Source organism: Strigops habroptila, chromosome 5, assembly GCF_004027225.2.
Source record: "Strigops habroptila isolate Jane chromosome 5, bStrHab1.2.pri, whole genome shotgun sequence".
In the NCBI taxonomy this organism is placed as follows: domain Eukaryota; kingdom Metazoa; phylum Chordata; class Aves; order Psittaciformes; family Psittacidae; genus Strigops; species Strigops habroptila.
This window is the reverse complement of record NC_044281.2, coordinates 14,869,681-15,076,126: the sequence shown is the minus strand read 5'-3', so window position 1 is coordinate 15,076,126 and position 206,446 is coordinate 14,869,681. Positions and strand designations below refer to the sequence as shown.

At 39.9% G+C, this 206,446-nt stretch overlaps 4 protein-coding genes across 21 annotated transcripts; 2 read left to right on the top strand and 2 right to left on the bottom strand.

The window, feature by feature from the left end:
- Positions 1 to 2,927: 2,927 nt before the first annotated feature.
- On the bottom strand, positions 2,928 to 9,992 carry LOC115608728 (alpha-aspartyl dipeptidase-like). Its single transcript, XM_030488007.1, has 8 exons — positions 9,821 to 9,992; positions 9,652 to 9,740; positions 8,544 to 8,618; positions 7,938 to 8,017; positions 6,373 to 6,546; positions 4,876 to 4,935; positions 3,966 to 4,048; positions 2,928 to 3,436 (listed from the first exon to the last, which is right to left on the bottom strand). The coding sequence occupies exons 1-8, from the start codon at positions 9,919 to 9,921 to the stop codon at positions 3,358 to 3,360; spliced, it is 741 nt and encodes a 246-aa protein (XP_030343867.1). The 5' UTR covers positions 9,922 to 9,992; the 3' UTR covers positions 2,928 to 3,357.
- On the top strand, positions 9,926 to 25,840 carry LOC115608727 (cytochrome P450 20A1). Of its 2 annotated transcripts, none has more exons than XM_030488005.1 (13): positions 9,926 to 10,127; positions 10,740 to 10,789; positions 10,877 to 11,043; positions 16,163 to 16,308; positions 16,959 to 17,126; positions 17,818 to 17,896; positions 19,566 to 19,681; positions 20,098 to 20,152; positions 21,494 to 21,614; positions 22,515 to 22,626; positions 23,273 to 23,337; positions 25,221 to 25,310; positions 25,487 to 25,840. In XM_030488005.1, exons 1-13 carry the CDS (start codon positions 10,056 to 10,058, stop codon positions 25,635 to 25,637), a joined length of 1,392 nt encoding a protein of 463 aa, XP_030343865.1. In that variant the 5' UTR covers positions 9,926 to 10,055; the 3' UTR covers positions 25,638 to 25,840. The 2 variants fall into 2 exon arrangements, with proteins under 2 accessions (XP_030343865.1, XP_030343866.1); XM_030488006.1 differs by having other exon boundaries at positions 9,986 to 10,100.
- An 87-nt stretch (positions 25,841 to 25,927) lies between these two features.
- On the top strand, positions 25,928 to 111,305 carry ABI2 (abl interactor 2). Of its 13 annotated transcripts, none has more exons than XM_030488000.2 (12): positions 25,928 to 26,073; positions 71,248 to 71,415; positions 79,488 to 79,664; positions 83,059 to 83,076; positions 89,899 to 89,996; positions 90,820 to 90,966; positions 91,991 to 92,115; positions 93,072 to 93,254; positions 95,781 to 95,939; positions 100,200 to 100,286; positions 100,612 to 100,785; positions 105,333 to 108,459. In XM_030488000.2, exons 2-12 carry the CDS (start codon positions 71,353 to 71,355, stop codon positions 105,506 to 105,508), a joined length of 1,407 nt encoding a protein of 468 aa, XP_030343860.1. In that variant the 5' UTR covers positions 25,928 to 26,073; positions 71,248 to 71,352; the 3' UTR covers positions 105,509 to 108,459. The 13 variants fall into 13 exon arrangements, with proteins under 13 accessions (XP_030343860.1, XP_030343853.1, XP_030343859.1 ...); XM_030487993.2 differs by lacking the exon at positions 25,928 to 26,073 and adding an exon at positions 42,792 to 43,116 and having other exon boundaries at positions 105,333 to 108,698; XM_030487997.1 differs by lacking the exons at positions 25,928 to 26,073; positions 93,072 to 93,254 and adding an exon at positions 43,000 to 43,116 and having other exon boundaries at positions 105,333 to 111,305.
- A 709-nt stretch (positions 111,306 to 112,014) lies between these two features.
- Positions 112,015 to 204,604, bottom strand: RAPH1 (Ras association (RalGDS/AF-6) and pleckstrin homology domains 1). 5 transcript variants are annotated; one of them, XM_030487987.1, is made up of 15 exons: positions 204,261 to 204,604; positions 171,329 to 171,448; positions 167,710 to 167,815; positions 166,278 to 166,792; positions 148,390 to 148,464; positions 139,858 to 139,935; positions 138,340 to 138,499; positions 134,573 to 134,694; positions 133,181 to 133,246; positions 131,674 to 131,817; positions 130,348 to 130,458; positions 126,632 to 126,730; positions 125,906 to 126,026; positions 124,221 to 124,363; positions 112,015 to 120,000 (listed from the first exon to the last, which is right to left on the bottom strand). In XM_030487987.1, exons 2-15 carry the CDS (start codon positions 171,446 to 171,448, stop codon positions 118,039 to 118,041), a joined length of 3,822 nt encoding a protein of 1,273 aa, XP_030343847.1. In that variant the 5' UTR covers positions 204,261 to 204,604; the 3' UTR covers positions 112,015 to 118,038. The 5 variants fall into 5 exon arrangements, with proteins under 5 accessions (XP_030343847.1, XP_030343848.1, XP_030343849.1 ...); XM_030487988.2 differs by lacking the exon at positions 204,261 to 204,604 and adding an exon at positions 196,555 to 196,827; XM_030487989.1 differs by lacking the exon at positions 204,261 to 204,604 and adding an exon at positions 188,896 to 189,162.
- Positions 204,605 to 206,446: the final 1,842 nt, after the last annotated feature.

Sequence of the window (206,446 nt, the reverse complement as noted above, 5' to 3'; positions counted from 1 at the left end):
ATTTAGAAGACATTTCTCCTTTATTTCAAGTAAAACATTTGTTAAATTTACTTATATCAATTTACTTATTCTTGACAGTATTTTACTTGTCTTTATAGTGAGGAATCTCATCTAGTCTGTGCAGGTTTTGTACTATACAAGCATTCAGCAAGTGAAATGTTTGCTGTTCAAGTTAGCATCTTAGACAAATTATTCTATATCAATATATTTGTTATCTAATAGTCATAGGATATCTAGAAACTACATCTCTGTCATCCATGTACTTTAACAACACCAGCACAAAATAATAATTCCAATCTTAAATTAACTGCACTTCTGATAGTTAACAGGTGGTGTAGAAATTAGGGCCTGATTGAATTAAAAAGGAAATAGTCAGTCAGTCAAAAAAACCCACCCACACATTACAGTTGTTTTGCTAATCTGTAATTGAAATAAACAAGCTTTCTTTCCCCACCCCCCCCACCCCGGTGTACCTTAGATTGTGACTTTTATCACAAAATGGGTTTGTCAAAGTCTTCACAGGCTTTAAGTAAGTTTAGTCAATCGGCTGCTTTATAAGGATCCTCTTAAGAGGTGTATTTTTGTGTCCTTTAAATGAAGTGCAAGGAACTAAGTTTCTGCACTGTAAAAATTCTGTATGGGACTGGTAACAGGCCTACATCAGTCTGCTTTAAGACAGTCCTGCAGGAATGATAAATTCATTTTTATTTTTAATGCACAGTAATTAGCTAGGTCTTCTAACCCTTGCCTTAGTCAAGCAAGGGAACTGTATACCTCACTTCCCTGGAGCATGTCTCCCTCCTCCGTGTTTCATCTGCAAGTCTTTACCAATCTCAACGAAATCACTGAAAGTGTACGTACAGCAACCAAATGTTTCACAAAGTTTTTAGTGTGTGTGTATATTTAGTTGAAAATGTGTATCTATATACAGATTATGGTAGGGAGCTTTAGAGCTGGGGAGGGAAGTAGAGGAGGTGTCAGCCTCTGTCTGCTCCTACACTGAGAGTCTGTGTAGACATTTCTTCTGTATTGTCACCTGAAGACACTCCTTTCTTCCACTATTAAAGCCACCTTGCTGGCTAGGTTAGGGGCTGAGGCTATGTACTGTGAATATATTATTTTCCCTTCAAAGAATTAACCTCCCCACACACACATAAATACATATCCTAACGTGAACCTAAGGCCTGATCTAATAAATACTGTAAGATTAAAATACTACATAGGGTTATATTTAAGCAGGTGGAAATTCAAGCATGTGCTTCAGTGCGTTCTAGCATGGGCTTTTCATGCTTTTTGGTTTAAAAGCTCTGTTGGTTTCAGCTGTAAACATGACACTTAGTAGTAGTTTCCTTTGGGGAAAGTGATAGTTTTTGTGCAGTCACATGTGTGTGGGTTCATTGTATACCAATGTTAGACTTAACTGGTGTTTGGAAGATGTCTTTCCTTCCATCCCAAGAAACCAAATTTTCCTCACTTGTATGAATTGTCCTTGTTAGTACATACTTTTAAAGGCAGCAAGAGTTTTCTGAAAAGCTACTGCAGTTAAAAAAAATAATGGTAAAATACTGTTGTCCCCTTCATCACTGTTATAATCATCAGATGCTTGAATGCAGAAATGCCTCTGAGTGGCAGCATAGCATGCTCTGCACAGTTTGCGTCGACCGCTATTTGTCTTACTGCAGTCTTGGGCACCCCATGCATGAGGAACTGCTTGTAGTGTTTAATCAAAGGTACCCTTTGTTTGGTTTTAGTTCACCTTTTTGCTACGCATCTGTGGAAGAAAATTAGTATGTCTTCTTTCAGTTACCATTTACCCAAATGGCCCAGATATAATAGGTGTTTTACTTGTTTTCTTCAGGAGATAGTTCCTCCAGTTATATGTTCTTTCTATTTTTGTCTACTGGGGAAATTTGGCAAGTATTTCTAGAGCTTAGGTCTGTGATTATACTCAGCACAGACAATTTCATAATGCATCTTCTGTCCCAGAAGCATGATTGTCAGTATAGGTTATGGTTTAAAGCTGCTAAGGTGTTCTGAGATTGAAATAAAAAACATCCAGCCATCTCTATCTTAGATCTTACTGAACTTAGTTAGAGGCCACTTGTTTATTTAGCTTCCTGTCTAGTCAGTACTTTTCTCTTGAGGGAGCCATATTTTTTGCCTTGAAGTAACTTTTTAAAATAGTCTTGCACCTGACAGTACTGCTTTAGTCATATGTAGCTGTGAGCTGTTGCTTAAAGAAACAGCTTGCTTTTTCTTTAAAGAAAGTCATGTGGTGGTGGTGGGGGAATCAAGGAAAACTTGTGATATGTGTTCTGGTTCAACCCTTCACTATGCAGGAGCAGCTTAATAAAAGATTAGAGAAATGCTGCTTGTGAGATTTGCCTCCCTTTGGTCAGTGTTTTGATGGAAGCTGTAATGCTGCTCAGTTTGCTTGATGCATTTTTACTAACGCTAATGAGGGAGTGGAAGCAAGGGCCTTACAGCAACAGTTAACCATATCTTCTCAAATTCTTACAGACTGTGCAATTATGTGATTACAAATGGATTTTTAATTGCCAAAAAATGCCTTTTTTAAGAGTTAAATGTTAGGTCTGAGGAGTGTTGGAAACACCTGCTTTCAAAAACGAGCCTTCAGACACTGTAATGAACTTGCTTGTCAGTCTTCTGTGCAATATCTTTTTCCCTTCTGGGTGCTTTAAGAGTATACTGTATGTCTTACTTTGTTTTGATCAGTATGTTTTAAGAGTGTGTATATTGGCTAATGATGGATTTTTTTTTTCTGTACAGCATGGTGAAAGATGTTTTAAAATTTTGCACTTTTCTAGGATTTGCAAGTTTGTAACCTGACAATTTTTAACATGCACACTTTTGTATATAATTAGCATTGTATATATTTAACATGAGTTTGAAGCAAATAAAAATAATTGAATGCATAATTTCTCCCTTTATTAATAGTGGAAAAATGAAACTAACAGTGTGGGAGTACACTAAACTAACAACTCTTTAATTTAGCAGGTAAAGCGAGGCAGCAGGAATAGCTGACTCTGTGTCCTGTCTTAATTGTGTTAAATTTTGGTTTTGGCGGGAAAGGAATCAAAGTGGATAAATAAATATACAGATCCTTTCAGACTAAGAATAGCTATGATTACTCAGGTATTGCAATAAAAATTGTCTTTTTGCTGGGAAAGAGTGATGTCTCAGACATGAATTAGGGTGGGGAAAAGAGCCTACTAATGCATATTTATCTTTATTTATAAAGGTAAGGTTCTCTACCCACCCTGGGACTAGAAGGATCTCTTCCCTTTCTCCTCATTGTCTCCCCATTTAGTGACTTTTGCTGCAGAATATGCAAGGCTACAGATTCTGGAAGTTACTGTCATTCAGGAGGAAACTGAAATCTGTTCCAGGCTCATGTTCAGTTGGTTTCTTACCCCTGTAAACAAGAAAAACCATGCTGTGAGCTTCAACAGGAGCTAGGGCTGTGCTTCCATCTGTTACTAGGGATAGAACAAGGCATCCTTATTCATAACAAGCAGAGTTTTGACTGCCTTCCTTGCCTGCATCTCGGGACATATATATTAAATTTCTTAGTAATGTTTATATGACTAAAGACATGAGTTCTTATTCTGGAGTTCAACGCATTAGGGACAAACTGGTATTCCCCTGGCCTTCAGTAACAGAGCTGACTACTGGGGCTCTTTCTGTGAACAGTAACTATAGTTCGGAAGCATAAGCGTTAATGGATGTAACACCATAGCACTTAATGGGTAAGCTAGACATCTGTCATACTGCCTGCTCATTTGGAGCATAAAGCAAATACTCATGTTTTCCCCAAAGAGAAATGGAAGCAAGGGATTAAGTAACTTCTGATGTGAGGGACAGGCAGCACGGGGCCACCAGTCTAATAGTATCTCTCTTCCTTTCTGTCTGAAGGAGGATATCAATTCAAATGAAGCATTTACCTCAAAAACAGACGTGCTCCTGTCACTCCTTGCAAGGTGGCTTTGTCTCCTTCCACTAGCAGCATTGCACCTTCCCGCAAGCCCTAATGTAGGTGGAAACATTTATTGTTATTATCAAGCTATTTGAAAGGCTAGAATGCTTGTCACAAGCAGGCCAGTCTTAGTGCAGCTCACCATGACTACCAGACAAGACATTCACACCTATTTCTAACAAAGATGTCAAGACAAAATTAGGTGAGTTACCTTGCTTTAGAAGCTGGTTTTCTTGTTTATTTTATTTCTTTTAAAGGAGAAACCAGTAAGTGTATTTTTTTCCACAATTACCTCTGCTACCACCATTCTTAGATCCAGTATGGGCCAAGCAACAGCCAGCTGGGTTTGTAAGAACACAAATTATATACTCCAAGCTCAAGCACAGGGACAGGAAACCCTGAGGTCCCACTTTGCCAGACAGACATACTGTAATTATGAACATATTATTGAATGAGCAAATTCAGAAACCTACAGAGATTAAAACAAAATTTAAAGTTAAGAATATCTTCAAAAAGATTACAGGGAGGTATCTTTACCATTTGCATGCACACCACCCCCCACATACAAGACATGACTAGTGGCTGGTGACTGGAAAGATCAGAGCTGCCTCAAATACAGTGTTTTGCATCAGGATTCCAAGCATCTAATGGGCAGAATGCATTTCATTTGTTCTAACCCATTTTTTTGCAAGTGAACAAAATCCAAGCTTGAAGCTCTTGGCAAGAATATAACTAGCCTTCTATGCCACAGTTCTCTAAGGCTTGGAACTTCAGGCAAGGAAACCCACAGTGAAAGCTAACAAGAATGCATATAAATGTTTACCATACTACAGCCATATAAGATCAGTATTAGTTCCTGACTGGAAATTACTACCCACCAGAACTGGAGGCGTGTTTGGTTCTTCATGATACTGGCGAATTCTTTCCTCTCTTGTCTCCTGCAATAATGAATGTAGATTTAGCTGCCCAGGCAGTCAGGTAGGACTTGGAGCTATCCAGTTAGTGCAACATTGAGCAATTTCATAACATTAAACAAAGCAGGCACTTCCCCTCAAGCAGAATGGGGTGACAGGATTGACTTTAATAGATATGTATTTAACCCTTCATCACTAGCAGTAATTGCTGCAGGTTGATCAAACAGAACTCACACCATCCCAACCATGATAAGTCTTAAAACTTACTTCTACTTAATTCAACCAGTGTTTTGGGGTTTTTTGGTTTTTTGTTTGTTTGAACGCTGTTGGTATGTGCTCACCCTCAGAACAAGAGCACTGAAGCAAATGGATGAGATGCCACCTTCATGGAAAGAGGGTAGTGAACCATGAATTTCCACTGATTAAGTATCTGCTTGTTTGTCATCAAGTAGGTATTACACTGAAGAATTTCCTTCTGGGAGAAGCTCTGCCATGTTTCCTAAGAGTTTGCTGCTGAACTGAGCAACAGCAGATGAAGAAATCAAACCAGAAGGATTTGTTGGTAAGGAAACAGGAACACAGCAGGGACTTGGTACAGCACAGAGCTTCCAGCCTCCTCTCGGAGAAAGAGCAAAAGTTATTTATAGGGAGAAGACTGCCTGCTTATCTAGTGACAAGCTGATTAAATGAGTACCTAAACTTCATCTAAATTCTAGCAGCACACCCTGATCCTCCATCTCTTCACTGTCCGCTAATTCTTAATACTTCTCTAACCATGGAGAAATTTTGATTACAAGGAGGGAAGTTTCTGCGCTGTTAAAAGATGCACCACAGAAACTGCTCTCTGAGGAATTGGCTCCTGGCAGGCTATTCAAGAATCAGCTCCTCCATACAGCGGATATGGGTCTTTGTGGTTGCAGTTTCAGCTATACCAGTACATGTGCTTGCTTAGTACTGGACACTACCGGGTGTGCTCTCTTCAAGGACACTGGTCCCTAGGTATTTTCTTACAGAACAAGATTGCATGCAATCCTAAGATCTACCTGGTCTGATAGTTCATTCAGACCTTTAGATATTGAAGTCTCTTAACTATGTTTAACTTAGGACAATTTAGGCAAGACAGGTAGGACTTTGCATTGCCTCTTGATGTTTCAAGTTTACCCCCTTCCCCCACCCCTGCATTTCCGTATCAGGTATGAAGCAACAGTATTTCAGACATTGCAAAGCTTCTGTTTGTGAAAAACACTTTGTTCCACGTCAGTAATGCTGTTGCCAACTCCTCTTCCCACTCAGAGAAAAGCTTTAGGAGGGAGTAAGGTGTTACTGCTTCACTGGCATTTCCAGTTGCTCTAGGGAGCAGATGTTAGACATTCTATAGCTTTTGTAAGGCCTCACAAATGCACACTATCATTAAACCTCTGCACCCTGGTTACTGTGTTAGCTCTGGCATGCTTTACTTACACCCATGTGACTGCTTTTAACATCTGGGTCCAGGTAGTGAGGGTTAATATTAAAAGGAACTAAGCCTAGGGCCTGCAGGGAAGGTGGATAAACAATTGGCATGTCATTGGTAGTATTGATGCTGATGGTAGCAACATTAGTTCCTGCACTGGATCCCATGTAAGGAATCCCATCCTGAAAGACAAAAACAATGATTAGTATGCAGTATCACAACTAGGAACTGCATTTTATAGCATCTTCTATCAGTCTCAGAGACTCAGCAATCAGCTTGAAGTCCTTCTAGCTCATTTCATTGTTAACTTTACAGGTGAAAAGCAGGACAAGAATTCAGGTTTTGACATGGGCAATAGTTTGTATATATCATGGTTGTCAGAGAACTACTTGTTGAATGTCCTGTACTCACAACTCTGACCCCGATACAAGAAAGAACTCATGAGGTTGTCAGTGCATATATTGGACTCCGCTATTAAAAGACTAGTCTACATTGCAGTTTCAGGAAATACATGAACAGGTTTTAACAAGCTTCTGAAGAAAGCAGACTGTCTGAAACTGAGTACAATGGTGCCACAGCATCAGCTTACCAGTACTGTAAGCAGCCAGTTTAGCGCTACTTTTGGTATTACTGCTACGTACATAGTACTATGCTGTACATGGAAGGATTCCATATAAACATGCAAGTATATGGATAATGCTGAACAATTTATAAATATAAGCTACCTTGAGAGAACTGGTGCTAATATAACCAAATAGTTATCTAGACCTCACCAGGACTCGCAACATTTTCTGGCTTTTCTGCCCACAACAGGCACTGGATTTCTTCATATTGAGACAGCCTAGCTAACCTTTCTTCTTGGCAGCTGGCCTCTTCAAACATATGGTGTTTGCATCAATCTGCCTGAAGTCACTTGCACTTCCATATTGCTAAGGGGAACACCTTGCTCCTGTTCTGCTCCATGGATGGCCTACTGTTGCTGGGCCATACAAGATTCACCAGCCGGAATGGGGCTGCTGACCAGAAGGGCTCAATGGCACTCAAACTCATAATTCCAGGTTAAGGGTGTACACAAGGTAATTACACCATTTTCAGCATCAACGGGACATTAAAGGGCATGTCTAAAAGGCACATATGGATCCAGTTCTGTCATCAGTTTATTAGCAAACAACCTGCCACATGAACACGTCTGTATCTATTAAGATACAAAGCGGACATCTCAAGCTGAAAACCAGGTTTTCTGGACATAGATTAAATCTTGCACTTCTCTTCATTAGTATTTTGAGGGGCTTACTTCTAAGGTTACTACACAGCATTGTCCATCACAAAGTCTTGCAGTCCCACATCTGGGAAACTGCCCTAGACAGATCGCTGACCTTAGTCTTTTCAGGCTTCAATGACTAATGACAGCCTTATTTGGCCACAGAATGTAAGTTCACCAGGTTGCATGAGATGGCTCAGTATTTGAAGTATATTAGAAACAAAGATATAGAATCAACCTGGATTAGTCTGAACAACAGCTTATGCATGAGCTCCTGCCATTCACGCTTGGCCCAAGTCCTGTAGTTTTTACCTCAAGAACTCTTTTCCTGATCTCCTGTATCAGACTGTTGTCATAGAGAGCTTTCAGGAGACGGAATGTGTTCCCACCTCCTGCAGAAAGAGAGTCCAGTTTATTTAACATGCTTTCACTGCCACTTTTAATTGCAGCCTTTACAAACTTGGCAGGCTCAATGATTTCTATGCTCTATTCAGGGTAGATTTCACTGCTTTAAGCAGCAGTAAAACCAGAACCTTCAGAAGGATGGTCATCAGGCAGGCCATGGGCTCATGCCCCAGGTCCTTGTGACACTGATGCTCACTGTTTGACAACACTGTTCTAATACCCAGGAGCATGGTATTAGGACTACAGTCAGTTTAAGCACAGTAGCCCTGGATCTTCTTAGAATTGATAATTAAAATTTACTGGAGATGAATTTCCATTAATAAATCTCTAATATTTCTCTACCCACCACTAAATTTAGGGTGTTACTGTTCCCAACTAAAGTACTGTTTTATGTAGTTTCTAATAATTGCTAGATCCAACTTTTTCATTGGTGTCTCTACAGTGCTAGCTCAGAGTAGGACTAATCCAGTGCTCTACATAAACTCTCATCAGGGAGCAAGAAGTAAAACTTACCAATAAATATTGCTTCAGATTTCCTTACAGCTTCCACTGGATCACAAGACTCATGAATGCTGTCCAGCCCATAACCTTAAATGAAAAAAAGTATTTACCTTTGCCACTTCAGTTTGGTGGAAGAACATGGTATGTCCAATCCCTCTCTGCCCACCCCTGACCCTAAGCCAAATGTCTCACCAAACAACCAGGCAAATTTCAGAGAACTCTACAACATAAACCAGAGCATTTGTCTAGCACAGGGCTTCTGCATCCAGCTATACCAATGGAAATGTCTGCTTTATGGATATATGTGCTCAGTGTCCAAGAGCAGAGCATTTCACTCAGCAGGTGCAGGCTCAGGCACAAAGTCCTGCTGAGCATTACTGGCTAGAAAATAAGAGAAGGAAAAAGCTGTCAGTCTTCGGGTTGGCTGTAAGTATGAACAGGATGTCTTGCATTACTAGTGCAAATATCTGATCTGAGAACGGTTTTTGTAATGGTTAAAATGTCTGGCCTTCACAGATTTGTCTTGCTGGGGTTCACTGTGTACAGGAAGTGCCAGGAGAGATGGAAGAACATGGACATGTGATAGCGGCAGTCTTTCTGCAAGGCAAGGAGCAAAGTGTGCTGCTCAGGGAAGTGAGTACTGGCTATTCCTACAGTTACAAATCCAAAGTTATCCTTAATGCTGACAGATATTAGGTGGAGGTGTTGCTGCAGGCTGCTCTGGAAAGATCTTTGCTCAAAGCAAAGCTCGGTTGCTGCTCATCATGGAAATACCTGGCTGGTGGAAGCACATTATAGTAATGGTCTTCACTTAATACCAGTAGTTGCACGGCTTCAGCAGAGGTTTCAGATGTACAGGAACAATCCCCATGTGATTAAGGAGGATGAAAAGATGCCACTTAGTATTTAGGAATAACAAACTTCCTCCCTGCAATGGTTAGAAGTGTTTACAGCAAGATTTCTTCCGGAGGCCTCAAAAGCATCTACTTCTAGGTAGAACTGAGCAAACAACTTCCTGCTGTCCGTAACTCCTCACCGTGCACCAGAGCTAGCCCAACCTTCTCCACCCAGTACAACAACAGACGGCGGCCCGAGGGACCCGGCGCCGGCCCAGCCTTACCCAAGCTTTCAAACTTCGCCCTCGCGGTCCGGGCGTAGGCATCGCGGTCGTGCAGGGCGTAGGGAACGAACAGCACCCGCTTCACCTTCCTGGGGAGGGGAGGGAGAGAGCGCTTAGAGGGGCGGGCGGCGGCCGAGTCAGGGTCCCGCAGCCCCCGCGCAGCGCTTACTCCCCGAGGAAGCTCTTGATGTGCTCCTGGCAGTGGCCCAGGTACCCCCCTCCGTGCAGGGTGGAGTTGGACACCAGCAGCAGCCGCCTCGGGCCCCCCATGCCGCCGCGGGCGGTGCGTGCAGCCACAGCCCTCCCGGCCTGGCGCGGCCCGGCCCGCCCCTTCCTGCCCCGCCGGCGGGCCGCGGGGTGGGGCCCGGCCGCCGCTCCCGCAGCCGCCCCGGACCAGCTTGGCCATGCTGGACTTCGCCATCTTCGCCGTCACTTTCCTGCTCATCCTGGTGGGCGCCGTGCTCTACCTGTACCCGGTAATGCTGCCGGCAGTGGGGAAGGGGGGGCGCAAGGCCCATCCCCCGCTGCAGGCGGGCATGCAGCGAGCGGTTGCGGGGCCGAGCTGCCACCGCGCCCCGGGCGGCCCAGGCCCCTTCCACGTCCCCTGGGCTTCGGCGGGGTTTCGGGCTCGCCCTGGGCTGTGCCCCGGGGTCCGGGTCCTGCCGCGGACGTGGCTGGTGCCGGCGGGAGCGGCTGTTGTGCAGGGCGGCCCGGCCGCGTTCTGTGTGAATCCCGCTTAGGCTTTGTCTGCTCACCTCGCAGTGCTGCACTGTGCGGATCCCCGGCGCAAAATCTGAGTGTAACATCTGCATTGCAAACCTGACCCTCTAAATCTGTGTGCGGGGATCTTTCCTCTAACCAGATGAAGAGTGCTGGTTTACCCACTGGGACCAGACACACACAGTTGATTGGCTTCATAAGCCTTAGCAGATTTGAGGCCTGAAGATGTAGCTTATCCAGCTTTTGGTTAACGTTTGTAAGTAGTGCAGCAGTATTGATGTGGAGAATCCAGTTCTTCTGCTGGAAAACTGGGGGGCTTGTATAAAATCTTACGTTCAAGGAGGTTGATACATTTCCTTTTACTCTAGGCATCTAGGCAAGCATCAGGTATCCCTGGGCTGGCTCCAACTGATGAAAAGTAAGTAGTTTCCATTTCCACATCGATGAAGTTCAGCTTTGGCAGAGGATGCGGTTCATGATCAGATATCTACTTTCTGTTCCTTAGGGATGGCAACCTGCCAGATATCATTGCCAGCAGGAGTTTGCACGAGTTCCTGGTGAACCTTCATGAGAAATATGGCCCATTGGTCTCTTTCTGGTTTGGAAGGCGTCTTGTTGTCAGCCTTGGCTCCATTGATCTCCTGAAACAACATATTAACCCCAACCGGTTGTGTAAGTGTTCTTTGCTTTGTCTTTGAGTCCATTTGTTCCTTGCTGGGCATTCCATGTCTAAGGAAATTAGGGTTTCATTCTAAGTAGAAAGAAAATGAGACTTAGTTTGCAGCTGACATGGTGGTTTAGGTATGTCTTTGATCTTGCTTATTGGACTTGAATATCAGTGACCAAGAGTTGCTGCTGTCCAGTGGCCATCAAGAAATTAGTATGCTTGTGTCTTTTACCATCTCCCTACAGGTGAATGTTTATGGAAAGCATCATGCTCATTAGTCACTTGAAACAGCGAGGCGAAGATCCAGTAGCCACTTGACATACATTTTAAAAGTAGATTGAAATACAATTTAAGAGAGGGAGCTTTGCTAAGTTAGGTCTGAAAACAGCTGTGCTAGTTTGTGATAGCTCCCCTGTGTGGTTCGGTGTGAGGTTTAAAGTATTATTTGAAGAAGTTCTTTAACTTCCATTTTATTTTGGTGTGTAGAATTTTTGTGCTGAAAACCTTTAATGATCTTCCAGTCTCAGAAGTGGTCAGTAGTGCTGGTAGCTGAGTTGACCATCTTAGTCCTGGGAGGGTATTTTAATTTATGGTGTAAGCCTCTTAGGTTACCTGATCGTGTTACCTGATCGTGTAGCCTGTCTTTAGGCATATGCAGGTATTTCAGCTTTATGCTGGGGTTGTGATGGGTAAGCTTCTTGTATAGTTGCATGACAAACTCGAACAAAATGGTGACAATCTGGGGAAGGAGTGGGAGTTAACAAAGATCAGCAAGTCACGGTAGATAGCAGTGACACTCCAGAAGGTGGAAACCCACCCTGAAAAATCTGAATGCACTCAAGTGTATTTGGGGGAAATAGAGCAGACAGTCCCAGAAGTGGTGACAGGCCTCTGAGCAGGCAAGTTCCCTGAAGTGTTCTGAGTTTGGGAGTGCCAAAATACTAGAGAAAACTAAATAAAGTTCCTGGACCTAAATGTGGGAAATGAAGTGACCTAGGCAGCTGCAGGATAGTCTGGTGTCCTGCTATGCCAAGGGCTAAACGTTTTTTTAAGGATGGGGATAAATAAGAAATGTGTGCCTTACTTCTTTGATAATTAGACTAGCAGACAATGAAAGTGATAGAACTGTATTCCTGTCAGAGTTTCGGTTCAGAATTTGCTTGGACATTGCTTGAGTCATCACTGAAGCTGGAGGTAATGGGATATGAGAAGAAGAGGAAGCAAGGCTGGATTGTGTTGGGAAAGTGAAATGCAGTGTTAGGGAGGTGAAATACTCTCATTTATGTTAGCAGCCTGCCTTGATGGCATCCCGTGTCAATACAGGGAAAAGGAGTGAGATGAGTACCCCTGAGGCTGGGTAATAGAAACAGGAAGGGGAGGAGTAAAAGCAGGCTGCATTAATTGCCTGCAGGATGGAAAAAAAGAGAAGGGTATGTTGAGTCATTTATTTTCTGTAGAGAGAAGAAAACATCTTGGCTATTATACAAGATGAACGTGAGCCAGACCTGAAATCCTGTGGATGGCTCTGACCTCTGTACTTGGGCATGATTTTGAATAAAGCAAATGCAAAGAAAGGCTGCCCATGCTCTCACGGAGGTGGCAGCCTGTCAAGTAGGAGGAGCCAGGGAAAGTGTGTTCAGCCCAGCAGAAGGAAAAGCTTATGGGGGTATCCTCATAAAGGCAGCAGCAGCAGGCTTAAGAAGAGTTCTCATGATCTGTACTGAACTCAGACCTGAAAAAGCAGTGATGTCAGTTGTATCAGTGCTTTCCTCTTAGCAGTGATACTTGTCAGAAGTGCTCAAACTTTATTAGAGGTGAGCAATCTTACTATTTTTTCCTGGAGCTTTGAGGTATAAATGGGCACATAGTAGCTGAGCAGTTCTAGCAAAACGTTTTCTGTACCATTTGCTCCCGGGAGATCTGATAAGCAGCCTTCCAGTACATAAAGGGGGCCTATGAGAATGCTGGAGAGGGACTTTTTACAAGAGCATGTAGTGACAGGACAAGGAGGAATGGCTTTAAACTGAGAGAGGGTGGATTTACATTAGACATTAGGAAGAAGTTCTTTACTGTGAGGGTGGTGAGGCACTGGCACAGGTTGCCCAGAGAAGCTGTGGCTGCCCCATCCCTGGCAGTGTTCAAGGCCAGGCTGAATGGGGCTTTGAGAAACCTGGTCTAGTGGAAGGTGCTCCTGTCCATGACAGGGAGTTGGAACTAGGTGAAAGTGTCCCTTCCAACCCAAACCATTCTATGGTTCTGTGAGTCTTCTGAGCACAGAGTGCTGTGGAGCAGGAGACAGCCCACTGTGGACTGGGTTATATCCAACTCCTGACTCTCCAGTGCCACCTGAAAACCCTTGCCATGTGACAACTCCTCAGGCTGATGGGGGTACCTGAGGCCAGGTGCTGCTGAGGCCTGAGGCCTGCTCGTTGGTTTCCAAGTTTGAGGTGTAGGGTTTGGCTCTAAGGAGCATAGAAGAGTTCCTCTCATCTCATGTGTGTGTCTCTCTCCAAGAAGTTTGATATGGCCAAACTTCTTGGAGAGAGAAAGTGAGAGAGAGGTGCTGATGGTGCATCTTTTATGAGAGCCTTGAAGTTGGGCTAATTGCATTAATAGTTATTAACAGGTTCCCAATGCCAGGAGACTGTTTTCCCTCATGCTTAAAGCAGTGTTTGAAGTTGGTATGTTTTCGTAGCTTCTTAGAGCTTGGTTGAGATTAATTTGCAAAGAGAATTGAAAGGAAGTAAAACTTTGCTGCTGATACCAGTGATTCCTGTGAGAGGCTCTGGGGAAGTAGTTCAGGCCTGCAAAGGGTGTGGATGTGAAGAGGGTGGACTAGTTCAGGGTGGCCAGGAGCAGTGGGTTCAGACACCCACTCGGAAGACTCCCATGAATCGATGTTGCCTTTTGGGTTGGGACAATAAACCTGAAGCACATTGGATCTGTAGATGGAGTTATGAGTCCTGGCCTGTGCATTTGTACTGTGCAGCTTCAGAGGTCCTTTCCATCTCTGATGTTCAGTTCTGCGTGGCATCTGTCTTGACTATCCAGAGTTATTTTTTCTCCGTATTTACTTACAGTGGTGTCCAGGACAGCAGTCTGAGGTTCTTGGGATAAAGGGAGATTTCCTTGTAAGTGGAAGGTATGGTCAAAATTTCAATATGAGGACTGAAAACGTAACCCTAGAGATGCATTCAAGACAAGAACAAAGGAAGAAGTCCATTGAAGTGCTGGCAGGCCAGAGCTCTGTCTGGAGAGGCGATTTGCACCTTGTGGAGTCACTAGCCTCCTGCAGCTGCAGAGAAATAGTAGTTTCTCAAATAGTGTGAGGTAGGGCCAGCCCTCAGCAAAGGTCAGCCTGGGCTCTGCAGTACTGAGTTCACAACAGTGAGTGGACTGGTGGCATGGGGCTGCCAGTTTGCACTAGGGACAGGGGAGGAAAAAATGGAGCCCATGGCTCATCCAGCAGGTTTCTTTCATATGCACCAGGAGAACTGCAGTTTCTGCAGGTGACCATCCTCTGGCCTCTCCAAATGCTTCTGCTTGCCAGATTTGCTGTGTGGACTTGACCACCAGCAGTGTGTCTTCCTGGCTACTCCAGCACTCTGCCAGGGCTAGTCAGAACAGAACTGTGGCATGAATAGCAGCAGCCACCACTCCATGGCAAAGTACCACGACAAGGAGGAATTGTCAGCAGCAGCTAGAGTCACATAACAGCCTGCTCCACGTGGAGAGCCTCAGGTACCATCTGCTGTGCCAAATGATGCATACACATACTTCTTGTCACTCAAAGTGAGAAAGGGGGTAAGATCCAGAGCTTAAAAACATTGGAAGGCAAATTATGTGAGAGAAAAGCATTTAGGAAAGTTTGCCAGATATATATAGCAGATATCCTATCTGGTTTCATTAGCTTCTTTTGTGCCATTGGGTAGTAAGTCCTCTCCAGGTGGGAATTGTCTCTTCTTGTCTGTTTGTCCAGTAGCGTAAGGAGTCATTGAATCTCTGCTGGGAATCCTAGATACATCCACAGTTGGTAGAGTCCCAGCCTTGATGTTTTCTGATGCTTCAGAGGTTTCACTCTGCACCTGGGAGAAATAACAGACTGTGATAAACAGTGAAAATACTACTCTTGAAACCCCCCTTGGTTGTTGCTTCCAAATTGTTCCTTAAAGATTCTGCCAGTTCTGCAAGACCCACGGAAAAGTTTATAAAGAGGGAAAAACACAGACCATGCTTTATTGCACAGTTTTGCATTGCCACCTAATTCAGCAAATTTATTAAATAGAGGCCCCTGGTGGTGAAATTCAGAGTGAAAAATCTAACTGAAGTGAGCCATGGATATGGATAACGGAGGATATGTGTTTGTGTCTAGTTTATACACTGTTGCAAGTGTCTGTGTGGAAGGAAGATGGAAAGTAAGGTGATTAGCAGTAGAAAGCATTCTGTAGCTTAGTGGGGGACTGTTTTCTGTAAGAGCTTCCCTGCTGGAGGCAGCCCTGGCTGAGAGAGGTAGGTGTTAGTCTGGGAAGAGCTCATAAGCTGGGAACCCAGTGCATGCAAGAGAAATCACGCAGGAGCAGTAGGGTGTCGGATGAGGTTTTTTCGGGCTGTGAAGTGAGGTAAGGAGTGCAGAGAGCCAGTTCTGGCTAAGTATCTCATGCGAGCTGATATATCTTGAGTGCATAGCCATGGTCAGTGCAGGAGGATGCACCAGATGTCAAGGGTGCTAGAGAGCTGCAGATCAGGCTGGAGGAGAAGGGGAAAGAGCATGCCACGCTCACTGTTGTCACCAAGTCAGTGGCACAACCAGTTGGGAACTGGTAAGCTGGGAACAAGCTTGCCAGGCATTATTACTAAAGAGTTACTTGGTAGAGCCAGCAGGCAACCTCTGCAGGAGGAGCTGGTTGCAGGATGGTACCCTGCCACAGAGAAGAGACCTTATGAGGTTCCAGCCCACACTGAGCAGGAGAAGCTTGACACCCTGAAGAAGCTGTTCCTGGGAGAAGGAGCCATGCCTTCCTCACTGCCTAGAAGTGGCAGTGCCTGATTGAAGATATTGCTGGTTTCATCATCCCTGTGCTGTGTAACTGACTTTCAAATGGTGTTTCCTGTATTTGTTTTCAGTGGATCCCTTTGAGACAATGCTAAAGTCCCTCTTGAGGTATCAGTCCAACCTCAGTGGGGATACAGGAGAGAGCCACATGAGGAGAAAGCTGTATGAAAACGGTGTGACCAAGTCCTTGCAGAGTAATTGTGCTCTCATCCAGAAGGTATGTAACTGTCTTTGTACACGTTCACAGGAAATTTTAGTGAGAATGATCACTAGGATAAGGGGCCTGCATTCAAATTAGTGCTGGAACTATAAACATCTGAGACAGTGAACAGCCTCTGCCCATTCAAGCACAGTGTGAATATTTGGTTTCTATTAGCCTCACTGAGTTAGGCGGAAGGGTGATCTTGGTGATGCTTTTATGCCAAGATGCCAGATGCAGTTAAATATACTGGAGAATCTGGATTCTAGATTTATTTCCCAGTACAGGAGGGAGGACCAAAGAACCACCTGTTGGGTCCACAAACAGCTGAAGAACTGTTCTGTTGACTCAGTCCAGCAGCCAGAATATGTTTTCTCATCTGGAGCTACTAGAATTAAAGGGTTTAAGGTTTCTTTTGCGACAAAGGGAACAAGAGAGGACAGGCACGCCCTACTGGGGGAAAACCTTGAGAAGAGGCAGAAGATAGGAGGCTAAAATGTTACTGATAAATTAACAATGGAAGGAAACCCTGGAAAGAATGTAGCTTCATGCTATAGCCGTGAAAGTGCGGTCTGCCTTAGGAACTGGGTGAGAATGTCTCCAGGGTGTGTTTGGTAAATAGGATGCTGATATTGCTATTGCCAACTAATGGTTCCTTCCCTCTCAAGCTGTCAGAAGAGTTGCTAGCCAAATGGCTCTCCCTCCCTGAGGCACAGCATGTGCCACTCTGCCAGCACATGCTGGGCTTCGCCATGAAGTCTGTCACGCAGACAGCTATGGGCAGCAGCTTTGAAGATGACGGGGAAGTCATCCGATTCCGCAGGTACCATGATGCAGTAAGTGTCACAAAGATCCAGGAAATTTCCTATTGTATTTTTCCATGCCAGTAGCACACAACTTGTGTCATTGTACAGTTTAGTACAAGCTACTGCAGAGTCTTTAACGTTGAGGTTAAGAGCTTGAAGGCTCTACCTCAATTGTCCCAGGCTTAAACTATCAGAAAGATCCTACTGTTAATCCTGCTGTCATTAGTCTAAGGTGTTTCTAAAGGGTCTGTGGGGATCAGTAACCTAGATCCAATGGCAGTCGAGAGCTATTTGGTACCTAAGTTGGTTAAACTCTACTGGGACTGCCAGTGGAACTTCTTTTCAAAGATCTTCTGAAGTCTCTGTGGCATTGTGGAGAAAGGAAAATCTGAGGAGGTCCCAAGCTCTGTCCTCATCTGGGGATGTTAAAACTGCTGCTGATAGGGTCAGAAAGAAGCAATTCCGTTTCCCATTCAAGGTTCCCATGCCTTTTCCCCTACAGTTGTTATTATAGTTGTTTCATTTCAACTCAATTTCAGCTATCATAGGCGTAATATCTGGAATGGGATATGGTGTCCTAAAGAGGAGAGCAGTTCCATATTCACAGGAAGTCTTTATTTTATTTGGTGTTTTCATTTTCCTGAATAGGAAAGAGTACAAGTGTCCCAGCAGTCTCAGCCTGTGGTGAGTGGTGGTGCTCTTCTCTTTTTCCTTCTTTCAGATCTGGTCAGAGATTGGGAAAGGTTTCTTGGATGGGTCCCTTGACAAAAACATGACTAGGAAGAAGCTCTACGAAGATGGTAGGTTCTTCCCAAATCATAATCTTCCTCCCACTCTGATTAATACTTAGAGTTAGCTAGTGTATGGAAGCACTTTGTTTGCCCAGCTGTTTTGGCTTTTCTGCAGAGTTGGTCATCATGCCATAAGCTGTAAGATGTGTCCTCCTTACTCTCACACAGGATCATTGTTTTGGAGTTGAGTGACAAGCCTGCCATTGTGCAAGAAGTCTGTAGGTCTAGAACTCTAGTTCCAGGTCTAGTTCTAGGATCTCTCCAGTCTGGAGACTGCTAGAGGATCCTGGGAAGTACTGGGGTGTGCTTGCTCCCTTCCTATTCTGTTTCCTAGTGTCCGCTTTTGACCTCTTTTGGAGGCAGGCAACTGTTCTAGACAGAGACAAATGGAGCCACTTGATTTGGCCTATATGGTCATTCTTATGATGCAGCGTTTGGTGAATGCACTGCCAGAGAGTCACTCACAGGCTAGAAGGCACAAGTACAGAGGTTAGTTTTTTTGATATTTTAGGATTTGATGGATACCTTTTATGTGATAGCCTCTGATGTGCTGTTTCAAGGTAACATGATTTTCAGGTCTGTTATGGCAGTGCTTTTGTTTCTGATTATTTCACACTAAGTTATTTTTCAGTTATTCCATCTTTTTTGTTGTTAATAGTTAATCCTTTCGGTACTGATTGATAAAATGCTGAACAAAAGTAGCTTGTATCTAGAACTAAGGGTTTGCTTGTAAATCCTCCAGTCCCAGTGTTTCTTTCTTTATGTTGCGGGATCTGTGAGTTTCAGAACCTGAGGACAACCTAAGCTCCATTAAACTGAGCTGCTCCCATGGGCACTTGTTCAGGACTGTTCCTGAGTTGTAGTAGGATGATAGTGAGGGTTGGTGTTTAAGTGTTGCTGGCCTTCCTATGCAGAGAGGAGGGAGGAGGGGTAGTTCTAAAATAAAGGGGCTGGATTGGGCCTTGGTAATTTGAGTTTCAGATCCAACTTCTGCTCTGCGTTTCGTGGCTAGTCTTGAGGAGGTCATTTAAATGAGTCAGCAAATGGCATCTAGGTCCCTAACTCTCCCTAGTTCCCGCAACACCACCAAGAGTTAGGCACCCAAATATCTTCCTATGTGTGGCTCTTTGTGCCAAAACGCTCCCACGTTTTCCCCACCTTCCTCTCTCTGTTTTTGCATACTCTTTAGCACAGAACCGTCCTCTTGAATGATGGCTGTAGAACCTCTAGCAAAAGGGACAACATCAGTGGCTGGAGGTGCTGTCACACTTTAGTAATTATAACTTTAAAGCTCATGCAACTGTTGTTATCTGGCTCAAACATTATTTTATATGGGGGCTGATTAATCACGTTCTCTGATGGTTCAACACTGCTGTTTGAACAACACTGTTGTTTGTTGTTTGCCCCTTACATGATTTCAGCTCACAGAGTACATGTCTTGGTTACGCCTGTAAGGGCAGCTTTGTGTAGGCAACCTGTCTTACTTGGTTCCTACATTTTCAACTGAATTGGAGACACCGCCTTCCAAATTGACAGTAACGTGTAACAGAGGCTGCTTCTGTAAGTGAGCCCAGCAGGGACAGCTGGTCTGAAAATCTGCTTGGGGAGATGGATTTGCTTCTCTTCAGCGCTCAGGGTGACCACGTTTTAAAATAAACATTTCTTCTTGCTTCCAAAGCTCTGATGGAGATGGAATCCACCTTAAGGAAAGTTACAAAGGAACGCCGAGGCAGATCATTCAACAGGCACGTCTTTGTAGACACCTTGCTGCAAGGGAACCTGAGTGACCAGCAGGTCTGTGCAGTTTTTATGTCATGACACGGTAATGGAGTTTCGCTAGATGGGCAGCTCATTACACTGCAGCCTTTGATTGATTTAAGTTTTTGCAGTAGGGCAGATTTTTTACTAAAGCAGGGTTTCTTGCTCTTTTTTTCCACTCCTACAATGTTTAATTGCATTAGACTTTGATAGCTTTCCTTGCCACTGCTTCATTGCTATTTTTATAAACCAGAAGTATGTTAATATTAAGCATGTCTTATGTGCCATTCCAGTGGAAGCTCCATATAGAGTTCATGCCATGTCTTCTAGATGTGTTTCCTGCTCTCTTTGCACTAAAGGGATTTCATGTGCTTGAGTGGAGAATGTGCCACTTCTTTTTTATCTTTACAGTCTTACGATCTTCATTCTCTGAAGTAGGTTTTATTTCCTAGATTCTGGAAGATACAATGATTTTCTCCTTGGCAGGATGCATAATCACTGCTAACTGTAAGTACTGATTGTAGGTAACTTTTCATCCTTACATTCAGCTGTCTAAGACTGTGTATGATGACATGAGACTTATTCTAGGCTAATAAAGAATTATATTCATCATTCTCTTTCTCCTGAGCTACAGATGTATAGAAGAGGCTAATTTTTACATCAGACTCTCGACACAGGCTCACAGCTAGTGAGCTGAAACTAAACTGTTTGACAGCCTTCCCAGTCTTTTGGTGAACCTTAGAATTTCTTCCCATTGCATTTTGCTTGCACTCTAACCCGAGCCAACTGATGCTAAATTTGATGAAAAAGCACCAGGGGATGTAAGCCACAAAGATCATGTTGTAAAATAAGTTCTGGCACATGGAAAAGAAATTCAGGCAGAGTACTGGAATCTGACTGGCTGTTTTGAATTTCTGGAGGATAGTTGTGTTCCATGTGTGGAAGACTTAAAAAGGAGCTACTCTGGGATTTGTGCAAAGGTTATGGTGGGAAACAAAAATACGAACTGGAGCTGAGTAACATCTCTTATGATAGGGGGATGATTATCAAGTCATTGATTATCGTATCTCAGCCAGTGGGGCTGGGACTCCAAAGAAAACCTCACAGGTGCAGCTGCGTGTTAAAGAACGTGCAGAGTAAATTTGGCAACTATGATAAAACTCTCCCCAGAGAATATCCTCTCCAAGTACTCCAGGAAGACTGTAATTTTAAGGGGCTTAAATCCTCAGGGATTCCAGATAGTTCTCATGAATAGATAGTTTGGACTGGTAGAAACATTTCCTTGTAGCTTTAGGGAAACTGCATCTTACATGCTTATTCCTTATGCAAGGTTTCTTTTTCACTTTGCTACTGAAGATACTTTCTGTTGACTACCTCACAAAAAGATGTAAGGGAGACAAGTGCTGGCCAGCCTGCTGCGGAGAGTTGTACTGGAGCCCCAGTTCAACTGTGCTTGGAGTACTTGCCTGAGATGTGCTGGGGAAGCCTCCTAAATAAAGGAATTTTCTGATGCTTTGGACAAACCAGCCTTTTATTCGCATGGTTTGTCTGATAACCCTGGTTCCCCAAGGCTGCGGGGCTGTGTGGTCCCTTCCCCAGAACTGTGAGGGGGAACGGCTCACTGCACAGCTCCCAGCTCCCTAAGCTCCTCATAGTATTGGAAAGAATTTTAGGTTGCACGGTCTTTACTGCCACTGAATGCAGAATCAGTAGAGCCTGCTGTGAACAGAGGTCACTCTTTTCTGGATCAAGAAGTCATGTTGCAAATACATGGAAGTGAGGAAACTGAATGCAGTTTATAAAGGATTGAATCTTGTGGGTTCAGTCTTGTCTTAATTTCTTCCCCAGTGTGTACCTGGGCAGTCTATTTCCTGACAACCTCAGAAGATGTTCAGCAGAATCTCTACAAGGAGATGGACCGTGTTCTGGGGAAGGGGCCAATTACACATGAGAAAATCGAGCAGCTCAGGTGGGTCCCATGGAAGGAACAGCGGAGGAAGGTTACTTCATGTGGTGGGGACAGGGTCTTCATGTGCTGGAGCCTGATGTCCAGCCTAGACTGGGCCAGAAGGCGGCATCCAAAAGCTACTCCCTTCTTTTTTTCTGGAAGGGATCAAACCACAAGCACAGAGAGAACCTGCTGAAGGGCTCCAGGTGTGGGGACCAAGCTGCTCTCTTCAGGGTGTCTATAGGAAACCCTTTAGGTTCATCAGCAGAGGAGAGGACAGAATCAATGCCCTGGCTGCCAGGCCACACTGCCAGGCCACAATTTGTTTGCTTACTGTCGTGTTTGGTTTCTGATCTAGTTTTCCAAAAGTGGAGGTAATCAGTCATTTTAGTGGTTAGATTCATGTTAGACATATTTAGAGAGAAAGCATGGAATAGTCTTCTTTTCAAAGGGCTACAGGATGATGACTGATCAGCAGTGTGCCTTTATTTTATTTTGCATTTGTTGATGCAACTGTGTGCATTTTGTGTTGGACTAGTGTTAGAGTTTCAGTAGGGGAGTACTGAGTGTGTGGGTTTCTTGCTGCTTTTTGTATGAGTGAGAGGTCCAGGAAAGGGGCTGGTGTGTTTATACTTTTTAGCAGAGTTTGTTTTGTTTAAAATCTGAAAAAAAAACCAGGTGTGGTAAAGAGAGATTTTGATAACCTTCCCTAAAAGCTGACAATGAGATTTAATGCTTCTTGCAAAGATGTTGAGACTCCTTGCCAGAAAAAAATGAAGTGCCTCAGTGTGGTTTGAGACAGCTCCAGGAGCAGACTGTGACCCCAAATACAGCAAGTGACTCAGCTCTCCCTGCTGCCATAAGGACATGGACAAGCTTTTCTCTGGGAGGGTTAAAGTGACCAAATCTTACTGATTGTAGATACTGTCGGCAAGTCCTGTGTGAGACAGTGCGGACGGCGAAGCTTACTCCCATTGCTGCACAGCTGCAGGAGCTGGAGGGCAGAGTTGACCAGCATACTATCCCCAAAGAGGTAGGGCCATACGGGAAGCACTAGGTCACTCTCCTTTCCTGTAGGGGAATTTGCTGTTTCCTTTTCTTCCCGTGGAGGGGTGAGGCAGGAAGACCATTTCTTCTGATGCGGTTGAACCTGAGCAGCTGTCTGTCATCTGAATGTACAGTTTAGCTCAAAGTTTGCCCTGCATTTCCTCTGTGGGAGAAGCTCTGGGGATTCATGTTTTCCTGCTGAGCCTATTTGCTTACAGTTCTGGATCCACCAGGGATGAATCATCTTTTGAAGGGGCTTATGGGCTCAGTTGTGCATAAAAGAGCAAGATTTCAGGCTTGATCATATCACCCATGTTTCCCACACAGTGTGGTACTTTCTTCCGTTGCAGAGAATAAAACAGTCCATACATACATGCCACCAAGAGTAGAGGAATGCAATCAGACCCTCTCTAACTACCAACAGTTGCAACCTGGGCCTTAGAAGTTAAAATCCTAACATCTGGGCATGGATTATGGAAATCTGTAGATGAATATAGCATATTATCTTTTTAATCCACCTAATAAATCTGAGTAGTCTACAGAATAATCGTCACCCAGCAGGGCTGTCGAGACATGTCTTTAATTGTGCATTTCCTTCTGCTCTGACATACATGTCCTAATTTTCTTTGCAGACACTTGTGCTTTATGCTCTTGGTGTGATGCTGCAGGATAGTTCATCTTGGCCGTCACCATATAAGTATGTAGAATCAAGACTTTTATTGCAACTAATTCATTTTGGTTTTTTAATTAATATTCTTTAGATCTTGGAGCACAGCCTGTTTGGCTGCAGGACCTGCCTTAAGCAGATCCTGTAGATGAAAGGGAGTCTGTAAGAAGATCAGTTTATGAAGGTCTTGGTTTGTTTGTCTCTATGGGTGGGATTTTGGGTCAGTTCAAGTCATGATCCTCCCATGCTCCAGTCTGCGTGTGCATGTGTGTATGTGTAATAGTTTAATAAAAAACTACTTTTGCGTGCACGCACGCACACAGCTTCTGTGGCAAATGCCAGTAAATCCTTTTTAAGGTTTTCTGTGAGAGAGAAACAGTGATTTGCATGGCTTTGGACTTGCTACTTGTCATCATGACGCAAAGGAGGAAATGTCAGTCTGAAGTTTTATTTTTCCAGGAGGAAGGGAAATGTTACCTCATTTCTTCTATCTGTGAGAACAAAACTGGATCTAGGCCAGTATTTCAGAGGTTAAAGAAAAAATTGCTGTAGCTTCCTATGGCCTCCAGGTGGCAAATATTAACGTGTGTATGACTTGCTTCATTCACTTGGGCTGGGAAAAAATGTGGGTCAGTTATTCTAGACAGAGAGAACAGGCAGCTGAGATTTAGCAGAAAGAATAGAGCCTTTAGAACAGCACTTGTCCTCTCCTGCAAGCGTAGCACTTACAAAAGGGTCAGGCATTGATGCACTGATCTACGAGCATCTTGGCAGGGATTGCCCACTAGAATAGGACACGCACTGTGTTTAGGAAGGGTTTACTGAGGCCTTGTGGGAGGGACCGTGAGGACTGCTGTGAACACTGTGTTTATTCCAAGGAGAAGGGGGCTGTGGTTTAGCCTGAGGTAGATGTGTATTTCAGTGGCAGAGATCAGCTGTTAGTGATCCTTTTACCTACCTACCTACCTACCGTACAAAAATACTGTGTGTGGCTGTTTGCCCTCCCTATTTTTTTGCTAGGCGAATGCATTTTCTTTCCTATTACAACATCTCTAATTTGCTTCTTCAGTTCAGGGAAATGTAAATTTGATGCTGCTTTTACTGAGCGTCAGCATCTACATACCTTTTCACCTTGGTAGAAGCAGAGCTTGGATGTTCAGGCAGCTAGCCAAAGGCTTGAAGTATAATCAGAAAGATTTAGCAGAAAGTGAAAGAGAACTGACTTCCATCCATCAAATTTCCTGATTGCTCTTTTTGTATATATATTTAAATTGAATTATATTTTATTAGTTTCCCTGTGGTCAGTTGATTATGGGAATCTTGTTTTAACTCATGCCAGCCCTGGATAATAGTTTTCTCACAGCCTTCACCATCCTAATGCTGGAAACCGCTTTTCTCACTTGAATGAGTCACCAGCTTCTCTCCCCCAGCACGTACGCATACACACACCAGCTGCTTGAAGAGAAGGGTGAGGGGCAAGTTGAAAAGGGAAGTATTTTTGGAAGTGATAGAGAAAGCGACATGGGGAGAGAGAGAGGAAGACAAATCAGATTGTGTGTGCCCTGGAGGGGAATAGAGGGCAGGTAGCAGTATCAGCTCAGCTGTGTACTCAGGCTAAATACCCACTGCTGAGGGGTAATGCATATTATTTCCAGCCCTGTGTCACACTAACTCAGTTTATCAGCATTTTGACCAAGCTGGGACACAGCTGAGCAGCTGGGAACATCGATGGAGTGGATGCACAGTTGCCTTCATATATCTGTATGGAATTACCCAGCATAATTTAGAGAGAGCAAATTAGTGAGATTCTGTCTTTCATTGCCAGTTTCTTTACTCATGTGTGTGTGCACATGTGTCTGGGGAAAGGATCCTGTGCCCACATAGAAAGCCTCAGTGTATTTTGTCTTTCATAGGTTTGACCCAGAAAGATTCAATGAGGAATCAGCCATGAAAAACCTCTCCTTGTTGGGTTTTTCAGGAAGCCAGGAGTGCCCGGAGTTGAGGTGAGCACAAGGAAGGAGGTCTTTGTGAATGTCTGTGGCAAACAGGAGAGAAGGTGCTTTCAGCCTCTTCCTGTTACTGCTGAGGCAATCTGGCCAAGCTGGCAGTTGTTCTTTGGCAGATTTACATCATAGCAAGGGTTTTACTCTTTTTTTTTTTCTCCTGCCTCTTCCCTCAGGTTTGCCTATATGGTGGCTACAGTTCTGCTGAGTGTCCTGGTAAGGAAACTGTTTCTCCACCCAGTGAAAGGACAAGTCATGGAGACAAAATATGAGCTGGTAACCTCACCAAAGGAAGAAGCATGGATAACAGTGTCTAAGAGAAGCTAAGAGCAAGCATAACAAGGGGCTAAAAATGCCAGCAATGGAGTTCTGACCAAGGGTTTTAGGGGGTATCATGCTGGTACTATGCTGACTCAGCCAAGGAATTTTACATCCAGATTTTGTTACCTTCCACATTCTTAACCATATGCCTCTTTTGGGTACTTTTTCTAACTCAACCAGTAGTCATATTAAAGTAGATTTCACCTGTATGCCTTTTTTACATTTGCTTTTGGATCTCTTTGCAAAGGAAGCAAGAAAAGCTTGCAGTGGTGTATATATGAGCTGTTGGGAGTCAGCTAAAGGCCAAAACTCTGGTTAATCCAGTCCCTTTTCTACAGCAGCCAGAGTTAGGTAAGAGTGCCTCTCTTACCCAGTGGAATGCTTCTTCATGGATTAGAGAAGACCTTGGAGACACAAGGACAAATCCTTTCTCAATATAGAGGTATTTATATTCAAAGTGTCTTTCCTTCCCTTGAGCTATAGCTAAAATTGTCAAGAAGAGCAGATATATCTTGTGAAATGTGTGAGTGTATGTGAGAGAGAGGGAAAGAGAGAAATGAAGCAGGGTGGGAATTGCACCACCAGTTCTCTTGCTGTGTAAGCTTGCCATGCTGTGGGGTTGCAAGAGAACAGATGACTGAGAAATGCTAGTAAATCAAGAGGAATAAAATTGGTTTGGCCCCTGAGAAAACAGAGGCATCAGTAACAATATAATGAAATGAAATAAAACCACAGAACAAAGCCCTAAGAAAGGGATTCTCTATCCTGACTGTTCTGAGGGCAGCATCTAATCTAATCAGCATCAGAAATTGACAGATGCTTGCAGTTCATTCAGCACTTGCAGACCCATTCAGCATGGGTCAGCATGAGACTGGTCATGCAAATACTGGAAAGGGAGAGTGCTGATTTTATAGGGCTCTGGATTAATGTACTTAATAATTTAAAAGCCTTTCAAAGAATCCTTTTCCTCCTCCAAAATGGGTGCCAGCCAAAGCAGCACCACATGCCACGTGTTCACATGCTTTTCCCTGCTTCTTTCTTTCTCTTTTGGCCATCATAGGCCAGCTCCTGAGAGATTTTTCAGAGCCCTGCTGAGCAGCTTGTGAGATAGGAGCCTCTTACCTCCTTGTCTCATTGGAGTAATTGCCATCTGACTGCCTTTTCAGGTTGTGTTTCTCCTTCTCCCCTCCTTTTTTTTTTTTCCTCCCCCTATGTAGATCATCCTTTACCTGATCTTTTGTAAGTCTTTTCCTCATAAACCTGACTTCTCTTTTAGCTCCAGAGAAGTCAAGTTTAGCTTCCTAGCTGCTTTCCCACCCAAAGCTGTGTGATGGTAGGTGAGGTGTTGCTCAGCCTGCAATGGTCTGCACAGCTACCAATGCACCACAGAGCAGGCTGGAAGCCTGTGGCTCCAATTAGAGCTACTTAATGCTACCTCTGCAGGCAGGGCACACATACCTGGTAGCTGCAATTCCCATTTCTACAGACATTGCTCCTCTCAGTGACACCTTCCAGGTCAGGAAATCTGCTGCTCTTATAAAAATGTTTTGGCTCTTGTACTGCTGCCAAGTGCCAGCCTAACTGCAGTGCTGTCAGCTTTATGGGGTAACATCTGATGCCAGCCTCTGTGGGCACCAAAGAAGATTCTGCTCTTGGGTTTAATGTGTCAGCTCTGGTTTTGGTGGAGCTGTAGAGATTCAGATCTCCACCACCCCAGTGCAGTTTTTGTTGGGGGAAAGGTGGGACAGAAATGCTGTTCTACTGTTTTTTTGTCTGCTGGGCAGAAAAGGGAGGATTGTGCAGTTCAGTTTGCTGCCTGTCTTGCATTGATTTTTATAATGAACTGCAAGAAAGCGCTTGCTAATCTGACCTCCATTTAACTGAAGGTTGGGCATGTCCCCAGATGGCAATTCACGTTACGCTTTGCTTCGCTGCTTCTTCAAAAAGGCCTGTTTCTCATGAAGGTTGCAGATGTTTCCTAAACCTTCTGGAGAAATCAGTGTGGTAAAGGATTTTACTTTAAAGCATCCTTGGTGTGCAGAGAAGGCAAAATGGAGGCTAAGTTATTGCCTTATTGGGGGAAAAAATGCTAGGATAGTGCTGTCTTTGCTAGGAACTGGACAAGGAATAGCTGACTTACATAATTGAGTGGTGAAGATCTGAGATCTGCTTTCTTGTAGCCATGTCATAGGAGTGAAGCTTTCAGGCACCATAAAAGCTTCCCAAGCGTAATTTGTTCAGATTTCTGTTGTAGCATTTTTCTGCCTTGCTGGAGCTGTACAGGCCAAATGCCTTGCAACAGGCCTTCCCCAGTTTAAAGAACCAGAAATGGGAGTATAATTTGTTACGAATTTTCTGTCTGCAGAGGAATTGCATCCTGTAAGACTGTGCTCTTAGGCTGGGCCATTAACCAAGCATGGTAACAGGAGTCCCTGACTGATGCAAGGGAAGAATGTGGCCCAGAGTGCTAGAGAAAGCCAATGATTAGTTTGTGTTTGCTCAAAGCTGCTGTCAAAAAACACCCTGACTCATCAGTTAAGGAAATGTGTTGAGCATGGAAGGAAAGGAGGGGGGTAAGGTGCTCTCAAGCATTTGTTATGCACTGCTGTAGTGGCACTGAGGTCACAGCCACATTGTTTGCTGAAGTCTATCAGTTTCCATTCCTGACTCTCTTGGTCATTTCAAACAGCCTGACTATGCAGATTTAGTGCAAAACTCATCAGCCCAGCTGTGGATCCTTTTCTTGTGCAGCAGACACCCTTTTTTGTATGGGATTGTTCATAGATCAAAGCTTTCTTGTGAAGTTTTAATCTATTTTGATTGGCAGCTTGAAATACCAGTTTTGTCCCATTCCTCCCCTCACTCCTTGTCCACCATGCACTGTCAGCTGGTTCTTCTTTGGCCCGGTTTCTTAAGGAAGACTTGTGTTTGTGGCGCGTGCTCCCCTCCCCATTTAAGTTTGGCCATTTTCCCCTTTCTCTTTTCACAAGAAGTAACTTCTGATCCCTTGAGCCAAACCACCTGCATTTGACAGGAATTGGGGTTTGACATCTCAACACTTTTATGTTCCTACAAATTTGGGGGGGTAGGGAGAGATGACTGGGCACAGGGAGTCTGTGCTAGACGTGTCACAAGATTGCAGCCGCAGCCAAGGCCAAAGCACTGAGAGATGCCAGCGTGGGGAAGAGCCTGAATCAGCTTCTGCACTGTAGCAGATCGCTGGTCTCAGGAGTCAATAGAGAACAGGGTTTGTCAGTCCTGCTGCTCAGACCCACGCACTAAGGACACATCTAAAGCCCAGAGATTCCCTTCTGGCTGTAACATGGGGATGCAGGCAAGCATTGCAACCTGTGGAAAAACAGGATGCATTAGTCTAGGAACAAAGCCAAGAGTGGGAGGCTGCTCCTATAATATACAGAATTATTGCTTTCTATGCTTCATATTCTGTTCTACACCAGAAAGCTGCTTAACAAATTCCACAGGATGGCTTTGAAATGCATACAGAAAAGCTGTCATTTCATTCCTTGGACTCTTACTGTAGAATAAGCTGCTACAGAAGGCTACAAACTCACGGAAGGTAGGAAGCTAAATATCTCTCTGCGCCTGTGCAACCTGCTGCTCTCATAAGTGGGCAGCCAGCACAGGTGTCAGGAGCACTCAGGCCATCACTAATTGATTGTTGTAGCTGGTTTTGGCTGACCAAGCCTTATGCTTTTGCCCCTTGTACTGGTGGCAACTGGTGATACAGTTGTTAACATAACTTTGAGCAGAGCAGACAGCTTATTGAGCTAGCTTCTCACTACCTCCAAAATATCCATGAATGGTGTTACTTCTAGATTGTAATTAACCTGGGCTGGATATAGAGCTGTCATTGCAAATTAGTAATATCCTTCTGTTCCCAGCAGTTTAAGGACTTGTTGGTAATGGCTGTGGCATGCAGCACAGAGTTGAGGGCTGTATGTTTTATTTTCCATCATTAAATGGAAAGCATGGTCTTGGCAACTTCTGTCCTACTTGCTGCAACAGTAAATGTTGGCTGTTGAGCAGAGTGGATATTTGCTGATTTAAAATACCTTGGTCAGTTCTCATGCCAGCTCCCCCATTAGCTGTGCAGTTATGTGAACCTGGGGCTGCTGGCAGTCCAGACTGCGAAAACAGCGTATAGTTTGTTCATGAACATTTTGGTACTGCTTTGGTAAGCAGCATTGATTGCCTTCTCACTCTTTCTATTTTGGGTACTGTGCACTTTCTCACTGACAGCAGAAGGTATCTGTACAGTCTCACCCCTCAACAGGACCAGGTATGACTTTCCCAAGGTTTCTGTTAATGCTACAGAAGGGGCTCCCTGACATTGACCTTTGGATATAGATATATTCTAATCAGCAGAGTGAACTCTACAGTTTATTGACTTCTGTTTTGTGCTCAGATCCTCTTGTTAGCTTTGAGGCAAAAGCAATATGGTAATGCAGTACCTTCATGAAGGCACTTTGAGCATACAGCATTCACCCTTTATCACGAGTGGCAAGGAAGGACCAGAAGGACTTCTAATGAGGAGTATCTTCATCACCTGTGTGTTGTGTCACCAGGAAGTGGTATTGTTGTAATTGCCATGGCAGCTCTTTCCACTTGTCCAAAGCAGGAATTGGCGAAAGATATCCCAGGCATCTTTCTCTGGAGCCTGAGAGTATGTACCCATCTTGGCATCTCTCTCTAGTTGAGCTCGGGACTGTTTTTAGCAATCACTTTTCAACTAAACAAAAGGCCTGTTTGACATCTCTTAGGATTCAATGCCAGGTTTGTGGCAGTAGCAGACGGGGAAGAGGAACTACCACATGCAGGAAAAAAAAAGACGAAGAAAATATTCCTCACATATGGAGGGTGGGGAAGGAGAGAAAATAAGGGTTTCCATAGCAACATTCCTTGAAGATAAGTATTTTTAAATCTGTGTGAATTTTAGCATTCAAAACACAGTTGTGTTTCCCACAGAAAGATTTGGGGAGAGCTGAAGTGGAAAGAATTCTTTCCTTACTTTTCAGGTCCTTCCTATTTCTTTTACAGAGGAGCCTGAACCCAAGATAAATGAAGTATGTGCGATGGCTCTGATGTTAATGCTCCTGTAAAGAAAAGCCTTGCTTCCAGGAGGCAAAAGCATCAGTCATAGTTCTGTATCTGCACCAACACCTGTGACACAAGCATTTGATCATCTCTTTAATGGGAAAAGTAGTTTAAATAGATCAATGCTAGGCCAGTAAAAAGTCACAAGGACAAATCTTACAGGATTCCACATTAAAACCAGTGTAATTTGGAGCAAAATCTGAATTATAATCGGCATACAGATAAGTATAATAGTGGCTATAACTGAAAGGGCAGAAGAAACAGTTAAAATGTGTCCTTAGTGAGTGCCTCAGTTACCTCAGTGACAGTGGAGCATTGCTGCAGGAGGGCAAATGATGCTCCAATGACACTATTAGGTAGGAAATGTTTGCTATTTATATGGGGTATCGGTGCTTTCTGAACCTTTATGAAGCTTCTCTGCTCCAGTCTCTGCAGTGCTGAGCAACTCATGGGTGCTAGCACACTCTGCTCCTACCTTCCTGCTGACATCCAGGCAGGTCAGCTCTGTCACAAGCCTGGCAGCGAGACATCCAGTGCTGTGCCTGCTTGGCTGCCAAGTCTCTAGTCTCACCAAAAAAGGCTTTTTTTTTTTTTTAATTTAACAGTTGCTTCCAACTCAGTAATGACTCAGACACTGCAGCAAGGGTACAGCGATCATCTTCCCCTTCAGAGTTCTATGGCAGAAGGCCCTGAGTATCCTCTCTAAAAGAGAGCTTGCTGGGCCCAGGCATCAGCTGGATTCAGATCTTTAATTTAACTGATGGAATGAGATGCTCCAGGAGTGCTGTGTACCTGCTCGCCCAGGGGCTGTGTTTCAGCAATAGACTAGTTGATTCCTACAAGTACTTTGTGTTCAGAAGCCTTGGGGAAGGGAGGCTGGGAGGAAATGAATAGTCATATATAAATGAGAAGGTGCTATTCACCCATTAAGGCTCTTGCCCTGGCCAAATTTCCCTAGGCCATGAATCCAGAAAGGAACAAAAATCTGTTGGAACAGGAAGTGATATTCAGCCATTTATCTTTTGGGGTGAGGGAGGGAAAGGAAATAAAGGTGTCTGAAAAAGCAAAGTTCCTATTGTCAGAGGGTAGAAATTGGCACTTAGCAGCATTGTTTCATACTGGCCAAGACCTTGATACACAATAAGCAAGGCCCAGATCTAGCTAAGGCAACTTTATTACCCTTGACAGCTTCCCTACATCTTCATTGGTAAAGCCTACCGGCCGCATGGAAAAAAAGCCACACTCTTCATGTCACTGTTGGATCCCCTATTGGAATTCACTGTTGTCAGATATATTATTCCCAGAATTAAAAACAGTATTTATGCCCTGATGTCAGCACTAACATGAAAATGCATACTCTGGCTTTGTAGTTTCCTGGACTGAAAAGCAACTGACTTGCTTATGCAGGTCTTGTTAGCTGTGAGTTATTAATTATATATATATAACTCATGTTTATTCCATCTAAGACCAATGTGGTACTTTGTGCTGCGCACAGATGCTCTAGCTCCATGCATTTGCCTTGCAGCTGAACCACGGGAGATGCAGGAACCCTGCAATACCTAAATAACAGAAAAGCAGCAACTTCAACCCCTGGTCCACAGCCTTCAGTATCCAGTATGTCACAAGCTGATTCTTACTCCATCCTTGGGTGCTTCTGAGTCAGCCTGGTACAGCAATGGGCTTTAGGGCGCTGTGGGCATCAGACAGTAGTAACTGGATTGCTGCTGTAAGGGGGAGCGGATGAATGCTGCCCTGTTGAGATGTGTACAAGTGTTTTCACATAGCTCTAACCTTCCACAAATGCAGCTTCCAGGCCAAAAAGCTCTGTCTTCTGGCAGCTTGGCTGCCACCTGCAACTGTCCTGCTTGGGGAGAAAGGTGCAGCAGATTTGTTTCTGAACATGTCCTGGCCTTGTGAGGTGGCTGAACTGCTTTTGCAAGCTTTTCCAGGAGTCTGAATGGTGGAAAGGTGCCTTGGGAGGAGTGAGCCATGTGAATTAATGGGAGCTGACAGGGATGTCTGCAAGAATACACTGTGGCATATGATGGGAAACCAACTGGACTAATGGTTGTAGCTGCCCCACATTCATTGCTGAGCAAGAGATTTGAGAACGGGGAGGGTGTTTGAAGCATGTAGTCCTGTTGTGCACAATTAATACTAAATTTGCCAGAGCCTGTGCCTTGATTTGATGATATTGTTCTAAAAGGAAGGAGCAAATTGATTGCTTGCTAACAGACTGCTCTAAATTAACTTCAAATGTGGGCCTGGGCCTGCAAACCTTTGTATGACTGTGACTATTATTTATGCTGCGTGATTGCATTGAATACCACTGACTATTCATATACTAGCCTAGGACAGTTGCACTTAAATCTTAGTTGTGGCTTTCAGTCATTAGAAACCAAATTTTTGAAGCTGTTTAGGTGTTTCGATTTTCTATACCCCATTAAGCACCTATTTGACTATTTAAGTGCCTTGATATCTTTGCAAGTCGAGTATTGTCATAATGCAAAGAAAAAGGAAATGGTATAGGGAATTTGCTGGATCTGGTTTCATATCCCAGCAGTGATAATTAGCTAGGGCCAGTTGCTATATATAGTTCATAGTGAACCTCTTTTGTGCTTGAGGAAGCTTGATGATGATAGTGACTTTCACATAGTAAAGGTAAAAATACTGCCAACATACATCCTGCATTAGCCTTTATTTATTTTATAGCTGTACTGTTCCAGTGTGGTAAACTGAGCTGAGCAATCACATTTTCTCAATTACCTTCAAGAACTGGAAATCTTTATCACCTCTGTGTTTCTTTCTCCCACTACTGCAGCACTGGTCTTGAAATTGTCACCACAGCTAAAAATCCTCATTGTGTAAATTAAACTGTGATTTTAAGAAATTTTACAGTGCAGCCTCCTCATAAAACTCCACCAAGTCTTTTGCTGATGTGACTCACTCAATTACTCATGTGGGCAGACGTTCGGATAATAAAAGTAGTTAATGGAAAGCTGTGAGAAATATTGCTGGTTCCTGAGGAGGCAGTGGAGGAGGAAGGCTACTGCAGGTATTTTATCCTGAGAGCTGCTGAACTCATTGAGCTCCCAGGCATTTTTTTAAGATAAGGATTTCTCCATTCTGCTTTTTCCTTTTGTATAGAAACAGCTTGAAAAATCAGATTGGCAGTAGAGGAGCAAAAGTACACCAGCTGTATATGTTTGCTTCTCTGCTCCTCTTCCTACATATTAGAGATGATAGCCAGTCTGTGCCCTGAAATAATCTCTATCCTAGCTGTGTATATACTCAAACAACACTCAATACGCTAATGAGCTATGGATTTCTGAATCAAGGAGTACAGCTAGCAAGTGGATAGATGAACCCTTTGGTTGGGGTGTCACGTATACTGACAAGGACCAGATTTTTCTGGAATGAGAAACAGGCCCTTGAGATTTGGTGTGCAATAGGTCAGGTAATACAACTAGAAGGCAGATTTCAATGACATTTCAGTAAGTGCACATTGGAGGAACATGGCACTTTTTGAACTTAGTGAGGCAGAAAGTTACTGAAGAGTAGGAAGGTACCACTTTGGTGTGAGAGCCCCCTTACACAATGAAATTATACAGGAATTATGGCTTCAAAGAGCCTTAGAATTAAGCCAAAACTGGGACTAGTGGAAGTGGACAAACTGATTAGAGCTGAGGGCAGCTAGTATTTGCGAAACCACTAGCACAGTTAACTCTTGGTTGTGTGGCTCTGAGGCTGCTAGATTTTTGAGAGATGTGCTACCGCAAATGGCTCCGCGGGCCCCTTCCAACAACAGCGATGGGTGTGAAAAGGGAGAGGACACGAGGATGTGCTCATTCTTCATGCAAGAAGAGCTGGGAGGGAGATTGTGGCTTAGCTTGTAAAATAGAGCTGCTGGCACAGAGAAGCAACGCATGCGTGTTGAAGCTGTGGACCTGAGAAAGTTAAGCTGTCAAATTATATTTAGCGAATGCATGCTGCAGTAAAGTGCAGAGAGGGAAGGAGGGGAATTAATGTATAGCTGAGCCCCATGGGTAGTGAGCACACAGAGCAGGGAGTGAGGCTGTTCAGAGGGGATGAATTGCCTTGGTGTTCCTGATTCAGATAAATCTCTGTGTGCGGTCAGGGATCTACACAGACTTGTATGATTACTTTGAACAGCAGAGCTCAGCTTTATTTATCTCTCAGTGGCTCAACCCCAGACTCCATCATGTGAAGGGTGACCAACCTGTGGCCTTCCACCCATTCACCTCTGGCCTCGTGCTAGGGATGTCTCCTGCAGCAATCCCATTCCCTAGTTGGGGAAGCAGCAGTCTGGCACGGGCTCTTGAAACCAGTGTCACAAGCTGCTGTACACCCCAGCTGCACACCCATCTCAGCCCCAACTCACTAGAAGCTTGTTAGCTAAGGTTGGCATCTGCAAAATAGGTTACCCTACCCCATTTGAATTCAGGGGTGTGAACACCTCGCTCCATTGTGTTCTCTGGAAAACCCAGTCCTAAAGAGACTAAGATGGAAAAAAAAAACCCTTAATTCTTACACCTGTATGAGATGGATCAAACTTCATGTGCTGACACATGTCAGTCATTTGGGTCCTGTCTTAAATTCCAGGGTGCTGAGGCTGTGACTTCGATTAGTTTGTAGCAGGGTGGTTCACCTTAGGCTCTAACTCTTTCCTGCTAAAAGCTCACTCATATGATTCAGAGATGTATTTGCCTTTGAAATAAATGAGTCCTTTAAGCTCCCTCTCAGAGGAGACAGTGCAGGGAGGCCTGGCTGCCTTCTGTGCATAAATATTCTGTCAAACCAGATTCGGGCTGAGGTGGGTGAAGCTGCTATGACTGATGGGGAGCCATCGGTCTCCATCTCCTGTTAGGCAGTACTGCATCGTTTTGATTTGTGCTGTTACCATGCTGTCAGAAATGACTGTGGGTGAGAGAAAGGGCTGAAATGCTCCCGTGTGTTAGTCAAGCAGGAGGACAAAGCAGTTAGGGGACAGAGAGCAATGCAGACTGTGATAGTGAACAGAAGCTGTGAAAAAATTTCTCCTCAAGAAATTGGCTGCTCATGGCCTGGATAGGTGTATTGTTTGATGAGTTGGAAACTGGCTGCACAGCAGAGCCCAAAGAGTGGTGGTGAATGGTGTCATATCTAGTTGGTGACTGATCACTAGTGGTGTCCCTCAAGGCTCGGTGTTAGGGACAGTGTTTTTTAATATCTTTGTTGATGATCTGGATGAGGGGATCGAGTGCACCCCCAGTAAATTTGCAGATGACACCAAGGTGGCTGGGAGTGTTGATCTGCTGGAGGATAGGGAGGCTCTGCAGAGGGATCTGGACAGGCTGGATCGATGGGCTGTGGCCAGTGGTATGAGGCAAGGCAACAAGGCAAAGTGCCGGGTCCTGCATTTGGGCCACAACAACCCCATGCAACGCTACAGGCTTGGGGCAGAGTGGCTTGAAAGCAGCTTGGCGGAAAAGGACCTGGGGGTACTGGTTGATGGAGCTGAACATAAGCCAGCTTGTGTTCAGGCAGCCAAGAAGGCCAATGGCATCCTGGCCTGTGTCAGCAATAGCATAGCCAGCAGGGCCAGGGCAGCAATTATTCCCCTGTACTGGGCACTGGTGAGGCCGCACCTCGAATCCTGTGTTCAGTTCTGCGCCCCTCACTACAAGAGAGACATTGAGGTGCTGGAGCGGGTCCACAGAAGGGCAACAAGTGAAGGGTCTGGAGCACAAGTCTTATGAGGAACGGCTGAGGGAACTGAGGGTGTTTAGTTTGGAGAAGAGAAGGCTCAGGGGGGACCTTATCGCTCTCTACAACTACCTGAAAGGAGGTTGTAGTGAGGTGGGGGTCGGTCTCTTCTCCCGAGTAACAAGTGATAGGACAAGAGGTAACGGTCTCAAGCTGCACCAGGGGAGGTTTAGATTGGATATTAGGGAAAGTTTCTTCACAGAGTCATCAGGCATTGGAACGGGCTGCCCAGGGAAGTGGGGGAATCACTATCCCTGGAAGTGTTCAAAAACCATGTAGATGAGGCCCCCAGTGACATGGTTTAGTGATGGCCTTGGCAGTCCTGGGGTAATGGTTGGACTTGATGATCTTAAAGGTATTTTCCAGCCTAGTTGATTCTATGATTCTAAAGAGGAGCTGCCTTCGCAGCCTTGTGAAAGAGAATCACTTGACCAGATGTGTGATGGAAGGCAGAAAGATGACTTCACAGACGTGATTTATTATCCTTCACATGCAATGGAGTTATGCTAATTCTAGGAACAACACACATTTGTTTGGTGGCTCCTAAGAATATTCAAGGCCATAAAAACCTTTTTGAAGGTTTGTGTGGTAAAAGCATGATTACAAATAGGACAGGATTAAAAAAGCTCCAGGGGGCAAGTTCCTGGAATTATTTAATTTCATACAGGAAGAAACAAAGACCTCAGAGAATGGTTCTAACTGTTGCAGCTGCAGAGCAAACTTGCAAATGTGAAGAAACCGTAAGCAGACCAGTAACATCTGCTCCAGTCTGTAGTGAGCTGGAATCAGTAGTTGAGAGAAGATTAATTTTGCCATGTGCTGTGCTGGAGCATTAACTCCACTGTCTACACTTTAGGGTCTGTCTCCCCAGCAGCCATATCAGACCTTACCTGGGGGATGTCACAGGGTCAGGACAGGGTGGGAAAGGACTTGGCGGTTGGTCTGGGTTTGCATCTTTGAGAAGGAACGCTGGCAGGAAGGAAAAACAAGTTAGAGCAGTTCTTTCCTCCCCCTCTCCCGGAGTGCTTTGTTGTTTGAACCCTTGGAAGGAAACTGATGAGCAACTATGCTTTGTGCTGGCTTCTCTTTGAGACCATTTGTTGCCTGTTTTCTTTTAAAGTCTGAAATGTTAGAAAGAGATCATTATTTTTCCTATTTAGTTTGACCTCTTCCTTCCTTGGAGACTTTCTCCCCTTGTACTGGCTCTGTCCTCACACAGTGCTGTGATGAAATAAAAGTTCAAGAGAAAACTTGAATTCCTAGGAAAAAGACTTGGTATTTGGAATGAGACATGTTCTAGAACAGTATGAATCTCTGTAACATGCCCTGTCCCTCTCTGGAGGTGCTGTTGGCCATCAGGTGTCAATCATGCACTGCCTCCATCTGAGTTGTCAGTACTGAAATAGCAACGTTAGGGCAAACACTTCCAGGAGATACAAACTACCCCGCAGGTCACTCGTCCCACCCTTTATGCAGCAAGTGTTTTATCCAGCTGCAGTTTCTCATAAGCAGAGAGGTAATCTGTGGTTATATTCTTGATTGCCCAGCAAATTGCTGAATGCCCGAGGAAGCAGGAGGAAAATGTGCAGCTGCAGGCTGTGTGGGGTTTTCATTCTGGTTTACAGTGAGGACTGGAGGTTGATCCTTTAAGATGCCTTGGAATCCTGACACCATTTGTTGCAGCACTGGATGCATAGAAGCTACATTCTGTGCTGAGAGACCACCCCGGCATTCTAGAATAGCTGTGGGAGTTAAATTAGCTGCTGTTTGCTTCAGGTGCATTGGATTATATGGCAAAGACTTGCCATCCAGCCGGAGGCAGATCCAGACACTATGTGAAGCGAGCAGGATGGCATGGTTATGTCTTTGTTGAGAGGGTAAAGGTACATACTTCGGTTACAGACTATTTTCTTAAATTGCCCAATTTTCTCTCCCTCTCCCATCCCTCCAGTAAGTGTTTCCTGCCAGCTAAAGGGCATGGACCTATGTATATGGTCAGTACACATGACCATAAGTTTGTGTGGTGGTATCAGAGACCTTTGACTTTTCCTCAGCCGCGAATCTGCTCAGCTCCATGTGATGCAGCAAGCACGGGGATTTTCAGCTTTTGTTTCTACCATCTACAAAATGTGAAAAGAAAAAAAAAAGGGGTGTGTGTGGAAATGCTCAGAAATGGGAACCTCGTGAAACTAGAGCAGAGTTACTTACATAAGTGAACTGAAAACCTGTAGCAGGATCTGTCAGAGACCTGACCTGGTCACCTATCTAAACAGGATGTTTACTCACACACCCTGATGTGGTAATTGTACTGTTCAGTTTTTCATATAGCAAAGAAAATTGATTACGATTTCTTACTGTTGTGCCAAAAACAGGTGGCTTTTGAGCTACCCTAGTATTACTTTTCTCTAATTAAGAATTGGTAATTCAAACTGTGGTATGTGGGACACACACACAAAGTGCCCAGCTACAAGACTGCACACACCAAAGGGATTGGCTTGTCTATGCAAGTCTTTGTGAGCAGGGGACTCCCTTGGGTGACTGGCAGAGGTAAAACCCTAACACATGTGAGAGAACTTGGAAGAACAGTGGTCCCTGTGTTTTTGGATCTTGACCTCCAGTTTGGTGTCTCCAGCTAGATGATTGCATTTCTACTTCCCAGTGACTGTAAACAGCACCTTTAGGTGGAAAATACATTTGCTTCCCAGTCTCAGAGATCCAAGGTGAAATCTCACACAAAAGGATTTAAAAAAAAGTTGGAAAAATTTAAGCATCTAATACTGTAATTAGGGCTGAGGGAGTATAAAAACTTAAAATTAGTTTCGCACATCACTGGGCAGATGGGAAGTCATTAATGTAAATTTAGGGAACTGGTAGTTGGATTCAGTTGGTCTAATTTAAACATAATTTTCAATTATTTTTGGTATGCATACAGAGGATTATAGGATGGCCATTATTCTGACAGGAGGGCTCTTCATACCTAAATTTTAATCCACAAATGAGTACCCTATTAAAATATAAACATGTGGTGATAACTAGCACCTAATTACACGGGCGGGTTGGTCCAGCTACTCTGATGAACAGCTGTGTGCATATGTTGCTTTTTCTTACACCCAGAAAAAACACCGACAGGGCCACTGAGAGGTCAAGAGGTGCCTGAGCCACAGGTGGGAGCTGTGCAAGAAGGTTTGCTGATGCTGGGTGCAGATCTGAGAGCAGATGGGCTCTCACAGGTTTCCACTGAAAGCAGGCTCTGATGGCACCCAAAAGCACAGAGAGAAGATGAAACAATTAACAGTTCCCCCTCCCTACAGTCTGGTGCTGCTAATCCAAGTTAAAACTCCTAACAGCATCTTTAGAGAACCTCCCTCGTTACATCTTGACAGCTTTCTCCTTTTGCCAAAGGAAAGATCATGCAGGTTTTCTGGGGAGCTGCCAAATGACAGCTTGACTTCACACCTGAAAAGCAAATGAATGAAGAGAGAAGGCAGCCTCAGCCTTCCCCCAGCTTGGCACAGAAATGAAGAGTGGTGGGAGCGTGGGCATGAACAACCCCTGGAGCTGCAGCAGCAGCAGATGTGAGGAGCAGAGCCCAAGCTGAAGCTACTGTGGAGGAGGGAGTGTGGGGTCCATTACCAAAGTGTGAAGGTGTTACTCATCAGCTGCAGGCCCGAGGGTGAGGTGCAGGCCTGGCCATGGCTGCTGCTTGGAGGTGTGGGACAAGAATGGAGCTCCACACCTGCAGCAGCCCTGTGTGAGTTGATTTGGTTAGCTTTTCTTCCTGGAGCACTTGCAGCGAAGGCTCAGATCAGCTCTCTCAAAATGCACATTAATCACCAGCAGGGGAGCTGACAACCAGGATTTATTCTTTAATTACTGCACAATTAGTAATTCTGGATGTAGAACTCGTGGTTTTTAAACTTTTGGGGTACAGGGTACCAAGAGCGAGCCTGCATGACACTCACTTCTTTAGTCCTTGTTTTAGGGCAGGGAGTGCTAGCATCTGCTGTGGAGAGATGCAGGCAACGTGACACCACGCTAGCACAACCCTGTGCTGGAGCGTGGGTACCGAGTGATAGGGTATGGGTGCTCTTGAGCAGTCACCCCTCTCTTCCCCACAGATGTCATGGCGGGGGGTCTCTAGCAGGGTGTTTTGTGATTCTCAAGACTTCTTGTGAGATTGTCTACTGCAGATGGAAAATATGAATTACTCTTTGCAATTCAACTGCCTGTAGAAAAAAACCACACAGGCAAGTAGTTGAAGTTGTGAATTTTAGCCCATATTTAAAAATGGGAGAAACATGAGGGTTTTTAAAGCAGTATAATGAACACTGTGCCTGACTCATCCTTCACATGGGAGAACTAAGCAAGCTAGGAGGAAATATCTCCAGGCAGACACCCCTTAGGACAGGGATTTCTATCTCATTTTTCAGGGATGAAACTTAACAAGGACTGGCCTGAAGATGATGTTGATTGCATGACCCCAGGAGGCGTTTACAATCTGCTTGTAATTCTGGAAGTCACGTGGCAATCAGGCCTGTCTACCTGGATGCCTTTGCAACAGCTTTCAAGGCATGAGAACAACTGTTGGTACAGTACCAGGTTGGTGTACAAGGACTGCACCACTGGATCTTCTCTAGCTGGTGACTACCACGGAATTGTCTGTAACAGAGAGGCTGGGAAAATATCAGGCTGTTGTATCAGAGTATGTAAGGGATGTCACATAACACAGGGCTGCACTACAGAGGCAGCAGAAGCTCTGGAGCCTCATGGGAACATGAGGCAAGTAATCACAGCTGCAATTCATTTCAAAGAGACAAATGAGCTCCCCTAGAGAAAGCTGGGACACTTCTGCTGAGAGGGCTGATTGCCTTTTCTTTTTCCTGGGGGAGGGGAAAGGCTACTTTTTGGGTTCAGGTGAAGGAATTCAGTGGGAAAGCCTTCCACATTCCTCTAAGGGTGGGCATTTTCATCACAATTGTAGAGATACTGAGTGACTTGCCTGGGACATAAAGGAAGTCTGTGTTAAAGCCAGGAACTGACCAAACAGACCTCCTAACTCATGGCTTCAGTGTTGTGCTTCAGCCACGAGGCCGTCCTTCCTCTGTTTCTGCTGACCCTTCATTAATACGCTTTTCTCTGTTAAAGCTGAAAAGCTGACTACTTGGCAGCCGAGAATTTACCCTTCCTCTTGCCTCTGTACAATAGCAGCTTTTCAGACAGAATCCGCACAAAAGAAACATTTTGTTCTTCCTCTGCTCAGCAGAAGAGCTGAGCAGCAGCTACACTAAAAGCATGAGGGTCTGATCCTAGCTCACATTGTATTGAAGACAAAGCTTCCAGGGATATCAATTTATGTGGTGGTAGACTGATGCTCTGGAAAGAGTGCTGCTAGCAAGCTGCCACTGAATAAATTAGTGCAAAATGAGGAATCCCCCCCCCAAACCCCAAGCCTTCCTAAAATGGAAGTACATGTTATTATTTGGTGTTGGCCCCTCGGACTAGTGCTATTGCTGGAGCCAGCTCCAGTACTGGGGGACACCCCCGGAGCAACAGCTCAGGATGACACTCACTGCAGGCTGTAGGGCAAGATTCCAATGGCCAGAGGGCTGGAGCACCTCTGCTATGAAGAAAGGAAGAGAGAGCTTCTCCACGTTGAAGACTCTGGGGAGACTTTATTGTGGCCTTTCTGTTCTTAAAAGGGGCCTGTAAGAAAGATGGGGAGAGACTTTTTAGCAGGGCCTGTTGCGATAGGGTGAGAGGTGATGGTTTTAAACTAAGAGAGGCTGGACGTGAGGAAGAAATTCTTTACAGTGAGGGCGGTGAAACACTGGCACAGGCTGCCCAGGGAGGTGGTGGATGCACCATCCCTGGGGACACTCAAGGCCAGGCTGGATGTGGTTCTGAGTAACTTGATCAAGGATGTCCCTGCTCATCGCAGGGGGGCTGCACTAAGTGACCTTTGCGGGTCCCTTCCAACCCAAACTATTCCATGATTCTATGGTTCCGGGGACCGGTCCGGCCCCCCCACCTGCGAACGGCTGTTAAAGCAGCCCCCCAAGAGAAACCCCCAACAGCGCAGAGATCGCGCCTTCTTGTAGAAGGTGTCCGCGGTGAAGGAGACGGACTCCTGCCCGCGCTGCTGCCGCCCGCTCCCGGATATCACCCGCGGCCCTCCGCCGGGCCGGAAGTGGGCGCGCTGGGGGAGGGGGGGGGGAGCGGAGAGAAGGGCTTGGGGGGGGGGGGCCGCTGGTGGGAGGCGGGCGCATGCGCAGGAGGTGTCTCCTCGCCGCGCCCCGCCCACCGCCGCGGTGGGGGTCTGGCGCGCGCGCGCGCTCCCTGCCCGCGGCGCGAGGCCGGGCCCGGGCTGGCGGGTAACGCCGTGGGGTGGGAGGTGGGGGGGGTGGGGTGGGTTTGCGGCGCGGAGGGAGGAGAGGTAGGGCGGACAGAGGGACGGACGGACAGACGGACGGTCTGAGAGGATGTGAAGATGGCGGAGCTGCAGATGCTGCTGGAGGAGGAGATCCCGGGGGGGCGCCGGGCCCTGTTCGACAGCTACACGAACCTGGAGCGGGTGGCCGAGTACTGCGAGACCAACTACATCCAGGTGCGGCGGGCGAGGCGGGGCGCGCGCAGCATAACGGTCGCCGTCCCCGCCTAACGGTCACCGGCCCCGCGGCGCTGAGGCGGCCCCGGTCGGCGGGGGGTGGTCACGGGTCGCGTCCTCTATCCCGGTGCGTGCGGTGGGGCTGCCGCCGGAGCCGGGGTCCTGCCACCCCCGTCCCCTTGGCGATGGGAGGGCGGCGGGCCGGTGGCACCGAGTGCGGCAGCCTTGGGACAGGGAGAGTTGGTTCATCTCCAGCATGAACTACCCCAGCGTGACGAGGCATTTAGAGATGTAATTGATTTCCAAATGCCTTCCACTTTGTGAGCGTGTTGAATATTTATTTCGGATCTTGTCTCCGTCGCTCTTTTTCGTTCCCTTCCCACTTTCCGCTCTCCTTTGCTTGCAGCGCGGAGGTGATGTAATAAACCGAGGAGATACTGGACTCCTGTAAATATAGCTTTTTTGCTTGTTAATTTAGAGCACATTGACATGTGTTTTAATTGGGATATACCTGTCAGTTTATGTTTGCCTTCCCAAGCAGGGCTGCGGTATTAGGAAGGGCAGCTACCAAGTGGTAGGTGCAGGATGAAGGCATGATGTAGTAGGGATGATACAGAATTAGGGAGAAGATCAAGCCCAAGTTGTGACCGCAGCGAGTGGTTTGTGTGATGACCACTCTGAAGCCAGGTTGATGGCTGGACTTTGATTTCTTTTTTTTTTCTTTCTTTCTCTTTTTACTAAGAAGAGAAGCAAAATATTGTCAGTTTCCTTTCACAGTGATTGTAGGGCTAAATGAAAGCGTTCCACTCAAAACAAGACCCCCTAAGAAGGGTCAGAGCGTGTAGGAAAGAAAGGAGTGGGACATGGGTTCATGGTGTCAGCGTGAAGTACAAAGGGTCCCAGTCTTATTTTTGCTTTCAATCTCATAAGTGGAGAGTGCTTGTGTGTTTCCAGAAGGCAGGTAGGGATGAGATCTGTGGCGAGGTTGTTCTGTCAGTGAAGATGGGAGAGAATGTTTAACCAGTGACAGAGAATACTTAAAATGCCCCTGTAAAAACAGCTTGGTTTCTTTTCAATTGTTGAATGACCAACTGTCCTATAGAGAGAAGACTTTGCATATTTTGAGTCATTTACAAAACATGTCAATGATAATGAAATTAGGGATGTATTTTATTATGTAATAACTTGTCCTATGTTGAGGTGGTGTGGCTTACGTTCTTGAAGAGGAATATATTGAAATGCTTTCTTACAGCCATAACCTGACATACATGTATTTAGATTTATGCTTTTTTGAAAACTGGGAAACTGATTTTTTTCTGGAATAGGAAAGAGGAGTCTTGGGAGGTACAACCAGATAGGAAGAAGTGGGTGTAGTTTGGGTTGGATTTTTTTTTTTGTTCTTTCTCTGACCTTCTTTTTCTTCTTCTTTGTATGAACCGAAGTTTATAAAATCAGTATTGAACAGCTCACTTGTATTGTTTTAATTAAAAATATAGAGGACTCCGTGCAGTTTTGTACAAATAGAGAACGAAAAGAGGTGGTTATTACCGCAGACAGCATACAGTCCATAAGGACAGCCTAAGATAATAGGAGATGGATACAGACAGATGGTGAGTGAAGGAAAAGAATGAGGCACTCTTGGTCAGCCTGATGGATTCTGGCCACTGCACAGCAATGCCCTGACTGTTGGCAATTTATCCAAGCATTGTGATGACAGAGAGCTTGAAGGGGGAGGTGAGAATGAAAGAACAAAATTGTATTGTGAGTGTTGACTGCAAGGTGCAGTATGGGTCACAGCATGGACATGTTTAAATTTTAAACAAGTAGCGAATGGAGGACATCAGCGAGGCGATAGGCTCCAGCCTTTGGAATTGGCTGAGAGATCATAGAGTGAAATTATTGTAGAGAAGAGGTCCAGCGTGAGGGGATTCTGGATTTAGTGATGCGAGTGTCCTAGCAACAAATCTGTCTGTGTACCCACCTCGCCTTAACAGTGCCAGAACTACATAAACTCCTGCACAGGATCTGTATACAAAGCTGTATGTGGGAATATAACTATTGATTAGTTGGATACTGGTGATTTTGGTTATAATAATGGTTATTATCCCAAAGCTCTTATGTCCAATTAAATCCAAATTACGTTCAAAATAGTAGCCTTGGATTTTATGGTGAACGATAGGCATGTGATTTCTTGGAAGTTTGTGGAAGAGTAATTGTCCAGAAAGTCATGTAGTAAAGATGGGCTAATTCTACTGTAATCCTTTGGTGTTTTATTGTTGACAGGAGGTTTTGTTGTGGATATTCTTCCGATCTCCTAGAGGAGGCTCAGAAAGTGACTTAGACCTGAACTTGATCTGCAGGATGGTAGGCAGTGTGGTGATGGGGCCATTGATGTAGACATTACATTGGCCTGTATTTGTCTGTAGACAAGCCACCCCCTTTTCTTTCTGTGTCAGTTGGTGCTTTGAGATTTTATTGTCAAATACAGAAATTGTTGCAAAAGTCAGTGGACGCATAGGTCAGTTTAATAGAGAATTTTAATTTCAGTGCTAAGGTGAATGTATCTTTCTCTTCTCCCCCCCCATTAGTAATATCATAGCTGCTTCAAAATAGTCAGTTGTGATCTCTTACATGTGGAAGTTGCTAGTTCATAATAGTAGAGTTGTGGCAACTGCAACTCATTTGACTTGTGCTTAAGAAGTGGAAAATCGGTTCTTTAAATTTTTGGCAGTGTTTATGCAAATTATAATTGATGCTTAGCTCAATTACTGTAGCAACAGGGAATATTACATAAATTGTTATTCTCCCCTTGAGTCTGTGATACAGTAAGTATATCAGAGCATGTCAGCTTAAAATTTTGTGGAAAATCACAGGAAATACAGCAAATAATAAATGAGCCTGCAGCAGTGAAAGTAAAAAAGTTACTGTTTGGTCAAAAAGAGGTTTTTCATTCATTTTTCTTTATCAGTGGCTGTTCTTTTTAAATTTTCCCACTGAGTAATTTGGTTTCTCAACCCTCTAATCAATCAGTTACCTAGTAAGGTGATCTGTTTTTCAAGAGATACTCTTCCATTAAATAGGAAAATAAATTGATAGAAGAAAATTTAAGTATAAATTTGAATACTACAGCAATTAGTTTAATATTTTTTCTGTGATTATGAGTCTACTTTATATAATAATAATAATATAGTTTTTAAGCATAACTGTGTAAGTTGCTCACTTTAATCTGCTTGTGTTACTACAGAAATCACATAACTTTTCTTGACCAGAAGGGCTTATTCTTCTAATAACTTGGAGAAATCGTGAAGTTATTCCTATGTCATGTTTTGGCTTCTTAAAGAGAAGGGGACGATACATGTTTTTGTTTAGGAGGATGTTTTTGTGGTATCTGGCACAATGTCAGTCATGGGTTAAATTTTATTCTGCCTATTCAATGCTTGATGTACTAGTGCCTTGTCCTTTGTTACCAAGTTCAGTCTCAGTCTAAACTGTGCAACAGAGTAATTCTCTGGAATATATTATCTGATGTACTTGATACTATACGAAAACATATTTGCAGTCTGCATTGATGTATCTGGGTCTTTCATAAAAAGCAGAGAATAGTTATGCTGGACAGTGTGCTGTGTTTACGAAGTTTTCATATTCCTGCATTACTTTTGTTCAGGAGTATCCTAAAGAAAATTTTAACTTGTGATGGTGTAACAAGACCAAGCAATTATGCGAATTACTGGTATACTGACATCAATTCCGAACATTGTCTTCACCTGTCCAGTTTCTTTGAGGCTGTCCTGTTAAGTCTATTCTAGAATAATCTTTTGTTTGTTCCTCATGATCATCGCTCTTCTAAAAAAAATCAGCTTGTCATTTTGTGCAGTGCATGGAGCTTTCTAGAGTAACTGAATGCTTCTGTCTGTTAACTCTTTGTTGAAAGCATCAGAAAAAATTACCAGATAGAGGGATTTCAGCCAGAAAGTATCTAGCAGCAGCAGATTTGGGTGAGGGAAGTCCCATTATCAAAGTTAGCATGGAGAATTGAGTGAAAGGCCAATCCTCTGTGCCTTGCTCAGCTTTCAGAAGGAGCGTGGGATTTCCGTGTACAGTGGCATCCAGATTCTTCTAAAAGGCTCTGTATTTCTTAGCTTTTCAAGATTATTGTGCTTTACTTGTCAGCTCTAGAGACTGAAAAGGGAGAGTGAGCTTCTGATTTTCCTCTCTTCATAGTCTTCAGGTTGCCATGACTGTATTGTTTTTTATATTCGGAAACAGCCTTCTGTTGTTTGTGAGTGGAGGGATGGGCATGGATTTTTATTCCTGTTCTTAATATTGCAAGCTTCTGGTTATTAGAAGTACCTGCTTTCACCTCCTGCAGATAGCTTTATTTTAATTTAAACAGATGTATAGGTGAAAACTACTTGTTTCTCAGTAATTTTACTACAGTCCATAGATTGATGAGTTTCATAGTTGGTTTCCACATATCTGTTAATTTCACTTAGACCAAGTAGCTGTAGATTTGGAAGCATCTTGCAGTAGGTTGAATAAGAGAAGAATGCTAGAATTAGCATACCGGTTTTAAATTGCAAAAATGGTGATCCTTTATAAATAGTAACGTGGTGGTTAGAGCTTTAGTAATAATCTCTATTCTCTTTTCTGAAGGTGTGTATCACCTTAACAAAGGCAACTGAGATTTGTAAAATTTATTTAACCATCAGAAATGTGAGTATCAGAGAAGAGTTGTTTTCAACCTTTCTGTTCCTTAAACTTGTTTCTTTTATAATTCAGCTTTGGTGAAGAGGTGATTAAGCTTAGCATTGATGGAACACTTGTTCTTCACGCATGAAAGCGGATATGAATTAGCTCCAGTGAATATTAGACCAGCACTTCAAGAAGATGCTGACAAGTTGAAACTCTTTAAAAATACTAGGAAACTAGTAAAACAGTGGAAATGGATACATGGACAGTATGCTGTAGTATCTTACTGCTCAATGCAGTGACTGAATACATAGGAAAATCTGGCCTGCCAGGCTATGGTAAGACATCAGAAAAAGTGTGTGATTTTTAGATTGAAGTAGTATGCAGTGGTGGGTTAACCTTGACTATCTGTGAGGTGCCCACGAAGCCGCACTCTCACTCTCAGTTGTCAACAGAACAGGAGAAAGTAAGGAAAAAAAAAACCCAACTTGTAGGTCAGGAGAAGGACAGGGACATCACACACCAATTACCGCCATGGACAAAACAGACTCGACTTGGGGAATGTTAATTTGATTTATTGCCAATTAGAAATAGAGTAGGATAGTGAGAAACCAAAACTAAAACCACCTTCCCCCCCAGCCCTCCATTCTCCCAAGCTCAACTTCACTCCTTCATTCCCAACTCTTTTAACTCCTGCTACCAAGTGGTGCAGAGGGATGGGGAACGGGGCTTGCAGTCAGTTCATAACACACTGTCTCTGATGCTCCTTCGTCCTCACACTTTTCCCTGCTCCAGTGTGGGTTCCCCCCAATGGGACACAGTCCTTCACGAAGTGTTCCAACATGGGTCCTTCCCACAGGCTGCAGTTCTTCAAGAACTGCTCCAGTGACACCAAATGTTTTCGATATTTACAATAAATATAGGAAAAAAGTTCTTGAAAGCGTGTTGTTTATGTGTCTTTGATTCAAATTTTCTGAAATAAAATTCTGTGATAGTAGTTCAGTCACTATATATGCCTGTTGGAGTTGTAACTATATTAGATGGTTGCACTGATAATTATTGCATGTTTCTCTCTACTCAAGGTTTACAATGAGCTTGTTGTTAGTTTGGTAGGTTTAGTGAGAATAATGTAGGTATAGGACCATCTTGTCTGTTTCCTTTCAAGTGAGTCAATATAGTTGGCAAAGTTGGTAAAGTATTTGTCACTCAGCCAGTCTACTTTTCCTTTGCATTAACTGTGCTGTGTTTTGCTAGGAAAACTAATTTAATGCATTTATAGTGTTACAAGTTCAACCTGGAGTTCAGGAAGAGTGAGACTGATTCTGTGTTGAGTGGATGTGGAAATAGCATAAGCCATTTTATTAGTGGTAATGGGAGTTGCTGGTGGTAATACTGTATTGTATAGGTGCAAAAATACAGTCTGTAAATATGCAAGTAGCTAATACAAAGTAAGAGTTGTGACCCTAACTGTTAGTTACAAGTGGTATTCTGGTTGTTCTCTTCTACAGTTTATTTTCAGATTGTGGTTATTGAATTATATTGATCAAGAATTGTAATTCCAAGTAGCAAGCTTCTGCATCCTACAGTCAATAAGCTCTCTAAAATTTATTGTCTGTTGCTCATATTTTACTTGCATTTGCAGTCATTAATCTTTGTGGTTTAGTGCTGTAGGTTTTAAGGCAGGAAGTGGTTTACCACCGTGGTGCACCATGTAAGACAAGTGCTTCTCCAGTCAGTGCTTTAAGCAAGTGATATCTTACTCTGTTACGTTCAGCACAATATTTTATTGAAAAATACATTTAAGTACCATGTTTTGCAACAAATTTTCAGTAAAGTCTATGTCTAGAGTCTCCTGGCCCATTTATCTTGGATTTTGTTTTCAAATACTGTGTTTTCATGCTTAATTGTGCACCTGAAATTAACCTCTTGCTTAGCGATCTAAGTTTTGTAAATTTTGTTGGATACCTGTACCTGAAACTTTAGACATTGGACTACTCATACTTTATGAAGCAAAACTACATGTCAGGAGATGAAGCATGTAATCACAACATCCTGAATTTAGGTGCGTTTCCTCTTTCCAGGGTTCTCTCAGGTTAGGTTGGCAATTTTTTCTTGAAGTGAAGTTTTCTTGACTAATATGTTCTTTCAAATGAGTTGTGCCTTTTTCAGTGAGAAACCTTAATCTTCTGGCTTGCAGGTGCAATGAACAAGTTGCTCTGCCAAATTTATAGTGATAGGCTCTGAACTATGGACTCCACATGCTATTCACTTTTCTTGCAGCTTATTTCCCAGTAGATGTAATTGTAATATCTATTCTTAGTGGTCTTTCAGTTTGAAATATAAGTGCTTGTTTTATTGTTATTTGCTTAGTGTTACTGTAGTGAAGTTTTTTTATGCTCACTTAATTGTGGGGTGAGGAACAAATATTACTTGGTTCGGGTAGCCTGTGTGTTGGTTATGCACATAGCCAAAGCTAGTTTAGTGCTGAACTTATAAATGTAGTAATTTTTGTTAAAGTTAAAAACTCTTCTAGATATATGTGAATGTCTTTGTTAGAGTATTTTGTAACTTTGTTGTGAATTTACTGCTTAATTTTTATGAACTCTGTCAAAATTCTTGGGAATAACTTTGGGGTCTTTTATCTATTTCTGAGCTGTTTGCTCTTTTGTCAAAGCTGATTTATACTGTAGATAATATCAGGTTTTTAAAACTGTAGTCTTAGAAGAGCAGATAATGGCTATTAAATTGCTATTTCAGCTGATACTAGTAACAGATTTTAGGGGGGCCTGAGATGCTTTTGTTTGAAGATGCTTATTTCAACTTGAATGCCATCATTAAATAGATTTTAATTCTTTTCAATTTTCAAATATATATTTACATGAATAAATAGATGAGCTTCAGAAGAGCTATTTCCTACATTGTGAGCTACTGTTCTTTAGTGTTTGCATGACTGTCATATGATGAACTTGTATGACATGGAAATAAATAATAAAGCAAGATGATGATAATGATTTTTGATATTTTATGAGAAATGTTTTATGGGCAAATTATTGGGATGTTGATAAACATTGTAAGAAAGCAGATATTAATTTCTATTATTCTTTTTGGTAAAAGACTAACTTTTGGTAAAAGACTAACTTTCTTGCTTAACCTTGCAAGAATTTCTGTGAGATTTTGTCGTTTAGTGTTAATATAAATAGGTTCACTGGTTTCAAGGAAGGAGAAGAAAGTGATTTAAATTTGGATTTTGGAGGTAAAGGAAATCTTTCTATCATAGCTACGTAGAATAAGAAAAACATATTTACTTGCTTGTCAGTGTTTAAAGTTTCATGGATGGTATCAAGGGTTTCAGAAGACTGCCCAAGTCTTTTCAGTAAAGAAGGACAGATAGCAATTTTCTCTGTCCAGTGCATTACCAGCTGGGTGGCTCTGACAGTGGCTCTAAATTTTGTGCTGGGTGCAGGAATACTAAGAGGCATTCTGATTGAGATTTATGAAAGCCTGCCCTGACAGGCTAGTGTTGAAGTGTTGAGATTGAATGGGCTGCCTGCTGGACCATCCCAAAAAAGACTGTTTTTTGTAGATTTGAAAACTTGTATTCAAAATTAAGTTCATAAATTCTTCCTGTTACCCACCTAGAAACCGTTGGAATGTAAGGTGTCTGGAAGTTAAAGCAGTGCCTGTCAAAAGCTGCAAATACTAGGCTTTGCTGCTGTTTAGGTGCAAGACTGCTGAGCTTATCTAACATCTTTCTGCTTCTAGTTCTAATTATGTGCTTGTCCTGGGTCTGGTCCTTATGTGATCATTTGTGAGCCTGTTCAGTTAGCTAAACCAACAGAAAACTAACTAGGACAAGAAAAGCATCGTTGCTTTGCTCAGTGATGGTGGAAGTGTGAAGCGAGGGAGGAGGTGGGAATGAAGTAGGGAAAGAGTGGGTCCATCCCTGCTGAGGGCAGTGAGCTGTTAGATGGACTATTCTAAGGTAAGAGAGAAGTTCTTCAAGGTATTAGGCATCCAACTTGGTTATTTCAAGCTTTTGTGCAGGAGCAGTGCTGCTCTTTGGGCCTGAAGGTTACTAGTGAAAATGTCAGGTGTTGTTTCTGCTCCTTAGTGAAAACTTGTTAAACATGAAAGGGTCATGACAGATAACCTTTAGGTAATATGTGACTTTTGAAAGCAGAATTGCTGCTTGTATTTTTGTATAGTCTGTCTCATAGAACAATCAAGCTCTGTTCTTGGTACTGCTGTTCTTAGCAGACAGGGATATATAAACGTAACTGAAATGGTATTTTTGAGTATGATCTCTCTTCAAAGAGAAAATTTTAGTCTGTTTAACAAACAAAATATACAAAGCCATTTATTAGTGAGTAGTTTAGTATGAATTCAAAGAAAACTAATTTTTCTTGATTTGCTTTAATAATGATCATTATATAGTATGTGTTTGTAGAGTGCAAATTCTCAAAATGATTTTGAATTGTGTCCTTTTAAATATTGACTTTGAGAGGTGTTGGATATTGCGGTGTTGGATATCACTAATTTTTTTCACTAGGTGGCAAGTGTGTAAGTTGGCATGAGAAGTGGAGCTAGTTCATAGCTCTATATGTAAGGCACAATGTTTACTGCAGAGTGCAAAAGTTTGTCTATCTACTTTTTTGTTGGGTAAGAAACACGGGTCTGCTGCCACTTGTGGGGGCTGTAAATATGTTAAATATCCCAAATTAAATGGCTGTTTTGAATCAGTTAATATAAATTCATCTGTCTGGAGCATGCATCGGGGGGGACAAGCACAAAATATTTAGCCAAAGGGAGAAAAAAATCCTCTTTATGTAATAGAATACTAAAGATACCATGCCATTATGGAAAGTTTACAGTAGTTTTCACTATTTATAAATATATCTAAAAGGAGAAATTGCCAACATCTTATTCCCCACACTGCTAACAGCAAAAGAAGAGGTTGAGATAGATGATGGATGTCAGAGAGATTAAAAAATGCCTGAAACCTCAAAACAAGGGGCTGTTATTTTTGGCAGAGAAATAACAAATTATAAGAATATGCAAATGATGTGAAGAGTATGAACTATGTACACTGGTTTTCCACTTGGGTAAAATACAGGGGTACTAAATTTAATTTGATGGGTAATGTTATTTAATCTGTGGAATTATTGCTATGAGTTAGGGTTTAAGATTTAATGGTATTCTAAAAAGGGCTAGCCATTTTAAATAAATAATGAGAATATAGGCAGTTTTATCTTTTTCTTGCATATATTTTCCCCTTGCATTTATTCTGAATTTGTTCATGATGGTGTTTTATGCGTGTTATATGAAATGTTTTGTATTGTCCACTGTAATCCATTTCACTGGGCTCTTGGGGATACTGCTTCTATTTAATATCATATTTTCTGTATCCTGAGTACCATATATCCTGTGTCCTTTGAAATGCTTCCTCACAGTTTGGTGTTGGTTTGGCCTTCCAAGGAGAGGGAATTAATCTGTCAATTTGCTCATGTCAGTTAAGCAAGATCTATATAAATTTCATTTGTGGGAAAGATTGAAGATTTTCATGTGGTGGAGTGAATATGCGAACAGTGAAATTAACTGGTTTTTCCCACCGTGGCTAATAACTAGAGAACTGGGAGCGAATGGAGTTGTAGAGAAGCATAAAACTGTGACATTACATTTATTTGTTATTTATAATAAATCAGTGTGAAGTGTTTTCTGATACACTTCTCAGTTTTCTCACTTTATTCAGCTGTTGGTGATCTTGGAAATCATCTTCAAAGATTTAGGCTTGTTTGTGTTTGTGCCCTTAGGGAAATGATGCCCATGGAGTGACTCTCTTTTAGAAGGGGCAGAATGATTGAGCATGCAAAAGCTGTGAGAAGCAGACTCTGGATGAAAGAGTGGTGTGTAGTCAGCCTAAACTAGTGAGGATGTTGTTTTTGAAGCCTTTTTTGTCAGGTTCTCAGCTCATGCTCATAAGAGCAGACCTTTCCTAAAAGAAAGAAGAAATTATTTCTGGCTGTATGTGCATCTGTTTAAATAAATCAGTTTGGATGACAAGGTTAAAAGTTATCTGTAGACTCTGAATCTCTGTTGCAGGTGTCTAATAGTGATAATGGTTAATTTAAACCATCTCCAAATTGAGGACCCTTCTATAACCACTTGATGGGATGAGTTAATAGAACTATTGTAAAGCATTACCATGTTGTGGTCTGTTTAAAACTTTATTATATTATTTTTTAATACATATGCAGTCTTTAAATTTATTTTAGTCAATAATTTCGTATGTAATACAAATACAATAGGGTGAATCCAGTTTTGATGACTGCAGAAAGAGGGAGGGATAAAAATTTAACTTTTTTCTCATTTGTATGCATAAGTCTGTAGTAATATGTACCAAATGCAGAGATCCTGGGAAACAAAAATTTTCACTGTAATGAGCATGTTGTAAACATTTGCAGCATATTAAGACCCTCATTTAAGTAAGGTTTATAAAGTCTATGCATTATGCAAGATGGGCTCTTACGAATTGTCTCACTTGATCAACAGATAGATAGCTAGTGCAGAGGTATAAATTATTTAGTCATTTATACATACATAAAACCCAGTTTTTTTGTGAAATGGACAAGTGAGGAATACAGTGCCAATAATCAACTTGTCTTCTAGAAGGGCTGTGCTTTAAAGAACGATGAAGAGAAGGGGATTTTGCCTTTGCTTATTTTCTTACAATGAAAAAAGGATAATATTTTCCTTGTATTCCACCTTCCATGAACTTTTCTTACCATTTTTTAGTTGTATCTTGTGTTAAGGATCCAGAAAAGAATGAGAGATTTCTTTACCCCTGCTGAAGGTTCAAAGTATTGTATTTTACTAAATCTAGCTTCTTTTATAAGCAGCATGCTCAATGTCTTAATAGTCAATGTATAATATCAAATCTGATATCTTAAAAATGAAAAACATACTTGAGGAAATTATTTCTTTTCAGTTTTAAATAAATTATACAAAAAAACCCTAAAGCCAAGCATATTTTCTTCCATTTTCTGTGACACCCTTGAGGCTGCATAATGATACTGGCAGCAGTTGGAATTTCTCTGAACCTGTCTTTTTCCGTAAGCAGTGTGATGTGTTTTATCATTTGAGGAAGAAAGCTGTTCTGGAGATTATGCACCAGCTTTACATCTGAAGTTCGCTTTGGCAGTCTGCTGCAGTTACTATATGGGTATGATTTCAATTCTTCTTCTGATAAAGGGGACCAAAATGCAGTTTTTATTTTTGAGGGAGAGAAATGATAGTCTTCCTGTGGTATTTTTTTTTTATCTGATTTGACCTCAGTTTTCAGGCCTGTTGGCATTACCCTGTGGTAAATGAGATATTCAGTGGACTTCCCAGAGCAGCTCTGAAAGGCGGAAATTTTGAAAATGGTATTTCTTGTTTAGGTTCTGTTGGAGAGGTTAAGATGTGGAAATTGAAATGTGAGGATTATTGGTGTGGGGCTTTTTTGGGTGGTTTTTTTTTGCCATTTTATAGATATTGTGTTAGTTTGTCAAAGTGTGGGGTTTGTTTTGTTTGTTTGTTTGGGTTTTAGGTTGGTGGTTTTTTTTTTTTTTGTTTGTTTGGGTTGGGTGGTTGTTTGGTTTTTTTTTGCTAGGCAAATAGATACTGTTCTTTTCATTACATGCCTCTGCGCAATCTCTTATGTGATGTTTTTCATCTCCAGATCTCATACTTTACGAATCAGGGTAAGTACTGCTTTTGGTCACAAAGAGAGTGGAAGGAGCTTTTTACCAAGGACCTTTTGGTCTGAATTTCAAAGGCACTTAAGGCTGCGTTTGAACACAGTCCTTCAAGAATTGTTTGCATGTGTTTCTTCTGCTGAATGTAGTGTGGAAACATGGTTGTATTTCCTGTGTTTTAGCAACAAGCTGTTGAGTAAGATGACTGGAAGATGGTGAGTTTTACAAAAAAGCTAATTGCCTATGTCTAAGGAGGTGGAGCATTAGAGATTATGCAGTTGGTGGGGCATTCTGCAAAAGTAAAGGAGAGAATTTCTTGTCTAAAAAGCAGCCTGAAAATTCCTGCTTTTTCCGTGCCTTTCTGTCGTAATGCCTCTCTTTCATATTGTGAAACTCTTTTCCAGGATAGTTTTATTTATTGCCATAGCTAGATAGGTAGAGAGGTGATATTACTTAAACACGTCTTGTCAAATGCAAAGGTTGTTTGTGCAGCACTTTAATTCATTAGGGTATAGAGAAAAGTCCTTTTTCTTTTTCTTTTTTTTTCTGATTGTAGTGAGCTTGCTGAATATACAGTTGTAACAGTCTCTTAGGACAACTTGAAAGCAAATAAATTAACATCAGAAAAAAAAAAGGAAGCATGCGAGGCAAGAGAAACTTTTGTGACATAGAAAAGGCATTCAGCATTTGAAGTGTTCTTATTTTGTTGTTGCATTTCCTAATGTTTCTATTCTTGTGACAATGAAGAGCTCAGGATTGTCAGAACATCATTTCAATTGAGTGAATAAGCGAAGTTGAAGAGTTTCATTCTGTGTCATAATTATGGTGAATGTAAACACAAAGGTAGGTGTTCTTACATTCTGTAACGCAGCACAAAACTGCTGGGAGAGGAATTATATGTTCTTTCTCAAGTTTGCAGTGTCACTTTCTATTTTTATCCTGTAAGCTTTCATTTCTGTAACTTCAGTGTGACACTGTTAGGCTATCTAAGCATAATGATGTGAGTAGTCACTACATTACAATCTAGTGCTTATAGGTATGCTTGAAGTTGCAGGCATGCTGTTGGTGCATTTTGAGTAGGCTGGCTTCAAGACCACGTGTAATGCTTGCATCCTTAGTGATGTATTTTATGGCTGAGAGCTCTTGTCATTGAATGTGTAAAACTATCCAGCATTGCTGCTGTAGTTGGATATGGTGAAATTTGGCCTGTATGGGGAACAGTGTAATAATTCTCAACTGCAGGATTAAAGTTATTCTTTTACTGAAATATTCATGATTTAAATTGTATAGAAGGAAGGGGTTTCCCTGTTTGAGACAACAGTAGGCTGTATATGACTTTTCTTTGAAAATTATGTGTAAAAATTGACTTTAAAGACTATTGCATCTGAAAGTTCATTAGTAGGAATTTTGTTAGGTGAGGATAATAATAGATTGATTTACTTCATGGAAGTTCTGAGATTAAGTTTTATTGGGCTACTCTGAATGTGGCTGTTGTAGGAGAAAAAAATAGCAGTACATTTTTAGCTTCTGCCAAGATGTCTGTGACAGATGGTGTCTTTTCTGTCCAGTATGAATTCTTAACCACTCTATAAATATTGATTGGAGGAAAAAAAATGGTGTTCCATAGCTTTAAAAAAATGTGTCCTGGTTGATACAGGAGTGACTAAGGGATATTTATACAGGTCTTGGGCGGTACAGCACCAGTACATGCAGAAATCATTATTTGAAGGGGCCTCCTGGAAATCTGGCTCATTTTAGACAACCAGAAAATGAAAATACGTGCCTGTTTTAGGGAAATAATGTTAAAATAGTCCCTGCAAGTACTTTGGTGGTAAAAAATGTTCTTCGGTGGAAGCTGAGGTCTGGAACGTCATTAATACATGTGCAGATATGGGCAGCTGCTAATTCTTGGGCATTGCAGATGTCTCTACTACTTTCAGAGGCCTTGTCTGATTCATTCATCTGTCTTTTTTTTCTGAAGCACCCTTTCAGCTTTTGTGATAACGAACTTTATCAGGACAGACTTCTTAAAACTTCTTGTGCCCTTGTATGTGCTACTTATGTTTTGTTTCATAATTGCTGTCAAGTTTGCAGAACTCTATCTTGTGTTGGATCCCAAAAACTTGATTGTCTGATTATTTTCAAGGTATGCTGATAGAACCATATCCTTGGCTGCTGCCTCTAAAAGGTCTTGCACAGAGATTTGCTGCTGCATGTTGACTGGGATATTGCTGAAGTTGTGTTTTTCAGAGTCTTAACATGTAATTTTGTGTGGTGTTCACACAAGTTATAGTTAAGTGCTGTCTTCAACTGACATTTAAATGTTGGAACAAAGGAACTTAAACATTTAGAAATGGAAACTTTTGTATTGCTGTCATGGGGTTAGTCACGTTCATTTAAATCTATTAACCTCTTATGCTCTTGATTCAAAGAAGGTATTTGGTACATAATGCACTTTCTTCAGGTGAATGAGTAAAACCAACTCTGTAAAAATTCACAGAGCTTCTGCCGAGGTGTCCAGTTCCATTATTTTGGCTATCAGGTAATGCCAATGCTTTGCTGCCTGATGCCATTCTGAAGGGATTTTCAGAAGAATAGAGTTTCTTCAGGCTCATCCTGACTTGGATGTTAAGAACCATGGTCCTTTGTAGCTAAGCAAGACAACTCTTACCTTTGGTAGACTGTGTATTTCAAGTTCTGGCTTTTCATTAGCAAGCTGAAAACTCTTCCTATTGCTAGAGGGCAATTCTGAAATGGCTTTATGACCTGCAACACAACCATAGTGTTTTTCAGTCTGACAATGTAAGAATTACTGTATGTGGAGAAAAACTTTTCCTGATTTGGGTTTGTTTATCAAGCATATTGGGTTTTATACCTCAGTATGATATTTGTTAATTGTTAAATAATTGGCTATTTTGCAGAAAAAATGGTAGTATTGTGTGGAGATGAGTGCATTACGGTTGCAGTGTAGTTAATATGGGACATAACATGCACATCCTTTTATGCATATAAAATGTCCTTATATTGCTTTAAAAAATGGAGTTACTGTTTGCATGGAACAGTCTCTTTCTGGGCAAGAGGCACTGCAATTAGTGTGAAAGTAGGTTATGCTTAGGAAAATGTGTGTGTAAAATACAAATCTCGCTGGAAATAATTACAGAAAACTTGATGCTGTGGTGTTAAGTTATATACTGCAGGTTGAATATAGCGACTTTGCTTGCTGTTCTTGAACTACATAGCAATTGACAGAAGGTTTACTTCTAATTTTGAAGTAAATGGACCAAAACTGCTGGTTAACTGGGGAAAAGAGAATAACTACTAATTAAGGGGTTTTTTTTTTTTTTGCTTATTTTCTGAGTTTCTTAAATTGTAGCAGAATAGCAAAGTTTGAGTCTAGTTAAGATGAAAAGCCTCCTGTAACCTTCTGGTTTTTTATGTGTTAACAACTCTGTTACAAACATGAACAAAATGGATCAACTTCTGAAACCGCTTTATTTCTAGCAGTCTACCTTTGGGAATTAGGCTGGGGACTGCCTTCTTGGAGACATGACTTCTGTATTTGTAAAATGTTCACTAAAGTGCAGAACAGAGATCTAGGGTTGGGCTAACAGTCTCTGCATAAGAGGCTAGAATCTCATTCTCACTCTGCCAATATTGTGTTTTGTCCAGCACTATGGTAACGGGAGCAAAAGGTTGTAAAAGCATTCTTTGCCAGAAAAGTGAGCAGATACAGCTCTTGGGGCACAGAGGGAGCAAAACTATTGCATAAGAATGCACTGGTTTTGCTTAGCAGTTTTTAGTAAACTTCTGCTAAATTTGTTTCACTTATATTTGTTGATCATGATAGTTTGTTTAGTTTGTCTTCATCCTTGGTATAGTTATGGTGGGGTATCATTGAGTGTTACCAACGCCACCTTCAGCAGGTGGGTAGTATGGCAGGGGTCAGCTTTCAGCAGGCTGAACATGAATATGGAGAAAAAATAAACCTGTTGTCTACTTGCTTCTGCTCTCTTTCTGTCAAGCTCTTCCAATGAAGGTGAGGAAAAAGGCCTGTGAGTTATGTGGACTGTTGTGATTTTTCATAGTCAGAACAGGAATATATTTGTGTCTTGTCATCTAACGGGGTGCAAATGTCTGTTACTCTGGTCTGTTTAATGATACAGCATTGGAGGAGCTGGAGACTTTGGCCTTTAGATGGTTCTGCAGTAAGCAAGGAAGGCTGCTGTGTTTGTTTAAAAGCAAAAATAGAAAGCTGGAGAGATTGGGAAACCTTTCATGGAGAAATGGAGGAAGCCTCTTCCATTTTTTTTTTTTTTTTTTTTTTTTTTTTCAGTTCTGTGCTTTAGAGCTGATCAACTGCCACTGCAGCTCTCCCAGGCTCTGCTAACTTATGCATGAATCTCTAGGTTTTGGCGTTCTAGTATGCTTCCAGTGGTTCTTTTGCCTCATAAAGGAATATTGTATGTTGCAACTGTTGTATGAAAGTTTCTTATTTTCAGCTCTGATTTTTTTGATATGAAATAAAAGATATTTGTTGTTCTGTCAGATTGTGGGCATGTATCTGAAGACAGTTCATTCCTTTCATTATGTTCAAATTAACAGCAGCTTTAAAAAGTGCCAAGAATAATTTCAAATGTAGTTAACTGATCACTGTGAATGGATTTGGGTAATCCAAGTGTGGCTATTTCCTAGAAATAGAAAAGTGATTATGCAAATTCCTGCCCCCATTTAGTTTTAGTTTAAGCCCTCTCCTCTACCTATTGACTATCTTTGAAATGGCATACTCCTGTTGCCTGGAGTAGCTCTTCCTCTTTATTTGACTCTTTTTTAGCCGTGGTTATCAAAGGTAGCTAATTTAAAACATTATAACTTCTAGAATGATAAAATTTTGGGGTGTGTTCCTTCACGTGAGGAAGTAGAGACAGTGAATGGCAATTGAAAGACTTGTGTTAGTTGGCTTGGCAGTGTGAGAAGAGTTTTAAGGAAGCAGGATTGTATTTGTTGGGACAGACAGCAAAGGCTGTCCAGCAGCTTTTGTTCGTTGGGTACCTTACTCCATTTTAGTGCCTAGTGGAAATGGGACTCTTAACACAGCTCAATGGCTGCCTGATGTAGCTGTGGTAACTGAGGTGAGTGTCATCTCCACGTTTGCCTGCCTCTCTTTTGGGAGCTATTGGCTGAATAGGGTGTATATCTTCCCCTTACATGCTGCAATTATACTCTGGCAATTACAAGCTGTCCTGCCATCTGACTGATTACATTAGTACATTAGGCTCTAAACCATGATGGTTGATGGGATGGCTGTGCGTCCTACTTAGCTTTTCTTGCTATGAAATTGTAATGTCTGGCAGCGGACGCTTGGAAGCAGAACCTGCTTCTACTGCCACAGATAGCTCTGCCTGTGATTCTAAATTAAAGTCATTAGTTGGCCTCAGTCATTGCTATGTAATGAATTGAGAATTTATAGTTGAATGAAGAAACGGGCAAAGTTGGGAAATAACTCAGATGTTACATAAACCCCTGTGACTGGATAATGTTTTGTGAAGCTGAAATAGACATCCTTTTCTTAGAAATGGTGGACCTGGTCACATTTCTTGAGAGAGTGAAAATCTGTGTATCTGATATTGCTGAGGAGAAAACGACTGGTACAAATAACATTTTTTGTTTTTTCTTTTTAGTACAGCAGAATGATTGCTATATGATCATAATTTGGTCTAAATTCTGAAGGCCACTTTGCATCTCAAAAGTAACTTTTGCAAAGGCTATGATGACTTGTTTTATTTTTATCAAGTAGCTATAAAAAAATTGATTTCAATTGAATTAATCCACGATTTTTATTTGTACACCCAGTGAAAACTCTGCACACTGAAGCATCCTTGGTGAACGAAGAATTGTAGAACAGCAAGTACATGAGATAGTAGAGTTAAGCCTGTAAATCTTTGCTGTTTCTGAGGTTCTTTTGGTGCATTTGTATTGGCTTAGTCACTTATGGCCACAAATACGTTGATTTTGTACTGGTATTAAAGCCAAAATTTGCGTTATATTTGTAACTCTAATAATAATTATGTTGTCATATGAACTAGAAAATTATCCACTTCTTCCAGCTGTGTTATTGCCAAAGAGCTAACAGAGTAAGGTGAAGCCTGCATTGATTAACAGAATGAGCAGAGTCTTAAATGTGCATGGGGAATACATTTCTCTCACTGCTGCTTGCTTCTCATGCAAGAGCTACATCTGCTGCTGTAAAGCAGTGATGAATATCTATTGATATAACTACATGTTAACTACGTTTTAGTTGTAAACACATTTGGATTCTGTCATGCTGTTAGGTTTCTTGTGATCTGTCATTTTAAACTATATTCTTTGTGTGTTGAACAAACTTTATAACCTTGTGTAGGAGGCTTGTATGGATTCAGCATGGGCTGTTTTGTTTTTGGTTTTTTTTTTTTTTTTTTCATAAACAGGACTTTGGCATTCCTTTCAAAGAATAGGAACTTGCCAGTTTTGGCGAGAGTAGGACATTTGCATGTGTACACTGGTCAGCTGTGCTTGTGAATGTATGGAAAACAATATTAAGTTTGATCCTAGTGATGGTTAAGTGAAACAGATGACAGATTTGTTGCAGTGATGCCGGCAGCATAAAACTGGTCTTGCAAGTGATTAGATATAAGGGGAAGCTGTGCTTGTCCACAGCTGTCACTTGTTGTCTTTTGGGTGCAGTAGATATTGCTGTCATGTATTTCAAACCAGTGAGTTAGTTTTGCCCTCACTGGCAGCCTTGAATGCAGTCTCTATATTTAAAAGTTGCTTTTCCATTTAGGATGTTAGACTTTGTGTACATTTCCTTGGGAGGTAGCTCTCCTAGCTGTTAATCAAACCCACATTTTGAGGCTCAGCACAGAAAATATCAAATGAATCAACTGCAGTGAAAAGACTTCAACTTGATGAATGACCTGATACTGTCTGTAGAGAATTACTGATACTGAGTTTCAGCTGGCTTGGAAATTAGGAATTCACAGTTATGATCAAGAAATTCTAGTGACAGTGCATCATTACAATGTTCTAGTAATCTGAAAAACAGAACAACCTGTAAAGTCAAAGACTTTACAAAAATATGAGTACTAAGAGTATATTCCACAGTTAGCATGCTTGTTATTAGTATGCAGATAAAATAAACTAAATTATTATCGTAATTTAACTATGAAATGGAAATAACCTTATTTATATTTATATTCATATCAATGGAATATGATGAATGCAGTTAACCTTGCATTTGGAAATGGCTTTTTCTTTTTTAGATATCACATTTATTGCTTGCTCTTTGAATGTTGTTTGAATTCTAAAATCTAATGGTAGTTTTGTTGCATTCTTAATTCTGAAACCGATACCTTCTGTAATGATTATGTTTGGCCCAAATGCCATAGTGTCTTATACAGCTTTTTTGATTGCTGTGCTTAGATTACTGTCAGATCTCAGCCCAAAAGATGTGTTTGATTAGATTTATAATATGCAGAATTCACAGTACTATGACAGTCGTCCTAATCCCATTTCTTTTGAGTTGTATTCAGAAGCATTTACTTCAATAACTTCACATTTAAAGGTGTTTAAATTTTAAAAGCAATTTGTGTGAACAGCAAATTAGATACTTTCATTTAGGTGTTGAGTAGAGACTTTGGATGCAATTGTGAAGAAACGTACTTTTCAGTTTGACAGATGTTTCTAAGGTGGGATGGTTTAGGTGCCTGACTGTAATCTTGGTGTGTGCTTGGATGGTCCACCCACAACTCAAGTTTCATTATAGGGCTGATACTTGCATTGCGTATTGTCATTTCTGGGAGTAGTTCACTAACAAAAAGGGAATCATGTCACTAGGAAACTAGCATGCTCTGTTCTTCACAGATGGGACAAAGAGTTGTCAAGCAGGTTGCTTTAATTGTAGCTAGCTGTCCAGATATGGCGGTGTTAACATTATTGTGAAATAAAAATATTCTATCTCCAGAGTCCAGAGCTACCATTTCCACTAAGTTGTATCCCAGATTACCAGTCCCATTAATCTTGATGTTTCCCCTGTTGTGTGGTCTCAGCGTGCCTTGCTGCTTATGTATTCTTTTGAATTCAGAATAATAGAAACTTGTCAAAGATTTTATCAGTGGGTTTGTGGAAGGGTTTGTGTGAAAAAGTGTTTCCTACTCATATCTGAAATGTTGTTTGCTTATGTTTCTTTGCAGTTGATTAATTCATGTTTATGATGTAGAGTACACGCAAATGGGCAAGATGACTACCAGCTCTCCTTAATTTGAAAATAAATGTGCATACATTTGGGTAAAGTCACAAAGCAAACAAGCTAGCCCTCCTCCTAAAATAATGATCACAGCAATAATTGTAAGAATAACCAATTATACAGAGAAAAATGTTTACATGTAGGGATGAACAGTTTAGAGATTATAGTATTACAACTGACAAAACCCAAAAAAATCTACCCCGACCTCCAAATACTTTGGAGCTCTGGTTATATTGAAGAACAGGTAGAATGGGTTTTCCCCTATGTTCAACGTACTAAGAGAATACATGGATCCTCCTGCACATGCAAAAGGGATTTTTTTTTTTCGGGTTTTCTGGTAGTTCTGTGGTGTTTTTTCTCCAGGAGCTCTGGGAGATCTCATTTCCTTCTGTTCTAACAAGTCAGTGATTATTTCTGCTTTTTCATGTTTGTTTCACCTATGTGTTACAGACTAACTACTTAAGAATTGCATGGTACATGGTTTTTCATGGTGGGAATGAGCAGTTCTGGTAGTGAGGAAAGGAGTAAGGGATATTCTTGAGCAAGTAACTATTTAATGAGGTGGTTTGTTAAAACAGAAAGCTATTGTATTTTTCTTTGCCAGTTATGTAATTTTTTGGCATGATTTTGGCATAATTATTGAATTAATGATGCTCAGTTTTCTTCTCAATCATTTTTAGTAGCTTACGAAAGGACCTCAGAAAGCACTTGGATGGGCTAAGCAAATACCATCTGTGCAGTTGAATAAATGTGTGTAAAATATTTAATTATGTATGAGGCTTTCAGTAACTTCAAGGAATTCAGCAACAATTAAAATGGAAAAGATGGTATAAGAGCTTGATCTTCTATTTTTCACAGGAAAACCAAAGTGTGCTTTGTCAGTATCACAGTTGGGCACATTTCGTACTGAATAACACAGGCTTGTTGATCTCTGTGGCATACAGCTTTTGTTCTTGAGGCTTCTTGAAGCTGATGCAATGTCAATAGAAGCATGAGAGGTTTTGCTTGGTGGTCTTAAGACAAATGCTTGTTTGAGTTTATATTAACAGTAATCAAAACAAACAAATGTTATCGATTAAATGCAACTAATCTGTTTCATTCTTAAGATTTCACTGTTTCCTTTTTGTCTTGTATTAAGTATGAGTTCTGTTTCACTGAACAGTACTGTTTAGAACAATAGCAAGAGATGCTGTGTATGTCGGGGAAGTGATTATTAGATTCTGGACACAGCTTTCAGTGTAGTTAGTCCCTCAGCTTCCACTTTGACGCCTAAATATTATCGTGTAAATGCATTGTACACTGGAGAGTTGATTTGGGTATGAATTGAGATTTTTCCATTCAGAAATGTATTTGTCTAAGAGATTTTTTATGTTTAGGCTAGTTGTGAGTGATAGTAGGCTCAGGGATGAAAACTGCTCTTTTTTTTCTTTTTCCCCTTTCAATTCAACAGTAAGTATTAATGTTAGAAGGTTTGGGGTTTTTCTGTATTGATATTAAAGGCAGCAACTTGTGTTAATCTTCTGTAATAAACCCCACAATTTCTTTATCAACTCATAGGTCCAGCTTTTTGGCTCACCTGATAGACTTTGTTGTGTAAATTTCGTTACCCCAACTGAAAACTGTGAACTTGGAAGCTGATGATGACTAGTGGTTAATTTTATTTATTTGTTTGTTTGTTAGAACTAGAGCAGGAAAGAAACCTCACTACAGTAACCGATTAAACTTCCAGCAGCTTTTAGCAATTTCTCTCATGCTCCCTTTTCAGACCTCTCAATTAGCTCATTCCGATTCATAAGAGCTGTATTTTTCTTTGTTAACATGTTGCTGTCTTTGAAGTCTTTCCTTTTCTTCTAATTTGGTAGCATTAGTAGCATTTGTAGCATTTGGTAGCATTTCTTCTTTCATCTAGTTGGATTAATATTCTGTAAATCTTACTGTAGTGCTCATGTTGCCTCAATCATTTGCTTCCTTGTAGAATTTCTTTCTGCATTAATAGCTGTCCTTTTGTACAAAATTGTTCAAGTTCTTAACAGTGGCATAATAGACTTTATCACTATGTTCTTTTTGATCTCACTTTGGGGTGGAAGAATGCATTAAATTCTCATTCCTTTCTAGCCCTGCTTTTTGTGCTCCATATGCATGTAAGATTTCGTTTTAGCATTCAGACAGCCGAATTATTTTGGCATTTTGCATATCTTACAGCATGTTTTATTTTCTCATCTGCCCTACCCTCTCCATTCAATATATTTTTTTTTCTTCTTTGTAATTTGTTTTTATATTCCTTGTGCAAATACAAAAGTTTGTATTTGTCTAGGCAGGAGAAGATACATTGAGAGGTTTAATTCGTAAAGTAAAAGGATATCTTAGTCATCAGTCCAGGCTATTTTTTATTCAAATCTGATAATCTAATTGTGCTATGTAAATGGAAATTTCAGAGTGACTATAAAAAGTGATGCCCAAGTTCTACATCCTGACAGGAAAAGTAGTCATCTTTGCACTTAGTGCTGGTTGAATTTCCCATCCTTTCTAATCATAGCAGTTGGGGTTAAAATCTTATACGAAAATGAGAAATATTTTCAGGTGAATATTTGTATCATCATTCATTTCTGACCTGTGCTAGATTTGTGTCCCTTTTTGTTTGGACTAGCACATGGAACTAGAAACTTAATAATTCTCCCGTGTCTGAAAGAAAGCCCATACTATTGCTCTGTGTATGTAATACATGCCGTTTCTGGCTGAAGATGAAGTCTGTGCATTCATAGCTGACTTGAATGGCTTTCATCCTGCTATGTAAAAGCTCCAGCTTTGTACAGAGTGGTCACTGTAGTCTATGTTGTAGCTCTTAGACCGGATCCATCCTGTGCAATATTTCCATCTAGTCTATTGTTTGGTTTTTTTTTGTTTCTGTAAAACAGTTGTTTTACAACTGTTTTAGTAGTGGGTGCTTCCCACAGATGGAAAATATTCTGCAGGGGAGAGTTGGGCAGAGCAATGGCTGCTGCTGTGTCTAGGTACCACTTCCCGCTGCAGCGGAGGTAGCCTGACATCATCCTCACCCCATGTGTGGCTGATAGGAGCATCAGATGAGCTCTCTGTGGTGAGTTAAAATGGTGCTCTTATTGCTGAGAGCAGGAGAAAAGGATGTTGCTTTGTGACTCAGTGTGGACCACCTGCTGTGTGCATTGTGTGGAGAAAAATGATAAACAGAATAGATGCTAGGCTGCTGCATGTAAATTGGATAACATGGGCACAGAAGACTTCAATGATCCAAACATTTTATCTTTTAAGGCTGTGAAGATGATCCAGCTGTGATGCTCAAGTATGTTCTTAACATTGTTTGAAAAGTTGAAGTGGGAAGTTTAAGACATGGAGACGTAGCAACATTCTTAACACACTTAATGGAAAAATACTAAGGGGAACAAATGAGGCAGTGTGGACAGGTCTTGGGGGGTGAAGGGGAAAGGTAGTGGAGGGCTGGCAAAACTGCAGTGATGTCTATTTTGTAGCAATTGTTCCTTTAGGAAGCAGAGCAACTCTGGATAGTTCTCTTTTTCTCCCCCCCCTTTTTTTTTTTTTTTTTTGATACTGTGCTTTCTTGTGTTTTTTGTGGCTATGCACTAGTTTGGAGGAGGGAGAACTCATAATTTGGTTAATGGATCAGATAATTTTCATTTGGAACTCACCTCCTGGCCTAGTTCACTACAGCGAAGGGAATATGTAGTTTGTGTTGGGATCACTACTTCCACAGGTACTGCTGATTAAAATAGAACCCGAGTCTCCATAATATCATGATTAGTTGCTCAAACCACAATTCTGTAAACATGATTTGCTTTTCCTTTGTGGCATCTACTTTTTTCTGCTAGGGTGTTTGCGAGTTTGGATGGCAGTGAAGATAATGCAATTGACTGGAACTTAAAATAATAATTTTTCTTAGGTTATTTGTAAGCTAAATTAGGTACTCAAACCACCGTGCGGCCTACAGGTACAGTACTATCACAGTGGAATGGATGTGTTAGGACTAGGAATGAGAGGCTGCTTGTGTTGGCAGTGTTGCAGAAGACTTATTTGTCAGATGACGGCTTTGATTTCTTAAACTTAATATCCATTAAAAAAAAGTACAGATCAAGCTGATCTAACAGTTCGAAGCACTGCTTCCCTAAGAGTGGTGTATGTATAGATGTTACAATGTCCATTTTATTTCGTAGGCTTGCAAAATTCTTTGTGCATGAGTGCTGAATTAAGGTATTTGAAAACTCTAAAATGGAGAGATATTCAGTGGTCTGTTTCATGGCATTTAACGTAGGTCAGGGCACTGAAAAAACACCTGCTACCATTCTTGACTGCAGTGTTTCTGAGAACTGGAGGGCTGAAAGGACTCTGGTTAATATCCTTAAGTGTTCACAGTAATGTGTCTTCGTTGTAATGAACATTGCAAAATATATTTCTCTTGTTTTCAATATTCTACATAGAAACAGTATTCCATAGGTTACTGAAACTATTATAGAGAGGCTATTGGTATGATTAGGGCCAAATTAGTTTTTTTGCTCTTTCATTAGAGAATTTACATAGGTGTGAATATTGAAATAACTTTTTGCCTGCGTTACGATTAGGTCTGAAGCATATTGACTGGTACTTTTGTGTTCTGAAGATCCGAGTATCAAATCTTAGTCTGATGAGGGTTGTTGTTTGAATTGGATTTACTAATAACTTGAAATCATTATGTTATTTGCAGAAATCCCTTTAGTTACATAGTTACATACTCAGTTATTAGTGTACCATTAGTTATCTGAATCCGTTTCTAGGTTTGAGCATGGCAGCAGTTGTAAGCAATGTAATTTGATGTCCATTGGGAATATACATGAGAAGCTTGTTACATAGGAGCATATGGTAAGGTACCATGTATGATTTCGTGCAAAACACAACTTGCCGTTTCAAGTTAAATTTATTATTGCATCTCCACAGGGGAACCTTAGATTTGCTATAAGTATTCCAGGCTGTTTTTCCACGTTGTTTTGTGAGAGCCAAGTTTTTATCTCTTGAAAGTTTTTAGGGTAAATTTGGTTGTTTTAAAATGCTGTCGTTAATTTTTTGTTGTTGTTGTGAAATGGCTTGACAATAGTAGTTCAAATGTCTTTAATTTGAAAATTCAACACATTCTTCATCTTTCAGTATACAGAGAGAAAGTTCAAACTTTAATTATGCTGTGTCAAGCATGAGTGAGTTTGCTTCAGAGAATTTTGGGATCCGTATAAAGGCATGCAGAGCAAATGATAGTTGTTCAAGTTATCAGCCAAATACACAAACTAGACCTCGCAATCAAGAGGGTTTTTGTGCTTCCAAATAATAACAACACTTCCAAATGTATTTATAGCATTGTTGTTTTATGAGATTTTTAATGTGTTTGGGCTTCGAGAAGCCAATTCCTTGTTGGTTTGAACTGGCATGAATGGGGGTGACTTGAATTTAGCCATTAGATTATGTCAAAGGACTAGCGCTGAACACAGTCCTATTTGTATTTCCTTAAGCAGTAGGACCATAGCAGAGGCTCATAATTTCTAAAATGGTAGATTGTTTTCCTTTTGTTCTCAAACACTTTGGACTATTAATGAAAAAATACTGTGTTTGCTGGCTTCTACTCAACTATTCTGGATATACAGTGTGTTAATGTAAATCAGCAGTTTCTGCTTCTATAAATAGACTTTGTCAGCTGCTGCACAGCAAAACTGAGAAGCTTCTGGTAATTTTTATTATTGCCATTCAGAAATTGTTTGAATAGCTGTGAAAGTGTCCGGTAGTGTGTATGCCTCCTGTAGTGATATTTGCAGACTGAGCTGAGGTTATGAGTAGGGGGAGGGAAAGAATTAATGCATTTATAAATGCATTTATAAGTGCGAGAGTAGAGGCAAAGAGCTTTCTATTCCTTCATTCGGGAGTCCTTAAGCTGAGTTTGGAGCTCTTTATATAAAGGCATGCTATTCAGCTGGCTAAAAGTCATGAGTTGTTAAATGGGGTCTGGGGATAGCATATATCTAACTTCTTTACAGCTGGATATAAGGCAGCCTTTACAAGCGTGCTCTTTTGGGGATCGTCATACTGTGCTCTGAGAAGCAGTCTCTTAAAATTTTCAGTTCCTTCTGCTGGGTCTGGTTTTGTCTGCTGTATAGGAAGGAAACAGCCAGGCAGGAATGCTTCCCATCTACAGCATTCTTCCCCTCCTGCACAATCGTGGGAGCTCTTCTATGGCTGAACAGCAACTGCTGCTATCCTCTTTCTAGAAGCAGACTAGGAAGTGGTGTTAGTATGGCCTTCAAGAAGAAGGAATCCTAACAGGCCAACCAGGTTACCATTGTTGTTTGTGGACACAGGAGAGGTTGCCAGGAAAGAGAAAGTATTGAATATCATATTTATTGAATAGGATTTAATTGCCCGGTGTCTGTGTTTACGTGTGTGGTTGTTAGTTGTTTTTTGGGTGATTTTCTCCCCCCCCCACCTCCCCCACCTTGAAGAGTCTTACTACAGGGTCTCGGGAATAGCCACGTAAAAGTGAAATTCAGTATATTCCAAAGCCTTGGAAACATGAAAGTTTCTTATCCACTTAATTATATGTTTTACCCATGCTTTAATTTGTATGCTTTGTACTGAATTAGATCTTACTGATGTGAACTGTTACTCAAGGAGAAGCACAGAACCCTGGCGACTCTTAGCTTGTTATTTTTAATGTTGTTTGAAATGCATGTATGTTTTTAAACTTCTGATGGATGTCTTCTGGCTTGATAGCTTAAATACTTCAGGTGCTCTACTACTAGAAAAATGGATCATATTAATTCTTTATAGAAGAAAATACTGACAATGTGAAAAAGCACAAAACATTTAAAAAGAAAACATAGACTTGTTCTTTTTGAAAACTATTCCTCTCAAATTTTATTCACCTACCATTTTACGGGAGTAATTATAGTTCATTCACTGTGAACAACCATTTGTGGTGATAATGAAGTCTAAATAATGGGGAGAGATGAGGAATGCGGTATTTGGCAGGTCCTTACAGACTGTTACGAGATCTAATTGAAGTACAAAGTTTAGAAGAACTAAGCAGTTCTAAGTAATACAGAGTTTAGAAGAACTAAATTATAAGTATCTCTGAATGCTTTTAAAGTTTATTGCTAAAATACAGCATAAGAAGTTGTACTTTATTTGATGAAAAGATGAGCGTATTGTATCATGCTATATATGAGCTTGTATAAAGCATAGAAACTCTTAAAATACAAAGTATCTTTTGTGGTACAAATGGAAAGGAGGAAAAATGGTGACTCTGATGTAGAATTAGTTTGACTTGTATAAGTCTTTGTCCTTTAAAGACAGGGAAGAGGGCTTCATTCTAAGAATCTTTGTGTGAGAGACTTTAAGTAAACCTTTTATTTCTGCTTTTAGTCAGCAGATAAGCAGCGAGCCTTGGAAGAAACCAAAGCCTACACAACCCAGTCATTAGCAAGCGTAGCCTACCTGATCAACACTTTGGCCAACAATGTTCTCCAAATGCTGGATATCCAGGCATCCCAACTTCGACGCATGGAATCTTCAATCAACCATATTTCACAAGTGAGACTTTTTTCCTGATTCCACCCCTTCTTTCTTCTTGAAATTACATAGCAAGTAAAACTCTCACCTGACATCTTGTGAATGAGAAAAATAATCACATTTAAAATGGAAGGATGCATTTCTTATCATATTAATTCTGGGAATGGGTCTCATTATGTGATTATATATATGTGTTAGTGTGAGCATTTTACATAGGATAAGAGGTTCTGTATATTCTTGGCCAGTTTATTGTTTGGAGGGGGGCCATTCTGCATAAGTGAAAAGCGCAGAAAAATAGCTAATGGGAAAAATCAGAATATTATGTTAAGGGACAGATTAAGCTTTCCAGTTCCTGTTTGGTGACTTACTGTACTTGGTATTTATGGTATACAGGCAGCTATAATTAAAAGAAAGGAATATGAATTGGGTGGTGGAAAACAATGCTTGTCATCTTTTAACTTTTCCTGTTTCTGTAGTACTGGCATCTAATGACAAGAAACATACATGACAAAAATAGTGTGCTCCTGGCTTTTCTTAATAAAATGTATGTTTCAATGACATGAACAGAAGGCAAAATGAATGTTTCAAATTTGTGTATGGCTGCAGAACTCCTGCCATTGTTCGCAGTTTTTCTGAGCAGTAGAAATTGGTGGATTAAAAGAGACATTAAGAGCAAATGATCCAGTACTTTATGTTTTTCTGTACTGGAGAGTTGGTTGACATCCTTATTGAATATTTTGTGTCTGATTTGACCAGTGCATTTTAGCTAGGGTTTCTTAATCTCCAGGTGATAAGGTCATCAATTAAAATCAAAAATATTGTGGTATTCGGAAAAACATTTGAAAGTAGTAGCTGTGTAAGGTAGGAAATAGGCAGATTGAGCTGATCTATTAACTTGCTGGTGCTGAAAGGTTTGCTAACCTAGTAGAGGTTTGAACCAGCAAAAGAAGTGAATAATTTTATGCTATGTTGATGGGCTGAATTGGCTCACTGAGGGGTCAGATGAATTCCGGAGCAGGTGCAAAGGAAGGGGTGGTGAGGATTTTCCCTTCTGGTAGTAGGACCCTGTTAGATTGCCTCAGTTATCTCATGCAACTTCATCCTCAAAAATAAGCTGAGAAGTTTGATTTCCTCTGCTACATGCTTCTTTTTAATCCATGGACAAGTCAATCAATTTTTTTTACCCCAGAAAAGGTCACAAATTACTCTGTGTGTGTGTGTGTGTGCGCGCGCGTGCTATATATACATGCTGTGTATGTGTGCATATAACTGTGTATATATGCTATGTGTGCTTGTGTGGGTATGTATGTGCTTCTTGACAGAATAGCGACAGCTGACAAGTATTTCAGTTCTTTGAGAGCGTGATGCAAAAGACAGTATATGAATAAAAACATTCAGAGTTCACTGAATTTCGTGTTTTATAGATGTGGAAAGTTCATTTTATCACACAGTTTCTGTAAAATAGCTTTGGGGAAAAAAGCCACAGCATTTTAGTTTTTTTTCCTTCTGCTGAGATTTATGCAGCTTGAGATGCTAGGTTAGATTGTCGTTTGCATTTATACAAATGGCTAGTTAGTTCAAATGGAGCACTGAATTACAAGCACCCAACATCTAATGAAGATGTATCTGCCAAAAATTGAGAATTAGGTTGTTTTTTGTTTTGGTGGGGTGTTTTTGGGGGGGGGGGGTGTGTGGGGTTTTTTGTTGGGTTTTTTTTTTTTTTTTAGTCTGCATTATCCATATATAGGATGCTCTCCAAATCTTCAGAGAAGAAATTGTATCAGAGGAGCAGAGAGTGTTTGAATTTTGGGTGTTACATACAGGAAGTGTGTTGATGAAAGAAACTTTATGAAGTTGAATTTAGTATGTTCAGAAATGGCTTCATCCCATGATACCAATGTTGTAGATGGTTGTATTAGCTGTCTTTAATTTCTTTTAAGAATTGTCACAGTTTTTATGTAAAAAATAATTTATTTTCAGGAAATTTAATTATACTTCTCCTGGAACAGGCCTAACCTGGACAAGACTTCCTTGGTCTTTTTATGTTAGGTGAAAAGTTTACTGGACTGTTTCTAGTACCGCTTAAAATGTCTCATGATATAATACCTCATTGCCAAATTATGATTTCAGCCAGTCTGACTTGAAATGATGTAAGTAACGTAGAACAGTAAACAGGTTGCTAATTCCCATCTGCTCGCAGTGTGTTACTGCATTAATGCTTTGGTCCGTAGCTATTGATACTTAATTTAGAAAACACGAATGCAAATTGTGGTATCTGGTCATGTAATCCTGCTTTTAATTCTGATTTGGAATTCCATATATTCTCCAAAGAAGGGAGCAAAATAATTTGGCTCTTACAAGAAAACTTTTTTAAAAATGGTTATTTTGTTCAAGTGTAACTCAAACTGGAAGAGATGTGATTAACTTCAGAAGATAAAATATTCTAGCTCTCTGTTCATTGATAGAATGCCAATTTATATAACTTTCTATGTTTCCTTCTAAATGCCAACTTAATCAAAGAACTGAAAAGGAAGCTGATACTAATTTGTGGTTTTTCAGATTATATATAGGTCCTGAATAAGGAAATTGTTACTATTGAAACTATTTTTATGCAAGTGATTAAATCCTATTGGTTTAAAATTTAGTATTACTTTTATTTGGTCTGAAAGCTGATGAATCTATTCTTATTTGCCTTTTTGAACCTTGTCCAGAACTAGATGATATGCAGTGTTTCATATTTGGCTGAAAATTTAAATCCTAAATACAGATCATCTGTATAAATATTTATACTTACTAAAAAACTGTGTTACAGTTTTCAAGTTAGCAGATGCTGTGAAATGTTGATAACATCCAAATTCTTTAAATTAACCTGGCAGATTTTCAGGTTTTAATCTTTGTGTGATGAGAAGTATTTTTTCAGGTTTAGTTATAGAATATTCTTTAGTTAACAAGGTAATCCTTAAAACTCCTTCTCTGATGCTAATTATGTAAACAAGCATGTTATCACAAAGATGAATGATAGTAATGAGTTATCTCCAGTGGCACTGCAGAATCTGACTGCCATGATATTGGCTGTGAGAACAGGTACTGAATAGAGTGCAGACTTGACCTTCTCTGTAGTCAGCATGTGTTGCTTAGCTGAACTGTAGCACCATGTGTGAGCTGGTTGGTCTCTGAAGGGAAGGTCACTAGGACCTTCCATTGGTAAGTCAGTAATGCCTTGTGACCATTTTCGGTTCTTAGTCTTGCAAGTTACAAGAATAGCCAAACTCTTTAAAAAATGGTAGTGTAAGTCTAATTTTCCACAGTATATATTACCCATTTATGGAGCAAGTAGGTTTTCAGCATTTTTATATCATTATAAGCTCTTTCTTTGAGTATAAATTGCATACAACTTTAGGCAATTAAAGTCACATTTCTAATATGTCAAAATTAGACAGTTACTCTTTTTCAAGTATTAATCCAGTTTTCAAGTAATTTGCAATTAATTTGTGTAAATTCTATCAGATTTGATTTAAAAAAAACCTAAAGCCCAGACACTAAGCAAAGTTTCCTTCAAAGATTTTATTTTTTTAACTGAATTTTAAAAGGCCAGACTGAGAGTAATTGATATGTTTAAATTAGAGTGTTTTGAGAAGAGGAAGAGATCAAGGCTTCTGAAGACTTTTGTTTCTGAAATTTCACTGTGGTTTAGACATTCAAAGTGCTATCGTGGTTTAGCGGCAACTAAGCCCCACACAGCTGCTTGCTCACTCCCCCCTCAGCAGGTTGTGGGGAGAGAATCAGAAGAGTAAAAGTGAGAAAACTTGTGGGTTGAGATAAAAACAGTTTAATAATTGAAATATAATGATGATGATTAAAAATTTTCATTAAAAGGAAAATAATGGAGAGACCAGTAAAACCTGAGAATTGATGCAAATGGGAACAGTTGCTCACTACCAACTGACTGATGGCCAGTCATTCCTGAACAGTGACTGCCCAGCCAACCTACCCCCAGCTTTATATGCTTATGCTGAGCATGACATCATGTGGTGTGTGGACTCCCTTGGGTCAGCTGGAAGGAGACACAGCTGAGACAACTGACCCCAATGCTTTGTGCACCCCCAGCCTACTCACTGGTGGGGTGGTGTGAGAGACAGAAATGGCCTTGACTCTGTGTAAGCACTGCTCAGCAATAACTAAAACATCCCTGTGTTATCAACACTGTTCCTAGCACAAATCTGAGACATAGCCGTGTACTAGCTGCTGTGAAGAAAATTTACAATATCCCAGCCAAAACCAGCACAAGTGCTAACTTAATACCTTGAGAAATTTTGCTTAGAGGTAGAAGAGAATATTTTTCAAAACGGAGTTCAGTGACTTTTAAGTGCAGTGGTAAACAGTGTTAATTTTGGAAACCCAGAAATGATTTAATGTTTCTTCTATTTTGATCTTTACAGATCTTGAGGCTGTTGTGAGTGAATTCAGTATGGAGACTTGATGTTTCAAAATGACCAGAAAATTCTTAATAAAAATAAAAAGTAGTGGGGTTTTAATTTATTTTTTTTTTTTTTTCCCTTGGCTTATTGTAGGCATCTTGGGAAGCATGTGAAAACATTATAGTAATGAGCCCAACCTTTAACAAACTGTCATTTTAAAGCTTTTGCCAAAGGAGCTGGGGGGTGGTGGTGGTTTTGGAAGCTGTCAGAAGTCTGAAACTTCTTGTTAAAAACCAATGCTTTTAAGTTATGGAAGGGCACAGTGTATCCCATCTGCTTTTCCTGACAGACTTTCCAAGCCAGGTGTTCTGTTAGTCCAGCTCTGACCCCTAAAACTTCTCAATAGAAGTTTCCCAACTGCTGAATAAACATTGTGCTAGCATTCTCCTGTCTCACTTAAGGGATTTATGCTAGTGCTGGAGGCAATAATTACCTGTGTGTTGAGGAGGAATTATTTCATTTCCTTTAGTAGCAGGTTAATCTTTGTTCCGTTCTTTACTAATCAAATATCACAATGTTCCTTTCTTCTGTTTTATAGGTGACTTAAGATCTTATGGCTCCTGTAGTCTACTAAGAAAGAAAATGAAACTTTTTCTAAACCTCCCAGCAAAATATTAAAAATAAAATAATAATTCAGGAGTATGTAACAGAGTTAGGTGCTGATTTTCTGTTCTTAGTTATTCCATAGCTATGCAACGCAAAAGAAATGTTCTGAATCATCATCCAAGAGAATTCCCATTAGATGAGCTTCAGGATTTAATTAGCTTTTATGCATTTCATTGTTTGGTACAGTAGTAATGCCTCACTGATCTCCATAGTCCTTAAGGAAACTGGTTGTACTCATAACTCCTATGAATAATTAAAAAACCTGTGCTTTTCATTCATGGAAACAAGTTTCACGGTGCCAAGATACCATCACTACAATAGTATGTGCATTAAATTATCTGTACTCACATTGTATTTATGGATAATTGCATAAATATCCATATATACTAAAAGAACATCTTTAAAGTTGCAAAGGTCAAACTCTTGGAAAGAAAGGAAGAAATCATCTTGCCAAGACTGCATTAATTACTTTATTTTCTTTCTGATTTGTAGATTGAAATTAAGGCTCTGAAAATGTAGTGTCCAAGGCATAAACTAGTTTTGAACGCCCAGATTCAGACCCATAAGATTTCGATGTTTCAGTACATTTGAAATGTCACATAGCATTTGGGGTGCAGCTGCTGTTGCAGCTGAGGTGGTTTAACATTCTAGCAAATGGTATCAGAGGCCTCTGAGACAAAGAGCATTCAAGAGGCAGCGTATTATTTCTGCAGTTCTATAATGACATGTCTAGATCACAGATGAAGTCTGAGATAATCGTAGAGATTGAATTCTTCAGTGGTATTAAACATGAGACTGTCCTCCAAGTTGTTGCAATCACATACCATTAGCTTATCAAGCAAATATGTGCTTTCTGACTATTCAACAAATGAGCTGAGGATTTTGTAGGCTCTCTCTATGGTGTGACTGCTGCTTGTTCCAGAGCTTCTCCTTCCACTATGCTGCAAAAGCAGAGGTTTTTGCACAGAGGAGGGATAAAAACCTGTGACGGAAGGTAAAGTATTAAATACTATCCTGTTGCAGAACAGTATACTTTTGGTACTCTGGCCTGGAACATGCTTGTGTGCTCTGTTTGCACTTGCGCTTGTACAGCCAGTAACATTGTAAGAGCTGTGAAGATCTGATCTGCACTGTTGTACTGAGGGCTTGTACATAGACCAGGTCATCACAGGGAGCTTCAAGAAGGACTTTGGCAAAAATGTTTGGAGAGTGGTTTAGTTGTTAAGTAGTCATAGAAATATGTGTGTTTCTGCAGAGTTTATATATTAGCCAGTTCTGTTTGGAGTTTTTTTAAGGGTGATGGGGAATATGTCCCAGATAGTTTACTACCCCTATTAAATTTCAAATCATTTCTCAACAAACTTGAGCATTCCATAGAGAGACTTGCCAACATATTTTGACTTTGGATCATCTACTTTTCTGTAGCTTTGTTTTAAGAAACAGCTGTGCAGCTTTAGTAGAAGCCTTACAGTTCTGGGCAGGTGGTACTAGAGGTGGCAGAAATGTACCTGACAACTGTGTTCAGTGCCTAACTTTAACAAAGTTGCAAGATCTTGAAAATATGTTGCTAGGAAGTACTAAGTAATCTTGATAGATATAATTTAAGCTTCTGTATAATACCCTTTGTATTTGTGGAAATTATTTTCTGGAAAGAATGTGAAGAAATAACTTCTTGGAAATGTCTTTTTGTTTGTTTCGGTTTTTAATTTTTGTAGTTTTAAAGGTTGTGATGGTTGCACGAAGTAATACAGGATCTGTTTTGCTTGGTTTTGCTGTCAGTAGCACAAACAAAAGGGTAAAACAGTGTAAGCAACCCCACTGCCCCCGTCCTTGCCTGCAGGGGGAAAAAAAAAAAAAGGAGTTAAAAGAAATGTATGTTATGAAAGTGAATTCTCATTTGTTCCTGTTACTTAGTTGCTGCAGAGCCTGCCCCCTAATTGTGAAAAGTCTTTCTGGTGCCATTCATGTACTAAAGCAGTAACAAGAAATCATATGAATGTTTAGAAATCCTAATGATGTGTCCTTTTTTGGCTAGGATAGAATTGGTGATTCTGGCTGTTTTCTTACCTTTTTTTGTTAGCCTGTAGCTGAAATGTTTGTTCCCAACTCTGGCAAATTTCCTATGAGGAAAGCTGTTTTGTGAGCAAAGAATTATTTTTGTTTTAAATGATGCAACAACTCTGTGCAACATGATTCAGGAGATTTTGTTTTGATGGAAGGACTAGATAAACCTTTTTTCCTAGTTTAGTAACCAACCAAGATTCAAGAACATGTTTTTAGGCAATGGATTTTCATCAGGGCTTTATCTTCCACTAGAGATTCTTCGATGGTACTTGTCATAATATGTGGAGGAAGGGATTTTCAGTGTTGGTCTTAGACATTCAAAGTGAAGACAGTGGGCTTAACCACTGGCTTCATTGTGGACAAGTCAGTACTGAGCACTTCCTAAAATCTGATCATTGCTTTGTGATGAGTGATTTGTAATGACTAAAATACCTTATCGATTTGTCTGAGTGAAATTTTATTCTATCATATGACTACCAGTCCTAGTTTAGCAAACTGTTTTACAGTGTAAGAAAACTTGTTTATGATTTATTTTTCAGGTCATGAAGATTAAGTTTCGGGAAGGTATCCTTAAACTTCATCTAGTTGGAGCCTATTTCAAAACAAGCATAGAGAGAAATTGTAAAATTAAAAAGGATAATTGGAGGAATTGTATAAAAATCTGTCAGTAAAGTGATGGGAACTACCAGGGATGGAAAGGAGAAGAAATTTTGCTGAACTCTAAAGAAACAGAGTAACAGAACCCAAAGAACCGGTAGCTATTAGTGTGGGTTTAGAGGTGGCAAGTTCAACAGTAAATTGAACAGAGATGATGGAATCAAGTATACATAGTGATATGTTTAGCACAGTGCACAGGGGTCTTCAAAACGTTGGAACTGATTCAGTTTTCTTTTATATGTATTCAAATGCATACCACTGTTAGTAAATACACTGCGTCTTTTGTAGACGGTGGACATTCACAAAGAGAAAGTTGCTAGAAGAGAAATTGGTATCTTGACTACAAACAAAAACACCTCAAGAACTCACAAAATCATTGCACCAGCTAACTTGGAGCGACCAGTTCGCTACATCAGGAAACCTATTGATTATACAATTCTAGATGATATTGGACATGGAGTGAAGGTAGGTGATATTGTTAAAACAGCCAAACTGCAAATACATTGTCTTTGTATATTTTCAAAATAACTTTCTGTTTTTCATGGTAGTATACCAGTTTCTCCTTGCTTGGCCAGTGTGTCTATAAGCATAAGAGGAGTCCTGTCCAATTTGCAGCTGCCTCTTCTTGTTCCCTTGCCCCAGTGTTTCTAAATCTTGCAAACCTACTGAATCTTATTTCTGAGGATATTTGAGACTATGGGTCTCAGCTTTTAAAATGGTTCTGAATGCCTACTTGTGTGATGCTGCTGTTATTTTTTTGAATCAGTTGCCAGGGATATACCTGGGGACTGAAAGGCTAATGACCATCACTTTTCTGCCTGAATTAGCACCACAAAGTATGATCCAGCTGTAATTGCCACTGGTTTACTTTGAAGCTCATCCGAAGAAAGGGTTTGCATGAGAAGTATTATTTGCTCCCTTTTCTTCCTTCTGTCAGTCAGTTATACCCGTATCCTGTGACGTGCTTTGTTAAAGTGAGCGCTGTACAACTTCAGTGCCATATGGGGTTTCAGAATGGCAATACTGCTGCCAAATTTGAAGCCGGCTGGTTCTCCCATTTAAGACTAGGTAAAAAGGAAGCATTTCAGGGCAAAGATCAGACTGAGATGAAACTGGTGGCTGTTGTATGCAAGTGTTAGTACACAACAGCAGTAATATAATGTGTGAGATTATTTATGCACATTTTTAAAAGCACATCCTGAATGTAAACAGAGTCTTAGCAGGTGTTGAGCTCATTGTTAACTTGTGCTGCCAGGAAAACAAATATGGAAAAGAGAACACTGACAGTGTTAAAGTTCCAGGAGAAAAAAGGTAAATAAGACAAAGCGGTGTCATTTTCACATGAAAAACTAACAAATCTGTAAACCTGCTAAGTAGCAGTAAGGTAAGGTGCTTCTTCCAGTCAATGTACACCAGAATTTCTTTTGCTTGACACCTAACTGCATTAGGTTATCTATGTTGTTCAATTTGAACTGTCTGCTTGGATAGCCATTTAAATGGCAATAGATTGTTTAACAAAACTCTTAAAATTCAAATTCTGAACAGTCTGATTTAAATATCTTTGCCAAGCAATTTTTCTCAAGGCCTTTCAACATCCTGCTCATTAACAGAAAGTCTTTTTTTCCCCATTTCCTACCAAAAGAGTCAATCTCAGTTTGTAACTTTAAACAGATTTTAAAAAGGACAAGTGACTCTTTAAGCTTGATTTGGAAAACCAAAGCAAGAAACCCCAGCATTAATAACTGCAGTTTTGACCTAGAAATTATTACCAGTCTTGTGTTAAAATCTACTGCTAATTCTTACAAATTTCAAATTTATGCAGGTCAGCAGAACTCCTTCTGGATATGGATGAAGCATATTAACCTGTAGGATTACTGTTGCTAATATTTTAATGATCACTTTTGTTTCAAGGAGATTATTTTAGAACTCATTAAAGAATAGTTTTTAATTGCTCTGCAGCACAATCTTATTTAGCACAGGCTCTAAACCATTATAACTGGTATCCCACTTACCTCAATGTAGCAGAACCATACTCACTGATGCAATGAAATATGTTCTTCTGAAAGAACATAGTTCATCAAATGGATGATGACTCAAATGTGTATTTGCATCCATTTCGTATGCTTGTGGTATGCTGAAAACATTTTACAAATGATATTTACAATGTATTTATCAAGAAAATGAAAAAGTATTGTGTACTTGTGAAACAGTAAGTGGAGAACTTGGAATCATACTACCCTTAAAATCCATAGATGTGTTCCAATCACGTTAATTCTGTGTTCAGCACAGAAGAAACAACCATTCTCTTGCTGATGGGAGGAAGTGGCCAGTTGTGCTTATGAACCTGTTGGTTTTGTTGTGCTTGGCCAAGAAATCCAGTATGCCATATTGATAGAAGTAGTATAGGCACTTGAGAACCTATTCCTTCCATTCAGAAATTCAGAGCATCTTCAGGAAGAGGTGCTTTACCATCTGGTTTCTTAAGAGGTGAGAGAGAATTTTACTGCCACTGTATCATTCCAGCAGTCTCTCCTCATCTTCCCTCCCTAAGCTACAATGCTGCAGAAATCTAAAGATCTCTCTAAAAGAGACTTGATTTCAAATTTTTCAAACGTTCTGAGAGTTACAAAGTCTTCCGATCTGTTCATCCCTCCTAAGAGCTCTTTAGTCAAGAGCATGGGGGGAGAAAAAAAAAAGACGATCCATTCAAAGTGGTGTGTATTAAGGCACTGTAATTATCAGAAAGTGCTGCTGCGGAAAAGGTCTCTGCTCATGGACCCTCTAATGTAACTGGCCACTCTGGCCAGTACAGGGGGACCCGGTTTTCCCATGCTGCTGTTTGAAGCAGAGACTGCTTTGGTTGATAGATCCATGGAACTTTAGACTCAAAGACAGGAGATTTTTCTAGTAAATCAGATTATGTTTCTTTTTTAATACATTAAGGTCTCTTCTAAGTGGATGAAACAGAGTAGTTGCTCTGGATGCTCCACTGTTGAGATTCTGCATATTTAATGTTTGCTGTCACAAGAAGTGTAAGATATGTAATGACACATTTAGATTAGCTGAACTGAAAAGAGATCAAATGACATCGAAATAGAAAGACTAGTATTTCTGAAAAAATGATTGTACAGAAAGAAGATACATGCCAGTAAGGTGTAGGACTCAGTGTCAAAATGCTAGCACTTGGGCTTTAAAATAAGATTTAGCTGTTGATTAATGTCTTAAATATAGTTTAGAAAATACTGGTATGTGGTGCAGTATCCATATAGAATGCTGTACTTCTTACAAGACATAATGATTTGCTCTTGCCATTTGTTCAAGAGAGATGTCATGGCATCAGATTAAGAGTTAACTAGCAGCATTGTCTAAGAAAGAAATATTAGCTGAGAAAGGAAACAGTAGCTTAATATTCTAGAGGCCGTTGTAAATGTGTTAATGCATATAACAATTTAAATGAGCTCAGGGTATTGGTAAGGCTATTATTTGACAGCTCAAATAAATTAATCTCTGAAGTTAATCCATCTAGATCTCACGATTTGTTCTGAAAGAAGCTGACTTTTTGTTAGCACTGTAACAACGTGCATAAACAGAGTACAACCATTAGAGCATTAATTTTAAGGTGTTAACCTAAAGGCTTTGTGGTCAATGTATATTAAAAGTTTCAGCTTGAAAATCTTTTTGTTCATGACACATTCTGCTTTAATCACTCTTTCTATGATCTACTGATACATTATTTTGTTAATGCTGAATGCTTAACTTTTTTCTTTCTTTTTCCTTTCTCTTCATATCCTGAAGTTCCAACTAACCTTTCAATGCTTTTTTTCCTTACCTCTTTTATTTGCTCCATTTATGCATTAAGTGGTTGCTTAGATTTAAGGTAAGAAACCCCAGGGCTGGATTTCCATTCTTATTCTTCTGAGATTATTACACACGGGGAGATGATTAACATGAATGTTGATTGTTTAAAACAACACCCACTCTCCCTCCTGTGTATCAGACCTTCTGTTGAATGATTTTATTGCAGATAAACATTTTGTGATATAAATTGATGTATTTATGTAAGGAAGATAACAGTTAATTTTAAAAGATTTGTGGCAAAATATTAACTGCCTTTAGCATATCTGCTAGATGATCTCCAAGGGAGGAATATTGTGCTAAGCTTTTATAGATAAAAAGGTACAGTGAATTAGGCAGCTGAATATGAGCCTCCCCCTGTGTAATATTCTTTTTATCCTATATGCGGTGTAAGGTATGATTTGATTTGGATTAATGTTTCAGTGTGAGATTGCCCAGATAATGGGCTTCAAAGGTGTGTAACAAATTCAAATTTGTATGTTATTTTTTAAAGTTGCAGTATCCTTGATTTTTTTTCAGAAACTGCTAGCATGATTTAAATACTGAGAGGCATTCATATGTGGAAACTTTCACGGATTTGATAGTTGTGCAAAATAAAACTCGTAAACAACAAGCTACGTGGTACATTTTAGTTGAATATTAAATGAATAGTGCATCAAAGAACTCGGAGAGAAGCATGTAAAATTCTCAAGTATTTTAAAAAGGTTTAAATGCTAGTAGCTGTAGGGGCTGCAGAAGTAGAAATAAAAAGCATCAAATCAATTAGACAGGCAGTTAAATAATGTTACATGATACTATGTTGGACTTCATAGCACATTAATTAATAGATAGGTCATAGCCTTCATTGAGTATTGTGACATTTTCCTCTTCCTGAAGTGCTACTGGTTTGGGGAAAGAGGGAAAGAAAGTTTTTTAGTAGCAGCCACCAAAAGAGGGAACTGTATTTAAGAACACGGAATACTAATATGTAGTATGAGTATGTTGATTAAATGAAGTTCCAAGTTAATGTGAAATATTTTACATGACTAAGTATTTTCCATGACTGGAAAAAGCTAAAAGAAAATCCTGCATATTCCTGAAAAGATTCCCTGTAAAACCAGGTGTTACTGTAGCTATCCCAATGATGTCCTCATGGAATTGGCCAGGTGGTACTTTTAGTAATGTATTTAAGTCTATGTAGTACATCTGATCACAATGGAAAATGTTTAATAAATGAGAGATTTCTTGCATGTCATTTGAAATATATTTTTACGTAAGTGTGTGAGGTAAGGTATTTCAAGTCACATGGTGTTTAAGTGCTTTTTATTTACGAATTGCAAAATCTCTCTCCTCCCTGGCTCGCTCTGTCTGTATCCACACAAAATGAATACGTCTAATGCTGAAGATGGCTTATTCTGAACACAGTTCATATTGGATGACCGTTTTCCTAGTAATCTTAAAAAAAGCAATTTGCAAACTCAGTTTTGTTTTTTGCTCTCTGCAGTTTCAGTTATAAACAAGTAATGACCATTCTAAAAAGCCCAAAACATATATATATATAAAATTATAGATATTACGCAAGGTGCTGTATCAGTTCGTCATCTGCTGTGGTGATAAGAGTCTTCAGCTTTTTGGAGGAAATGATTTTTTTTCTATTTATAGGTTTGGAATGAAAATAACATTTTTTGTTATAATGCAAGTTAAAATGTTTCTTTATTTTTATTAAAGTGAATCTGATCAGAAATTTGATTTGGGAAATCGCAGTATGTCAATCAACTTCACATTGCCAAAACATGAGGGTTTAAAAAAAAAAAAAAAGAAAAAAGGCAAAAAGCAGCATAGTGTATCTTAGTAGACATTAGTTACCCTTTAAATCTCGCTAGAGTCGCTGTGCATTGGCCTGAAGAGAAGAAAACTAAAAGGTAGTTACTAACCCTAGTTCCAGGTGAATAATAATTTTACTTCACTTACGAGAGATTAGATATGACATGTTTAGCCTGCATTTATTTTTCATGGCTGCAAAGAACCCTTAGTCTTAGTTAACAGTTGCAATAGTAAACTGGCTGATGGTAGCAGGGCTAACTGCACTTGTGTCTGGGTGGGTTAAACTTAAACAGATTTTGAAGAAAATGTCAATTAGAAGTCAAAGAAATATCTGTAGCATCTGCTGCTAGCAAATCAATTGAAGATGACATTGTTTAAGCCTATTTGATTTGCTAGACTTGGTTCTTCAATTACTTTACATAGGTGGATGTGGTAAAAACAAGTTAACTCACTTGCTGACGCTTCATCTTGTGGTCATTTACCAAGACAGTGTTGCAATTTAGACATTTCACTTCCATATCAACTGACAAACATATGGTTTAATTAGACACGCAGAGTGAGTATTCAAGTGGCTGAACACAGCCTGAAAGGGAATTTACTTTGAGGTAGAAGATGATGGGTCAAAAATCTGTTAATCCTCTCTGTAGTGTTAACAAGATGAAGCAAATTTTCGGAAGGTAGTTTTCATTCAGCCTTAGCTTGTTTTTGCTACAGTCAGATATAAAGTTGCTCAAGAAGATTGGGTAGCTGCTTGAAGTTTCTGAATATAATCCATGGAACATCACTGATGGGACACTTTTTCTTACTAGATTTTGAGCAAAACGTGATATTTTTTTTTTTGACATGTTGAAAGTTCTAGAAAATCCGATACGACCATGAAGCACCAGTTAAAAATTTCTAGGCTGAGTCTAATTCTGGCTTTAGAAAGTAGTTCCTGCTGAGGTTTGGGTGTGTGGAATAACTGGTATTCAGGATTCTTGAGGGAGGGGGACCCCCACCCCCCAAAAAAAAAAAAAAAAAAACCCACACAGAAAAAACCAAACAATAAAACCTAACAACAAACCAAAACACTTTGTTTTGGTAATTGGACTGACAATGAGGTGTTCTTTAGAAGAGTAAAACATGTGGATTGAAATCTTTGGTACAGGTACGTGCCTTGCAGCCATGTAAACACACAGTGCTTTGGTGCGAATAGTTTTTGCACCTCTGATGAGCAGCTCTTAGATCTGTCCAACTATATGTTTCTGCATTTCTTGTTCAGTGAATTTTTTTGCTCATGAAAAACTTGCTCAAGAACTGAATTGAATGAACTGCAGGATTTCTTATTGTTAACCTGTTCATTTCACTACAAATTTCTTATACAGTGGAGTGCTAAAGAAGCTTAATCTGTTAAATGTTAATAAAAATATAACTATGAAGGAAACTCAGTCATATGTAGCCCCATAAAAAGGTGATTTAATCACTGGGATGTATGAAAAACTAATTGCCAACAATAAAAATTGGACAAATAAGTCTTAATTATTCAAAACATTAAACTTCATGATAATTTTCTAAGGGCTGTAGTCAGTCCTGTATCGTGTCTTAAAGTATTCAGATGTTACCTTTCTAAACCTGACAGTGTAGATCAGTATAGAAGATACTGGATGAAATACTATTGTACCCTTTTTAAACAGTGGTCCATAGTTGGTAATATTTTCTACTTTCTTGCTTCCATGGGAAGAGGCAAAAAAAAAAAGGAAAAATCCCTGCATGTGTTCTGCGTAGACCCCATGTGCTACTTGCTGTTCACACGATTGTCTTCCCATTTTTAGAACATTCAGCTGCTTTTTTTTTAATGAGCATTGTGCCCAAGTCATTACCACTGTCTTAATTTTTTCTTTTTTTAGCACAGTGGTTAGCTGTTTTGGCAGTTGTGAGCAGAGGCAGAGATAATCCTTTGTGTTTCTGGTTGCAGACTCCCTTTTGCCACACAGTTTCCTAAAAGAATTTGCAAGCTTTCACTACACACCAACCATAGATCTGTGGGATCCTGCAATCAAACCAGCCACCAGCAGACACATGCATTCCTCTGCTTTCACTCTCTAATTAAACCAGTTGCATCTGGATAGTTCCAGCTGTGCAGAGCTAGGGGAAATGTGGTCAGAAACCAGGTGACCTCTGGCAAATTCCAACTTACTCCAGAAAAGGGATTTTAGAAACTCAACAGCAAATGCAAATGTGACCTTAGTTCTGGTGGTTGCTTTGGATTTGTAAGAGGGATGTGTGTGGATGAGAATTTGTGTGTGGAAATGATCTTTACAACCATATGTGCAAAATAGAAAAGGCAATACAGTAAAATTTTGCAAGAGGGGGGCATTAATGGCTTTCCTTTCTGGTTTGTTTTTTCTTCTTTTCCTTCCCCCCTCCCCCCCCAGTAGAAGGGAACAGCTGGAAATGTTAGTGTTTGTATCTCAACTGAAGTTGCAACTCTGGTTTTAAATTTTATTTTACTTCTTCAAGGCAGTCTGTAAACTTCTTTAGTGGTTTGCATGATATTATTTCCACAGATCTGTCCATTTTGATCAGAACTGTTGGAAAAATGTTACATTCTTTATTTCTCTTCTGTGATTATTTGGCCATAAGTCAAAGGGAAAGTTACAGTAGCTATTTTAAAGCCATCAGTGCTGTCAGATTTGAAGACAGCCCTCTAAACTTTAATTACTTGGTCTTTCAATGTTGGAAAGTCATTTCAAAGAGCCCGAAACTAAGCTTACTGTCAGTGCATTTCCCCATCTTTCATTTTAGTCTTTCTCAAGGATGGCTGCTTTGTGACGATAGTTTCTTGGCTAAAATAGGAGCACTTCTTCTTTGGCTACATTTTCTAAAGTTTTCTTCCCATCCAATGTCAAGGGTATGTTTATTTGCAGTGTTAATGTGAATAGTTACTCCAGCAGTCGCTGGAGTTCTGTGTTAATCAGGCAAGTATTACTTTGAATTGTTACTGTACACTGTGTGATGCCACTGCATTCTCCACCACTATTGTTCTTTCTTTTTGTGTAGCTCTAGCCCAATGGAAGCCTAAAACATCATTTTTGTTCCTGCAGTGATTGTATACAAATAATAAGAGTCTTTATGGTTAAATATATGGAATCTTATAATAACTGTAAAATGATAGCTAGTGGTTACATCTGGTCAGAAACAATAAGTTAAAACACCTAAATGGACTTCTCAGGGGCATGCAGATTGGTCGACATTTGCTGTCATCTAAAGCCTTCCAAAACCCCTGCCCCAGTAGGCTTAATGGGCAGTTTGAAATATAGGAAGAGACAATGCAGTGAGTAAGGTGGGGTTTTTTGTTTGTTTGTGGGTTTTTGGGCAGCTCAAATAGGTGGGTGGGTAAAACAGGAGTCTTTCATTGAAGAGGAAATACAGGGGTGCTGCAACTTTAAAAAAAAAAAAAAAAAAATCAGATTTTGTGCTATTTCTTAATGTTCCGTGTATAGGATAAAACATTTTACACTTACCCTCTTCCCTTCAAGTAGTTGTAGTTCAGTGCTTACCTCATCCCTCACTTGAATTAACTTTAGATTTCTTGTTGCTTAGAGTTGGCTTAAAGGACTTTATAAGACTTTGCAAAAGAATGTCTTAAATTGACATTATGAAGTACTCTTGCACAACTAAATCCAAACATTTATCTTTTGAATCTGACAAAAAACCCAAAACCCAACAAACAACTTCCAATGCTTGGTTTTCTTTTCCTCCCAGGAGATTGAATATGTGATAGCACTGGGATTATTTAGAGCCAGGGAATCAAGTTTCAGTGCATTAGAATATTGAATCTATTACTCTACACTGTTGGCAATATTTATGAATTCACAAATCTAAACATTGTCAGAATTTTAAATGAGTTGTTATAGTCAAATCTTAAAGGAGTAATTTGCCTTTAATGATGTTTGCAAATACTCTTAATGCCTTGGCCTTTGTTTCTTTTATATATGGGAGGTGGGGGCAGTAGGCAAGACTTACATTTTGGAAATAAGAAACACTGTGAAACAGAGCATAACAGAACAACGGAAAAAGTGATGTAAGCATGCTTATTTAGGTTTGTCGAATATCCCTCTGAGCATTAGTTTGAGCATTCATAAATCACAGCTGTGTAACAGAGACTTGTAGGAAGACCATGTATTGATCCCTGTAAGGGTATATGTGTTGAGAGAATTATGCTTGGCTGGCATAAGCAAAATGCCTACGTTGGTAACAATTGTCCATGATTACTAGACTGGTCAATCAGTCAGAAATGCAGATGAGTTCTTAAAAGAAGTTAGAGTAAATTATTTTATATAAAAGTTACTTCATTAGTATTTTACCCTGAAAGAGGGGGAGTGGGCAACTGCAATTACATCGCATCACTTCTAAATATGTTTCTCTCCATCCGATTATGTATCAATTCTTAGATATTAAATTGCTATAGATAGGGTAGGGGAAAAATGAAATCTTTTTATTTTTCTCCATTGTAAATAATATTTGCAATAAATATTATCTTAAAAAAATTGATATCATGCTGTGAAAACATTGAGCCAGTAATGGATCATATTTGGAGGTTACTTTGACCCTTCCATATTTGTGTGGATTACATTGAATTGTCACCTATCAGATAAACCTTAGTATTTTTAAAGAGTATTCAGAAATACTTTTGCAAACCTACCATTCAGTATTGCAAACTGAAATAAGTGGCTTTATCTCAAAAGATGGCTGGGAGGTTTAACCAAGTTAGATATAGTGTCTGTATTGTTAGTAATTTAATGCTTATATGATAGCCTAAAGGCAAATTCACTTTTCAAACATTACAATTTTTTAAAACCCATGTAATAAAGAGTCCTTTGAGCACAACTCTTGACTTCTTGCAGAGTGGAAATTGCATATAAAATGCATGGCGTCTCAATTTTTTTTGTTCATTTTGACTTTTCCCTACTTAGAGTTAATTGCTAAAGGCATCTCAGTGTCTCTCACCTTAGAAGCTGAGCTTAGTGAAGGCTGTTTTTCTCCCCATTCTTTCATGCAGGTCAGCACACAGAATATGAAGATGGGTGGGCTGCCTCGTACAACACCACCCACCCAAAAGCCACCAAGTCCACCGATGTCAGGAAAAGGAACTATTGGGTAAGTGAAGTTACCAAATCTATAAATGGTTTTGGTGAACAAGAGAGGGGAAAAAAGGGAAGATTCTTTCTTTTTCTGCAGTGTGGGGTTTGGTTTGTTTTTGTTTTTGTTGTTTTTTGTTTGTTTGATTTTGGTTTTGGATTTGTTTGGTTTTGTTTGTTTGTTTTAACCATTCACAAAGGTCAAGAGGTGAGGTGTTTTGTTCTTATTCTCTTATACTGATCATGTCTCATGTATTAGTTACCATGTTTCTGCCAGAAGACAGTGGGCATCATTACTTTCCCAACAGGAACTTTTTTATCATTGCAGAACACTTACAACTATGTGCTTTAGAGTGAAAAGTCAGTAACTGTGTGGCTTTGACAGGTGGTGCTAAACAACTGGAAAATTAGTATGTGGCACTGTTCATTAATTATTTATGCTGTGTGTGATAAAAGTGCCTTGCTGTTAAGTCTGTGAACCTGACTTTGACCTTAGGAAAATGTGTTATAACTGGGGTGAATGCAGTTTGTTGGTATGTTATGTATATACATACCATCTGTGGTGTTTTATTTTAAAACAAGATATGGATTACTTTTAAAACATGATTGAGATGGGCAACACAGAGTTTATTACTAGGAAGCTTGAAGTACATGAAGAAATCCTTAATTGTTTTTTCTCATCCTGTGAAGTAGATTCAGCAAACATACAGGAAAATATTATTTTTATTTTTTTTAGTCTTCCATTACTGATTACTATGTAGCTGTCTTTTAAAGAATGAAAAATCTTTCGGTTTGTCTGTATTATCTTAATTTGCTTCTGACATATGCTTGTCCTTGTGCAGGCGTCACTCTCCCTATCGTACGTTGGAGCCAGTACGTCCTCCAGTGGTACCAAATGACTACGTGCCTAGCCCAACGCGCAATATGGCTCCCTCACAACAGAGCCCTGTTAGAACTGCTTCTGTGAATCAGAGGAATCGCACATACAGGTATTCAGTGTAGTCCTGTACAGAGTGTGGTTAGTATAAGCATTGTATAAGCATATGGACAATAAAAGCTGTGATAAATATCAAATCCATCTGCACCTCTACAGTGAAACCTGCTAATTGACAATATGGACTTGGAACATCATTTGGCATGATGAGAATGCACTCTAATAAACCCAGAATAGTGAATCATTTTAAGATTGTTCACTTAATCCCCTAGTCGCCTTAATTTTAGTGCCATTGCTTAGTTACAATGCTTAGTTACTAAAATTGTGAAGTCTTTCAAGTGGGTAGATAGTGATATTTTAAGAAATACTTACAGAACTGGGAAAAGACTTTGTACACAACTTGCTTTCTACATGTTGAAGGGCTGCACAGTATGCTTATGGTCACATTTTTTTTGAACAGTCTTTGATGTTTATAGATTGAGTAGCTGAAAAAGAGCATTGTATTTTGAGGATATTGGTAACAACGAACACAGAATAAAGCTGAATGGTATTACCAAAGATTCTGCAGAAGGCTATAATTTTCTGTAGGATAATAGGTTTAATGATGTGACAGGTCTGAATACTTCCCTTGAAATCTTTAAACATCATAAGTGCTTGAGGATGGCAAAACAGATGGACTTAAAATATAAGAAAATCTGACTTTATTATCTTAAAATTTCCAGATTTTAGTAGTCTCATATGAAAGCATACAAATTGGGGTCTAAACAGTCTACACGTTTTATGAGTTACAGGAAAAAGGTCTGGTTTTTGCTCAGTAGGGGTTTAACAATATTGGAATGCTGTGCTGTGGAACAAGTGTATCATTTTTGGGCAAGTTCACTAACTGAAAAACCTGTCATGTTGTAGTCAAAACGAAGAGTTTTAGGAAAACTTAGCTTTATATAGGTCTGTATCATCCTTGTTTCTTTTCTCTTTTTCCCTGTTACTTCTCAGAATTAGTAAGGTGCTATATGAGGGATCTTATGTTTCAGCATGCACAGCAGCATATTCATACCATGGGTTATTTTGGTTTCTTACAGCAGCAGTGGGAGTAGTGGAGGAAGCCATCCAAGTAGTCGGAGCAGCAGTCGAGAGAACAGTGGAAGCGGAAGTGTGGGTGTTCCTATTGCTGTTCCTACACCATCTCCTCCCAGTGTCTATCCAGGTAAGTGGAAACTTACTGTTCCTCTTTCTGACTCAGCATTAACCTTTAGCATTTGCAAGTCTCCTAAACCCCAAGGGAAGTCTCAAAGTTCATTATCCAGAAATATGCAAGCCTTGAAAATTGCTTGCTATTGAAAGTATGAGTTTGAATCAAGTAATGTCTTTTTTGGGAGTGTCTGATGTGCTCTAATGCTTCTTTTATATATTATATATATTAATTTGTTTATCCCATTTTTTTTGCCTGGCTGCTTACATGTGACTAGGTAGGACACAAAAGCTTTTTCAGTAGGTTGGAGGGAGCTTCTCCCTTGTCCTTTTAAGCAAATACATGTTTCTTTCATTGGCAATGCAGATACATATAAGCATGTTTTTAGAAAATTAGATGAAGTGAGAGGCAGTCACAGAGTAAATCTTTAGTACATTAATGCACAATTAATGTCACAAAAAGACACTTGCTCAATGTAATCACCAGTCTTTCCAGAAATAGGAAGTGACATTAGTACTCTTCTTCCTTTGCTGAGCCCTTTCAGTGGAGTGTATAGTTGGTTTGCAGCGTGATCTGAGATACTTGATGCTTCTGAAACAAAGAACCGGACATATTTGGCTTTCCTCTTGTCTATATTTTCTAATTCATGCAAAGCTAAAAGCAGCCGTGCTACAGATAGAAGCATAAATAAGAAGGTGTAAAGGCATCTTTCAAAAGTAATGGCTTTCAGTGAGAAGTTCTGGGTTGTTCCCTTCAGACCTGGAAAGAATAGTAGGTTTGCTCGACCCTCATTTACTGTCTACATAGGAATGAGCCTTTCTTTAACAGCTCCATTTTTCTCTCATCTCCTCGTGCATTCTAAAGTACTACGCATCTAATAAAGAGCTAACACTGGATAGGCAGCAGCTTTCTTTAATCCTTGCTAACATATCTCCTTATTAACTCCACCTCTTCCTCCTCTCTTCACGTAGCCCCTGCTGGCTCGGCTGGCACTGCTCCCCTTCCTGCTACCTCTGCTCCTGCCCCCACTCCTCCTGCTCCTGCCCCTTCCTCTGCTGCCCCAGATGCTGCTGCTGCTGCTGCAGGAGCTCAGCCCCTTGCTGATGGCTTCACCTCTCCAACTCCCCCTGCTGTTTCTTCCACACCCTCTACAGGTGAGTGTCTGCTCCAGCTGGTGGGCAGAGGAACCCAGGTGTGATCACGATCCAAGGCTTTTCAAAGTTACTTCAGAAGCAATGACCTTTTTTAAATTATTTTTTTAAATATAACTAGGAAGTATCTGCTAATACCCAACTATAAGGTAATGGCTACAGCAAACAATTCGAGGTGTGCTAGTTTTATAAACAGCAATAATTTTATAATTTTATTTTTACATGTATATGATTATTAAAATTTTATTACAGTTTGGATGCTGAGAATCTCATAGAATAATGATGTTGGGGGAACCAGCACTGATTGTTCTGGGTCTGATTGTTCTCTTTCAGTAATAGAATAAAAAAAGTGCATCTAGCAGAGTAAAATTTGTATGACTTGTCTCTTCAATGCTTCCAAATGACAGGTCTCCTTTCAGTGAATTGATAAAAAGGGCAATTTTTTTTGTTTGGTGTCAGGTAAAATACAAGTTTTTATTATGCAGAATAGTGCTAAAGCATTTTGTTTTAATACGTGGTACGTATGGTGTATATTGCAAATTGCTTTTTTTAATGCTTATGAAATTACCCTAAACTTTTTCATTTTCTCATATGCTGAAGTTGCAGCATAACCATAAGACCGTTGTGTACCAGCTTTTGAATGGGGAGTTACACCTGCATTGTAGAGATCTCCTTTAGACAGCCAAATTCATACAGAGTTACCTACGAGCTTTGTTACGTTGTTGTAGTGGAGGCTGATCACAATGGTCTGAATAGGTTTGTGTGTTTATTAGTGGTGGTGTCTCTTAGTAAGAATTTCACCACGTGCCAGAAGCATTCCTGTAATCGTATTTAGTTTAAGGTAGCACATATAAAATAAGAAAATACGCTAGAATCCATGACTCTGACTAGAAGCTTCCAAACTGTAATGAATTTTGGTATTAGAAGATGATCCTGATGTCTAAACTACTTCCATGATTACATGATGAGCTGTGTCATATGGGGCCTCAGTCAGTTTTCCATTTTTGGTACGCTGTCAGTATTCTACTTAAGCCATATTGCTTCTGTATTTTTGATAAATCAGAATCGAGCAGAGTTTAATATTTTAATGGCTATAAATTCATATTCACAATCCATACGAGAAATTCCAGGTTACTTACTATTTCTGAGATCTTTTGTTGCCCTGTGCTATTAGTGAGGTTGCTTGCATGGCTTCTCTGAGAAAAAGTGTTTGAAGAGACTGGATAGTTTACCATGTATGAGGTTGTAGGTTTTGATTCTTAAGGATCTCTTATGCCTCTTTCTTCTCTCCTCCCTTCTTTCAAATCACCACCAGTTTCTACCAGTGCATTAAGAAACAGGGAGACAGACAGACACATTGGAAAGACATTAAGAAAAATGTGAAAAGGCTATATACTAGAAGAATTCCTTTGTAGTAACTCCTCTTCTTCATCTGTAAACAGCACATTTTTTGACATGTATCTATCCAAAGCAGGAGGAATGTGAATTTCTAGTTTATGCATTTGCTCTTAGAAGCAAGTAACAGAGCAGCAAGCAACTTGCATTTTATTTACTGACCTAGTGTGAAGCTTTGCAAAGGAATCCAAGCAGAGTGGAGAACGGTGCAGTTTTTGAAAAAATGCCCGTTCCTTTGTTCTGTTGCCCTGTTTACTTCCCTCCATCTATATCTCCTCAACCATAGTGACCACCCCTTCTTCCCTTGTTTCCTTGCATTTCTTCAGGAATTTACTTCTAGGACAAATGGTGGAGGCAGAATAGTTAGGGAGGGTAATAACCCATATGGGTATAATAAATCCAGTTTACTATTATATACAGCATATAAGGCAAAGAACTTTATTTGAGCTCAGAAGAGAGCTTAATGGACTTGCTTCATTTACTGCTTGCTTAGAATCAGGATCAGTTACTTTGATGCAGGAAGTGATTAAAATGGAGAGCAAGTTTTTAAGGAGTTGTTTCAATTGACAGCTCCCTGAAAGAAAGGGCCTTTGAGTATGATTTCATTTATTCCTTTCTTCAAGGAGTTTCTAACATCCTCTTCTCCCCAGATGACTCTCTGCATATTTCCTGAATAGCACTAAGATAGCTGGTATTGTGTTTTTCAGTTGTAGAAGTTAACAGCTTGAAAGTTAGTTTGTACATATGCGATGCTTAATTGCTGGACTGTGAAGTGTTACTTTTTTGGAGGTTTATAAATAACTAAATTTGCAAGAAGCTATTATAATGCATTATATAAAATGGATAACTGGGAATTATTTTCTTTCATATTGAAGCTTTGTAGCTTAGACACCTTTGTATTTGGATTTTGTGAGCAGTGCTGAGTAGAGGCAGTTGGGAGAGTTGGTTTTTGTGTTGCTATTGAGACATCCAGTGTCCTGCCAGCCTTGCAGCTGAACTGGCTAACAGCTCCTAGGATGCAGATGTTTTTAAAAAGACCCAAAAACCTTTCCAAGCCTTTGAATCTTGAATGCAGATATAAAAAAGGCAGTCATCATTCTTCTCCTTGCTAATACATTTCTCTTTCTAACCTAGGTCACCCAGTTCAGTTCTACAGCATGAACAGGCCTGCATCTCGACACACACCCCCAACAATAGGGGGATCTTTGCCATATCGGCGTCCTCCTTCGATCACGTCACAGACAAGCCTTCAGAACCAGATGAACGGAGGTCCGTTTTATAACCAGAATCCAGGTAAGAAAGTTTTTGTGCTCTGTTGAGTTCAACACAGGGGTGAGTGGAGAGGCCTTCAGGTCTCTGAAATCGTATGTTCTGTCTCCACTGCAGATCTTGCAGTTAGTCTCAGGTAACTTTCAAGTGCATTGCTGGTAGCCATGCCAAAGCTGCAGTCAAAGTACAGTGTTCAGCTTCCATTATGCCAAGCAGTTTAAAACAATACTGGCTTTGTTTGCAAATAAATTACTTTTGATCTCACAGTCTCTGTTAGAGAAGCTTAAATCCTTTACTACACCATGTGTCATGTATCTGCTTTGTTATGGATGGGTATTTGACATTGCACTAGAACAGTGATTCTTAATTAATCAGTCTTTATCTTGTATGCTTGTTCCTTCTGATTAATGGTCCGTTCAAGAAGTTGCGTTTGTTATACAAGGGTAAGCATTAGACACCTTGGAGTCAACATGGTGCTTGGTATGGGATACAAGGGAGCTGTGTCATCTGCTAAGTCCACAGGTGATGTTATTTTAATAGGTGACCTGTCTTAAAAAGTAGGATGAGAACATGCATTCCGTAACAAGGAGTGGCATGTCCTGTGTGGCAGGCTTAACACAGTAGCTTTTTATCTAAGGAGCCCTTTTCCTGCACTTCTGATGTGACACAAAGGTTTTGATACCAGAGTTAGGGAGACTTTTACCAAAGCTATGGAAAGATGCAGGGGACATACTGAAGGTTCCTTGTTAAGAAATGACCTATTAGCAGCAAGATTGTATGTTGACTTGGAAATACCACAGTGCATTTAAGTTTTGTGGTGGTGGTTTGTTTTGATGTTTTGTGTGTTTGTTTGGTTGTGGTTTCGTTTGGGTTTGTTGTTTATTTGTTTTGGTTTTTGTTTGGTTTTTTTTTCTGGTTTGGTTTTTTTCTTTTAATTGAGCACTGAATTTGGAATTAGGTCAAATGCTGCAATCCGCATCTAAGCAATTTGATCAGGTTCAAGCATTACTGCTTGTGAACTACCCCGCAGAGATGTGTGTGTTTAACATGAGAAGGAAATGGATGATCCTGCTGAGGACAGAGGGGTGGTGAGGGTATATGACTAAATTGCAGCCCGGTTGCCTGAAATACGTGGTGGTGTTAAGCACGTTATGTACATATTGAAGGCTGTTGGGGAATAGGCAAAAAGGAAAGGGTAATAGCAATAAAAGAAACTTTCAGGATTACCTTAGCAGTAAAGAGGATTTTTAGTATATCAAGTGAGTTTCTGACAACTGCTGTGCATTTTTGCTTTAGCAAAGGGATAATTCTTTTCAAGTCACCATTGCATTGTTAATAGATAATCATAGAAGATGCCAAATAGACTTTAAATAAGTTACATAACCACAGTTCAGTCTGCATACTGAGTTGTGGCTAAGAAGATAATGATTATCGTGATTAGTCCCTTGAGCAATCACAAACATAATACTTAAATTATACTGGCATACTTGATACAACAAATGAGCAGTTGTAGTAATACACTTTATATATATATATATATATATATATATTCCTAACAGAATACAGAATTTATTAGCTTTGCAGTTATACTAATCCAAGTTTTTTTGGCCTGTACCTTGAAAGGAGAGGATGCTTGAGCATGTATAATTGATGAGACCCTAAGAACAGAAGGACTGTTGTGTTTGTGAAGAGCAGGGTTAGTAGTTACAGGACAGGGGCCACAATTGCTTCTTGGCATTCCTGAAGAGAGGGAGAAAACACAAGAGATGAAAAAGAGACCTTGCAACAGGTCGAGGAGTGTGCCAGCTGTGGCTTGCGCTTCTTTGGGGGCTGTTTTCTCTACTTCCGTTTTTTAGTATGTTTTGTAGTATGTTGGCATAGCCATTTTTGTTTATTTGCTTCACAGGAGGATGAAAGATCCTTGCCTTGTCTTGCTCTTTTGAATGCCAGTTCTAAGATAACATAATTTCTCTACTTCATGGTGAGACCTTTTAACAACTGAAAAGAAAATCTTAAGAAATGCAGACCCTAAATGGTCTCAGCATATGTCTGCCCAGAGCCACTCTTGCCAGCCATGCCGCCTAAAAAATGCTTCAACTTCGCAACCTTAGATACCAGCATCTAAGCAGTACAGAGTTCAGCACAGGCTAAAAACCCTGTGGGAGAAACTGGGCAAGTATTGAGATGGCGGTTTGCACTGTACACTGTTTGTGTAGCTGAATTCTTATCAGTCCGAAGCAGTCTAGTAGAAGGTGCTCTTGGGTATTTCTGAATTAATGTACAGCAACTGTGTTAATGAACTCTTAATCTACCAATGGTCTACATCGGAAGAAGCTGGGAGGGAGCATTAAAGCTGGTGTGCATGTCATCTTTTGAGACAGCAGAGATAAAGTTCTTCTGATGCACCTTATACACAAAGTCATTATTAATAAAATATTTATCGTATTGGCTCCTAAATGTCAAAACTAGATTAGAGTCACTATATATCATATAGAGACAATGTAATATGATAGTCCCTGCACTATGCATAGACGGAAGCACAAATCAAATGGATAAACAAGGAATGATATCAGCTAGTGTTAGGATCACCATTTTGATTAAACTACATAACCCAAACTAAACTAAGGGATTTTTTTTGTATTTGCTTGGAGTGCTTGTCTAGAGTGATTTATTTTCTACATGGAAAGCCTCTTTATTTCTTTCAAAGAAATATATATAGCACGTGAACGAAGTCCACTGAAGGGACCTAGGAAACACTAGTCTCATATGGTAGATATGAATTGTGTGACTCCATATGATGTTGAATAGAGGAAACATTTTGAAACTGAGCATTTTTATAGCATATATAATTAAAAAGGCAGGGACTTCAGAGCTGCACAAGAATGCAGAAATCATGGCTATTACTGCATTTCAGTAGGACTTCAAATTCAAGTTCCCTTTTCCTGCATTGAAAAAATGCAAGACCAATTTTTTTCCAGCTAGTGTGGTTACACTTGAAAGAATAAATACTCTCAGAGGTCACATCATTCAATTTAGAGAAGCTGTAATTAGAAATCTATTTCAGTTTTTCTCAAGAAATATCAATTAAATGGTGAGATAATGGATAATTGCTTTATATGGAGGTACAGGGATATTTTTACAACAAAAAGGATGGTTGCTCTGTTGGGGGTTTTTTTTTGTTTGGGATGTGTAGTTGTGAAAGAAATGTGAATGTGAGTGACAGGAGAAATTCAAAGCACTTCAGATAATGGTTCTACTGAAATAAAATAAACCAACAGAAGAAATTTTGAGACATGAATTTTAAATGCCCTGGAGTTCTTCTCATTTGCTATGCTGATGTGAATTAATTCTGAAAAATACTACATTGTACCTGGCAGTTTTCTTGCTGGCTCTGGGATTGGTCTGAAATGTAGTTTGGTTCTGCAAGCTAAAGAAATGTACTGGTACATGAAGTGTAGACCTTTTTCCCCTCATTCTTTTGGACGTGACTAAATGTTTTTGTATGCCACTACTAACAAATTGTTTAGTTGTGCTTTTCCTGAGGTGTGCTTTCTAAAAAGTAATCTTGTAAGTTGCTTAAGGAACATTACCGTATTACTTTTGCAAAGTGATATTAAAACTACATAAAACTAGGTAACTACTTTTTTACCTTAACTAGAGAATTGAAACTTTCATTCCTGGCTTAAACCCCAGTTCAGTGTTGTAACATTGCAACTGGCTGAGTGTATCTTCTTTAAGTGTGAATTCACATGTATTGTACAAGAGCCATTCAGAGTTCAGTGCAGTGGTCTCTCTTGCCTAAAATAGCTGCCGCATTGGATGGGTTTTTTCACCTACATTTTGGTGTAAAGTTGTTATATTAATTTTCATTACTAAGGGTTGGTGGATGCTGCTACAGAAGTCATCTCTATAAATATCAATTTGATCTGAAAGGTGGAGGATTACAGGGAGAGAATCCTCTTGATAGATTTGTTACTTAGGTCTGTTCATGAAGTGCTGTCTTGCTGAAGCAATAAACTTCAACTTAAGAGAATACTTCAGTTTGGATTCTTAATCTTATGGAAAAGAGCTGGTTGGAAATTTTAAAACCAGAGACATCTCCTTGAAGTAAGGATTAGGAATACACTTAAACCACCTGAGGATTTTTCTTTGAATGTCAGCCTTTATATGTGAGCTTCTTGGCAGACTGCTACACTGTCTGAGTGGTGATGATGTCTACTTTCCTGTTTGCTGCTTTGTTGTGTTTCTAACTGAATGCCTCTCTCTTTTTAATTTCTGTGGCAGCATCCCTTGCTCCTCCTCCCCCCTCCATCCTACAGGTAACTCCACAGTTACCGCTAATGGGATTTGTGGCCAGAGTTCAAGAAAACAGTAAGTTTGCTGCTTCCTTGTGCTATGACTTATTACTGGATGTGGCTTTTGTTTTGAGTGGATGAAAGATTTGTCTGTATATACCCAGAATTCTGCCTGCTCTACTGCCTCTGCAAGTTCATCTAAAATTGTGACGGGAGGGAAAAGGAAATAATTTTCTTGGCGAAACCTCATCCCTCTTTTTCTGAATTTTATTGTCTCTAGTGTATTTCTACAAGTTGTAACTATTGGTCCCAATGCAACTATTTGGGATAGGGAGTATTTCTTCAACCTGCTACCATGGCTCTAGAGACATTTTCATGGTTACACTACTGTTTATTTTCAGTTTCAGATACTCCTCCCCCGCCACCGCCTGTGGATGAGCCAGTGTTTGATGAATCTCCACCTCCACCACCACCTCCAGAGGATTATGAGGAGGAGGAAGCAGCTGTGGTGGAGTACAGTGATCCATATGCTGAGGAGGACCCTCCTTGGGCACCAAGGACCTACTTAGAAAAGGGTATGTTTAGAGCTAGTAGAGATCATAGCATTGTGTTTGCAACAATAATTTTTTGTAAGCTCCTGCCATCCTGCTTGGGATGGCATAGAGTCTTCCTAAACTCCTTCGTAGCCAGTGTTTGGTATTGCGGTAAAGGTGCTCCTCCAAATGGCAATTTAAAGAACAGAAGTTAAGTGACTCTTCCAAGTCTGACTCTTTCATCCCTTTCTTCACAAAAGAAAGATAATGATTAGCTGGCTAATTACATATTTCTAAATCCTCTGTAATCATTTAAGAATCACCTTTCAGTAGTCTGCTTAATCCTGATATTCAAACTCATATGAGGTCAAAAATGAAAGAATCAGTGCTGCAATTGCACTTTGAACATATGCATGTGTCTGGAGAGGTGCTGCGAAGAGGGCTCTGTAAGATGCAATGCTGCATCAGTGTGGGGCTGTGCTAAGCCAAAAAGCACTGGGTCTGCATAGGCCTGAGGTATTGCTGCATGGCTGCATCTAGGTGGATGCAGGTGTGTGGAAACATGCTGGAGTAAAACTACAAGTAAAATAAACTGGGTAGGTAAATGGCTTAGGGGCATTTGAATGTGAAAAATCTACGGCCTGGTGTGCTCCTGTGAAACAGGGTCATGTACCTCTTAGTAGATGGTGATAGAAAATCTAAGGTTGCAGAGTGACTAGGCATCTCAGCTGAGTGACTGTTAAAAACATTCAGTTTGCATCAGGGAAAAATAATCAAGAATGCCACAAAGATAAAGCCAGTGCAGGACTTCAGGGGAGGGAGGAAAAGAAGATGGAAGAGGCGCTTTCTGCCAACTCCAGCCCAAAGGAAATATTACTATTCCTGACGGAGATGGAGGAATATGTGGGAGGTTTTTTGTTATTCTCCCACCCTCCTTCTAGCTGGTGTGTTTAGTGCAAGGAGTAACCAGGCTTGGCTGACAAGCTGAGATCTTTTGTGAGACAGCTTGTCTATTGACCTCTTCACACCCCTGATCGACAGCTAATGTCACTGTCTTTGTAATGTTTCTGTTATTCCTGCTACCTGGCCCTTAGCAAATCCTCAGTGGCATTTCAGCTAGGATCAAAAGAGAAAAGAGAGGACCCTCATGCACATTGCCTGTTTATAGCAAATAATGCAAAGGGAGTGTGGGTGTTTGTGTGTGTGTTTGCGGGGAAGAGAAGCCATGATTTCATGTGGCACGTGGCCTGGGAAAACAACTTTCTGTTTGAAGAAATGACATGGGATAGCAAAACTGTAATGTGAATCTTTAAGGATAATCTGGAGAAAGTCAGGCTTTTAGTCAGACCATTTTTCTGCAGAAAAGCCTAAGTATAGGAAACCAAACATTCTCTCATATCAATGTAGAGGCCCATGCAAAAACATAATTTTGATCAGTGTTTTGAAAACTAGATGAGTGAAACATCAAAAAGGTTGCTCTGTTCAGAGAAATACTCATAAAACTAATGAAAACTTCTTCATACATTGTAGTAGTTTTACAGTACCAGAAAAGAGATATTGACATAGGTGTAGATTCTGTTCTAGTTACATGAATAGCTTTTCTTCTATACAGCCCATGTCTTGAGATTTGACTGCTTTGCTCTAGTTGGGAGAACAGTGCTTGGCCGTGATTTATTTTTTATCTGGGTAGCAGATAAGCTTTAAAGTTAATGAAAAGCCCCATGCTAAAAGAGGACTTTCATACTGAAAGAATGTGTGTAGTTATCCTGCTTGTGGAATAATAGTGCTTTATCTTCTGCAAAATAATTATTCCTGTGGCAACTCCAGTACATAGTATTTTGTGCCACGTGATTCAGAGAGGACAAAACTGATGGAAATGGCTGGTCAGACACTATTACCCCCAGTAAGCAGAGCAGCAGTTCCTAGGATTTGTGCTTGTTCTTTTGGTATGGCTGCTCACTTAAATAAGTTCATATGAAAGCGTTTCTAATAGGATTAGTCTAGATGACCTTTGCAGAAGTGAGAACGTAGAAGCTGGGACACCAAGGAGGTGTCAAATACAGAGGGTTGCTATACATCGAGATGGGATTCGGTGTGATCCTGTTCTGTAAATGGGTCATGTGTTGTGGGAGGTGTATTTAACATTAAGACATGCTTTAGCCTACAGTTAAGGAAGAAGTGAATAGCAGATCCATTTTGAACAGATGGAGAAACTCTTAGGTAGGATACAGTTACTGGGCACGTTGAACTCGAGGACACTAACACATTGCTATAATAGCAACAGCCAACCTGCAGGGAAACGCGCTGCCATTTTCCACTGAGCTCTCCGTCTGGGTCCATGGCATGAAGAGGTAAGAAAATGTCCCAACTTTGCAAAACAAACAAACAGAAATGGATATCCAGAAGGAAGAAATGCCCTCACACCAAATAGAGAAGGTGTGTGGTCACAGCTATCAGGTTTCAGTTGGATTATCAATCTGGCCTATGTTTGTGATCAGTTTGATGTAACAAGGTTCAGCCAAACTGTGTAATTACTGAAGGACCAAAGATCTCTGGTTGGAAGAATATGAACCTAAATGAGTAATTCTGGTTTTCATATGTACATTGAAACATGTTCAGATAGAAACTACCCGAGTTTCTGTCTGAACGTGTTTCAGGTAGGAGAGGGGTCCTGTCTCAGGCTCGCAGGGAAGGGTGCCACCTCCTAAGTCAGTATTGCTGCTCTGTGTCTCATCTGGAGCCTTTTTTGCAGTACCGGCCTGGGCTCCTGGTAACTCGTGGCATGTGACAAGCTCACAGCTTGAACAGGCAGAATGATGGAACAGTCTTTTAGTGAGGGAAACATTGCCAGTACAAAAGTAACATGCAGGAGAAAGCAATGGTGATGTAAAAACAAAACCAGGCTTCAGGTAATTTTATAAGAGGCTTAACAAGAAGCGAATTTTCATCACAAAATTAGGAAAGAGTTTTTCCTACTTGTGATCACGAAATACTGAAACCATTCAGTATGAGAAGGGACTGGAGTACACTCAAACATGAGAAAGAAAGGAATCGTAAGTTACCATGATCCTTGGGTTATTGTTATTATCAAGAGACTGAAGACCAGCACAGTGACTTTAGGAAGAAATGTTTTTAAATGAACATGTAGTTCATAGAAGGCAGTTAAAAAGGAATTTTAAAGGACCTTAATTGACTGTATCATGTGTTTGTATAGTGACTTTGTTTTGCAAGCTAAAGTTTTATTAATTTCTCCATTTGTGTTTTGTTTCCTTAAAATGACACGTCTAAAACTAGTTAGAATGAGTTACAGCACAACGGTGTTGGCATATGCATAGAACCAGCAACATGTGTTTTTTAAATAAGCTCTGGTCAAATGATACAACTGTCCTGTTTGGGAGATTTATTTAAAAAAAAAAAAAAAAAAAAAAAAAAAATCTTTTCAGGGTCCAGGTTTCCCTAGTAAATATTTGTATTGATTCCTTTGGCCCCTCCAAAGGAAATGACCTCTTTTCTTTTGAACAGAATGATGAGTTTAGTAGGACTCTTGGACACTGTGCTCATGAACACATGCTGTTAATTTTTTCTCCTTGCTTTGGTTCAGAGTATCTTCCCTTCTACCCCCAGTACAAGATTTTAGGATCCCTGTCCAACATCCATTTTCTTTCAGTGACAGCATTGCATGTTTCATTGCCAAGTGCTCCAAGCAGTGACTGATGCTATTTGTTAAAGCGTTCAGAGTCCGGCATAGCTGATTTTCTGTATGGAACACGTAATGGTTGGTAGGACTGAGAGTGGAAAAACTTACTGAGTTGATGTTATTTTCTGCCATTTCAGGACAATGATCTCTTTTAATATTTGCCAGTGCGTTGTCTAATTTCTTTGACTTTACTGACAGCTTTTGTGCCTTCAGTAAAATATTCTGCAGCTGTAACAAAACCATACTGATATAGTAGGCATACATTTTGTTTCAGAGAACTACCTTACTTCTTCCTAGTTCCTAACTGGGAGCCACCTTGGCACTGTAGACCCTGGGAGTGACTTTTAGCTACTGGGGCTGCACATAGGCATTTTACACATTTACATGTGGAGGTAGCTAAGGTAGATGGAAGTCTGAGACATTAGCCTTGGCTCACTCTTACCGCAATCTGAAAAGAGCTCTTGCTGCTCTTCCTCTTCCATGTTTTCCTGCTGATTGCTAGTTGTGCAGAGATGTGGTTTAGCCCATATATCTAATACATGAACTCTGAAGGAGGTCTAAGCAGTCATAGCCATGGGGAGTTACATCCACCTCCTTGTATCATTCCACACCAAAAGTTTATTGTGTATTTGTAAACTTCTCCTCTGGTGGGTCTGGAAATAGTAAGAATAGAAGAGTTAAAGTGGTCCCGTCTCATGTGTTTCAAAGCATGAGCTCTTATAAAAGGGGTTGGAGGAAGCTGATGCTCTCAGCAGGTCATTCTGCACACGCAGAGATGAGGCAATGCAGCTCTCTGAGATTGCCTTGAATATGGGCAACTTTGTATGAGGCAGGTTGATTTTCCTTCTCCTCCCTGTACTTCTCCTAACAATCACGCTCTGTTCTTCCCTAGTGGTGGCGATATATGACTACACAAAGGACAAAGAAGATGAGCTGTCATTTCAGGAAGGTGCCATCATTTATGTCATCAAGAAAAATGACGACGGCTGGTATGAGGGGGTCATGAATGGAGTGACGGGGCTCTTCCCAGGGAACTATGTGGAGTCGATCATGCATTACTCGGAGTGAAGACTAGAGGAGAGAACACTGCATCTCCTGCTGCAGGAGCTGTCAGGGCTTCCCAGATCTCCACCAGCCTCTGGGGCCCCATCCAGTCTGACTGAATGAAGGATAACTGTAACAACCACTCCTCCCTCCCTCTTCCCATCCTCTCCCATTATAAACCAATAGTGATTTGAGTTGTTTGAACAAATGGCTCTTCCAGCTGCCAGCAGAGGCTATCCTGAACCATCTGACGCTGAATTAAGCTGATCCATTCAGATGTAACAAACTCGTTGAGTAGCTGATACTTCACTAAAATTCTGACTTCTTCTGACAGGCTTTGGGATATGTCTCAGAATCCTGTGTGCCCTTGTGGTACTACCCTTGGCAGCAGTGCCTGGCGCTTGGGATGTCCTGGATGCTTGTGGTGAAGGGTTACCAGCCAGCGGACATCCCTCCTGTTCCTACACTACGCTCCCATGCAGCTGGCAGAAGTCATGTGCTAGCGAACTGGGATTTTACACAGAGCCGTTCCTGTAACTGACTTCCAGATAGCTGGTTACATCTTTAGCATAAACACTTCTGCAGCTGCTCTGCACATGTAGGCTGACACAGGGGCACACAGAGCTGGCTTTCATTTACTCACCTTTCAGTTTAGACAATTAAAATGGCTGCAGCCCAGAGGACCCCTGCCCCCATTTCCTCATCTTTTGAATGCCACCAGTTTGTTTTGTGTTCTGCACTGATGTACATGTGCTCCTCTCCACAGCGAGCTACTTGCCATGGGTGCTGCCGGTTTAAACAGAACTCACAGATGCCGTTGACGGTGAAGGCAAAACAAAGTTTACAGGTTCTCCTGGGGTCTAAGGATAAACTCTAGGGGCTGTGATCTAAGGCTCAAATCTACTCACACCTGCTTGCACTAGAGAAACTTATCCCCGACTTTAGTCTTATGCACAATATAATCTTAAAAATCCAATCAGGTATTGTAAATTGGCTATTTTGTACTTGATGACTAGATTTGCATATGTACTGTGAGAGCCCTGTGCGGAGGCAGGACAAACGGCAATTGTCGTCTTCATGTCTGTTGCCAAAATCTCTTCAGTGGAAGTGAAAAGGGCTGTTGTGTGTACTGGTTTCCCATGGAAATCCAAGCAGTAACTAGTAGTAGTCCTAGCTCTTCCCCCAGCCCTCTCCATTGTTTATTATAAAGAAATAGGTATTTTGAGCTGACTGGTGGATCTGGGTGGAGTTATTACCAAGTGAAGGCTCTGTAGCCCCTTGTGTTGCTAGTTTGCTTTTTAATCTAGTCTCAGTTAAAAATGCTGCTCAGTGATTCTGCCCAGCAGATCAGTGTAAAGCGATGGCTGCACCAGCCTGCCCTCAGGAAGGACCAAATGTTATCTTTGGGTAAATGTCATGCATTAACAGAGTGAGCTGATTAAATCTCTTGTTGCAGTCCTGTTAGCCTGCAAATTGAGCTGATCCCTGCATCGCCAGAGCCTCCTGGGCCAGGGCATCTTCCTGAACAACTTCTGTCACCTGGCTGAGTTCCAGCTGGTACCAGCAGTAGCTTCCCAAAGGCAAGACAATGCTGCAGCTGTCTTCTGAGGCCCGTGTGTAGAACAGAGCAGTTCACGAGAGAGCATCAGGGCTGAGTTTGTGACAGTTCTGGCAAGGATACAGGTAGCTGACCCAGTGCTCTTGTTAGGTGATCAGTGTAGTATCAGGATGGAGGTGTAGGTTTGGTGCAAACCTGAGCCGGGAGGCACCACAGCTGCTTAAGGAGGAAGAAAGAGGAAAACAAATAGGTGAGGTGTGTTTGTGGGACATGGATGAATGTGATCACCTCTGTGAGCTTGTGGAAGAGTGCGTTAACTCCCGTGACAGTGCATAAGGAACTAGTTTGGTTGAAGCCTACAAGAGGTACAACTTTGAAGAAACTGGTACAAAGATAGTTACTTTCTCCCCCTTTCAGTCCACTACCTGCCTCTGTGAAAAGCTGTGACTTGCAGCAAGACTAACAGAAGTAGCCATGGTCAGGTCCCTCAGCCCATTGTTTCTCTGGGAGCAAGCCTAGAAACATGGGTTGTCAGTCACTGGAATGACTGTTTCTACTGTCATAGGGCAGGCCTATGCATTTTGCACAGGGAGGCAGTGCTCTCAGCCCAGGCGATGGAACAGCAGTATTGCACAAGTCTTTGGTGCTCACAGGGTGGCTGTGTTTTCCAGGACTATCAGTGGTTTTCTCCTTTCTCTTGCCCTGGGTATGTCTGTGGTAAAGACTTGAGCATGGTGCTCAATTGTATCAAGTTACGGCAGCTTAGAGAGTTACTAAATGAGAGCTGAACCTCTCTCCCTGTGCACGCATGCTCCAGCTGGGAGGTCATGCACTGTTGAAGTGTGTTTTTAACTAGGTCTGTGTAAGAGCACGTGCTTCAATACTCCTGATGGGTGGGTGGGTATAGTGTGTACCTCCTCCGTGTGTGACACACACCCATGTCCTCCTTCTTCATTCAGCCGGTTGTTCATCTTGCAAGTTTTCTGTGTTGTGAGAGCAGAGCAGTGTGAACTCTGGGAAGTGCTGAACGCTTGCCAGAACACAGCATGGAAGATGAGGCCACAAAACCTTGAGAGTGGAATGCGTGAAGCTCCTTAAGGAACTGGCCTTGGTCTGAGGGGCCAGGGGTTAGTCCGGTCCCTGCTGATAGCAAGTGGAATTCTTTATCCTGCAAGAGCTGCTGTGGATGGAATTTTTGGGTCACCTCCTGCTGGTTTTATGCTTTATTATGCAGTACTAATATAAAGAAATCTGTTGAGGTTTATGCATATTTTTTATTTTGTACAGGTTTTAATTCTGTGGCTTGTTTGGGGATGATGTGATGTCATGGTCATAGACCAGGCCAAGGTAAACAGGCTGTGTATATTACTGTTACATAGATTGCATGCTAGTAAAGTCAGTAAGAGTTGTGTTTCCAGTTTTGTCCCTTGTACTTCTCCTTCTCCAAAACCTTCTTTGCCCCACTCCTTTTTATTTTACATGCTTACTTTAAAAAGGGGGTGGAGAAGGAGGGGGGGAACACCTCAGTATTTCACATAGGTGCACATCTCTTCACTGAGTTCTGCTGCCACAGCTGAAGGTATTTGCCATCACAGGCTGTTGATCAGCAGTGTGTAAGCATGAGAGAGGTGGGGGAAGGAGGCACTCCAGAATAGCCCAAAGAATGCTGTATGGCCAAAATGTGTATGTTTCTCCCTTTGAGAGAGCTGCCTTAGCCCAGCCAGCCGTTTTTATTGTGCACAGAAATCAATCAGCATCCTCTAGTGGTCTGTCTTGCCTTGGTTTGCTGTATTCGAGATTCCTTCCTTGCTAGGGCCAGCGCTATTAACTGCAGCTGCCTCTCTGCCACGTGCCTGTGCGAGAGGAGGTCCTCTGAGTCTGACCTTGTCTAGTGCTGCAGTAGGTTATGTTGGTGCCTTCTTTCCAGCCTCAGAGACATGGCTGAGGTGGCATGTGTCGCACCACATTGTACATTTTAATTTTTTTTTTTAACCTTTCTATGATAGCTTCATGTCGTTTCTCTCACTGGTGCAGCAGAGGGCTGAGAGGGGCAGAACAGGCAAGCGGAAAATTTTGCGCTTGAGCATCCTGATGGTGTGCCCCTGCCCATGGACTCTAGCAGGCACCAGAGCTGAAGCTATGCCTGAAGACTTGCTGGCCTGACTGGTGAGACCGAAGAGCCATTGCTCTCACTGGAGGACAAGAGGTGTGGCATAGCCCCAAGGTAGATGGCAGAGCATGGTGTGTGTTACCAGGAGGCTGACTGTGTTCCTGTGACTCAGGTTGTCTTTGTGGTTAGTTGTGTTGGATGTTCCTGAAAGTGGCTGGAGATTGCTGCTGGTTTGAACCACAGCTCCCCACAGTGCCAGCAGTCTGTGGCGGTGTGGCTTATCAGTAGATGCCAGGAAGCCTTAGATCCAGTTAGTTCTTGTTACAGCAGTTTGTTCTCCTTTCACAGCTCCTGAGCATTTACTTGCTGTGCTGCTGGGGGTTCTTGGTGACAGCCAAAGTTGACATTTGCAGTAATGCAGCATCTGAAAAGTGGCACTTTTATCTAGGGCGTTTCAGTTGATCCTGAAAAGCGAAGCAGCAGCAGGACTGATGCTCTTTTTTCTGGCAGAGGGTAGGCTGCCTGCCTGGTGTGTATGTGCGTATTGTTGACCACAGGTGGGAATGTGCTGCTCTGCTGGAAATGAGCTCTTTTTATTAGTTATGTTGCTGGGCTTTAGGTATAAATCAAAAGCAAAACTTTAATGTTTTCCTTTCCAGAAAGGATGGGACTTCATGCGGATTAGTAAACTGGGAGCATTTACAGGGCTTCTCCTCCCAGAGGTGGAACAGGACATCGTGTGAAAGAGGTGGCATTTGTATTGTCTGCAGGGCAACTTGTTGGAAGCTGATAGAGGATGCTGTTGGAAAGAGCGTAGTGCTGTGGCTTCTACTGAGAGCAGTACTTGCAGTGAGAGTATAGAGTCACTTTTTGAGCACTGCAGCATTTCAGGAAGCATTACAAACCCCATGCAGAGACTTCAATTCCTATGTTGACAACAGTGGCAGTGAGAAAAGTACAGCACTGTTGCATTCGCTAAGGCAAGTATTTACAACCCTGATCTCTAGAGAAGATGGTAGAAGATAGTGAGCTATGGCTCCTGGGGCACCACTTTCAAGAATTTGCTGTGCTTACAGGTACATTCACCTTTTCCAGCTTTTGGCATCTCAAGTATTAGGCAATGCCACAGTTTGAGAGTAAAATGGTACTACACAGAAGTAAGTCAGAATGGTTATGAAGAGAACAGTTTGTAGTGGGTTTTTTTCTTTCCCCAGTAGCTGAAGTCAGTGTGTAGTAACAGTCCTACTGATCTACTTTTGATTTTGAAACTGCAAGAATAGTGGGACCCCCACCTCATGTCCATGGGAAGGATGCTGAAAGCTAGATGTGGCCAAGGTTTGCCATCTGCTGTTACAAAGAATAATTCACAGACCATGGTGTTTCATTCAAAAAACCACCCATGTGTTTCGTGCAATCTCATGCCCATGCAGAGTGTTTTTTTTCTTTGATATTCTAAACATACTAATTTTATTAGCACCTTTGCTTATTACAAGATGCATTACAAAAAAGGTCAGCAGCAGCCTGTTGTCCAGAGGTAAGCTTACACCCAGCATCCTGCTGAACACCGACGTGGTGACTCTGCTGAAATGTGTGCAGTACATTTGTTTGGTTTCTCTTAAAACAACAGAAGAATCCAACCACTATTGACTAATGAGGAAGAACTGTGTACAAATTCATTTCCATTACAGCGCCTTGGTAAAGTGCTGACATGTCTGAGATTTTTTTGTAAAGAACAAGTGCTTCTTTTCACATTTGAAAAAGTGTCTTCTGCAACTTGCATGGACAAGTAGTTTCTATGAATTCTCTGGAAATGTCAGTGTCTAACATGGATTTTGTCCATGCACTTTTTTCTGAAAGTAGATAACCCCCCATACCCCCTCTTTGGTTTGCAGTTAGAGGAGAAGCACGCTGTGCTTTTGCTTTTGGCACTGCTGATGCAGTGGCTGAGCGCAGAGCCCACTGTAAATGACCAAGCCCACAGGACTCTGGGGAGCTGTATGCCACCAGTAATGTTTTATTGTGTGTGCCATTTGAACCACCTTCCAGTGAGTGAAAAACCCAATTTTTAAATTTTTTTAATTGTACTTGGAATTAACTGTTGCCGTGTACTAAACCCTCTTGTTACGAGCCCTAAATAAAAAGAACAAAGCACACACCATGTGTTCTGTGAGCGTGCCACTGCCAAGTCACAAGCCTTGTCTTTGGCTACAGGCTTTTCACCATGAGGCCAGGGACAGTTGCTTGTATATGCAGGAGCCCTATCCCAGGGGAGCTGAGTGCAGCACTTCCCACAGCACAGGTATGAGCCCTGGCATCCTGCCTGCTGCCTTCAGCAGCTCCTCCCTCCACTTCTGTATGACTACTCATTTCCTGTCATCACCACTAATGTAACACCTCCAATGCCTGCTGTAAAAGCTGATGTCTGATGCAGGGCCAGCGTGCGAGCGTACCCCAGGAGGAGGTGAACAGAGCCAAATGCTCTACAGTGGACCCCAGAAAGGGGCTGCAGCAGCACTTACTTACCAGCCGTCAGCTGTTCTTGCATGAGCAGAGCTCTACAAGACTCTGCACGCCTGAGGGAGGAGGCAGATGGAAAAGGTGAGCCTTCACACCAGGTCCTCTTTAGACCTGTGACTGATGTGCACCATGTCACCGGTACAGCCAGCTCTGACCCATGGGAAAGAGCTGTGCAAGGGAACAATAAAAAGCAATTTTATTGAGAGTGAGCATATAAGTTGGTAACCTGCAGGCTATCAGGTACCTGATCCCTACAACAGGGAACCACTGATGCCCTGAGAACACAGTATAGGTTCTGAACTCATGAAAAAGGAAAATGGCAAAACAGAGGATTAAACCAGATTATTAAATTTAACTACATCTTTATTGGATTGTGCATATTCCATTGTATAATGATCTATATTGGGTACTCTATAATGTAGTATTTCTTCTGTCCTCTCCCATGCTTAAAAAAGTATATTTATACATATATTTATATATATTTATAGTATGGCAAAGCTCCCCCCAACCTGAAGCTATCAGTCTAAAAGAGCTTTGATTTTTTTTCTTTTTGGAAAGGGAAGAAGAGGGGAGGCAATCCCATTGAAAGATAAAATGTGCAATTTTCTTTTTAAAGCAGTAAACATGAATGTATTTACAGCACTCAGCACAAGTTTGCTGCACAGACAAATCATCATTGCAATGACACTTTTTCTTACATTTGCATCCCCCATGTTATACAGAACATCACCAGCAGCTGCTAACAGTTAGTGTAAGCCATAAACCAAACTGCTGCTCCAGTTAATTTTGGGTCCACTAGAAAGGAGAGCTAAGATCTGCAATTACAACTTGTGACAAAGCATTTAGTTTTCGTTTTAGAAGTAGAAGCGTTATAGTGCTGCACCAAATCAGCAGCAGGGAGCCTTGGGCACAGGTTCGTTTGCTAAACTGCCCTTTGTCCCTGCCCAGCAGGTGGGTACCCACTCGCCAGTGCTAATTAAAGGCAAGAGATGCACAACAGCCAACAGTGGCATCCCTGTTCTCTTGCCAAACAGCTGCTGCAGAACAGCAGCTTTTCAGCTCCTGACAGAGGCTGGTGCAAGCACATCTTGAGTACCTGGAATTTAGCTTTGACTGCATCTTTGGCAAGGTGGGAGGAAACTATTTTCCACTGTAGAGAACAGGTGGTTCAATTCCCGAGTCTCCTAAAAGACAAGTCACCTCTGAGCATTTAAATGGGGGGGGGGGGTATGCATTCCAAAATCTGTTACCAAACCTCCTCCCTCACTAAGTCCCTGTCACGAGGGATGGTGCATATAGCACTAGTTCCTGTTCCTCTAACTTCTCTAGATCTCTTCACCACAGCTACACACTTCTGATTGATGACCAGGGAGCTCTTGCACAGAGTCCTTGCCCTGTTGAGTGCGTGCCTCGGAGCACCAAACAGCCATCAGTGCAAATGAGTTACTTTGCATTGTGAGGGATATGCATGTGTTGTCACCGCATTTGCAGTTTAATGTTTTAAACTTTTCAGGATTAGACAGTCTGTGACTCACTGGATCACAGAGATCAGAGTGCACTGACCCCTGCAACATAACACTGGTTGTGTCAGTCTTCACAGGCATTTTCTTAATCGAAGAAAAAGAAATCAGAAAGAAAAATTACTCAACTTTAGACAAACTTATAATTCCAAAATATAAGCTTAAACCCCACCAGCACATTACAGAAATGTCTAAGAGAAACTAACCCTTGTAGTGTTAAATCCTCTCTGCTTTGGAGTCTGTCCTGATTGTGTGAGGGAACGCAAAGCCAGGAGCCACAAGTGGGCTTTGGGAAAACCTCTCCCTCAAAGCCGATTCCCCTCACCTCCAAATGAGGAGTGCTGTTTGAGCAAGTACAGAACCTACACCTGAACAATGTAAAAAGGAAGAAACAAAACAAACTCACATGTTCTGGCCGCATCATCACTACCTTCTGTCAGGAATTTTTACTGCTTTCCTGGAGTGCAGCTGATTTCAACATGATTCTGCATTTGAAGTAATACTCACAGTAAGACCCACTTATAATTTTATTTTGACTAAGAAACATTTACCTGCAATGATACCGCTGAAGTAAAACAGTTTAGTTCTATGCAGTATTCTGTAACAACCAGATTTCTCTTTTGCCCTTCTGTTGCTGAAATGGCACTTTTGGTTCATTTAACTGTGGAAAAAGTAATTTTAACTGGGAGGAAAACTAGCCACACTATCTCTGAGCTGAGTTATCTGGTTGCCTAAGGGCACAGAAAGAAGAAATTAGAAAACATCTCAATGTGCTAGTCCAGAACAGTAAACCTTAAAACGCACTTGTTGAAAAAAATGCTCCCTCTCTCCCATCAGACCTGAAGCCAAAGTGATCCAGGTACCTTTGCTTTGGTTCCCTGATGTGTCAGTCAGCCACTGTTGCCCTGCAGGAAACTGTTCAGGAGAGGAGCTCTTTGGCTTTGAGGTCATGCACCAAGTTGAGCAAGCAGTGGTGGTTTGCCACAGGAGCAAAGCAGGACCTTTCCTCTTCCACAGAAAATAGCAGATTATTTTATTGTGAGACTTGAGCTTAATCTCCCCCCCCCAGCCACAGGTTTTGAAAGACTAAACAGAACCCCGGCACATCCACCTCAAACACGTTACCTGGGTTTGTTTAGAACCAGAGTTCTTTGGGGTTTTTTAAATAATTTCTCCTATAAGCTTAGTGCTGCTGTATCAGCCGTGTTTTCCCTTCCAAAGCATCTCCCCGAGACCTGAATTACAGTGAAAGTGTCTGAGAAGACTGGCTCCCTGCTTTGTGCACCTGCGCTGCAGGCACAGAAGCCTGCCTGAACAGGAGGGACCCTGCTGTTCACAGAGATGGACAATACTGCTGCATGGCAGAGAGGAAATGAGCACCAAATCTGTTCCAGATTAATGAACACAGCTGTATGCTCTCAGCTGCCCCTGCAGGAGCAGGGCTTTCCCCAACACCCCGGCCTTAACAAGTGTCAAAGGCCATATGCTTCATCATGTAACACAACAACAGCTGTACCCCCTCAGTATTTTAGGATCAAAGCATCTGCTACCTTTGTGTCCAGAGTATGAAAGCTCAGCTCTCACATGCTCATTTTAACAGTGCCAAAAAGAAGCAGGAAGCTTCTTGCTGTGTGAGGTCTGGCCCCTCTGTTTTCTGATTTAAATAAATATAACGGTGCAATTATGAGACCAGTGCACACAGGGGAAAATAACTTACTTGCAAATAAGGCATAAATATTTACTGTCACAAAAGCAGTAAATACACTGGAAACGCAAGTTACAATGAGGGGTCTCATAAGCTGAAAAGGCAGCCAGGTTGTGAAAATTCCAGTGCTCAGCTGAGAGCACTGTATTTCCATATGACTACTGGCTTAGGAAGGAAGTTGTAACAAGAAGCAACACAGGTGCCACCTTTGCTGATGCTCGTTATTTTTGCTGCAGACTTAAGAAAGAGTTAAACTTCTGTCTCCCAGCAAGCTGTGCAGCAGCCTGCAGTAGTAGCAAGGATTCATTATCTACGGAGAGATACTGGGTAATGAACTTGGGCACAGGAAAATGAGAACGAAGCTTAAATGCCTCTGAAGAAATTGCACTCAAAACATTGCTCTGCCGAGTCCAAAGCCCAGAGGTACCCACACTGAATGAACAAAAGCAAAAGGGCTGGAACTAACACACACCAGTGGAGCTGTCTCGGGGTAAAGAAAAACAGATGGTGCAAGCAGAATTCCCTGGCTGCTCGCATCCGGCAGCACGCTGCATCAGCCCGGGTGCCCCTTGCCAGGGAGCCGGAGATGTGGCCACTCACCTACCCTGGGAGTTTCGGCTCCAGCTGTGCACCTCTGGCTCTGCGGGTGGGTATGAGCCCTGGAGCTGTGTACAGCACAAAGCAGCAGGAGGACCAGCGTTGACAATTACAGCACCATCAGCTGCAGTGTAGCTGCTCAGCAACCTTCCTGTGGAGCTGCTCGCCAGCTACACTGAGCGTGCTTAAATCAACAATGCAAATGCCTTTAAGGACACTTTATAAGCACAAAAATAGTAGAAACAAAACTTTGTGAACAATTTGAAAGATACAAAAAAGTGCCTTTCCATAGCAGTGCTTTAAAAATGCACACAATGGTATATACTCTTATTGCTCAAAAAAACTAGTCTGAAATAGTAAAACGATTTCCAGAGGTGCTGAAACAGATTTTTTAAAAATCATGAAACATCAGCAGAGACAGCACCATTAATTTATCTCTTTTCAAGATGCACTTATTTAAAACTCTATAGTTATAGCTGGGTCATTTTTACCCTCTGATTAGCAAAGCTTTTTCCTATTCATAAAGTATTCATTCACAAAGACATTTATTTTATTATTTGGATTTTTAAAAAAACACTCTATTAAAGAAAAAAAAAAAAGGCATGAGGGACACTGTCACAATATTTCTTAAAAATCTATCAGCCTGAATTACTCTAATGAGAGAGAAGTTTACATCTTTTTTTACACACTTGAGGATGCTGTCAAGTCAAGCTACTTCCTTTGTTTCAATCTTTGGGGGAAGGAAAACACTTAACATTTGCTTTTGGAGAAAAGCTAAACCACCAGAGAAATCATTTGCCATCTGAGCCCTGACAGTGTCCCCATGCTGACGAGGGAAGCTGTAACAGCCAAAGATGGAGCAGGTACAGTCCAAGTATTTCAGTTACTTTACAAAGGTTGTGTACCACTACCCTGTAATGAACATGCATGATACATAAGACCAACTGACCACTTACGTCAGCTACACTGCCGTATCGCAACGTCCAGATATGTGCCTAAGACTGTACAATCAGAAACTACTCAAGTACAAGAAAAAGGGCTCTAGGACTTGATCTGGTGATTGGCTGTGCATCGGTGGCAAACAAAACCCAAAGCAAATACAACAGTCTATTTCCTACTCATATGGGCCCTTAAATTAAATGATTAGCAAATGTTATTGCCTCTCAAGGTTGTGTTTTTTCCAGTCTTCTCCCTTGACTGCTACAAGTGCAACTTGGTAATTAACAGGTTTATGCATTGGTTGCAGTCTCCGGCGGGTCTAAGAAAAGAGAAAGAATTTCCACTGTGCTGGTCTAAAATTAGCACTCCCCTCTCTCTAGAAGGGGAAACATCCTGACAGTTTCTAATGAATTACAAAAACTTTAAATGTTTCCAGAAACTCGGTTTTGTACAGACAACCCACCAGGCACAGACAAGGTGAGACTGTACGCTGCATATGCTTGTGCAAGAACATAATGCTCTACAGAAACCTACCTGGTCGTTCAGGGAAAGAATTACATGTACAAGCGATGTATCGGCACGCGTCAGCCTTGGGGGTCAGCCTCGATTGCAGGTGTCCTGGCAGCTTTCAGAAGGGGTTAACACAAATATATTTATCTTGAGCCATAGAAAGAAGTGACGGAGCCTACTAGAAAGTTAGAATGCATAATGGATTGGAATAATACATATTTATCCTATTTACTGCATGGAGAAATAACTTTGAAATGATTTGTAGCAGGGTCTATTTTTTAAACTATTTGGAAGGGAGGGGGAGGCTCTTTATAGTATAAATATATTTCACTCCAGCCCACTATATATAAAATCTCTTTTCTTCTGCAGAACATACTCATCTTCAGTAGTATTATGACCAGAATGTTTTGGTATGTTGCATCTGTACTTTTCAATCAATAGACAATGTACAGTTACCAGCAGAACACTTCAGCTCCGCACCAACTACCCACCACAAACTGCCAAGAGGTTTGTGGGGGGTTTTTTAGTTTGTTTGTCTTCCTTTCTTTAAAGTGCCCCCTATATCTTCATCTTTGTGGCAAGATTTGACTAGTTACAGAGTCCGATTCCAGATAATATAGTGACTGAAACAATAAATACGGTTCTACAAAAACATTCTGGTTATCTTCTGTAATTGCGACGAAATATACCACAATATATTATATACCTACACTTATAATACATGCACAAACATGTCTCACGTGGACAGACATTACAAAAAATTATCTATCTCCCCCCCTCCCCTAAATGCAGAAAAAGTAAGAAAATGGGGGTTTGGTCCAATCTGTATGAAGGGTAAAAGAAATTGAAAGGGTAAGTCAATGCTTCTCTATCCACCTTTCCCAATAAAATATCGACACCCCAAGCCCCCAGCTTTTTTGGCCTAGCCATGAAAGGGGAATGTCTTTACATTTAGCCTTAGCTACACAGTTTGAGATCACCTCTTTTGATGGGGCTGTCATCCACATCCCCACATCCTCTCCAAGTGCGCAAGATCACAGGTTGGCTGATCACGGAGCGGCCCACAAGTCACGGAGAGCACCGGCCGCGGGGGGGTGGTTACCAGTCTCGCGACAGCTTGGTGTTCTGATCTCTTTTGGGAGGCGCAGGGGGTGGCCCCCTCCGCAACGTTGCATAGCCGGATAAATGACCGCCCGCAAAGCTGCTCGTCTTCTGCTGGTCCGCCAGCAGCTCCGGCGGAGGTGGAGGCAGGGCCATGTCGTCCATGGTAGCCGTGGGCTCTGTTCTGGACATCCGTGCGGAGGAGAGGGAGCCGTGCCGGGTGATGGATTTCCGCTGCAGCGTCCGGTTGAGGTCTGCCAGGAATCCTGGCTGAACGCTAAGGCTGGACTTGGGAGAAGTGGGCACTTGAAGGGCAGCCGGCCCCGGTGGCTCCGCAACCTCCGCCTGCGTCAGCCGAGTGCTGTCGTTCCGCTTGGGGCGTGTGGGTGGCGGGGCCTTTTTCACGGGTGGTTTTGACCACACCTGAGGCTGGGGATTGACAACGGCGACTTTTGGGGAGGTGCTGCCTGAAAACACGGATGGGATCTCAACCGGCGGGAGAGGAAGATCTATTTCAGGTGGTGGTGGTGGAAAGTCTGAATCAGATGGTGGCGAAGGGAATTCAACCACAGGTTCCTTCTCAGACACACCCGGAGCAGGAGGCTTGGGTGGGATCCCTCCTTGCGGGAGGACAATGGGCAGGCCCACCCCAGAAAGGTTGAGCTTTCCTGGCTTTGGAGGGGCTGCAGGAGGCGATGACTCCTTGGAAGGAGACCCTGACGGCTCTGGTGGGTGTGCAAATTTGCTGACAAGGCGGTCCACTGAAGGTCTCTTGGACTCATGGTACTCAGTGGAGCTGGCGGACTTGATGCTGGAGTTTCGCTGAGGTGTTGGAGGTGGTTTCTTCCCTCCAGGGCTTGATGTCTTGCTGGTCTTTTTGACTGGAGACCCTGATCTGTCAGGGGGAGGAGAACCTGCAGAGGAAGCTGGGGAAGGAGGTGGAGGAGGAAACACTAAGCTGCTCTCTGGTGGAGGAGGGGGGAAATCTGGTGAGGGAGCAGAAGTAGGCTGCCATTTGGGCTTTGCCTTCACTGCTGGAGGTGACTGTGGAGCCACGCTCAGCGGAAGGGGCTTTAGAGGCTGGGGCTCAGTGGCAGATGGGGTGGGAGGAGGTGGGAACTGGCTAACTATCTGTTTCACCACCGATGGCACTGGGGACTGAGGGGATGGAGGAGGCTTCACAGAGAAACTCTGCTGCTTTGGGAATGTAGGGGGAGGAGTAGGGCCAGGAGGGGCTGGGGGCAGTGGCGGCACCTGGGGAGAGGTGACACTTGGTTGTTTCTTTATTGCAAGGGGTAAGGGAGCTGGCAGAGGGGGGGTGACATGTGTGACCCCCGGTGACGCTGCCTTCCCACTAGGCTGTGGGGGGAGAGCTGCCATGACAGGCTTTGGGGGTGCCTGGGGCGGTGGTGGGGCAGGCACAGGCGGTGGCGGCGGTGGCAGCGAGGAGGTGGCAGTGGCCTGGCTTACGCTTGGTTGAACCTGATGGATTTTGGGGGGTGGTGGTGGCGGCGTGAACTGTGGCACAGAGGGGGCACAAGGTGCCGGCTTCAGCTGCGCCATGGCAGAGCCCGGAGTGGGAGGTGGTGGAGGAGGCGGGGGAGGCGGCATGACCCCGTTGGGGGGCACCGGGATATGAGGCTTCACCGAGGGCGGGGGGCCCTGCAGTGCCGCGGGGGGCTTGGCGAAGGGCCCGCCGTGCTGGGCGGCGTTCTGCAGCCTCGTGATGGTGCTGTACTTGACAAACATGGTGGCGGGAGAGCCCGCTGACGGGGCGGCCTGGCTGGGCAGGGGGGGCGGCGGTGGAGGGGGGGGCGGCGGAGGAGGAGGAGGGGGGGGAGGCGGCGGGGGCAGCGGGGGGGACGGCTGCGAGGCTGTGTAGGGGGTTGCCACTTTGGTATGTGGGGACACGGAGGGTGCGGCAGACATGAAGGGCCGGCCTGCAGGCTCCATTCGGGCCTGTCGGGAAAGGGGTTTTAGTGGAAGTGGAAAGAGAGAAAAAGAAACAGATAGAGAGGGAGGGAGGGAGGGAAGGAGACAAAGAGATTATAAAGTCAAGGTCTAAATGTGCCTGTCATTAAAAATTAAGTGGCGGATTACAGCATGCAGGAAGTATTAGCAAAACAATGCAGCAAGAGACTTCCACGCACTGACACGCCTGTACCATGCAGTCTGACTGGGCAGGCGGGGAGAGGAGCTGGCAAGAATCAGTGGAGCCAGGTTCAAGCGAGGCTGAATGTCAGCGAGAAGATACACCAGCCTTGTCACTCCTGTGGGCATCTGTAACGACCCAAACAGAGCATTGCCCAGAGTGCCACGGGCCATGACAGAGGACATCAGGTGGAGCATGAGACTCTGCAGACACCTACTCAGCTCAGTAAGACTAGAGTCAAACCACACATGGCCTCCCAGAGCACCCGTCAAGCCTTTAGGCTGCTAGCTCAGGCCTTACACTGCTCAGTGCTAAAAAAATGCAGAAACCCTCAACTGCTCCAACACACATGAAGAGCAAGCTCCACACAGGAATACTGCTGAGATCCTTCCACTCCACATGCTCTGGTATCTAAGACTGGTAAGGAAAATAATATGAAAAAGAGGGAGAACTGATGTTTCCTGGGAAAATTTCCCCAGAAGGAAATGCTTAAAGATCCGCAAAAGAAAGTTCGCTTGGGAAAGAAGAGCTATACATGCAAATATTACGATAAGCAGAAAAAGAAAGGAAAGATGGGGAAAAGCTGACTAAGGGAAGGAGCAATGGGAAAGCAGCAGGCAATGCTTAGTCTGCTCATTGAGTTTTGCTTAAGTTAAATTGTTTCTCTAAATTGAAAACCTACATTCCTATTAAAAATTGAAGAGATAACGGCATTACTCAAGTTTAAAAACATCCTCCTAATACAAACTGGTTTGGCTACAAGACAAGTTGTGAATTTCACAGTGCACAGCATAGAAACATGCATTAGAAATGCAACACCAACACGGCAACTGACCGCACGGGGTACCTATACTTCATTAGAAGACACTTTGCCACAAGTTAGCCCAATTATGCTCATTTGCACTGTATGAGCAGGTTTGCACATTGCTTTGTTCTAAGCACAGGTGCACAGAGTTTCTATATGTGCAGAACACCACCAAAAGGATTAGAGTCAGAAACAACAAACGGTGATTTACAACACACATGGGGTGTGCCTCTACCTGTCACATTACGTCTGGAAAGCAAGAGTGTAACAGTTCTGGAGCTAAACCAAGGTGTTCACATAACAAAACAGGAGAGAAATCTTGATCTCTTGCAAGTGTTAGTCTGTAAATTACCATTCTCCCAATCACCCAGGTTAATGAAGTTTCAAGTAGCACCACCTGACCTTAAGTGTGCCCTGTATAAGGCACCATGGGTGTGCTGACCTTAGCTGTGCTGAGCTTCACTTTTGACACCTGAGATAGCAAAAGGCAACAGGAAAAATAAAAGCACATAAAACAGAGAGGGAGACCAAGGCATAACAGAACAGCTACCCCTGAACAGCAAGACCTTGGAGAATCTGGAATCTGTCACTTAAAGCACACACAGTGAGCACACATTTTGATGCCTGTTGTAGCATCCCACTTGAAATAATTTGTTCCAAATCTAACAAGCAAAAATGAGACATAATGAGATCTTCACTGCCCAACTGTGAAGAATGAACAGATGAACAAAGTATTCTTTGGACAAACGGCAATCTTTCGAAATGTGAATGGATGGTTTGCCCACATTTTGGGATACATGGATTTTTTAATTTTAGAAATATTTGAAACAGAGGAATTTTCCTCATATCCATTGTGGACAGTGATTTTCACAGTGAGCAAATTAAACACCCAGGACAGGGAAAAGAATATTGTGCACCTCAGGAGGGGAAGCCCCTCCTATCTCCACAGAATCAAATTTCCACAACCAGAAACATATTCAGTGATACTCTGTATATAGAACCACCTTGAAACAGATCATTGTCCTTGTTCTTCCTTGTAACTATGTGATGTCCTCCTGCGTATCTTGAAAAATTACTTATTGCATAACTACCAACTCATTTGCAACATGCATCTTTTCACGACTATCTCGAACTCTCAGAAATGCTTGCAAAAAGAAAAGTGTCTATTCTTAAAAATAACAACTGTGGGTTTTTTTAACTGTTTTTCCTAAGAAAACAAGCTTTTGCAGCAACCTGCCCATATGAACTGTTTAAGCCAGCTTTGTCACCAAAGCACTGCGGAGTAAATACCTCGGAAATAACTGTTTGGACACTAATTTGCCTAAACCAACATGTCTCAGTACAACTATCTTTTAATGTAAATTACAATTTTTTTTCAACACTCTTGTTTCCTTTCTTGCCACACAGGTTCACATCTTCCACTGCCCATTTCATTTATCAGCTATTTAAGTTCCTTGGGCCTGGCCTGTACAGGATAAAAAAAGCATGTACCGTGGTTTCACTGAAAGTAAATTTGTCACCAATTTACTTACAATTTTTTAACATGGCTTGGAATTGTAATTCTACATGGTTCATTTCATTTGGATTCTTTGGAAGTGTCAGGGCAATCCATTCATCTGTTACGCTCAAGGAAATGTACTTTTTTTTGGATTTGTGCATAGAAAGGGATTCAGATTAATGAAATCTTGAAGCACGGATGGCCCTCACCAGGGAGCAGTCCGAGTATTTTATTTTAAAAATGACTTTAATCAGATAACAGAAAAATTCCCGGAGCTCAGTTAAATGAGCAGTTGCCGGCAGCACTATGGACTTGGTAAGAACAACAGTGACCCCATTGTGGCAAACTGCAAACTTTTCTCTAAAAGCTCACAGAGGATGTAGCAGCAGGATTTTCGTATTGAAAACTAAAACTTTAGGAAACAATAACATTCTCAGAGCAGTTCTCTTTCACCTCTGTTGGGTACATGCCAGAACAGACTCAAGTGCTCATCTTTTGCATCTAACCCGCTCCTGCAGAAATGATGCACACTAGTCACATACAACAAGCCACCTGCTGATGAACATGCACCAGGGTATTGCACTCATGCAGTAGAAAATTTGGATCACCATTTAAGCAAGCTACATTCCTGGGCCAAGGACTACGTTACTATTAGAATCAGACAATTTCCAAGCCAGCAGGCACTGCAGAAAAGTTATCAGTCCCAAAGAATGCAGCCAGGTCAGTTTTCACATTGTGCCACAGGTGCTTTCCTATTTGAGAATCTGATGATGTGCCTTATTTTTAGTTATTTATCTGGCTCACCAATGTCAGGTGTAGTGACCCATGGTTTTAGTTTTAAAAAGCTTGCTTCTCTTGCTTGAACCTGGGGTGCGGGGAAGATTCAAAATTGACAGGAGTAAAGACAGCTTCTCATAGTGTCCTGACAATGTACTTCCACACAAAACTGCTGCAGTTAATACTGACATCATGGCTGTTCAGGAACCTAGAAATTCCTTTAATTCCCTGACAATAAACGGGCATAAGTGGCAACCCTGCTGTGTTTGGAAGTATTCCCTAGGAACTACACCAGTCAACTAGCGCAGAAAGGACAGAAAACTAACCAAACCACAACAGACCCGAGCCTCAGGCTTCAATGGGTTACAATCTTTTGTAACTCACTACCAGCAACAGGAGACAACATATCTGCACCAGTCCACAATTATTGTCAATTTTACTACTTTTGCTTTGACCGTATCTGTGGTTACTGTTTCCATTTCCACCGAATACAACAGAAAACATTTGAGTAAAAACTACCAGAGTACTTCTTAAATAGATATACCTGCCTTCAGCTCTCAGTTACTCACATCTTCACAATGGAAAAATGTGGCTAGTTAACTGGAGAAAAATTTTAGTGAAAGAATTTCATTCAATTTGTTAACAACTGATCTTTTTATTTTGTCTTTATTCAACATCAGTTAATAGGATTCTATGGGATGGGCTGTATCATGCCTTCAAAGAACATAGGGCTTCTGTGCACACAAATAAAAGCAAGAACAGAAGTTTCCAAGGCTAAATTCCCTGAAAAAGTGATTCCTGAAAAAAACAATTATATGGCAGTGTATGTCATTAACGAAGAGTAAAAAAAGAGAAGAAATCCCACTCAAGACAGAGGTAGAAGACGTATCACTCTGTCCCATACATTTTGTTGGGCGCTGGTTCTCAAACTAAAGTCTTCTTGTTACCTTGCTGGATTCCTCCAGTTGAGTGCCTCGTTTCCAGGCCTCGGAGAACATGGAGCTGACAATACTTTGGGAACGGACATGACCAGCTGGCTGGGTGTCAGAAACTCCACTGTCAGACTGATTCGAATGATTTGATTGAGATTCTGTTTAGAAGGAAGTTAAGAAACAGTTAGCATATGTTTCTGAATGTAAGAGGAAAGCCAGTGTGTTTACAATGCAACTCTGTGTGACATTTATTGGTCACACTGGTTAAATATGTTGTGACTACTGCATAAGCTCTAGCTCACATCCAGGCTGTTGTGGTCCAGAAAACAAAACAGAGCAACAGCATCCTGGTATTAACCAAATCTGAAGCTCCACAAAGATGACAGTGTGTCAGATATGCTGCAAAGTGAAAACACACTGCAGTTTTATAGGTTCTGAAATACCCCAAAGCCCCTGCACTTTAGGAAAAGCCCCACTTCCTGCAGTGCATGCAGCCTGCTCTCTTAAGCAGTCCTTCCCAGAAACAGACTCTGTACATAGGCTGAGGACAGGCAAACTATGCTAGGTGAGGCAGTAATCTGCTTCTGACTGCCCCATTCCTCAAGGGAAGAGAAGGAATGATGAGCATCCTGTAACTAGCAAACACGGGTGATGCTCTGCATCCACAGGGTATCTTGAAAAGGCAGCAGCAGCCACTGCCAGACCGATTTATCCAGCCTGGCACCTGCTTTCTGTGTAGTCCCAAAGGTAAAAAAGCACCTAGGCAGAGGCTGGACTGCAGCTCTGGCAGAACATGCGCGGCTGGTGGGCTGTGGCTCAGCTCCCCACAGGAGAAACTTTATCAGAAAAACATCCAGTTTGGATGGAGAAATTGTCAGTAACTGAGAATGTACTGCTACACCTGGCAGGCTTTGCCACACAGCTGAAATAACAGAGTACCTTCAGTTAGGCTGAATTTGCTTAACTCATTCTCACAGGCTACTTTCTCAACCTTTCCAGTTCAGTAGCATTACTCCCTGACCTGTATCTGCAGCGGACACAACACTTTCATACAATAGCCTGTTTTCAATAATGAAACTTGCCCCCGAGGGTTGAGAATAACCTGGCCAAGTGTCAGTCAGCTCTGAACAGTGAAATGAGACTATATAAACCTTCATCAATTTTTAAACTGTTATGGGCTGTGAAAAAAAACCAGTCCCAGTCCTGCTGAAAGGTAAACAGGAGCATATTACTGCTGGCACACACAGTTTGACACAGGAACAGAAACAGTGTTTTCAAAGTTTGTCTCTAAAGAGATTATCTGGATCTTTGCCTTTGGGCAGAGACTATTTCTTATTTTCCAATTCTGAATATTCCAGTCAACAAAAGCAGTTTCAGAGCTACACACACGTTCTATGCATCATTAAAACATACTTCTTTTTCTCAAATAGGTGAAGATGAAGGCATGAGGAATTTGAGGAAGTTTCCTCTTCTCAGTGTCAGAAAGATTCTTTTTTGGAGGTGAACAAGAAAGTACTCTATGTTTCTTAATACATACACCACTGCAAGTAATATAATAAAATAAGGGGGCTTTCATATATATTTATATATGTTAAACATAAAGTCTGTGTTTTAGACTAAAAATCTCTCCTGAGGTCTCTAGATAGAGGAATGATAAAAAAGGTAATTAAATCTTTCTATTATGAGACAGATCACATTACCTGGCAAACTAGATGAGCTGGAGCCTGACTTGATACTGGAGCTAGACAAGGAAGTCCAGTCATATGCTGATTCTGTTCTCTTCAGTGCTTCCTGATAGTTCATGTATAGTTGCTTCCCATACTGCGCAAAAAGACAAACAAGTTTAACAACTGTACATAGGCTGCGTACCCTTTTCAGACTGTTGAGCTCCACCTCTGGCTTCTCTATTCCACTATTTTTTCCCCCCCGAGATAAACAACAGGCTCTTTGTTAAGGAGCTGAGGCAACATTAATTTTTTATTAGTGAATTGCTGAAAGAAGGAGAGAAACCAGTTTGTTTATCCTAGGAGAGATACCATCAAGCAAGAAATGGGCCAATGAATAAATTAAGCCAACCTGTGGATCTTAGAAATCAATTTTGCTTTCCAGTTCTCTTTTCCCACTAGTCTTCCCTTTAAAATCTGTGAGGGAGCTGGCTAAAATCTAGTCATGTCAGTTAGAACTTTGTCAAGCGATGGAGGTGCAGCAGAAACAAGAAGGGCCTAATTACTGAATTATCATAACAAGAAAGCCCACCAATTTTGCTAAAGAAGGAAATATGTAAGAAGATCGTGCAATTCACATTCAGAATAGTTAAATAAGAGGGAAGTAAGATTTAGCATGTATTCTGCTAAGTAACCGTAAGTGGTTTCAAACAGACAATGACAACTCATGAGAACAGTGCGAGACCGCCTAGACAAGGTTACCTTAGCAATGCGGATGCCGTTGATCCATTGGTGTAGAGTTCTTACATCATCACAGCAAAGATACTTGATATACTGGGATTTCTTCTGGATCTGAGGATGCTGCAAAAAATCATTAATCCTCATCAATATTTTAACAGCTAGGAATGCAAGGAAAGCCATTTATCTGTTGAAGTGTATACAGACAAACATAAGTGCTGGAAGCTCTTCAACAGTAGTCTGTATTTGAGCCTACTTAAAAATGTTTGAGAGTGTTTCAGGAGGTGGCAGTGGGGATTGCTCCACATACAGATTGGCAGTGTGCACTGATTTCAGGTTTGAAACACTAAGAAAGGGTGAATCAGTATTTTAGTGCTGTAACTTCTATCTATTAAAAGAGCCTTCTGTACCTGTAAGGCTCTTCAGAAATCATTATACTCTCAAGCCCAGTGGTCAGAACAGTATCAGCTTGTAAAAACTTTTCCTAAACACAAGCAAGACACTGCCAAACCATAGAGAGTTGTCTCCTTTCACTGCTCTATGGACTACCTCACCACCTGAAAGAGACAACTGACATTTCACCTTCCTCTCCACCAAAACAAACTGGAGGAAACCAAACACACTGGGCTTCTCTGCTTTTGCATGGCTTGACTGAGACAGTCCACAAACTACAAGCTGTTAAGCATAATTCCATTTTCAGCTTGTAGCACCTTTGAGACCCTGACCCTACTGATTCAGGGCTCTCATCTAAAATACTTGCTGCTCCCACATACATGTATATAAAAGAAGAGGTGCAGTATTTATCAATTCAGTAGTTAAGAAAGCAATGCGTATTTTAAAAAGTCAGACACTGGAAATACTTCTGCATGGATTATTTCATTGTTTCCTGCTCATGCAGTAGAAGTTACACATCTCACAGCTGTCAGGGCAACTCTGAATACTGAAGTCCTTCTCAATTCCTGTTTAAGCTTAAGGCCAGTGACACAGAGTTTTGCTAGATGATCGCAGGTATTTAAGTTTTAGTGAAAGCTGTCTGAAACATGTATCAAAGAACTTTTGATCAGAATATTCAGAATATTTTCTCCTGTTGTCTTCCAAACATAATTCTTTCAAATCTAATATTTCAAAATTAACATGAACATATTCATCTCCATAAATAGAATATAACAAACCTTATTATGATATTAGATAATTGTTTTTTCACTGTCAGCCTTTTTCATACACATGATGTATAACAAAGAAGAGTCTGTAGAAGCACAAATAATTACTTTGCTAACAAGCCATCTTTTTCCTGGACTTGTTCAAAAATTTGGCTATGTAGAAATAAAAGAACTTCTCAGAAATCTAACATTTAGGACCAAGGAGCTAATATTATGTACTAGCATACAAATGCTATATTTAACAATAGCACAGCACCTGTCTTGCACAATAAGGTTCAAGACAAACAAAGGAAGCAAACATGTAAAGACAAATCCATTCTGGACTTCAGTGAGAACCAGCCTTTTGATTTGTACTTGCTATTCACTTCTCCAAAACCATGTTCATGTTTTGGAGATATTTCCCAGCTTAATGAGTATTTGTGGCACAAAACTGAGTTTCCATTAAAAAAAACCTGAATGGCTTCTATATATTGATACTAATACAAAACACTGACATAATATTTTAAGAGTTGAGGAAGGCAGAACTCTATTCTGCTAATATAGTAATTTGTGGTTCTTCAGTTCCACACTGAAAACACTTTGTCTAAGCTGCCCAACTCACTGCCTGCACCCCATTAATTTAATTAAATAAAGGGACAATTTAGACACATTAAAATTTTACTTTAACCTTTTCATTTATGCTCAGGATGGTGATACTTTGAAAAATACTTGGATAAGACTTAGCCTGGTTTATCCTGTGTGGTCAACAAGTCTGAAAAAGTAATTCACTCTTAACATGTCCAAATGATGTGGATAGAAAGTGACATGTCAGCAGAAGAAACTGATTTAATTCAAGAATTTATAAACACCTACAAACACTGACATTTTTTCTTTTAATAACAACTGTGCCAATGGCCTGTGAGAACATGGGAAATATTTCCCGTTTCAGCTGCATGCTTTCTCCCACATTTGATATTCAGTGTCTACCTCTAAGTGCACATTGCCCTGTCTATTGGAAGATGAAATCAATTTTTCACACAGTGGACAGGCATTCACACTCTCCAAGCACATAAAACATTCCAAGGTACTGACATAAGCAACACCCCATGAACAATAGATCAGGGAAGGTAAGAGGTTCAACTATAACCATCTCATGTTACTTGCACCATTTCCAAATCAATTTTCAAATGTTACTTGCTGCGAACATACTGTGAAAACCTGTTCTAAAATAGCTTTGCCACTAGCTATACTGCAGGAGCTGACACAATTTTGAACACTGTGTGGGAGTCAAGAGAGACTGGAAGATGAGTTGACGCAATTTACAATGATGTGAAGTACTGAAGTTATCAGTTTCACAGGTTAAGATCAGGTCACTGCTTTCTACATTTCACATTTTTTCTACTTTTCTTTCTACCTGTCCTTTATACTCAGAAGTTTCTTCCTTTACAGCAACCCCTTTCCCCCAGCTTGGGCAATATAGGCAGACCTGACTCTCCAATACCAATTTGTGCATAGCTGTGGACCTACACTCTGAGAAGACAGCAACTCCCTGAAGTCAGTGTTTCAAGGGGTATTATCTCACTGGATTTGAATGGTTTTAAGGTATAGAGTAGCCGAGTGGAAAAAGAATCTAGTGTTATGGTTTACAGTATGCTGAACAATTAAATACACTAGGACTCATCAGTCTGGAAGTAAGACAATTGAGGGCAATATGAAAAAAATCAAAGTCACAGGGAGCATGGACAACAGGCAACAATTTTTCACCAAGTGTTCACTTCCTATACAAGAACTAGAGGAAAACAAAGTGGAAAGCAACTGATGGTTCAGAACAAATAGGAGAGCATACTAGATGAACCCAGCTGCTGCACATTCTACAAGTTTCTTGAAATCCAAAAATAGGGCACACTCAAAGAGTAAGAATGCACCTAGGACTATTAAACAGCCAATATCCAACGTCTGGCTACCTAAATTTCTAAAGGGTAAAAAAGTATTCTGTGAAAGTACATCTGCCCTGGACTTCTAATTTTTCCCTAAGCAACTTATAAACAAAGGACACTGTCAGAGAAACCTAGAGCGCTAAATGAATCTAGTAAAGCCATTCTTCTGTGTTTCTCTGTGATCTTTCTTCCTCGCCCACCGCACAATCCACATGGATCTTCTGGCAGGTGGAGGAGATCTATCAGCTTGATGGGGAAGAAAGTGATTCATACCCAGTTCTTCCCTCTGCACGAGTCCCCACATGGCATTTTCTCATTCTCTTACCATATGTCCGTCAAGGAGGCTCATTACAACTCCACAGAAAATGTAGTTAAAGATAGCTTTCTCACTGCCATTGTAAGTAACAGCAATTTAGATTTCTCATGCAATGAATGAAGATAATTTAGAGATTCGTCCTGAAAACTGACATAGTTTTCCAATTGTTATATTACTATAGGAAGTCCATTCTAAACTACAATCTCCCCCAAGATTACTACTGTGCTAATCAGCTCTTGCTCACAATTGGGAAGCACAGTTATTTTAAGGGACTAAGATTAGTGTGGAAATGTTTCAAGTTCTTTATATGCTCTTTTCAGTGTGAGAATTTTCAAAACAACAAGTTACCTTGAGCACTAAACAATAGTCTGTGGGTGCTTTGTATTTGTTCCGATAGTCCTGTCCATAGTAAACACTGACATGATCAAGCTGTAGAAAGCACACGAGATCCCGTGAGACCTATTAAATACAAAAATAATCATGTACAAAATATAAGAAAACCACACGCACTGACAAAATCAAAATACTTATAAAAGGTCCAGTTAAGGTCAAATATTAGTTTCAATCTGATTCAAAACCTACCAATACATGAAGGAGGTACAGTCATGCATAAACTCTTGCATCAAATACTAATTTTTAACCAGGATATTCTTTACCAAATTCAGTCTGGGTTGGTTTTTTTTCGTGTGTTTTGTCTGCATTTTGCCTTTTGACAGCATTTTACACAGGACTACTAATGTTTATTCAGAGTTGGTATGAGGAGAAAGTACATAGGATTGTTTGCCTGGGAACTTTTTAACAGCTGTTGGTTATCTTTCACCTTGGTAATAATCAAGGTGTTCAAATTCCAATGGGACTGTGAGAAAAATTCTAATGATGTTTGGCAGTGATTGTATGGCACAGAATTTCAACAGGCGATCTTGCATATAGATTGTTGTAACAAAGAAAAAGGCTGTGTAAGGAACATCCGAAATGTTTTCAATGTGAAAGGGAGCCGATGCGCTGACAGAAATTTCCTCATTGTCAGCTGTGTGGGAAGTGGACCTCCCATACTGGGGATCAGTGCATGCTGTCAAGTCTGATGGATTCATGGACAAATTCAACTCACAGTAGTTCAGCCTTGAAACTATAATGCATTTGTAGCAGCTTTCTATTTACTTTTTATTATTGATACACACAGGACAGCAGTAAGTGACACTGAAGCAATGGCATTATATTTACCAGTTTCAAAAAACATAGCACAAATTGGTCCAAAAAGAATCTCATTTATATGAACTAAAACCCATGAATTATGCAGACTGACTGTGGAGTAGGTTTGATATTTTATGATTGGCATTTGCAATGCAATCTGATCCTTTATCTGAATTCCGTTTGAGGTAACACAGCCTCTCAAATACACCAATTATTTTTCCTCAAGTGTTTCTGAACACCTACCCTGAGCTCATTCAAAAAGCAGACTATTGTTTTCTTGTAAACTTGGGGTTTAGCCCATCAAGTGCTACCACAGTAATTTACACAATATTTCCATGATAAAGCTGTACTTTTAATTAAGGGATGTGGCACTAGGCAAGGCACAGCTAAGCCCAAATTTAAGACTGACTCTTGTGCACACAATTTACCAGCAATAAAAAATCCAGGGAAACTACTTTAAAATAGCATAAACAAATAGCATACCTTTGCCTTCCCCTTAGGGACATAGTAGATTCCAGAAGCTCGAAGAAGAAAGTAACGTTTCTTCCAAGACTTCTTACCATCCTCTTTCAGCCACAAAACTCCCTCAATCTCTGGCACAGTTACAGAACTTCCACAGAAACATTCCTGCCAATAAACACAAAGGTTTCGGAAGAGAGAAACAGATAGAATGTACAACATGCAGTGGTTTGTTTTTAATGACTGAAATTCTGAAGTTCTTTATTTAAGGAATGCACACATAATAGGGACAGTTCTTTTTTTCACACAGTGATATGAATTAAGAGATTAATTGTAGAAGCTGTAAGTTAATACAGACAAACACGATAGGGGATCTTAGCATTTTCTCAGCACAAGAATGCTATCAAAAGTATTAGCAGCTACTGTAAAGATCCACTGCTTATCGGTAATAGATCTCTCAACAGCTTTATTTGCTCTAAAGTCACAAGGTCACCTTGTATCTCCTCCTAAGTCTAAATCTACACAAAGTCTAATTCAGTATTGATCAGATACAGCTATAATTTATTCCATGACTACTTTGTCGCTACTGACTGCCAACACTACAACTTCTGTTAAGGTTCTATTTATGAAGAGCTAACAGAGAAAAACAAACGCTTTAAATACTCTCCAGATGAATATGCAGCACAAATACTTATGAGTAATCCTGGAAGATTAAAAGAATTAGATAGAACTACAACCCTCTTCATGTCATGGCTTCAAGCATCTTTTTGATCCACACTATTCACATAACCACATCTTAAAACCTGTATTAATAATACACTTTAAAGTTAAATTTTATTAATTATAATCCAAAATTAAATACCCCCAATAGTTACTTTTGTGTAACTACTGAAATAATAATCATTATTCTGGAAATCACATGGAAGCTATGACACTTCAGCATGGGTATGTCTCTACAAAAATATCACAAAACCATTCAGTTTTCAGCTTATGGAGGTTATATTCACTGTTTGCTCCACACATTTTTCTTGTTGTCTTTAGTGCCCTAAACTATTTAATGTGTTTGATATTGACTTCCTTTGCTGTCACACATTTTAAAAATTTAGTATTTGCTCATTTATTTTAAAATCTAACTGAAATGACTTTTAAGCACTTTCCTTACTAACAAAATTTAAAATATTAACATTGACCACTCATGAACCAATGCATAGAATTTTGTAGAGAATAACAATTTGGAGAGCGCTAGTAAAAAAAAATCTCTACCACCACAGGTCAAAAAACCAGGTGACAGCTGTACAAATTTCCACTGGTTCTAGCCATAGTTACAGGGAATCTCATTTTGATTATCACTGAGTACGGTATTTTTGTTATTAAACAAAATGTTATCATATCTGAAACGGGGTAACGTTAAAATTGCCATTATCTCAGATGTAACATATTTCATTCATAGTTCTTGCAGAATTACATTCAGCTCCATCCATCAATTTCAGTCACCACAACCACTATGCTCTTTTTGTTTTGGCAGCCTTACCTCTAGCAGCACCTCCTTATTCCTGTCTGCCATCTCAGAGGTTTCTTTCTTCCCCAGAAGATAGTTCTGTAACAAGAGAAAGCTTCATATTTCTATAGGCATTCTGAAATCAAGCCAAGTAACATTTCTCATTTACCTTTCTGTAGCAGGAAGGAAAAAAACCCCAGCTATCATCTAAAAACAATACATTAATTGAACAAAAACTCCATAGTCCACTTGAAACTATCTGTCAGACAGCTAAATAATCCATGGAACTAAGTTATAACCACCTTTTCCAAAAATATCAATCAGCCCATACTCTTACCATGGTAGCCATAGCTGGTAAAAAACAATAATACACAAGGTTTAGCCAATAGTTCATATTTTAAACCAAGATGAAATATTTGGTCTATGCTGGTACGTCATTCTTGTTGACTGTGCCTACCGTATGTACTGATAGCAAACATATGAACTACATGCTTTTAAAAAGAACTCAGTTTTGCTGCATCATCGCTAAGCACCTCAATAAATCCTGATTTTCAATTTTTGGAGGGAAAAAAATAAAGAAAATAAAAACCCCATGTACACCGATGATGTCCCAAACGATGAGCATGCAAAACCAATATACAATTTGAATCCAAGAAATTACCACATAGATGCCATACAGATATAAAAATAATCTATGACCCCAAAAAGGAATACATTAGATAAGAGTTAAGAGAGAGATCAAGTGATATTGTATCCAGTTATTTTCAATTCAAATTCTTCAAAAAGCCACCTTCTGCTTTTCTGTTTCTTTTCCTCCACTCCCTTACGACACCAAAATGCTGCCGGATATCGAATCTGTAGCCGTCATTTCAGAGAAGAGAAGCCTTTGAGAGGGAAGAGGGGCCTTTGGTTTCCCAGCCAAGGAACAGGAAAAACAGGTGAACAGTGACAGATCCCAGCTTCCACAGGAAGGGACACATGCTTCCTTCTCTTCACTTGCCATTTGACCAGAGTAGCTATTTTTTACATTTTCTTTTTCTATTCTCGCCAGCAACGTAAGAATGCACAGTGGAGAGGCATGATTATTATCAATATCTGACAACACCTTTCTTGCCTATTTACGTGTTTGAACAGCACTAAGTATTGGTGTAAATGCCATGAAACTGCTTGCCTTCATCTCCATTAAAAGTACCCACAAACGCATTAGCAAACAGATTGCTTCAGCTCATGGCTTTCTGACAGGGACTTGCTTTTGTGCCAACCACAGTGTGGATGTACACGGTGCTGAAATGTAAAGTTGTCTGACATTTTAATACATACACAAGTATCAAGATGAAAGTATGAAATGAATGCTACCAAAACCCAGTAAGAAAATGCAATGAGGCATGCACATACACATCCATTCAACATGAGTGCCAGGCTTACCTGGGGATTCTTGAAAAGTGCATATTTCTCTATACGTTCCACAAACATAAGTTTGTTTTGACTATCTCTTGTCCAGTTAAGAAGATTTTCAACTAAATTTTCATGATCTTCAAAGATTCTTTCTGTAGGAATAACAAGAGAGTAAATGCATTTGAATGTCACATTTTGTAATAGAAACTACTCTGTAGTCGTATCTGGGAGACAAGGTACATAGAGAGTTCAAGGTTACTAAAACAGGGAAGAAGTTTACACTAAGAAACTGAAAGAACTTAACTTTCAGATGTGCCTGGTTTAATTTTACACAAGCATTCACTCAACACTCTCAATGCCATCTCTTCAGGCTTATAGTTCCATCAATATATGAAGTGTTTTGATTTTTTTTACCTGAAAAAGTCTACCATCCCTCATGAACACAGCAGACTCAAATGATGACACTTTGAATGTTATGATCACAAATAAGGTTATCATGTTTTATGTACTGTGGCCCACACAACCCCTGAAGGAATTTATTAGGCAGCTTTTACAGCACAAAATTTGTTTCTATATCCCAAATCACTATCTCACTTGTAAAGTATTAAAAAAAGTAACAATGTCTGAAATGCAAAATACCCATGGTTAGTGGAGGTATCATAGAGGTAGTCTGAAAACTGACACTCTCTCTTACAATCTATCTTGCTGAATAAATGATGTGCCAACATGGCTTCTAGGAACTATAAGCACTGGCTCTCTGTTGAAATAATTATCATTAGTACAACAATTTTGAAAATAGACAAAAAAGAGGGGGAAAAGAAAAAAAAAGGAAAATTTACTGAAATGACAAAGAAATATGTGAAAACCCTTATTCTAAAGTAAATAAGAAGAATACGTTTTTGGGAAGTCACTAGACCAACTTTCTCCCCCTTTCAAAGACACTCGATCAGAATCTTGCTTTCTGCAATTTGTTCCTTCTTCACATAGGCCACACAGTGGCATTTCTGCAAACTATTTTTTCAGACTCCTTTGGGACTAGTTTGACCTTTCAATTGCATCTGAAAGCAGAACATTTTTATTCCCACGAAATCAATTGCATTGCAGCTTTACAGAGAGCATATTGCTCTGATCACACCCACTGAAGACTGAGTTGTCAGCTGACATCTCAACATCTGCAGTAATTAAGAATACTAAGAAGAGTGAGTGCAACAAATGTAATCTGTAGGGAGTGAAATAAGGCTTGAGATGACAACATTATTGAGGTCTCCGCGAGATTCTTTCTAAGCAGCTTTCGAGTTACTACTCACAACTTCCATCAAGCTCTATCAGCAGCACAGCCATACTGTCTTCCAAGAAAATAAAGAAGGTGTTATCTAGCAGGACAGAACAAAAAAACTGCAGAGGACTGTGACACAAAAGCTTATATCTCACAGCAGCTTCATTAGTGAAACTGGGTGGCTTTCAAAACATATCGAGTGTTATTACAAGAACAATAATTGAACTCAAACACAAACTAACTTCTTCACTGAGTTTATATGTACCTATAGCATGTAAACTGCATACAGTGCAATTTTCCTATTATTAAACATACTCTCTAAAATTAAACATTGTAATTTACAGATACTGCATAGACATACTCTGCTCCAAATAAAAAGAATGAAAACCACTTTTGCCCCAACTAAAAGAAAGCTTTCAGAGTTGTTTCTGCTACAAACTTGTAGGGTAAAACCAGGCATAGCATCTCATTCTGTATTCTGGAAATAGTATCACTGAGTTCTGCTGAAAGTACATATAAAGCTCCTAGTTAAACCATTAGATAACAACAGTTGGCCTTCTACTCCAAGTACATATACCTAAATCAGCCCCCTCAAAAATGAGTTAACCACACACAATTGAAGCAGACCACATAAAACGCAGACCATCAGGAACATGTCTTTCTCTGCAGTTTGCTAGCTTTAGCTTTCACTGCATTTTATTGAACTGTGCAAGTAATGAGCAATCAACTGACAAGATGACATGGTAAAATACACTGTGCGGGTACATAGGCCTTCTGTGTCTCACTAAAGGAGACTATAATAAAGAATTTCCTTCCTCTTACATAGGCATTGCCAGAAAAAGTGTTTCAAAAGATGAAGCACTGACAAAATAACAATGAAATACACAATAGTATATAGGGTGAGGGCTTTCTTGTAATCATTTTTTCATCTGTTTTTCAAGTTCCAGTACACAGTATATGAATCAAACAGGCTGCATTTTGGATTGTCTTTAAAAAAAGCACGTATGTGAAATCCATTCAAAACTATTTAACAGTTGCCCTACCAAGGATCAAGGAAAGCCATGAGAAAGGAAAAAGGAAACTGAATCGTACTCTCTTGCATTTCCCTTAGGTTTGTCATGTTGTAGTCTGAATTTAAAATTCTGTAATTATAATAGATTATGATCTTTAGCTTGAAACTCTTTCAATACAGCAGTCAAATTCTGTCTTTCCCCGTATGTGACTGAGCCCAAAGTGTAAGGCATGCATACACTTGCAAAACGCCCAACAAGAGAGATTTCTTAACCCTAGTTTCACTTCAAAATAATCTTAATGCAGTCACACTGTTATTGTTTGGATAAATACCAGTTTATCTTTCCAGTATTTTTTTCCCCTTTATTCTTTCCAGGCTGCACAGTAAACAGAAGCTTCTTATGAAAGCAAATCTAGGATGGGAAAGACCCCTGGTTAAGCCTCACATTCAGGATCCTGTTACTTACACATTCAGAGATTTTTTCAGTGATAGAAACATAAAACTACTGTAGAATTAATAAGGTTATTTATTCATACTATTCTCATTGGTAAAATGTTACAGAATTACACCTTTGATTCTTATATAGCTAATTTGGATTTACACAGAATTTGTGCAAATTCTTTCTGGTTTCAAAACTGGGTAACTTTTAAGATTCTATTTATCAAAATTTTAAGATGAGCCTAGTAAGATGTCATTTCTCATATGAAAAATAGAAGATTCAAAGGACACCTTGTCACCTTACATGATCTTTTCTGTGTAACAACAAGCAAAGTTAACATGCTACGCTGCCTGAAATAGAAAAGGTTTCACCAAAGGAGAGAGGAAATACTAGTTTGCATTTTAATTTGAAATCAAGATATCTGGATTCAGTTCTGGGATTTTGTTAGTCAAGGGGTAAGGTGATTAACAGCTCTCTGACGTAATTCTTCTCTGAAATTGGAGATTATTAATAGTTTTCCTACCATTTTTCCTCTTATTTTCCATTCAGATGCTATATCCTTTGGCTAAATGAACAACTTTCATTGTGGTATGTGCAATACAGCACAAAGGAGCTTTAACTGCCCTCAATTTGCCATATTGCCATACTGCCAGTTGCATTAAGATATTTAACAGAAAAAAATTTAGACAATTTTTTTAAGAAGAGGTATTAGGATCAGTACAAAATACTATTTACAAAGAGGAAGATGCACAGTAAATTTTTTATCCCTTATCTCTTTTTCTTCTGTCAGGAACACATCAAACCCAAGAGGCTCAGTAACTGTACATTAGTAAAATTCCTCTATCACACATTAGAATTTAGACATGCTTTTAATATGAAAGAAGAAAACATTTCCAGATCATTCTGAAACAATAATTATGAGCTTTATTATATGAATGAACATTTACTACATGAATGAATGATATGACAAACATTAAGATGACAAGAATTTAAATCATTCTGAGGATGCAGACACAGACAAGCATTACTTCAGTAGGTAAGAATTATAAATGTTTAAAATTATTACTCACCCATTTGCAATTCAGAGATGGTTTCCACCAATGACCAGTCTAAACTGTAACCACAATGCGATTTGTCCATCAGATTGTCTAATACTTGTCTCACTGTCTGCCTCTCATCCACCATCATTGTTTTTGAGCTGTCATCAGACATATGGACTCTGATCACCAACTATTCAGAAGAAAATTAGGAAACAAAAAAGAAGGATTATATTCCCACGTTTCAAATAAAAACTGTATCTTTCAAGACCTTGTTTCTTTTTCTAACATTTTGTTAAAATAGCATAAAATATTAAGTTAAAACGCTCGCTCAAAATGTAAAAAGCCATAAATGACAGTTAGATATTTGTATCATGGACACTTAACAAGATACTGTTGTTCTTCAGTATAAAAGAGTAAATATAAAGGTCTTCCCAATATAATGATATCATGCTTTAGCTGTCTGTTAAGCAGGAAAAAATCCCCTCCTGCCGAAATATTCCGTTCTGATTAATAAAGTGTCTCTGTGACAATTTTTCTCACATACCTAGGTGGAACACATGCAGATAGAGATTTTTCTATAAATAAAGAATTTATATAAAATCAGAATTTTTTCTATTTGCAATTCAATCTGTCTGCCTGCTTCCTCCGTATTTTCTAAAAATGCTGATTATGTAAGTAAACAATATACATTAAATTTTCTTTTTCTGGGGCATATGAAGCATTAGTATGAAGAAATCTGCTTTTAAAACACAATGGCTTTTCACAGGCACTTTAAAGAGTTCACTGACAAACCCCCCCCCCAAAACAAGCTAACCAAAAACCCAAAACAAACAAAACAATCAAAAACCTTAAGACAATAGATTCTTCTTGATAATCATTATGCTTCCTTTTTTATATCTTGTTCAGCTCTAAAAGTTAAAACATACTAGTTGGCTTGTTACTTCCCAACTTCCAGCAAGAACAGGTTTTGAGCTTTTGATATGTAAACACTAAATGTAAAATGCATTTTAAGCTACTGAAAAACTCCAAATGTAAAACAAGAATGCTAAATTTTAAGGGAACACTAGATACTTTGAGAGTACATCATGCACAGACTTTCTCCATTTGGTAACACCCATCTATAGTCTGGAATGCTTATATTCCATTTAACTCTGGAAAATAGTGCTATGCATAATGGGAACAAAGGGGTCTGTGAAGCAAACGGACCCACATTTTAAATGTGTGACTGCTTAATATACAGACAATCTCAGGAGGCTGGACCTTCATTTCAGCTCTGGGTGGAAGTTGGCAAAGTCTTCTCAATGTGCACTAGCTGCAAGATAAGCTATTTTTGAAGAAAAACATGTTATTGCATATGCTAGGATTTTCTCAATTAGGTCCAATCTAGATGAGAAACTACATCCTCACACTGTATCAGAACAATACAGTGTTCCTATTTTATTTAGAACAACTTAAGGGTAATAGACACAAATGAGAAGAATTTTGCCTGCATTTTCCAGGTAGGTGAGTATAAAATAAAGATCTTATAAACTAGTATACATAACTTACCTTTTTGACTTGTGCCTCTTTAATCTTCTCTAATGCAACCCTAATCTTCTCAGCTTTGAGTTTAGCAGCCTGCTCCTCCTAGGGGACACAATACACAGAATTCCAGTGAACACAAACTTCAGTTCAGTTTTGGGGGATTTAATCTTGAGGCTACCATGCTTTAAAACATGAACTGAAATGTCAATCTACCCACCCATAAATCCTCAACTATTTGTTAGTAATAACGAAGACTGTTATTTTTTAAGACAAAAACTGTTACTATATATAGCTAACATTTAGAAATACAACTGCCATCATCTCCAAAAGAACATACTGGATATATATATTTTGTATAGACACATTAGCCATTTCTCTGTTCTTCCATATTGTAAGCAGCCTTGTGCATTGCTACCAAATATTTTAGCATATTTGGACAATATGTATTCAACAAGAGTGTACATTTGAGTACACCCAATGGATACTTAATCAACATAAAACATAAATAGCACGTGGAAAAGTATCAGAATTCAATAGCATATAAAGTATGGAAAAGAAATCCACAAACAGGAGTCCACGCTATGTGCACTGGTTTGGAAGATTTTAAAGTATCAAATCCATCTGAAGTAAGTAAGTAGCTTGAACAATCCCTTTATCTTTACAAAATCCAGTTTGTATTTTTCCTTGCTTTTATTTTAAGAACACATAAAGCAAATGATGATTTTTTTATTTTATGCTCTTCTAAGTAGTCTATTTTTGTTGGAATGCATTAAAAATTGGAAATGCATTAAAAATTCAGATAATTTAAATCTATCCTATCTGCTGACGCTAAAGAAATCATATATTGTAAGACTAGCAATACTGGGTTTTAATTTCTCGAGCTTATTGATATTTTGAAAATGGATTTGTAATGTGCAGCTACACAAGGAACCACTCTTATTAAGATACCACATGCATGTGGCTGTTCATTGTGGCTAATATGCTAGAGCATCATAGTTATTTAAGAATATCTAGAACAATATACATATTAAATAAATACACAAACAAGTCCCCTCCAAAATATTCAATCTCCTTAGAAAAGAAAAATTAAGATTTTTCTCAGATGAAAAGTAGCACAGCCCACGACAAGAACACTCAGCATGCCATGGACATTTAGTTCTGCATTCCTTTCTTGTATGCATGTGATTCGTGGTTTCTTTACTATGTGTTTAGACGGTTGCTTTTCTTGTAGAAGTCGAGATCCAGCTATTCTGAAATCCACAGAGTTTAAGTTTTCCACTTCTCAGTGAATTACTAATATTCCTACCAACTCCTAAAGGGCATTTTCTATGCTACTTACTGTACTCTTACTTAACAGCTTGTGCTCCCTCACGGCTGTGACCATACTATGCACTGTAAAAAAACCATGAGCTAGACAGGACAATAGGTTGTCTTGTTAGAAACAAAATTCTTTTCAATAAAATGAACCAGAAATATTGCGAGCTTGAAACATTCTCTGGGAACTCAACTACCTAGAAACTTAGGTTTTCATGAGTCTACAGAGAACTGTGGCTTTTTATTCACCACAATGGTGCCATATAGCTTAGAAAGGTTAAATGAGATTAGGATTCTATTAAAAACAAACAAACAGTTCCAAGATACTTAGAATCATTTCAATGTAAATCACACCTAGAATTGTAAAATATTCTTCCTCTTCTTTAACATTAACCATTTCCATGTACAGAAATAAATTATTATTAAACCCCAATGCTTTAAATACTTGTAAGTTTCTAGAAGTGATGCTATGCACCTGTGCACAATGAAATCAGCCACAGCAAAAAACTTCATTTTGTCATACATTTGGAGAACCTTAATTTATGGTTTAAAAAAGCTGCTCATTAACCCAACCATAAACCTTTATTGCTGTACAAAGGTCGATGGCACATTTGGTTTTGCTCTTCACTGAAGCCAAGTAGCACAATTTTCCACCTCATTTGACTGTACCTGTGCAATACAACTATCTGTAGCAAACCCCAGCAGGAGCACTTTACAGCCACAGCACACTGGCAGCAACAAGAGCAAAGAACAGGGAATCAGCTGGGGGCCTCTCATATATCTGCACCAACACAGCCAAAATATCTTTGTTGATCTTGAAGTTTATAGTTCATTATTCCCTAAATTTTTAAAAAATAAACAAACGTAGATCAAAAATGATTTCAAGGATTCACTGTTTTAATGCCTACCAATTACGTTTCATTGCCCACTCAATTTTAATGTGGGTCTAGAGACCAGGATTTCTTATACTTTAATAGAGTATAACAAAGTTGGTTTAAATTTAAACAAACTCCCAAGATTATGATTATACAAATAAAAACTGGTTTCAACCAGAAATAAATTATAAAAAGAGGCCTGAATTTGCTTACTGCAAATGCAGAGAAAAAGGAAGCTAGAATTAGAAATTTCTGAAAGCACACAGTAGTTAAGAATTTTAGGTTATTCAAGTTTTGCTTCATAGTTTGTGCTCAGGCCACTGTTGCATCAGTGCTGACGGGACAATGTTTCACTGGAGCAGAAGGAGGAACTATCTATTTTGATCACTTAAATAATTTTATAACTTCAGAATTCTTCAAAACTCACAAAAATTTATTAAATTTCTCTCCTAATGGCCCAAAAAAGGGCCACATCTCCCCCTCCATCAAAGCCACCCCAAAACTGCTCTCAAGACACAAACACGGGCTCTTTCGTCCCGCTACGTGGAACCTAGACAACTTAAAGGGAGGAGGCATGTGCAATACATCAGCTTGTACTAAGCTAACATTTTTCACTGCACACAGAGAAATGTGCAAAAATACCTGACTGCAACTGTAAACTATGCAACGCCATAAAGTAACAACGCCAGGATATACAGTCCAATCACATCTAACTTAGGGATTTATCACCCCTTTGCTAGTAAGTCCGTCTAGTAACAGTAATGCAAGTTAGGTTAAAAAACATGCATGTAAACAGCAGGATTCCTGCCTAGGTCATGGTTTCACAAGTAGCATATACCAGCATAAATTTCTGATATAGCTGATACATGTGCCTCCCTTGTTCAGCATTACTTCTCAGCTATAGCAGTCATAGAGCTGCTGCGGCCAGACAGTTCAGCCAGGGAGCTGATCTGGTTGAAAATTAACAAAGCAGAGAGATTCAGCAGAATCCACTCCTTGATAAGACTGCCTTTATGGTCACATATACACTATGGAAAGCATAAAGGATATACATATGTGTACCCACTGTGTAAAAACACAAAACATAAAGGAGTGGCATTTCCACCTCTGACAGGAGAAGGATATTCTCTTTCAGTAGCAATACACATCACTGTAACATTGCAACATAAATTCCTCACTTCAGTGGGACTACTTCAGGAGTATTGTTACATTTTAAAGCCTTGAGCTCAGTTTATTTTTAGTTATGGAAATCAAAACACCCGATTTAAACAATGCTTGGCAATATACTCATGTTAAGAACTTGTTCATCCAAAATATCCTAACATACTGTGAACTAAAATTTAAGAAGTACAGCTCTGCATTGCAACGGTCATGTTAATGACTTTATCTTTGGTTGGGTTGGGTTTTTTTTATACCAGAACTCAGTTTTCAATAACTTTGGACTATCCTGGAATATTGGCAAGAATAATGCCCAAAAAATCTAACGTTAAGATTTCCTTAATTGCAGTCTCCTGCTCCAGTTTCCAGTTAAATGTGCAGTTACAAGATACTCCAGCTGTGTTTTAACATTAAATATGCAAGATGCATGCTATGACAGAGCTGACCTTGCTCGAATGGCTTTATGCCTCACAATTCTAGGTTGAGGTTCTATTTTTCATTTCATTGTACATTTTCAAAGTGTCATTAATTGATCCCTTTTACAGAGATCACAAGCAGAATGGAAAAAAAAGGGGGGGGGGAAAAGCCTCTTAAGAAAGGTTACAGCATTTAGGAAAGCTAGTAATTAAATGATAAGTGGTAAGCTCCAAACTCCACATTTCACTTAAATTAGCAGGTTAACACAGATCACAAGATGCATAAAAGAATTTTCTTTTATGTTTAATTCTTGAAAATTTTCTCTGAAGTCTTTCTTGGAACGCAGATAAGAAGACAACAAAATACGTAAGTAGCATTGACTTCTGAAGGACTAGAAGCAGCCATCCACTCTTAATTTTCCCAGCTACAGTCTAGCCTCTGTAGAAAGGCAATCAATCACCTGTTTTGCAAGGATTCTCCTTTCTGCAGTTTCTATTTAAACAAGGTTCCTGTTGCCCAAAACCACCATACCGACATCTCAGTTTGTACCTAATCCCCCCAAACTTCAAGACATGTTTATTAACCCCATGTTTAATGTGTTTCAATCAGTACATAAATCACATTAATGAAGTCTTTTCTGTTTGTAATTTTCATTTATCATTTAAAAAAAAAAAAAGGAATACTAGAACAAGTGTGTATGTGATCAGTGCTGGAAGGGGAAAGCCAAATGACTGAATATCAACAGCAGTCTGTATTTCTTAATAAACTCATTAGGACAGGCAGAACACCCCTACACTAAAAAACAATGTGTGGCATTGGTGGCACAGACTACTTGTAAACTGCAAACTTGTGTTTACAATAGTAGTTCATGATCATTGTCAAAACATGATGTTTTTTATGTGTCTTCTCAAAATAAGCCAGAACCTATATCTGAGTATAGCAGAAAGGGAAACAAGACGTTACTTTTGCAAAGTTACTAAATGTGAGTGTACAGAAGACATTTTTCTGATGAGGGATCCATCCTTCCAATCTGGTCTACTAGAAGGTGACCCTGATCATGGCAGGATGGTCGGAACTAGATGATCTTTAAGGTCCCTTCCAACCCAAACCATTCTATGATTGTTAATGAAGATGTTGAAAAGTACTGAGCTCAGTACTGACCTCTGGGGTGCACCACTGGTTAATAGCCTCCAACTAGACGTGCCATTTTGAAGGTATGCTTCAAGGTGTGGCAGAATAGAATCTTATTCAACAGGGACATATATTTTGCTGTCCCCCTGAAAATTTACTCAATCTACATGTGACAAACCTGGTAGCGATGATCAAAAAACCAAAAAAAACCACCACCAAAATGCATTTGCAAAGAATTTTACTGTCTCTTTATGCCTTGAAGCACCCATCTGCACTGGATTATCTTCCTGCTTGCCTCTGAATAGGACTTGTCTTGTAACAGCTCTAGGCCAGGCTTCTCACTGGGGCTACATAAGGCAAATAGTTACAGAAGAGGTACTAGATCTGGGACCAGGAAAAAGCAACAAAGGCGAAAAGGGGGGGACACACCCCCCAAAAAAACAACACACACACATACAAAACCCCAAAACACAAAAAAACAACAACAAAACACCAAATCCACAAGCTGGGAGGGCGAATAGGCCTTAGAAACTACGGTAAAGAAGTTTGAGTGGAAGGACGACTACAATGCAACAGACAAGGCACTAGGACTGACTGGTAAGGAGTTTTAGCCAGACAAAAAGCTCGACTGGTAGGCGGAGCAGGGTAGAAACACAGATTTGAGAACACAGGCTGTTTGCCTAACAACATACCCACAATAGCTTATTATAATTCATTCCAAGACAAAGGTGACATTAAAACTACACGGGAACATCACAATAATCACAGCAGGTTAGTACAAAGCAGCTTGTTGAATAAAAATTTTATATCATAATTTTCAGCATTGCAAAATTCCTGGTACTAACCACGTACATCTTTTTTGTGGTTTCCAGGTGTGGCCATCACAACTTCCTCAAAAACTGACTGTACGAGACTAGACTTTTCAGATCATGCTTATATCCTGTGCAGATGAGAAATCAACTGCTGTATTTTGAAACTGTATTTTAAAAACATCTCAAACAGATGCTTCATTCAAGAATGAGCACATCTGAATCAGACTGACCGAAGATACATGAAGACAACTTCACAACTGATTTATGCAAAGGTCTGAAGGGATTACAGTGTGTACTAACCAGAATCTACAAACAGGGGGAATCGTCATTCATAAAAAGAATATTTGTCTTTCAGGTCAACAAGAAAAAAAGAATGAAGTACTAGATATTTGAGAAGAGAAGGCATAACACGATTCTTTTTCTCCAGATGCTGACATACATGTCTGAAGCATTACATCATTAAATCACCAGCATCTGGCATCCTGAGTGTAATTTCAGCTTCACATGCATCAGAACAGTAGAAGAAATGGTAACTTCAAAATCCAGCATGTTACATTTCTATTTCCTATTTTCATGTCCTAAACTGGAATATATTTGAGCCCTGAGTAATCCCTCAAAATTATTTGTATGTGCTCTATATTTCACAGCCATGAGCTTAATTAGTGTTCATTTGATGGCTTAATTCCAGACCTATGGGGAAACAGGCTTGCAGATTTGACATTAAAGATACATTGCTTTATTTTCAATACTTTCTTTACAGATATGGTTTCACTTCTTTTTGTTTTCAACAAAAGATCTGAATACTGTGTGATCAATAACACATACAATTATGTTTAAAAATGAAGAGAGCACCACAACAAACGGATCATTCTTTGTGCTGAGACCTGCCCTATGCTGCAACAGGAACTGTGTTTGTGCATGGCTGAAACGCAAAAGGAATCTAGTCCATGACTAGAATTTTTACAATTAGTTATAACACCAGAGGACAAAAATGGTATTATCATTCCCCCAAACTGTCTCCAGTCTCAATCAATATAAGAGGCAGACAGATCAAAGAAGAGGAAGAATACAAGAAACAATAAGACAGTAAGAAATAGTTGACACACCAGACACACGAGCATAGACCTGCAACATGATCCTACAGTTAACTTATCTAACACTTTGCTACAATTGCAAGGAAAAGCCCCATTTCTGGGTACTGCTTCTCTTATACGGGGCTTATCTAATGTTACAGCAAGCAGTAAAGTGGACTTCCATTTCATCATTTTACTAAAGATATTTCTCTATGCAGGTCAGAAGAGAACCAGTAAATATCCGCACCAGGACTGTGTACTCAGTAGTCGGAAGTAGACGGCACAGCTGTACTAACAACGAACATTATCCTCAGAACATCAGCAAGTTCACCAAAAGCACCTGACTCAAAGGGCTACAAAGTTTAATAATCCAAACCTAAGATTTATAAATCCCAAATTCAGGAGTCTATTAGAATCGCTGGTATGAGGTAGCCCATGGTCATACAATGCAATGGACTTAATATTTCATGCATTCTTTTTTAACTGAAGTTCCATATGGTAGCCAACGCTCATCCTGTATATAAATAACCAGAAGGGAGAATATCGAAACACATGAGGATGAAAGAGAAAATGATGGTTTCTGTTTGTGCCACAGCTGCTGTTAATCTGCTTGCAATCAAGCAAGGCCTGCCGGTTAGGTGACTTTGCTTTGTTGGGGATGCGAAGGCAAAAAGCTGATGGGGGGGCGGGGAAGAAGAGGGATGGATTTAAACTTTAAGCAAAACAATCACAAGAGAATTCCTTGGGTTTGACTTTTTATACTCCTCTAGAACACAGTATGAAAATTTGTTGTCAAGATGCATGCTGAGCATTTTGAGAAGAATGTTAAGATATTTAAGAAAGAGCAGTAAACTAGTTCTAAACTTTAACTGGAAAATACAGGCTACTTATGAACAGCAAATATTATCTTTATTATTTTGAGGTCACCAAGGTATATACTGTCACTTTAGGCTTGCCTGAGCTTTCTCCTCTAGAGTCTATTTTAGAAAAATAACCCAAGGAGTGGTTTGCTGTAGGTAGTATTATCAGACATATCTGACACCTCAGCTACTAAACATTCAAAGTTTCTTAACAATGTGAAGCTGTATGTTCATCCTAGCTTGTTTTTCCAGCAAGATTTATAGCTTGCTCCATCCCTCCTACTCTAGTTTCAAAAGGAAATACGTATGGAGAATTTTAATTCTTAAACTGAACAGTAATTTGTGCTCTTAGGACATTACTGATCTCCTTCCTGTAAAGAAAATGAATTTATAATCAAGATTTGTACATACCTGGCTCATTAGACCACTACCTCACTAGCATATTCTGCTCACATGGTATCAGGACAACATTCAAAACATTAAAAAATAAATCCCATTACTTTACTACAGTTTATACTCAATACAGCAAGTGAACTAATTTTAAGGATACTACTGCCATTTAACAGTACTGAATACTCCCACATATTTTCCACAGTTGTCATCTTTTATTTTTCTTAAACTAGTGAATGGGAATAGGAATAAAAGAACTTCTAGCTCAGCACACTTCCTTTTCAGCCAAGGCATTTTACCTACTGATGTGGCTATTGAATATTTGCCAAGATTTGAACACTTTGATAAATCTGCAGAAACAAACAATAAAATTAACCCTTTAAAAGCACCGTGGACAATCAGGAAAATCATGTAAGCAAATGCACAGGTTCCTGGAAAGGGCAAGGGTGGGAGGAGCATAGCACACACCGAAAGCATTCTTTCTACATAGGAACAGTCACATACAGGTGGAAAGAAGAAGCATCACCTTGGTCAGCAAATGAGAAGGCTTTCCTGCAATGTTTCTCAGAAGGAGGGAGGTTTCCCTGTCCAAATAGGAGTGCTTGTGCAGAAAGAAAAAGAACATAAGTCAAAAGAAGTCAGTATAGTAATTTCATAGTGTCTTGATTACAGAAGATCAAGTAGCGTTTAAAGAAAAAACCCTACGTCACCACTTTACTTCCCTCCCATAAATATGTGAACATTCCCAAATATTACGAGCCTAACACACTAGTATAAATGCAATTGTGCTAATAGAGGACTCTATTTTAATCTTCCCCTGTACAAAAGGTCACACAACAGAATTAAGAAAACTTTTGCTTACCTGCTACTGGTTTCTTTTCTGCAAGAGACAACTTATTTTTAAAGACATTTAGAACTCTAAAAGTAAGAAAACATGCACTTACAATGCTTTTCAAAATCCTGTCCAGTCTTCTAAAACAAAACATTCTACTTGTGTTACACAAACATAAAGCCACTAAAAACTGGTCATCCTGGAGAGAAAGAACTGGTTTTACACTTTCTACAGTGGTTGCTGCTTCCATAGTTGAAGAAAAAAACCAGATCTTACCATAATAATAATCCAAATCTAACTTAGAATTTTTTTTTTTTTTTAAAGGATTTAAGTCTCCCTTCTTTTGTACAGTCCAAATTATGTAATCCAAGAGGTTAGGAACAAGTCCCCATATTCCTCTTGGAAGAGAAATCAGCAGAAAATATATTTTAATCTGTTTAAAAAGGGGAAGCAAAAGCAGTAGCAAACAGTAGAGAAGGGCTTCGCAAAAGGCAAAAATCGGTTAATAACAGTTGACAGATTGATCATCTTCTCCAGCATCTGCTACAGGGGAACAACAAAACCATCATTCCACATTTGCAGAACCACATAGTCACAAGTCTGCTACGGAAATTAGGCTAATACTGTGGCACTTAACAGGAGCATTAAGTGTATCTCCTGTGTACCATCCCTGTACTGCAAATTTTGTCCCCTGTGGCTGCATCTGTGTCAGCATTATTTCTGTCAATTGGCCCAATGCTATACAGAACAAGCATGACAACTGAGCAGCCTACAATTAGCAGTATGGAATCCCTATTTCTTCTTCGGAGCCACAATAAGGTACAGTCTCTTGAAAAAAATGAAGGGACCATGTCCACAACTTCATGCAAAGCAGTATCAAACAGTTTGGTGGATACAGTTCCTGCAGGTGGAGTTTACTTGATGTGTCTGGGATGAGTAACTAAGGATCTCTAGAAGGCTTTAAAAGTTACACCTCAGAAAAGACTCTGCACAGCATCTGAAGTAAAACCTAAGCTCTACTCAAGCTCCACCTGGTACTTAGCCATTAACATAGACACAGGTTATGCTACAGACTGAATAAAGATTTTGCTGCCTGCAGATTAATTACTGTCTGTGTCTACATCATATGTTTTAGAAGCACAGCAGTGCTGCCTAGTAGCACATTTTTCACACCTCAGGCACACAGCGATGAGAGCTTTGTGATGCAGGACCTGGTACAATTAAAACATCTTTTTTACAGTCATATAGAATTCTCAGATTGAACTTCCTGACATATATAACCATATCATTTGGGACTGATGAACTAACACATTCTGCTTTTTCTACATACATAGGACTTCCAGCAACTTCAATAACACTTAAGAGAGGCTATCGTGTAAAGAACAGTTCATTTACTCAGCCTGAGCAAGCCTGAAGCGATGCTAACGTTGCTGGTGAATAATACAGTTTTGCTTAACTTGAAGGCAGACTGATCCTCTTTTCATGATTTCTGTCAAGTGCATTTTTACTCTGAATGGTTTCCTTTCCTAAACAGAAGCTCTAACTTCCCACAAAGTCAGTCTAGAATGGTCTCATTACAGCATATTACTATAGGACTTCTGGAATAAATTGGTTGGCTCTATCCAAAGCTCAAAAAAATGCATAAAAATCCAAAGACAAGTTCAAGCTTTGTTAAAGAGCTTCTTGACAGAATTCTTGTCAGACATCATGGACTCCAACTAATACGGATCACTCTTTTTTTTTGTGAATGGAGCAATGCAGTAGAAAGAACATTACAACGCACATTTGTACCCTCGTCCTTAAGGTTTAGCCACTTTCTCCCCTTGGTAGTCCATCAAACAACAATAATGTCAGGATAAAGAGGGGATACTGATTCTCTCCTTAAAAGACATACTACTTGCCGGAGAATATTTCTTCTACAGAGAAGCTCAAGGCAGATAGCTTAACCTTCTTCCTATCATTAGTCACCCTGGCTGTTGCCATCTTGCATCTCCACTATGGAACTTTTCTTCTATCCAGAAATGGGAATGGGATATAGTTCTTACAAAATAATAACCACTGAGAACTTTGCCAATACTGCTTTCCAGACCTGCAGCTAAATATAAAAGCAGATAACCACGGGAAAGCTATTTTCAAAATCAAGAATTTCATAGGAACAAGTGTTGGCTAGTAAAATGTGAAATAATAGTGTGATAACACCTATCGGTGTGAATTTGAGCTGGAAACAACTCTAGAAACAAGGTAGCAACACTTCTTCGCCAGACACCTTTAATGCATGGCTCCCTTCTACCGCATAACCCATTCTGCAGTACTGCAGATACCCAACAGTTAGAATGAGCAGAAGTAGCAAAGCAACAGGAAAGCCCAAGTTCTAGGAATTATAGCTTGGCTAAAGAACAACTATGTGCACATAACTTTTTTTTAAATATTAGACCTGCACAAACCATTAAAGAAGAAAAAAAAAAAAGGTTTCATTTCAGAACAAAAATGTGTTACTCTTTCACAATCCACAGTTTGAAAGCATTTAATCCATTTCAAAAGAAAGACTTCAGCTCAAACATCAAGCTTTGAGGTGAACAGATGTGGCCTTTAATACAGTCTCCTAGGAATACTCCATTGTTCAGAAGAAGATAAATATTTTGTTATTTTTTCTTTAGACTCTACAATCACATTGGACCACACAGAGGATCTAAATAGCCCACTCTTCCTCTCTACTTCTAGACTTCAAATACGTATCAAAGCTCTGACAGTATAAATGCCTTATCCTTCCAAATAAATTACCCTACTTTGCTTCCCTAAGTTCCTTCCCAGACTAAAAATAATACCAATAAAATTAGGAAACCAAAACATTATTAGTCCTAGATAGACATTTCTAGTCTTCCACTATGAGAAGCATCTGCTCTCCTTACACCTGCTCCCATCATAAGAACTCATGCCTTGGCAACAAAGAACTCTCTTCCCCACTGCATAGTCTTAGGTTCATTTAGGATATAAAACCAATTCCAAGTACACAAAGTAGTATGTCCCTTCCCCTACAAGTCCCTAACTCCACGCATTTTAATATGCTGTTGCAGTAAGCTTACTGCTTCCACAGTACAAGGCCATCATCCCCCATAATGGGCATTTTCAGTTAATTTTTCTTTTTTTTTTTTTAAATTGTCTTGCAACTAGAGTATTAAAATATCCTTGAAAGGTAAAAGTAGTTTGAAACATCACGAAAGTATCAAAATATGACAAAAGCTTCAGCGAAGGTGAAAACATGCAGTTCTTCACACTAAGCATGAAGTTACATAAGAGCTAGGTTGTAACAGTGTTGGAAGACTGCTTCATTCACTGAAGTACTCAATGTAGCTTATTCAACATCAATATACACAGAGACAATGACTTGATGTCTAATTCATTTATCAACTTCTTTAAAAAAATCACATATTTCTAGGCTAGCACTTAACTAAGGGTGCAGACACAAACAGTATATATAACGTGCACAGTCCAAAGCTAGCTATAATTCTTTACGTTTACAAGAAGGATTTTAACGTTGTATTTTTGATCTATAGGATAGCTTTTTTTCTCCTTGTCGCATCATCAAATCATGTAATCTGCACTTCCTCAGAAACTGTGAAGAATCTTTCAGTATAAACTGTGCTGCAAAACTTTACAACAATAACCCTGGACAGGCCCGAACGCTAGCTGTGCTGGAGACTGGACCTCACTATCTTTGCTTCTTTATAATTTTCAGGAGATACACTTCCTTCCCTAAAAAAAGCAACTATGAAGCCTACCATCAGCTATCGAACATGCTTGTGACGACTTTTTGTGCCAAAACTGCTTCTTTCAACAACAATTTTTATACAATACTTAAAAAGCTATTTAATTATGTTTTAGTGCTTCCTTTGAACTGACTTTGAACAGAACAGACTCTGAACTAAGTTTCAGATACTCAATTTAGTTCAAAAGACCTGGAGAGAGAAAAAAATAGAGAAAATTATCAAAACATAGCAAAATTGCTGTTTCAACTCATTTGTACAAGAAGTATAAGCAGACATCGCAATGATGACTGGTTTGGACTGTTTTCTACCTGAACTCCCAGCAACAATTATTCCAAGTCACACTGAAAACTACGGATGTTAAAAATAATAGTAATTAAAAAATCCTCAAAATACTGGTAATGATATCCGGTCAGAACATTAAAGTCCTAAAAAATAAAATGTATACCTTTCTCAAGGGATGACAAAAGAGCTGTGCACAAAGGTAGAAAGTACACAAACATTTTTACATCAAAAAATGGGGTATGATTATCAAAATATCAGAACAAAACAGCATATAAATAAACCTACTAATGTCTCCATAACAAACTTCAGCTGTCATGGATAAAGACAACGCAGAAAACTGGATTTGAGACAAATTAACAATCAAAAGTTCTAGATGATGTTAGGTCGAAAAATTTTAAATAGTTTCATGTAGTTCATTCAGCAAAGACAGTTAGGCTTGATTTTTTTGAAATCATGGAATATAATTATGTTCCAAATTATATTTTGGACTTCAAAGATTTCCTATATCCTTTCTTTGAAGGCAGGAATGTAACATCCATTATCTTCAGGCCTAAATACCAAAAGCTCACGGAACAGCTGTTGAATATTCCATTTCACAGCATTTTCAGAGAACTCAAACAATACTCTTCTTAAATACAAAGTAGCTGCTTATGTCAGAAAGTTTTTTCAATGCTGAAACATTTTTATACCCATCATCAATGCTGCATCTACAGCTCACGTTTGCTAAACATGACAGAACAGATGGACTAGCAGGAAAATGAAAACACCTTTCAGATTTTCAGAATATAATTGGCTGCACTATACTAAACAAGTGATCCTCTACATGGCCAAAAGCTCAAGACTTTCTTCCCTATTACCCTTGTCAGTTCCTTTATGAAAAGTTCAGTAGATCATTTTAATTCTTGAAGTTCTGAGGTCTTAGGATGAATGTCAGTTTTAAAAAAAAAAAAAGGAACCTGAAATGATTTCTAAGTTAACACTGAATTACTAGGCACATTAGCATTATTTTTTGCAGACAGTAACTGATGGGTGGATTTTAAGAAGCAAAGATCCTTTTAGAAAAAGTGATAAACTAGGTTCTAGATTCTGAAGGATGCAGGCTGTGCAGCCCATCTTGCAGCTGTCGCAGGCCACCAGTTCACAGGTAACATGCTATATATACATCACCTCATTGCCTCATTTTTTTCAGTTCTACTTGAACATTTTTGCAAAACCTTGACAATCACGTATGCTCATACTGAACACTGATCCAATTTCTTGTTACATGCCTAATTATCAATTAGTACAGAAGTGAGACAAGTCTAGAAAGATTCAATGTCATTGCTAAGAGACTAATTTTAAGGTAAAGGCCCAGAATATACACGCAGGGTTTAAAACAACATGAAAGGTGCCAAGTATATTCTTTACACCGTCCATTTACAAATAATGAACAAAAACTGGGTGGGAAGTGTAAGAAAAAGATTACCTGGCCATGTTCTAAGGTATTACATCTTACTGTTCTATGTTAAATATGTTACATAGAAAAACTCCTTTCTAGTTAAATATTATCTGTAGATTCAAAGACATCATTTACCCAAGGTATGTACAACAGAATAATTTACCTCAGCTCATCAAAAAAACTCCCCCCAAACCAGTGACAAGACACTGTGAACTTGTGTACATAAATATCTTGTTACATTTCTTGTAAAACTCAACAATTAAACGTTAATACACACATCTAATTAAACCAGCTGGTGGCACTCTTGTGCCATTAGTCTGGATTTAATATAACAGTTGAGAAACACAACATCTTTTTTAAAAGCTCCCTTCTATCCCTAAAAAACAAACTAAAACAAGGGAAACTGAGGAAGCAGTGTCCAATAGGGAGCTATACGCTTGCAAAACTTTGCTGAAAAAGATAACTACTATAGCTTTCATTTCAACTCTATCAGCAGATTGAATTCTTTAGACTCCAGCTTAAAGAATTAAAACTATTTTCAAAAGAGAGCTAAAGAATTAAAAAACAGAAACTTTTTTTTAAATTTTGTTCCAAAGGGGGACAAAAATGGGAAAGGAGAACTGAGATTCTAACTGTATTCATATGGCACATATAAAAGCATACAATATGAAATGATGCACATCTAATTAAAAATATCCATTTTCTGCTTTCTTTTGCAATGAGGGTTGTTTAGTCTGGAGGAAAGGAGGCTCAGGGGTGACCTCATCACCCGCTGCAACTACCTGAAAGGATGTTGTAGTGAGGTGGGTGTCCGTTTCTTCTCCCAAGTAAAAAGCGATAGGATGAGAGGAAATGGTCTCAAGTTACGCCAGAGTAGGTTTAGATTGGACATTAGGGAAAATTTCTTCACTGAAACGGCTTTCAAGCACTGGAACAGGCTGCCTAGGGAAGACACCTGAAGGTATTTAAATGACATGTGGACATAGAACTTGGGGACGTGGTTTAGTGGTGGACTTGGCAGTGCTACGTTAACAGTTGGACTCAATCTTGAAGGTCTTTTCCAACCTAAACGATTCTACGATTCTGTTCTATGATACTATGACCACCAAAAGCAATCATGCTTCAGAAAAAAAGTTCAGTGTATTTTAAGTAGTCTTGCCTGATAGACAGTCAATGATCGACTTAAGACAAAAAAGCTTGACTTTAATGATAGACATGGTTACTTCACTGCACTGTTGGGATACTAACAAATTAAACTAATGTGATTTTCTGTTGCAGACAAATTGACACAACTATTGACATAAACAGAAGCCATATAAACATGTCATAACTTACAGCAGTCAATTCAGCTTCCTCTTCTGGAAAGTTTATGTGATGCTTGGATGATTGATGGAATGTCCCACAGAAACAGTAAAAATGTAGGAAAATTGGGAGGGAAGGATGCAAAAGGGGAAGAGAGGAAAGGAAGAAAGGAGAAAAAAAGGCTTTATTATCACTCAGAAGAGGGGAAAAAAGAAGCAGTGATGACAATTAAGCAAAGGCAACAAAACTAGGTTAAGAAGTTACAATGACCCCCATCTAAAATTTCTTACAGACAAACGATGAAAGACTTGAAGACAAGAAGATAATCAGGCTCTCTTCTGGGAAGCAGAGAGGGAGGAAGATATGGGAAGGGAGGAGATAGGATACAAGTAGGTTTTCAACCACAGTAAGAGAGGAAACAGTCAAGAACCCCAGACAAAAGCACTTGAAACAAATCAGTAAATAAGCCCAGGTAACTTATTCTCTTTGCACAATCACTTGCTCACTAAGCCAACAACTGAGAGCTGAGTTCTCCCAACACTACAAACAGAAAAAACAAACTGTCACTTTACACAAACTTATCTGCTTCCCATGTCAGTTCTTCCATACATAATATACTCTGGTGACAAAGTACATACAAGAAGAATGTCCATTTAGTAGAGATTTATCTTATTTCCAGTTGGTCATACTATTTTAGATCTCTGAGTGCCCTCACTCTACTTCATTTAAAAAGAAATAAAGAGGAAGTATTTCTGTATTCCCATAACTTTCCGTAAGGGAAGGGGGGAACACAACAACAAAACCCACAAAACAAAAAGAAAAACCCCACCACATTTGTGGCTCAGGACAGAATGTCCATGGGAGTGACAACTTTTCTAGTATGAAGTTAGGGGATCAAAAATTGAATATTATGCTACTAAAAAGCAGAGTGCCTAAGATTTCTAGCGTGTCATCCAAGGCTTGCTCCTTTTCCTTCAAAGATACAGAAGTATTTGTTTCAGGCATGTTAATTTTGGTAACTGAGTTACACAGCTAAGGTTTGACAGATGGAAAAGGGGTTACGGTTTATTCTTATCGAAACCTCAGAAAAGGAAAATAGACACTTAGAAACTGAAGCAGCAGCATTAGAAAATGGAGGTGCCCAATACTTCCACATACAAGATGTGTTTTCAGCTGCTTAGTGGTTATAGCTTAGCAAAATTTTTATAAGACAGAAATTTTCCATGATAGGTTACTGTTATAGGATTATTACTAGTCAATTACATTAGACAAAGTATTCCCAAGAGAGGAAAGGAAGATGTATTTCCTTTAAAATATATATGTTTTTAAAATGCTCTGCATGCCTGACCATTAAATAGATTACTGGCAGGGGCATCTTCAAAGACTTGCTTTGCGCTGTCCCATGGGGAATTACCCAAATTTGTCTGAACATAAGCTTTTAGAATTAAAATTGTAGTCCATAAAGTCTCAGTGAAGTCTGGAGCATCACAATTAAAAAAACCTCAGGGCTGCATTGTCTCACAAAGCCCTTCAACTGGACTGCACACCACTAACCTTGAACAAAAAGACTGGACAAGTTTGAGAATGCTTGGGTCCATGGTGGGACAGTACAGCAGCCTTCTTGAAACTGCAATGCCTGGCTGCTGCAGAGCATATTGGAGCCAGACACGGGAAGTGAGAATCTGGAGCTATTACTCTATGTTCCCAAATGGCCAATCCTCCTCCTGGAACTCGTGCAACTCTGCAGGCAATTGGAATTTCCTAACACTAAGTGTTCAACCTTGCAGCTTAAAAACACACACACAAAAACCAAATATCCCAAAAAACCAACCAAACATCAAACTACCCAACAAAAATCCCCAAACAATCACGACTAAAAAAGAAACCTATTTTACAGCAAGGATGTCTTAACTTCTAGGGACACTTATAACTTCATGCCAGTTCTGACAGCTACAGTCTAAACCTACTGAAATTCACTGCGATTTAAGAAACATGTCTGTGGACACTTCAAATTAAGAAACTGCTGCACCGTATGCATGACGTGCACTATTCACTAGTCCACTGTTCCAAGTCCAAGCACTTGCCAGGTCAGGTTGTGATGATGCTTCTCTGTGGAACACAAGTCTTGGGCCGCAGCAGGACAGAAAGGATTGCAAAAGCTAGTGAACATTTCAGTTCAAGCTTAGTTTCAGTACTGGTTTTAAGAGATTTAAGACTAAGCTGCCACAAGAAAGAAGCGGTCCTGACCTTTTCCCAACCTTGTGCTCTCACATCTCTTTTGCGTGGACAGCAGTGACCATGCAGTCCAGTGGATCAATGAACAACTAATTCAGAAGGATTATTTTTCAGGGAGACCACAAGCTGATCCAAATCACTAGACAGCTGCACAAACACTAGTGCCAATACAAGATGGGGCAAGACTGCCCAATTCAGCACTAGCATGGACCTAAATTAGTATAAACAGGTAGGAGGTTTCAAGAAGTGGCATTTTCCCAAAAGAAAACACAAAAAAAAAAAAACCAACCAAAAGCAAAGCAAAACAACCCAAAAAAAACCCCATGAAAAATTAAATAAAATGGAGTATAATTTCACATAAAATGGTTGTCTGATCTGTACAAAAACACATGCATGAAGTAGAAGACTGAAAGGGAGGAAGGAAAAAAAAACCCACCAAACTTTAATAAGACTAATTCATGTCTAACTGCATTAGTTCGAAAAAGAATATCAGATACTTCATTCTGTGAAGGGCTCTACCTGCAGCACAGAAAACAAGACATCAAAGCAGCTAAGATACCTAAGGAATAAAGGTACACATAGCTTTAATTGGTTTTGTTTGAACCTGCTGCCTTTTACACCAAGTAGTACCTGTATTAAGTAACATTTGCTTATATGTCTGCTGACTTCTAAACTATTAATCAGTTGTAAAAAATTACTGTAGACATTAAACCACCCAAAGATAAATCACCAGAAGATAAGGGATATACACAGCTGGGGAGTTAAAAGTCACGAACCTATCCTTTTGGTTAAAAGCAGGTAAGCATATGAAAAAACTCAAACCTGCATTCATAAAGCAAACCTCTGATATGACTGGTCTAAAATCATGAACTTTTACAAATATGAGACTACTAAATGTCCAACACAGGCAACTGTAACCAAGGCTGTAAATTTGGTTAACTAAAAATGAAGACTTTTCTTTGTATTCGCAGACAACTTTTGTTGTACTATAATAGACTAAATACTAACCGGCACGCATAAAACCGATACAGCTAACAGGACAGTTCTCAGCTCTTTCTTCAGAACATGAAGTCTCATTTTTGGGGTCTAAAATCCTTTAGAAACCTGATAAATCGAAGTTTTCATGCTATAAGTTAGAAGTGTATGCAACTGAAGAAAGCTGCATAAATTCTTTTCTCCTCTTAAGAGTTTAATGTTCCATAATCAGCTGCTGTGTTCTTAATTTTTGTCATCTGTTCCAAATTAGATTTTTGGCAACCTGAAGTAACGACAAACAAATAAACTGTGGCTAATTTCCTACAGATGTAGTATTTCTCTTCCCTAGTCTAATTAAATGATACAGAAAAAGTAAAAGAATTTATCTGTCTTGGTTTTAAGTGGACTGGTCTATTTACAAAGAAATTGGCTGTTTTAAAAGCTCCATTAATCAATCACAACTTGTAGAGTGATATCTTCACTGGAAACTGCAATCAAAACATACAACTCCCCTCAGTGCTTCTGACAAAATTCAGTAACATCATAAGGCAAGAATTCTCATTTCTCAACTCGGGCCTAATGGCTTGGTCCAAGACTGCTTCTTCTGAGACATATGTTGCCTAGATTTGCTTGGTCATTGATCTATGGTATTTTGTCTCTTTCAGATGAATCTAGTAAGAGTTCCAACCTCTGAGCAACCATTTTCTTAGCTTGTCTGTATCAATGATATGTTTTTTCTCAATAAATCCTATCAAATACAAGCGAGATTTATTTTAAAGTGTGGTTATTTATACTCAGCACCCAATTCAAACTGTCTTCTACAACTGCCAAAGCCTGTGATAGCGACTTCTCTAATCAATGCATGTAAAGTGGCAGGAGGGGAAGCTAAAAGGATAAAAAAGGTCACTGGACTGCAGACAGCTTCCATCAGCAACAGCAGCTGTTCTACTGTTAGCATTACTAATCATAACAGCACATGTACACACACATACAGAGAAGTCTAACAATTTTAAGAGGGTACCAGCTCAGCTGACTACCACCAACTTACATTCTTTTCTTGTAGTAGACAAGAGTCTACTGCAACTAGAAGGTGAAGGCTGATGAACCTTGAACTGTGCACCTTCATCTTAAAAAGTCAGAACAGCTGAAGAATAGAAACACCAAGTGTTTGTACCTCTAGAGGAACACAAGGCAATAAAGGCCGAGCATGCTGCAGGCAAACTTTAACTGATACAGTATGGCTTTGCTGCAGACAACCATCTCACTACTGCCACGCGCAAGGGGCTACCAGGAAAGTTTCTGAAGAAGCAGTTTTAACTGCAGATAAATACATTTGGGATAGCAGTGTCTGACTCATTCAGTTGCTCATCCACTGGAGAAGACTCCAACATTACAGAACAGTCAGAAAGAACTGCATTTAGGAATAGACAATGCCTTTAAGTTTCCTACGTAAGGTAACAAAATATACTGTAACTGTAATTTTTGAGTTGATACCAGCTTTGCCAGTCAGCTGTGTCAAACAAGACATGTATCACACTGTCCATATTCCTGTTCCTTCCATAGAGGAAACTTTTGAGCATATTCATCAGTGTGAGGCAAAGCTGACAGGCAAACTCAGAAGATAAATACATTTTTACATGTTTTCTGGTTCCTGCTATACTTTAATTAGTGACCTCCTACGTGGAAAAACATTTTAAGGTAAATGCTAAATTCACGCCTATGAAATAAGTTGGATATGCTGATTGGAGAAACAAGATTTACCAACACAAGGATAATGTTTACATTCTCATTTTCCTTTCGCTTATTTTCAATCTATACAAAGCAACATTAAAACCCTACAATTCCATGTATGTGCAGTTATTTAAACTTTTAGAATGTCTCTCTTGGAGTCCAATTCAAAATTCTTACCAAAAAAAAAAAAAAAAAAACCACACCCCACCAAAAAAACTCCCTTCCTATCATTTGCTTTGCAGATTCCATAAGTATAAAGTTGGGGAAAACCAAACAAATTTAGGTGCCAGTTTTGCCAGCATTGGAAAGAGCGTATTGGTAATCTTTGGGTTCTAGTGCATCATATCATGAAAACTATTTTACTGCCATGCATAAACTTCATGATGAGTGCCAAGCACATTTGATTACCAAACTACATAAGTATTGTTTATATTTTATAAACTGGTATGTTTATCTCAGAGAATGTTTTGAAAGCCTCCAAAAATCTGGCAAGGGAAGAGTCATTTTACATTTATTTCAAGAACATTTGAAAACTGGATGGCTCGCACTTCTTATGCCAAGAAAACTGAAAGCCAAAGTAATGCTTCAAGATATGCACAATTTTCCTTTACTGTTGACTTATTAAAAAATATTTTGTGACTAATAATCAGAAAAAAAGAAAAAGAGGAAGAGGTGGTCTAATTGTGTTTCAAATTAAGTCTTTCCATTGACTATTTTCAGCTTAGGAAAAGGATAACTGGAAACACTCCAGAATATGCTTTGTGTACAAAACTATGGATATAATAGAACTGGCAGAAAATGCAATTAATTTTTTTAAGAGTCTTTAGAAGAAATAGAAAACTAACGTCTGTCATGCCTTGTTTGTTGCATATCTGTGACTACTCTCACATATCTAAAACTAACATCCTTCGCATCTGCTAACCACACAAAACATGGAACATAAGGGAAACTACTCAAACCTTAAGCTCCCAAAATACAAGAGCCAATAATGCTCTATTCCTCCAAGAGCTAAAATAGCCCACAACTGTCCTTTAAATCACCTACAAGTAATATGTGAGGTTCAGCAATCCAATTCTATTTTAAGACACTGCTGCCTACCAAAGACCATATATATATTACAGGTTGATTTCTCTGCATATAGAAAGTTAACTGCATTTTCATACAATGTAACATTTAGTAATCACACATGAAACATGACCTACAATAATCTTTAATGGGTAGAAAAGCTGCTGTTATACCACTGCACAGCAAGTATTACTTTAGTGACGACATGTCCATACAAGAACCAAAGCAAAATTGCTATGAAACACAAACTTCACCTTTCCTTATGCCCATTTCAAGTTTTCCACTTTATCCCACTGGAGATATTAGCCAATACATATTTCTCTACGTGTGTTGAGCTTACATTACAACTACTATTGTGTCAAGCCTCCAAAGCTCCTTTGTTTTCTCCCAAATAAACGTTAACATTTACTCTATACTACCTCCTCCTCTGCCACGTGAAGTGAAGAACCTGTAGTTTTAATGCACTGGCAGTCCCAGTGATTTTCACCTCTTATATATCCAGCCTAAAACTACAATGAATTTAAGTAAAAGCTGTCCATAAACGGATCCTTTCAGTGGTCAGATGTAACTAGCAACACGAGCATGATCACCACAGTTCTCTATTCTTTCTCCACTTCTTTCTTCTGCTGTTGCTCTAGAAAAGCTTACTGAAAATAGAGACAATTTCTTGGTGGCAGAGGGACCTAAGGAGGAAGGAAAAAAAATAAGACGGGTGGGTGGAGGGGACAAATTAGTCACACAGCTGTCACTTCCCTTACCTTCAACTCATGTTATTACATCACTCATTCAATCTAGATTCAAGTAAAGTATTCCACAGGCAGAAACCAAGATTTAGATGTACGCCACTCATTACACAACCAAAAGCACAGAAGACAAAACATAACCCACAAATTTAAGGAAGAACACTGTTCAAGCAAGGATTTAGAAAATATTTCTGTGAGAGACAAAATTTCAATTTAGCAAAAATTACAGGGGCCTGCGGTGGGGTGGAAACAGCTTCTCTTATTCAGCAGTGCTTAGAGGAGACTGAAGAACATAAATGCAAACAGACAATTCTCAGTACCGCCAAGACAAGATCTTGAGACTACAAAGCAATAGTCTTCGAATACATAAATGTTCAGTACCCAAGGAAATAGCATTGATTGTTATGAAAGGGAGCAAAATAAACAAATCATTATGGCTACTAATAAAACCATGATTTTAGACAACCTAGGGAATTCCAGTCAACTCTCCTGAACGTGGCATAGAGATAAATTCAGAATGAGAACAAGGATGTCCTAGCCAATAGGACTATAGGTAACTGAGTGTTATCACCTGTCATGATGCTGATGTATCTTCAGCCCCAGAAGTTCCTGCAGCACAGACTGCTAGGAGAAAGAGGAGACAGTGACACTAAGGTGCCTGTCCAACTGCTCAGGCAAAAAGATTTGAATAATCCATTACTACCAATGAGTGCATTCCTGCTGGCCCTTCCAGCCTCCAGTTCTTGGCTACAATCCCCCTACTGCACATCAGCACGCATTAGACTCCTCTGAGCCTTTGCAATTCATGCAAACAACGCAGAATGAGCTCCAAAATAAAAGTGGTAAGTTTTGGTGATTTAAATTACTCTACGTACCAAAGGGGCAGGGTAGGAGATGAGACAATGGAAATAAGAACTCTGGGGAAGGAAGGATGAGAAGAAAGGGAAGTCATACCCTCCCATTTTGGCTGACGGCAGAACTGCAGCCTCTTTTCATGACATCTGTCACTACTATCACTTAGAAGGTATACTAAACTACACATAACTTCATTGCAAGGCAGTTCTTTTACAGGATTTCCCTACATTTCCAGGACAGGGAGCTCTTAAATACATAGCAGAATTGTTTTTTTAAGATAGAATACTGAAATTAATAACTGCAAAGCTTAATACCCTTTTTCAGACAAGCATTTCCCCCTATCAAAATGGTCTTCCATTTTACTGTTTTACTGCAATCGTAAGAGGAAGAGCATAACATTAAGCTGCAGAAGAAAGGATGACTTTTTAAAATACCTATACTACCTGGAGAGGACGGAAAGGGTGGGTCAAAAGGGCAGAGCTGCCAAGTCACTGACCTCTCTCGCAAGAGCCATAGCAGCAAAGAAAAACATTAAAGGTCAGCTCAACTATAGACAGTCTGAAGGAAGACAGGCAAAAGAAAAGAGCCAACTTGAAGCACTGCGTGAGAAAAGCAAATCTTAAAACAGATCTGCTATGGCCACAGCCAGTTTCTGCACAAAAATTTTTTTTTTTTTTTTTTTTTTCATACATGGGCACTATGTCCTCTTCGAAGGCTACTTCCTCAGAGGGATGTCCTCTATTAGAAACAGCACCACTGAATCAACTGTGTGGGTAGAAGGGTGGAATTCAGCCACACTAGGAAAAGCTGGTTCAGTTTACAACCCAGCCATGAAGATTAGCATACCCCTAAACAGTAGTTTTAAGGCACTAAATGAATGAAAAAGGAAATAAACTTTGTTTGGATCCAATGATTCTACCAAGGAATCCTTGGGTTTCTGTCCATCTATAAGGTGAAGCTAATTTCAAAACCACCACCACAGACTCTGTCACAAACTCAATAAATGTGATTTTTTTCCCCTTTTCTGAAAAAGTCCCATCCCATAACAGTTTTAATACTGAATAGTTGAACACCAATTCTGCAAACTTGAGGACAATTTCTCAGAGTTTAACACCTTCCTCAGGCTACTGAAAAAGAACAGAGAGAGCAAAAACAAAGCAGCACTGTTACTGAGTGTAGAGGTTTCTGCTTGAGAGCAGAATTTGCCTCTCAAATTACCAACAGTTTCTGGTTACCTCCTTCAAAGGAATCATTCTTATCAACTTATCTGGGCAGAGAAACAATAGCCACATTCTTATGAGAAGCAATCACCGGGTTTACAAAGGCAGCGCTTGCATATCTTTGTGAGAAAAGCTTTTGGGGCAATTTTGAGCCTTGAAGTCAGTGGCTAAGAGCACAGAAAGCAACTGCAACACTTGCAGCAATACAGATTAGCTTCCTGTGAAGACAAAGCAACTTCTTGACCTCTGTCTCTTGATTCACCAACATCAAGTTACTTAGAATGCAGCAGGTGGTTTGTTGATTACTCACGCCACATGAAGAATTGAAGAGACAAGAGACAAGAAGGGCAATCTAACTGATGCCTCAGCATATCACTCCTGAAGTAAGAGGGGCTAAGATCTAGAGGGAGACTTGCAAAATCAACTGCAGACAACATCATGCATTTTTTTTAAATTAAGAAATGCAAAACGTAAGTTTTTCTTGTGCTATGCAAGTTACAGAAGCGATTACTTCAAGTAAATAATCTTTTTAGGCTCAGAGACAAAAATGCAGCATTGCCTAACCTTCTACATGAAAACTCCAAAACAAACAAAAAGAGGTATCAGCATGAATAACAGAAAAAAAGCCCCCCACAAAAACCCAACAAAACTTCACACCAAAATAAGCCTTGTCATACTACAGAAAGAAGATGATTGACAAGCAACAATATAATCAATGACTGTCATAGGCTGGCTGCAACACTTAGGCTAACAGCAATAATGCAAAGGTTTGCATTTTAACTTTCCCAAGAGAAAAGAACACATTTCTATCTAACTCTGGTTTGCTTCACTCAATACAAATCTCCAATAAAGTAGCAATTTTAAGTAATTTAATTTAAAATAAATACTGAACACTAACTTCTTTTACAAAGAGACATTTTACCTAAACTGTCACTTATTCATTTCTCACCACTTCAAATAAAGATTTAAATCTAAGTGTGACCTTGAGGAGTTGATCATTAGACTGACAAGCCTGCATCATTCACTCTTTACATCAAATGAACTTTTGCTGCAGATGGGTAGAGGCATGCTTTCAGCACAGCTCATTCAAATTAGAGTTAATTATTGATTAGAATAAACTCAGCTTGTTCCAGTTTTCTCCCGTAAAAGAGAACACACATATTAGTACAACTGACTTTAGAACAGGCCAGATTTCTGTTTCGGAGAGTATTTCTACAAGACATCTTCTAGTTTAAGTTCTCTAAATTCACTGGAACATTTTTCTCATTTCCTTACATAAGCCACCAGCACTTTCAACGTTCCCAAACTGCCTGTGTTTTTACTGAAAAGTTTCCTCTCTGATTAAGCAAAGCCGAGGCACCAAAATCCCAAATGAACATCTGCTCTTGCTGTATCTCAGCCCGGTTGTTTTCCTGTGTTGTGCATTGCTTCAAACAGTTCTCCCTGTCATACACTAAACAAGAATATTAAGTAGCAGAAAATTACTGGTATGGTGTAGGTCTGGATAGGCACTAGTCAGTTGCTTCATGTGTATTAAGTGTACTGTAACAGGAATGTAGTCTTGTAAGTTATACTTTCTTTGTTCCACAGCTGTGCACCCCTCAGATTTAAATTAAAAGCAATATATGAGATTTACTTAGGATAAAACCATTAACTATAAAACATTCAAAGCCATGACTGGCATAGGAGGAGGAAGAGATAGGGAAAGCCATTAAAAAAAAGAATCTTTCTTAAGAAATATTCTTGCACACAGGAACAAAACCAGAGAAAGAAGTAGTCACAGTATATGCTGTCCATGCAAAAAAAAAAACAAACCACCAGCCTTAATCTTTAATCAACCCCACTGCACTGAAGATATTTAGCTATGAGTGTCAGCATGGGGAGGAGCAATGGATGGATGAGTTTAAAGAAAGACATGCAAACAAACAAAAACAAATCAAGCCAAAATCTTGAATTAGTGACACGCTACCTCAGTGATTGGTTGCCCTTGTGATGTCAAGTCCAGTTCCTGAGGTCTTGTCACTTTATCGATATCCAAGGAGTCCATGCTGGAAGCTGCAGAGGTTATGCTGGAACGGGAGGAGTTACTGATTGAGCGCACCTCAGCATCACTCACTGTGCCAGCAGATGCTGTCCTCCTGTGCTGAGCAGTAACTACTGGTTTGGTGTCTTCTGCGACAGACTGTTGGGCTGCCTCATCCATGCTCAAAGAGGCCTTCTCTAACTGTGCAGTGATGTCATCCAAAGATACATTGGCATGTGATGGTTTAGTCACCTTACCAGACGAGGATAATCCTTTCATGCTGCTGTGCTTAGTAGAAGTTCGGCTAGCAGGCGGTTTCTGAGCTTTGGATTCTGTGGCAAGGCGTTTCACTGCAGCATTGTTTGCTGAATGAGACCCAATACTGCTGAGCTCCTGCTCTATGGAACAGAGATCAGCCATGAGGGCATCTAGATCCACAGTCTCCCCTTGATTCAGGGCTTCTGCAACAAACAAGAGTTTTCAGTACATGTAGGGTCACTTCAGTGGTCTGTGCAACACTTTGTTGTTACCAAATTTAACAGTTAGGGTAAGGGAACAATGGAAGCTGTATTTTCTTTTCCCATCTGTATTTCAAAAATCTCTGCTTACTACTAAGCAGAAATTTATTCGCACTACTAACCTTGACTGGTTTAAGAGCAACTAAAAAAACCCAAAAACAAACCAACAAACTATTTAGGTTAAATACGTTTGCTGACAGAAGAAATCTATGACTGTTCAGATTACACCTGAAAAGTTTAAACTGCTGTCCTGTGAACAGAATCTAAAAATACATTTGAATAATATCATGCCTCAACTTTTCAAAAGAAGTGTAGGTGTTTTGCTAAGCATTTTCTGCTAAAGCAATGCAAGGTATGTGACACTGCTTAAAAAAAACCCCCAAAAACAAAAAAACACAAACCCACAAAATACTATACAACTACTTAAGCCTTTAAATTGCAGCTTCCTGTATTATAACCAGGGGAAGCTATTTTAAGACAAGGAAAAACATTATTTTATCTTTTTTTAACGCAAAAGCATTCTGTAGCTACATTCCTGCATCCTGTCCCATGAAGCAAGATGCTTTTTCTTCCCATTTAACAGTTACACATCAATTCATTTTTTCATGAGCCCAGATCCTGAATATGTATTTCTGTATAAGCACTAGGCTACAGTTCTCAGATACTAGGTGCTATAAAAGATACTGTTTTAAGATACTAAAAATTCTGTGCCATCAGAAAGCAATGCCTTCAGCAAACATTCTCACTTCAGCTAGAAGTATATTTAAATGCACTTATATTTTACAATGCTCTTATTTATAGCTGGAACAGGTGGGTTTTTTCCTAAACTAGTATTTGAAGGGGTAAATAATTTAACAAACCATTCAAATTGTACATGGAGAAGCGATATGAGAAGTTGGCAAGATTGGTTTCCTGACGGAGGGGTGATCTCTTCACCGGTGCCACAGGCTTGTCTGTATCCAAACTCTGAAAAAGACAAAAAACCAGGCAGGATACAGTTTGACAGGGAACTGGACAAGCAAATATTTAAGATAAAAGAAAAGTAACTTTAAGAGAAGTTTTTCAAAAACTCCTGGCATATTAAAAAAACCTCTTGTTCAGGCTTTAGACTTAAAATGCTGAAAACACACATCAGAGATTTAGCTTCAGATATTCAATGGAGAAAAGATGTTAAACACATTCTGGTTCACTTGGTTTTTCTTTCTTTTCTAGAATCAAAAGGATGGAAGCATGTTCCAAATGCATTTTTAAGTGGTACTACATACCAGCTCATTCTGAAATAGACAGCTGGCTTACCTGTAACAACAAACCTGCAGTGAATTGCACAAGCGTCTAAACACATTCAAAACTGTGGCATCCTCTCCAAGAAATGCATCAGTAGCTTATGAGCATAATCGTGGCATAAGCATACAACAGCGTTCCATGAAGAACTGGTTTTTATTAAAAGAGATTTAAAATTGGCTAAATTCAGACATTTTTCTCATTAAGTCTTTCCTGTGAAAAATACTAAATTATGAAGGAAATCCCCGTCAGTTTATGCACAATAATATTTTTTTTTTTTTTTTTTTAAAGAAAAACTAGTATTAGGAGGAGGAGACATGATTCTACCTAATACATTGTTATGTTTTGAAGGCTAATGAGCATAATGTTATAATAAATACAGTATTTTTTAAGTAGCAAGCAGTAGGGCATTATGATCCAGCTGGTGACCCAAGATGACAGGCTCCGGAACTGCTGCCCTTGGAGTGACAAGGTTAGATGGGAAATGTAGCTTTTGCTGCCGCTGAAGCTCGACAGGCCTGCAAAGGGTTTGAATTTAAGCAATGCTTGTTCTGATAAAGCTTCCCTGAAGGTACGCTTGTCTGAAAGAAACACATCTTTTTAGCTCCAACAGAACAAAGTTTCTCACTAAGCTTTTGTGTTAAAAATCAAATGCCCTATTTTTTCCCCACTATTTATTTTTGCTGAACTCCCTTCTCTCCTCAATTTGGTTTGAATTTTAAAACAAAAAAATAAATCACTTTTTCAGAAGTCAACCATCACTTAGTGAGGAGAAGTCAGTGATGCAGCCTTGTTTTGCATCAGGTAGAAAAAACCCCACTTCTAGCACCTTTCATAGAGCTTACATATTGTCCCACACAGAATAACTGAATAAAAATAATAAATCTATCGACAACTCTAGAGGCAGCAGCGAAACTGGAGACAGAATAGGCAAATTATGGCTCTTTCCTTCAGACTGAACCCATACACTACCACAACATACGTCCTGTAAAGCAAATACATCGCAGTTAAAAGCATCTAAAAAGTGTTTTAACTTATTTATTGTTAAATTGAGTATTTCACATCCTTGGAAACACATGTGACATGCTCTCACCATTATCAGAGTACATTCTCCATAACACATTATGATGCTCACTACCAGTTTGGAGAACTGCTAAAAACTGGAACAGCACCAAAAGCTTAGATCTGCATGATCATGAGAAGCAAGGCAAGATTTCCTTCCTTTAACCTGCACCACAGAGTAGGATAACTCTGTGGATAAATGTTAATGCACTCTGCATCAGTGGCAAGCACTGCTCATGTGCTGCAAATTTTGTGACTGCATTTTATAATGCTTTTATTAGACCAACAGTTAAAGAGGGCATAGTGAATTCAAATGATCTCATGGGCATCTTAACAACTTCGGATCTTTTAAGAAGCACTTCCATCTGGGAAGGCATCTGGATCTTACTTTCAATCCCCCCCCCCCCACCACCACTCCAAATATTTAGAAAATCTATAAAGGAAGATAAAGTTCAAGGAACTTAGGGACAAAAAAAACCAAACCAAAAACCAAAACCCACAACTTTCCTCCTACTGCTCTTAAAGAGTCCAGTTCATAAAAAGCAACAAATGCTGAGACAACAGGAGAATGCACTTTGTTCTAATCACCCCCTTTACTTTATTGTAAAAAAGTACTGGGGCTTTATTGGGACAGCTGCATCAAGACACAATCACTTTCCATCAAACTGAGACACAACCAACTGCATTAACTTCTTTATTATACAAAACCATATGAGGTCATTCAAAGTTTTGAATGTAAGTTTTGAAAGTTTTCTCAGTAATCACAAAAGACAGAAGGGCAACTGTCAGGCTATGTTGCAAACTATGTTGTACAGTTACAGCAATAGGAAAGTGAAGAACAAATTATGTGGGTCACCCCTTTAACTATCTGTTAGTAGGTTTTAATAATTTTGCATGGATCATCACACAAATTGAGACATCACCATGAAGGCTGTATGTCAATAGTGTAGCTGTAAGCCCCAACTAAAGTATGCTTATATTTCTAGGCTGCTCATACCTGAAAAAACGGAGCAGCGAACAGAAAGTTCTAAGACTTATTACCCATTTTGCTCTTCTGTGAAGATCCTCATTGGAGGTAATTTACAGAGCCCATGCTTCCAAAATGGCTCCCACTTACTGTTAGAAATCCTTCACAGGAAGTTAAAAAAACTCAAGAGTTTATATAGACATACACAGATTTATTTCACACAGTCTTCCATTCATCTCAAAAGACAAGATTCTTTATTTTCCTGCAAGCACAACTTCAGGTGGAGGAAAGAAAATAATGATAAAATCATTTTCCCCTAGATTGCTACCTACATTTAGATCTTGCAAGCAGAAATTTAATCAGAAGATATCAGAGGTAAGTCTCAATTTGAAATGCCATCACATGGATTAGCTCAATTTTCCTTCAGTCTTTGGGTAAGATGAAGACGAGAAAAGCTGCCTCTTCTCTAGCTTTATGAAACTTGAGGTATCATACTTTTACTTTAGACAAAGAGGGAAAGGATTAAATACCTTATTCAGGAGGGCCAGCTCACACGGCTGAAAAAAACATAGCAGTCACAGAGAAATGGTCTATCACCCCAGGAGTCTGGAATACTATGCAATATGCAAGATCTGCTTGTGAAGGAAAGAAAAAGCACTAGAAAGAAGTGCCAAACGGAGATGTCCTATCAGCTACAGAAGAGTACTCTGGAATAATGGCAAATCCTCTGGGGTGTATCAGGGCACCTTACCATATCATGAGTGAAAATACTCACAACCTCTTATTCCCTACTGCTCTTCAGGTGCTACAAATAAATACTGTCTGTCATAGCTAGACAAAGTCCAATCTTATGTTTGGAGATATGGCCCACCTTTAGCCAGCTAAAGTCAGTGTTTCATTATACATATGAGGACAAATACCAATTCCATAGTTGCCAGAAGGAATCATACCCTTTGGGAAAGGTCAAACAAGGTTGTGAAAGGTGAATTTAACAACTTTGAGATGGTGAAAACAAGCCAATTTAGAAACATTTGAAGAGTACTAAGCTGGCCACATGCTACAGTCTACTTCGCTGCAAGTGGCAGTGCTAAGTGGTTATCATCTAACAGAAAAGAAGCATGCAATACTTATAAAGAATTATTCTGCAAGATGATTGAAACCTCCCTAACCTGTGTGAGTTTGTCCAGTTCCCCCAGCCAGGCCCCAAACATCTTGTCCAAATCCTGATCTTCTTTATCACTATCTTCTTCTGCACCATGGTCAAGTTCTTCATCTGATAATTGCTCCATCTGAAAAAAAAAATAAAATAAAAAAAAAATATATATGTTTGCTACTCAAATTGTATCAGTGTCTAACAAATCTGGTGTCAGCTACTAAGTTTATGAAAAAGCATTCTGAAGTCAAAGCACATATCTGTCCATAAGCTTTATAAAAATTGCGTACTTTCACAGTTTATTATCCTGCTCAGAAGTAAAGACTTAGCGTGAAAGCTGGAATGAATAATTACAAAGCCATTCTTGCAGTTCGCTTTTGTCAGAACCATGCAGGAAAAAAACAAAACCCAGAGTCCACAATATTTAATACAGCATTAGAAATTATTTCATGCTAGCCTTGCATGTGCATTCACTGCCAGCTATTGTTGGCAAAGTCTGTTGATTTTACATTACAAAAATTCAACTCTTGTCCAAGGAATTCAGCTGACCACAGTTAAGCAACACCATTCAACCCACAGGAAGTGCAGTCTCCCTGTGCTGCAAACAGTTGACTCTACACATCTGTAAACAGAAATGCTTAAACAGGCCACAGAGAATGCCAGCAATACATCCCATGAGACAGTTCAAATCTTGGACACTGTCCAGATCACTTCAGTGATAATGCACAATTTTTACCCAACAAAGAAACTCCTCCCTGGAAGCTGAGAGTCACCATTATAGCTATGAGACCCTCCTTCATTCAACAGATTTCAGGAACCAAGATAAAGACTTATGTTCTCCACAGGTTTTTCATTATGACCTCAAAGGAAATTAATCTTTTGTTAAACAAGCTTCTATTCTCTTCCTCAAACATGTCCTCCAGACCCCTTATGGGTAGCTAAGATACACATGCCTTTCTGGGTACATTCACACTGTTAAACCCAGGATCTGGTTCAGAATGAAAAATTACATACTTGGGGGGAAAAAACGACACAGGCAAAAATTTGGGAGCAATGAGGCACTATGGAAGTGTAACTCCTACAGACGTGCTACATCCAGAATATCCAGAGGTATACGTGAACAGATCGCCACCAAGAGATACACAAAAAACTCATGGCATGCCCTACAGCTTGATTTGGTCAAGTCATGGGCTACATAGCAATATCCTACGTAGGTTTCAGAAAGCACCAGTTTACATTTCGTAGATTTAAAAGCAAACTTTCTAAATGCTAGTCTTCAGGAAAAGATGAATCTTAGTCTGAAATACATCACAGTGTTGCAGAATTGAACTGATTAGAGATGTTACAAAAGATGATAAAGATGACCACAGAGAAAAACGGTTCAATCCAGTTTTGACTTCATATGACAACAGTTCATGCAAAATAACCACCATGATTTTAAAATAGCCTTTCCTTCTATTTATATATTGCATATATTTCACTTCACCTTGATAAAATAATCAGGGAACAGGAGACTTCATAGGTGATCTACAATTCTGAGGTCAGCAGAAGTCAGTGCCTCTCACGGATGCAAGATACTGCCATCCAGTTGCTCTAGGCAAAGAATCTCTTACTGAGATTTTATTTCTGTGGGAGAGCACAATGCAGCTGCTTCCCTTAAAGGGGTAATAACATTAAAGCTAACCTGGCATGGTATACTGCACCAAGCAAACACTGAACAGATTAAATTTACCATCTAAATCTCATTTCTTCCAACACTTGAGTCCTGTAAAGTAATTCCAGCACTCAGGGGAAGGGAAGGAAGCTCTTCCTACAATCTCAGGATGGTGCTGAAGTACAAATAAAAAGAATGCCAATATGCTTATGTAATAGAGCTGCAACACTTCTCCCAACACTGCACCAGTTTTTATGTTCTATAAGTCAGGCATGCCTCCCCCTGCAAGATTTATCTCCATGATGTCACCTGAAAGCCCTCCCATATACAAAAACAGAGACAGCAGGGTAGCAGCAACTCATACTCTGCTTGAACTCCTGCAAAACAAACAGAAGCTGGATTCCACTTTCACACCCCTTCAAAGCTTTGCTTTATTACTCCTTAGGCTTTTACATGGACCAGAAACACTGCAAATTCAAGACAAAACACGTTATACAGCAGTTTGACCATATCACCTTAAGTAACAGCGTTCATATTCAACAACACAGCATTTCTCAGTGTCTAGATACACTTGAAGTGAAGAATTTTTATTTGAAGGCTAAGGGAAGTTATTAAAAGCATGCCTTAGGAAATATGACTGTGAACTGGCATATCACATAAATGGAAACTGTGATAGAAAACAGACAGAGCTCTGTATTTACAGAGTCTTTACACTGCTAGCCTTTCCCTTTTTGAGCTGTTTTTGCCACTTAGACTACCGTTAGATGCGGCTTGTTTTGCAGTGCATTCATTCTATGGCACTGTTCGTAACTCATCCTTTCATAAAGAGAGGAGCTTGCTCATTTTTCTAGTATTTCTGAGGATGTAAGCTGTGGAAAGAAACAGGCATTCTTAATTTCTCATAAACTGTTGCTTCAGCTATTTTAACTTGGCATCAGAGACGCTGCTTTAGTTCCAGTTACTCTGAAGACAGAATTAGCAGCCCGAAGAAAACTTTTACAAGTAAAGTACTGTTGTGTCAGCATGTCTGGCACTAAACTCTGTAGTATTTGCCAGCTCCTTGTAGTCCCCACCCAAGCTTCCTAACGTCAGCTGCATTTCCTATGAGCTTGCAAAAGGCACACAGAGGATAGTGTCTCACTTAAGAAACAGCTAATATTAACTTGCTGGTTCTGTACAAGGGATCTCTCTTAGCACAAGCTCCGCTACTGGAAGGAGATATCTCAAAGGACATTAATTAAAGGATTAATTTAACAAATTAAGGCAGAGACAAAATGCCCAGATAACAGTATCTGAACTTCTGAGATAAGAACTCAAAACAGTAACAACCCAAAAAGAGTGTACATTCCAATTTAAAAGCTTGAAAGTTTCCTTTTTACAGCCACTTTCTTCCTCACTGTTGTTGTTCACAGCAAACATCCACCGTACTTTAGCAAATCACAACCTAACTGGGAGTTATCACACCTTTCCAAGGATATGACATTTTTATTTATAACAAGAAAGAAAAAAAAGGGTGTAAGTTTAAGGGCTGGGGGGACACACCTGTTTGGGGTTTTTTTGTGTGCGTGTGTTTTGTTGTGGTTTTGGTTTGGGGTTTTTTGTTTGTTTGTTTGTTTAAAAAGTCATTTAGAACTAAATTAGATCTAAGAAATGGAAAGGAATACTGTTCTAGTGTGATACCACAAAGCCACTTACATTCCTAAAGCATTTGCAGGGTAGCAGAGTTTAAGTAGCTGTTGCTTCTGCTTAGCTCATACAAGGTAAAGTGCCAATGCAATTTTAGGATTCAAGTTACTTTTCAACACTTCGCCTTCTATTCAAGTGTATGTCAGAACAGAACTTAATGAAAATGAGCAGCATCATTCTGGTATACCTAGATAAAATAAGGTACCAGTATGGTATAGTCTTATATACGCAAGTCTTTCCTGCACTAAAGTGTGTTCTATGTACTATTTCGTCTTCCACTACAGACTGCATCAGCCAACCTTATCTGTTTGAAACATTATTTAACCAGGCAATGCCATAATCACTGTGTGTCATCTGCCTGGTTTCCAAAACAGTGTTCATTAGGTTTATTCACTTTTAAATGCATGAAGCGTAGTATTCTAGCTTTTTAAAATATATTCTAATATTATTTTATGAAAAATGGCTTTCATTAGAAGTTACCAGTGTTCAAGGCAGGTTGGACAGAGTCTTGGGTGACATGGTTTAGTGTGTGGTGTCCCTGCCCATGGCAGGGGGGTTGGAACTAGATGATCTTAAGGTCCTTTCCAACCCTAACTATTCTACAATTTAGCCATAACCTACTATTTCAATTCCACTGTAAGGAAAAAAACCCAACCTTACCAATAATTTAGAACAAAAGAAACATTATAAGCCATTATAACTTTTAGCATGACAGGGCAAGCATGAGACGATGTGATATCAAAACACATGATGAAAGATGAAAAGCCCAAGAACAATGCTTCAAATATACCGTTTTGACATTTTTAAGAAAATACACCATCACAGAATAAAATACACTATCACAGAATTCCAAAACTAACAAATTGCTGTGATCAGAAAGCAACAGCTTTGGGACATGTAAGTTATAATCAAAAGTGTACTTAAAGTATCTTTCACTGAGACTGCATTCTGCAGACTTGCACTTTGAGACGTAGTTTCTACCTTAAGTCAACCCAGTTGAAGGCAATAGGAAACTTCACTATCTTATCAATATTTCCTTAAAATGAAAACACTCTGCACTGAAAAAAGCAGTTGCGAAACAATCTGACTGCAGGATTTGTCTATACTGCACTTAATTAATGATAGAAAGATATCAGAGAAACGAAAATAGATATCTAACTGGAAACGTGCATAATGTGCATAAAGGGTAACAAGAATGTGTTTATTCACCAATTCACTAGTTTCATTTTGAACTACAGATGCTTAAGTATGTTCAAAGGCAACTGTGACAGCATAAAATCCTCAAACCAAAACAAATCATCTCTTTCAGGCAACTGATGTTTTCACCCCCAACCTTTCTTATTATTTCAACACAAGCTTGTACATGCTCACGCTTGTTATGAACTAAGGACTTCATAAAAACAACTATAGAATTTTGTAACAATCTGTTAGAGGGATACAGTAAACAACACACAAACACTCAAAACACTAGCTGGACAAGTAACTGGATTTCTGCATTTCAAAAATCTAATCTCAGGAACCAAAAGGAACTATACAGCATACTCTGGTTTGGAAAACATGCTTTATTTGGAGCTGGTTTGTAAATCAGAGTTCTTCCATTTGTGATTATCCATGAGTCCTCATACCAGTATCTATTTCTATTTAAGTTGTATATGACATAACACCACAGTACTACACTGTACGAGCACAAAAGCATTGTGTGCATACATAAGATTCTAGCAGGTTTTCACCTCTAACACTTGTTCACCTGAGTGCTTAAAGAAATAAGGTTACTTACACAGAAAAAAAAAAAAAAAAAATCAAAATGCTTTCAGAAAACTGACAGCCAAAGCTCACATCCACCTTTCCACACATTTTCTTGAAGTAACTGATAAATAATGAAATAATTAGTTTGAGCGCATAAATTGTTTCATATTAGTACTCTGTCCACATGACAGGGATCAAATGAAATCCAGCATGTTTTTCAATAAAAAATAAGAAAGTCTTATGCTATAACTAACACTAACAATTCTCTTTCAAATTTAATACTGCAGCACATTAAGCCAATGACACAGTGCAGATAATTTGCTTTAGTATTTCCATGTTTCTTCTTAATAAGCATAAAATATTCTGAAATTAACTACTCCTGAAAAAGAGATTTGGAGGGGGATTAGAAAGTTATGGGAAATTCTTTGTGCATTATCCAATGTCCTATAACCCAGTTTACGTTAAGAGTAATCTAGATGAAAACCTGACCAGAAGAGCATTTGTTTTCTTTTAGCTTCAAATAGCATAGGTACTAGCTGAATACATCCCAAGGCTCCTACAGCATGCAGATACCACAATGCCTTGCAAATTCAAAAACTGAGATAAGAATCTGTCAGCCTAAAAGTTCAAATTCAAAACATCCCAAATAAAAATCTCATGTCAAGTGAAAGCCTCCTTCAACATACTAATTTGAGGCAACTTTGAGTTTTTTTTGTTTTTTTTTTTTTTTTTTAAATCATGCTTCAGGCAATAGTTTTCCAGGCTTGCACTCATACAACAAGGTGAAAATACATTGAATGTTTGATAAAAAAATAAAGCTTCAGGCACTTCATTAAAAGCGAAGAGACCTTTTATAACCAATGAACTCACATGTTTCTGAAATTACTCAGGCAATAATTTTAACAGATAAAGTTCTACATTTATATATTATACAAAGATAGGATCTGTTGCCACGTTTTAAGAAAATCAAAAAATGGCTGCGCACTCTGTTGTACCAGTTAAACAGGTAAACCTATTTACGCAACACAGCTTAAAAGTGGAAAAATACGGAATCTAAGCCTTGCACACATGAAGAGATTCACATACGCAGAAGTACGGTGGGTGGTAACCTCTGGAGGTCCCGGACAGCAATATCTACCTGCCTCAGTATAAGATCCAAGAAAAAAAATAGTTGCATCTAATCACACATCAACAGATACAAGATATAATTAAGGTGTATAAAGCATTCATAGTTACTAATGTGTTTAAATACTAGGTCATTAGATTATTAGGGAAAGTGATAACCTTTGATGCAAATCTAGTACCTGTTTCCTGCTCTTCTTTCTCTTCCTTCAAAGCAACTGGGAGAAGGAAGACAAATAATTACAGAATATCTAAAAACAAGTCTTAAAAGCAATGTGCCTTTTGAGCCCATTTCTTTTTCAAGTCTTCAGACAGCTGGTCTGGACTGCAGAAATCCAGCAAGTATGAAAACCAGGCATCCTCACTGTAATGCCTTATTCTCAGGTTTACCTGGGAGGTGCAAAACTCCCACAATATTCCCTCCCTCACCCACTCATCTGGGTGACATACAAGAATGCATCTTTGAAACCACAGCAAAGAAAACTTTGTGTCTGAAAAAGCATGTTTTGAATTGCGGACAGGCTAGAGTTTCAATAAAAGATCAATTAAAAGCTGCTGAAAGTAACAGTTACTCAGCCAAACATATACAGCATAATTTCTAACACTACTCCTAAAATTATGCACATGCCTGTACAAGAACTTGCCTTTGCCTGTAGCTATTTGTATTCTAAAGCCAGTTAAACGACGACATTTTCACTAAGCTCTTGAAAATATTTTTCTTTACATTATCCGTAAGTTTGTAATATAAATATTTATAGGAATACAAATGAACACATAACCTACAGATATTTTAGCAACTGCTAATGAAACAATTGCTTGAAAAAATAACTGGAAGAAGAAAAAAAGTCTTAAGAGGGTATCAGATGGTAACATCACAGCAAACTGTCTCACTCTTCCTGGAATCCCCCAAAATACATCAGTGCTGTATACAGTAAACACAGCTTTTCTAGAACTCAGTGCTCTTCATAAGAACACTGTTACGCCTTTCAGATTATAACAGGCAGTTCAACATCTTATCCCCAGAGATTCTAACCAGGAAAGTCAAACATACCACAGTTGCTCCCTGGTCTTCCACAGATTCAGCAGCACATCTTTAGAATTAAGCAGACAGCGTGTTAAGCTGGGACATGACAACACAGTACTATTCACAGACAATACAAACATGGAAGAATAAAGCTCCTTTTGGCTAGCAGCATGAAGAAACAGAAAAACATAATTGTCCATATTCACATCCACTGCAGGTACCAACTCCCTTTGTATTTAATCAAAACTTGTACGCCCCCACTGTAACTTGACACACGCACCCAGGATTTCCTGAAACAAACAAACTGACGACACTAAAATGTTACTTCATTATCTTGATTTCTAACAAACAATGGGAAATATTTCTGATGTGCCACAGCAAAACCACCCACAAAATACTTACCCACACACCCAACCCCCTTCTTTGTCTGAAACCTTGAAGAGAGAGGTAAAATTCAAAGTGGATCAAGCAGAACTCTACCCTATATTCCATGGGGTTGTTTTCTCATTATCACTTAAGCTGCCTTTGTATTATTATTACCATTTATATTTACTTTAGGTTTCCATAATTACAGCCTGAAATTTTAATTTAGTCTCCATGGCGTGACCCCTTGTATAATAAAAGACATTTAAAAGATCTTTCTTCCTGTAAGAGCTGGGACACACCAAAATTACTGAAACTACTGCAGAATCTATCTAATTGCATCTGAAATTTGTGCTGCTGAGAAGGCACACAGTAAAACCTTTATTCCCTCCGATATATTTCAGTGCTTGTCTCACATCTAGCCAAACAGATGTTGCCTTGAAAAGAAGGGAGGTTATCAATCATTGTGTCCCATTTCCTGAACCAAGATTCCAGCCAGAGTACCCAAGTGGGCACTAAATTAATTCCCATTAAAAAAAGCCATCCTAGATTACATCATGTGTCACAGCAGATTCTTTATGAAGGCAACCTGAAGACAATTCTAAGAAACTGCTTTGCCAGAGTTCATAAAAACAAAAGTTGCCTTAGCTAAAATATTTTTCAAGCAGAGGATAAAATACAGGGGTTCTCCAAAACACTGACACTCACTACCTGCAGGAGCCAACATCTTAGTCTCAGCAGCTAATACTAGAGAATTTTCAGTGCAAAAACAGAGTGAGATTATGAAAGCTAGGGAAACATATAGCTTTAAATCGCTATTAAAGTATGTTCTGCCTTCAGTAGGCAGAGATGTACTTAGAAACATACATTAACTGCAATTTTCCAGAATCTTCATTATGCAGTTACCGTAACACAAACACTATTGTAGCATCTCTTCCCATTCAGTTTTAGCTTTGGAATGATGTCCAAAAAAAAGAGTAACAAACATTAATAAGCTGATGCAGAAAGAGAGGCAGAACTAAGTTTAATGCGGTGCCTTCAAGAAGCATGTCTATAAATAATTTCTTTATATAACTAATCTTTTTAAACTATTAGTAGGAAGTACTACTAATACAGAGGATGCATTTTGTATTATATATGAAACAAAAATACCTTAGAACAGCTGCAACCCTGACAAAAGGCAGCTAGATGTCCAAAAAAGGTTTCATAGTCAAGTTAAGCTTTATTACACAATTTGAGAATCTACAAATTCAAAGCTTTAAGGGGGTTACATATGCTTGACGCCAGACAACACTATACTTTGAACACACTTATGATAGTATTTGAAGAGGACATAACACAATCAGGTCCATCTGTTTTAGAGGTTTTTAGATAAACAGCACATTTTGCTGAAGTAAATGATCATTAAAAAGCATCTCTTTCTTACCCACTGAAGAACCACAAACAACTCGCAAGAAGTTCTGCTATTTCAGCCCTGAGTTTTTCTTTCAGAAGAATCCTTCCTATAAATCCTCAAGATTACACTTACTATATGTTGCAGGCCATTTAAGTTTTCTCCAGGCTGAAGGCTGATGGATTCTCTATGTGAAAACTTACTATGCACAATAAATTTCAGGTGCCTTGAAGAGGTGATTCTTGGTCCACACAAATTAGGAAAAAGAAAAACCGTCAGTCATTTCTTGCTAATCTGATCTGAGGGATAGAGGCAGAACAGATTTCAGCTAACTCTAGACACTTGTTTGAGTACACAGCAAGACAGACTATGCAAGCATCTCAGGATGAGGATTCCCTAACTCAGATCACCGGGCTCCTTGCTCTGCTTTCACAATTCTAGTTATGGACACACATTTCAAAAAAACGTAACACTGCTAAGTAGTTCATTAATTGTGAAGGGAGGAAGAGGGAGGAAATGTGCAGCCGCACAGGGAGAAGACAAACATTCCTGATCACAGCAGGCAACTCACTTAAGTCCTAAAGCATGACATTAAATTAAATTACAGTTATTATCCTAATACACAGCTGCAAATGATATGAGAACACTAAGGGCAATGTAGGCAATCCTTTTGTCCCCAGAGTACAAAAAGGAAGTGGATGAGAGATCCAGAAGTGCACATCTAATGACGTGGTAGACTTGCACATACTGATCAGCCAGCCTGAAGCTCTACTAAAGCTTATATAAAACTTTAGAAAAGGAAACGAAGAACTTAGATGCCTGAACTTTTACTGAAACTTCCCAAGGGCTTAATGATTCAAGTAAAAATGCAAGCCTTTAACATCTTTGTATGCATTTATCATCACAACGATACCAGATACGTTTTGAAGATTAAAGGAAGATTTCCGTTTTCCATTTTCCAGATAAGGGCCAACGCAAGGAATACAAAGCAAACCTCTCATGGTTTAGGAAGAGACAAGAAGGAAACTGCCTACATCCATAACTTAACCTTCACCATCATTCTGCATAAAATCTGACTAAAAATAAAGTGCAGAAACATGCATGGTATTTTACATAACCAGTTAAAGGATTTATTTTGCAATGAGGACAACACTTTCAGACATACTGCTAGCAACAGTCCAAATGATAATGCAAAAGGTCTAACAATTCGGTTATGTCTCATTTGGACATCTCTTTCCTCTATAGCTACTAATGTTGACTGAATTTGAACAGAAGGAAAAAAAAAACCAAAACCAAGCAATAACACACAAAATCAAGGCTGTCTTATTCTGTATGAGGGCCATACAACAGCCTTCAAAAGAAGGATTCAACTGACATATGAGAAAAAACATCTTTTGGTGATGTAGATCTACTTTTTATGTATAGCTTTAAATCTCTATTAAAGCATATTCTGCCTTCAGTAGGCAGAGATGTACTTAAAAACATACATTAGCTGCAATTTTCCAGAATCTTCATCATGCAGTTACCGTAACACAAACACTATTGTACCATCTCTTCCCATTCCATTTTCACTTTGGAATGAGCAAAATATTTTTTTGGGATGCGGATCTACTTTCTTCCCTCTTCCTCTGAGGCTGTATACAGTTCCATTCTTGTCCTTGCTGTTCAAAACACAGGTTGCATTGACTGTTCTATTTGCAGGCAATGCAAAAAGAGGGACTTTATGTCAGTGCAATCGGTAAGGAAACCTTCTTAATTCAGGTGACTGAACCAAGATGCGTGAAACTGCATGAAGGGATATGCACTTTATAGGAGGGGATATCTCAAACAATACATGAGAAAAAACACATCATGAAAGAATGGCTTTGTATACATCCATAGTTAAACTTAATAGACACTGAAAAACACTTGTCAGCTGCATTTAAAGGAAACCACTTTACTGCCAAAACTAAACTAAGCACTAATTTAGTAACGCAACAGGAGCAGGTGAGACTAGCCTGTGCACAGGTGCTGTACATTCATGCCATTCTGGTCACTTCTTGAATGATAGCTCCACAGGTACTCAACTGTCCTGGGTTCAGGCTGGGCTTAAACCACGACATCAACCTATCACACTTTCTCCATCGGCAGACTAAGAATAGCAATTAATTTTGTTATAATATTTGGCCTTACACATAGATCACTGAGAATACCCAAATATTCTTGTAGCTGTGGCCCAGCTCTTTAGGCTCACCTTGCACTCAGGAAGGGAAGAAGCACTTGCAAACTGATCACTATGAAATTCAGCTGCCTTTACAGGCTGGTCTGTTGTGCCTTTATAGTGTCTTTTTCCACCAGGAACAAATACTTAAATTCATTTTTACGCATCTACTAGGCTGTCTTTCAACTATAAGAAAGCAAAATAAAGCAAGTAACTGCCAACTACCTGTAAAAGCTGGACATCTTAACAGCGCTTATAGAAGATGATATACATGAATGATCAAACCAACCAGGAGGAGGGAGGTGAAGAAAATCACTTAGGTCACAGGTCAAATTACAAAGCAGCTGAGAGAATTTCTTCATAAGACTCTGAGCTACTCTATGCTTTAGCTCAGTTAAAAACTAATTTTTGCTCAAGGGACCCTCTCAAAGGTTAAAAATAATCATTATGCCAATGTCCACTTAAGATACCACACCAGATGCTGGCAAGCTGTATATGTGGGTACTATCTAGACTCAGAAGAAGTTGCCAAATCCCTTTCAACAAGCACCTAGTGACAGCCTATGAACCACGGTTCAAAAAAATGCAAGAGTATTGCTTTAGCTATAATAAAGCAACCTGTGAAGAATGTTGTTTGTTTATATAAGCTTTCATATAAGGAACTAGATGATCTCCAGAGGGCCCTTCTGATCTCCAGAGGGCCCTTCCAACCCTAACAACTCTGTGATTCTGTGTATATATTCTTTACACTAACCTCAGCAGCAACAGGCTAGAAGTTGATTTCTGGTAATATTACATTGTGAAGAGCTGGAACTACCACCTCAAGGGAAACAAAAAGAAAAACCACGACTGTATATTTTTTGGAAAAAGCACAAATGAATGCTTGATACACCTAAAGTACATAGGTGTTTCATTCTTAGCATTTATGAGTCAACACATTTTGTTGTTTATAGATAGCCATGACAATACAGCATAACCTTAACAAACACTACTTTAAAAAAAGAAAAAAGGAAAAAAGAAGTTCTTCGAGGAGTAGTAGGGAAATAAAATTTTTTGGCTGTAACATTATCAACAAAGGAAAAAGTATATTCAATTTAGAAGACACCTGATTTACTTTAACCCTACTCCCAACAAGCCAAGCAAAACAGCAACACCACCACTTGGCTTAAACCAAAACATATCTAAACGACAGGCTACCCTGGCTCAATTGATTTCATATTGTAAGTCACTAGTAAAACAGGACTCAAGTGTTTGGAGCCAACTTGGGAGGGAAAAAAAGGGATGTACAGTACTGCACCATGACGTTACTAGAAAAGAAAGAAATACTATGTAAGGAGAGGTTTTTCCATGGAAAAGGTGTGCCTTGTGGGAGGCTTGAAGGGACTGCACAGAGGAGAGCCTTGTGAGTCTAGCTAAAGTAAGACTGATGTGGGGCACTGGACAGAAGTAAGTCCTAGCAGTCAAGACTGAAAAGAAAGGTTGGAAATTAGCAGGAATGGGGCAGTTTTCCATGACAGGAAAGGCAAGGGGATCTTTTGGCATTAAACTAACACTGCTCACTAGGTAGCGATATGAGGCACATGGGCCGAAGGGGCCCTTGCCACACAATGAAATTTGGGAGCAACTATGTGGCATGAAAAGGAGACAGCACAGACAAGTTCTGCACAGTATGGATGTAGATGGAAAAACATGTTTATGAATCTTACAACTGCACAACCACCACTGCTTCAGGAGGGTCCTTTATCAGCATCTTTCCTTGGCTCTTGAGGTGACTACGCACAATCTCAGACCTCCATAAATCTCACATGCTATAACAACACAGAAAGCCAACTTCCTGCGGCATAAACTGCAACCCACCACTTTCCTTCTTGCTACTGGAAGAATCCAAGTTGTACTTTGACATCTCCAGCAAGGCAAGAAAAAGAAAATAAATCCCTTGAAGGAAGCCCTACACTTGCACAACTCTTCTTCTCAGTGCTTGCTCTTTTTCTCCTCAAATAGTAAGACAGAAGCCATTCCAGAAGTGATCTCAACCCATGAAACAACTTCCACAAGAGCTCTGGTTGAGCACAGGTACCAAAGCCTGTAACAATTCCACCATCACTGTTCCCTAGTAAAGCTTGCACAAATTGCTTAGGTCTGTGAGAGATATTGAAAGTCACCTTCATCACTGATACAGGCTGAAAATACAACTTAATTCTTATTTACCATTTTAGCAGAACGTCACTGAAAAACTCTCCAAAATGTCTAAAGGAAAACAGAGAAAACTGACAATATTTCTCCCTGCATTTTTTAATACTTTCTTCTCTTGGGATTTTGCTTTTACTGTCCATTCAATGTCCTTTCTCTGGAAGGATGGTTTAATTATCTTAAACGAAGAAGTCCATATAACTCAAACCAGTATCAGCAATTCGAGGTATAAAGCAATCAAGTTTGCCACAGACTGCTAAGAGGAATCTAAGCACTGCCTACTGAGCACTGACCTTAATCTCTAGCTTGTAAGAGTCCTGAAACTCATTAATTTTTTTTAATAATTTTGTATATAAGATGTGCTCTAAAGATACATGTTCATACTGAAAAGCCCCATTACTTCAGTTTCTAAATAAATCTTGGCAACACAGAGTGAGGGAGGAAAGGGGGAAAAACACCAGTTCTGGACTCTACTCTCTGGAAAAAAGCACTTAAAGCAAAAAAGCAGCCTCAATATAAAAAAAAGTTTTATTATGTCAAAGGTTAGAGCAGTCTAAAAGCCAGTTAAACACCAACTGATGCATACCAAAAGGACTTTCTCTAGAATTTAATTGTAGAGATTAAGAACAAATGTAAATATTTAACACAGAATCAATATTTCAAAGCACACATTCCTGAAAAGGTAACAAAATCAGCTTCCACAGCAAAAAGGAAAAAAAGAAAGTGTAAGTCATGCCACTGAGGAAGTGAACATGAAATTTCTATACAGTAGAACCACCATGGAAGACAGGGCTGACAGCTGGGTCTTGTTAAAGAAGGACTTTAAACAGAAGGATTTAAAATCATGGGATTAGGCCAGCATTCCTAAGAAACACTGTTCAGATCCTAAGCTGCAGAGGCCTTGTCTAAACAGCTCAGCACCTGAGCCACATAAACAACTACTGTAAAGGCTGCTGCCACAATACTTGGTAGCTTTGTAAATGGAACCTTTCTTGCATATGAAAACTAAAGACAGTAGAGTTGTTTGCTAATGCAACTGTTGGGGAAAAAATAGAATAACTCGAGTCAGAGTCCATACTGCCACTCATAAGTTTCAAGATACTTTTCAAAAAAATTTCCGGATTTTAACAAATCCTCTGTCCCAACTTTTAAACTGAGTTTTTTATTCAGTGAAGAATAATCCTAAGCAAGTGGCTGAGTGCAGCTATTATGCACACAGACATATAATCACTGTGCATTATGTTTCACATTACATTTTTCTTATAAACACACTTGGAAGTTCTATCACTCAAACTTCAATTATTCTTCTCTCTCATTGAAGTTTGATGCTGCGGTAAATCAATAGATCAATGTAAGACAGATTTAGATGATGAGAGGAAAGAACACCAAAGTGTGAGTAAAATAATTTTGCCATTTTCAAAAAAGTAAAACAAGAGGGGCTGCAGCACACACCCCCTCCTTATTCCTTCCTGTCTTCTCCTGGGATAAATATACTGTTCAGATGAAGAAGCTGAGTACCAAAACGTTAAGATACTTCCAATACCAAGTCCTCCAATTTTACCTACTCTCAGGAACATGCTATTTGTGAAAGGGGCAGCCTACTTCCTACCTGGATTACTCTCCGTGATCAACTCATTCATCAAACACACCTACGACTAGCTCAGCTGGGAAAATCTACAAATACTTGGTTTTAGCAAAGCATTTGAGAAATTCAGTCAATTTATTATTGTTATTGGCATTTAAGAGCTGCAGGATATTAAAACAGAAAACAAGAACAAACAAAATCCCCAAACAAAGAAAAAACACACTCCCACACAATACAATAAAACCAACATATTTTGCATGGATATCTTCTTTGCTTTTAGAAAACACTTGAGACAGCTGTCTCGGAAGCAACAAAACTGTGAAGTTATCTTTCCCTCTATTCCAGAGCCAACTTTCCAAAAGAGTTTTTGGGAAAATGTTTCTACAAGCTTTCCTGACGTTTTTCTTAAGCTCCTGTTGCTAGAATTTAAAACTAGAACTTACACATTAAAGCATGAGGCAGCCTAATACCTCACTGCAGTCAAAAAAAGGAAGGACTCTTGTCTCCCTCCATCTGCTAGCACTTAGTTCCAGAACATCACTGAGCCCGACCAACTTTCTAAACCACCAGAAAACTCACTCAACACTCCAAACATCAAAATAATCTTTCTGCTAAGTTAGCAAGCAGAAATAGATTATCCTTTGACTGGGCAAATACTAAATCCAACCATTCTTTTGGGTTCATTCCAGACATCTGGGAGAAGGGACAGAGAAACAAACAAGTGCCCCTTCTTGGCAGCAGCAAGCTCACCTGTGAGGGACTCACCTATAACTTGCACCTCCACTTCTAGCTTACAGAGTATATCATAAAAAAATAATTCAACCACTTGGCTTACATTCTTAAGTTCATAATAAATAGAAAAGGCCACCTTTCCAATTCGCACAGAGAAAATTTCAAATGCTGCCTACTGTAGGGCATATGCAAACACCTATGCATGACACTGAAAATCAGTTACAATTTTACTGCATTTGTATTTATATTAAATGTATATTAAAATTGGCTCATTTTACTGATTTCGTAAAACTTATAAGTCTTAAATTACTTTAGCTACAAACATTTAAAGCTTGTACTTTTCACTACAAGCATTTAATGCTTTAGTACTTTTAGAAACTATCAAGTTACTAAAGAGAAGACTACATTTAAACCAAAGTGGAAACAATTTGGGAGGAAAAAAAAAAGAAAAGAACGTTACTATCCATAAATACATTAATAATTCTGAAAAAGGAAAACTTTCAGTGTTAATTCTGTAGCACTGAGGCACAAGACATGAAAACACAGTATCTCCATGCTATTACATGTCATAATATTTTCAGAAACACCTAAATTAAAATTCTTTCATAACAATACTTTGACATATTTTAATACTTTAAAAATACTAGTAAAAACCAAACCAAAACAAAAAACAAAACAACAAAAAACCACCAAAATGCAAACCACTCATAATTCCAAGCAAGGAATACTAAGGGCTCTCAAAACTTTGTGTAATGACCAGATATTAACAGTGCCAAGCTAAGCCTGGAGTAACTCAGGCAAAGTAAGAATTTTCTAATCTTTTTGCCACATTGCCAGAGTCAAGACTGCAAAATTCCTTTGGAATGACACTTTTTAAAATATCATCTGCTAGACTTATACTTAGTGTTAAGAGTACTTGTAAGAATACCCTGCTGTAGATCCCTGAATACCTTAACTCTAAATTCTTAAAGAGAACCCTAATTGCAACTACAGACAATTTTTTAAGTGTTTGAAATCATCTTTCTCTTATGGAAAGATGAAGAGGGACCTGTATTCTGTTTCCTGGAGAAGTAAGAATGACCACTTCCCATTGCCCTTGTCCAGCATAGACACATTAGCACACTCTCAAGGCATCCCTAACTCAAATGACATCTTGGAAATTTCTCATTTTAACAGGTGCACAGAGCTCAGTACTCAAACAAGGGTACCAGCCAACTACGCTCTCCGCTGTAGCTATGGCTTCTCATGGTACTCTGCACAGTTTGTTGCCATTGAAAGCAGGGTCTTTGTCTTCCCAATATCTGGCTCCAAAGGTGATCATGCAACATATTTACTGTAATTATTATTTTATTATATAATGGAGACTCAAACCCACAATTTTCAGAAAACTTCCAGTAAGTTAGTCAAGAAACAAACATGTCTGCCTTTTTGCCATCACATCAATACCAGAAGCCATCAGGGCTCATTCTTTCCTGAATTCAATGGAAAAATGGAAAACTTTACAAAAAGACTAACTTATAAATGACTTTTCTCAACAAGTCAGGTATTTTAATTCCTTCATCATTCCTTGCTACAAACGTAATACTACCAAAATATTGTTAAAAAAAAACCCCAAATAAACAATAAAACCACCTTTTACAGATGTATTGATACTACAATATTAATAAAACCCAAACTTTTATAGATGCATTATTTTATTAATAACACACACTACCTCAGTTTTTTCCTACAAAACATAAAAATTCATGTCTTCATATGAAACAATTATATGCAATTTCTAAACATTAAAAAATAGTTAGAAAAACGGGGCTAAAAACGAGCTTACTGTAACACATACTGAATTTGCATCATGCTCAAAAAGCCATGCCTTTCCTAAGGCAAAATAGCACCTCAGTTCACAGTATCGCTGCAGGCATTCTCAGTTCCCTTCCAAAATACTTAAGCCTGTGTCCACAAGGCTGATAGCCAGCCCTTTCCTTCAATATAATTTGGAAAGCAGCAGGAAACATGGCTCACAACGAATGCAGGAATACCTGACATACACAAAACGGAACCTACTTTCCACTCTGAGCCCATTTTTGAAGTCTAACTAAGTATGCTCTATTGTAACTTCACCCTTGTGAACTCCTCCCAGATCAAGGGTATTCTGATCAAGAATTCTCACAGCTGAGTATTTTTCTGCTACATAAAACCAGGACAAACTCTTATTCTAGACATACACTCTTTTGGCAGGACTAGGGGAGGAGGTTATATCTAGTTCACAGAAAATTAGGTCACCTATTTCATAAGCAAATATAAACTGCATGTTGAAGTTTGTAAGCGTTTCATAGGTACTCTCCCTCAAGAGAAATTTGGAAGAAACTTATCACAAATTCTGCTCAGAGCTAGATTAATTATAAATGCAGGAGGAAGGAAGTTCTTATTTACAACCTTAGTCAAACAAAAAACCATTATATCATCTTAACAGCTGTGTAACAATTTGGCAAGCCTCAGAGTAAAGTTTTTTTCTGAACATCCCGAAAGAACAATTATTTTTGTTTCCTCAAAAATATCTTCTTTGGTATAAAGATTGAGCCAGATGAATAAACTACAGAACACTAGAAGTGGAATGTGTACTACAATGACTATTTTTACTGCTAAAGCTGCTGTACTAAGTTGACCACACTATATAAAGAATGTCATTTGTGACACTACAAATGGTAATTACTTGGACCACATTCACATCTTGTTAAGGACAAGGGTTGGCAGGAAAGAACTGATCTGCATTAATTTGCTGTAGCCAAAATGAGCCACAAAGCTGCAAAACAACTATTTAAAACGTAGGTGACAGCAACCAGTTTAAAAGCCACATTACAGTAAGTCTCTTAATTCATTAGCACCTCAGTATTTAAAAGCAAAATAATTTCCAAGTTGTGTTTGTCTACTGCAGTATGAGATAGTTTATGCAGATGCAGAAGTTTGTTGAATATTCCATTAGCCTACAGTCTCATTTCCTCAGATTGATAACAGTGAAGTGTGAATTGGCTAGAACACTTTTTTAGTTTTTTAGTTTCTTTTTTTGTAGAACATATTACGATGTTCTTAGCTCTCTATCTCAAGTTAAATTAAACCAAAAAAAGCACCACCATGAAAGGATTCACACTGAAACAATCAATTATTTCATGGCTTTTATTGGTTTCCTATCTTTCTTCAGGCCTCTAAACACCCACTCAGGTTTAAGTCTTGCTGGCAACTTCTTCCTATTATCTTTCCAAAGGATTTATAAAGTTTTGCTGATAGAAGCTACAGCCTAGCACACCTTAAAGGGACAGCTTGTGACAGATCAGAACAGGCTTACGAGCCAAAAAAAAGAAATCAGTTTTGCAGTTATAAATTTAATTCCTCCAGGAGCTTTCTTCACATTCTTCCTGCATCTCAACATATCTCTGCAGTAAAGGTAGCTTATAATTACTAAAATATATAATTAAAGATAACGTATACTTATAAATAACTTCTGCCAGGGAGCAGGTTCAGACTACATGAATGTTGAGTTTGATAGTGCCACATACCTGTTTGCATCAGCAAGGCAGGGAACACTGGAATGAAATGAAGCTACTTTGGAGATCCCAAAATTTGTACAGGTGATGGAATTTATCCATCTTCACCTTTAAGAATTAGAGATGTCCTTCCGTCCCAAAGACAAGGTGTTACAGCTCTTACTATTAAATCACCTCCTCTGCTTTTTCTTTCTCCATTCCATTCATAAGAAGCAGGTTAAAGTGCATTCACAGAGGTCAATGCATCTCGTCTTGTACACTTATATCACAGTAAATATATCACATTTATATCACTTAGTAAGTAGCTCACTTGACTAACTCTGAAGTATGCAGAGGGATAGGTAGAGAACATGGTCCTGTCACTAGAAATGCAGCTCTTTTGTAAAGGTATCCCCTGACATTAATCTCCCTTCTTCTCAATAGTAAAAGTAGGCCTAAAACTGTAAAGAAACTGTTTGGTTTCTGACCATCAAAACAAACAAGGAACTTCTTTAAAAGCTGGGAAATTAGAGTAAAGCAGAACTCCAGCTTTTCAACTAGTATGATATCATCAGTAAAACCAACAAAAAATGAAATCTGGTTTTAAAACAGGTAGCCTAACTTCAGTAAAAAATTTTCAGACCACAATTGGTGCCTTTTGATTTTAAGCTTAGCATCCAAGAACACTTTGATCAATGCTTTTCAGGAAGACTGCTAGCAATACAACAGGGCTTGCCCCCCACACGGCTTCAGATGAAAATTTTCCATGAGGAAAATGCAAACTGATAAGACACAAGATGGTTGGTTCTAAGCATAAACAAGGGAAGTTAACTTTGGGCCTTTAAAATAAAGTAACAGAGAACATAAGAGAGTCCACCCTAAAAAAACCAAGGCATCTGAATTTGCATGGCATGTAGATGTATTAGAAGAGGAATAAGAGATGGAACTATGTTATTTGTGACTCAATGGCTGAAAGTATTTGACATAATTCAAAGCCACAGATTTAAAAAGGTCAAATGATAACAAACCATTTCATAAAAATATCCACCAACGTTGAGCTATTATCTGGGCTTAACAATCCCTGAGCATTTCTGGTGCATTTAATCTCTATAGACTTTTGTATAAATTGGAACATCAAGAAGTTCATTGCCAAATTGATTTTGCAGGTTGGGGTGGAACAAAAATCAGACTTCAAAGACAACCCAAACATTTAACAAAGTACAAAAGAAAATTTTAGGAAACCCCTCTATGCTTGTTGACACCACTATGTAAAATATTTCAGATGTCACATTCAAAATAGCCTCAGGATGTAAGTAAATAAAAGTAGTTAATGTCATGTCTAAACACAGAAATCATCCACAAGTTCGTATTGGAGGTTTCTTGATGCACAGATCGCACATAAGTATAAGCACATCATCACCCCCCTTCATAATCAAGCACTGAAAAGAACCACAAGACCTCTCCTTCCCATCATAATAAAAGTTAAGACTAAACTATGTGCAGGGTGCAGCAGACAATCCAAGCAATTTGTATATAAATCCAAGTTTCTCTATATAAACTTTTTGATTCATCGAAAACAAATTAGTTTTTCTTTTTCCAAAGGAAGTGACAGCAGAAAGAAGAAATACAGTGGTAAAAAGGTCAAGAAATACTAGACTTACAATAGCGCACTTTGGATTTGACAACATTACATGTATACAAAAGGCAGTATACCATTTAAAATTTAATTTTGCAAGTCAAAGACTGGAAGGAAAAACTCAAAAAAACATTTTCTTAAAAAAAAAAACAAAAAAAAAAAAAACACCCAAAAAAAAAAAAAAAAAAAAAAAAACAAAAAACAAAAACACACAAACCACCAAAACCACACAACCCACAAAAACCAAAAAACCCAACCACAAGACTCCACACCCCTCTTCAAGTAAGGGAAAACAAATGAGAAAAGCCCACCTTCTGTAAGAAAAAGAAAAACAAGACTAAAAGTCAGTGGAATAAAGTTGTGAAATATTTCCACACATCGCTGTTGTTGCAGTGCTAAACATTGCTGGTCACATGGACCAAGGATTGATTCCTAGTACTCACTGCCATCACTTTCTAGCTGAAACTGTATTCAAGAGGTCAGAAAGTTAGAAAGGAAAAAAACCTAACTTTACTTTTATTTACACCAGTATACTTTTGCATACTTGCTCATAAAAAGCACTAGACAAGAGGTAGATAGTATTACCAACATCATCCATTACAAGGAGCCCTCAAATACTTAAGTCTCAATAAATAAAGAGAACATTTCCACACATAACATAGTTAAGTTTTAGGATCGGGTTGGGTTTTTCGGATTCAACTACTTAGACACATGGTAGGTTTGAAATTGTGCTGATGAAGCTGAAGCAACTTCTGTTCTCATACAACTGGATTTGGCATTCTGTTGAAAATGCTCTTTTGCATTTGACAGAAATCCTGCAATACATTTTGAAGGATGATACATATAAATAGAATAAATAAAGAAGCAATTACCTGGACCATTTTCCCATCATACTGAAGGAAGCAGTACACACTATTCGGTTTTACTGAAGTTAGAGAAGGCTGAAGATATGGGTCGTCTGTTTTGCTCTCCTTTTATTGTTCAACAGTATTCTAAGATCTTAACCTCACATTCTAATATTGGCTGAATATACAGCACTGTAGCAAAAGCCTGACAAAACTGTACTCAGTGCAAAGTTAGTGTAATAATCACTTTTTGAAAGACTGGTCATCAATGTGCACATGAAAATTTTAGTGAAGAAGCTAGCCAAAATTCATTATTTACTGGACAGTGGCTAGAACAATCAGCAGTAAATGACTCAACAGCTAGTTGCTAGTATTCTATAACTTCAGTTCCAGCTGTTCTGTCAGAACTGCCAATGGGCCTTCGCACTTACTAAGGGAACTGACAGGCTATGGTCCCATAGCAATACTGCTGATGACTACTAGGACTCCATGCCTGGCTCTTAGCACTATTTCTATGTCACTGACTCTATCCATTCAGTGCAACCAATGGAAATGAGATCTGGACATCAAACAGCTCAACCACAAGCCAGACCATGCCCCATAGCATTCATTTATGAAGAAATACCTATGAAGAAAAAAAAAAAAAAAAAAAAGGATGCATCCTAGACCTTGTTTATCCCTGATCCCTGGTCTCAACTTCTCACCTGATGGCACAACCTTCTGTCATAAGAAAACTATTAAAAGAGCAATACGTCTGTGGAATCATTTACACGCTTCTGTGCTAAGTAGTAAAGTCAATTTGAACAATACCTCTTCCTAGCTTTGTTATTCCCGCCAGTTTGTATTTTTTAAAATGCACTCAAGCCACAGAAAGCAAGTTCTCAGCTCCTTTTTCAATCCTTGTGCACCATCTAAAGAATTTCTCCTAGCTGAGAAGAATACACACATAGCACAGGACTAGCTAATTATACTATCCGGCCTACCCATGCATGCATTTTGAGACAGGCAACACCAAGAACAATATTCTGTCCAGTCCACTGTGGATGTAGTATCTCCTGTGGGACAATTCTAGCCAATAAAGCTTAAAGAGCACACATACAAACATAAGCCCAAGTACAGGAAGGAACTGAGCACAACAGAAAGGATCTTGCTACCTATCCAGTTTCAAATCAAGCAGCATTTCAGAAACAACCATTCCAAGACCAATACCCCGAAAGAGGACAAGAGCACTCCACATACAACTTCCAAAACTACCCATTGTCTGAAACTCAACTAGAGAACTGGAAGACTGTACAAAATAAAAAACCATGCATTCAACAAGACAGCTGAAAAAGTGTGGTTCAAAGATGACAAGGACAGCATTTAATCCATAATATAATGCTTCCTCTGTGGCACACCAAATTTCATCTTTTTAAATAATGTCCTATTCCTCAAGAAACTATAAAAGATCAGCAATACACAGAGGGTAAAAATCAATTTTTTTTACAGAATGCAAAGTCACGGATATAATTTCAGTGATTAACTTGCTCATCTTTGGAGAGAAAAAGATCAGAGTTAGTTACAAACAGATTTTCTAAACATGATTTATAAAATATATTAAGCATAATGGCAATAAGAATATGAAAACTACATATTTATCTCTCTATATTCCATTAAATACCAGGCTACAGCATGCACACCTCATGATAGTGAAATCATCTCTATTTACTGGTGTTGAAATGCAAGCCTCAAATCTGTGTAACTACATAAACAATTCTTGATGCACACAGGACTGGACTGCTGTCACCTCTGCTGCCACCACCAGTGAAATATTACCAATCACATTATAGAAGCAAGCATAACTTCAGAAATTACAAAAGAAATATTAAGTAAACAAAGGGGTTCCTCTACTGGACCTTCAATACCCTCTCCCTCCAAAGTAATGTTCTGTAGTTTAATAGATGACTCCATCACAGCACTACAGTTATCTATGAGTCATGTCAGGCAAAAGTTTAAATTTTCTTTTCAAAAAGTGAATGAATAATGTAACATTTTAACTTATCAACTGCCTATGCATTCCGAACTCTACTAAAAAAAAAGAACTTCATACCCTATGTACTACTGTTTTGAACAAGGGCTGTCACTGTACTCCAAAAAGTTCAATACTTCAGTCTGAGTGTCTTGGAATAAATAGACATGATAAAAGGTGATGACTGAAGATGCATACTTTATATACAGTACCCAGATACAAACCAATATATTTCATCATACTGCAAAACCAAGAAAGCCCTACTTTTGAATATATGTTAGTTCCATATTCCTATCATTAATACTGCTTGAATCATGCTAAAATACCAACATTTCAAGGAAAAGCAATGCAGAAAAAGTCATTTTAGGAATGAAGAAGCAGCTGCTGAATTTATCAATAGGCCATGCCTTCTCAACTCTTATGGCACATCATAACACAGTGAAAGCATGCGCAGTTGTAAAGCCAAATATTTAAATCCACATTGGAAGGCAAAAAGAATGCAGACAACAAGGTCAGCTGCAATTTTTAACATTTTTATAAGAGAACAACTAGCCCTTTATCTTGCTTTTCAACTCAGTCTAAAGTAGAAAAATAAAGATTTAGGCAGCTTTAACTGGAACAATGTACTACACAAGACATATCGATATATCTTGTAACATTTTATCATGTTTTACCAGATCACGTATATAGAAATGTTGTTCTTAAACACTCCCAGGCTGTCGAGAGTTGTATCAAAGAGTATGCCAGACTAATCTCAGAAAGTTAATAGTGATCATAAATACAGAACACTAAAAAGTTCTGGCCTTCCAGTTTCAAGTGAGGTATATTTTCAACAAAAGAAAGACCATGTACCTTCAAGATTAAAAAAAAATAAATAAATACAAAATACAAATGGAGAGGAGGAATCCAAGCTCTGAAGGTAGGGGGGTTTTATGCTCTACAAAGTCAAGAAACTATTAAATAAAGTCTTCGGAAGACATTGCTTTAAAGCACATTCTCCTGTTTTACAAACACTTTAGACCTATTTTATTATTTTTCAGGTTCACTTCTCATTTGTCAAATGCAAAGGCACTTCTTACTTTACAATGTAAAGACATGAGGTTGGCCCATTGTCACGTTATACAGAGACATAATTTGCATTGCCATCTTCAAAATAAGAAAGTATACACTTTACAAGAATTAGTGCAAAACATTAATCATCAGAAGGCACCAGATATGTGGAACAATTTGAAAAGTCACAACTAATACAGTAATATTCCGTATGTAGTGCACTCAGATCAGTCTTTAGGCCAGAAAGCAATCAACAGCAGTTCAGTTTAAATTCTTTTTACGACAATGACAGCAGACAGTCTGTACGTTAGATCACAGTAATTTGTGTTAAGTGAGAATGTTTTTTTTCTATACTGCATGTATTTTAAATTAAAGGCCACACAAACCTAATATACTTTCAAAAGTTCTAGTCCCAAAACAGACACACACATAAAATCATCCCCCAAATTTTTGGGTGTAACAGGTAATGCAGGAGAATTAAGATTAAGTAATACCTCTTTTCAAGAAGAGAGACACCCAAGTCATCACATTTCAGAGATGAAACACCGCTGAAGTTGAAAGTGCACAGTACGAAAATACTTTGTTTGCTCTACACCGGACTTTGAACCCCATAACGCACACTAGTCATGCCAGGAATATTCCATTCCAGTTGATAAAAGCTAATTTAAGATTTTTCATTACAAGGGTTTGTTTTAGGTTTTTTTTTGTTGTTGGTTTTGAGGACCTTCTTAATTTATTTTTTTTCCACAGATTCAAGCTAACTAGGAATAAACAATATCAAAACAAAGTCTCATTCAAGCACTTGAGTGGGTTTGGGGGGGGTTGTTTTCCATTTTATTTTTAACAAGTCTCTGATTTTCACTAACTAGGATAGCAAGCACAAATAGGTAAGCTGTATGCTGCTCTATCAACTGGAGTTTAGTTAATGCAGAGCAGACTTCATAAACACACTGTAAATTGCACTTTAAGAACTGTGACGTAGACATGTGGTTCCTCCTAACAATTTCACTCATTCCCCTATTGCTTCCATTTTCTGCTCTGCCAGCTGCCAGAAGGGAAGACAACATTCACACTTTTCTATGGGGCTCTCCTTCTCTTTCTATGTAATTGCTGAAAATGAGACCTCTCAATTCTGCTATGCTCCTTATAGAGAAAATCTCTGAGGTCTCTAATCCGGAACGACTGAATATTTCTTTAGGAAAATAATTCCTTTCGTTCCTCCTTGGGCACGAATTTATTGCTGGCACTCACATCAACCTGCCAAATAGCCTTTCAGTTTCACAGAACTGACCATAAGACATCACTAAGTTACTTATTGATAGACATACCTGAGTAGAGGTGAAAAAAAAAGTGATCTTGTTACCCAGCCTCAGGTAGAGTTGTTCTGACCTGTGATGTGCTCAGAGATGATCAAAGGAATTCACAAGTTTTTGTCATCTTGCGAAGCTAATAGTGAGTGAAAACTACCGGCTTTTACCCCTTCCCCCCTCCTAAATAAAATACCACTGTTTAGTAGATGTAAGTGCTTTTCTTAAGCCCTCAGACAACTACTGTTAACTAAAATCCAAACTACTAGAAATGTTGTTCAGTCATACACACAACAAACTCGTGGAATGCTTTTCCGGGAACAGCGTGCAATCAACCACATTTCCATCAACGCCACTCAGAACTACATGTTCAAGTAAAAGGTCACTTTCTTAAGTCACGCATTAAAGAGATAAGTAACAACTTCCTTGGAGAGCAGAGGTCTGTAAGGCATTTTTCTTTAAAGGCTCAGAACAGCTTAAGGAGTTTCTTTTACTATGGGGTTTTGGGGTTTTTTTAAGACACTATAAAACACATTTGCGTAAAAGGTCTTTAGTCACCTGTGAAGAAGAACGATTACAGACACCTGGGAAGTCCAGACTTGCATTGGTATATTAAAACAGATTCCAACAATGATTAACTCAATTTTAAATGGTGCAACAAGATCACAGTGATCCTTCTAGCAAGGAGAAAAGCAGGAAGCAAAATTACTATGGATAAATAAAGAGAGCTTGGAATGCTTGGCTGCTGGCATGGAATCAAAAATCCTATGCAAGATGCCTCATCCCTATACAGACATGAACTAGGCAAGTGAGGATGAAATCGAAAACAATCATGAGTGGGAAACTGCCTAGGAATAGTCAACAGGGCAATACCAAAGCCTGAGGCTTTAAGTCTTGACACAATCCATCAGCAACATACACCCCATGGAACAATTGTGAGGAATGTCCCTGGGCAACAAACATTGTCCTCACTTCTGAAAGAAGCTAGAGTAGATATGCCATTTATTTCACATAGGGTGGCATGTCCTTGCAGACACAGAGTTAACACAAATTTCAGAACTCTGGATTTTAACTTATCTTAATGTATTCCCAGCCAATGAGATGAGATGGAACACTGTCATAATCATAATGAAACTGTTTCACTTTTGTTAGAGTAATTCTTTGTCTACCTAATTCAATACCTCTTGTCCTAAACCACACAGGAGCAACAAGCAATGATCTTAGACACAAAGTAGAAAAAACACAAGATTAAAATGAAGGCAGTTAGTATGCAAGTACAGTATTCCTGCAAAACTAATAAGCTTCCCATGATAATTTCACCTTTGGAAGACCATCATTAGGCTGCAAAAATCAGTCTCACTCATTAGATGTTTGAAAACATCTTGAAAACTTACTCTTTTCAATATTGAGCTAGAACCCATCTTAATTTTGTAAACCAGCTTGCTTAAGTAAGTACAGATAACATTTGTCATCTAGATATGAAAACAAATTAATTTACAAAATCATGGTGCAAATTATTTCCTGTGACAGGTTCTGAAGCCCTGAACAGATGCCTTTTAAATACTCACAAGATGCAAATAGCAGCCTGGGAGTTTTTCTTTATTTTTAAAAATGCTTTTACATCACAGAGATGAAAGAACCTTTAATTTTGCAAAACTACATAAATGATATAAAACTATATAATCATGGTCGAGGAAAATGTATACAAGGATACATAGTTCCCCAAAGGTAGAACTTTTCACCACAAGTCATTACCCCTTCAACTTTACCAGTTTATCATGCTGTGGATCCTGCTGTAAACTGGATCACAGAACATACGGGGATTAAATCCCACTACTCTCTCCTTTTTAAGAGTATTTTAAACACACAACAGTTTAGCAATCACTAAAAATCCTACAAGCACAGCAAATTGTTAAGTCTTTGGGGAAAGGGAAGGACAAGATGAGGAAATCCCAGCTCTGGCCGTTGCAAAGGATCCTATGCAACAGGCAGTGGACTTCAACTCTATCACACGAACAAACATTTCTGCCAGTCTGCATGTAACTGCTCCCAAAGCTTTCTGAAGGGTAAACTACTGGAACTACTGGAGAGGATGAAGGATGCCAACTAGACTCCATCCAGCCCCCTTCTGCATATAAGTTCTATTTAGCATATATTTCCACTTCATACATGCATTAGAGAGAAATGATCAGGTTCTCTATTTAATTTCTCCATTACTTTTTTAGGTGAAAGTGCAATACTGGCACAAATAATAAAACTGATCAGAGCCACGGAACTCGAGAATTATGTCACTCCTTGCTCCTGTTTCTTTCTAATCCTGATCTGCTAGAAATCAGCTACTGTGCTCTAATAAACAGTAGGAAACAGTGGTTTGGATCTGTGTTTAACATTGTGTTTTACAACATGAACACAATTTGCTGTTCTAAATATTTTGACAAGAAATTATATTGACAAGAGTACTGACACCCCTACACAGTAAAAGAACATTCATAAGTCAAATACAACAATTGGAATAATATGTTAACATTCCAATAGGGATGATACTTAAGATAATTTTCACTCAAGATGAGAACAATCCTCATGGCGTTTACCATTTGCTTTATGCAGCATCAGTGCATTTTTATCAGCAACAACTTTAGTTCTTGAACACTTTAAAATATTTACTCAAAAAACATAAATACACCATAACAGTTCTGTTACTGTGTATATTCCCTCACTAGGCTCAATATAGTATTTTTGTATAAGAACTTTCACATTACACACTGCTCTCCTGGAAAGAAATACCAGAGGCAATGAAGATTAAATCACCTTTCTGATTACATTAATTTAATCTGATGAATTTTTGAGACTAGAACTTAAGTAACAGATAAAAATTATGTTCTATGACTAAAAAGTTTTAAAATTGTTTTTATAGTAGCTCTGGAATCTCTCCCTTACTCCCAAGTCTTCTCTACAGCATTCAACTCATTACAAAATTAGATGGCAAAAAATTATTTTCCTAATATTTAACCTCAGGGCAGTTTCAAATTCCCATGTACATCATCTTCCTCCATATAATTCCTAACAAACAGCATGATGGCTCACACAGCAAGACATTTCAACTATTCTTCATTAATATATTTCTTAAAAAAGCAATCTCGAAAAACGTTATTCTGTGTAACACCTAACGTTACACACTTCAACCTAGCCTGTCCTAGCAAATGATCAATGTTATTATTCAGGACAAATTAGAGAAGTGACTTTAACTCATAGAAAAGTCAAAAAATATCAGCCAATGTATCTGGATCAAGTTGAATAAAAAGAATGCTGCAGATACTTTTCTTAGTCTTTAAAAGATTTTCAACTACAAGGATGATTATTAGCAACCTGAATCATCACAGAATTTTACCTATCTTTCTCACGGGGACTTATATGCTTAATTGGATAGTTATTACTAATTTCTAGTACTAATCTCTTGAAAATAATATGCCATTTTCAATGAACACAGTTCTTAAGTGATGACAATGCTTGCAGATTAATAAGAAGAAACTTAAATCCCTTGCCAATCTGAAGAACAATTATAACAGGCAATTATAGTGCAAGTTTCTTCACTGGCATTCCCTAGCCTTGTAGACATTCCTAAAGGTGGAGAGCATTCAACATGTGTACTCACTCAAAATCTGTGACTGCCAATTATGATAGAGGTATTTTTTTGACTCCTTAAAAGGACTTACTCTATACACAGTTCTTGTTTTGTAAGTTGCATTTCCTTAAACAAAATTAACATTCCACACAAATACATTAAATGTGACTACTCAGCAGTCTGCTGTCATTTCTACACATTATTAAACCTTAGTAATAAAACAGATCAGGATTGCCCCTTTTCATAATGCTTGTTTATCCAAGATTGCCTGATTCAGCTGTAAATCAACATGTCTTCTTCCACCAATTGCAGAGAAAGGGCATGAAACCTCAGAAAATAAGCATCCATCAGTGCTTGGTTTATTGTTGGCGGCTGAAATACTAGTTGGACATTTCTGGCTTTGGTAAGTACCTGTAAAAAGTTCTAGATTTAATCAGCAGAGTCCACAGTACGAACAGATGTTAATGGGAAGCTGTGAAGCACATGATTTCAGTTCTACTTGAAAATTCAGTAATAAATCTATTGTTTAACATAAGAGAAAAGGCAGTGTTATTATTTTGCAACTTCTGGCTTCATTCGTAATGCAAGAGATTTGGATTTTTCTACTATTAAGAATGTGATCTAATTACTTAACAGCTGGGATCTTGAGCAAAATTCTTCTTAGTATTTGCCTAACTGGCTTAGTCACTCAGATTTAACTCTGTCCCAGTTTGATAGATGGGGGGTTTTCCCCTCCCATGGCCAAAAGACATTTGAAGAAGGAAGGCAAGTTGTATGACCTGTATGGATCAGACTAATACAGCATGAAGATGTTCAATTAAGAGTACAAAGAAATAATTATCTCTGGCTAGAAAAGCTAGCTGATTTTATTAAAAATCTTGATGCTGAAGAAAGAAATAAAGGAGCACATATTCATATTCTTGCAAAACTCAAATACAGAAGCAACACAGCTAAAAAAATTTCAGTGGTATGGAGGGAGAAATGAGGCAATATCCACATGTTCTGATACTCAGAAAACTGAGATGCTCTCTTGAAAAATAAAGCCTCCCAAAATCAGTCGTATTGAACCATTACCTACAAAAGTTTCCACACCAGTCTCCTACACTCCTTTAAACCACAGGTGTCCTCTGGCCATGGCTTACCTTATTAAGAAAGGAACAGGCTGCAAGGAAGTTCAAAACAGTTCCTGTCAATGCACTACCTCCCTAGAGAAAACCTGTTTTAAAGGCAGTGGTCTCATGATATTTTCCAAGGAAAGCAGACTGGAGATTATGCAGAATTTGTCAGTGTCCCTTTGCACATTATTCTTTGTATTCATTTGATAGATTAACAGCTGGTAAACTACACTGCTTTCCTGAACTGTCGCTTATCTCAACAATATTTTTCTCTTTGTCATCCCATGCTGAGTCAGAGAAACAGTGGTAGAAAGACTCTTCATTGCATGTCATGAGTCTAAAAACCATTTTAAGGAAATACTTATCTGCAAATGAAATTTGTAGGAGGGCAATAAATAAATTCCTTAGCGCCACTTATCTCCCTGTTCGATGAAGGCAAAAAGCCTCCCTAATGTGGATTTCTGTAAGACAATTTGAGCGTCACTCACTAGTACGAAAAACCAGACAGCAACTTAGGTGCAGAAAACCAGTTCTATATTCCACTATCCACCACACCCACTCAAGAAGGACATCGGCATACTAAAAATGGACACGTCTACATCTTTATGAAACTTATGTGCAACGTACTCTCTAGAACTGGAATCTAGGACCTGTAATTTTGTTCTTCAAGATGGTTTAGCAAGTGATTTTTCTGTACCTCTATTTTAATAGGAAATTTCTCAGCAGAGAGAAGCTAATTAGACAGCAAAATAGGAAGATTTTCTGGCTTAGACATACAGTTTCAGTAAACATCTAAATTCATTCATCGTTAAACATCTACATTAATTTTTCTCCTCAAAGGTGTTTTACAAGCCTATATGTCCCTGTCTGGAGGACAGGGGAGCAAGGGGGGACAGATGAGAAGAGGCAGTTTGTTTAAAATGGGGTGAGTATGATTCTGCAGTCTCACAGAACAGTAGTCCCCCATTCCTCCCACACATCAATGGCAATGTAAAGATATTAGCCATATGAAACAGTATACTTGTGCCAAACCAGGTGTACCTGTACTCCCCCAGTAAAAGAGGAACTATACTACACGTGCTGCCATCTGTCCCCTGCTGAATAACCAGCTGAAAAAATAAAAAGCCTTGAAATGCCAGTAAAAATGATAAAATGCATAGACAGTGCCCAAACATGGAGGTGACTCTTTTCTGCCACCCAAGATAACAAATCCAAAATAAATAAAACCTTCCAAAATGCACAGGCAAGCTTCTTCACGCAACTCGCATTAATGCAGGAGAAAAGCAAGTATACCTGTATGTATTTTACACAGGTGTCACAGGTCATGTGACACTCCTGTGTACAGACACTTCTCCTTTCCCTCCCACCATCAATGATTTTCCCCATGCAAAAACCCCAATACACCACTCTCTGCATCTTCATGAGAACCAATGCAGACACCAGCCTTGTTTGGTGAGGCTCTTCACAAAACAGCCTGCCCTCAGTAAGCCATATGGCTAAAAAGCTTAGAAGACTTCAGATCTGGCTTTTATTTAAAAGAAAAAAAAAAAAAAGAAAGAAAGATATTGTAACGAGAAATCCAAACCAGCCTTTCCGTTCTGCACCGGGAAGGGATTTAAGCGTGTTTTGTTCCCCAGGTGGCACAGAGAGCCCTGGCTATGCCTGTGCAGGGGACTCGACTGCCTGCAGCTCCACAGGGTGGAGACTCACCCAAGCTGACATTGTCTGGATGCCACAGACTACATCCCTCGCGCATCCCCGGCTTACTTCCCAGCCTCTTCCGAGGCATGCCTTACACAGGGAAGAGCCGGGGGGGTGAGGAAACCACACACACAAAACCTCCACCAGTCCTCAGCACTGCAAAGCCGGTTTTGAAAAAATCACCGGATGATGTGTGGGGCGTGGAGAGGCGCAGGACACAGACCGGGGGCCGTTAAATCCTCGCCCCTCTCACACTCCTTCGCTCCGGTCCTCCCCGCCCAGCCCCCGGCCACAGCGGTCCCCCAGCGGCCCCCGCCCCACCGCCCGGCTGAGGGAAGCGGCAGGAAACGCCGCTCCCTGCCCGCCCGGCACAGCCCCGCCGACGCCCGTCGGCTCTCCCACCGCCAGCCCCCTCCTCCCTAAAGACACAACGAGAAGGCGGCTCCACCACTCACCTCGCCCCGGCTCCCGAGAAGCCCCTGGCGGGCAACGGCGGCCCCCGACAGAACAGAGGGGCGAGGCGGCGGGCACACTCCCGCTCGCTGCCGGCGGCGGCACCCGGGCTCCGCTCCGCCCGCAGACCCCCGCGGCGGCAGCTGCTGCTGCTCCTCCTTCTCCCGCCGCCGCTAATGGTGGCCGCTGATACCGGTTCCTACTGCCGCTCCCTTCCTTTCCCGTCTCTTGTTTCCGCCGAGCGCGGAACCGGCTCCGCCCGGCCGCCAGAGACACGTCCCTGCACGGCAGCGGAGACTCCGCTCCTTCCACGCCGCTACCGCCCCAGCGCCCGCCGCCGCCGCTCCGGGCTCCCCCCGCCGCTCACTTCCGGCGCGCAGGCCGCACCTCGCCCCGCCCCACCGGGCCCACCGCCAGCGCCCGGGGGGCGGCCCGCGTCCCGCAGCGCCGGGGCAGCCGTTGGGGCGGTTAGGTGCGCGAGGGGCGGTTGGGCGCGCGAGGGGCGGTTGGGCGGTTGGCGCGCGGGGAGCCCTGAGGAGCGCCGCCGCCGCCGCCGCCGCCGCCGCCGCCGCCGCCGCCGCCGCCGCCGCCGCCGCCGCCGCCGCCGCCGCCCGCCCAGGCGGTTCGCGTTGCTGGGGCGCGGGGAGCGGGTCCGCCCGGAGCTGGCGGCGGCAGGCGCCGGCCGTGCCCCCGGCAGCCTCCGGCGCGGAACGTACGGTGCGGGCTCCGCACGCGGTTGCAGGCGCCGGCGGACGTTACCCGTCCCGTCACCGGGGGTTTCTCTGGGCAGCAGGTTGGCAAATCCTGCGGGAACCCTCGGTCGTGTGTCCCGCAGAGCCGGCGGCGGCTGCCCTGGGCCGCCTCGGGAGCGCTCGCTGCCGCTGGGAGTTACCCCTGCTTCTGATGTACCGCAGCTCCACGGCCGAGATCACCATTTTTAAATTATTTACAGAACGGGGTAGAGCGCTGGGTGCTACTGCGAATAGTGCTGTACGGGAGGAGATTCGCTTAAACAGTTTGTTGCGTGGGCTGCTGGGGGAGATGCCAGCACAGGAGAGGTGGCATTAACGCTGCCTTCGGCTGGGAAGGTACTGCTGCCCTTCCCTAGGACTGCTGCCATACCATGCCAGGACATAGGCATGGTTTACATCAGGTTTTGTCTGTCCGTAGTTACCGTTTTGTCTGTAAGTAGTTTATCCACTTAAGTCAGCGAAAGCACAGTGTTTTCTATAAATGAGAACAATTACACAAAATCACACTGGTTGTTTTACTTCTGTAAATACTAATTTACCGACGAGGTTATAAGCTAGGTCAAAAGCAACATGAAGAGGCAGCTTTTAAAAGTACAGGCTAGTACATGGAGAAAATGATTTTCATATGTACATACAATTAAGTCTTTTGAAAGACAAAAGTTCACACATACAATTCTAATGCATTTAGCAAGAAATCTTTGCTATATAAATTAGCCTTAGCATGAAATCACTTCCAAATTCTGGACAGCATAACAATAAAATGCTGACAATTAAGAATATCCCAGACAATCTGAGGTCAAAGTTAGGGATGCAGAAATATCAGGCGTTTTCAATTGCAACTCTGAATTTCTTTTATGAATTATCAGTGTGGAATAAAAATACATGTGTTTATCATCAAGAGCAGTCTTGATGATATAGCTGCCTGGAGTTGCAAATAATCTGAATCCAACGATTCAAAATCCTAGGTCACCACTCCTACACTGCTTCATAGTTTGTGGAAACATTCCACAATTAATACATGTCCGGGCTCATGTTATTTAATAAAAGTGATAAGTACTTCAATTTCCAGTGCTGTTCAGCACTTGCTGAACATCAGCAGGGAGAGTGAGCTGGCAGTGACTATGAATCTGATGTTATCAGCAGGTTTAGATTGTGTCTCCAGGTTATATTAATCCCACCATACTTCTGTGGTGATCCTCCACGACCCTGAAGGGATTAGAAAGACAACACCTCCCCCAGAAGCAGGCTCAAGATCCAGGGAGTAAGCACAGTGAGTGCATGGGCAGTGCAAGGAGCAACTTGGGTGTGCCATGGTCAGGTTTATTCTGTCGCTCCGTGGCAGCTCCGGCTATGTCTAACTCAGCACAGAAGTGCTGCCAAGTCACGTTCAACACCACAGCAGCTCGGGAGCTGCATGGCCATGAAGTGCGCAAAGC

Bases quoted from the DNA above. Each gene is read 5' to 3' on its own strand.
- RAPH1 (XM_030487987.1), bottom strand. From the start codon at position 171,448: ATGGAGCAATTATCAGATGAAGAACTTGACCATGGTGCAGAAGAAGAT. The intron at 148,465-166,277 runs GTAGCGTGTCAC...TTTCTGCACAAG, and splicing joins AAGGGCAACCAATCACTGAG to CACTCCTATTTGGACAGGGA. The intron at 139,936-148,389 runs GTGATGCTTCTT...TGTGTCCCCTAG, and splicing joins CTTCTCATTTGCTGACCAAG to GAGGAGCAGGCTGCTAAACT.
- ABI2 (XM_030487993.2), top strand. From the start codon at position 43,000: ATGGCGGAGCTGCAGATGCTGCTGGAGGAGGAGATCCCGGGGGGGCGC. The intron at 95,940-100,199 runs GTAAGAAAGTTT...TTTCTGTGGCAG, and splicing joins GTTTTATAACCAGAATCCAG to CATCCCTTGCTCCTCCTCCC. The intron at 100,786-105,332 runs GTATGTTTAGAG...GTTCTTCCCTAG, and splicing joins AAGGACCTACTTAGAAAAGG to TGGTGGCGATATATGACTAC.
- LOC115608728 (XM_030488007.1), bottom strand. From the start codon at position 9,921: ATGGGGGGCCCGAGGCGGCTGCTGCTGGTGTCCAACTCCACCCTGCAC. The intron at 4,936-6,372 runs GTAAGTAAAGCA...TCATTATTGCAG, and splicing joins TTAAAAGCAGTCACATGGGT to GAGACAAGAGAGGAAAGAAT. The intron at 3,437-3,965 runs GTAAATGCTTCA...TCTTGTTTACAG, and splicing joins GGAGCACGTCTGTTTTTGAG to GGGTAAGAAACCAACTGAAC.
- LOC115608727 (XM_030488005.1), top strand. From the start codon at position 10,056: ATGCTGGACTTCGCCATCTTCGCCGTCACTTTCCTGCTCATCCTGGTG. The intron at 19,682-20,097 runs GTCTGTGCAGTT...TTTATTTCCTAG, and splicing joins GGAACCTGAGTGACCAGCAG to ATTCTGGAAGATACAATGAT. The intron at 25,311-25,486 runs GTGAGCACAAGG...CTCTTCCCTCAG, and splicing joins CAGGAGTGCCCGGAGTTGAG to GTTTGCCTATATGGTGGCTA.